A 252505-nucleotide genomic window follows, 5' to 3' on the forward strand; every position below is an offset into this window, starting at 1 on the left:
CAGGTTTTAGCTGGAAAAAAAAAAAAAAAAATTGCTTGGTTCTTTATTCAGTCCCTACAGCAGTGAATAGAAAATACTTCATTTTCATCTCATTTGATTTTAGATTAGGCCCAAACTCAAAATAATTTTTGTCTGGAAGGCAGGCAGAATGGAAAACCTATGAAGAAGTCTGGAGCACGTACAAGGCTGTAGCTTCCCTTCGGCGGGACGCCATGAAAGAGACTGAAGGAAAGCGTATCTGTTGGCATGTGGCAACCAATGACTCTTTAAGTGGTAACAGACATTTTCTTCTAAAAAAGAAAATGTAATAGCTCTTTCTTACCCAACTACACAGCTTGCTTTCAAAGATGGTTCTAGTTTGCCTAAAGTAACATTTCATGACGCAGTTGTGTGTTCGAAGGAACTGGCAAAGTGCTGAAAAAAATTGAGAGCTACATAACGTGTACATAATGTGTTCTCAGGATGCAAAATATTTGTGCTAAAGACAGAACTAAAGCAACAGAAGGGGAAAACCGTCTTCTTTATTTATTGATTCATTAAAGATAATATGAGCCTGCTCCTAGCAGAAAAGAGAAAATTGCCCGGCAGAAGCATCCTTACTCCCAAATGAGTACAAAATACTATTGCACGCCTACACCCATTTGAATCTTACGGATGTGTTAGATGCTCTGGATGGAATTGCCTGCCTTTCTGCCTGCCAGGAAACTTTGCTGCACCTAAAAGGCATGACAGAGTCATAAGTATAATTTCCTATTAGGGACTATTATTTTCCAGTTTTTTACATGTAACTGCAAACTTCCATTTTCCATCCACTGCTTGAGATCCCCAAGTAATAATTATAATCATAACAATAATGACAATGACACAAAATGTGCAGAAAAACAGGAAGACTTCTGTAGGAGCAGTAGCTGGTATGTTTGACAAAATTTGCTTTACTTTGTCCAGGCATGTAAGTGGATCCACAAGTCATTCCACAAGTGGAGTCAATGTCGCACTCATGACAGTTGCCAGTCATGGAGATCTGACATCTTTGTGTGTGCCATTACGGTAGCATGAAGAGCCAGGAGCTTTTTTATTCCAATCTTTCCCCAATAAGCATGCCAAATATACTATGATTCAGTTTGGATGTTGTCGTTGATGCAGTCCATCATTTCAGACCCCTGTTACGTGATAAATTCCACAAAAATCTTGGCATTCTTCCTAAATCAGAAGGAAGGTGAAAAATGTCTGAGATTACTGATTCAGAATTTCATTGATATAACTTCCATTTTTAATATGATACGGGTTAACATCATATAATATCTTAAAATTATTTGCCAGTTCCTAACTCAGTGGACTTCATTGACTTCACCAGAACTGTAGTTTTTGGCATCAATTGCTGATTAGCCTTCAGCTCTTAATATAATGTTCATACAAAGAAGTACATTGAAATTCAAAGACACTAAATCTTTCCCCTAAAGAATTAATTTATCATTAATTAATATTTCTTCATAAAACTACCCAGATGTCAAAATGACCAAATTCATCTCTTCAATTCATCTACCAATTTCTGCAAATAACAGAATACTCTTGGATCTCTGTGTTATTCAGTTATATGCCAAGGGGGGGAGGCGAATGTGACAAGCTGGAGAATATCTGAAGCATATCTGAAAGTAATTTGTATTCTACTTGTCAAATTGTTTTTCCCTACAATTGTCAGTGAAAGTGCCACAGAGCTGGAGATCATGTGATAAATTACAAAATTTTGGAAAACAGGACAATGAAATACATCATTGGTATATCCTAAATAATATTATGTCAGAAAATGATGTTCTGAGAGACTCTGAATTAGAAGAATCCATTACTTGTTGCAACGGACAATGATGATTAGATCCTAGTACTATCTGAAATTAAATGTTTAAGCTGAATGATCCTTCTGGATAGTAACTGATTATTGTGCTCAGGTATCTTTACACAATTGCTGCTTGAGACACCTATATGTGGTCATGCAGAACTGAGGCTTTCATGGTAGTGGTCTTTCAGCACTCCAAAAGCCCTACACAGTGTGTGTTTTTTTTTTTTTTTTTAATTTGTTAACAACTTTTCTTGTGCCGGAATGAAGAATTTCTGTCTTTCTGGGAAACAATCCAACATTCACCAGCATTAGCAGAAGTCACTACAGAGTGTTTTGGGATCTAACTTTTACTCTGAATTTCCTGGTAGGGATGGGAGAAAAGACAAGTCTTTTCCATCCCAAAGGTTTGTCAGATCCAAAGGTTTGGAGATGGCATATATATTCCTCCCATCTCACAGCCTACACTCCTCCACTCCCTCAACACCCTGGAGGAGCCTCATGGTTCTTGGGTGGTGACTCACCCAAAAAGCTAGAGGGTCAGATTTAAGCTTATTTTTTTGTGATTCACAGTAGTAACTTAAGAATTCATCTTCTTTTTCCCACATACGCTCTTTTTCTTTGGCCCTTTTTTCATAAAAAAATTCAAAAAGTCTCAGTTTTGCTGTCTCACTGTTTCAAAGACAGGACTTGAATGTATCTTTATGTTCTCTGTGCAAATGAGAGTTAAGCAAGTGCTTAATGTTAACTTTGCCTATGCCTGCTTTCTGAATTGCGTCCATAGGTCAAACCACCAGCTTTGGGCTTTGCCTGATTCTGTGGTAAATTCTAAACTGCAGAAACAGTTCTTTGCCTCTTCTTTGGTTTTCCCTTGTATTTTCAGACTAGTGAGCAAATGAAAGAAAATGAGTTATGCCTGCCCCAGTAACTCATTTAAGGTATTCCTAATCACAGAGGCATTCATTTTTTTTTTACTCCGTTGGTGCATTAGTGTAAAGAATTCTCATTTTTTAAAGCATGTATGTTTAAGGTGAGGTGCATTTTATATTCAAAGTGCATGAATAATGCCCTCTTATGGCAAAATTTAGGGATTCCCCAAAATTTAGCTGGACTACGATCATTTACATTATGAATGTATGTTGAGGAAATAAAGGGAAAAAAATACCACTTGTCCTGGTAGGAAAAAAGAAAAAGAAAAATATACTGTGCATGGCATTATAGTCATAACCAGTAAAACTAACAGTTTTTTCTTTATATTTCTTCCATTTCTGTGATATTTGAGAGGAAAATCTCATCTTGGAAGTACTTTGAACAATTAGGATAAGAAACTCATTTGAGAACACTTTGATCAGTGTCATTTGCCAATAGCTAAATTAAAGTGTGTATATATAATGGAAATAGGAAGTAATATATGCATATATTAATAGGCATTGACAACAAAGGGTTATTACTGATTTCCTGAAGTGTTCATAATGTAAGTAAACTATAAGGAATAAACAGGCAACATTGTGGTGAAACATTACTGAAAATGTTTATATCAAATTTCACAATTCCTCTGCAGTCATTAAGATAACTTCCATTACTTCATACAAATTTAAGTGTTTTAAATGTAAGCAAGAGCAAATAAAAGCCCTTACAAATTTTTAATCTGTTTATGCTTTTCTTTTGCCTTTTCTTCCCCCTAATTGACAAGGAATAAATTGATTTTTAGTTACAGAGGTGTAATTGTGGAGAAGATACTGTGTTCTGGCTGCCATCCAAAATATAGATTTTTTTTGTCTTCTTGGCTTGAAACAAACTACTGCTAATAGATTCAAATAAAGATTCAATAAACAGCTGTTCTGGAGAGAGACAGATAAAAAATGATAAATATTTAATGGAGCGTTTATGTTGTGAGAGAAAAAATTAAATGTAGACTCACTCTGAATTGTGGTTCTTTCAACATGAAGCCAAGAACCAAGTTAAAGCAACAGAAACTTTTCAGTATCAAAGAAAACTCTGAGACTTATTTCAGAATCTTAGATGATCTGATGCTCTATTTCTCATGCATCAGGTGCTTCCATGGAGTCTGTGCTAACTTTGAGTGGGCAATTAATGCAAAAAGAGGCATAAAGTATACTTCTAACCCATTTAGCCAATAAATAGGTAGCTCAGATTCTATAACTACTTCTCAGTCCTTCTTTAACTAATACAATTCAATATTAAGCTGAAAGCTCAATACTATTTTATATCAGACTATATCCTGACTGTCCTGGGGCCCCAGAAACGGGCAAAGAATTCAGCAGACTCTCCAACTCCACTGAGCATACATTGACTTCATAGGCTTGCACTATCCCAGCCAAGTGTTTGCTCATCCTTTTTATGCAATACGTCCTAATGAATACAATAGGGTGGCTTTCACAAAGTAGGGATTTGATGACTGAAATATGATACCTTATTATAATGCAAAAAGCATTTCTTGAAGAGTCCTTCAAAACATCTATTTCACTAATGGCAAAAAAAAAAAAGGAAAGCAGGGGCACCTGTCCCTGTGAATCACGAGCATTCAAAGGCCTTGTGTGAATGAGTGTGAGAAAGGAAGTAGAGGGTTCACAGGAACAATACATCACAGAATACAATAAAGTCAGACTTTCAATTTTGCCTTATTTAGGACTTTATACCAATGCAGTGGGATCTATATAATAAAACAAAGTGATAAAGTGATAGCTAAAATATCAATACAACACGATCTGTACCATGCTGATTCCAGAGACAAACCTCGATTCACAGCAAACAACAGGACAGCATCTTTAAGAAATGTAAAAAGATACTTTAGTGGAAACATGAATTTCTTAATACTGAGCTAAAATTATTGTAAAGAATCAGAATACTATGGAATCTCAATGTTTTCCACCTCTTTCATTATGGGGTACTTTGGATTTACATGAGAATTACCACTGTATGGTTACTGCTACTTCCGTTTCTTAAAGAAAAGGTAAGAGTAGAACAATGGTCATAATGGGTTAGCTGACAGATCTAACTTAAAAACCTGACTCCAGTGATAGTTAGGATGTAATACAAAAGGATGAAGCTTGATGAATAGGAGAAGGGATCATTTCTAGTGCCTGTTCTGTTCCTTCCTGTCCTCTGGTCAATATACACAGATTTCTTGCCATTTTCATGAAATCATGGGTGTTATTCAGATTGTTCCACAATGCTCCACTTGGCATGCATGGTTTAAATCTATCATCTTTTTCATTAGCTTTGCTCTTTTTCCATCTGGACGCATGAATTCTCCAACTTTATTTTCTTCACTATGAGAAAGCTTTCTTAGGGAAAGCAATAAGGCAGCAGCCAACAGGAGATGTTTGGGGAAGAACAAGGCATATACGGAGTGGTCCTTCTGCAGTATTCCCTCCAAGCTTCTCTTCACAAATAACATCTTGCAGAACCTAGACAATATGCAATGAGCAATTATCTGATAAATACTATCAGTAAAGCTTATTCTGTTCTTTTGCAGAACAAAATAAATCAGACTGCACAGACTGCAAAGTATGCAGTTGCTACTCTTCATTTAAACATGAAGGATGGTGGGAAACTGGATCGCACTAGTATAGATCTGGGACCGAACTGACAATGGGCAGTTTTATACACCTAGGCTTCTAGTAGTACATTTCAAATCTAAAATGATTTTTAAAAAATGATGGGTTTTTTATGCAAAACAGTGATTGACATAATGCTCCATAAACATCACAATAGCTGAATCCTAAGTAAAAGTTACCTTTCCAAACTCTTCCTCAAACAGAGTAAGCGTACCTCCTTGAGTGTTGCTGAGCCCTGCAGCACATAGCAGCATATCAAGCACCAGGCTGGAGACTGGTATGTCACACTGGAAACACCCAGTTATGTCACTGCCCTCTCTATCCTACACTCCTCTACTCTCCTAGCTCTATTTGTCTGTTTGGATTAAAAGCTCCTCCTAATTGCTCTTGTTTACCTTCGCTGTGTGTTTGTAAAGCTCCTTGCACAATGGGACTTCAATTCCAAGTACTTCCAATATGCAAACAACATATATGCTGTATACACTTGTGCTATCTTATATTTATAGCCCGTTTGCCCTGAAGCCATCCTTGATGTGTCAAGGACCATCCCTTCTCATTCAAGTCTTCCTAAGACATTCTCATTGATCAGTAGATTGCAAAGCAAAAATGACTTGTTTAATTTGTTAAAAACTCAGAAACAGCTTTGTGTAAGCAGACCTCCACTGGTTGGTTGGTCGTATCACTGACCTCATGTGATCACAGTGGCTAAAAGGTGGAAGATCTGACCAAAATACTGTGCTTCCCCTAGAAGCGGTTGCCTCCACTGAAGGGCTGGTAGCATACCAGAATGAGCTTCCATCTTCTGTACAGACACATAAGAACTTATTTGTAATTTCTGAACAGATTGACGATAATTGTGCAATGACAGAGCTCACTGTGAAGCGCTGGCACACCGACTTCCACGGAAGCCATTTGGAGCTGCGTATATTTGACTGGAGACAAGTGCAGTTTTATCACACAAAGATCACAATGTTTTTCTCCAGTCTCATATAGCTAATAGTGCTTAATTAACATGGTTACACTGATCCTCTTCCCAAGCATCATGTCTCCACTGTGCTGAGAAAAAGCATATTTTCCCCTGGAAATGGTCTTTCAGAGAGCCCAAAACAGGGGCAGGGGTACACATACCCAATACACACACACACACACACACACACCAGTCTGGTGAATTCAGTTTTATGACTTACTATTAGCTACACATCAGCAGTTTTATAAGGTTCTGACTTTGGTCACGAAGCTCCACTGCTCCTGAGCAGTCCTTATTTGACCCACGGCCCATTGACCATATGAGGTCCTTGGACACAGTGTGCCCTATGCCACCTCTGACCACACACCAGTATCACCAGTAGCTTTATCTTGACCACCTCCTGCAGTCTTTGGACTATTCGCTGTAAATAAGAAAATAAATTGTTATTTATTTTAGCACACCTTGAAGACAAAAGCCCAATAGCTTCCACACCACGAACAGCTGACATATTTCACACTTTCCCCAGTTCTTGTAACTGTGGAAGAAACCAAGAGCAGCTAATTGGATTACTGTATGACCTTGTATTTCTATAAAGGGATCTGACACTCAAATGAGCAGGAAGGAAAGAAAAGCTAATACCATTTTCTCTTATCACTTCTAATTTGGACACTTACTCTATATGCTATTTCTTTCCTTTTTTTTAAAGCAAGGAATGGATCACATTTGATGTTCACTTTATCATGCCTTTATGACATTTTTAGCACAGCTATTATTTGATCTTGTTTCAGTCGTGCTTGTGTTTAAAGCAGAAATTGATTACTAAACCTCTTGATCTTCTTAATGGCTAATTGCTGCCAATCCAGTGGAATTATCTGATCCAATTTCACCATTCCATTTTCATCCTTCCAGCCATGTCCCAGCAGGTTCCTGTCTTGTTCCTCTACCTTCTTCATCCAACTTTTGGTTTCTTACCTCCCGCTTTTATAGCTGTCTTCCTTCTGTTCCTGTTATTTCTATAATCTGCTCACTTCTTCAGGAGCTGAAAATCTAAGTGGGAAGGAAAAAAAAAAGAACAAAACAAAACAAGCCTGAAAACAAAATGCTGAGTAAAAGAAAAAATGCACTCCTGCCTTCCCCTTCTACTGCTTTTTTTCCTCATTCATGACTTTATTTAGTGTTTTAGGTCAAAAGTTAGGCCATCAGAATAATTTGTACGGATAACAAGCAAACACCATGCACAGAAACAATAAAATAAGCATCTGTTTGTTTGTGGCCAGGAGGATTTGCCTACTCTGCTCACATTGCAGGAGTCTCAGATTCTGAGTCTGAGACAAAGAGCCTGACTCCACTCCTGCCACATGGAGCAAGTGCAACCTGGAGTAACTGCACTTCATTATAAATCTCATATGCATAGTTCATCAGAACTAGAAACTAATTGCAAAATACCTTGTATGCTTTGTGTAATATATGAATAATTAAAAATGGTCTGCAAAGTTGAGTCCAGCGTATTTGTCCTCATCTATCTCCCTGTTAGTCTGTAAAATATACAGCCTGGAAAGCAAGTGTCTTGCATACTTTTCATTTCACTCATAGGGCTGATTCATGCCAGCAAATACTGAAGCCCCACCTCATAGTTTGGAAAAGTAATTTCCATTCCATTACTTTTGCACGGAGCTAATACATGCTATTACAAAATATCTAAAGTAAAACTTTAACCATTTCACTTAGCCCAGCTGTGAAGTTCAAACTGCTTTTTAAAGTTAATTATGTTGCTCCAACCTGCACATATGCATACATTAAATACAAATGAATCAATACGGCTCACTGCATGTTTCAATTTGCTCCGTGTTTTTAAAATTAGCATAGTCTTGCTTTGCCTAACAGATATATGAGTATGATGGTATCTTACAGATTAAAGTTTTGTGTTGTCTTTGTAGTTCCTTTGCTAGTTTATAAAACCAAAGACCTTGCAGGAGTTTCGGAAATCCCCATAATTTTCCTCACTGCTCCATTTTACCTTTTTATCTTTCATGGAGTCAATACATGTGGAAAAGAAATGCAGATAGCCAGATGGCTCCCTAGTGTCCATATATACAAAAGCACTGACAGACACAAGTGACTTTAACTAAAGCTGATGTTGATTTATGCTTGAGTATATTCTTTTGTTGTCTTTTTCTCAAGCTACATTACTAGGAACATGTGTTTGTGATCCCGCCTGGAAGATTTTGTTTCTCAAATTTTAAGAAGAAAAAGTAGATTTTTTTTTCTTTTTAATTACAGCAAAAATATTTGAGGAGGAAAATTAGAATTGCCATTTTTAGAGTTAGTATTTCATGGTAACATTCTTCTTTTTATTCAACTGGCTTTGCCATTTATTAAACTTCTCCTAAAAGAAAGGTTATTTCTTATTTTGTTTCGTGGTTTTCTGTGCGCTCTGCTCTGAATCACCCTGCAAGACCACAGTGAGAGAGAGAATATCAAATTAGCCAATTCACTTGTGTTGTTTGGTGTGGTGATCTCTAACTGCACTTATTTGTGGGGATTTTCCAAAGCAGACAAGTGACTTCTCCTTTTGTCAGGATGACGCTGTCTGACTTTGCGGCTTATGAACACTACCACATTTCAAGGATGAGCAGCATTACGTTCACAGCCACATTAACTGGTCATTGAGTGAATAAGCTTTCTGATGGCTTAGTTTAATTGCTCTTTATGACAGCAAATGTTCATGTGTTTCTGTGCAGTTTAGTTGTGTCAAGGAGGAGAGCTGGAATAGCACGAATATTTTTAAGGACTCCTATTCTGGAGAGTTTAGTTTGTCTGGTGGCATCAGCTAATTCATCCTCAGGATATGATCTGAAGTAGGTCATGCTTTTTCAAGCTTTTGAGCTGTACTCACTTCTTTTCTGGCAAAATCAATGGCAAATCTGATGTTTGATTTCAGAGGAAGGCACATCCCATACTTTTATATCCACACTATTGCAAGTGCCTTACAATATGAGAACTTCTAACTTGAAAAAAACACTAACTTTGCTAGACTAGTGCAGCTTGGGGAGAAACTGTCTCCAAAATATGCGAGACCCTAACTCATGTGGATGACCTTTTACACAAACCGGCCTATAGACACAGGCCATAAAGATATCCATGTAGAGGACAAAATTAAAGTGTACTGTATTCAGACTACTCCCTGCTCTCTGCCCAGTATATTAGTATTACTGAGTGCTCTGGTGCCAAGCAAATGGCTGGAGTGTATAATAGCGGGAAACAAAATTTGAACTGGAACGCGTGTACTGATCCCTTGCGGGTACTTGTTTACCTGTTTGCACACCTCCGCTGTGGCACACGGCTGCTAGAGCATCATGAGAGGCACTCCTCGAAGCACTGACGGGACGGGACCCTGCTGTGCAGCCCGCACTGCCTCCGCTGCATCACACCACGCTTTCGCCTGCAGAAACGGAAACCTCGATTCAGAAGTTCGCACCTAACATGTCAGGCCAGAGCACAGTGTACTCACACGACAGCTCGGGAGACTCTTTGCACAAACCTCCTCTGCTAAATAACCCAAAGCCCAGATGCTGTCATCTGGAATATCCTATCAGCTTTAATGGAGCTATGCTGCTGTTCACCAGTTTTATCCCAGCCCACACTTTCTGGATAAAACTTGCAATACAGTCCGACCGCTGTGCGAGCACCAGTCTCACCAAAAATGGAAACTTTGCTACTAGCTCAGTATCTTGGGCAAAACCGAGGTGGAGCAAAAGTAGCTCCTAGTCTCCTAAACTGCACAAGTGCTTTTGAAAGCTTGTGAAAAAAGAAAAATGGAAAAATTAAAAGTGAAAAAACCAGGAGACTGAACTGCCAGTCTAACTGCTGCTCTAACGCTCCTTAATTCTTCACTCATTTTCTTTTAAAGTTTCAAACACAAGAAATAACACCCCCCTCCCTTAAACAAACAAAAAAAAAAAAAAAAAAAAAAAAAAAAACCACCCGCAACGAAACAAACAAAAACCCAAACCACCCTCCCCTGCCCGGGGTCGGTGTGACCTGCTTCCCCCGACCGCAGCCCCGCGCCCTTCCCTCTCTTCACAGTGACACCTACCGGCCTCCCCCGAAAGCTGTCCGCTCCCCCTCACCCGGCACCGGCTCCCCCGGGCCCGACAGCCCCATAACCCCGGGGCGCGGCTGCCCCCGGGCCCCGACAGCCCCATAACCTCGGGGCGCGGCTGCCCCCGGGCCCGACAGCCCCATAACCTCGGGGCGCGGCTCCCCCGGGCCCGACAGCCCCATAACCTCGGGGCGCGGCTCCCCCGGGCCCGACAGCCCCATAACCCCGGGGCGCGGCTGCCCCCGGGCCCCGACAGCCCCATAACCTCGGGGCGCGGCTGCCCCCGAGCCCGACAGCCCCATAACCTCGGGGCGCGGCTCCCCCGGGCCCGACAGCCCCATAACCCCGGGGCGCGGCTGCCCCCGGGGGCTGAGCGCTGCCCGGTCCCGGCGCTGCTGCCGTCGGGGCGGGCTGGGGCCGGCGGCGCGGCTGCCCCGAAGGAGCAGGAACTTTCCCCGCGAGTTTCCCTGCCCGCCCGCGGAGCGGGTCCGCGTGCGCGTGTGCGTGGGGCGGGGGGTACCTGCCCGGCAGCCGCGGAAGCCTCCTGCGGAGCCGGCCGGAGGGGCTCTCCCGCTAAAACCCGCTTGTCACGCCTGAGCTGTCCTTCCCCGCCCCGCGGTGCGGGAGCCGGGCGCGCCGGCTGCTCCCCGTGCGCACCCGCGGGCCGCTCCGCCCCGCGCCGGCCGGGCCGGGCCGGGGTGTGGCCTCGGCGGTATTTATGAGCTCCGGCCCTATTTGCCGGCCGGGGATGCGGCGGAGCGCGGGGTGACCGGGGCGGCGGCGAGGGCAGGGCAGGGCAGAGCACAGCAGGGCAGAGCACAGCACAGCACAGCAGGGCAGAGCCGAGCCGAGCCGAGCCGAGCCGAGCCGAGCCGCGCCGCGGGCTGTAATCGGAAACCAGAGCTCTCACCGTCATCGCGCCGCTACTTTCCATTCACTCCTAGGTGCTGGGAGAGGAGCGCCGGGTGCCTCGCAGTCCGGCTATAAGGATTATCTCACGGAGGAACCGGGAGTACCTTTGCAACCGCCAGAAAGAGAGATTTTATTTTTTTTCTTTCCCTCTCTCCCCACAATGAGCCGGGTCTGGAATTAAAACGTTCTGGGAACAGGATTGGAGTCCATAAACTGACAGAAACCAGACAGAAATCTGTATTACTGGTTCCTCCAGTAGCTGGGTAAGCATAACTGGAAGTTCTCTGTCTTTGCTCTAATCGATGTGAAATGTGTTTGATTATTGAATTTTCCTACTGTTCACAGATAGTTAAAGCAATATTTTCCAGACCTCCATAGTCTGGGTTTTTCTTTCTTTCTTTCTTTCTTTTCTGCTGGTGAACGGTTTTCCTTACAGGGATTAGAGGACTCAGCCTGTAGCAGATGACACCTGCACAGCACTTTACAGCGAAGCTATATAATACTTTCCAAAAGCAATGTAGCACGCTGAGAGGGACCTCCGCGTCAGGAAAACTTCACCACGTTACTTTAGTAGCGGTTTGCTGGTTTGTTTACAGTTAGAATAGGGTAGAAGAGCAGAAATGGAATTAGTGCTTTCCGTCTGTCCTAGAAGACTGTTTCATGAGTACTTGCAAAATCCTAGGTCTGCGGGCTGTCAGCAGAGATCATGTGCACACGGCATGCTGAGTATAGTATCATGACTTAGTGAGATAAATTCAGAACTGGGATATAAGCCCAAACTGAGATTCAAACCTGAAATGAGTTTGTTTTCAGTTACCAGGTATGTAAATCCCTGAAATTAAACCCATTCCCATCAGGTAATTCACATGACGGATACCCTGAGATACCTTTGTGGCACAATGTGCATTTATTATTTATGGGTCTAACAGCTGGGTAGGAGCCATGCAGCTTAGAATTTGAATCTTGTATTTGCCTGTCATTTTCGTGTATCAGTGAAGACTGGAAATTCGAACAATGAAATGTAGCAATATTTCACTCCTAACTGATTACATTAGAACTGGCAGGAGACATGAGAGTGGGAGGGAAAGGGTGCTGAAAGGGTGTTATTATTATTCACGGTATCATTTAAGGAAAGAGAAAAACCCATATAGTTTTTCCTCCTGACTTTTCATCTGTCTCGCAAAGAAAGCATAGTGCTACTACTGTAGCATACTAATCCCATTGCATCTGTTAAATCACATGTTCAGTCTGATTGACTATTTGTTTTGGCCTGACAAAGCAATCTTATCAGGATTTAAAGGCACTTCTCTCTCAGAAAAGCGTTAAGTTAAAGGATATCCCATGAGCTAGCTGCGAGTTTTACATCTAAAACCTTACAGAGCAACGTTAGTTTTGGAGTTTCTGTAGCTTGTTTAAGAATTATTCTTGGCAAAAACTCAACAACTATCATTTTATTAGTTAACAAAGCCGTAAAAAATCATTTGGAACTGAGCCAGAATGGATACGTTTCTTCAGTAGGCCAGATCCATATCTGGGAAATTGGTGACACTAGTGTTTTTGTCCATTAGCAGAACGGTAGCATTCCTGGATGCTCATGCGTCTCCCGGTGCTCCGGAGCAGGTCGGGAAGGCTGGTGCACGCCGCAGGCTGAGCCCTCACCCACCCACCCTCCCTGCCTGCCCCCAGCTCGGGAGGAAACTCCAATGCGGACTGAAGCCGTTAAAAATGATTTACAGCGAGGGGATATGGAGTGACAGCGGTAGTAACGAGATACTGAGCTTTTACCTCTAAGGCGGTGGTGTGGATCCAGCCCAAATTGGCGCTGACCTGAAGCCATCCCTGCCTGACAGCGGGCTGCTGCCACGGCTTGGTGGGTACAGCCTCTCCTTTCGGGACAGGTGTGAACCTCAGGGGGACCGGACGAACAAGCATGTAGAAATTGTGTCTTCCACTGGAGGGACTGCAGTGCTAGAGCAGAGCTGAGGTAAAGAGAGTCGAGGTGATTGCGCGGGCAGCAAAACTCTTCATTAAAAAGGCAATCTTTAGTGTTTAACGCTGTCCTTCAGCCCTAGAGTTTGCCTCCTGCAAGGTGCTCCCAGTTACCACTGAATCCCGCAGAATACCACGGATATATATCACCCCATCATTAAATACCAGTCAATGTTACTTTGTCGAAAGGCTCTGAAGGCCAATATAACACATATGCATATGTATATATGTATATAGGTAGGGTAGAAGAATGGCACTAAAATGAGTGTGTGATTTATCCTGGCTTTTGCAGCTGATCCATTGACATCAAAGCTGTTATCCCAGGTTAAATGAAATTCAGACTTGTGCCAGTGTTTGAGAGCTGCAGCTCAGGAGCATTATAGATGGGTGTATTGAACTTTGAATGTGTTCTGGTTTTTATGGGTCTGATCCAAAGTGAGCTGGACCCCCAGGAAAGCACCACTGCTCCAGTAAGCTTTTCTCAGGCCCGGTGTGAGTCTTCCTGGCCTAAGAAAAGACGGAGATTTGTTCTGGGGTGTTTTGTTGTTTCTATGAAGAGCTCAACAGCTAAACCCTATAAAATTGGATGTGGTTTCAGCATATGTATGTGAGTAACAACAGTATCAAGTGTTTATACACTGCCCGGTCTGCAGTGTTGTTAGTGCTCTCTGAAGTCTGAGAGGGCAGGTAAGTACCTGAAAGCAGCTAGCCCAAAAAACAAATGTTGACTAATAGTTTCAAGCATGCTGAAATACTTTTGGTTTCAAGGATACTGAAATTGGTGACGTACATGGTCAGGACTTCACCTTTAGAAAAGGTGTTGAGGGCTACCAGAGCGCTCAACTTTCTATAACTTAGGGCTCACTTTTGAGCACCTTCAATTTGAAATGTTAAAAGGAAAAAGAAAAGAAAGAATGGGGGAGAGGAGAGGGAGACCAAACGTGATGTAAGGTAAGGAGAGAGGTCTAAAAATATCAGCTAGGTTTTTTTTATTCCTGCAACTTTATCTCCTGTCCTTGATTTGCTCTGCCTTGACATTTAGTATAATTATTTTTCCAGCAGGTGGAATTGTGCTTATTTAAATAAACTGAATCTAAGTCTGTCTTAGCCCAAAGCCTGTCTGTTGGTTCATACTAACAGGCAGAGAGCTCTTGTGCTGGCACAGAGCACGGCTGCAGAAAACCATTTTCAGATCTATAAAGAAAAAAACAGAAGTGTTGTGCCTACTTCACTTTCTCATATATTAGGCTTCAGCTGGAAGAGATTTTTAACACAGATTGTCCTGTAGTGTTGTTTGTGCCCCACACAATTGTTTAAAGACAGTAATGTGATCCCTCTTCCTTTCAGGTTTCATTTCTTGGATATTAAGTTGCAAATCTGAAGAGATGGCATGGCTTGCACTGCACGTGTTGATTGGGATATTTATTTACTCTAACCATGTAGAAGGATCTTCACAGCCTCAAGCAAGGGTGTTTTTAACATTCAATGGTAAGAAAGAAGATAAACATTCTTAAGCAAATGTTATCCTTGAACATTTTCTCCTCCCCCTTCAACTCAATAAGTAGAAATTGGCTATTTAATCTGTGTGCACAGTTATTGTTTTTGATTTTCTGCTGAGACACCTTCTAGCCTAAATTTAATTCTTACATGAAGTTCATTGCTACTATAGCTATAGGTACATAAATAATCATACCTTCTCTCTAATTTGAAGGTTATTATGATTTATTAACAATTAAAGGTTTTATTTCTCATCCTTAATTTCATTTTGGAAAGATAATAGCACATGAAGTACATGGCATGTGGTAGAAGTGCTTAGTGATTTGAGTTGCTTTCATTTGTTGTCCAACTGAGACACTTTACACTCTGAAAAACAGACTTCTTGAAGATTTACCAAGCTAGTTAGCAAGACGCCGGAGTCCTTTGGCAAAATACCGCTCTTTGCATACTTCATACAATGTGTTGGATGTACTTAGCATTTTGCAATCACTGATGCCTACATACTATAAACAAGTAATCAAAATATTTGTTTGTGGGAGAAGTACACTCACCTCTGAAGTGCTGAGCAATACTTTATTACTCCAATTACTTCAATATTCCTTTAATTGTAAGGTAGCTATTTTACAATCCTGCATTTAGCTGCAGAAAAGACTTCCTGCCAGCTATTAACATTTTTTAATAGGAGACCTCACCAAGTTAGACCTTCCACAAATACCAAATAGTAGACTGATCAACTGCAAGATATTGTATGTTTGGGGGTATACGGCATTAATCTTATGAGCCCAATACTTGGTAGGTGTAAACTGCATAGGTTCGGTTAAAGCAGTGATGAATGTTGTACTCCAACAAGGAGTTGCCAAATGATCGAGCAGGTGGTGGCCTAGGCGGGAATTTATTTCCCTTGCTTAACTAGTGCTGGTTTAATGTAGATGGTGCTGGTTCTCAACTCAACACGAAAGCAAGTTTGGCTGCGAATGTGTATTGCGCTTGCATCTGTCACAGGCAAAACAGGCTAAGTCAGATTTCCGCACTGTCCAAAAGGGCCTTGGAAATAGCCTAGGTTTCCCCTGATCTCCTGTATGAGCTCTTTTGCTTACAGCGTGATTCTGCGATACTTTATACGACAGTCCTGTGTCATGTCCTTGATTTTTAAGGTGACGTTTTGTATAGGTAAAACCGGCAGTCTCTAGCCTCAGTGGAAAGCAAGTGTCACCTGAGACTTGCCATACTGCGTGATTGTGTTAAAATGGACATTTTACTTTCCCTAATACTTTCCTTTTGTCTCCTCATAATTAAAATGTAGCTAGAGGTCGTCATCACAGACTTCTGCTGAATATGATCCCAAGTTTTGTATAGAAAAATATTCAGGCTTTTTTCCAATAAATTATATTTTAAACTCCTTGATTTGTTATGGTCTTTCAAAGTCATAGAATTAAGAAATGTAATATACCTTTTATAACGTATCAAGTAATATCTGAAATACAGGGCTGAACTTTTCATATAACACAAAAACAGTAAGTTTATTTTCAAGTCTGATCTCCAGATGGTAAGAAACAACTTTCATTATGTAAAAAGAGTTTGTAGGTTGTGTACAACAAGCCCCATTGTAGTATAAATTTCTGTTCCATAAATCTTAATTTCTTTACATGGGTACTGATATAAAGAGAAAAGGTGAAACTTTGTATTGTTCCATCGCAGCGTGTGGTAAGATAGTCTTTCAGCACAAGCTGCTTCATGGTTTATTGTTTCTAAATCATGTAGAAATATCAAGTTACTGGCTGCCTTCATGTCCTGAGAATTTGTCAGTTTTTGTGGAGAACTGTCACTCTTTCAAAGTGTATCATTTGAAAATAAAACTACAATTAGGATTTCTTATGCTTTAAATGACATCAGACAATAAAGACAAGTCATTCAGGTTTAGAATACTTACAGGATATTTTTCATGTTCTGAATTAGATTTGGCTTAGTATCTATGATTGTATAAGTTCTGGGGGTAGAATTTATATAGGAGAAGAAAATGAGTGATGCTTTTCAAAGCTAACCTGCTCCTTCAGGAGCAAGCCAATTGAGCCTATTCACATTGCAGCATTTCTCATGGGAAAATCCAGTGAGTATCTTGACCTATTCTGTTGTTCATCAGGAAAGATAAAAATGTGAATCGTTTGAATCATGGGCTGCTTTTGCTCTTTGCCATCTACTTCATTAAGAATCAAATGTAATTAAAAAGTAAGCCTGGGTTAATACCTCAAGTGTCTCATAATAGGGAATTTGCAATTAACTTCAATGGGTGAAGGACTGCAAGCCTAATTTCTATTTTTGAAATCAAAAGCAAGGCCTGCTGTCTAATTAAAATGTAGTTTCTGACTTAGCTGAGATTGTTAAATGCGCGTATGACGTGAGTGCAGAAATTATTGCTGTCTGCACCCTAATTATCTTGAAAATTCCAGCGTCATATGTAACTCCTAGGCCTGATTTCTGTTGCTTTGCACCTTGTTTAGCCATTCACTGGGAAAAAGGAAAGGTCAGTCTGGAGTCGAATTGCATGCTTTGCACAGGTATAGCTGCTTATACACGGCGCTGGGCCGACAGAGAATCAGGTGAAGTAATTCGCTATGTGCCTGGACTGATTTACCATAAACTAGTTGTCCTGTTTAATTGTAGTAGCTCAGCCCATCGGTTCTGTGCGACAACCGCACTGGCAGAGCTAGAAAGCGCTGGAGGGAGAAAGGTGGCTCTAACTATTTCCAGTTCTGAAATTGCAAAGATGTGAAGCTTGTTGTGCAATGTTGGGGAATCATCTACCGTTTTAATATGGGAGAATGTAAGACACAGGGTACCCATGATGAAGGGATGGAGAGGATCCCTACACTACTGGTATACCCTTTCTCCCTCCCCTTACCTCCTACGGCTCTTTGACCCCTGAAAAGATTTTCCCACCATAATTTAAAGAATCATAATTTATTTTCTGCTCATAGCAAAAGACTTCCCTTACTTGTTTATGAGCTACCAAGCATAATGCCTGCTGTTTCACAAGCCACATGCATTCCTCCTTGTTACTACATGTTTCTGAATGGATAATTGGGAACTAACTCTCTCAGGCTGCATATGGGCAAAACCTTTCTTCAAGCCAGTGGGAATATTATCAAAATAAGAAATGAACTTGCAGACTCCACAACAGTGTCAAACTTTCTTTCATTTCCAGCTCAATTTTACATTATTTTTTTCCACCCCTAAAATGAGTTGGGCCATGCCATTTTAACATTAGATTTTGAATCAGTCAAAGCAGTTCCCATAGTTATATTTGAAACCACACTCAAACAAAGCTTCTTTGAACTCTGAATTTATATGGAGACACAAAACCAAGTGATAATTTCACAATTATTAAGGTTTGCTGGGAACATTTCATGCATTCCTACCTAAAAAGTCTGGTCAAGCAGATATTTCCCATGCAGATTCTCCCATTGTCTCCAAAGAAAATTCCATATGAGAAGTGGATCAAGGCTAATTTGCAGACAGTTTTGTTTCTCTTTTTGTCTGAAAATTACTAGAACATGTAAAGAACTTTTAAGAAAGTATCAGTCAGCTTCATTAATGACAATTAAAAAGTATAAAGTGTCACCAGAGCAACAGCAACACTTATTCAACTGTCAACATATTTTAAAAGATTTAATGCCACCCCTGTGGTTACCCTCAAGAAGAAATAAAGGAACTGAGAACCATTCTCTTTGAGCTCTTGAGCAACAACAGTACAACTTGTTTTTAAACAATCCCTCATTGTAATGTTAATGTTACCGCAGTTAATAAAAAGTTCATTTATTATTTGGGGGACTTTGTCCTGATGACAGTCCAGTAGGCAATGGTTTATGCTCAGATAGTTTATTGGATATTTGGTGGTGTCCATGGAATGAAAGCTGCTTGCAAAATGAAGTAGAAATAAAGGAGTACTTAAAAAAAGAGAGAGAGAACTGTGGGTTTCTTTTTATTTTCATTTGTTTGCAGATCTCTTGAATGTTTTTGTAGTGGCATCATTTTCAGCAAATTGTGGGTCATATTTTCTCAAAAGCGACAGACTTGTGACTTTCTAAGCTTCAGGGATCTTATGCAATGCTAATTTATAAAGTGCTGAGCACCAACCTTGTGAAAAATTTTCCTTTTCAGATGTCTCAGACGGGGTATCTAAAAAGTTAATTTGCTTTTGAATACCACCAACTAAAAATAAATTTTTTTTCTTATCTTAAGTATGGAAGTTGATATTTTTGCATTTGATGGAACTGACAACCAAGTCTTATTTGTCTTGTTTAAAGACAAATATCTGATTACCAAATTAAAGCCTTTGTGGGTTGTTTTCGATTTAGTCTTCTCTGCATCCAGACATTTTTGTTTCCTTTTTTTTTGCTGTTGTTAAAATGCAACAGAGTTGTGTTCATATAGACATAGTGCAGTAAGTCTTACTTGTACTTGTTCAGATGGACTGAGCTAAATTTAAAAAATATTTCCTAAAAGGTATTCAAGGAAGCACTTTGTACAAAGCTGAATTTTCTTTCTAGAGTTTCAAGGGTAGAGGTCCCACATGCCAAATAATATTGAACTTGATTATTTTCGCACTAACTCTTGTTTAGTGGCAGTGTCATTGAATCGACTTCACTGTCATTATTCCTTGTTGACATGAGTCTTTGAGAGGAGAACTAGGTGCATGATTTTTGTATTTAAAGTTAGCTTGCATGTGCCATGTGCTATGACTTTGGTTGTGAAAACTTTGATGCAATAGAATTGAAGTCACAGACAAGGTTTGCTCCAGTTCATTATTTGTCTAAGAGAGTATTCCTTGCCTTTACTCTCTTCTTGTTCCCTTTATCAGTCACCTGTATCTGAAACATCTCTCTCTCTTTTTTTTTTAAGCATGGCAAAACTAAACCTTATCTTCGAACATTTTGACAGATCATCACATCTTAGCTCTCTCTACTTGTCATAGAAGAAAGCAGTTTATTTTGCCCAATTTCACTCTTCTCTTGTGACAATTCTCCCTTCTGTTCCGTGTCTGAGGCAAATGCTGCAGTACCTACGTAGACAATTAAAAAAAAATGCAAAGAGAGAGAGAGGCCTAGACATTTCTAATATCCTATCTTTTTTAGAGTTATATGAACATCAGTAACAAGGGCTTCTCTGTGAGCCATTTCCATACTGGATGAGTTCACAGTGCACTTTGATATGTGGCCCTGCACAGGCTTTTTTGTGTATCAGATATAATTAGTGACGTGACTCACTATAATTACTCCTTTAATTGAAGTGCGTTGACTGAGATCCTGCCATGAATAAATACATAGACCAAGACCTTATCCTGTCATTTGAACTGTCCTTTTCCTCAACATGTGTTGGGTTTTTTTTCTTCTTCTTCTCCTTTTTGGTTCTGGCTTTTTTGTGTTCTCAATAACACTCCTTAATAGAAAGACTAGGCGCTCTTTCTCAGGGGAGAGGCCTTTGTGGTAAGAGCACCGTTTGCTGATTCACAGTGTGCCTTCCCATCTCATCTTACATTCATCCTGCTGTGGCTGCAGCAGACTCCAGGTTAAAAGAAGCCGTGCGTTTTCTTCCGTTCATCGTATTACAGAGTTGGGATCTCAGGGATGCAGCCGAGGAGTGAAAAATACTCCCTTACCTTCACGAATCAGTGCAGTGCCAGATCTTCTTTCTTACGGTGAAGTGGACGAGTCAAGATAAGTGTGTGTTCCCAGCAGTGAAGTGAAAGATGGTGATTAATGGAGGGCTTAAATGCTCTGTCCTTCCTCCCTTCCTTTCTTACCTCCATCCCTTTTCAACTCAGACTTGGAACACTTTGCATTTGCATCATTATTTCATCCACCAGTGATATGGTTTCTCTCTGGAAGCAGAAAACCTGCTGACTGATTTGCTGGAGCTAGTCTTCTGGTACCACCGCAGAAGGGAGGTAAGGAGTGACAGCTCGGTCTCTCCCACGAAACCAGCCTTCCTCTGGAGGCAGAACCGTCATGCTGTTCAGAGAATTTAATTTTCTCCGTATCCATGTGAATATAAGGCTAGCTTTCTGTCTTTGAGGGAAAAAGTCACTTGCACCTCAAGTAGTTAATAACGGTTGTATTTACACTCAGTTTGTACAATAGCTAGTATATGGGATATTCCCAGTAAATTAGTTATAAATGCAAAAGTGAATGTTACAAAGGCTTCTCCATTACCCAGATTCATGCCCCAGATTATACCTACATTATTTTCAGAAACACAGTATAAATTATTTTAACTAATGATCTTAAAATAATGATCTATTCCAAGACAGGTCCCTTCCATTAATACAAACAGGATTCAACATTTTGAAGAGATGTCCTGCTACTACATACATCTTGCTTATGAGAAATTGTAGTCCGTGGTATTTCATCATTTTCTAAAATGAGCATTTTACTGGGAGCCCCCTGTCAAAACATACTGATAGAAAAAATTCTGTAACAGGTTTTCACCAGTGCACAGCCACAGTCCGTTCAATCAGGGAGTGAAAAGAAATGAAATATCTATTTTGAAATGTGTGAGACATTCAGGTAAGAAAGTTAGGCTCCAACCAGGCATGTGCTACGCACCTCCTGAATGCCCTTAAGTCAGTGCAAGCTGAGAGTTTAGCCTCTGAGCAGCCTTCAGGACTGAGCTCTTGATTCTCTCCAAAACAGAATTTACCAGCATATTAGGATATAACACTCTTTTGTTCGTTTGGAGTGTGATGTGATATTTTTAATGACCACAGTAATCTGGGAAAGGAAGAATGTTTTTATTTGGGGGCTTAGGGTGTATTTTTATATGAAGCATTTAATCACAGCACAAATTGCGAGTGCAAATATGATTTCATGAAATGGAACATTTAAAAATAGTTTGGAACGTGTACACAGACTTTGGCGTTGTTCTGTTTAATCTTGCTCACGACTCTGGGATAAATGATTGCCTCACAAAAATTATCTTCTAGAATGTAGATGGAGAGGCATCACAATCACCCTGGCTTGCCAAGTCGCTTGATGGAAAAAAATGTGTCTTGGCAATTAATTTCATTTGAAAAAATCTAGAGGAAGCTGGAGCCAAATTCTTTAATTAAAGGCATCACTTTCACCCACTAAAAGGGTCAAATCGGCATTCTGAAATGAAGAAAAAGGATTTTCCTTTAGAGTCACACAGTGAATATGTGTGACGTATTAAAGTTCACTTACATCTATCTTTCCTATCATCTATTTCATTTGCAATTGCATAGTTCCTGTATGCGAGGTCATTTCTCTGCAAATCCAACAACACTTAAAAAAAAAAAAGAAAGAAAGAAAGAAAAAAGTTTGTATATCCTTCCCTGAGAGTAAAGGACTTTCTCAGTCACTTATTTTTCTGAACCATCTGTTGCTTTTTGTGATTTTTTTCTTTTGCTTAATAATACCATTTCCTTTTACCATTCTTAATGAAAAATGCATTTGCTCTTAAAAGCATCATGTTATGCAAAATAAATCAATTTCTGTTCATTCAGAATCAATTTAATTGGGTGAATATTTTGCTTCCTTGAACATTCATGTAAAATCAGTCTGTACCTCTCAGTAGCCCTGCTTAAAAGAGCTGCGGAGTTAGATTTACAGGGATAAGGGAAATATGTGATGCAAGTGTCTGATCACTCATTCACTTCGGGACATAATGGCCAGGAACGACAAGATTCATTTTCATTCCTTCTCACATAACAAACCAAGAATGCCAAGTTCTTAACAGCAGAAGGAGAGGATAAATTGCAGGGCAGACAATTTAATATGCACAAAACTTAAAGAGGGAGATATAGCAGGATAGATGTATTTGTAATCCCACAATAATCATTTTTTTTAACGCAAAGTTACTTGTCTTCAAAACCTCATGTGTGTAGCATACCATAGATACATCAGTATGTATGACTGCACTTTCTATTTTTTGATAGCAAACATTTTACAAGGTATGAACCTAAAACTGATGTTGAAAACTCCTTGATAAGAACTGCTGATCTTAAAAGACAAACAAGACTGGAGTTCCCTTGTCCTCTACTGGGCTGCAGCCAGCTGTGAAAGGAAAACAGTGTTTTCCTTGGTGCTAAGTCACACGCTTCTTTGGTCATTTTGGTGCATTTCAATGGCCCAGGGTGCTTCATAACACATTTAGTTCCTACAGTTGTAGAAATTCCTCCGCTCTGGTGTTGCCAGCCTTCATCCGTATCATTTCAGTTTTATAAGATGGTCTCTGTGTTAATACACTGAGTGTTCTTAAAAGCCACAATATCAAATTAGCATACAAAAATGCGAGCACTTGCATCTTCAAAATGGCACTTCAATTTTTTTTTTATAAGTACCAACCAATTAAGATGTTATTTTCAAGGAGAGGCCTGGCATTTTTTCAAAAATTTACTTTCTGAGGCCTGAGAAGGATTTAGTTGGCATGGAGAGCTGATCCTGGGCTTAGACTTTTCGGTGGCTTCAATGTGAACACAGCTGGAATTTTTTAAGCTCATTCTGTTAAAAACCCGCTTCCTGCCACTGTTCAAAATAATGCACCATCTTTTTTTCTTTTTTTTTCTTTTTCCTGAAGCAGACAAACCTACAGCAAAGACAAAAGAGTTTAAAACCATCATGAGGTATTCTATTGTGTTTTGTGTTTAGGAAATAAAGCTGTGCATACATGGCTATAAAATATGAAAATGGGCATGCCTGTAAAGCCATTATCTCTAGTTTAATATCTTATCATCTTAATACTTTCAAGAAGTTTTTCTATGATGAAAAGCCTGTCAGCCATTCTTTACTCCAATAGAAATCTTGCTTTCATTATGGGTATTTGCCAACTTAAGACTTTTTTGATCATAATTTTCAAAAGCACAGTAGAAGAGCTGAAGAAACAAGCCCCAGTGATTTTTATCTCATTTGATATTTTTACAATGTTCTTCCCTACTCTTTCCTGAGATTAGGTCCCTAACAGTGTTTTTGAGCTCACACAGGCAGCTGAAGAATTCTATGCTTGAAGTGGCAAAACTACATAAACTTTCAAAAAATCATTTGAAACTTTGATATGTGGTCAGGTATCACTACATGTGCTGATCCTGATCAGAAGATGAAGCAAGGAGAAGACTTAAAAACTTGGCCAGCATGGTCAAGAGACAGGCTTACCATCCAGGTCCACCAAACCAGAGGCTTCAATCTGGTCCCCTGTCCTTTCCTTCAAGAAGAGGGAGCGTGTTTGCTTGGACAGCATGTGTTTCCATAACAGATGAATTACTCCTCCTGTCCCAACACACTGAGGATGGACAGTGAGTTCATGAAGCACCAGCATTTTGCCTGTGTGAGAGCAAGGATGCAAGTCTAGCTGCACTTTATATGTATGTATACGCTGGGACTAGTTAAAGCTGGTACTGTCTCCACTTTAATAAAAGCAGGCTCTAGGGGAGAGGGGCAAACATTGGAATTCAGCATCTTCCCCAGCAGCTGTGGAGTGCAGACCACCCTGATGGAGGGCCTCTGAAGAGGGTTTTATAGAGGAAAGTTGTGCCAGCTGAATCAATACTGGAGCAGGTTTCATAGCTACTGTGGTAATTTACAGACATGTGGCTGTGAGGTCTTCTGATGAAATTAAAAAATTAATAATAAAAAAAAATTCTTGAACTGGATTTATTTGCAGATATAGGGATCTGCCACAGATGATGACTTAATTTCCATTTGCTACTTCAAAAAAAGATACATTTCATTCCAGATTCTCAGGGTGCCATTGCTAAAGCATTCTCCCTTGTAAGAGTCAAAGAAAGCACTCTAGATATATCCAGGACTGTACAGTGATGAGATTCCTCTCCACTATTATACTCATGCTTCTGTTGAGTGTTTTTGTAATTTGTGTTGGGGCCAGGCATTGAATGCTGACTATGAGGCAGCCTATCCTTCTCATTCCCCTTCAGGCCACCAGAGCAGCACAGAGAGAGGTGTTTTGCTGATTTTTCTCTCTGCTGACATCAGGTTCTCTCCCCTAACTCGATGCTCATCTGTATATTTAAAGGAATTTTTGCACAGAATGATAAATACTAATCAAAAGAATTAATCAAAGATACCTGTCACAACATGCAGTAACATAATGTTGCATGAGGAGATGTGCGGTACCAGCGTTGCTGCAGGAAGATGGGTTGCTCTGCCTGTAGACCATGAAGTTACAAAAAACAGACTACAGAATTCTTGCCTATTTGAAATGAATTACCAGCTTTTTCTGTTTTCTTCCTTTCTTTTTCTCCTTTGTGTTTACTCATATTCAGTTCCTTACTTATCTTGTCCCTAAACAGGTGAAAAAGTCTGTCTAGACTTGCTTGGGACTTGTCCGAAAGGCAAACAGCTGAGCTTTTTCTTTTCACTTGGGCTCTGTGGGGTGACTGTGAAGGACCTTTGCTTTATGGTATTCTCTTTCTTTACATGGGGGAACAAAGGAACTGAGAAAGGATTATGGCTTGGTTATGGCTGTTGAAAGATTCCCTAGCCAGCTGGAGAAAGCTCCCTTTCAAATCAGGTTGGGTATGAGAGGAAACGTCTAACATCAGCTAAATTTGAGATTGTGTGTAACATCAATAAACAGCAGCACTCTGAATAAACAAGGTGGCCACTCAGTATTTACCGTTCTCACTGCTTATTTTTCCTGCTCTGTGTCTTTGATAGCCCCAACCTGTTTACTGAGTAACTGAAAACAAGTTTTGTTCAAAGTGGGTCCCGTTCTTGGCTAATAGGTGTGATTCCAATAATGTGAGGAAGAGAAATAGCAGACTATGAAACTTTTTTTGCTCTAAAAAGCCCTTTCAAGAAAGCAACTAATAGTCTCTGGAGAGTTAAGGGGGTGATGTAGCAATCCCCAAGAGGTGAAAGGTTCTTGTGGAGATTATTCACAGGCACCAGGAACATATTTACTGAGCTGTGCTTTCCATCCCCAGCTTACATTGTATGAGAACATACTGCCAAAATGTCTGCTGTAGGTAATCTCCACGTCCTTTGAAGCCGGCTTCAGGTATCTACTGATCAGGTATCCACAGATCTTGTCATGTTGAAGAAAGTGCCAGTACAGGTGTGTATTTTCTTTAGGCTCAGTTAGGGGGTAAAACACTAATTTTCAGGACTTGTGCATGGTTCTGACCTACTACATCATGTATATATTAAAGTTTTCAGCCATCTCTCAAATCTGTTTTTGTTTCGCTTTGTGGAGAGGGGCAATCACAGATATGATCAGGGATAAAAGGGATAAAAGGGATAAGAGTATCCCCAGTATAAGACGGATACTGGCAGAATGGAAGAAGCCCAGTGGAGGGTCACTGAGCTCATGAGGGTGCTGGAGCACCTGGCCTACAAGGAGGGACTGAGGACCTGGGTTTCTTCAGCCCCAAGAAGATATGGCTAAGGGGAATCTTACTGCTGTCTTCACCTGTCTGATGGGATTATAGAGAGCGCAGAGCCAGACTGAAGTGCGCTCTGAAGTGCACGGTGACAGGACAAGAGGCAAAAGTCACAGGTTTTAGCAGAAGAAATTCTGATTAGATATTAGGACTTTTTTCCACTGTGAGGGTGGTTAGACGTTGAAACAGAGTGCCCGGAGAGGCAGTCTCCATCGCTAAAGATACTCAGAGCTCAGCTAGGTGAGGTCCTGTGCAACTGTGATGATGGAGTGTGCAGAATGTAACTAAATTCACATTTCTCAGATACAGAATTTTGTCTTTTTTTTAATTCATTGGCCTCCTTCAGCACAAAGTCAAAATTAAGGTTAAATGAAATAAATGACATTTCTGACCAAATTTTACAGTATACATTTGGTATTAGAACAGGTACTACATCTCTTACAGTGACATCTGGTTCTAGTTTATTTTCAAAGTGTGTATCCATGTGTGTGTATAATGTTCCACACCACAGATGAAGCAGATCTCTACAGCACATACTGTGCTTGAGGTGGTTTATGTGTCTGCTTCTGAGCAAGTTTTAACTTATCTGACTTAGATCAGATGCATGTATATAGCAAAAAATATTTTTTTAAATGTATAAAGAATAATATTAAAACTGCAAAGTCCCGAGTAAAAAGTTCTTAGCAGATTGACCGCATATTTTTTCATATGGATGTCATACTGTATTTGCTCAAGCTGTGTTATCTTCTTCATTCTCAGTGACTTGCAACCTTAAACTTTGTCCTTTAATAAAAAAATGCACACACAGACACACATGCAGAATCCACATACAAAAGTATAGTAATCTAACACTTGCTTCTGAACTTATTCTTTTCAGATATGTGATTGATTCTGTATTATTTTGAATACACGAAAAAAGAATTAAAGCTGTATTGATTGTTAGGCTCCTCGGATTTCCCTAGAGAAACTTGTGTTACATTCTCTGTAAAGCAGTAATGGTCTCCTACTGACATTTATTTAACAGAAGTGCTATATTTTCCTTGTCTTTCATAGAATCACAGAACCATGCAGGTTGAAAGGGACCTCCAGTGGTGGGTCATCTGGCCAGCCTCCTGCTCAAAGCATGTCTGATTAGATCAGGTTGCGCAGGGCTGTATCTAGTTGAGTTTTGATGATCTCTAAGGGTGGAAATCCCACAGCCTCCCTGGGCAATCTGTTTTTGACCATCCTGATGGTTACTTTTTTTCCTTATATGGAATGTCCTTGACTTGGGAGACCTTGAATGTCCCATGTTCCATCTTGTGTCTGTTGCCTCTTGTCCTGTGCACCTCCAAGAAGAGTCTGGCACGGCCTTCTCTAGACCGTCCCACTAGGTAAGGTATAGGGAGCAATAAGGTACATAGCAACAAGATTTCCCCTTCATGTTCTCTTTTTGAAGTTGAACAAATGCAGTTCTGTCAGCCTCCGCTTGCGTGCCAGTACTCCAGAAACTCTCTTTGTCCCCTGTATTAACTTCAGACTTGGAAAGTGACTCTTCTATTCTAATGGTGAGCTGCTCATTTCAGTAACTGCTCACCGTATCATGACCCTTCTCCAGGTTCATCTCCACAGATAAAAAGAGTAGTGCTGAGCAGATTTCTGGCAGAAGATAAACATGCCCACGAGATGATCAGCAGGCCAGGAAATTATGCATTTTTCATAAATGCATAGGAGTCTGACTCTATTTATATTATAAGAGTGTGAATTCATCACTGAAACACTTTAAAATTGAGTCACATCAGAATCAGGACCATACATATATCTATGTATGTAAACTATGTATACATATATCTGTGTTTTAATAACTATTAAGTTGTTTGGTGCCCAACTGGGGGAAAATAAAAGGGAGGTTTTCATTGACTTCAGTGGGATTAGGTTCAAACTACAGAGTTTTCTTGGAGAGTGTGGACAAATGTGAGCGTTGTGCCCCACAGTAATTGCTGAGTATTTCTGGAGGCTGGATATCATGAGCTAGTCCTCTGCCAGCGTATTTTACAGAAGTTTATAGCCTTCGGAGGATACATTTTGATCCCTGCCCATGGCTTAATTCCTATAAGCAGTTTAAAAAGAAAAGCCTAAGTATCCATTACCAGTTCTCTTTTAATTTAAAATATTGAGCGTTCATTCTTGTCATTGGGGAAACCCAAAACATTATGTCACTTTGCTAATACCAAAATCAGAGTAAAAAAGATTTTATATGAATAATTAACTGGGAAAAATCTCAGTTCACTGGGTTAGGCTCCACACTTCAGACAAATTCATTCTCTGTCTGGTAAAGCATAGGTGGATTTTTGTCTATAAAGAGATATTCATTTTCATTTGATCTTCCTTAATCCTGAGGATATCAGATTCAGATCCCAGAGCCATTGAAAAATATTAGCTTGATGCTTCCATCAGCCTTCAAAAGCTCTGTGATTGAAGGCTCTCAGCAGGTGTTATCTACTGTAATAAATAACAATGCTAAAGCACACTAGAAGAGAGGAAGAACAAATCTTTGTTTTGAAGAACAAATAAAATTATTGCCTTTTCAAATGAAGTTAGGAAAGAAAAATCCTTTGATAGTTTCCTTATTGGTAGAAAATACGAGACAGATTTTTCTTGGATAAAGCAATTGTTCTTTTTCAAAAATGATGCTAGGGATTTTGGAGGTCACAGTTCATAGCAAAATATTCTGCCTCTGTTTGCCCAGCTGCCACACCTTCTCATCCTCATCTTCTTGTGCATATGAAAAAAGAGATGGAAATCAAGATAAAGGGAATAGTAGATTTATTGCTGCTCTGTTTTGTCGACCATAATTAAAGTAAATGGTGTTACAGATTGAGACTTTTTGCTTGCATGTGCAAGAGTAAGTCTTGCAGGGTGTGTGTGTGTTTGTATTCGTTGTTGTTGTTTCTTTACTGATAACTCAGGCTTGCAATGACTAAAAACTGCTGCTCCAGAATAACTGCAGCAGTTTAGATATGACGGACCCTCAGAAAGGAACAAGCCAAAATGTCAGAAAGAAAGGAAATTCTTGAGGAGAAAAAAGATACAGAAAGGCTGTTTCTTCTAGCTTTCCATTTGAGTTCAATTTTATGGATATTACACAGAAATTAAAGCAAGTGGTTTGTGTTACAAAATTTAAAAATCTCTGTTCCTGTCTCTCTCTCCATACACTTTGAACAAGTGCATTTTTATTTTGAAATGGTCCGCAGAGGTCTATGCACAGCATACAGCTTGCACAGCAGCAGTCTTCGTGTGCCATATATCTTTCCATCTGGTGAAACAAAAGCAAAACAACAACAAAGACATTTAATTTAGTGGGGGAAAAAAAATTCTGCCAAAGTCCAGTGATGTTACTGAGCTTTAGATCAGGACCATGTTTTCCAGTGGGTTCAGTATTTCCCGTAGAAATCTACCTTTAATCACTGCCCACCCTACCAGGAGCTGCGTAGTTATGAACACTTTCAGTAAATACATGATGAGAGTATTCAGTGTTTTATTTTCTCTATGAGGTAGTATAGGACTTCCTAATGAATAAAATAGAATAAAGAGAAATTGAGAAGGAGTTTTTATGTTATTAAAGTTTTTTCTTATGTCCCAACTGTAGTGTGGGGGGGAGGAGGGCGGTCATCCAGTCCAGAGCTGTCAAGGCCATGGCAGTGTGGTTACATTAGCAGCGGAGCGATTGCAAATCTCGGGACAGTCCTCGCTGTTCTCTTGGAAATGCAAAGGGTGCCCGTTGGCTGCTGTCCTCTCTTGACTGCCTGTGCCAGTAATTGCTACTCTGTATTATTTATAGAGATGGAGTCGGTTTGCAGGTTTGATTTTTCCCTTCTTTTCTTTTTAGCCGCTACCCCACTCAACCATTCTTTTCTGAGGTTTGTCTAGTGGAAGGAGGATTAAAGATTTTTATGCACTTTGCTATCTTATGACAAATGGCAGCAACTAAAATGAGGCATGTCAAGCAACTACCACAAAAAGAAATCAGTAGTTACGACTTCAGACAAGGGTTAAAGAAACAGTGCTCCTCTATAATTGTGCTTCTCGTATAGTTAGCTAATATTTTCCCATTTAATATTCCTAATCAAGGGAATATTATCCTGCAGTTCAGAAGGGAAAGTGAAATCAAAAGCAGAGCACTATCTCTTTTTTAGCAGAACAACGCTAACACTTGTGATTAGTCTATGGGAATAATATGGAGGTGGATGGGAAGCAGTAATTCATTATTGCCTCACTTGTGCTCAGTTACATGGCTCATACCTAACTGATTAAGCTTTTTCCCATTATGATCAGAAATAATGAGATTCTGCTGAAATGGACTGAGAGTAAGACCATTTCTTCCAACATGCCCCAATCTTTAAAGGGAGGAAAATTGTAAAACCCAAATGTCAGCCTTACTGTTTTGAGTGTGATTATGCAGAATCAAAATCAAAATCAAAGATTTTTTTTTTTTTAGTGAATACTTGAGATAATCTTTAATGAAAACAGTCTCAGTGCTTCTTTATGGCAAAGGGAAATCAGTCAGGGTTTCAGAGGAAACATTAGATACCTAGAAATGTTTATAAACTTCTTGCTACAACTAATACATATGTGGCCATTTGTGCTAATGCTGCCCCTTTTTTCACATGAATGTTGGAAGAAAAAAATTTATTAGTGACTCTGAGACTTGCAAATCCCTGAGTAATGAGGACCATATAAGTTCTGAAGGTGATAACTGTATCCTCTGCAAATACAAATCAGAATTTCTATGCCTCCGGTTTTACTTCCTAGTCTGTTTTTGAGTCCAGTTAATAGCTAGACCTGCTGAATCTTAGTGCAAACAGTGCAGGTTCAAGGATTTCACACTGTGTGAAGGCATGGGTCAGAAAGCTGGTGATCTGCGTTGTACATACAAGTTTCATAGAAGGAGACCTACCTGAAATCACAGATTTTTTCACATAGTGAAGAAAGGGTTTCTGCTTTCCGTACCCTTCCCCCATCCCTGCTTTGGCTATCTTTCAAATAGTGTAATTATAGAAGGATTTCATATAGCTGATCCTTCTCTTTCTATAAAATAATGTCCTTTTCTCTATATAAAATCTACTGTTGTTTCTTTCTAAGCTCTGTAAGAGGCTGCATACTATTTTGCCAGGCTGAATGTGCATTGCCCTGACAATTCTTCACCCTTAATGTCTTCTCCAATTTGATACACAGTTGCTCCCTTATATGTCAAACTCCCTGCTCAAGTAATAAATAATTAAATAAATAATAAAATAGAAGAGACATTTGGGGCTCTGAACCCATGGCTTCAAAGCTCCTGTTTCTATACATGAGTATTCAGAGTGTTTCTCATAGAAGAATAGTGTAAGTTATGGAGATTGGGCTCACAGAACAGTGAATAGTATTGTCAGTTTGTGTAGGAAAAACTAATGGGGTTATAAAGAAATACTATCTATTTTATTAGAGTAAAATTCGACAGCTGGGAAAACAAGGGCAATAGGCTGGCTTCCATTTTCCACTGATTTTAGCCCCTAATATTCAGAAGACTTCCTTTTCACGTTGCATACACAGGCACGCACAATGCTCTTTTGCTTATTGCTTTAAGCGCCGGGCAGATTAAACTTCATTAGGAGGGTAAAGCCTAAGGAAAGTTCAAACTGTAGCAGATAGTAATTTGACAAATAAAGAATTAGAGTTTGTTTTACTAAAGCCGAAAAGAAAGGCTAGAGCGAGTTCCCCGTGGTTCTTTTGTGCCTTCAGCCATTGAGTAGGAATACAGTAACTTTTCACTGTGTGGTTTACATACCTTATAAGCCTGGTAGCCACATGCCATGGCTTTTTAAATGCATTTAAGCATCCAGTGAAAGCTCACATCTCTGTCATTAAATAAACAATGTCTATATTTACCTCAGAGGAAGAAATTAGAACTGGAGCAAGAATTTGTGTTCAGACTAGTCTTAGGCAAATGCACTAGTATTTAGGCAGAAAAGTAACAGGAATTAATACACTCTCTGTCCAGATAGGTTGGATTAGTTTTCTGTAGCAACATTAAAATTCTTATCCACAGTCTTGTTAGCTCTAGGATAAAGGAGGCTCTAGGATAAATCATTGCAGTTGTGTGACAGATACTGTGGCAACCAATGAGCTGTGATTTGAGAACATAAAGTATGTTACACTCATTCCCCAGGGTTACTGCCTAATGGCTAAAATAAAGTGGGCCAATACTTGTCAAGGATCACTAACATTAATACCTGAAAGCTTCTGAGTAATTTATAGTGGATGAGCTTCAGAAGACAATATACTAGGGAACTATGTTATTTGCCTTATATTACATGTTGGAGTACACGACATACTAGATAGTGACTCCATACAAACAATGTTATAATGTCAGAGCTATGTATAACAAAGGAAGTGTCAAAGTACAACTGTTTTAGGTGCTGGTACCGCGACTGGGACCCAAAACCCTTACTAGGTCTCTATGCTTGCTACTGAGCTTGTGAAGGGGGTTAAGCCATGCAGAGTGGGAGCTGAAACAACCCTGTCAGATATACAAGTGCTGCCAAAAGTCATCCTCGCTCTTTAACCATTACCTAGAAGTAGCTGGTAGAGAAATACAGAGAATGGGAATATGTCACATATCTTGGGATTTAGTCATCTTGCTCAGGTCTGCAGAGAGGTACCTCCATCAGCCTGGGATCCACAGTGAGGGTTATAGCCTGAAGAGAAGTGTCTGTATAGATTACATTCAAAGGACTAAGCAGAGATTACTTTCTTTTCTGTATTGTGTGTAATATTTTGAATGAAATAGGGAGTGAAAAATGTTTTATTTCCATCTTATTTTGGAAGCAAAGAGGCAGAATTTCCAATTCAAGCTCACATTTCCTAGATGACTGCCATAAGTAGGAGGTGTAAGGTAATTTGAGTATGCTTTTCACTCCCCTCTGAGCTCTGCCACTGTGCATAAAAGAGTACAGAATTAATTGAACTAGATTGAGAAGCATAAAAGACAATAAATCAGATCTGATTCCTTGCTGCAGTTTCCTGTTTTGATGATTGCATCTTTATTTTATATTAACTGGTAGTTCTGTAAAATGGAGAAACTGTCCAGTAAGAGCTCCCTTTCGGACAGCGGAAGACATGGGTTCATGTTCCTCTTCCCGAGCAGGCGGTGTGGCCAGGCGTATTGCAGTTCTGCACAGCCACGAGGCGATTCTCCTAACACACTGAAGAGGTGCACTCAGCCCCCTGGCCCCCAAATCCTCTCTCCAACTGTCTTCTGCATGGATTAATTCAGAGATTAGCTGGTGGTTGCATCTCCAAGGTTGGATGTGGGGAAACATCTCATCTGGGAAGACTGCTGATGGTTTGGCCTGACTTTAGGCTGGCTAGCTGATGGCAAAGTTCAATGGTCAGTTTTGTGTATGCCACCAGGAAATGCGATGATGTGCTTGGAGGCTTTAAGTTCTTGCAGTTACGAGTAAGCAAATCTGTTACTTCTGTATGCTACTGACCCCTAAATGCTGCATACAGACATACAGAGGTGCCTGTGGTCTGTAATGGATTTCACCTCTGGTGAATATCTCTTCTCAAACTTTGGCAAAGTTAATTAAATTGTTGTTTGGTACTTTGTAATGACAATGTACTTTAAGACTTGAAGGAAACTATTGCACCAAAAGCAACTGTAAAATGATGAAGACTGTGAATGTAATTGTTTTATAAATTCTTCTTACAAAAGTAAAAGAAAAAAGAGCGAAAACAAAAATTAGGGTAAAAATGGTTCCTTTTTTCAATATAAGCCGTACTTTGTATTGAATATGTATGTCAGAACAATCCTGAAGATACTCATTTTATCGCTGTGAAATGTCAGAAACTACACGCTTATAAGCTAATTCTGAAGTGAGTAATTAATAAAAATCGCCCTAGTGTTGCAACTACGATTTGTGCTGACAATGAAAATTGAAATTTGAAATCACACATTTAGGCTGATTCCCTCTTCTCAGTTTGTCATTCAAGTAGCCTTCTCAACTAATGTGTATGGGGGCAGCTGCGCTTACTGCTAATGAAATTATGCCAGCATATGCCAGCAGGGAATTTGGCTCTGTTTTATTAACTTTCCTTGTTCTTGGTCTCATTCCCTCAAGGAACAGGATAGGTATCTATTCGACATAGATATCTATTCAAGATATTCATGAATTCTGAAAACTTTATTATTTTTGCCAGAGGTAAGAAAGATATCTAAGTATCCGTCTTTCTCCTAGTAAGTATACATGTGTGCACACTTCTCGGTCCACCACTTTTTCTGCATGTGTGCACACATACACACATGCACCAAACTTTGTGAGACCTTTGGCTTAGGAAGTAGAGTAAATCAATATTTAAATCCAATTCTAATGAAATGACATGCCATATAATGTACGATTCATGAAAATCAGAAATATTAGAATTTCTTAACTCCTCTAATCTACCTTACATTAGTTACAGTGTTTACTCTAGCACATTTTTGTAGTGCTTTCTCTAGTTCAGTAACGAATGTCCCAAGAACAGAAACTTCTTTTCTGACCTGTTATTTCAGGAACAAGAATTATTTTCTAACTATGACTCTTTGTTTTCTATTTTTTAATTCTTTGTAACAGTGAATTATACTTTTGTGCACCACCCTAATCCTCCCTCATTTGAGCATAAAGCACTTTTACACACAGAACTGTTATGTTGCTTTACAATCTCTTTTTTTCGGCCTTGCTGGCCAGACTTCAGTTTATTTGTTTGTTCATTTTCTGATCTTCCTTCGTAATTCAATCTCTTCAGTCTTTTGAATACTTTCAGTTTCAAATTCATGCCAGTTTTTCTCCATATTACTAATGCTGAAGAGCTGGGTAAGTCAGTTCATTATTCTGTGGACAATCTTGGGGTGGATAAAGGCTGTTTCATGATGGGATTCCTCCAGGTAGGGTTCAAAGCAATGCTAAATACAACTCAGTGCCTTTTTAATTTCTTTCTTGCAGGTGCATATATCTGCATTGTCCTAATGTTAATTTAATGTTTGTAAATAACTCCCTTGAAGTCACTCAGTGGCTATACACCACATGTGTATGAATTGTGTATTTATGTATTAGATGTAAAGTAGTAAAAATACAGTTAGCCCAGCCTCTGGGCACCCTAACTTACCACCAGTGACACAGTGCTATCCTGAGCAATAGTAAAGCCGTAGACCCAAGACTTTGGACCACTCTACATGCTTGTGCGTATAGTGTTTCCTGAAGCCTGCCACTTTGACATCGACTCAACAGCTGTCCGAGTACATAGGGCTGCTCTCTCAGCTTTTTAATACATGCAGGCACAGGTCTTTTGCTTGCCCTCTGAGGTCCACCTGTGCAGCAGGACAGAAGCATGGATTAGAGGGTACCTACTTCTAGAGCTTGTAAGACTGCTTCATCCTAGGGTGTGCCATTCAGCTTGACCAGAGATGGAAATCTCAGGCTTTATTTATAGAAGGAAATGATACCTGAAGGTCACTCAAGTGATGTCCTTCCCGATGCCTGAGGCAGGATTACCTGGGAAGGCGTAGTGGGGTCACCCATGCCAGTCTGGGTGCGGACGAGAGCAGGCAGCAGTGCTGCACTCGGCTGCTTTGAACACAAGGATTCGTCTCCTGCTTCTCCAGCTTGGTGTGTGAGGGCAAGAAGCAGAGAGGTCCCCATGGGGTGCTGAAACCCAGGAACACAGGCCTGGTTCTGACAGCGAGTGATGTAGGAACGAATTACGTGTTTCTCTCTCAGTGAATGATACTGTCAGTATTGTTACTACTGTTGGAAGAGTCCAGTAAAAGCAGATTTCATCAGATTTGCTCATACCAGTGCTTTGCTGCCAACTCTGAATCCTTTCTGTATATAAACTTTATGTGCATTTGTGCACATCTGTTCTGCTGAGTGCTTCCTTCAAAAACAGGTTTTTGACTTGGCCTGTAGACTTAGGATCTGAACAGCTTCATACATAACCAAAAAGTACATTTAGGCCTAAAGTTTTGTCTGAGCCTCAGGCTTGATGTAATATTGTTTCCTGACACAACCGTCCCTGGTGCCAGCACTCCTCGTTGCATAACTTAGAAATCTGCTGCTTCTTCAGCCTGTCTTATGGCATCAGGGCACGTTCTCCAGAAAGGAGACCAGAGTACAGGTTAACCAAGCTCATCACCTGCTTATCCTCTCCTCACGCTCCAAAAGAAAGTGACAGTGATGGAAAGGAGAGGAGAGCGAAGTACAGCAGCAGCATCTTTATTGCTGTTATGCAATATGCATACAAAATCATCCCATTATGCCTGTTGCTTACTATGTAGCAAAAAAGAAGTTGCACTGCTGAGGAATGTGCAGTCTTACCAAAGTTCAGCTGAACTATCAGCTCTTTGAGCTGTATTTAAAAGGGGCCGAAAGAAACAAGCACTGAGGGGAGTGAATGGGGTTTTGTTAAGGAACATAGAAACCAAGAAAGGCTCTCGTGTTGATGTTTGAGAAAAGCTTGTGTACTGCCTAATGCTTTAGATATTTTTTCTAGCAAATGCATCCTTGCAAAATATGGTCCAGGAAAATCAAACTGACAAAATCAATTAGACTTATAGTGTTCTGTTTACATTTTAGGTGCATAAGATGCCTGAAGGCAGTTTTAACTTGCATAGGTTTCAAAGGATTGTAAAATCAGGTATATGGTGTATGCAAAATAAGGAGAATTTCTGGTTTGTTCATTTGCTTTATGGTTAACTGTCTGTGTTTCATGTAGCAGGCAAGTTTAAAGTGCAGTACTCTTTAGGTATGCAATAGGGAGTGGTGTTTAATTAATAGTATTTAATTAATTTGCTGCTGCTGTTCTTTAAGTAGACTAAATGAATGTAGATTGTACTTTTTGAGCGCATTAGTTTTATCATTTCCTTGGAGGTATGAAAAAATTTGGAAGGGGCATTAGAATAAGTGTTATATAAAATCCAAAATGCTTATATCTTCATCTGGAATCATTAGATTGAAGTTACTGGAGTTGCATCAGCTGCAGATTTGGCCTTGGATTTTAAAGCAGTCTTTCACTGCCTACTGTGAAGAGCCAAAACAACTGGATGAGATCACTGTGCAATATTAAGCATATCAAGAGGCTGCGCATGATAGAGCCACTGAGTAAGCTACAGAAATGGCATCAAGACGTGTAAGACAAAACAATAGCAGAAAGCCCTCTGCACTATCACATTACAATGTGGGTTAGGCAGCGGAACTGAATATCAGGAAGGGTAAATCAGTGCTTCTTGATCTCCAGTTGCATTTTTTTGTCATTTTCTGCCCTGTCTCTTCCCATTATTACTTTCCAAGAACAAATACAGAGTTTTGTGTAATAATCCTGCAGTAATTGTAATGATAATTCTCCCCAAGCCTGATTTGGTCCTGTGCTTTTCACACTTTTGTACCAGTGTCAAAACAGGGAATTTGATTTTACCTGGGTAGCGAATATGTAGATAAATCTGAGCAGTCTCTGCCCACATATACCCTGGTATTTTAGAGGCTTTTTTTTTTCAAAACAATACTCTGTACTGGTATTGTCAGCATATATAAAACTCAGCCCATCTGCTTATTGTGCCTTTGAACAATTTCGGAAATGCTGAGGGAGAGGACCCAGACTGACAGGTTACTGTGACTTGGTAAAAAAATCTGAAAAGCTCCATTGGTGCTTTAGTTTCCCCCTAGGAGCAGAAGGGAGCGGGACGGTTGCCTGCAGGCAGTGGCCTCTCGGGCCGTGCGGGTCTGAGATAGCAGCGTCAGTGTCGAGTTGGAGGTGTGAACTCTCTTGACTTTTAGCCCAGATCGGGAGACCTGCCCCAGCTTCCCAGGAGTCCCCGCGGCCGCGGTGGCTCGGCGCTGCCGAGCGTTCCCGGGCAGAGCGGGTGACGGCGCGCGGACGGCCCATTCTCACGCTGGGTATTTTTGGAAGTCTCTGAACTTTACAGTCAAAGATGTGCCAGAAGTAGTTATGTAAAGTTCGGGAGGCACAGAGTGTTTGAGTGCTTGTTTTCTAACACGCTGGCCAAAAAATGTTAATAAAAACTACTCAGACAGCCCTTAACTGAATATAATTGCATCAGGCTTACAGCTGTAGGTTATATTGCTTCAGCTTCCTAATGTCTCTGCCCGAGAGTTACTTCTGTTCGTAGCAGACTCGCAATGTTTGTTGAAAATGATTAAAAAACGCTTTTAAGTTTCTAAGAAGCGAGAACTTTTTTATGAGCTATCTTGTTTTCCAGGGATTACAGACTTGTGATGCATCCTAGAATAATTTGGACTGAGTGAACGTTTAGCACAAATTGCAAACGTGCCAGAGTGGCAGGCTTTGCTTATCACCAGTAACTGAGAGATGACAATAAGGCTGAATAGGAGGAGTGGGGAATGGTAGTGGGAGGAAATAAGAAAGTGGATCGTGCTTCAGAACAAGTAGACCAGCAAGGAGAGGTTTGAAATGAATTAAATTGGGAAAAAAATAGTTGTTTCAGAAGAGAAGTCAGGAAAAGCTTTTAGTCTGTTACAGAGTCTAATTTGGTTAACCTCCATGGACAACTTATTAGCTTCCAAGGTGGGAAGAACTGTGTATCCATCTAAGCATGTTGAAGATAACTAAAAATTGCCCATTATTTGAAGTGTCCTCCCTTTTCTTTCTGCAGTGTTCTGTAAAGCAACTTGCTCACTTCCCAACAGGGATTCTCTTGCTTCTCAGGGGATTTAGCATGCGTAAAATAGTCTAGAAATATAATTTTCTCCATAGAATTTGCTATTACTGGAGTATTCTGAAGAGATTTATGGAGAGAGTTGTGGGGAGCCTCTGCAACCAGCAGCTGGTGCTCTCTCATTAGCGGTTCCTGAAGAGTGCTTGGTGAATTTCTCTCCCACCAGAACCATAGTGAGGCCATTTGGGGCCTGGGCTGGCTGCCAATGTGGTGACTTTTCTGGTGTTTGAAGGCTAGGAGGAAAAAGGGGTCCTTTAGGATGCATGTGTGGGACTAGGAGGAGGAAATTTGCTGCTTCCTAACTCCATTTCTCAATCACGAGCCCTGATAAGAGCAGAGTAAAATGAGGCATCTTGCCTCAGTGCCTGGTGTCTTCTCACAGCAGGCTGCCTCTCCTCCCCTGCCCACTTTGGCAGTAAAAAGTGGCCAAATGTGGCTGCTTTTTCACCGTACCTGCTACAGCTTTGCCTCCTGCCTTTGCAGAGCAGTGTTCGTGCCCTTGGGTGCTGGGCATTGCCTTCACTGCCTTCGCCTCTCCTGTGCCGGTGAAGTGCAAGCTCAGAAACCATTAAATCCCTAAAATCCTTAAAAAAATGTAACACAGTGTTTTGCCTTTCCTACTGTTGAATCTCCCAGCTGAATACTCTTGCAACAAACTCTGACAGGAGCAGGAAAACTTCTAAAGCATCTGGGAATACTTATTAGCAATCTATCTATCCATCCATCCATGCACACATCCAAAATATGCATTTTTATTTTGTAACTATTTTTGGCTCTCCAAAACATGCAGACTGTAGTTTTTCTTTTGTTCATTTATTCAGTTTTCCAGTATAAGCAGGTCTTTGTCTAGAACAGACAAGTAGAAAGCTTTTGGGCAGTCTTTGGGTAAAAAAAATCTTTAGTACCCATATTAAAATTATTACTGAGACCAAATTGGATTGCATCTGGTCCAATCTGCTGCTAGCCTAATTCCTGGAGGAAAGGGGGGTGGGGGGGGAAGTGTGGAAATAAAACAATTTCATGTAAGAATCTTCTGTGCTGAAAATCTAAATTGAGGGATGGAAAAAGAAACACTTCCATGGTGATATGCCAGCTCCTGTTCCTTTCAGGGGACATTTTAGCAATTTTAGTTTCCTTAATCATTACAAAAACAGAGCTGCTTAGTAAATTCTAAATGTTCTTCTGATCTGGGGCTCTGCAGCACTTTAACCACTACAGATTGCAGCGTAGTCCATGGATTTGTATCATATAGGAACAGGTCCTTCACATTTTCTACCAGATAACTCTATTTCTGCCTTCTCTCTGTACTGATTTTAAGGTGCCCAGATTGCCTTGGACCCTTGTAATGAGTGCTGTTTTCATGAGCTACTAAAGCTCCAATGCACTTACATCTCAGAAGACTGGAGCTTGTATCCACAGAGCCTTGGCTGAACTGAATTCGATTGAATGATCAGATCTTTGCCCTTAGACTGCAATTTTTAGATATCATTTCCTGAACATTCACCTTATTCTTTTATATGATTTATGTATTTTGTTTATCTTCCATGAACAGGACACTACCTACTGTTCAGCATGGATCGAAGTTCATGAATGTATTCAGTGAGGCAGTTGTGTCCCCTCAATTTGTCAAAAGTTGGGAAGAAAAAAAAAAAGAGAGCTTGACACATCCCTTCTAAGTGCCTCCACTGAAATTTCTTCAAAGAGTTTAAACTTTCCACTGAATTTAGTTTATTTTCATGTCCAGCCTAAAAAATTTCAATAAATCTGACTTGTTAAACATAGAAATTTAGATACACCCTTATGTATGGCATCCCATTTTAGAAATCATTTCCATTGTATTCTTCCACAAGGTACCTATTACAGCTATTTTGGGAGGAGACACCGTGGTACAATTTTACTATGAATCAGAACATCTTTCTTCATGTTCTTACATAAAGCGTTATGCAAAGCCCATTAAACAATTCACAGAAAGACTCCTACAGATTGTATGGCAGTCTGGCCGGGCTATGTACAAAAGTTATATTTTCAATTACAATCTTAGTCAATTCTATACAAATAGTTACGTCCTGTTGCTGCTTTTCAGTCCTTTGTTCTACCTTAAGATATAATAGCTTAACCTGATATCATTTTTGATTATAGCTCCAGTGCTCTCCCATTTTATGTGTTACAAGCAGTATGGAAGACCCAGTCGGAAGCTCTTTCGGCCCCCCAGAAAAGGCAGTTACTGAAACTGAATGGTTATTGTTTTAAGAACTGTAACAATTTTACATTTTTAACACTTAATTAAAAACTAAAAAAACCCCATACTTTTCAATTTTTTTTCCTTTTAACCATCAACATGTTTTACCCAGCAGGTCTAACAAACAGCCATATGCTCTCTAGTCTCAAGGGAAGTAGTTCCAGCTTGAAAATCAATATGTCACTACCAGGCTGTGGTAATGGATGCTTACAGCAGCAGGTTTATATAAGCTAATGGTACACTGTGCAACAGCAACTCATTTAGATGAAAGGGTTGCCTAGTCTGATTCAGATATTCAAGGCAGCAAAAGATGAATGTTTGTAAGAGGTAATGAAAATGGTAATTTGTTCACTGAACAGCAGGCTGTCTATAGCTGCCACACTGGAGACCTTACCAGGGAATACTTTTGGTGTACATTGGTCTGGTTTGGGTTTGGTTTGGTTTGGCTTGGCTTGGTTGTATTTTGTTTTGTTTCTACAAGAACTTTTCAGATGTGTAGAATAAAGAATGGAACTGCCCTATCAGCTGGTGTAAAACAGCATAGCTTAAAGTGGGACTTTTTTTTTTTTTCCCATGAGAACCAGCCATGCTGGACTTGGATAAGCTGGAAAAAATCTGCAGAAAATCAATGTTATAAATATGCATGTGAAATCTGGATTTTACAAAAACATCCACAAATCATCAAGACCTTGGATTTATGTATGCTTTGAAAAGAAAAGATGTAATACACCTTACATAAATGGGATTTTTGAAAGACTCCTACCTTGACATTTTTTGTGGTTTGTTGTCGAGACCAACGATGAGATATCATATGGATCAAAGTCTGTAGAAACAGACTATTTCTACACTGTGTGCTATTGGAAAGCCATTCTCTGAGTACTGCTAATGACATCCTACTTGCTTCCACAGAAGGATTATTTCAACCACTGCTGCTAATACGTTGTATCCCTAATGTTTCTCTCAGGAGTTAAAAAATTTCTAGTATAGCCTATCACTACCTCCTTCAGAGCAGTGGAAAAGTGGCCTTCAGTGCCAAGTACAAAAGAAGCTGTAGACTGTGGTTTAAAGACATGCACAGTTTTCCTTTGTTTTCATATGCTGTATGTTCAGACTCTCGCTCTTTCTTGGTGTTGCTTGGGACAACCATAGTACACATTTTTTCACCTAGTATATGTGTTCCAGTTAGCAGAGACTAGAGGGGGCTTTTGGCTAGAAAATACACATTCATCAAGTCAAGGACGATTTTTGTCTTCTATAATCGTATATAATACAACAGTGAGTCTTGAGACAGTCCTTTCCAGTGATTTTTCATTATTTGTGATGAAAGAACAGGTCTGAATATTTTGGATCCACACATTGGAGTTTGTCTGAGCTCAGCTCTAGAAATAGCTGAAGTTTTATGTGGGAGAAAGGGCAGTCATCCCTAACTTTGCCTGCTTAATTCTAATGTGGATAGCTTGTGGGGTTTTGTTTAGAAGGTGGTGAAACATAGTCAGTGTAGGTCTTAATCTCCTGTTCAGACATGGAGTTCTTAGCTTAAATAACTAGTTAAAAAGAGCTATTTAAACAACCCTTGGTAACGTATGGGAGCCAAAGCTGGCCTTGCCGAGTTTTTAAAAAATAACTAAGCCATGTTTTTGTGATATATGTGCAACTCTTTCTGTTTGTTTATTTCAAACTCTTCCAAACTCTTCCAGCAGCTTGTTTTACATATTATATTTACAACTGAAGTTTCATCGAAAGGACTTGTGGCCTCTTGTTTGCAAATTTACAGGGAGCATCAAAGAGCATTATAAATACACCGAGAATTTCCTCTAGCAAGAAACAAAACCACTACATTATTTGTGTGCTACATTTAAACATAGTCTACTTCAAAGGTCTTGGTTACCTTAGCTCTGAGCTGTGGAATCTCTCTTCCAGTTTACAAATAGGTCAAGACCTCTTATATATACGCATCAGCCTTGCAGACTAAAACTGTGTCCTTACTACTACACAGTAGTATTGCATGTTGTCTGAACACTGGAGCGTTTGTAGCACTGTGAAATACAGAGAAACACCAGTTCTTGGCATCTTGTTAAGATCCGATCCACTCCCCATTGAAGTGAAGAAAAGATTCCCATGGCCTAAATGTTGCTGTGGAGGCTCCTGTCTCAGAGGGAGTCTGCCTAAGTTTTCTGATAGCATCCCAGGTTGGATGAAAAATAAAAACCTGACAAACTATATTATCAAAGATCAGCAAGTATAACAGCTTTTGAAATGTGAAGCCTTTTACTATATTAGGTCAGCTATTCACAGGACTCCACCCTTCATATCAGCCTGGAAATAGAACTGATGAGTGAGGATGTGTTGTATTCGTTGCAAACTCTTCCGAAACCCAGCCATGTTAAGAGAACATTTCTGAAGTATCAAGTCAATAACTAAAAGGCTGGAAAATAGCCAGCTTAAATTTAAGTCAGCTACTTTGTGATCATGTATTGTGAAACTATCACAACATTTGTTCATAGGTTATGTCTGCCTTTGGAATTAATCGTGGCATGAGATATGATTCTTGCCTGTGGATTTCTACCATCATTTTTTTGCAGAAGGTAGAAAGTGTAGGAAGAGGTAGGAAGGTTGGAAGAGGTTTGTGGAAAGAGTTCAACTGAATGTTTCTGGGAGAATTGTGTCTGATCCTTGTCCCTGCCACAGTTTTCCTTGACAGTGCTAGCCCAGTCAATTAAATAGTGTTTTCAGATGATCACAAAGTGCTTTCAGCTGGGCTAAGATTACCCAGTGTGATTTGTGGAAGTGCCAAATATTTAAACTTGGGACTTGGTAATAATCTACATGCAACTCAACATAAGAAGTGCTACACAATATTAAAGTCTCACCAAAAAAATCTTTTTTGGTTTAAATTGCATACTGCAAACTTTCTTAAACTCAGTTCTCTGTCTATAAATTGACATGTTATAATAATAAATCAATTAACATTTCTAAGGTATTCAGATACTACACAGATCAGCACTGAAAATCCCCAGAGTAATTAATAATATTGTCTTCAGAAGGGGTTGAATAATTCTTATCACTGAAGAATGAAGATGAAAAATTACTACCAGGTTTTTCAAAATTCTGCGCGCTGGGTGAGTTAACTGGAGTACTATGGAAAAATGTGTTGATGTAACTAAGAGACCTGATAATTCATAATAGCATTGAGATCAGCTTAGATTTTATTTAGGCACTTTCTGTCTTCTGAGTGCTTGAATTTGCAGCTTAATTTTCTTTCAAAGCAAAACCAAATGAATGAAGAACATTCACAACAGTGTTTTAAAAAGCACTTTGAATGCTTCCTTCGTCTTTGAAATTCTGACCCATGCCATCATCCTAATGCTCATAAAAATCGTAGTTATATTTGATTCTTGAGATCACACAACCCTCTGCCACTTAAGTTAAGTAGTAGCAACAGTAAGATGCCCCACGTTAACCAAACCTAGAGGAGAAGTCACCCACAACCATAGGCTGCCCTCCCTTCTGCTCAAGCCATATTTGATACAAGTCCAGTGTATTTGACTGAGGGGGCTTCCTCCTTTCCCTGCCTGGCCTGGTTGTGTTGGAAGGGAAGAAAGAGTGTAAAACTGAGGTTATGGGAAGGGTTCATCTGAGGTGAGTTCCTACCTCTTTGGTCTCACATCTTGGCCTGACATGTAGCAATCAGTCCATTGAGGCACAGGCTGGGCATGGGCAAAGCATTATTTTTCAAAGGTGTACATTTTGGGCATACATGGGGTTTTTTTTTCAAAAAGAAAGAAAAAGGGCCACCCTTGTAAAGTTTCTGAACTCTCAGCTGAGGGACTCTCAAGCCTTTATTAAAAATGTCACTGACATTAACGTGGGCAAAATGACGTATTTTTCCTCGCCTCCTCTTTTAGAAAAGCAGAGATGTTTAGCTGAAAATTTCCAGAGTTTCAGCCCAAGGCAGACAGCCAGAGTGGAAAATTTTGGCCCAAACAATTTCAGTTAAGCAATTGAAAACAAAAGAGTTGGGTAACCTTTGTACAATCTACAAACCATAAAAGAGTGATAGGGAGGCCATTTCTGGCTACTAAACTAGTAGAAAAATCTGATTAACTACCTAATTTAGAAAAGGTCAACAAATAAATTTACTAAGAGTGCAAGTATCAGAGCTCCTTGCATTCTTTTGGTGTTGCAGTGCTTTTAAGAAAACTGAAAGATGAGCTTCTCTAATGATACAAAACTATTTTGAAATATATGTTTTTAATAATAAATCCAGTAAAACCTAACTTTGGCCTAAAAACACTGTTTATTAATTTAAGAGTCAGTGAAGAATGGAGGAACTGCTCCTATTCAAAAGTGTTACTTTAGAGCAGCTACAGATTTATTATAAGTCTGATTCTGAATTATGAAAGTACTGCAATTTTTTTTTTTTCTGCAGATCTTGATAGGAGGAAGAAATGTGAAGGAAAAGTACAGATCTATAGCTAACAGAAAGAGGAGCAAATAACCATATTGTGCTTATAAGTTAAAGAGCTTATTTTAATGGGGAGGAAGAGAGGAACACTGATCATAGCAGAAGAAGAACAAGTTAAAGAGTATTTAGAGACATTACGTATATTCAAGTGTGAGGGGATGATTAAGTTTACCCTAGACTAATTTAAGGAAAGCATAAGCAATCTCTGAACTCCAAGGCTATGTTTGTACTAGTAAATATAACATTCTAGGAACTTCCCTGGATACTGATGCCACCTGGCATGGAACAGCCCAAGTCTGCACTAATAAATTATCTTTGTCTCCAAAACAGGGTATCTGCATCCAAACCATTTGCTGGGAATCATCCCTGGCAATTTCCATACTTCACCCAAGATCAGAATTTGTTTGGGCAAGTGCTCCCTGGCCCCAGCCACAACAATGCCAGGCCCTGTTCTTACAGTTTAACAGAAGAGATGTATGTTTTTAGTAACATAGGTGGTTCTTTTATTTACTGGCTTAGTGCAGTGTTCATGAATCTTTTCAAGAGCCTTTGGAGGATGCTAATGTCCAAGTGGATCAGAGTGCAGTGGATCAGCAAAGATGAGGCTGCTCTTCAAAAAGAGATAAACAGAGCACATAGGAAAGTACAGACTTGTCAATGATACTGGAACCAAAAAAAAAAAAAACCACAGAATTGACCAAAATGCTTTAAAAGTCAGTTTGAAAGCATTGGAAGGATAATAAGGTGAACAGAATCAACCAAAATAGATATATCAGCAATGAATCCTGTCATACTGATCCAAATTCTGTCTTTGGTAGAGTATCTGTTTTTAGGGATGTGAGCTAACAAGGGCATCTCTTACAGTTTGACTTAACATTGTCCCATTTCAAATTTAGAAAAGCAAACTATGCAGCTAAAGTTTAGTTTAATTTAATATATGCTTGGTGGGTGGAAAATAATGTAGAAATAGTTGTTTTGCTGTCAGACTGGGAAGAGTTATCCAGAGTGATTGTAAAGTGCCTGTCTGGAAACTATTCCAATTAGACCTTGTCAGCAACAACTTGGATGATGGGGTAGGATTTCTCCACATGCACATGGTGCACATGACACCATGCTTCAAGGAGTTTCCAGGCTTTTGGAGGATATGGTCAGAGCTCAAAATGATTTTGTTGAATTGAAAAGTGGCCTGAAATCAATAAATTGAAATTCAGTAAGGGGAGCTGCAAAATCTGTGTGTGCAATTGGGGAGAAGAAATGAAATGTGCAAATGGAAAATGGAAGGTAATTGAGCAGCAACATCACAGGGCTGGATTAGGCATTCATCTTTGCAGACTGAATAGGTAATAAAATAAACGTGTCAGACAAATTCATAGAAAAGTTCATTTCAGGCACAGGAGGCAAATACTACACACTGATTAGTGTGATTTTGGTCACTACACTTAGCAAAGATGTAGGCAAAGTGAAGAGAGTCTGGAGGAGAGCAGCAGGACTGATAAGAGGTATAAAAGATATGACTACAAGGAAAGCTTGAAATAACTAGGTTTGTTTAGTCTGGAAAAGAGACAACTTGTAGTGTGGGAGAAGGGAACTTGATAACAACCTTCAAAACTATTATAGCCATGGAGGTTATCAGTTGTTCGCCATGTCCACTGAGGACAAGACAGGTAGTTATTGACTTAATTTGAAGTAAAAATTCATATAAAAAACTGTAATATATTTTTGAAGACTGAAACAGGTTGTGTTGGAAGAATGGGAGTAATTACACATTTAAGAGCAAAACATTTATAAGGATTTCTATATATATTTGAGCCTTCCTCATTTCAGCAGGTTGGTATAAATAACATTGAGATACTTCCCAGCTCTGCTTCTCCACTCTTCTTTGATTTGGTCCATTAAATTAGCTTCCATGTGAGCAGTATAATAAATAAAACATGCATTTATTGCCTTTGCTGAAATAGGAACTAGTGAAGTAGTTGGCAGCAATCCATAAGCTCTAACATTTTGCATGAAAACTGTTCTTTATGGAGTAGTTTTATAGGAAGACAGGATCTTGGTGTTTGATACTGTTGAATTAGATAATATTTTCCATTTATCTGAAATACATAATACAAATATATTCCATATATTTGTACATATATTATAAAGTTATTGTCTCATTATCATGGTCTTTCCATCTCAGTCTATGCTAGGGCTGTATGGAATGCTTATAAAAAAGTGAAATGTCTAGAAATGTGTATCTACACAGACTTACAAATGAAACATTTCCTCTAAAAAAATGTGCTCGCTGTCATAATTTTTGACTCTAATATGGATCTCTTCAAAATGAAAATGAGCAAACCTAAACCTAAAATCTGAGATCTCTAAAATCAGACAGTATTTTGCCATCAACGTCAGTGGAAATAAGACTGAGATTTTTAATGAGCAAAAGGTGGCACCAGAATTCGTTTTTCAATTGCTTTTGCAAAGCTGCATATTTCCTGATGCAGGTCCGGGATGTCTGCCATGTATAAGTGATGCCATCATTTGTGTTGTGGTGTGTAGTATTATGAGTTTGCCATTTCCCACAATTTTCATTCAGCTTTCATACTTTTTTTCTATAATCCTACTATGCTGATTTCTGTTTCCTGTACTGAAGATGCCCAGTTACATTTCTGGAATCCCTCTGGGGATGTCCCATGTTCTTACCCTGACTTTAACTGAGCCAGAAATTTAAACGGAGCAGTAAAGTATGCCCAAAGAAGATACAGCTTGAACTATTGCAATGGACTACATACTTACACACACACACACACACACACACACACACACACACACACACACACACATGTATGCACACATATACACCAGAAAGGAAAAATATAAGGTGAAATAAAACTTCATTGTTATGGCCAATAATTTTTTTCAGGACAGGTCTATTGGTTTGGCAGCTTTGGAGCTTGATTTTCTGCGTTAGAGCATTCCTTGTGAGCTCAAGGGTTTGCTCACCCTTAATCTCTACCTGCTGATGCTTGAGTAGCTTTGGTCATTAACATTAAATTAATGTGAATATTGAACTTTCACACATGCATTTGTAAGTGGACTGATTCACTAGTGACTTTCAATAGTAGAAGTGAGGCATACCACAGAGTTGAGTCCAAACTTGTAAGGTCTGAGCGCATTGAGTGAGGCATTGGGTGGGTGCTACTGTAGCCAGTAGCAAGCCCGAGGTGAAAGGAGAGAAGCAGAAGCTGGCGAGAGGCCCTCAGAGAGGACTCAGCACTAGATTTGAATGCATCTTTATGCAGTGACACAAGGCAGGAGAGGAAGAGAAGGCAGCATATATAAAGACCAACTGCTAAAAGTTTAAGAACCAATATACTAAAGGAAGAAAGAGGAACCTATCATGCTGGCTTAGGCTGAAGTTCATAGAATGCTGTGGAATCACGTGCTTCCCAGAATGAGAAAGATTATCAGATTTTGTACCCTACCTAGTGTATTTTCAGTATTCTGCAAATATGAGTAAGTAGGTAGGTTCATTTTACTTTACAGGGAATATGCTCTTTCATAAAATGTACAATAAATGAAGCAGATTGATCACATTTTTAGTCTGGGAAATGCAAAGAGAAATAACTTAATTTCATGTTATTCATCCCTATCAACATTAAAAGTGTTTGTTGGGAGTAGCTATTTGGCTAGAACTGCATCAGAAAACTCTGGTACTGCCAGCATGGTCTGTGTATATGAACAAACTAATCTGTGAAAAGAATTCTTTATTGTTATAACAACTCTAGTGTCATTTTGTTAGTGTCTCAAATGCCTTTGCCTGTATAAAAATGCCATTAATAATTGTAGGAAATGTTACTGTACAGCAGAGGTTTCTGGAATAGCCTAAGTTTCTAATATTTGCCATTTTTGCAATTAGACTACACATTTACACCAAACTTCTGAACATACAGCAAAAATGAATGATTTGGTTCAGAGAATTTAGGATGAAAGGGTGTAGAAGTTGGGCTAATATTTACCAACTGCCTGAATATGACTTCTTCACCTGTGCTAGTATTGCCCAATATAGTCTCCCCACCAAGGACAGTCTACATCTGCCTGGTTTCAAGGATGAGTACTGTGAGGGGCATTTCGTCAACCAAATAAACATATACTCAGAATGTATTTGTGAGGAAGGAAGTATTACTGAACCTGTAACTTTTTAGGCCAAGACTGAGCTGAATTAGTGATAACCTCAGACAGATGTGGAGAAGTGAATAAAGAACTGATGCCACAGGAGGATTTTTAATGAATGAGTCAAGATGAGCCCCCCCAACCCCCTTTAAGCAGTGATGGGGGGGGGGGGTTCTTTCTTTTTTTGGGGGGGAGGATGTGGGAGTTTCTTGCTGAGGCCAAGACTTGGTCTTTTGGTGGTTTGCTATTGTGTTTAATTTTTTTATTTGAGGTTCAACACAAATGTTTTGTTTGGACCAACCCCTACAAGCTGTTACACCTGAGGTAAGCATAGCAGAACTGGAAACTAAATGCATTTGTCATGCTAGATTTATGTGATTCATTATGCTGATAAGCAATAATAAAGGCCACAGAGAAGCAATAATAATCAGGTGGGTTTGGCTGGTAGAAGCATAAGGTAAATGCTGATGCTGGTTAAAATGTTAGTGATGTAAAAAGCCTGCTGGACCTGTAAAAGGGGGAGACATTCCCAGTGCAAGCTGTAAATGTACCAGGGTTTTTTCCCATCAATCACATTTTTGCAGAGGTCAGCCTTTCCCTCACACTTACGCCAAATCCACTTGCCTGTTAGCTCTTCTTATCAGTTATTCCCACAAGGAATGATGAATACTTAATGTGCTGAATGTATACAGTATCTACTTTCTGGTGGGATTCCAGCTGTAAAATCACTTAATTGTGTCAATGATTAAAATATTAGAGACCTAGGGGGAACATATTTGGCTGTTTGAAACTGCTATAGCTACTCTAAAAGCCCTAGTGTAGATAACATTGTAAGTCTTACTTATGGTTAGGTTCTCTAGCGATGGACATATCCCTGGAACCCAGAATAAAGCATCCCTCTGAAAATGCGCAACCCCGGGGGAAGTGCAGAACTAGATTTGCAATTCTCAGTGTGGGTACTAGGCTGGTGTTACCTGTATTGAGGAAAAAGGAGAGACCGTAATCCCGGAGCCTCTATATTGAGAGTGTTCAGCTATTAAAGCAGCATGGTTTTTGATACCTCAGTCCTGCTCCAGGAAAACACCAGGTTTATCCTTTATAATGTGTATATATATATATATATATATTTATAATATCCTTTATAATAAAGGCTTCCAGGTGATATTAGGGATGGGTGTTGCACCAGAAATGCAATAGGGTGCAGACATTGCGGTTTCAGATTGGTTAGTGTTGCTCTTCGAAGCAGTGTAAGCACCAAAAGAAAACAACATTCACACACCGTACTCTTAGAGGTGGGGTGGGAGATATTTTTCTACCTTTTGTGGCTTTCAAATGCACAGAGAAAAGTCTATCAACATAATATTTAGGAGGATAAATTACTCTTCCATATGCTGAGTATGGAAGGAGATGGTACAAAGGGCATCCAGCAAGATAGCTGATCTTCTAGGTGTGCAGGTGTTTGAAGCTGATTTAGTAGATGGCAGTTATGATCTTAGGGATTCATAATTGTTTTAATTACAGTTGGTTTGCATAAAATATGCCTGCAATGTGTGCGTGCATAACTATTCTGTGCCATAGCTATAGGAAGAAATTTTGATCAGGTATAGCTGTGACTGCAAAAGTGCTCCTGTTTGGTCATACTGATTGTTTGCTATCTAAATGACTTGTGTTTCTGTAAAATACAGAATGCTTTTCAGAACATTGAACAAAAAATTGCCACTTTACCAAAAAAAAAAAAAAAAAAAAAAAGGCATCAGGTTTGAATTATGGTTGAAAGTGTTGGTGTCTGCCAGGTACATAACCCGAACCTTTTGAGACAATAAAATCTTTGATGACACAATGTCTCAGTAGGCTGGTGGTGAGGGAGAAATGTTTGCTGCACTTGAGAGACTATGGTTTTCTTCACAGCCTGCTGGTTTGGATTAGAATCAGATCTGAGTCTCCAAATCAACATGTACAGCACCCTGCCAGAGAGTTGTTCTTGGAGCTGCTGCCTCTTTCTAGAATGCAGAGGGGGGAAAAAAAGGAATGGCTACTGGCAGCTTTTCACTCCTGCATTTAGGATATCGTAGAGACAACAACCAGTGCTGTCTGAACTTTGCAGCAAATGCTGGGTGGGCAGGGTGGTTTCCACTGTCAGTAGATTTTGCTGTTAGTACAACAACATTAACGATGAAATGAAAGCTTTCAGCAGGAGAAATACTAGCAACATGCATTTAATATTTGAATGAAACAATAGTCCTAGCTTCTGTGAAAAGCATTATGGAAAGTTTATTGTATGCGTTATGATTTCACACATACCCTCGAGTGGAGAAAAAATGTTTGGTTAATATAAAATGTATTTTCTCCCAACTATCTGAGAACTTTAGTTTCTAGAATTAAGGAGAGACAAGCCATTATACTTGCAGGGATTTACCCAGCCCACACTACAGAAGTATGCAAAGAATTTCAACGAAGTGGTTGTTTGCAAGATTTTCAGGCCTCTCCTGCTGACTCAAAACTTGGGTGGTAACAGCAATAATCATATTTGGCATTTTAATAATGTTTTCAGAGAAATAAGCATCAAAAACTTTGCGGGTCACACTATCAAATTGGTAAACTGAAATACGGAGAAGTCACTCCAGCTGGCCAGACTCAAGGAAGCCTACTTTATACCTTTAGACACAGGCATGAGCAAATGATAGTCATACACCACCCCTTCTGCTCTCTGAAGTGCATTATATTTCCTGACCAAGGTCTGGATGATTAAGGAAGCAGAATTACATTTCTGCCTGGATATGTTTTGGCAGAAGTCTGAGCAGGCAGCCGTGATGCCTCCTGCACACCAAGGTCCATCTCCCTCCTGTGTCACGGCTTTACTGTGATGTTCTGAGCAGATACTCCCGCTCTCTGTGTGTTACACAGCACTGACACTACGCCACAGAGGTACTGTGAGACACTTGCAGGTGTTATGGTACCTATGGGCATCTAAGGCGACAGGAGAACAGCATTTCTTATTTTGTATGCCTGGATTCAGAGCCTGAGTCACCTCAACAGGAATTCAGAAATGCAAAATCTGGGTCAACGCAGTCCACAGAATTCATTTTCAAGACTTAAGTCTCAATTTCTCATTTTCTCCTTGAGGTATCTCTAGTTATGCTTTACATAAACATGTGAAGAGAATACCAGCTTTGTTGATCACTAATCTTGCAAGATATTGTATACTCATGCACAAGTTATTTAAAGCTACACATAGTGTATTGGCAGAGAGAGAAAGTTTATAATTTATTCATCTAGTATTTTATATAATTCTACCAAAAATAGCATGCAGAGAAAGCATTCTAAAAAATGACTAATTGCAGAACAACTGTTATAATACTGTCCCCACATTCCTTGTTGTCTAAAACTTCTTCGGGCGGTGGGGGGGACGGGGAAGAAGACATTACTCATCCAGCTTCTTTACTAGCTGCACTCTTCTGTGAGTTCTGCATCCTCAGTTCATAACCTTAAATGGAATTACTGCATTTGCTAATTGTAAACTAACCACATGATTAAAAGAAAGTTCCTTTGCAGCATTTGGCTTTGCTTCTTATCTTTTTTTATTATTTTTTGTAATTTATTTTACGAGTTTTGGTAGAGACTGGAGGACTGTACATATCTTTTAAGTACTGTATAACAGTATGCCTGTATTATGAGATGACATTATCTTTTTTTACTAAAAATTAATAGAGGGTGGGGCTCTCAGAAGCATTTATAACGTAACAGTGCTAATCTTACTGAAAGTCAGTTGCATTGCTAAGCCTTTTAGATAGAAAATTGCACTCATACTTTGCATGTTATGGCAAAAAAATCTATATAATTTATTCCAATCAGCAAAAATGCAGTGTGAATCACAAAGAAAACAGGATCATAGCAATGGAAATCTGTAAGCATATTGAAAGGGGTGCTTTAGCATCTTGGTGCTTACAGCAAACATTTTTCTCTTGGCAGTAGCAGAATGAAAAGTGGGATTGTTAATGCCAACCTAACTGCACTCTTTGAAGTCCATGGAGGTGTTACCAATTTCCTAAATAGGCAAGGTGATGAAGAAACTGAAAAGCCCAATGATAAGAGGGGCAAGACTGATGCTCCAGACAATTAAAACCCTTTTTCATTGTTCATCTGGGCCTGTGAAGCTACCTATAGGAATAATCTCTCCTGTGTTTCTGGGATGATCTCTTCTTTCACAGAATCTACTTTCCTCCATGGGCCCAAGGAAGAGGTTCCTGCTGGCAGCTAGCTGGGCAGCAGGACCCATTTGTCTTCTTGCACCGAGGTCCATGATACACCACACACAGTGGTCCATGATACACCACTGCGTAGTGGGAGAGCTGAGAGGACCAACTGGATTTGTTTGTAAGAGCAAATGATGCTGGCAGAGAGCTCTGTCAGCCTTAAAGCAAAGGCCTTTAGATCTCTTAGCAATTTGTTAGCTTTCATTCTTCTGCATGGTGGATTGCAGTGTCTTCTGCTGTGCCATGGTACAAATACTGTTTCCTTCAGGCCTCATTGTTATATCCACAGAAAGCCCTTCACTAATTGTAACATTGGATTCTTTTGACTTGGTTAACTAACCTGGTAATGAAGCTTTTCCTGCCATCTGCATCATGTCAGCAAAGTAATCTTCAGATTAGACAGCAGCTGGGCACGGCTTTCCTGACAGATGGTATCCTGTCATCTCTTTAGCAGCTGTTTGGACATGGCTGCATGTCAACGCCACCATGATATAATCATTGTAGTCCTATGAAGCAAACCTAGTGTGACCCTTAAGGCACTTGGCATCATGCTGTTGGTGGCATATTTTGCAAGAATATTTTGCAGAAAGGGTACGGAAACAAGAAATTTGAGCACGTGTCACATATGTCCTTTTTCTGCACCCTTTTAGGGGGAGCGACAAATGTGTTCAAGCATTTTTACAGTAAGTCTTTTGCTGGTTGCAAACCTAAATTTTGGATTTAGAAAGCTATATCGAGTTACCATGAAATCATGCCAGTTTTACAGTAATGTTATATTCTGGCTTTATTCTAGTAATATTGAAGACATGGTCTTTTATATTTAGGACTTATTTGGAATTGTAGGCCTTGTCAGCTAACAAATTTAGAATCAGTAAGAGAATATTAGTGTAAATATTGGAAAGATGCTTTGAGAACATCCTTAATTCTTTTCTCTAACCTGATGTGTGCTGTTACAGTGATTCCTACCAAGTTAGAATGGGGATACAGGAGTTAAGAGAACTCAGTAAGAAAGCTAACAACAGAATAATTTTCCATGTTGGAATTTAAATGTTTAACCTGGCTGGTATAATAAGATTCTTTACATTTTTAGACTCTTGTATTGTAAATTACAAGCCTTAGCCATGTGTTTTACATCTGAGAGCTCAGTATTCTTCACTGTTTAATGTGACCTCAAAGGCGACAAGTTACTTTTTTTCTTCAATATATGCATCTTCTGTTTAATCACGTTACATGTGTTTTCTTTGCCTGTGGTTAAAGTACAAAGAGTAACACTGGCAAACATGACACAGATTCTCATATGTCTTGATGATTTGCCCTACAGAAAACTTGGCTGGCAGTCTTTCTGAGTCATGTGTATGTGTTTTTATATATACACATACACATATATATATATATTTGCATTCAAGCCACGTAGGCCACTATCTCAGAGTTCAAAGAATTTTCAGTACGAGTGCTAATTTTGTCCAGATGTAAGCTGTTTTGGTCAAACCGAGTTGTACGTAGGACCTCACCACAGGAATCTCATTTCTGATGCCTGCTTCCTTGACCTTTTCTGTGTAGTTAATTAGCAAGTATTGAGACTATCGGTCAGAATTGGCAGGTGATGATTAGATTCGCTGTTTCTATGGGGGATATTGTACTCTATTATACCACCAGGCAGCGCAGCTTTGGTCGGTAATATGCAAATCACAGAGCCAACTCACATGGTCATTCAGTCATTCAGTGTTCTTTAATGTTGGTTAAAATTTAAAGAGGTTCATTACACAAATACAGAACATAGTTGAAATGCACTCAAGCATGCAATAATAGACTACCTAGCTTCTTTTCGGAGTTTTCTTTTTGTTTACTTTCTTTTTTTGCTGACACTAAGAAATAAGGAAAATATCTCCAAGACTAATTGTGGCTTCTCCATGCTCAGTAACTGTGAAGCCTTTTAATGATATTCTGTTCCATTTTTGCCTCACAAAGGAACGGTGAATATGCTACAAATACACTGCTCTCTGTTATAGTTGTTTCCATAGAATAGTTTAAAAAAAAAAAAAAAGTCAGGTCCTTGATTTTTTTTTTCTTTTTTTTTAAGAGTGATGAGTGGACTGTCATTTACTAAAGTACTATATTGAAGGACCAAAAAAGCCTTTCCCAAAGATCTGGAGCCTTTGACTTTCTGAGGATTTTACTTTTCTGCCTGAAAAGCTGCAGATATTTGTTAATGGCTACAGAACATGCAAATGAAATAGAAATCCAAGTCCACATGCACACATTACACCATTTAAGATTCTTCTGCCCAAATTTGTGCTTCTTGATAATCTGCTGCACTGCCAGCTTACAGATAAATATTTTGAGCTGAATGCTATGCAGCCAATGTACCTGTTAAAAGTCCAGGCCATAGAAGAAAACAAATAAGGAAAACTTGGAATATATGAAGCATGAGCATGTTAAAATTGATCCACTGTCATGGAAAGCATTTCCCTTTTAACAAAGCTTTTCAAGAGCTCATTTTCCTTATTCTTAATGTACATGTTTTTCTAAGCATTTTGCCACCTAATTAGCATTCATCATGAAGAGTGATCTCTGTAATGCTTATTTTCAGCCTTGCCAAGTACTGCTGAAAGCACCAGCCAGCTTTTTCCAAATCTGTGTACCTGGATATCTTTATATGTCTGGATCTGGATAGGTAGAGGGCAACATGAGCTATGAACCAGCATTACTGACAAGTTTCCAAATATGTATTCAAAAGCTGTGCAGGTCTGTCTTTACTGTCAAAACATAGCTTTGTTATATTTTGAACTGTAAATATTGCACAGTATATTTTTCCACACTTAGTAAATTAATGTGCATTACAGACAGCTTGAGCCATCGCTCCACCTATGCTTTGCAGCTGTTCTGGTTTGCACGAGGATCCTGCCAGCTCTCGAGGCTGCAGAGTTAATTGGAGTTGGATCCGTATCCCGACACACCCAGCTGCTGCTGCGCTTGCTGCTGCTTCGGGGGGAGGGAGGGACGCTCTCCTAAATCAGTAGAGCCAGAATAAAATTTACTTATTCTGTGCTGTTGGAGGTGTTATCTTTTAGGTGAGATTTTAAACAGATGTCAGGTTACTGGAGCTTGAAGGCTCAAAACATATAGTATGAGCCCATATATAACTCTTCCAAACCTAAGCCTGTGAATTTTGTATTTGACCATCCACCTGCATCTCAATACTACATTCACTCTTCTCAGGGCCATGTAATAAGACTTAATTAAAGCTTTGTAAGAGTTTGGGATTCTTGCATCAGTGTTACTGCACACTATTTTTTTATTACCTGCTGTATTAATGAGTGCTCATTACTCTTTTTTAAAAAAAAATTATATACAAGGCCTAAATTTGTAAAGATAATATTCAAAATAATACAGAAGAAGGGCTGAGAGCACTAACATGAGCCTGTGGAGACAATGGTACAGTTTCTTGCTTTTCACCAGATTTTCTTGTGAAGCCTACTAAAAATAAATGAATAGAAATGAATATGAATAGTGTACATCCTATATTCCTCATGAGAGAAATTCAAAAAAAAAAGGGGGGGGGGGGAGGCAATAAGGTTCATGCCGAAGCAGCTGATCTGGTCACAGAAAGGTACTTCTGTCTAGTTGAGTAGGCCATTCCTACTTAAAACGAAAATCTCCAAAAATTAAGTAACCAAATTCCATCCCTGCTTCCTGGGAAGTCTGTAAATAACAGGATTAAAACTGTTCCTGGACCCCAGCTGTGACACTGTATGCTTTCCTGCAGGGAGAAGGAAATAATTGTGAGACAAAATGTTTGTTTACCAAGTGCGATAATATGTACATTTTATTATTTTAATATACTGTTTTCTATCACTTTTTTGCTCTATGAACACTTCCTTTATTAGCTTTACCGTATTAACTAATTGCTGCCTGTAAGTGTTGCTATTTGAATGCTTTCATTGTCTCATAGCTAGATTTGCTGTAAGGCAATTATTACTTTTCAGTCAGCATGGATGAATAGAATTGTTGTACTTAGGAAGCTGAATACTGAAGTATGGCCTTAACAAATTAATTAAACCTGCCATTATTTAGCCTACAGGTCTAACTGTATACAGCTTAATTCCGGTTGTAACAGATACGTTATGAGTCCATAAAGACCTATATACTTTTAACTAGTATGTGATTTCGCTATTCAGTGTGAGGCAACAAATGAAGCTTCTGTGAAACATTTGTGCTGGGAAACTTTATCAAAAACATTATTATCATGTGGCCTGGTTTTACAGCTCAGTGAGTTGTTATACTGATGGGGAGGGCCTCAATAAAATCAAGATGTAGTTTGCTCCTGATGAACACAGAGTTTAAGAGCAAGTTTCTCGCTCCATTTGTACACGGTCCTTTTGCAAACTCCCTTCTTCTGCCTGGCTTTGGAGTCCCCTTGTTTGACAAAGCCTACACGGGGGTGTCTTCCTGCCCTACTCAGACCAAGGGGAGTTTGTTGCTGACACTGCATCTCACAAATCACACTCTTTCTACCTAAGGTTCCTTGACGTGGCCACCCTTGCATCAGTCCCTTCCTCACCAGCCCTTTCCCAGTACTGCATGGTGGCTTCCCACCACCGCTGGAATGACATGGGCCAGATGCAGCTGAGAAACAAGGTTTCCGAAGCAGGGAGAGCAGGGTACCGCGACAAGCTGGGGAGCACAGTTCGGGGAGGCAGGTTCCCTGGCAGGAGTCCTCGGTCCTTGGCTTCAGACCCTCCCGTCATCTGTCCCGGCAGCGGGAAGCAGGGGCACGGCCTCGGCAAGTGCTCGCGCGTTCACATGACCCCGCGTGTGGAGCCCTGTGTGTTAAGGCAGAAAAACGTGGGAGGTCTGGAGGCTTGGACCAAGCCCTGCGTAAGACGCTGTGTTTGAAATCATGTTTTAGTTCCTGTCAGTGGCGAGACACTGCAAATGTAACTGCAAGGCTTGCAGACCTTTAGGAAATATCAAACTGCTTGTGCTCTGATCAGACAGGAGCTGCTATCGTGTTTCCCGTGGTTTTTCAGCTCCTTTTCTTCTAGGTCTGCTGAGCCATAGGAGAATAGTAGAAATCAACACTAAGATTTCAAGGAAGGCATTGCCAAATTTCTGTTTTCTTAAATCTTCAGCTCTCAATCTCCTTTAATAGAGAGAGCCTTGAATTAGATTCAGTCATACTTCTGCTCATTCCTATCAGTGTAGGCCAATATTTGGCAAAAATGACTGTACTTGTCTCTGTATTCAGATTGCTCTGACCCCGTCCCTTTCTTTGCCAAGTGCTCAGTATTTGTTTGTTCATAAAAACTGCATTCTCTGAACTTTTGACTTGCGTAGTATTCCTGGTGGCAGTGACATTTATCAGAGGAATGAAACTTTAGCACTTTACTTTGACGACACGAAAGAGGATGGCAGGTCTAACTGGAGCCCGGCGTGTACCGCTGCTTGCTTGCGAGCGCGTGGGGTAAACATTCATTCATTCTTCTTCACTCACTGATTTTTCTTTGAAGCGCATCTCTGCTGTTGAAAACATCAGTGGCTGTTTCAATAATTCGTCTACTTTTTTGGGCCAAAACCCTTTAATTTTTCATTTGGGACATTGACTCGCCAAGAAATACATTCATGGCTAAAATATATATTTTTCCAGGGAACTTTAGAACTTTTTTTTTTCTCTCCGGATGTGCATCTGGATTTTCTTTTTCTTTTCTTCCTTTTCTTCCTGTTGTTTTTGTTTTCAGGGTGGTGATGAGTTTATGCATTGTAATAGCATTGTAATGCAGTGACATAAAACTTGTGCTAATAGGAAACAGAAGTAATGAAAAGCTTAGTATGCATTCAGTGCAAAGCATATTAAGTATGGCAAGAGGTAACAAATGTCAAGACATATAAGAAAACCTAACAGTGGTCAGTAGGCTTCTGTGCAGCAGAAAGTGGGTTTATATTTCAGGTGTTGAAGTTAGTAACAAACCTTTGCCATTTCACATGCTATACTTAGAGGTTGTTTGCACCAAAAATTGTGTTGCAGGGTTGCATGCTTGTTTCCCTCTAGAACATCTGTATTTGGGTATTTTTCAGTGTACAAGTGAAAAGAGATTTTTTTTTTCCTCCACATCAAACTATCGCAGTTCCTCAAACATTATTATCAGTAGCTGTAAACTGAATGAAATATGTACTGTAAAAACACAAGGGAAGCGTGTTGGGAAGGTAGAAGAGGCAGATGGACTGAGTGATCTCCTAGCGCCCTGTTCTGTGATGTGGGAGGCCGGCAGTAAAGTGTATTAGCATGGCACTTATAAAAGCCAACTTGTTTCTGACAGGTTTCCTGAGGATATGTCAGCAACCTCTCCTCCCAGGACAGTAAAATTTGGACCTCTTTGGAATGAATGTCATGAAATGTCTTGGCCACTGCATAGCACAATTTGAACCCATAAAAAAAGCAAATTTGCATTGTGTTTCCAGCCATTGTTATTTTTAGTCAAGCCACAAACCATTAATGGCTGTTTAAAGTAGGGGTTTCCACATTTTTCTCCTCAAGCGTGTGCTGTACGTCTCCTACCCGTGCAAGTACACAGCCAGCGAAGGCTTCAGAGGTGCCAACTCGCAGCGCGGGCTCTGAGAAGGGATCCTGGCACAGCTGCCTGCAGCCTCCTCGGGGCTGCCAGGCTGAGTGTTCACAGACGATTTCTCACTTCACTTAAGCAGAGGCCGAGATGCTAGTAGAGTATTTTATATATATATGTACATATATATATATGCAGAATGTTTCCAATTCCTTTTCTTTGACTTAAATGCAAAGGTGAAACCATATTTGATGGAAATTGCCTTATACTTGTGTAGAGTGTGTTGCACAAGGAGTTGTCATTTTGCTTTGAACCTCAACTATGTTAATACCCTCAAGCAAATAAATTGTATCAGATAGATATACTGGCATGCTGGCTGTATGAGAATTACCCTTGTGCAATCCCTCTTTGTTTCCTTAATCCAGACAGACTCTAGAAAATGGCTGTCCTTAAATGCATCCAAGCAAGTTTGCGTAAAGGCAAAAGGAGGAAAATAGCATGTCAACCAATTTTCAGCTACATTGGCTATCTTATTTCTAAAATGATATTTTCCCTCCTTTCTTTTTTTTTTTTTTTTTTTTTTTTTTTGCTCTTCTCTTTATAAATCTCTTATTTCTTGATGATTTTTTCCTCTACTGGGATATTGATGCATAGTTGTGGCAGCCCAGTGTTTATTTACAACTTTTAGCTAAAATTTATCTTTCTAACTTTCAGTAGGAAACTTCTGTGTATTTTAAATCACTGGCATTCCTATTCCCATTTGTAGTAACTGACCCAATAGTTTTCATTTCTTTGTCTGTTTTCCCTCATATGTGATTGTCTGTCTTCACTTTCCTTGTAGCCTAAAATTAAAGACTGGTCCAACAGAGCATTTAGAGACATTTAATTTGTGTTCCTGGGAAGTCACAATGGGAATGCTTGTATGTTTTAAGTTAAACTTGTGCTTAAATACCCTACTAGATTAGACCATATTTTGACTGTAGCAGATGAAAATCTGCCCCTATTTTCCTCTTGTATCCTATTTGAAATTTATAAAAGTTCAGCAGGACAAGGTTGAAAGGCTGAAATGAAAAGGGAAAATATGGTCACAGTCTTACAGTGGAATCTTGTGGGTCTCATTGATTTCAAAAGGAGTCATCAGAGGTGCAAAGATCTACAGAGGCTGGATCAGCTCTGAAAATGTATAATCACTTGGGAAGGGAATAAAAGGAAGATGGAAGTTTTATTAATCAAAGTTACAGTTTTTTATTCTCATATAGCTAATGACTCCTGTAAATCATTACACATTCGACTTGTAAAACACCACAAAACAACAGAAACGTATCATATTGCAGCATTTTAAAAGTACTTGCAAGAAAAAATATAACCACTGACCTATGGGACTGGCATTTTGAAAAATGGCCACGATCTTTTATGCAAGAAGGTAAACTTTCTAGCTGCTCTGAGTTCTCCTGGGGAATTGACACCATGATGTGTGCCCTTATGCAGAGCAAATGCAAGCTTGAGAAAGCTGAGAAATATTTGTAAGTTGGAGCCTCATCTCTTCAGGTCCTTTTTTCAAGTCAGTAAGTTGAGGCCTGTTCCTTCAGAGGGAGCTTCAGAGAATCTAAGTTTTCCTTCAGTTCTCTTTAACCCTCTAATTTCTCTCCCTCCAGTGGGAATATAGAGAGCTTCTGGAACCTGGGCTCTGAAATTAGGTACTTAGATGAGATGCCTGCAAGCAAACTGTATGACTTCCTAGAGCCTATGCAGTCTTTGCAGAGACGAAATCACGTATTCTTGGGCTCTGGCTATATACAGTGAAAACAGGTGACTAGTGCAAACTATGCTCCTGTTCTCAGAGAGCAGAGAATTCTTAAACACACCTGCTGAGTCCCCTCTTAAAAGCATATGTGTTGATTCAGAGGTGGTGGTGGAGCTATTGGTTTTCGAAAAAATGCACTTGATTTTCCTCCTCCTGTAATGTTTACAGGCCTGTTTTAAGGACAACTCTGACTTTGGGTGTGTGGTTTGTGCTTCCATACCACAGATTTTTGACCTTATACTAGGGCTTGCTGTATATTTAAGGGCAATTGTTGCATATCACTTCCCTGTATCTCTTTGCCTGTTTATTTCCTCTAGAAAATAATGCTCAGATTGTTTGTAATCCTAAATGTCACAAAGGATTAGGCTTTAACCTGAGTCATTAATGTGGCTGAGCAACCAAACAGCAATGAAAATATATTTATCAGGGATTTATCATTAGAGTAAGGAGACCAAAGGCAACTTGAAGGCAGGCATTAAATAAAAATGTTGCTCTGACTATTCAAAAAGCAAATTAGGAAGTTAAAATCTTTCAGCTAAAAGCACTGTCTAAAAATTAATTAAAAAGGAATAGGCATTTGTATGCACCCTCTTTGAAATTATTAAAGTGACTGTACAACTTTTTATATTGGTATTGCCAGAAGCTGGAATTACAGAATGTTCTGTCCCTACCCTTCTGCAGAGAGAAGTTTGTGCATACACAAACCTTCTGTAGCCCTGTCTTGAGGAGTTTATAATACAAATAAGACAGACCAGAACTAGGAGAAGGAACAGGGACAGAGGAGTGAAGTGGCATGTTCGAAGTTACACAGCTGGCCAATAGCAGAGCTCGAGTTAGTCTAAAAAGTCCTTGCCACTATAATGTGTGCTTTTCCAACAAGAAAGGCCTAAGGAGTGCTGGCTAACAGCCAAGTCAGTTAGCTTTTAGCAACTACTCACTATAATTTTAAAGGCAGGACATAGACATAAGCATGATGACTTAATGAATTCATAAGCAGAGACAAAAGATCCAAGAACCTTATCTGCTTGAGATGGAATCAGAAATATGACATCCCTTATCACCAGGTAGTGTTCTGTCATATGCAAACAGGATAATTAAGCATTTTACCTTGACATGTAGTGGAAAAGATGAGAGTCTGGGAATATTAATACTCTGTTCCAGAATGGTAATGCACTTGTTTCATGTCCTCATGTCTTAACTGGCAGTTCTATTATGCCTTTGGTATTTTTTCAGTATGTAGGCAAACTGATTTAAATACTTGCTCATTTCTGACTAGAATGTTTTTTCCCAAGGCTATTGACATAGTTTCCTTTGTTTGATTAAATCTAGCCAAATACTAATGTCTCCTGAGTAACAGTATCATTACAGCAGAAAAAACAGTTCAGACAAATTACACACTATAGTCACTTGTTAGACACACATCTGCACTCTACCACTATTAATTAATGTAATTAATAAGCCTTATTTTAATTAGAATAATACTATAAATTACCTTCTCAGAAACCATATTTAAATTATCATATTTGAACAAGTGAATGCATTTTTGGTGTCAGCTGCTTAAGCAGAATTTTCGCAGACTGAATTATTTAGGTGCAAAGAAACAGCACAGAAATTGTCTTTTAGCAACTACATTTTATAATTTTGAAGAAGGAGTGTTAACCAAAGTTTGAAAGCCTACCATTGTTCACAACCGATGTGCACAATTTTGTACCAGCTAAAAGCCTAGCCCTTTGCCTTGTTAGAGAACAGGAGAAAGGAAGGCAGAACTGAAAGAAGAAAAGCTTTATTAATTATATAGTCAGCACAGTTCTCTTTGTGAACCGTATCTAGATATCAGTGACACTGAAAACATTTATTCACATGATTGATCTTTACTTACATGAAAAGTCACATTCTGATTGCTCCTATAAATATGGGTTTTCAGGATCCTTGGTTTGCATTAGCTTAGTGTGTGAGCAGCAGAGGGAAATTAGATAGCATTTAGTGTTATCATATTCCCAAGACGGTCTTTGTTTTTTCATTGGGTTGATGATAGAGGCATCCACCTAACATTTATTGGAGTGCAGAACAAAAGCGTTTCTCTGCCTAAATTCTTTGGTGAGCCTGATATAGTAGACATGGTCAGGCCTTACCAAGCTGCACTGCACAGACTGTAGTAGCCATATGCATCTTCTGCAAAATACACAGAAGGCTAACGCCTGAAATTTTCCCCCAGGAAGTTGGATACTTGTATTCTCCTCAGTTCTGCCTTGGGGATTCCACTGCCAAAATGAGTCTAGCAGGTATTACCGTGCTGCAAATCACATTTCCAAGACTGATTGTCTACTGTCTAACTTACCAGTAATACCAGAAGTCTGAATTTCTAGGTCATTTCTCATCATAGGCCTGTATTTCAGCAATTTTTGAAATTTTGCCTGCAGCCAACTGGTAAATTTAATCAAACTGGGGACTGCACATCTGACAGTTGGCTTGCTTGGAGAGCTAAGAATTGATTCCTAATGCTTTGACCTAATTTTATACCAATGGAACTCTTGATTTTAATGGTGCTAAGAGTGGAAAATTTGGATCAATGTAGTGGAAAATAAGGTTGACAGACTACTGGCCAATGACAATAAAGCCCTCAGTTGTGTGAAGGGTTCGTAATTCTCAAGCTAATGAAATTCCCATAAAAAGAATGGTTTTGATAACTTTTATAGCTCAAGTCAGAAAGATTCAGATCTCTAGATTGCAGAGTCTCGAGTGGATCATATTTAGGCTTTAGAATAGAATATCTTCCAAAATACTTGAAAATAAAATATTATTTATTCTATACCCAACATGCATTTGATGCAAGAGATGCTTCTGGAAAATTTCAGTTCTAGTTAACCACCAAAGAATTCAGCACTGAACAGTAAACAGAGGCAAAGAGGAGAAGCAAGTATGAGACAGGTCAGTGCAAAGAAGGTAAAAGTTATGAGAATTGCTTTTAATTTTTAATAATTGATAAACAGTTAAAGTCTACTGTGAAATGCTATGTAAGTGAAGCTATATAAGGGAACTAGTCAAAATATGTCTTATATTATAGTAAAAGCCCTATTAAATAAACACCAGCTAAAATATTTAAGCTGTTAAAAATATTTTGTATTCAAGCTACGAGTTCAAAAGGTTACTGTATGGCATTCCTCCTCATGAGCAAATCTAGTGAAGTTAATGTGCCTTTAGTAAACAAATTCTGATTAAAAGCTATTTACTCTGTCAAAATTGTATGGCTCTACCTTGTAGAGATTTCCTTTTTAGTATAAGAGAATTCATGGCATTATCTGTTTAATGGAGCTGAAATAGATTGTACATTAAGCAGCATTACTTTATATGACATAGAAACACTAAAGCATGTGCACCTGTAAAAGCAGGGTGATTTAAATATATTATGCAATAGGCTAAATGGTTAGAAGGAACGTGAATTAGAATAATACTTTGAACATAAAAATGCCTTTCATTTGTGTCTTTTTGCAAACGTGCATTAGCTGAACTTGATAGTAATTCTGAAAGACAGGTAAGCATTGTTATAAACATAGAGCAGATGGTTAAACTGACATAAATGGAGGGTGTGCGATTTGTTCAAGCAGAGAGCAAGTGCCCAGGACTTCTAACTTATAATTCCCTTTTCTGATCATGAAACAAATTCTCCTTGTTCTAGATATTTTTATATTATGCTTTAAATGAATAGTGATGTTATTAAATATGAGTACAGCGCATGCACAAGGGACAAAATCTACAAATTTTGACACAGGTACCCTCAAAGTTAGAGAGAATGCTATTTTTTTTTTTAGGATCAAGGGCACAGAGTTATATATTCAGAGTACTTGCATCATCCCCTTGTACTTTTAATAGTTTGCTATAGACATAAGTGAAAGTAGTATCATGTACCTAGTGTAATTCAACTTAATATCAAACAGTTTGGTTTAATGGACAGATTGTGAAGTCAAGATGTAATTAATATATAGTGCCCACAAAAGCTTGTTTTACAATTTACTCAGGTGAACATCAGTGCTCTCCATTCCTTGTGTCAAGCTCAGCTTGTCACTGTAGAAGGTTTAGCAGTGTATTGCTGTTTGCTCACTGTCTGAGATGGAAAAAGCAGGTCACCTGTGGCTGTGGTTGGCTTTTCTTACACTACCTGTCTTATACTTGTAGTATCTGACCAATTTTAGTCTGCCAGGAATCTAAATAGCCTCATTTTTGGGCTGGAATGCTGTCGAGTCCTCCCCTCCTCAAACCTGCTGTTTGTAGACTGAGCCTGTAAGAGATCCATGTAGCACTTAAGCTGAGTACGTTTCTCCTCCTGGCTATTCTTTCTTTTACCTGGAAGCAATCATTTATCTTCATATCCAAATGATCTAATAGCTCACTCCTTCAGAACCTAGCGTTATCAAAAAGTGATAGTGTTATCATCACAAGATGCTATGTAATTCACAGAGTTGAAAAGAAACATGTAGCTTTTATCTGAAACTTTCATATCTGTGGACAAGCAAGAAAGAGAATTCTTATACTCTTTCCTTCTTTTGGCCAAATACTGGATGATCATCCTGCTGAATAAATATGGCAAGTCTAGTTTAAACATGGAGTGAGTGACTGCAGAAGGTTTATTTATTTAAATGGCTTCCCGTTCAAATGAAATCTAATCAGAAAAGCATAAAAGTTATCTCTAAAATCCAAACCAGAGTTTTGGCTGAGCTTATTAAGTCTGAAGAGTCTGGGTTTAAAACAAACAAACAAAAAATCCCTCTTTTTTGCATGTGAAATATAGTTGAAATAACTTCCTCCAGCTATTTCATTTTAATTTCAAAGGGTCTTTTGTACATTACCAAATGTAGACCAAAACCAACCCAGTCAAATATATAACAAACTATTATCTCCACTTTACGTATGAGGAAAGTAAGTCGGAATTTATGTGACATGTCTTAAGTCAAAAAGCAAAACACCATCAGAATAAGATTTAGAGTTGAGTGGACTCTAATCCACCAGGCTATGCTCAGCTCACTAAACATGCCCTTTTATTGTGCATCCCAAATACCAGCTGGCGATCAGCCGAAGATTGATGGTAGCGTGCAGCTCTGGAATGTGCTCCTAAATGCACTCTTTGTGTCAGTCCTCATGGTGCGAAATAGTGAAATACGGTTATGTTCTGTGTGTTTAAACAGCAAGCGTGTTACCTGCTGAACACGTCTCCCTAAGGGGTCTGGGTGCAGCACCCTTTCTACTGCAAAGCTGTCAGAAATAGGGACAGCCATATCTAATAAAAGATACTAACAGACAGACCCACTGCCAGCTTCCAAATCCATATATACATAAAGTAAGCTTAATAATATTCAATACACATATGTTTGGAAGTATTTCATTCTTGAAATTGACACTAAGAAAAAACCTAGGTCTTAATTAATTTAGCATAGGGGATTCAGCAACAGAAACGGTGCACGCTGATATTAAAATTAACTTTCAGTTGCTTCCAACCTCTGAAGTCCACTGGGAAACATGAGAAAACATGATCCTGTGTCCATTAAATGAATTGTGATATCACAGACATTAAAAAAAAAAATCCTAATGTGCAGTCTGATGTTACTGTAACCACACAGCTATTCCTAAGATGGGAGTGGATGCATTTGAATATAATAGAAAAGTATATTTCAAAGAGAAAAAAAAAACAAAAACAGGAAAACATTTAAGGATAGGCTTGACTTTTGCTCTTCTCACAAACCAAGCTTTCTTTGGCTTCAGGAGGTATCTCAAACACCCACGAAGAGAAAGCAGTTTATTTCTTTCCATTAGAAAAGACTGGGTGGCCTTCTTTTGGATGCAAAACCAAATGGGACCAAACAGAACAGATTAGACTACAAGGCCTAGTTTAACAGTATGGAACAATGCAGAAGTACAGGAAAGGGAAGGAAGAATTTTGTGGAGAAGTATTCTCCTATTCTAATATTTCTGTTCTAGAAATAGGTATATCTAGTGAGGGTTTGTGAAATTATAATTGCGAAAGAATGGTGAATCAAGTGTGGCTGTTTCTCTTGTTAAAGTTCATTATCTCCAGTGTATTGACACCTCTGGCATGGTGTTGGACTAGCGGTTCATAGAAGGGCGATATCTTTTTTTGACCTCCATCTGCTTTGTTGTCTTTTCTTTTTATTCTTCCCAGATGTAAAACAGAGCTTGGTAACTTTCTAAACTTGATATATAGAGAAGAGTATCTGATATATAGACACCAGTGCTACACATTGACTGACATACTGACAAGAAACAAGAAAACACACAAAAGCAGGAAGACACAAAAATAGGATTTTATGTAATTCTATGTGATACCCACCATCCTGCATAGCTATTTCCTTAGTTTTGCTATAGACAGCTTGGCTTCTTTTCCAAGCATCCCTCTGTGCTCAGAACTGTCTATGTCTAGAAATATCCCCTTTTAATTTACCAGTCCATTGAAGTGAATTTATTAATGAAATTCTTTTGAATATGAAGTACTGCCCTCCAGATCTTCCTCAGCTCATGGCTGAGTAAACTTTACATTATTTTACTGAAGAAAGAATAAAATATGAGCACTTGGGATTTAGCTGGGTCTCTCTATGTCTGATGTTTGTCCGATAGCTAATCCTAATTTGATTAAAATGATGATGATAGTAATGAAACAGTTACCAAGACTGCATATACTAGGTTTCCCTTTCTTTATACAGAATAGGGGTGAAAAATGGCTGTTGAAGGAAAGACTAATGTGTTTTAAGGAGATCTGTGGATAAAGTGACATAGCCAAGGGGCTAAAAATGCAGCTGAAGTTGGTAGCATCAATAAAAGAAAAGATTACTGCAGCATGGGCAGTAATGCCAATCCTTAATATACAGAGATTGGGTGAATCTCTTGGGAGTTTGCTCACTGAAAGAGAAAGGAATATAATGAAAAGAGTTCTTCATCTTACCACAGTGAAGTGGGTTCTTACTTTATTACAGAAACCATAATGAAATATTTCAGGGCTTGAGCTGTGTTTTCTCAATGAGTTTTTATTAGGTCTGGCAGCCAAAGTAATTCTGCAGCTTAGTGACAATATGTTCAGAGAGAAAAGGAAAGACTGTGCATGTAAGTGGAGAAAGGTGGAGAATTTTCCAGGTCAAAAAAGAAGTTAGTGTGCTACTATTGTACTTTTATTATTTAATGAGTTGAATATTTTGGAACATTTGACAATCCTCCATTCCAATTCAGCGGCACAGTATGGGTCTGTCAGTGAAAATGTATTAACACCTCAAAACCACATCTGTTAGGAATAGCTGCCCCCATCAGTTTTGCAAAGGACAAATGATATCTTCACTATATACAGATGCCTTGAGTGAACCTGCACGCAACGCTCTTACACTGGAACATGGAGGTAAAAACACAATGATGCTTTCAAAGAAGGACAATTCTAGCAGCAAAAGTTCTTACCTTTTACTCAACCTTACTTCCACTTTCCCTCCCTCCTCAATATTTGGAAATATCCCAGCTGACATCAGCTGTCATATCACTTTGTGGTGAATAAATAGTTAGGTACACAAACCTAAGCCTAAAGAAGTTTACTTTTATCACAACAGTAACAACTTGAATGAGATACAGAACTAATGAGAAGTGCACTCAGACCTCATTCTCCTCCCAGAGGTTTAACCGCTCGTAGTAAAAGGGATGTGGATCAATGAAGTGGGAGAAAAACTCATGTAAGTCTCGCCTTGTTGCCAGTTCTGAGTTGGAGAATAGCCCCAGCTTCAGTTTTAATTCATTCTTTGAGGAGACAGTTACAGTAATTCCATTTTTTCATTTCTCATGTCTCTCTTTAAATTTAAATCAAAGAGTTTTGGTGTCTGCAAACAGGGCTTGAGTCCACCAAAGTCTGTCTGAAGGCTGTTTGGAACATTTCTGTATGTGAATGAGCTTCACAGAGGGAGCACAGCCGTTCCTCTTAAGATCACTTGATTGTTGCTCCACAAGAGGAAAATGAATAGATACAATGAAATATTATAATAAAAAATGGAAAGATATAATGTTCCCAGAAGAAGTGGAATAATGTGGAATGTGTCTGACTTCTCCATGGGTGTGGCTTTCCCCCTCCCCTCTTTTCTTCATCTCAAAAATATGTCATACTTGGCAACCGAAAGCTTCTCACTCCTGCATCTGGAAAACAAAAACACCTTGAGCACCCATTGAAAAGCCACTGTGTGCACACATACTAGTGAGTGAGACACCTTTGGCTTGTGCCACCTTACAAAATGTGGCAAAGGCCCTCTTGGTCTCTTTTGAAAAGAAACAAAAGGGTAAATTCTGTATGACTGTGTGCAAACTCTGATATTTACAGCTTAAAACTCTTTGAGAGCAGCTTGCATAGTGTAGAGTTAACTTCATACACTAGGCCCTGAGATGGATGGCTTCCATCTGAAGTGGCTAATTTAGCTGCAGTAGTCTTAAACCCAATTAGTCTGTCTTTACAGCTCTCCATGCTTGCCAAAGTTGCCTCTTTGATTTGGGGACCTAAGATGATAATTAAGCCCGGACAGATTAACAGGCAGCAAAAGGGCAAGGTAATTGAATAACTAGCTGTCTTCTTCCAGAAAGTTTGGTATGGAGTCAGTATTTGTGACATTTTCTTCTGAAAGAATACAAATTATGATGATATTAATGGATAAAGTTGATGACCAATAAAATTATAACTGGACACCACTTTTTTACTAAAAAATTAGAAGCCCACTTTTCTTTTTCAACTTTTTAATTGGAATACCAATACAGACTTCAGAAAGGTTATTCCAGATTTACAGCAAAATAAGTGCTGGAATAATCTGAAAATTATGCCTGGAAGTGCCTACAGCCTAGTGAGACTGCCTAACAGGAGGATGTGGGTGGTCCTGCATAATTCTCAATGAAGGCATCTCAGTACTGGAATATTTGGCAAGATTTGGAATAACTGTGCAGTTGCAGTTTGGAAAAAGTTGACAAATTTTTCCTCTTTGTTTCACAGTAGAGCTTCTACTGTGGTATGTGGTATGATTTCACCATGACAATATCTCTGCAAATCAAAAAATTTTTTTCAATCTTGTAATAGTTCCCATTCTTCATAATGTAGAGCTGCAATAAAAATCCACTTAACCTTATGGGACGTCTCGGACTGATGGATATGCCACAGAGCCACTCCATTATATGTTGCCACACAAAAGCAAGTGACTTTCTCTCATCATCTATTTGCCTTTGCTTAAAAAGCATGTTCCTCCTATGCAAAATTGGCAGCTGCCCACACCTCAGTGGATCTGCCGCTCGTTCCTCATTCTTCAAAGCAGCAAATCAAAGGTGAGAAATTTCCTGATGGTTTCTGAAGGAGTATTTAAAAAATCACAGTAAAACTGCACCCTGTCATGAGTGATTCCCCTTTCAGTACTACTTTTTAAGAGCCCCAAACTCAAAAGGCAGTTAATATTCCATTGTTTATTTTTTTTAATCTACAAGTTACCAGGATTTTAGAACTTTTATGTATCTTGTAAGTTTTAAAAAGGACTCATCTACTGACTTAGGTCAATGCTTTGCCTAAGGTCAACCATTAACTGGTATGTCTTTTCCTACCAGCTCATGGCCCCCTTCACAAAGAGCTATTGAGTGTTTTACTGCTCCTAATGTGTATGTTGAGCTGCCCAAGGTGACTGATTGTTCTCAAACACGTTAGAGCTACCTCTGGGTCCTGAGTCTCTGAAAACGTCACCTTTGTACTATTATTTCTGTTTCTAAAAGACTTCACTGTCTTAATCCAATACTGTTTAAATTCCATTTTCAACTCCTTTAGCAAATATATCAACAAATATTCAAGCTGTATAATGAAACCAGATCACATTTAGATATCATTGACATTTCCATGTTATTTACCTTCATTCCAAATACAGCAGCTGAATTGCCTTCAAGCAAATTACGCATTTGAGCTAGAGGCAGAGAGCTCCTGTTTCAGCCTGTACTGTATGAACTCTCTTCCTCCCTATCCATAAGTGATCTTGTTAATTAGTTAGCCTGTGATTTTATGAGCACTTGTAAATCTGTTTTCTCCCCTCTCACCCACTCTTTTTTTTTAAATAAAAATTTAATTAAGATCCTTTCAGAAGGAATCAGAAGCTAGCAAGTGTGCTCATCTGTGATTTCCAGTTCTTACAAATCTATTACCTCCTTGAGCAAAAAATGCAAAGACTTTTCAGACATGAGAAGAGATAAAAAGATAAAGAAAAGGTCAAAGGTCCACCTGAGCTTTGTTGGCCATGTGTGGTTAAGGCGCACAAGGGACTGACTGGTAGCACATCTGCCTTCAGCCAACCACTACATACCCATTTATAATCAGCCTCGCTTGAGAGCTGGCCGAGGGCTGATTTTCAGTTTGAATATTGCATGACCAGTGGCAAAATGCTTTAACAGCTCTCCTATCTCACCCCCATAAGTAGAAGGAATCGGTAAGTATTTCTTTAAAGAAAAGGAACGTTGAAAAGGCACTTGTGCTGAAGTTTTTGAAAGGAAATGTTCCAACATTCCTTGTTCTCCTTAGCAAACACAGAATTAAACAAATAGTCACAATATATGCTCTCATGGATGAAAAGCAATATTGTAAATAACATACTTCTCCACAGATGCCATCTGCACTGTAAAAATAATGCATTTATTTCCTCTCTGTCTTTACATTAAAAATTCAGGAATAAGGCCAAGAAAACAATAGTTAAAATAATTAGATTTTCATGAAATATGATTTCTTTTAACTAGATCATTTCCAGTCATTCCTACTAATAGGATACAAAAAAAGATTAGTTAGTCAATACAAAGCAGAAAGGAACAAAATGTTTAAGAATATAATAAAGCAGAGCTTTTCTTCTAGCTGAAACATCTTTATAATTTTTTTATAATTTTGCAACTTCTGATTTCACTCACATTTAAAAAATGCATAATCATTCAATGCTAGCAACATGATATACACTCTCTTTCTAAATGTATATGAAAATGATTTTTCCACCTGTTCAGGAGTAAACCATGAATAAAATGTTGCTATTTCATTTGGATACTATAACACATTATTCTACTTAAACGGTTATTTCTGGGGAAAAAGAAAAAAAAAATTGGTTTTATTCCAGTTCCTAGAAGGTGAGATATTTCATTGCAATTTTACATTTGGCATGGACTAGCATATCTGTTGGCACAAACTAAGGGTTTAATGAGGCTTAAGAGAGTCTCAGGGTCTCATTAAGTAGAGGCTAATGTTGTGAAGCCTACTGCTAGGTGTACACAAGGTCTGTTGCTTGTGGACCCCATACCTCATGAAGGAATAAAAGAAAACAGCATTGTTCTGCTGACTTCCAAATCTCTAAGGCTACATAAAACCCATGCCCATCTGGGCAGCAGAGGTTCCCCGTGGAGATGTAGTCCATTTTTCCAGAAAGCTCAGTTTCTCCCCTTCACCATGGTTCTGCATCTGAAACAGTACTCCTATGCTCTATGCCCTTCTTTTTTTCAGAGGCACATACACCAAAGCTCCACTTCTGCTCTGAGCTTCCCTATGGACAAACCTCCTGAGACTGTCCCCATGCCAGCAGGAAAGAGAAAGAAAACGTTATTTTTTGTACTTTACCACAGGGGAGTCTAAATTAAATGTTTGACAGAGCATCCAAGATTGACTCAAAGAAGCCCTTCCAGGCTAGAAACCCACGGGTGGTATGGTGTGGAGAGGTCTGCTCTCTTCCATGTTTCACCTGCTGTGGATAAACTCAGTGCTTTGAACTTGGACTGGGGATGCGTGCATACGTGGGCTGTAGCTTGCCAGTCGGTGAAATGCAAAGATATTTATTTCTTGTATTGAAGTTTTCAGTAATAAGATCTTACAGAGCTCTGTGAGTAGGAATAATCATATTTTGGGGAGGTCTTGCTAAAATCTGTATTAGTTTCTCTGCCATATGTATCAAGCACCCATATTAGTATAAGTTCTACACTGTGGAAGTCTCTTTAATTAAGATCTTATCTTACATACTAGGGCGTATTTTATCCCTTACTTTAGGAGAGTCAGGCTGTGTTTTCAGCGTTATGACATCAGTTAATGTAAATTAAGGGCGATGAAAGGATGGTGCTGAGTGATGAAAGAAGACATTCAGAGGACTACCTGATAAATGGATCCAGCTCATACATGTATATGCAGATTGGACAGTTCAGGTATAACAGGCCATGTTTGCTAGTGGGAGAGAGAGCTCCATATTCCTTGATTTCCAATCTGATATATTTAATTTGTTTTGTTCTGGCCAATACAGCAAGTTTTGAGTGTTACCATTAGAAAGGCTTTCTTGACATTAATAATAGAGATACTACACAAATATTTTGTTTTTTTCTCTTGTGAAAGTATAACATTTTTTCTGTAATACATGTATTGACTTTTATGTGGTGAATTAGAAGGATAATTAAAGAGTAAGTGCTTAACTGTCTAATTGTCGGTAAGCTGTATGCTGTGTACACAGAGAACTCCCGGGCACTGGAATCTCCCAAAATGTGCAGTTGAAAAATAATAACAGTTCTGTGGAGAGAGTTCTTTGAAGCTTGTGTTTTTTGTTAAAAGGGAAGACAGCTAAATAAACCTGTCCTCTAAGATCAGATTTCTAACATTAGGAATCAAATTGGTATCAATTTTATCACCTGGGGAAAGACAAAACTAAATTCACTGACCTATTAAAAAGGGTGAACAAAGGTTATTCTTGTATCGTTAAGGATGAGTTATTTACATATGGAGTACATTACAATCTTTACTTTGATTGGCAAACGAAAATATTAATATTCACAGAGTGTTAAGTGGCTTAGCTGTCTGCGACATCATTCTCCATGCAGGGCGTACTGCTTTGGGACTGTCCAGTTAAATTCCCAAAGCATGGAATAGAATTTGCTCGGAAGGTCAGTAAATGTTCAGATACTTTTTTACAAAAACTTTAGGAGATAAAAGGGAATGTGGAAGACTTTACAGTGTCACTCCACCCACTGCTGTGTCAAAGTAATAGCATCCAGAACAGTAAATCTTTAAGAAATCTAATTTTCTTAGGTGGTTGTGTGGTAAAGTTTGTTAAGAGAAAAGAAAATTTGATCAACTATAAATTCCCTCCACACTTGCTTTAGGACCCATAAGAGACTAATAAAGTGTAAGCTTCAGCACTGACGGAAATAAAAGTAACAAATCTGTTTGAGATTCATCTGTTTGAGATCTGTCTAGGGCTTTCCTTCCTTCTTATGAATGGCTGTGCGTTTCCATAGGCCTGCGGCATGCATTAAGTATTCTCCTAGTCAGCAGCTTGGCTGAGGCAGATTTCCCTTTAGGTGCCTTGCAAAGGATGATACCATTGCCAAGAGATTAAAACTCCATCCAATCGATTTCTGTAAATGAGAATCATGAAAATCCAATATCTATTACTATTTATGTCTATCCCTTTAAAACAATTTTCACAATCATGATCATCTGTTAAGATGTCCATCACAGTGGTGGTGTTCATTCTAAATCTCTGAAGTCCTCCCGAGGGGCATCACAGTGCATTCAACATGCCCACATTTACGCAACATTATCCAGGAAACTGCCATTCGCTCCCTGATCTGTCCGTGCTTTCCTGCTATATCAAATTCACAGTTATGGGAAGGTTCAGTTTCACCTTACAGCTGCCAAATCTTACGGTAAAATTCAAAAGGCCACCAGGAAAAGGGAAGAGAGCAAGAATCTCAGGCTTGTTACAAAAGGTCAATCGGAGAATTTCAGAGATATCAAAAAGACTGAATTTTAATGGCACTATACTGTTGAGTCTCCCAGATGCCTCTGAAAATCCCAGCCTCAAAGCTAACAGAGAGGATTCTTTAAATAAAGTAAAACAATTTATTCTTCAAACACATAAAAACAGCTTTTAAAAATTACATATGATGTGGGCAATTTTCATATATATTTAATGAGTACTGCTTCAAATTACCCTTCTAAGCACAAACATTAAATCTTGATTGTATGTTTATCTTTTATTGAAAGACATGAAACAGAAATATTATTTGTTGATTTTTTTATATATTGAAATAAATTCATGTGAGCAACACAGCTATTGAAAGGTGTCAGATGTCTAAGTGAATGAAAACATGATTTAACTAAAGATATTTTTCATGTTTCTAGAAGACTATTTGGCAATCATGATAAAAATTAAGTGGAGTTATATACCAAATTTATCAATGAAAATCATATTCTCTTAGGTGTTCTTTCAGTCGTTAGATCTGTAGTAGACAAAAGTCCAAAGACTGCAGCCTTTGGCTGTATGTAGTCTACAGCTGATCAAAAATTGTTCTCCAAGTAATTTTCAAAGATAAAATTATGCTTCCAGCTAAATACATGTTCTACAGAAAGCGCATGCTTTCTTCACAAAATTCCTTTTTTTTTTCTTGTTAATGAAGCAAAAATCTGGAAATGTTTTTGTTCTGAGAGGGTTTTTTTTTCCAAAAAAATATCCTTAGCCCACATAAACCTAGTCATCTGGAAGTCTTAGATAGATAAAAAATTTTGGATTAAGCATCTGTCTTTTACAGATGATAGGTTAATGAGCAAAACTTTGTTTTTAGCAAAGAACAGGCTTTAGCAACAGTGACAAGCCAGATTGTCCCAGGCACCCAGCTTTACAAAAGGGCTGTGGACTCCATCTCAAGATTTCTGAATAAAGATTATAGGAGGGTTTCGTTTTCAGATGTACTGTGTACTTGCCATGCTTTTAAAGTCATAGGACACAAAATCCAATAATAATGCTCAGGAGGTAAGAAAACTTAATTATATGTTAAATATTTGAATAAGGAAAAATTGATTATTAAAGTTTTGTTTTTCCATTCTCTACTGTTGAGAAATTTCCCTTCTGTTATTAGTAAGGAGAAAAACAATCTGAGTGGAGGCCAAAATATATTGGCCAAGCAAAGGCAGGAAGGCTGATCTTTCTCAAGGGCAGCAACTAATACTTACATTGCAAATGCTTGTGCTATTCCAGTAACAGGCCTGATCCTGCACTACTGAGATCAAAGGATGTTTTTCACTTTACTTCACTGAAGAAACTTTTATATGGAAAAAAACCTGCAGTTCTGATAGACTGGTCCAAGTGCCATAAACAAACAACTGAATAAATGGACCCATTTAGTCTTGATTTAATGCATTTTTTTTCTTTCTTTCTTTTAAATAAACCATGTACGGTGATGAAGAAATTAAAAAAAAAAAAAAAAAAAAAAGAGCCAGCAAATCACAGAGATCTATTCTTGGTGAGCCAAGCAGAAAAGCCAGGAACTTTTCTGCTATGAAATACAAGTAAATTGTGCTCAGGTAGTTTTGATTGATCTTGTGGTCTAATGCTGTCATAAACTTTAAAATATACTGAATTCATTGATTAGCTTAATGTATGATCTTCCTTCAAAGCCAAAGCTGTGAATAATTATGTCCATTAAAATAAGAATTCATTAGCTGAATGAAGAAAACAATGCCTGATTTTTATGGGATATGTCTAGTTACATAACGTATAAGAACAACGCATTCGACTTGGGAGAAGAAAATTTGTTTTTATTCAACCATTGTCTTATTACCAAGTGTCCGATAAGAGATTTTCTTCCCTTATTGGCCGCACTTGTGTTCAAAGAGTCCTTTATTTAAAATGATCTGCAATTATGAAGCCAAGAAAGACAACTGAACCTCTTTACTAACTTGTGGTCTTTACTATTACAGAGCTGCAAGAAACTAAGACCGCCGAATATTACAGAATATCCCACAATCCCCTGGATTACAGGATATTATTAATGGATGAAGATCAGGACAGGATCTATGTGGGCAGCAAAGATCATATTCTGTCTTTGAATATTAATAATATAAGCCAGGACCCTCTCAGTGTAAGTTCAGAATTTATTTTGAGAATCCAAAGTCTCTTTACTGCATGCCATTCTTTTTAAGAGAAAAAATGTGTATTTCATTAGTTTGCAGCCGGCAGAAGTCCAGGCCCACACCTTATTGAACTGTTAATACTTGTTTAATGTGTAATACAAGATGAATAAAGTATTAGCATGTCTGCTCCTCAGACAGTGCATTTGACCTGTTTTCTTGTTTCAAAGTGACGTTAAGCATGGCTTGGCCTCATAAGCAGAATTTGTATGGGTTGGTGGAGCTGAAATTTTTCCAGTTCTCTTGATGCTTTAAGATAATTCAGAAATGCACTTCAAAAAGAAGCCTGTAAGCCAGAAGAAGATATGCCTAAATGCTCTCTTTTTCAGGCCATAGGGAAAAAATAACCAGATAGAGCTGACGTTAACCTTCGACTATATTTATTTTTGTTTCCTACTCTGAAGCCTAACCTCTCTGTTTTTCAACCTTTGTTATGTCTGTATCACCCTTGCCCTTCAGCTGAATATCTGAGACATCTCTAGTTTGGGTTTTTTAGACACTATGACCCTAATCTCACTCTTGCTGCCATCCCTTTTTTTGGGTTCTTCCAGAACTTACTGAGATGCTATTTTCTAAGGATGCTCTATGTCCTAAATCCCCACTGTGTAGCAGGCAGCCTGCATATGAAAAGAATCAAATTACCATGTATTAAAAAAAACCTCCACAGGTTTCTCTCTTATTTCGAGATCCAACCCAAATCCAGCTTCTCTGTTTTTAAAATAGGTGAACCGAAGCAGTATTTGTGTGCCCAGAAGCCTGACTGTTAAGATATTACCTCTCCACAGACCTTGCCTCACCTATCTTTATCACAGCTACAACGCTACGTTCAAATGTGCAGTATAAACCTTGTTTTACTAAATTCGTCTGATCCTTTAATCTGTGGGCTTTACCGCTGTACCGCAGGAGTAGTTGGGGATGGCAGAGACATCCAGCTTGCGGCAGCTAAGTTAAATGCCTTGCTTAGGAGGCAGGGCTTTTAGTGTGTCACCAGAGAGAGATAGAGCCCACTGGAGGGTGATTAAGAACACTTAAATTAGGCTTTGCTCGGACTCACCCTCTGGACATGCCTGTCCACCTGAATTGATGATGTTTGGAGTCTGGGGAGACCAGCTCTCTGGCTTATGCACTTAAATTAAATGCCTCTTGTGTGATGGTGTGAACACGTCCTCCTTCCTCCTAATGTTACAGTAATCTCCGTATGTAATGGAGCCACCTCCTTTGATCTGAAATAGCTTACCTGACCCTTTTGCCAATTCACATCTCATCAGTGATTCTGCTAACTTTACCTGGAAACCTGTTGTGTTCCCGCTCTATCCATTTCAGCCCTCTCTTAACATATTGCTTTTAACTCTATAAAGAGTTCAGTTCTGGATTTGCATCTCTTGCACAAAGTATATTCTGCAGTATAAAGCTGTAAGGTATTTTAGTGATCCATTCAGACACAGAGAAAGAAAAATAAAAACCATCAACCAAAAGCAAAAGCCCGAAGTTTTCTGCATAGCTACTGTGATCACCCAATATTAAACTCAGAGGTAATCTCTGCAATTCCGCTTTCTTTTGATTATTTGTTTTTATAACAGATTCACTTTGCTCATCTTGTGCCGTTACCGTTATAGAGACCCTATATGCATATGCATACATACCTTTAACTCTGTGCATACATATATGTGTGCATATATATATGTATATATATATGTTCACACAGAGACCTTTTAATGTTACTGTTAAGGCTATCTTGATGCTAAATGTTATCAGACTACATCACCTATTAAACTTCTAGGGAGTGGTTTCTAATGGATGTCCTTTGTATTCCAAAATCAAAATAAATAATGGAAGAAGCTCAAAAACTTCAGTGTGAGTAGAGTTCAGATAAACATTCAGAGATTGAGATACTTTTAGAAAAGTTGTCTGCAGTGCAAAGCTTACCAAATTCAGCTGGAAATCTTAGTATTTTAAGCAGGCTTTATCATAAGATAACCAAACCTTTACTTTTATTATTAAGTTATTACAAGAACCTTTCTTGCAATATTCCAGTTTCCAGTGTGAACAATTTCTAGAAGTTCAGTAAAAGTAAGGAAGATGAACACTATCTAAGATGATGATGATTCAAATCTATCTCATATTCAAGCAATGAGAACACCAAAAGCTTTTATTCAAGTTCAGTTCTAAAGAAGACTAAATAAGTTGATTAACTTATCTCTAAAATGTGTAATAATCTTTGGGCCAAATGGCATAAATCAGACTCTCTTTACTGACTTTAAGAAAGTTATACTAATTTATATCAGCCAAGGACCTGCTCCATTATTTTATTCATTTAGAATTAGAGTTAGAAAGTTGTTTTCATTTATGGATGAAAATCATTTTTTCCCTAGAATCAAGTTATAAAAGCTGTCAAAATACTAACTTATTGATATAAATTATGCAGTGCAATGACTTCTGTTTGTTATTAAAATTAAGTTAGGTAATAATGAGTTACTTAAAATTTACTTCTTTCCTCACAGATTTTCTGGCCAGCATCAGCAAACAAGGTTGAAGAGTGCAAAATGGCTGGCAAGGACCCTACGGTAAGTTATGATACACATGCACATGCACACACACACACAAATTACATATTTGGCAATAAAGTAAGAGCACCTTGAGTGCAGCCAAAAGAAAATGAAAGAGATGTTTGTTTTGCTTTTTTAAAGCAAATACTCTGCAGGCCAAACGATAAAGTGAATTTATGGAAAATGATGCTATGTAAACAGAATGCACCTTCAGACTGTGACAAATGGAAAAAAGTATGCATTGTTCACTTCCTTACCTGACGTTTGTTTCTTGTAACGAGTAGATTTAGAAGATAATACTATTCTAGGTATGTTCTGGAGACGAGACGACGCTGAGTAATCTAAAGTTAAGCATCTGTAGGTGCGCTGGCTGTCTGGTCGTCCCTACGAGTGGGATCTTGACAGACGGAGGGTACCTGTCTCCACTCTGACAGCACACAGCGCTCATCACAGAAAAATCCCAACATTTCTCTTTATTACTTCCGTAAAGCAATGTCCAAATAAGTATCTGGCAACCAACATGTTTCCTAGAAACAGGTAAAGGTGGTCTCTGGAGTCATGTGAAATGCAAACTGCAGAGAGGTTGTGTTGAGCCATTTTGCACCACAGCCTATTATTGTCCCATCTAAATGCAGACACCTTCCAAGGCACCTGCATCAGATGATAATTTCCTAAAGCGCTCTTTGTAAACAATAGACAGAAATGAGCAATCTAGAAGAGCCAGTGGTACAATACACTAGATCGTGTGTTTGGCAGCGTTGTGTGTGAACATAGTTACCTTCCTAAAGTGATTCGGTCTTACAGCCTGTATATGCATAAGTTTTGCTCACCAAAGAAACTTAAATGGTAAAAAAAATGCAGAAAGTCACATTTTTATTCTCTTCAGTTATCTTTTGACTGTTTACCATTTCAGCAGTACCTAAGTGTTTATCCTAGTTTTATTTCTAGCTCATTAGATATAACCACTTTACAAGTGATATTTAAGTGTTAGAATTCATAATCTGTGGTAGCAAAAATGTAGTTTCTCAATACTAAATTTCTACTGAAAATTGATCAAATTTTGCTTATATTTTGCTTTGAACCAAAAACTATGGAGATCAGAAATCCTCACATTAAATGTCCTTAAGTCCTCTAGACCAGGACTAATGTTTCTACTTGTATTAGCTACACATTTCTTATTGTTAATTAAACCTACAAAAAGGCATGCAATTCACTTCTTGTGATGTTGCAATAATTCAACTGAGTCCATTTTGTAAGAAAAATATATTTTCTTTTGCAACTGCTGATGAAAGTAAGGGAAACCAGAAGGTTGACCTACTGGAGTATAATACATTTTTTTCAGTAAAACCGTGGAGAGTAGTTCACTACAATGCTCCAGAGCGAGAGAATGAGTCTTTATGGATAATTATGTTATGGCTAGTGTGGCAGCTTACCTGCTTTCTTTCTGGATAGTTATGAAAATGAAAAATAAATATTTTCCTATTGGATGCTCTACGTTTCTATACATCTTTACATTGTTCTGGTTACTGCGACAAACTCTATAGTTAATGGCCCGGTAAGCCGCACTATATGTGAAAATAAAGTATATAGCATGTGTCAGTGATGATGTGGATTACATCATTAACTGGTGATAGACTGATCAAGGGATTTTCTTTTCTTTGAAATACAGAAGTTCATTAGTCTTACTCATGTCTCAACACAGGATGACACTCTTCTAAGGCAAAAATATAAAAAAGCAGATGATACTTTAAGCAGAAAGCAATATAAAAAAAAATGTGCTCTGAGAGAAAAAAAGCTAAGACGTTACTGAGTGCTGGGCACTCCAGAGAGCTTTTAAACTTGGATATTTAGTGGTGAGACTTTCCTAGCCTTTAACCATATTGAAGTATCAAGTAGTAATGAAAATTGAAACAGAACATTAGTAATACACACTTAAAGAGTGTGTCTTTAAGACTAAAAGTCTTAAAGAAGCTTCCTTAGGCAGCTTCTTGCTTTCCTACAGAGGTCCTGTTTTTTCCCATGCAAGGTCTGTGGATGAAAATCAGATTGCTGTGTGTTTATGGGAAAGTTACGTTCACCCCTCTGTAACTCCTCTATAATGCCCTGTCCATGCCCAATTCCCAGACTGGACAAAATAGCGAGGAAAGAAAACAGAAGTCTGCAGCTGTTGAAATTCAGTGACTGCCAAACTCAGTAGCTGTTTTGCTACTTCATCTTTCTTTGTTGCACAGAAAGCAAAGGGATAAACCCTTCACTGCGGCTCTCCGGTCCTCTGCTCCTCCTCCAGATCCTTCAAAAGGCCATGTCAGAAAGCAAGTTGGCTGGAGGCCTTGAACAGAGGTCAAACGTTTAGCTTTATAAAGGGAATGGAAAAGACAGAGGAAATGAATTCATTTTAGTGTGACTAGTTACAAGAAGTTGTATTGTAAAACACATGTTTACGAAGACACTATTAAAATATTAGGACACTATTAAAATTATCAACCGTTTCGATTCCCTAGAGTTCCCAATATCTAATAACTTTTGCCAATGTGATATTGTATTGTCTATATCCCCTGCAGCATGGATGTGGAAATTTTGTGCGTGTGATACAGTCCTACAATCGCACACACCTGTATGTTTGCGGTAGCGGAGCCTTCAGCCCAGTGTGTGTATATGTCAACCGAGGGCGCAGGTCTGAGGTGGGTCCCTTCTCATTTTATCCACTCGCTGTGTTGTGGCTCTTTCTGGTGTTATGTAAAACTCAAAATTTTGATACTGCACAGATCTATGATCCAAGTAGTTTCTTTCATCCATGTAAAATAGAAAAAGAACAAAGATCCATGTTCTTCTGACAGTCCTGTTACCAGCAAGAAATAAAGCCATGCTCAATATCTATGCTCAGGTGTGATGTTCATCTGCAAATTCCATAGTCACTTAAAATGTTGGGATTTTTTGAAGCAAAATGTTGGTGTATTTTTGATGAGAACATCTTATTTTATCTGATGAATTCTTTCTGAATTCTGAAAATTGTCAAGAACTACTTGCAAAGAAAGAGCCAGTTACATAAAAAGTAAATTAGGCAGTTTGCCAGCTTCTCATACTACCAGGTATTACTTACTGATTCCTGGAGGAAGCGTGTAAGAAGATTAACTATTCAGCTATGGGACTGTTTGCTGGATTTCACCTTAATATCAGTTAGGTGCAACCCTACTATAGGTAATATTCCCAGTGAATTTTCATCTACAACAGAAGTTCTGCCCCAGTAGACTCTGCCAGGATGAAGTGAGTAAGTTTTCTTCTCACTGTGAGATCCTCAAGGGTGTAAATCTCATTTTCTCTAAATAGGTCTTCAATTTTTCTGTATTCAGTTTCACTGTGTATTTTAAATACACAAAGTACCAGATGTTTCATAAATACATTGTCCAGATTTCATGCTTTGAAAGTGAAATGTTTGTTTATGTGCAAATGTAATAGGTAATAAATTAAGCAAGCAGAAGGAGAAAGAAAAGCATTTATCTGAGACCCAGCACCTCAGTAGCTTTTGGGTCAGATTCATATCCGCAGGCACAGGGGTGTGCTGTATATTTTCCTGTGCAATGTGGAAGCAGATGTGTTAGAAAGCAAGATCAGAGAGTGCTACCTGGACTTTTGCCATGAGAGGGCAACTTTAAAAGCTGGGCTTGCTTCTAGGCAAGGCAGTGGGAAATTCATCACTGGTTTCATTGGGAGTATGATGCGAATTCTGGCCAAGACCCAGGGCTACTGCAGAGGCTGCCAGGGAGACGATAAATCACTGTTTCTCCAGGTAGGTTTGCGCAGGATGATCTCAGCTGCTTTTGGTAGATCGCTATCTGGCTCCAGCCTTCTTGACAGAGGATGTAGTCTGAATCACTGCACCTTCGCTCCTAATGAATTATCCAGAAGTAGAGGTTCATAGGCCTGGATTTAAAAGCACAAGCAAGTAGAACTGATGGAGTAAATCCATCCCTCTATCCGGCATAGTCTGTATTAGCTTATTTTGCTTGTATGTGAAACTGAGGTCTGTTTTCCTCAGTTAGCAACTCATTATCCTAATTTATTTATTGAAAATTATTTAAAACATATGAAGTTATCTAATTTGTCTCTAACACATGCAATATCCTTTTTTAAGCTTAAGCCATAGTATCATAGTCCAGAGAACTTTTGACTGTCTTGGTATTTGGCTTGTAGTGCATGAGATTTCTATTGGGAAAAAAAAAAAAAAAAAGGAAGAAAAAAAGACATGAGACCTCCAGTTGATGCAAGATGTTAAATTTCTTAAGTTAAAAATAAAGATACATGCCTTGGAAGAGCAGAACTGGCTTTCCGTAGCCTGTCTGTATAGCTACATGCCTATGATCAATTGATTAAATAAACTGCTGTTTCAGACGTCTGGAGTCTGTCAGACATTTGACTGTAGGCATTGCATTCTCAAAGCCATTACTGTACAGGCCAACAATAGCATAACAGTTCAAAATCAAGTATTTCTTTCTGAACTTACTGCATATGAATGCATGCCTAATTAATAGAACAGAGTGAAGAACTATGTAGTGCTGATGGGAATAGTGAGAACTCTTTTTTTTGCTCTGCTTTTATCGTTTCACCTGGAATTTTTCACAGTTTTCCATGCACAGAAGTCTGTTTTTGCAGGTGCAAAATTGCTATTTTAAAAAAGAACATCTGTTTTTCTCTAGAAGCTACAAAGCCTGACAGTAAGAGTCATATCCAACAATCATAAGAACTAGGCCTGTTTTGTTCTTTTGTCTCCAAGGTTCCACTTAATCTCTGGGAGGTGGCAACAGAATGTTGCCCTATTTATTAAATCAAGTTTCCCTGAAGCAAAGCTTAAAAAATAATTCTTGCTCTGCATACTTGATATTTTGGTCTTTGGTAATGATTCTTTTAGTCACCCAAACATATTCTAAGGGCAGAGCAAACAAAAGCAAATATAATCACTGTGTGAATTAATTACAGAGTAAATAAGTAGTTTAATATATATTAAAATTAAATATTGTCCTAGGGCCAGTTTAATAGTGCAGTGTTGCACATTTTGATTTGGTAAATAGTGGCAGAATATAGTAAATGTAGATTAACATCAAACTACATATTAATCTGGAAGTGAAATAAAAAAACAAGATCATAGTAGAAACTTCATATTTATGTTTTATCATTGTTTAGAGGGCTTATTACTAAAGTGGTAGATAAGATCTCTGTGATTAAATCAGCCAAAATGTAAGAGAGGGAAAAGAGATAAGGGATAATAGAATATGAAAACTTCCTGTTTAGCTGAGCATCTCAGATCAGTAGAGTCTACAATTTAGTATCTCCAGCCGGCTGCTCAGTGGCATCCCGGTTCCACTGTGGTTTGCATTAATAGTGAAATAGGATAGAAGGAGTTGCTGGCTTTAGTTTAATACCTACAACATTGATATGGATATCACAAAAGCCTTTCTTTGGAGTTTTGGTCAACTACCTTTTTCAATTGAAACAGAGATACTGTAAGGTTTGTTGGGGGGGTTTTACCCCCTCCCTTGCAATTGTGTCTTTTGGCCTTTTATTAAATAATCTAAGTTTGTAATTGGATGCTAGGAACAAGTTTTTCATGTGGTGTGCAGTGGTATGTGAGTAGAGGTGCTATAGATGTATATCTCTTCCATTATTGCCTGCAATTTTTAAAAAACTTGACTTGGAACCAATAGTCCCTTTTTGTTCAGCATACCTGCACTCTTTAGTAATATTGGGAGCTAGGAAATGAAAAAGTGTGCCAAGCTGGGGGATTAGTCTAAAGATGTTCAGGCTGTCTGTATCTCAAGTTGTAGTCCAAGTTGCTTATACTTTGCCAAATATATTTCCTATTTATAAATCCCCAAAAATATAAACAAGGCCCCATACCAAGTTTCCTAAACAGCCCAAAAATTCCGAGAGATTTCTGGCTTCAACAAGAAGTACTAGTAAATCATCAATCACGACAGAACTGGAGGTCAGAGCTTTTAATCCAAGAGATGGCACTGAATAAAAGAAGTGTGAGTTAGGGGTCTTTCTGGAGGTCTGAGACCCCAGTAAAAAGCAAAATATTTGTACTATAACAAAATGGTTGTCATAAGAGATTTATATTTAATGTTTATTATTGTCTAGTAGCTTTATTATAAATGCTTTAGATTAGTATAAGTATCACCATGTACCCAGCAAATAAATGATAGGTAACTTCAAAAACACAGAAATAATCTCCACAGATGTTGTTGTAGTACTTACTATCAGAACAATCAAAGTCTCCAAAGCATAGCTGAGCTGGAGGAAAGAAAAATCTCTCTTTCAACATCTTCAATTTATAACAGGAATCATGAAAATAACTGGGTAGTGGTGAGAAAGTTGTCTAAAAAGATGATGCAAATCTGCATGGAAAAGCTAAATTGCAGATACTGCAGCAACAGTCCTGAGCTGAGCCCTGTTAATGCTGGAAGCAACAAAGCAGAAAAAGTGCTTTATCTCTGAAAATTTCTAAAATGAGAAGTGACATGAACATCTACATTGCAGGAACAAATCTTCAAGATCGACTCCAAGTGTGAATCAGGGAAGGGACGCTGCTCTTTCAACCCTAACGTGAACACGGTGTCTGTTATGATCAGTAAGTAAAAATGCTCCGAGATGCTGAGGTCTGACTCCTTATTATCATGCACCATGTGGAATAATGGGGTGTCATAAATGCTCTGGGCACAGACTTCAGCCTGTGGAAAGGAGTCCATTGCATTAGTGCTGCTGGGCAGAAATTGTTACAAGGTTTACAAGAAGCTGAGGATGGACGCCTGAACAAAATGCAGAAATTAGCTGTTGAGACAAAGAGGGAGAGAAACAGACAACAAAAGACTGTCGCTTTTCCAGCATATACATTTTTTCCCAGGGTTGGTTTCAACTTTCTATTACCCTGTCTAACATTTGTGTTTGAACAGTTTCTGACCTTGTTCATCCTGGGCAGTACTCGTGTCTCATTTAATCATTTGTAACATCTCAGTGCAGCCAGGGAAAGAAAGCCTGAAGACTTTACTGAGTTTGAATTTTTATTTTTCTTGTCATCTCTGCTGTAGAGCCCACCAGCTATTACAAGGCTCTTCACTTCTCTGTTGGCTGTATACCCAACCAATTTAGCAATTTTCTTCCATATAAAAGGCCAGAGAGTGATTCAACTGGCACACCTAAAATATCCTTATGGATTGGTGGGGACTGCGCTCAGTGACAGTGAGAGACACCCCTTACAAATAGCTACTGCAGTGCCTATCACACAGCTAAGTGCAAATTCAGTGACGGCATAGGCTTTGTGTAACCCAAGTCATTAGTAAAAGAAACTCCTTTTTTCTTTTCTTTTTTCTTAACCAGAAGGTTAGACTGTGGACTTTCTTGAGGAGCAGCCCAGTGCTCCTCAGCAGGCATACTGAGTCAGGGGTTCCCCGAGAAACTCTCCACTGGCCTGAAAAGCAAGAAATGGAAACACTCCAATGAAATGACTGGGCTAAATCACGACACTTAGATGACTAAGCATTGCCTTAATTCATTAGGTTTGCTCAATCAATTCTTTTGTTTTCCCTATGCCTGCTCCCAGCTGGCAGGCAGTTGCCGGCAGCGTGCCGCTGGCCGGGCAGAAAGAGGGGCCTGCCCAGACGGCAAGGCTGCCGCTGAGCTGGGGCGAGCCCTCGGCCGTGCTGGTCCTCCCCGCTGCCGGACACAGCGCCCTTCCCCTTTCCAACATGCTCACAGGGCTCTGAATCCAAAGCCTCGAGTTTTGAATGTGTACCTAATCCTTGCAATATTTGTGGCTGCAAAGAGAACAGCAGTTGCACAGATTTGTCAGACTTCCTTTAGAAAAGAGAATTTATTGCATGCAGAACGCTAGATATTTGACCGGGGGTTTGCAAAGAAACAACGTGTGGTGTGTCTGCCATTCAACTTCCACTGAAATCAATGAGAATTACGTACATGTTGTGCCAGGAATTTCCTTAAAAGTCTGGGTCTCATGGAGCATAAGGAAAGTATCATATATTCTGTCATAAATAGTCTTCAAACTATAAATTAAAATATTTTTTGACTCCTCATTGCCAATATATATACTACAAAGGACAAATAATTTCCTTCACAGAGGTATGAACTGAAGGGAAATTCCAATGCGAAGAAGACAGGAAAATGCTACCAAGATACCTCTCTGAAAATTTGCTCCCTTTATATTTTTCTCTCTCCAGTGATCTATATTCAGTGTTTACAGGTATTCACTGAGTAAGCAAACATTTGTTCAAATCCAATGATGGATTAATCCACTGCTCCACACTGCTGTTCTGGTCTTATTAAGTGAATCACTATCATTAAAGAATAAAGCTTCCTCATTCCTTCTAGATTTTATGAAATCCTAGTACAAAGTATACTGTTTCTGAACAGTAAGACTTTTTTTTTTTTTTCCTGTAATAGATATATGGCAACTTTGTTCATCTTAGTAGACTTTACATTATCTTCCTTGATCTCTCAGTTATGTGACTGAAGAGACCTCCCCCCATGTTGGACCCATCTTTCATGACACAATTCATCTACAAGATTTAAATTATTCAATAAAGGTCAAATTCTTTTTCAAGAGATTCCTACAGATTTAGTTATATACTTTCTCTCTAAATTCCTTGTAACTACAAGATTCAGTAACTTCAAAGACATTAAGCTTGCATGAAGTTAGCCTCAATATCCATGCTGGAAAAGGGAAGATTTTATAATTCACAGCATGACCTAAGAATGGTGGGGACAGAAGCCGTGGTAGTGAACTGCTATGTGAAATTCTTCTGCAAAAGAAATTCCTTTCACTGTCTTCAGAAGATGGGAATTACTGCTAGACTGGCTAGCTCTTCCACAGTAAAAGAACCATTTTTAAATATAGCTGCAATTTCTCATCAATTCTGGGCATCAGTACCATCCTGCATAACACACAATATGACCTGCGAATAAAACAGGAAAGCTGATTCACTTTTCAGAGGAAAGTGATACTATAAAAACAAATTAGAACTCGGTACAATTTACCATTGTACAAAGACACTTTTGCGCCAAAGCAATAAAAAATGTGCTCTGAACAAGCTTGGCATAACTAATGTGAAAGATGTATGTCTTTTTCCCCACCAAGGCTCTGAAGTATGTACAAAAGCAGACATACCTCATCAATTCAGTAATTCCCCTAATAACAAAGAGAAGCAGTGCAAATTAGTTGTTCTGTGCAAACAAACTCTGTGGAATTTAAGATTTAACTAAAAGGAAGTAGACCTGACAGATGTCATCTGGTATGTGATTAGCAAGCAGTCTCTAGGAATGCTTAAGGCATAATTGATAGAGCTGATATGTAATAGGAGTAAGAATTTCATATTATTATTATTATTAACACTTTTGTGTGTGTGTGTGTGTGTGTGTGTGTTTACAAAGCACTGAGAATTAGTGAGAACCTTGATCTCTTTCAACCCCTTTATTTCATCAGAATAAAGCTCTGATGGTTTGAGGCAATGAGGCTGATATACAAAAATTGATTATAAGTAAGTATTGAACTAACATCATTCTATCAATGTATATTCAGGAAGTATAATTTTCACAGACATGCAGCAAATGCATGGTTTAAATCTTTATACTTTTTATCCCAAGGTAGTGGGTTCCCCTGTGTATAATCCCTCTCTTCCCTGGGAGAGACAAAGCAGAATGGCTGCAATATCCCCTCGTTAGCCTGTAGGGGTTCAGTCTGGGCTGTAACCTGTAGTAGAAAAATACAATCTCTAGGGTTTAATTCTCTCATGAGCCAATAGTCTTCCATACTGATGCGCGTGCGCACACACACACACACATCAAAGCATAAAAATAGCCTCAGGCGCTTCAGAACCTGTGACTCTTGCCAGATTGACCACACTCTCTGGGTAGTCCAGGAATTCAGACAAAAACATCAATCAAAGGACCCAGCTGTACTGGAATGTATTCAGCCACCACTCCCACTCTGAAAGTTTAAGTTTATTTTAGCTACTGTTTTCTACTCTGGGGTTTCATTGCCATTAGTCAGTGGAAATTGTTTGGTTATTCATGGAGTGGAAAATGATAGTATATGTAATTATAATTATAATTATATATATATGTATATTTATGCACACACACACAAACACAGATATACAGTCTGACAGATGGACTGAATTTTCAGTCCTGCATGGGGAGCAGAAGTTTGTAATTCTGTTAATGTAAGAGTTGCATGTCTAATTCTGTTCATGCAAAATAGACCTATACTTAGAATCAAGTCTATAAAAGGGGGCAACTGTTGCTCCATATTACTCTGAGTGAAGTTCAATAATATGATTGTCTGGCCTCTGCAATACTGAAGTCAGCTTGAGGCTGCCTGGGGCAGCCTTGAGAATACTCTTGGTAGAAATTGCAGTAGATCCATTGACTGCAATAGATGTTGTGCCAGTTACACCAGCAATAAATTCAGCCCAGTCGTTTTGTCTACCCCCATAACAAAAAATCTTTTTTAAGTACTTACTTAAAAAATTGAATGTGATGCTTTTCGATAACACTAGCCTGATTTTCCAATGGTAGTCAACAATGAAAGTCCAGTCACTAAAACTTCATATCAAAGAAAGGTTCACCACATATGTGGTTTTGCTGCCGCATTTAATTATGCAGTTCCCTAAAATCCTTGAGCAAAATTCAATGATTCTCTCTCAGTCTAGGTTCTGTCTTTGTAAATCAGAGGAGACACCATTCCCGCCACCCAAGATTTAAGTATATAGACTACTAGCAAATAAAGAGTTTAAAATAAGAATAGATCACTAAATATGAATTTCCCAAAAGCCATAATGTTGCATTTATTTTCTCTTCCCCTCCCCTCCCCCATTTCAATTCTCTGAAGATGAAGAGCTTTTTTCAGGAATGTATATTGATTTCATGGGGACGGATGCTGCCATTTTCCGCAGCTTAACCAAACGCAATGCCGTGAGAACCGATCAACACAACTCCAAGTGGCTAAGCGGTAAGATGGGTTTATTTTACCAAAGCTTTTAATGTGTTTCATAGAAGCTCTGCTTTGCTTCATTTAAAATAAAGAGCTTTTATTTCCCCTTCTGAATTTAATTTGTGAATCCATGAAGAAGAAATGTGTGTAAATATATTTGGTAGACAGTGTGCTTCGTGGGGTGTGAAGGAATAGAGGACTCACTGCCTGGGCCAGCCTCATGGGCCACCCCACCTGGGGGAAAGTGTGGGAAAACCTCCCAAAAGACAAATTGTCAGGCAGCCTGACTTCTAAGGGGGTACTTTATTCACCTCTAACGTATAAGACATTGCCTTAAATTAGAATGTGTGACTCTCAGCTTTTTACAATGAGTTACAAACTTTAGTCCATTCAGGGTAATCCACCTCTTGCGGAGGACTCCCCACCACTTGTATTCAAAATGTATTTAGGAGAGAGTCCTATTATTAGTTAAGTCAGTGAAAATTTTTGCCATTTATTTCTATGGTAAGAGATTGATTATCAAGACACAGTAGGAAAGCTAACTTGTGAGTACAAAAACTTAACACTTGGCTTCACTGAAATCAATGTGGAAATTCTCCCTGACTTCACCCATAGGAAGACTCCAGTTACACAATGTTGAATGAAAATGGTGGTGGACCCTCTGAGCAAAGGTAGATGTCAAAGGTTGGGAGCAACTAACATAATAGTTCAGTTTCAAAAAGCCTTCAAAGTATGTTGAAATAAACATACTTTCTTAAAGTATGTTTAAACATACTTTAAGTTCTTAAACATGAATTACTTATTTTGGCTATTTTTTTAGGGTGACTCCTGTAATTTCTGTATATGACTCCTGAAATACCTGTGTATACCTGTAAGTGTTGTCACAGGATTACAATTTATTTTATCAGAATAAATTAGATTCGCCATGAAGGGGAAACTATATCTGTTTTCTAATTTGTTCTTCTGTTTTTCTACTCTCTTACACACCCCTGCATACCCCAAAGTGAACTACAAAAGAATGCCATTAAAAATATCTAATTACTGGATAATCTACCTGATATACATGCTCAGAAGAGATACTTGACAAGCACAATTTACTTCCATGTTCTTTTAGAGATAGGATCATGATATTTGATATAGTAATTGAGAATGGCCCCATGAGAACGCGAAAATGCCACAGTCAGAGGAATGAATTTTCCATCAGAGATCAAAGCTTTGCACTGTATTGTTTCAAGACTTGTATTCAATTTCAACCAATCAAGCAATCTTGCATAACCATTAAAAAGATCCTTCAGAGAGGAAGAGGACCCACTTCTTCCTTCAGACAAAGAAGGTCTTCTGAGGTCTTTTTAGTAGATTTTAGCGTAGCAAATTGCCAAAAGCAAATGCAGGTAGCAACACCAGTAGTGGTTGCCTAATACAAGATTGCATTAAAGTAATACCTAGTCACTTGCAGATCATAATGTACAGTTTAAAGGAGAATACTAGTAATAGCACTACTGTGTTTTGTAATCTTAGATGTATATATGTCCTTCAAAAATTACATGCCTGCTGTTCCAGATATTTATTGTTTTGCTCTCTTTTAGTGCTCCCTTGCAGTGTTTGCATGTATGCTTCGCTGTTTATCATCTTCTGATATGAACTCAAGGAAACTTCGCTGTTCAAGCTTTGCAAATCCTGCTTTCCTTTCAGTGTTCCAAGAGCTGTTTCCTCTCTTATTTATGTATCTTTTAGTATCTTGTTTATTTTTTTCCTAATGAGTCTTACAGCTGCTTACTTTTCTCTTGTTTTCCCTCAATGAATCTTTCCTAAAGTGCCCCTGATAACCCATTGATTCTTCCCCCTTCTTCCTCAAAGTCTTTTAATTCCTGTAATAAACTAGCACTCCTGCTTCTGCATTTGAATCACTTTTCTAAAAATCTGCTGCAGGATAAACTGAGATGCAGCAGCAACTTAAGGCTACTGGCTTGAAACCATTTACCTAGTGATACATGTTGTATATGGATGCGAGGTGAGAGCTAAACTCAACCTGCGACAGCAATACATCTACATGCATTATATAGCAATTCCTTAAAGGGATCAGTAACTGTCAAAACATAAACTGCTTATACTGATACATTTTTTGGCCTTTTTCATTTCAGAGCCTATTTTTGTGGATGCTCATGTTATCCCAGATGGCACTGACCCCAATGATGCCAAAGTCTACTTCTTCTTCAAAGAGAGACTCACAGACAACAGTGGCAGCACAAAGCAAATTCATTCAATGATTGCAAGAATATGCCCGGTAAGAATTGTTTTGAGTACCAGATTGCTGGGACAAACAGCAACTGCAATTTGATAAGCTAAATGACTGTTTCATTAAAATGATTGAAAAGCCTCTAATTTATATTAGAAACAAATTTCCAGTTTCAGCTTCCACATTCATAATTAAGTAGAGATGTTATTGAACACACAGCTAGGGCCTCAGCTTGTTATTTATATCTGGCTATATCTACATTGATATGAAAATATAGAGATTCAGGAAATTTTATATTTCTCTGACTGGCTCAGAATAGGTATAACAATGTTGAATTTCCAAACTTGCTTTCCTTCGCATGGATAAGATACATTTTTTGTGTAGAAAAACTAAACTATAAATCAGCTAAGGCTTTCACTCCCACACATATAAAATATTTCAAAAAACTGGAAATATCAGAATCCAGCTTTTAAATGGGTTAATTTAACTTTCAAATATTGTTTTAATTTTTACAGTATTTGACCTTTCTGAGGTCTTGCATTGATGTATGCATGAGCCTAACTTTAAGAACACACATAGAGACATTAAACTCAGGAGTTATGGCTATGCAGGTACAGGAAATAATGTACCGTCACCACACTCCTCATTGTCTCTTTCTTTTTTGTATCTATAATCAACTATACATGAAAAATGATTGAAGCAGCTGTTAATATCTCTTGTGAAATTGAGTATTTTTTTTTAAATGAGAACAAAATTATAAAATGAACAATTACTGCTAGCCTTTTCATTCTTTCTTTTGGAAAGAGCAGGAAGATAATTGCGAGTGTTTGTGTGTTCCCACTCTTTAATCTGGATCTTCTTTAGAATTTGATGTTTTGTGATGTTGTTGTGCAGAGTGTAAGTGCACGTCTGGGATTGTATTAAGCTCCTTCTCTGGCAATATGATGAGGCACGTGATCTGTCTTATAATCTCACTGTTTTTTTTATGTTTTTGTGAAGGTGCCCAAAGGCCCTATTGGGTATTTTGCAAGAAGACATTTCATAGTATTACAGCTGTATTATTATTGTTGCTGTTATAATGAAGCCCAGATAATTTCTGACAGGCCTTGCACTGTTTAGAGTTACACTGAAGTCAATGGCAAAATCCCAAGGATGTGAATACAAATCTTAGCTAGCCATAACTGTACACCATCATATTTGTATATCAACACCTTGAGACAGGCCAAATAGATTAGTACAATGGTGCCAAAAGAGACCCCCCAAAATGCCCCTTATGGGTGCTACCAAAAGTCTGATTACCAGTTCCAGGAGCATCAATGGAACATGCACAGCATTTTGTAAAAATCACATTTGTATAGCTTCCTTATTTTCCCTTTTTTTCCTTCACTTGGGTGACATTGTGGTATACAGTTTCCAAGATGCTGCTCTTATCTAAGTCCTTCACCAGCAAAACGAGTGAGGAGCTATCATCTCTGTCTGTGTACTGTCTGGTTTAGCAATTATTCTTTCTCCTTTGCACTGGAGTGAGATGGGGAGCTCCCTGAGCTAGCTCTGGGCCAAGCTATCTAGAAAGACTTGCAGCAGCGCAGAGCGAGCTTAATGATCCACATTAGCTGTCATTACAGAATTTAGTTCAGAGCTACATAGCTTATAGGAGCAAGTAGCTTCTGGTCTCTTCATTCTGGGAAAATGACATGCACAGGGCAACTCCCAAACGGCCCGCGACTGCTGGGCACCCGCTGGGAGCTGTACTGCCCTCCCGCGTGAGCTGGCAGCGTGCTCACAGCAGAGCTAGCGCTAGGAGACAAGTCACATCAGGCATGTCTTCTTCAAAGAAACAAGGGTTTCATGGGGAGGACTGTAAGGCGGTGACTGATCTCAACTCACTGCAGACTCCATAACTCTCCATCCACAAGGTAAACTTATTCTGATAGCCTTTTGCTGGCTGCACAAAATCAAGCGCCCTCCCAAGCCTGTTAGCCTAGCTTGGAAAGTCTCCTCAGAAAACTAGTTTTTATTCCACCCAGCTCTGGAGTGTTTAGATGCGGGGGGCTTGTTTAGGCTTATCTATTTTTTTGTGTTAGATATTTTGTAGATGCTGGATAGCATTAACCTGAGCAAAATGTGGGAAGATCCAATAAATTAGTAGCTGTGTTGTTTTTCATTTTTATTAAAGTAATATTCTTTTCCAGAATGACACCGGTGGTCAGCGTAGTCTTGTAAACAAGTGGACAACATTCTTGAAAGCAAGACTTGTGTGCTCCGTAATGGATGAAGATGGAACAGAAACATACTTTGACGAATTAGGTATGGCAAGAAAGTCTCTACAAAGTTTTACCTAAATCCTGCACCCTGAGCATATTTAAGCATTAAAGTTCCCACAGTGAACTCTGGCCCTGTAGAGGCCCATGACAAATTCCCCTTGAAGTTTTGTGACAGGAAACAAAGATTTCTTCATACATGTCGCTGAGTCATTAGCATTATGTCTTTGAAATAAAGATAATTAATCTTCACTTTGTAAAGAATATATATGTAAGGAATTAATATTTGGAAGGGAACATGTAAGTGCAGTCCATTGTTATTTTTCTACTATCTAGGATTATGATAGAGGCTTTTTAATGTATATCTCTTTGAAACTGTTTATTTTACCACTGTTTAACATACAGCCTTTTTGCAATAGCTTTTCTTTTTTGGAGGCCTCTATCTGATGGCCCAAGCTAATACCACTAAATGCCATTACTAGCACTAGCAATAATACAACGAATAAATATAATTTCTTGGGATTTATTCAAACATTTACGTCTTCAGTTCCATATGTGAAACACTGCAGACATTCAATGACTAGTCTACACAGCAATCATATAAGGTTTCCTCTCAGTAAGGAATTAATTAAATGCAGATCTTGATCCATAAGTGCCAAAAACCATTATCAAAAAGTTTCAAATTCTGTGTTGTCCATAGCTGTGATATACAAAGTCATGATTCTAAATTTAGGTGTTGGAAGATTTGGTATGTGTATTGGTATATCTAAATATAAGTGTAAATATACACATACATATAAGTAGCTAATGAACCCCACACTGGGGCTGCATCTGATTCTGACCTCTCCATTGTAATTCATCTATCTCCTGTTGCATTATTCCTGATCTTTGTCGAAACAAATGGAGTTCAGAGTCTTTCTCACTTGGTATCATTACAAATATTTGGTGTACTTGTTTTGGTTCACAGATTTCTACGGAACATGATGGGCATAGAATTAGATCCTAATTTGATATAGTTCAGTACGTATAAGGTACTTTGCTGACTAGCTTTCAGAAATTCTTTGCATGCAGCAACTAATATTTCAGAGCTTCGATCTGCTGGTTTTGCAGAGCTCTGATTTGCTCCTATTCAACAAAGCTGCTTAGTTTTTTGTATGACAAAATATAGGATAATATAGAATATGAGACAATGTTCTCAGTATAAGCTCCTAGCACAATCCATTGACAAAGAGGAAGAATATAACCATAGTTATAAATGCAAAAATATATGGGAGAGATCAAGGGCATGATTCTGTTTTCACTTGCAGTGCAGAAGGGCATAACACTGCCAGTGTTGTACGGTAAAGTCTTCTGGATTTGACATGTTTAAAAGAATGCTTAAAAATTTCAGGGGATTAATAAAAGATCCACATAAATTAAAGGATGGCTTATCCTATGGTAAGAAGCTCAAATAGTTCAGTCTTTTTAAAGACTTGACTTTTGATTTAAAAGACGTTTAAGAGATGACTTGATTATAGTTCATAAGGACCTTCATAAGGAGAAGGTATCAGAGACCAAAGTACTTTTTCACTTAAGCATAACAAAAATAAACAAATCAGAGGTAAAGCTGGGTAAATTCAGTAAGTAAGTACAGTTTTGCCTGATGAGGTTAATAAATCCATACAGAGCAGGAGCAGGGTTTTACACCTCGTTGTCTTTACTGTGAAACTTCTTGTCATTCATATCCTGACGTGTTTCTTAGTCAAATATGAGCTAATGGAAGGGCATCTAGAGTGAGTGGAAGACAAAACATCTAGTTCTCCTGGTTTGGATTGTATCCATCTATTGGAACATTTTGTCTTTGACCTACTGCAACTTAAACATTTTCCTACTGTTAAGCAACCTGCTGAAATGAGATCCAGCTGAGAGAAATGGGAAAAAGGGATGATGAACATATTTGAAAATCTTTGCCTTCTGTTTTTAGAAGGCTAGATAGTGTGCAGTTAATTTCAAAATCTGTTTCTGAATGTTCAAGTGCAAGATTTCTGCATATGGTCCATTCATATGATAAGTTTGCTTTTTCCCATTCAAGTCAGATATGAAACTACCATTGACTTCAGCAGGAATAAAGTCATTGTTTAGACTGGAAAATAAAATTAGTATAACTACTCAAAAACTATTTTTTTCTGTTTTTTTTTTCTTTCTTACAGAGGATGTGTTTCTTTTAGAAACAGATAACCCCAGAACAACACTTGTGTATGGAATTTTTACAACATCAAGGTAATTGTGGAGATTTGAAAAAAATTACCTTTCAGACCTGCCCAATTTTCTATATTTATACGGAAAGAGATGGTTTGTGGTCAAGACTGTTCTTCACAATTCTGTATGTGTCCAGTGACCAGCCTTTGCACGCAGGAGTAACAGTTTCAATTCTGAACTTGCAATGAACTTCTGTGGCATTGGAGAATGCTTAACGCTGGATGAAGGAATCCAGTACCCTGAAGGACCAAACCTAGAATTCTTAAATGGATTCATACAAATCATTTCCACGCTCTCAGCTGGCAGATGATCGCACAGATGGCAGGTAGCCCCTGTCGGTTGCAGTTGGCTGCGAAAAGGCAATCTTCTGTTGCCTTTGATCATCTCCTGCATCCATTACAACTTGCAGCCTTAAGCTTCTTGTCATCAGTCAAGCAGTATTAGCTTTATATCCAGACTAAGAAATGCTCTTTGAGCTCTCAAGAGCAATGGAAATGCTAGATATGGCTTACTATGCTGAAACCCCCCACAAAGATAGACCTGATGGACCTACAGATTCTGCCATCTCTTCCTTTAATTCTTCAGATTTTTCTTGTTCTCAGCACATACTGGTAGCATACAGAATGGAAATAATTACCTCCTGTTGGATATATCACCCTGTATTATTTAACAGTTATTATTTACTTTCAAAGACAGCTTTTTTATTATTTTTTTCAATTTCATGTCATTTATTTGATCAAATTTGCTTATTTTTAGACTTACTACTATAAATTCCTTCTATGACATTTTCCATTTTAAAAAATCCTTGCATGAAAAAGATACTTTTTTCCTGACAGGCTTTTCTGTTCATGATAGTATACAGGAATCCACATTCTCAGATGTGTGAACCAGACAGGAAAGTATGATTTTATAATATTTAGTTGGGGAAAAAAAGAATCCCATAACTTGTAAACATCTGGTGCCATCTATATTTTACAATTCCTATTGCACAAAAAGAGAAAATGCTGAAGCTATGTTTAGCAGTAAAACCACACTTATGATTAGGTTATAGATGCAACATGTCTCAGTTGGAAACACTTTTACCTAATTCTCCTGGTATTCTCCTGCAGTGGAAATAAGGTCTGAGTCAAAAGACCATATAAGGTGGCAACAAAGAGAAAACTTTGCATATTCCTGGCCCTCAAGCCATTTTCTCTCTCTTTTGAAGTTTTAACACTCATATGCATTTCTGTTTTCAAACCACGTGGTTTGTGGTTTATGGTTTCTCTTTCTTTCTTTTTTTTTTTCTGACTGTAGATTGAAAGTGTTACATAATTAAATACAGCAGTCATAATGAATTTTACTCTCCAATAGTTTTTTTATCTTCTCCTCTGTAGACCTCCAGCTGAGAAAAGTATCAAGAGAAACATCTTCACAAGTAATAATGATTATTAATTTTACCTAAACCATATTGAGGTAAACCGTGTAATATTGAGGCAAATTATTTTGGTGGCATGATCTGCTGTAAAGCTAGCAAACAGAACATCCAAAATCATTAAATATATTTTTAAAATCTATTAAAATCTATTAAAGTATCCACAAATACCATAATCCATCTAAGAGTTTCCTCCTGCTAATACTTATAGAGCCAAGAGCAACACTGATTGCTAGGTAATCGCCAGTAGCACTTCCTAACTTAGATGTTGTATCTTATAACTGCAAATCTGAACATTTAATGTTTTCAGTTTTCCTCTGTAGTTAATTTTTTCTTCTTTAATTGAAAATAGAGAGTTACCTGGACTATCTTCATCCCACAGTTAATATCAGAATTTCCACTTTGTTAAGATAAAGATCCCAAACCTCTTACATAGTGAAAGAAGAAAGGAAGATTTAATTCCACTGCAGGCAGTCTTAGCATCACACTGGGAATTATTCCCTTAGTGTCTTCATTATTGGATGATGGAGGCCATTTAGGGCATGTGCTATCTGAGGAGGTATCAGAGATATTATCTGGATGAACGAAAAACAGTGAAAAAGCAGGCCCTCCGGGTAGGAGATGCCCCCATTTCTCCTCAGGAGGCATCAGCCTTCGCTCCTCTTGAAGGGATTTTTGTGAGACCAGTTCTGTGGGAAGATTTTTGGAGTATATAGGAGTAATTCTCTTATAGCCACAACCTGTCCCCATTTTGTTTAGAAAAGTTATAGTAAACTAACCAATGGTAATTGTGCTGGATGTTTTGATTAACTTTCTAGCCATGTATTTTAGAAGGCTTATGAAGGTCTTCTGGTTCATATATTGGTATGGAGTTCTGGAAACCTGTGCCTAGCTTGGCAGCACAAAGTTTACAAAACCCTAGTCTCACCAAAGTCAGCAATATTTTTGCCACTGATTTAACTCGGGCCAGGTTGTATTTCTTTTATATTCAACAGTAGGAAATTTTCTTGTTCTATCAGTGGCATAGTACCTTCCTCCCTCCTTCTTCAGGTCAGTGTTTGAAAACATGCTCAGCCTTAAAGAGTAATTCTGTATATTGGGAAGCTAAATCAGCTGATTGTTAAATACATTGAATCCATGCTATAGAAGTATTAAATTGTATTAAATATGTTATTTTAGGGGTATCTCTCGTCACTAGACCATGCATGATGGTGGAAGAATTATGTAAAAGACAGCAGATTAAAGTGCTAACTTCTTCTTACTCTTTCAGCTCCATATTCAAAGGCTCAGCTGTGTGTGTTTATCATTTATCTGACATCCAGACCGTGTTCAATGGGCCATTTGCACACAAGGAGGGCCCAAACCACCAGCTGATTCCATATCAGGGCAGAATTCCATATCCACGACCTGGCACTGTAAGTACGGAAGATGTTTATGCAGGCCTGCCAATTACTTGTCTTTGTTTAATACATTAATAAATGTTATTTTTTCCAGGAGAATGGACTGTATGTGCCTATGACATTTAGTTGCAGTCCAGAACAGTTCTGTTTGCCTCTCAACTTGCCATACAAATCATCTAGTATCTGGAAATTTTCTAAAAAGAATTAAAAACAGTGCAAAATATTGATCTCTCTTGCTCTTTCTGCCCAAGAAGTACTAATAATTATTTCATTAAATGGCAATAATATTTTTAAACTGTGCACATTTACATTTTGTGTGTAAGTTCAAACAAAAAATAACTAAAGAGATTAACATACAGAGACAGCATTGGGATTTTGTGTGCTACAGTCTAGATCCAAACTTCTAAGTCTTTATTGTGTGATTTTCCTTAGTTCCCCATAATTTAGCAGTTCCACAAGGACACTGCGGAGCCATGGCAGGAGGACATGGCTTCTGAGACTGTCATTTGACCGAGTCTAAACCCTGTCAGGTACTGAATACTAGAAAAGAGACAGGGAAATAGAGGAGTTGTCATGACAATCTGTTCATAGTAGCCTTTCTTGGTAAGACTGCTTTTTGCATCCCTTGAAAATTTGTCAGAACTTTTTTTCACTGCCTCATGGGTCGTGATAATCATCCAATAGATTCTGAAAGCCAGGAGAGCTATCCTTGTTTTCAAGGTCTGTAAAATTGTCCTAGGAAGGTTTTTTAAACAAAAGCATGATGTTGGGGTTTTTTTCCCTGCTTTATGGTGTATTCAAATGCAGTGTTGATGTAGGGTTTTTTTTTTATTATTTCTTTTTTTAATTACTTATTTGCCATGTTCTTAATTTAGATGTAGCAGAAGTACCAAGTACCAAGTCTAATATTTCCAGTTTTAGTGAAGACTCTGTGAAGTTTCTCTAGGATTTTCTCTAAATTCCTATTTCCTAAATGAAGTGGGTTAGTGTGGACTTTCATTGTTTCTCATGAACCCCTCTTACAATTTCTTATGTATTGGAATTAAATAAATGTTTACAAAAACATAAATTAGCTCTCAACTATGTAGAATTAGAACTATGTAGTTCTAATTTTGCTTTTTTTTACATGAATGCTTTGTTGCTTCTCCATTCATCAACGAAATTACATTTTGTTTAAATTTTGCCAGTTGAGAGAACCTTTAAGCACATCACTATTTCATTCATTTTCTTCTTTGTGCTGTAGATTTTGTTCTTCTTTCTCTTTCTCCCTCTCTTGTACACTAATGTTCAGATGAATGTAATAGCTCTCCCTGTTCACACAGTTCTTCATGACATTTTAGTCCATTTTTTACTGGCTGCAAGATTTTGAACTTTGTATCCCCAGATCTCTAGATTTAATCAATACTAACATTCCATCTAGTTCTAATGCTAGCATTCTTCTTGGCCACACAGCTCTAATCTCATGAGTTCACTGAGACTTTAAGTTTAAAGTTTACAATAATACAATATAAATGGTCCATTTAAACAGGAAGTTTCATGCTCTTGTGATTAGTCACATTTCAGTTTCTTGCTACTTCAGAATATTATATTTGTATGTATTTTCTCAATCACTGACGTGTTATTCTTGGTTCATGTCACAGAAGCTTATGAGGCCCCAAAGGGGCCTCAAGGAACTGGGCAGCACAATGAAAAGTGAAAAAGAAAATTCACAGTTGGATTTAACATGGTAGCAGAAATTGTCTAAACTTTTTAGATATGCTGAAGAGCTCTGAATTTGGGAAAAAGAAAAGTCTTAGCTCATAGCTCACACCAAAGCTCACACACAAAGCAAAAGAAAATTACATTAGACAGTCTAGTATCAGATAAAAAAGAACTGGGACCAGATAGCAGGCTATAAACATATCATTAGTTATGGGTCACAATTAAATCTCAGAACAGAAGTTATGCACATTGTTGAGGAATGGATCTGATTTTTTGTCCAGCTGAAACTCTTTGGGGTTTAGCTTTGTTTTTTTTTTCACTGCCAAAAAGTTCCTCTGTTTTCCACATGGAGCAAACTCTTTTTTTCACAAATGTCGAAGCATATATAAAAATCAGGATATGTATGTTTATGTGCTTATAAGATGTGTTCAAAGGCTTAACTTCGAATATCCAAGCTTGAAGACTGTGGGACAGGAGCTTCTTTCTTCTGGAACATATGTTCTAGGACACTGGACTAGATGGGGATGCATTTTTTTATAACATGGAAAATCCTACTTTATAGTTGCCTAAAGAGATATTCATACTAAACTGTTGGACGGAAGTGAATGTTCATTGGGTTGCCGTACATTGGATAAATACTGAAAAGACTTCAGTATAGCTTCGGTAGAATTGAATAAAGCAATATGTTCATTTGGCCATAATCAACCCTGCAGTGTTTGGCTGCCCTTCGCTAAATACCAAAGGTTTCTTATTTCTCCACAAGCTAAACTGACTTATGGAAAAAAAATTACATAATTGGCAGGTTCCTACTAAGTTCAGTGATGTTTGAGGATAGTTTCCATTTTTCAGAGTTTACAGAAATAGTTTTTGTACCTACAGCATGTTGGAGAATATACTGTAAATTAAAGGCTTCTGTTTCCCTCTGTAATCTAACTGCACAGTGATGAACTGTGTACAAAATTCTTGTGTAGCTGAGGCCTTGAGTGAGGTGCGAAGGAAGCACTTTCAATCCCTCCAGGAAAGGGATAGCTTAGGGTGTACTTCAGTAACACCTTTTGGTTTGTATTGGTTTATATTTGTGCTATTACACCGGACATAAGAAACGAATGAATGGGTTGAAGAAAGTTTCTGAGGACTTGCTCAAAACAACCATGTAATGTTTATATCTGAGTTTTTATGGGCATACTGGGGTGAACCATAGCATGGGCATTTGGTTGTGCAGGAAATCACAGGCAAATGTCTTAAGATCTCCAAGTCAATAATGGTGGGAGGATAGATGGTAACAGAGAAAGTCTTCTTTCAACTGAGCTGTTGGAAGAAGAAAGGTTGATCTGGACTGCAAGCGAAACAGGACCACTCCGGAGCTGGAAGTGGAGTCAAGCAGACCACTATGGAAAAGCATAATCTCACTGATAGCCCCCAAAATTATGAATACAGTTCACTTCGAAGCATTGGTTGCTATCTGAACAGATAGCTCCACACATTTCCTGGAAGACTGCGGATGAAAGTTCCAGAGAGGGAAGGCGCAGGGCAAACAAGATAATAAGAATTCAGTTTTGTGAGCACTCACAGAGGGGCATTTGGTGTCATTTCTAATGAGAATTAAATCAAAACTCTCAGGAAAAAATGAGAGTCCAGAAGGATCAACTGTCAAGGACCTCAGCTGGGAAAAGAGACCCATGTTTAAGTGGAGTCCTGGTTCTTCCTGATGAAGGTAACTTATGCCAGAGCACTTTCTTTTAAGCAATTCCTACTAGAGCAGTCCCACTTTGTATAAATAATTAAATACAAATTGAGACAGAAGCTGCTGCTAAAGCCTGGGGTGAAGCTGAAGTCTCTTCTCCACTTGGTTCCCTGTATTGCCGAATGAATAGTTAATTAGGTGCACAAAACGGAACAGCTTTTAGCAGTGAGGGTAAAACTGACACTCCTGCCGAGCGGTTAGAGGGCTCCCCCGGGGTGGGAAGACCCAGTTTCTAACATTTGTTCAAATCAGGTAGGTTGGACACATGACTCATATATCCCCAGTGAATTTCCTAGTCTCTCAGGGTATGATTCATCTTATGTAATTTTAGTCATCTAAAAGCAGGGCATCTAGTCTGAATTACTGACTATAGAGGAAACCTAGATGGCTAACTAAGAATAAATGCCTGACTTTAAGACAGCAGAAGTCAGGTGAGGTGAATCTCTCCCTAGGCTACTAGCTATTTCTGTGTCTGTGGTTTTGACCAGAAATTCCTTCATAGACTTAAGAATGGTCCTCATTGAAATAAACACATTTCCATGAAATATTTCAGATTGAACAAATCAGCATTTTCCAACCATAAAAATATTTTTTGAAACATTTCTGTATAGCTCTAATATTCTGAGGAAAGGTTCATGGCTCATAAATCTACTAAGAGGGAAAATGGGAGTTCAGGAGCATCAATGAGAAGTGGGGTAACAGTGGCTGAAGAAGCAATGTAAATTACCATCAGTGAGTCCAGCACAGTGGAGCAGTTACGGACGTTGCTCCTGATTTCTTTTCACTCTGTTTACTTTTAGTTTCACTCTCACTTACCACCTGAGCTTTCTAAGATCAATTTAAATAAAATTTAACTGAAGTCTTTTGAACTTTAAAAGTTGAACTTTTAAAGTTATGAACTTTAAAGTTCATAAATTGAACTTTATGAAGTCCAGAAGGCCTCAGGCCTGATAATGGAGATGGTTCTTTATTACATTTAAAGAAACATGTGGAGTACTCACGGACCTCTGTTATTGCTCGCTGTGTACACAGGGAAATGGTAGACAAGATCCTGTGAATGGTCAGCTTTCTTACATACCAGGGAGTCATCATGGTCCCCCCACCCCCCTTCCAGCCTATAATTTTGCTTTTTCAGTTGAAGATGAGTGACAGGCTGTTTCACGGTCTCATAATCAAAATAATGGGGAAAATAAGGAAGCTAAGGCATGGTAGCTCCTTGAAGTCTTTTCTGACGGACAAAATTACAATTAGACTATAGATTTTACCTTTTGGCCTTGTACTAATACTATACTAACCATCTGCAAAAGTTTGGTATCTTCCTACACCAATCACTTGGGTTTTTTTACAACAAGCAGCATATGGAAATATAAAGAATGTGGAAATAGGTCCGGAAGTATGGATCTTTGCCATCAACCTGGATTTTAATAGTGCAAAAATATGTTTGCATTTGCTGTATCTGAATTGATGGGAGTTCAAAGCATAGCTATTCAAGTACTTCATTTCCATTATTGGAGTATAATTATTTTCAGACAGCATCTGAAGTGCTCTTTTGGGAACTTTGTCAACTATCAGTCAATATTTGTAAATAGCTTGGAGATGAAAAGTCTCTGATAGATGGTAAGTATTATTAAGCATTACTGTGCATGTTTCTTACAGTGTCCAGGAGGAGCCTTCACACCCAATATGCGGACAACCAAAGAGTTTCCAGATGATGTTGTGACTTTCATCAGGAATCACCCTTTGATGTTTAATCCCATTTATCCAATCCACAAGAGGCCATTAATCATTCGGATAGGAACAGACTACAAGTATACAAAGATTGCTGTGGACCGTGTGAATGCTGCTGATGGAAGATATCATGTCTTGTTTCTTGGAACAGGTAAGACAAACTTAGCAACAGTAATTTTCCTGTACAGCATTATAAACTGCAATCAGTTCCAATCTGTACAACTCATTGCCTTCAGAAGTGTTTGCGTAAGCATATTTTCTGTTTACAAAAAGGTCTACAGATATCCACAAATTATGTTCTCTATTTACTTTCTGTGCATTTTATGTTTCCTACAGATCTTAATTATGCACAACAGATATAATATATTGACATGGTTTTTATTGGAGACAGAAATCAACACTAGTGTGTATTGTATTTGATATAAATTATAATACTCATCTTGAATATGGTTTGTCTGCAATGTGATTCCACCAGCATTATTGGAGTATGATGCTCTCTAACTTTAGTAAGAAGACCAGAATCTGGCTTTGTATTCTTTTGTATACTCTCATCATTATTTAATATATGCTGTGTAAGCTACTTCTGAAGAGAAAGACAATCTGATCAGCATTTTACAAAGGCGGAAACAACTTCACAAAAAAGTAAAAATGTGTAAGTATTTAGCAGAGTAAAAAGAAACAAATAGTTGGAGTTCCAGCAGTAGTGGACACGGAGAATTTGATCCAAGTTTTCTAAAATAATTTCTTTCTAATATAACCTACATTTTGCTTTTAGTTACATCAAATTTGATTCTGGTGTTATGCTTCTGAAGCCTGAAAGGAACAGGTCAAGTGATTCTCATACTGATCAAATTTGATTTTTCAAAATATTCTGATATGAATCACATTCTCCTGACTGAAGCAGACATGTAGAGTAGTACTCTGGCTAGACCCTAAGATTCATTCACATCTGAAACACGCACTGGCTTAACAGAGCATGATAGGTCAATAGGCACAAAGGTTTCATCGCTAATCTTTTGCTACAAATGATTTCAAGTAGCACAAAAGAAGACAATTCCAGGAGAATAAATATAACTCTGAACATCAGAAAATAATTACCAAGATGGCTCTCATTACTTTTATGGTTCACATATTACGGAGATCCTGGTTGTTTTCTTCTCATAGAATAACCATTTCTGCCAGCACACTCACCTTGTAGTCTCGCGGGGTTGAGATTAACCATCGTGATATAATAGATGTAGAAAGCTGATGCTAAAAACCTTTCAAGAATATCAGGCTTCTGTAAGGCTGGGAGTAAAGGAAATTCTCTTCACTCTTCTTAAAAAAATACCTCTCCAACCACCAAGGTCAGCAGGGTGCCCTTGTGTTGAAGAAGGCCAACTGCACACTGGGCTGTATTAGCAAAAGCGTATCCAGCCAGCGGGTTGCCAGAAGAGATTCTTCCCCTGCATTTAGCACTTGTGTGGCTGTGTCAGGAGTATTGTGTCCCATTTGGGTCATCCCAGTACAAGGAAAACATTGACATAATGGAACCAGATTTGTTGAGGGCCACCAAGCTAGTCTTGGTCACCAAGAAGCTGAGGCAGTTGGGTTTGTTCAGAGAAGGCTAACCTTATTGCTGTTTACAACTGTCTAAGGGGAGGCACAGAAAAGATAGAGCCAGACTCTTCTCGAAGGTGCACAGGGACAGATGACAGGCAATGGACACGAGTTGAAACATGGGACATTCCAGTTATATATAAAGAAAAAATGTTTTCACTATCAGATGGTCAAATGCTGGAACAGGGGCCTAGAGAAGCTGTGAATTCGCCATCCTTGGAGATCCAAAGGACTCAAAACCCAGCTGGACAAAGTCCTGAGCAAATTACTCTAATTGGACCTGCTTTCAGTGGGAGTTTGCACTAGATAACTTCCTGAAGCTCACAGGAAAACAAAAACACTCTGTTCATGTTCCTGTGTCCAGCCTTTACCAGATTTCCATTTACTGTATGGTGAGTCATGGTTAATGCACAATAAAGCACGGTTATGATAGAAGAAGCTTTAAGTAATGAATTACAGTAGGAATTTGGTCATTTTTTGGTCTGGGAATATTTGTTGCCAGCTGCTAAATTAATTTTAAGATGTCTTTGAAGATCTTTTTGATCCTATTTTTACTTGAAAAGCCATTGAAAACTACCCAGTTAAGCTAGTTAGGAAAAGGAATTCTTGTTGGCTTTGCCCTCTCCCCCTACAACATGTAACCACGTTTGCTTTTTATTTTAAGGAATGCAGCTACAGTTCTTGATTTTTGGATCCATTAGGGTCATATTCTTTCTTTCCTACAGAAGTGAAGAAAACAATCTTCGTAGGCTACTGTAGAAATATTAGAATTATTAATAGATATTGACCCTACCATTCTTACACAGCTCTATAAGAACTCTGCCTTAATAAGAAAGAAGGTTTGGTTTTCTGTGTTTTGCCATATAAATAGTTTGGCATGCTATAACAAATCTTTCAGATGAAAGTTTAGGTATTTTTTTATATACTAGTGCCATTGTTTTAAAATGTTGTGTAGACATCTGATGTTAATGGGAGGAAAATTCTACTAAAGACTAGTGGAAAAGAGAAGACATACAAGTTTCCAGCCATTATAGGATTTTTAATGTAGTAGTGACAGTTAATACAGGAAAGTGGTAAGTATGAAATGCTCATGAAAAAGTACAGTAATGATATTCAGCATTTCAGTGATTCTTTCCACCTAAAATTTGCAGAATATATTCAAAAATTAAGTCCAACAAGTGATGGTGCTGTGTGCAGGAGCGTGTGTTTTAAATACCGTATACTCCAGATAAATATCTATTGAAACCAAGCGTGTTGGATAAAAATCAAGTTAACTCTTTAATATTGATTGATAATTAATTGATAAATTGCCTTTTGTAAAACCCTACTTCAAGAGATAAATACAGGTCATTTAATTTTATAGTTTGATTAGCCTCCGGCTGTGGTTAAGTGACCAGCGTGGTCTCACATATATACCAATGGTTCATTAAAAGCATTAACATACCTCAGCTTGTGCCTATGTTTTGCTAATCCTCTTCTGTATATCAGCGCAGGGTCTATTATGGGACAAATAGGTAAACTGCAGCCCCTGACATTTTACAATATTTGTTGCTTTTAGCTTCTGGGTTACGCTGGAAGAAAGGATTGTCGCTTGCTTTCTTGTTAGTTGAGACGGGGTAGTCACTTTTTTTTTCCAAGCAGGGACATTCCCTGAGACATTAACAGCTTCCAAGTTCTTCAGAATAAATCAAAGCAATGAAAGTTACTGCGTTTCTCAGCCCTTGTAAATAAAAGTGATCGAGTTTCAGCCACTGAGAGAAGAAACTTGTTTTCTTTATTCTGTGCTTTCTGTGAGACTCGAGAGGATTCGACAGAGATATTAACTGTCAGAGGGATGCAGAAGGGATTTGCTTTGGTGTCATTTCATCCTGGAAAATGCAGAAACCACACTGTACAGGAGAATTTCATGTGATAATCTCCTTGGGAGCCCGGCGCCCACAGCCGCAGAGCACGGGACTTGACACCTGGTGACAATTGCGCTCAGCTCTGCTGATGAGTTACCGCCGCTGAACTGAGATGTTGCCAGCCGTGTCTGTCACTGTCAGTGACCTGTCTCATGCTTGAAATCGGAGTGTTTTATGTCTTGCCAGATGAAGAGCACACAAAATGCTTAGCTTTTCCTTTCGTCCTCCTCTATAGACTCGGTATTAAATCAGTTCCTGAACGCAAGGGAAGAATACCAGTCGCATAAAGCTCTAAGAACCCCGGTGGTTTCCACCGTGTAGCCATGGCATAGGCGGCTATAGGCAGCTGTGCCATTTTTTCACATCAATGTGGACTAAATGTAGTGTTTCCTTTGCGCCCCCAGACAAAAGTGTTGAACCCGCAGGGGCTGGTCCATGCCAAGAGCTGATACATTTGATTTTTTTTTCCCCTCTCTCAGCTACAAAACTAAGGAAATAAATCCCTTAGACAGACATTGTTCTTGCAGCATTCCACACAGCCTTTCAGACGATAACGATCTATTTTCTCTGTGCTTTTCAACCTGAAGACTTCCAAAGCACTTGACAAAACTTGCCAGTTTTGTTAAGTCTATCCAAAGTCCACCCAAAAAGGAATCTCCTCACCCCCCCTCTGAAATAGAGCTGATTTAAAGGAGAAAAGCAGTGATTCTTTAACGGTAGGTAGCTATAGCAAGTGCTACAAGAGAAGACTGTTACATACTCTCCCCTCTCAAATAGAAACCAGAGAGATAATTTACTTGGGCACAATGTAATGACTCATTTCCATATCTGAGATGGATAATGCTGGTGATACCTTTCCCCTATGCAATGAGTAAGAACATATTCAGGTCAGGAATTTGGGTTTAGAGTTCTGCTTCATTCATCCCATTTCTGTGGTAGGCCAGGATTCAGTCATAAAGCACTTTTTATTCACCCTGGAATTTTACTGTAATCACTCAGCTCAGTTATATCTAAAGAAACCAAGCTTCCAACTTTTTTTCAGTTTATCCTTTAGTAGATTGTTTTTCATTTGGGTTTTAAGAACAGCAGTAAAGCAGCATGAGGACATTCTCCTGAGATTAATATTTATTTTTCAAGCATGCCACCTACTGCTTGTAGTAGGAAAGCCTTTGGTCAAAGTACACCCAGACTGCACAACCATAAGACTGTGATTATTTTTTAATTGCTCTTGGTGTTATGAAAATATTTAAATATCTGGGTCAAACTTGGGTACATTCAACAGCCACTGGCACGAATATTTTTTTCACTTCCTAGACATCAAGATAGGAGATGGAGATACAGTTTTTTGCAAAGAGATCTAAGCTACTGTTGTGAAAAGGCACTTCAGATTTCTGTGTGGTTTAGTCAGATGATTAATGTGGGCCACATGTATCTGATGTTGCATGAGGTTGATCGATGTTTCTTATTATCTTTTCTTCTCTGGTGCAATCCTCAGTTTCAAAGTCTGGATGCAGTAAGTGCTTTCAGAGCATAAGGTTCTAATATTGTGTCACATATGTGACTAAATCCCGAGAATATTCCTTTCATGCTGTTACATGATGTCTGTCCTTTTGGAAAACTAACCCGTGCTGACATCGGTAGTCTCCAGTAGTGGAATAGACAAAATTATGTAATAAGCTACCGATTCTAACAGAGATGGGTAATCTGGTCGGAAGAGCAGGCTTGCCTCCCACAAATTTGCTCTCTACAGCTATGTGCCTGCAAGCTTGGGAAAATGGTGTTACACAACAGTGACACAACGGGCAGCAGACGGAGTTTCCTCCTTCCTTTTGCACATACTCGGCGAGTCATTCAAAAATTTTTGGTGATAACTCATCCAAAGCTTTTTCATGGCCATTTAAGAAGACATCTAAAGAGGGCTTTTCTACATCTATTGGGTTACTCCTGTTCAGTTTGTGTTCAAACTCTCAGTGTGTCCCAGAAGTTTGACTGTGCTGGGGCTATGTGAAAATTTTGCCCTCAAGCATTAGCTTATTTATATGCTTCTACCTGCCTTTTTGCTCTTTGACATAGCTTGAAATGACTTTACACACCCCGTTTCACAGCAACTCTATGAGCTGGAAAAAAATATGCCCATTTTTACAGACAAATAAACTAAAGCACAGGGAAGATCAGTGGCTGTGCTGGGAGTCCTGACTGAGCAGCCACACAAGGTCAGCAGAGACCCAAAGAGCTGGCTCGCAGCCCTGGCTGCTAACCTGCCAGAATTGCAGGTGCTTTGATGTGTCTGAAAACTTTATAAGTAGAGCAATTTTAAGCATTCTTTAAACTCTTTTCTTTCTTTTTTCTTCATTATTTTATTTGTTTGCGTCAGGCTCCAGTCAGATTAGAGACCAAAATATGCTTGGCTCAGCTGCCATCAGTCATCAGGTATAAGGAGTTTCTAAGGGTTTTCTAAGGGAACTCCAGAAATCTGCCTGACACATCGGTAAGGGGGATCACCACGGGAGGCCTTTCTGCAAAGCTCCCAGCAGAGCAGCAGTTGGTGTCCATTGCAGGCATGATTTTTAAGATGTGGAAGAGCCAGTTTTTTGATTTGTTGTTGATTTTGCGCATGTGACATGGCTCAGGGATGGAGAGGCCCTCACTCTCTCTGAACTTGGCAATACTGACAATTACAGTCTTCACTTTGGACTGGGCAAAGAAAAGTTAGTAGGGATTCACAGAATGAGATTTAAACTCAGACTGCTGTATTCCAGCTCAGCAGCTGTGTATTTTGCCTTGTTCATTAAGCTTTGCCTTTTCCATTATCTATGGCCAACCGGACCAAGAATTGGTGTAAGCAGGCATAGTTCAGCTGGTGCTGAGGAAGCTAAGCTGACTAATACCAGCCCAGGATCATGTGCTGTGTTTTGAGGGGGTTTTCGTTCTTTTTCTTTTTTAATTGTCTCTCCTTCTTCCCTCCCCAAACACTGCCTTTTTTTTTCATTTACTTTCCACTCTGTGTACCCTCTACTCCACTTTTTAGCCTACTGGACATTTGCCCTTTCTGCCCTTGCCGTCCCCCGTTCCCGGTGCTCGTGGGGGGATGTCATCTCAATAACATTCCAGCTCATGGAGAGCTCAGAGACCGCAGGTTCAAGCAGGTCTGAAACACAAAAACAGTCATTATTAGTCACCCTTGTCACCTTGCTGTCAGCTTGAGGGAGATTCCTTTTCATTTGTCATTCCCCTGTCAAACTCGCAGACTGCTGGGCTGAAGCTGGGCTGCAGACAGGTCCAGGTGAAAAGTCAGGGAGCTGGTGAGCATAAATCCGCCACTTTGCTTGGTCCGTTCTAGTGTTGCACTGCTGGTGAGCAGACACAATAGCTTTTTCATGACTATGTGAAATCACAGCAATGTAAAACTGTTTTCCACTGAATTTCTTGAAGTCATAAGTAAACGGAGAAGGAAATTGTCTTTTACTTTTATGACTTGAACTGGATTAGCTTATAATTTTACACTTTGACCTAAACGTGAAAAAATTTGACTGGTACTTGTTCAGTGATCCATTATGTCTGGCTCACAACACAAAAGATTATCTCTTGTGAAATATGCTAGGAAACATCTCGAGCACTGCGATTTTGCATATATCTCCTGTGCGCATTACTGCATGCTTTCCAACCTTCCTTTTGACCCAGGAATTAAGTTTGCTGCCTTGCCATTAAAGGAAATAAGCAAATAAGATTCTCAGCAAAACTGAGGTGTACCATAAGCCTTCTGGCATGAACACATAAAAGTGACTTGCTTTGACAGCTACTGTGCTTACAACGGAGTCCTCAGTACTACTGAGAAAGGAGTAGGATGCATTTTCTAGGCACAAATATTTGTACTTCATTATCAATGAAAGGACTGAATAATGGTAGAAAAATTATTTTCAAAAGAGGCGGAGAGTTATAGCCTGCAAGGCAGGTATTATTGGAAGTATACACATATATAAATATACATTTTTATATATATATATATATATATATATATATAAAAATATATGTAACTGTTGGAATTCCTTGCTTCAAGTGGTTTTATTTAATGAATAGCTTTCTATTGCCTACTTTCTCTAACATGAATATTTACTTAAAATGTTATACTAAGTTTTCTAATTCCTTTGAAACAATTGAATGTTCCTTTTTGCAAGAATCTGTCCCTAATGGTAAAGTACTGAGTTGAAGGGAATGGTAAAACATTGAGTCAAAGGGAATAGAGTCTGAGGTAAACAGTCATTAACTCTGTGTATTTTGCCAGGGTGTGACAAAAAGGACGATAGGAACCTGGTTTTCAAATGGAAAAGGTTATTAGGACACAAGGGCTTGGCCTCGGGCACAATCAGTATTTTCTCTGCCATTGCCCAGGTTATAATCTTACCTTAGGTTCTGATTTTAGTTGAGCGCTGAAGATGATATAGGAATCTCAAATGTGTGGCATGCACTAATGGACTATTGAAAGAAACCAGTTTTTCTGAGGTTTTTTTAGCCTAACTCTCCGTTGCAGGTAAGGTCGCTGTCAACCATGCTTTGTACCCTGCAAGTTAGGGTCACAGGGACTTGACACTCGCAGGCAGCTGAAAAAATCACAGCAGGCTGCAACTCCTTCCCTGCACTGCCGGTGGGACATTTCTGATGATATAGTTTAATGGTAAAGAGACAGAGGACTTTGAGAAAGGGAGGCAAAGAAGGAGAAGTAAATAGGACTTAGGCTGTGTACATTTGTGAGTAGGTGATTCCTTTTAGCAGAGGCAAAACGACACACGCGCACACATGCACGTGCTTCTCCTTAGCTCCAAATACGGCAGGATCTGCAGCAGTTTAAAGCTTCGATGGGTCCTGGCAGTGAGTAAATCTCCTTCAAGTTCTCATAGCTTTGCTAATACTGGCACCCAGTCTAGACCACAGCTGTGTTATCACAAGATTTAGTTTCAGTCAAGTTTCTTCGGAAGGAACTAGTTTATCGTGCCATCGTATAATGAGAATAAATGTTCTCCATAGAACAAATTCTCCTGAAAAATTCATGCCTAATGTGCTCGGAGCATGTACAATTGATAGCTATACATTTTTAAATCTTGACAGCTTTCAATTTCTCTTTCCCTTTCCTTTTTTTTTTTTTTTTTGGTAATAAGAAACTACTGCAATGGGCTCCGTGTGTGTGGTCAGATCATTACATATGAATATTCTGGCTGTAATCTTTTTTTTTTTTTTTTTAAGAGAATGTATGATTATTTGCTACCTTCCACCAGGGAAATAAGATGTAAATTATTTACTAAAACCAACCTGCCCTGCAGCTCCAGCTATGGAATTTATTCACTGACCTTAAAAGCAAAAGCAAAACCACACTTTTTCAGTTTACTTTGTCAACATCATGAATTGCCAAATGGGAAGCTGAAATTTCCTTTCCTCAGTCATGAATTCATAAAAAGACACATAGATACCTTCATGTATTGCGCTGTAATAATGTTTTACTAACCGTACAAGTCTATGTTGCTCATAAAACCTATGAAGGCAAAACAGAATCTATACCATTTGGTCTCATTCCTCAGAATCAATACTGAGCAAATAGATTTATTCTGCTCAGACTAATTTCCAGTCCTTTCAGACAAGAAGAATTCTTTGTGTTTTGCTTTTTTCCAAATAAAAAGACTCAAAAATTAACAAATAAAATTACTTTCTCTGTTCAGTATTTTATCACCTCATACCTGTCCCTGTGATTTTTCACAGTCTGCCTTTTCTGTCACATCAGTAATATTTCAATGTGTCTCAGCCTTTAAATGTGTTCACAAATTGACCCCTCTATCTCTCATGTTCTTTCCACATAACAAGATTGGCAAACTAATCACAAATATCCCTTTAGAGACCACTCAGCACATCTTCCTTGCAAAAACACTGCCATTTCCCCATCTGTCTTACTTCTACTTCAATACCCCTTTCAAATTGAGTTGATTTGGGGGGTCAAAACACAAAGCAACCATAAAAAAGTAGCTATAGAATCTTCACCATGTCTCTTCTGTTTTCCACATGGACCAAAACAATAACTCCTACTGCTATGTGAAGGACTTATTGTTCAAGTTTTCTGAGGAAAAGGCTTTCTTCTTACCTTTTTAGGGTTACATTGAGTTATTATTTGGAATATTTAATTTTCATGTCACCAGTTGTCATAATTTATTAATGAATATGGATGTATATTAAATTCTGCAGTAGCTCATTTCTGCCTGTTTATCTGGTCATGTTTTTACTTTAAGATGTTTAGGGTAGATACTGCCTCTCTCTGTGTCTCTGTACAGCACCAAATACCATTTTTGATTGGTCTTTTGAGGTAGAATGATAACCAGAATGGCAATAAATCTTGACTTCTTCAAGGTCGTATATGAGAATAATACTGTGTATAGTCATGTTCAAGTTATCCACAGTCTATGACTTGTAAAGGGATCATCTCATGGTTCTTTCTGATCTCCACCCCCAGAAATTAATGAACATCTTTTTATACCATTCTGCATATTATAGGGTTTGCTTTGTTTTTTTCTTAGTTGCTAATGACCTGCTCTTCTTTCCCCCCCAACTCTCTGTCACATAGTCTCACTTTTTCTCATCTTTTCCAGACCAAGGAACTGTTCAAAAAGTTGTTGTCCTACCCACTAACTTCTCTGCAAGTGGAGAACTCATTTTAGAAGAGCTGGAGGTTTTTCAGGTTTGGCTTGCTCTTCCTTTTATTCTTCCGATGTGTATGTTCACACAAACGTTTTGTTCTGAAAGACTTTGGCAAGGGCAACTATGACTTCATAAAAGATCAAGTGAATGCACACACTGTCAGCTTGATACCCTCCCAAAGAGGAATAAAAAATGTCTACTGTTATGAAGACCATAGCTAGGCTAAGGTCTCCTTTTCCAGTATTTTTTTTTGTTGTTATCCTGGCTTGAAGGATTTTGATAATCCCATTTTTAAGAGGTCATGTTATAGTGGCTGCCAGAAGGAGGCTTTCATCATTGGCATCACATAGTGAGGCTGTCGCTATTTACAGATGGAATCTAAGATTTTTCGACTACTTTTGATTATCTGATAATCTTTCTGATTCTGGGCTGCAAAACTGAAGTGAACTAGTGTTGTTTTTGCTTAACTCCAGTACTTCAAAGCCACATGTCTCTGGAGTAAAAAAAGCTACAAGCTTAACACAACATAAGCTGAAAAGAAACATAAACAACTACAGGGAAAAATAACAAAATAGCCTCTGTCAATCATTCTAGCATGTAGCAGCTTAATAACCTGAAGGAAATGTTCACCTTCATGTTGAAAAGCCCTTTCAAATTTCTGAATGAGCTATTCTTTAACAGGCAATATCAGGGCAAATGGTAGCATGTACCTACAAGCTTAGTTACGGATTTTGTCATGGGCTTTTTTTTGTCAAGCTCTTTTTCATTCAGGGGACACAAAAAAGGAAAGTTTATGCCTTGTTACCTAGACAGGCAGCAAAAACGATCTCTCTGTGAAAGGGAACACTCTCTGTGTTAGCCCTCATAAAGGCATAAGCACTCCTCCTAGATCTGTGTTGAAGACTTCTCTTTAAAAAAAAGATAGGTGAGTAATATTACATAAAGAGTACCATTCACCCAAGTATTACTAATTCCATTTACAGAAAGATAAAGTAACACAGCAAGCAGAGGGGTTGGGTGGGAGGAATCCTGACCCTAAACCTAGTTCCTGCACATCTACACAGAGACTTTTTTATCCTAAATCCTCAAAATCATGATGTTGTCACCTCTGCCATGGCAAGCTATACAGCTTGGTAGGGTATACAGGTAGGGTGGCAGTTGCTGATGACTCTCTCCAAGAGCGGGGGAATGAGATCCCCAGCTTTGTGCTAGCAAATACCAAGCACAAGCAAAGCACGGATTCATTTCTAGAGTAGAAGCAGGGAAAGGAAAATGTGGCCTCAGATCCAATATTGCATTTGAACTGTACTTGGGTCTCCTAACCATTCAGTCGTGAAACACTACAGCAGCTCTAAACCCCTCCAAACCTTTACCAATCCATGTGAGCTGCATGCAGATTCTTTAGTCCTGGCCTCTTTGCTGTGCTGGCAGTCCACTGCAATTAATCTTGGCCCATCATGATGGCTTTCCTTTGTGACTGAGCAAATACTAATCTTCAAAAAACGAGGAACATTTTTATTACCATCTTTTATCAGTTGTGTCATGAGAATAAATGGTTTCAATTTCTTAAGGCAGCGAATGTGATTACTCCTTTTCAAGTTCTTTAGCATTTGGTTTGGGCACAGACAGTAACAGGCTCCAGCGATGACATACAGTAGTATCCAGGACCGCCTGTCTGAAACAAACATTCGGTAACATACAAACACCATTTTTAATATGCAAGTCACTGACAAACTGAAAGTATGTGTTGGATGGCAACCAAACTGTATGCACTGTAGATAATGTGTAGAAGATATATGCCATATTCTTATCCTGATCGTGTGGTAAATATGCATGAGCTATTGTATAATTTTTCCATATCATCAACTTCAAAGAACAAACATTGTTTCTTATTATAAAGTGAGAGTGATGGCTTGAAAATACATATTTCTCCTGTATTGGTGATGTAATATAGATGTAGTTTGACTTGATGTGTACAGAAACTTGTTGATGCACATGATGAATAATGATACAGTTTAATTCAGCCAATACATTCAAGGAGATATTTGTTGTATTTATGACATTTTTTTAGCTTCGAAAATAGCAAAAAATGGGTAGGAGTGAATGATACCTTTCCAAGATATGCAAAGTTACAGTTTACTTAGATATGACTTAGGTTTTATCAAACTTCAGATTTTAATGTTGGGACAGTATTAACAAGAGAGCCTTTATCAGTGTGGTTTGGAATTTTGTCTTTCAGAGTAATTCTCCAATAACAACAATGAAGATTTCATCTAAAAAGGTAAAGAAAAGTGAAATGCTTACTTAGTGCTTATTAGTTGAGAACAAAATTGACTTAAAGACATTAAAAGACTAATTGTGATGCATCATACTAAATACACACAGAAAATTTTCAGCTGATGAATACATAGAAATTTCACTGAAGTTTACATAGATATGTGTCTGCCCCAGAGCCACTAGGCTTAAACATTTTTTATTCATTATTTGCTATTTGCAATTCACTGAAATTATCAATCTTTCTTTTTTTTTTTCCTTTTGGGCAAGTTAAAAAAAAAAAGCACTATGTGATGAAACTTGTCCTCCCATGTCTATATTACTCATAAATTGAAATTTTCCTTTGGAAGTCTGGTCTATGCAAAAAAGACCATGTTGGGCCTACGGTGAAATTGTGCTTGTCTGACTAGTCAGTAATAATGGTGGCAATGTGATTGATCGTAATAGCTGAGAGGGTTCTTACAGAAATGTTGAACAGCCAAGCCAAAACCTAACTAAAAATCTGTATTCCGTAATTTTACAAACAAGATGCTGCTCAATATTTTACAAAATTATTAACAAGTGAAGACTACTCACTAATATAAACGCAATGTAATTTGTTAGTTTTATGGCAAAACAATGGGGGAGTTTCTAGGTTTTTGTTCAAGATTAATTTGTATTTTCAAAAATATTGTTTAATTGTTTCTGAATAAAAGAATCACTCTGGCCCCGACTCTGATGATGGCCTATTCACTGGAACTTCCTTTGCAAAAGCTCTCATTTACCATAGCAATTCTGTTGGCTTACTCTTCAAGGTATATAAGGCTAACAGAATCTGGCCCTAAGCTCCAACATAATCTCTAGGTTTTATGCCTTGGAAATCTACACACTGGAGACGCCAACCAGGAGCGCTGCACAGTATTTATTAAAGTGACTATATGCAGAGAAAATACTTAGTTCAAAGGCTTGATCCAATAATCCTCCCTGAATAAGAACCACGTTCTCAAATCTGAGCACTATTAACTCAGCCTGTCTGCCCCAGAACAGAACAATGACACTCAATGTCCAAAAAAACATTAACATTCCTCAGTGTTTCTAAGTGTTTTCTAGCAGGAAGGTGGAAATATTATAGGCCTATTCACCTGGGAGGTTTCTGTTTATTTTAGCTTTATATATATTAGCAGTTCCCCTCTTGGTATTGAGTTTGTTCCAAAATTAATTGAAAGGTTTTTAGGTGTGTGAGCTGCGTCTTGGGTGAAGCCCCTCCACTGAGTTCCACATCTGAAATAAATCTTTCCATTTCCTTATACAGCAACAGTTGTACGTGAGCTCAGATGAGGGGGTCACCCAGGTGTCCTTGCATCGCTGCCATATCTATGGGACCGCCTGTGCTGACTGCTGCTTAGCCCGGGACCCTTACTGCGCCTGGGACGGCAATTCCTGCTCCAGGTTCTATCCCACAGGGAAAAGGTGAGTCAGTGTTAAGCAGCCCAGGGAAGTCTGCAAGGAAAGTAGGGGGATTTTGTTCTGTTATGTACCCTGGGGCCATGTAATGTGATATAGAGGTGGGATGTCATTCATTTCTGGAGCATGTACAAACAATACCTGTCTGGCTATTGTGCTTGGTGTTGTACATCACCTAGAAGTACATGCTAAAGCAGTATATGCTAAAGAGCTTGCCTTTTCATGTTTAAAGTAAGACTGTAAAAAAATAGGGGGGGGGACTATTCCCTAATCATAAATATTAATCCTTCTCTTTCATGCACGTGAAATCAGTGAAATGTAATTGTTCCCTTTGTTTAAATTCAGTTGTGCACTATGTATATAATTAGGATACCTCCTAAATACAGCAAAATATCTGGCTGGCTGGCTGGCTGAGGAATAATTTATTTTTTTGTTCTTCATTTACTCCTGACTGAGAAGAACTATTTCCAGAGAAGTTTTAGGCAAATTTGATTTCAATGCAATGCCTGCTAGATTTGGGGGTTGCAATGTGAGATTCATTAAAGCAGACAGGGAAAGCAATTTCTCTTTAGTTTACAATAGCTAATAGTCCATCTCGTAATTCTTATGCAAAACAGGAGCCTCTTTTCTCCTCCCAAGGGAAATATTTAATAGCAGGGGGCTGTAGTGAGATCTTGTATTACTAAGATTTCACTGCATATACAAACAAAGCTGTATAATGTATGATGAAGTATTACCCCAGAAGAGCTAAACCTTTTGGATACATGCCCAGGCTTTACCCATGATGTGCCACCGTACACAATCCTTGCACCCAAGCTGCAAATGCACAAGGCTGAGTACCATTAATGTGCTTTACTCCTTTACCAAAGTGGAGGGAGCTGGTAGACAATAAGAGGCAAAGCTTGGCTCTGCTCCGATGAGCCAGCCAGATTATGGCAATGCCATCCTTGGGATTAAAGATGATTACTTTTGCTGTTGTGAAGTTTTTTTGAATCATCCCTTATTTCAGACTAGAAAGCAAACTACAATCTTACCATATAGCAGCAAAAGATGTAACGAAGTACCTGGCCTGTGTATCACATTCACTTAGCTCGCCTGTTCAGCCTCCAGTCTATGAACCAATTGTTTTCTTCCATGAAACAAAGCTCAGAAGGAAAGAAAAGAAAACTCCTTGAGTCTCAGGCCACCCAACTCCCACACTAGCATAGCTGCTGAAAGACATAACTGAGCAGTCAGGTATGCCCAATCTGTGCAGGTTCCGGTGCATTCCTTACCATCTCTATTATAACCCCATAGTTTTTTTCCACCGGAGCTTCTTGCTCTGTGGCTAACATTTTTTTTTGCAATTTGCTTTTTATGTCAAACCAAAATAAACACTTACAAGTATGGAAAAATATCTGTTTTTTAGATGGTAAGGAAATGAGTTGTCCCTTTATCTAACAAAGAAGGTTATGAAGGAGAAAACATTGGTAATTAGAGCCAAATCCCGTAGTCTAGACATTAGTATCTTTCTGCTAGATGTATTTGCTCATTTGCTTCTCCTGCCACTTGTCTTCCATGAATTACTGTAGTTCCTCATCCTAGGCTGCTTTGCCTCAAAACACCTGACCATATCTTTATTTTCTAAACATCATCATCTCAACCAAATATTTCTGTTCTTTTTTTAGATAAATATCACACTGTAAGTTTACACTCATAGAATTAGTTTAATGCAACAGGCATGTCATTTCTGTTAGCGTGGAGCAACTCATGGTAGCATAGGGATCCTGAAGTTCACCGAGAAATTCTTCACTGTCCCCTTTGACTCACATATACAGTTCATGACGGTTAAGATCCCAAGTCATAATGTGGAATTTTTGATGGTAAGCATTAAAAATATACTTTGAATGTCAGAAATTACTCCTTTGAAAGATCGCCTTTCAAATGGGTCCTTTTAAAACAATGCAGTGAAGCATCAGGTGACACGAGATTATAAGGGCTGTCTCTCAGTGTTTGTGCAGTGCCTGATATAATGGGGCCACAGAGACATCACCCTTCACTCGGCAGTACTGGACCTCTAGGGACATTTTATGGTTTCTGATCTCGTAAGTCATTAGTGCGTAGCTGAAAATATGGCTATTACATATCCCAAAAGCATCTCTTTGCAGTACAGCTTATTAGAAATATACTTTTTCATTGAATTTGATAAATATTGAACTAACTTATGAATATTAAGCAAACAAAATAACAAATCTTGAGAATAAAAATTTAACTTTTAAATTTTCATATATTGAATTCTGTGAGCTATGACCTCCTAGAGAAGTGCTATTTCGAGTGAGCCAGATTTTATTCCCTGCTGCGCTAAATAATTGGAATAGTTGCTTACGTCCTTTTTTGTTTGAAAGATGTTGTCAGCATGATATAGATGAGGTTCAGTTATGGAAGAGAGGTTTCCCTAATCATCTCCCCTTTGCCATTTTCATAAAAGCATCCCAAATGTGATCCATAGTCTCTGATGGGGATTATGAGCCATGCTATTGCCAATGAGTTTACCAACATGAGTATTTTGGAATGCAGTGGCTAGAAGGAAGTGATAGTTTCAAAATGAGAGTGAAGTATTCTCTTTTGAAGAATGGCCATTGGAACAGGTTAAAACAGTGTTGTAGCAAATCCCCCACCAACAGAAAGGAAGAAAGGAGAGAGGGAGAGTTGGGATGGGACAGAACAGAACAGGACAGGAAGGGAAGGGAAGATTATTATCTAGTTCAGTCAAGAATCAGTCCAGAGAAGTTCAATCACTCATGTATTTAGACATCTAATTTCTCACCTATAACTTCTTTAGGAACATAAAACTATCCTATTGTGTGTTTCTGAATCAACTCAGCTGTGGCAATGTTTTGCAGCTTGGCACTTGATTGCATTTAATTTTCACTGAGATCCGCAAGCTAGGAATCCTTACATACATGCATTAAGCAGGAGGATTTTCTGGAAGACACATTTGGAAGAACTGCAGACCCTCCCCGTTACCAAGAAATGCAGCAGTTAGACCATTGTCTAGAATGTGGGACATGTAGATTCAGTTTACATCTCCATCTGAGGGGTTTGGGACCTTTATTCCCTAGACTATAGAAAGGCTCAATGTGCATCAGTCCTTTCAATTGATTTTCTTTTTAATTTTTCAAGGAATTATTAAGTGTCTGGAGGCAAGAGAGAGAAAGCGAGGGTTTGAATGACTCTATAATTGTATTTGGTATGGAGTATTCTTTGCCATAGGGACTGAAATGCTGGTATTCCTCATCCCAGTAAGCTCCCTGGCTACTTTGCTATAGGATCATGATTTTGCATCTGTCATCCAAATAATAGAACAGAGTCTCATTGGGAAGTATTCTGAGACTTTACAAGTTTGGGTAGCTTCTGGAACAAAAAAGTTCACATACCCTAAAATAGATGACAAAATTGAACCTCAGCTCTCCACCATTTTGGGTGAATATCTCAGCCTCTCTGCTACTAAATTAAAATATAGTACTGCTAATCACTTTTTAGAGAAAGGGCTGGTAAAAAAAAAAAAAAAAAAAAAAAAAAAGGAGTGTGCAGGTATGCAACCAAAAATAAGGTGCCTAAATCAAGAAGGGAACATTCCCTGTGGCATCATCTTCTGTCAGTTTGATGGAAGAGAGCATTAGGACTTATGAGTCCTTTGCTTCGGCGCTTGCTGTTATGAAGGCCTCCAGCTCAGGGTTCTGGCTCTGAGCATTACTGGTGTTGCATCAGTGAACCTCTGTCTGTTTTCTGTATCAGCTCTACCCTTTCCATCTCTACACTTCTATTGCAAAATTTCTTTACTTACCAAAAGTACAACAGTTTTACAAATTTCTGCAAACTGGTTATTCTCTGAAACAGTATCTTCACTGTATGCCTGCATTTAGTGTACTGCCTACAGTTAAGCACACTCACCGTAGATTATGAAAACTTCCACTAATATTGGATCTGGGTAAAAAAAAAGTGTTTGTTTGCAGTGTAGCTATCTTGGAATAACATTTTGTGTTTATACAATATTCCAGGAGGAGTCGTAGGCAAGACGTGAGACATGGAAACCCTCTGACTCAGTGCCGAGGTTTCAACCTGAAAGGTACTGTAATTTAGAAATCCTCATGCTATATAAAGAGCACACGGCTTTCCTTCGTATGACTCATCATCACTCACATTATCTATGTGGTTTACTGGTAAAGCATAATTATTTTCCAAGTCTGACTTTTGTTCTGTTTTGTTTTGATTTTAACATCTTTCCTTGCATTTACATGAAACCTGCGTAAGTATGATAAAATGCTGGACCATGGTACAGCATATAAAAAATGAGAAGCTGACAATGTTGACTAGAAACAGGTACAGCGAAATCAAGGTTTTTTATACTTCTAAATCCCTTCAGTCTTTATTAATGCCCCTTAATGCATTTAAGTCTTGGGCCTCAGGATTATTCTGAACATTTGAGGAGAGTTTATATTTTGGAAGACATCCTTCAGCAAAAGGCTGGTAAAAGATACAGCATCCTAGCCCTGCCTTTTGAGTTATTATTCTTCCCTTTCTACCCTCACGCAGAAAAATAAATTCCTCCAAATCTTTTAATGAAGTCCCTTATTTCCAATTGTACAACCATTTAGTCAGCCTGCTCACAGTGAGGGTGGACAGTGGGGCCAATGCCCTGCCCCTCTTGGCCACTTCTTTCCCCATCTACTCCAGGCTGACTGACAGCAGTCAAATATGGCCAAAGTCCTAGTTGGAGTAGACACATACTGCAAGGCAATATAGACCCTTTTAACCGAGCATGTCTGAGCAAGGCTGTGACAACCTATCCCATCAGACCAAGGGCACACATTAGAGAATCAAGCTCATCCCACCTCCATTTTTCAGCCTGCATTTCAAAGTGCCTTCCAATTTGTGCCATCTGGAGACTAAGTAATAGACCTCATGGTCAATTTTTGATTGATTTTTTTTTTAATTAAATGAAAGAGAAATGCTTTAAGAGTTATCTATGAAAAGATCATTTAATGATAATCCCATCCGGATGGTTTCCTGGGTCCTGGAGGAATCTCCTGGGACAAAATAAACCACAGGAGTCAGCAGGCCAACGCTCCATCAGCCAGAATGTGGCTAATCCTGCTCCAGCTGCCAATCTGAAGAGGCAGCCAGTCTTTCCCCATGACTCAGATCACTTAGCTAAAGTTGAAGCCGATTACAAAAGATGAGCCTGCGATTAGGGTATGCACCTGAGCTCTGAGACACCCACATTAAAGCTGAGGCTCTGAATCATACAGTAGCTTGACCTGAGTTTCCTACTTTGCAGGCATGTGCTCTGACTGCAGCCCATTGTCTGTGCTAAGGGTGGGTGTCTCCTGTTTCAGCCTGGAAAATGTGAGAATGTCAACTGTCTGCTTTTGGGCTGAGGGGACACCAGTGTGTCAACCTGGCCAGTTTCTGTGAGACAGAGTTCTTGTTTTTTCTTGAGGGGGATTTATTTATAGGTTGATGTTTTAGCAATTTTTAAGGATGTTTTGGTGAGGTCAGGACAGCAGTGGGATATAGTGTAGGTAGGTGGCAGGGTTTTTTTTGTTTTTTGGGGTTTTTTTTCACCCAGTGGAATAAAAGATAACAAGAAACAGCAACATTCAAAATATAATTCAAGCTATTTATAGCAAAATTATTATGCCGGGAGAAAAAAATGAAATCTATCCAAAAGACAAAAAGGCTGAAAGTCAGGTATAGCAAGAAATCATCCAAGTTCATAAGGAACCATAATTTTGAAACTAAGGCTTTAAGCATGATAGATTGCATGCCTTAGATCTCTTAACTCATATAAACTGAGCATTTTTAGTGTATTTCTATTTTTAAATAGATCATCAAGAACTAAGAGGTTTGTATGACTGCTTTTCAAATGTTCTGTGAAGTCCTTAATACTGTTAAGCTTTTGTTACTTCTTAGGGCTATTAGGAAAATGCATTTGCACTTTCTCACTCTCTTTCTTAGCACGTATAGAGTAGTAATAGTATGGACTAGGCAAGAAGGATAGATATGTATTGATTAATTAAATAGATAAAAATGCATTTCCATAATATACCTAGTCCCAGTGTATATAAAAATAAAAATGTATTATGGTCTGAGTATGTTTCACACAACTGCATTTGCCAGTCCACCAATAAGCTTTTTTGCTAATTTATGGTCTTTGAATGCAAGATCTCTCCACGCTATTCTTCTGAAAATTACAGTTGATCTTGGTACAGCTTCATAAATGTGCTAAGGACTTTACAGGACAAAAGCTAAACAAAGTCTCCTCTTAGCAGCATAGATTCCAATTTCACATATCAGTTGATGAAATAAGGTAAAAAGAATGGGAGATAAAGTACAGTATGAGGAAAACCAGTCTTATGACTGTATAAAAACAGTCTGATTTTAGACATCTTATATTTCTAGGTGATTCCATTTCTCATATTATTTTGTATCCATTGCTCTTGAATTAAGAAATAGAATTTGTATTTCATATATGATATAAACTCTTAAATATGGAAGTGTATTGTTTTCAAGACAAATATTATTTGGGCAAAGCAGTGAACATCTAATAGTTCCTATTGGTAACTGCCAGTTGTTCATCTGTTGAGACTATAAAGGGGCACAATAAATCTAAGTGATGACGTACACCCGGGCACTTGCCTTTCTGTTGCTGGAGTGCAATAAATCTGTCCTGGTCTCTATGGCTAGCCTGTCTACCTATTCACTGCACTTCAGATTTAGAGCAAAGACCTTTTCTTGCTTTGTTAGTAACAGAAATGGATGAGTAGGAGTAGAGTCTGCCCTCTTTTGCCTCCTTGTGATACTGCAAGACAACCGGGATAGGCAGAGCCTTCCCTGGGCCATGCTGTATTCTGAGTCACACCAGCTGTATTGCCCCAGCTCGTAAACTGTGAAGTATGAATAAATACCTCATTCCGCTTTGAACAGTTCCAGATAGGTTACCCTGTCTTATGAGAACAAGAACGTTTCAGAGAAGAATACTCCGAACTCTGTTATTCTATCAGCAGAGCTTTCAGGGCAGGACACAAGTCAGGAAAGTGTCTAGAAATACATTTTTCTACCAAGGTACAGGTGTCCTTTCTCAGAACAGACCATGCCTGACTGAAAGCACTGGTACTTGGAACTAGCTATGCTTCTTCACATTTCATTCCTTTTCCTTGAAAATTCTGTGTCTTAAATTACTAATTGTTGGCCAGCATCAGGATCATACATATTTCAGCTGACCTGAAAATTATATATTTGCTAATAGTGCAAATATGTAGTTACTTGCTTTTTGTATCAAACTATCATTTACAGTAACCTGACCTGACCTCTTTTTCTTTCCAGCATACAGAAATGCCGCAGAAATAGTCCAGTATGGAGTAAAAAACAACACCACCTTTCTCGAATGTACACCCAAGTCTCCACAGGCTTCTATTAAATGGTTACTACAGAAAGACAACGACAGAAGGAAAGAGGTGAGTACTCAGAAGGGTAAGAAGGGACATTAAATGGTCATCTAATCCCTTCCTCTGACCAAGGCGAGATAGCTTTTGTCTTTCATCAGACAGTCTGGTTACAGTGAAGCAGGTTGGAGAATCTGCACAGACACAGGACAGTGACCAGCGCTTTTCTCACATAAATAAGGGCAGAGTCTTTAGAATAGCATCTGATTCCTCAGTCCCGCTGACTTCTGTCACAGCAGAATACCTATTAGAAAATTCTAGCCTGCCCCTAAAGTCACGAAACTAATTAATGAATCTTTCCTTCACATCTTACTAAGGCCAGAACAAAAGTTTGCGGCACTTAGGACATCTTATTGAACCGAGGAAGTAGGCATACAAGCAATAAGCTGTATAAAGTTCAGGAAGAAGTCTGCATCCAGTAGCCCCTCAGTGCAACTGAAGAGATAAAAGGCAAAAGGGGGAGAAATGTGAAAGGTTTTCTTAGTAAGAAAGTAGTTCAAGCTGAGAACACGTATTGATAAAAGCATTTCCCCACTTCGGTGCAATCACATTTTCCATTACTGCACTCTCTAAGGCTCTCAAGTTTCAGCGCTGTAATATACAATATGATTGTTTATGGGGAATGTGCCTTCCTTAAGTAATATGAAAGGGGAAAAAATCCATTTCAAATCCAAGACAGTTACTGTATGAATAAAAAGGAACTTCCTTTGTAAAGAAAAATTAAGTAATATAGTGTCTGTTGATAGATTATAAATACAGAAAAGCAGTACTCTCATATCAGGCTATTTTCCAATATCAGAGAGGACTTACAAGCCTTCCACTGAATCTTTCTTTGCTGTTTCTCTCCTGTGCTCTGGTAAGATTCAAGCCTCGTCCTGGCAATGTAGGTGCAATTCTTTAACTCCTTGCTTCAGCTGAATGCTTCTCTTATAATTATTGAACATAAGAAAAATAAAATTAGAATCAATGAAGTTTTAAGTAGCAACAGACAAAATAAAACAACCAAAGGGTTCATTATGTTTCAAGCTAAGCTGAATCTCTCTGCATTCTCAAAATCTTACCCCAAAATCTGACTCAAGATTTTCACAAGAACAGAATTGCTTTTAAATGAATTCTGAAGAGAATTGCATATAACCAAAATCCAGTGGCAAAAAAGAAAAATCCTCCATAGAAATACCAGCACTGATATTCTCACATAATGGATTAAAGTAGCACTTCTTACTTCACAGCTGATATGCAAAGGGACATGTGCACCATCATTTCTAATCAGAGGATAACTTAATAAGATATGGTATCTTGCTTCCTTTGGATGATTTGACCATCTCCTGGGACTGTCTGTAGTCTGAAGCAAGAAAAGAGATAGGATTCTAATGAACCAATCCCAAGTAATACTATTTCTATGAACACTTTTATAGCACACTGTAGACTCAACAATATAGATAGAGTTCTTTGGAAATTAGCCCCATGAACCAGTTCACACTCAAAACATTCACAGAATGGTAGGAGTTGGAAGGGACCTCTGGAGATCATCTACTCCAAAACACCTCCTCAAGCAGGGTCAGCTGGAGCTGGTTATCCAGGACCATGTCAAAACCTGACTGGGTTTTGAATATCTCCAAGGATGGAGACTTCACAACCTCTCTAGATAACCTGCTTCAGTGTTCAGCCACCTTCACAGTGAAGAAGTGTCATCTTATGTTCAGACAGAATTCCCTGTGTTTCAGTTTGTGCCCGTAGCCTCTTGTCCTGTCACTGGTCACCTCTGAGAAGAGTATGGCTCCATTTTCTTTACACCCTCCCACTGAATATTTATAAACACTGATAAGATCCTCCTTGAGCCTTCCCTTCTCCAGGCTGAACAGTCCCAGCTCTCTCAGCCTCTCCTCATATAAGAGATGCTCCAGTCCCTTCATCTTCATGGCCCTTCACTGGACTTCCTCCAGTAGACCCATGTCTCTCTTGTATTGGGGAGCCCAGCACTGGACCCAGCACTCCAGATGTGGCATCAATAAGGCTGAATAGAGGAGGAGGATCACCTCTTTCGACCTGCTGGCAATGTTCTTCCTAATGCAGCCTAGGTTACCATTGATGTTCTTGACAAGGCACTTTCAAGGGCACATTGCTAGCTAGTCAACTTCTTGTCCACCAGGACCCCCAGGTCCTTCTCTGCAAAGCTGCTCTCCAACTGGATGGACTCTAGCCTGTACTGGTGCATGGGGTTGTTCCTCCCCAGGCGCAGGACTTTACATTTGCTTTTGTTGAACTTCATGAAGTTCCTGTCAGTCCATTTCTCTAGCTCACTGAGGTCCCTCTGAATGGCAGCACAGCCATCCAGTGCATCAATGACTCCTCCCAGTTTTGTATCATCTGCAGCCTTGCTGAGGGTGCACTTGATCTCATCATGTAGGTCATTAATGAAGACATTATCCATATTGGCCACCTTATCTTGGGGGACACTACTACTGACTGGCTGGACTTTGTGCTGCTGCTTTGAGCACAGCAGTTCAGCCAGTTTTCAGTCCACTTCACTGCTCTTTTATCTAGCCTGTACTTCTTTAGCTTGTGTATGAGCTTGTTTGTTTAGACAGATCAACCCTCAGCCTTATTCTGCACCTTTCTTCCACCAAGTCACAGCCACAGCTTCTGATGTTGGAAGGGAAGTACTCTGGGTTGTAACCCTAGCAAATAAAAGTTAATTTTCTCAACTCCATTATTTGAACATGATGAAAACTCTTCTTTCATCTAGTCTCCAGGTTTGCATCTGTGTCTTCATACCAATCAAATCTACTGTAACCTAATGAACAAAAATACTGAAAAAATTTTCCTTCCAGACACTTAAATTGAGGTAAGCTACCTCCTAACATTAGCAATAACAGTGATCACTGGGAGACACAAGCTAAAGTAAAATAGGATACCTTTAAAAAGGAATAGAAACCCTTTAAGAAGGAGGCATTTGAAAAGAGACTTAGCAGGAGATCCAATACTGCATTGTTCCATAACATTCTCTAAAAATTTTCTTACGCCTTTTTGCCCTTTAGGTGAAGCTTAATGAAAGGATCATAGCTACTGAGCAAGGACTGCTGATTCGCTCTGTCCAAGACACTGATCGAGGACTTTACCACTGCATTGCAACAGAGAACAGCTTCAAGCAAACCTTAGCCAAGATCAATTTCAAAGTGTTGGATTCAGAGATGGTGGCCTTCATGACTGACAAGTGGTCCCCTTGGACCTGGGCCAGTTCGGTACGAGCACTGCAGTTCCACCCAAAGGACTTTGTGGGAGCTTTCAGCCATTCAGAAATGCAGATGATTAATCAGTACTGCAAAGACAGTAGACAGCAAGGTCAGCAAAGGGAAGAATCACAGAAGATGAGAGGGGACTACAGCAAATTAAAGGCCCTTATTAATAGTAGGAAAAGTAGAAATAGGAGGAATCAGTTACCTGGATCTTAATTTTATTTTGCAGCAATAGATATCTTTGTCCTCACTGTAGGGGGCTTATATTTGTCTGTTGAGAACAAATTTGAGCAAACTTGATAAAAATTTAAATGAAAATCCAACAAGCCTCAGAAAAGATTCTCCTCACAATAATATGCAGTGTAACTTAACTAAATAAAAATATTGGAGTATTTTATTTCCTAGATGCTTACTGACACTAGGTTGAGCCCTGTCCTAGAAGCAAAACTGAGTATTTATCTTAAACCAGATTCACATTTGACATCTCAATATTTAATAGAAATGTTTAAAAAATCAATACATTATCTTGTGACTCTGGAACTGTACCAAACAGGCTCGTGGTGAAAGAATCTGGGTTAAGATGCATGCTCAGAGTAGGATGGTACTAAGATTTCCTTGCACTGCATATGAGAACATGAGTTTCTACTTGTTTACGGTTCAATACTGGGTTTACAACTTTCACTCATTGTTCAAATCATGTGAATGCATGCAGATAGGAAGCGAGTAAAGTATAGTAGAAATGTTTCATTCAGAGGTCAAATGAAGGAACAAGTAGGAGAACAGAAATGAATAATTTTTTTTATACTTTATCAGAGGAAACACTGATTATTGTGCATAGTATGAGTTGTAATAAATTAATAAGTTCTGGAATGTAACTTAAAATATGTCTGCTCATATTGATTTCTATTAATATAGGATGTCCTATAACACTACATAGCTGTATAAGTGGCACAAAGCTAACATGAGAATGTTCATTGTAGGTACAATTTTGAAAAGCACCTAAGTGACTTAGGTATTTTAGCTATTTTTCAAAGAGTTATACTCCAAGTTTTTCAAATGCAAAGTGTGGGTGTACTGTACAGTTTACTCAAAAACTAAACTCACAGATTATCTTTAAAGTGTTCCATGATTAAATTGGAGCTGGTCTGCAATGCAGAAACAAGTCATGAGCATGTTCTGATGTTGAATCTGAAAAATTTTGAAAAAACATTATTTTTTTTCAACTGTTTTAACATGGTTGCTTTAAACATTCAAGATATGTTTGTTAAAAATTTTAAATTAAAGCATTTCCATTTTTCAGTCTTTTTACCCTTTTTCTTTCTAGTGTTCTTTTTCTAATTTACCCCGTTCTGTCAGCTTTCTGCTGAGAAGAGCAGGAAAGGAAAAAAAAACAAGAAAGGGGAAAATAAAACTGAAAAAATGGTTTTGGTCAAAACCTCAAAAAAATGTATTTTTAAAGGCATATTTAAACAAAAATGTTTTTGTGTATGAAGCAGCTGTCAGCTGTAATGAAGTATGTTTAGTTGAAAACTGAGTAAGTGTGCATCTATCAAACCATCCTAGGAAAAGCTATCACCTTTTTTGATCAGCACTAATGCCAAAAAGTAGCAACAAATCTTGGTCACTTCACTATGTGAGAGGGTTCTGGAATCCAATGGGTCTGTTCACAGGAGCTGCATAACAGGGGTTAAATATGTATGACCTTAGAAAGATGATGTTTTATTCCCTGATATTTTATGTTGCTATACAACAATATAAGCTAACTAATTATGTTCAGCTGAAGAAAACGTAAATTTCTAAGCACATGAGGGAAAATAACTTCTGAACCCAGAGAAGATTTAAAAAAATTGTTTTTAAAAAGTTATTAGTTCCAGTAACAGATGATACTGTATTTAGAAGTATAGTTTTAAACATTTTTATGAACGTTTGTTGAAACTCTTTGGGCATTATTTTGATTCTGCTTCTATTAGACTACACTGGGAGTAACTCTACAGGAATTAGAGAATATCTCTGGATTTATGCCAGTGTAAATTAAGATCTAGTGCAATGGAGTTAACTCTGGTATTTAACTGACACCAGAGTTGGATATGTCACTTTATCACCATCTGACGCAGAATAGCTGGGAAAAGGGCCCTGATCAAACCACTTAAACATTGTCTCTAAGTCCCTTTGAGTCTGGTGGGAGCTCTTGGACCTGACTGCATGTGCTTACTACTTGCTTCAAAGCGGATAGCAATGCTTACATGTTACCACGTAGTTAAGTGCTCTTCTTAATCAAAGCTGAAATGCATATTTATGCAATACGCAGCCACTGGTATCTGTGGTCCTTCCTTATGGAAACCGTAGGGAAACTTTGACTTCAGTGAGCTTGGATCTGACTCCAAAAGCTGGCAAAGCAGATTCTGGGGAGGGAAAGAGAGATGAGCTTTTTCCTAGCTGACTTTCAGTGCAGCAAATTACTTTTTCTTTTTTTGAGGATGAGTGACTTCTGAAGTGCTTAAGTTACAAACCAAAAATTTGAGTGCCACAAAATGAAACTACCTCCTAGAATGACATTAGTGCATATGCTCTGTATGCTACCATGCTCTTCCTCATTTCCCCAGCAGATTCACTGCAGAGTTAGTGGATATTAATGTCTATTGTGAGGATCATAATTCTTTCCAGATGAAATACAGTGATTAATAATATTTAAGGGTACAATTTACTCTTTAAGTGGTTAGGTACAGTGATATTTTAATAGGCCCCCATTAGGCCTCGGAAATTATAGTTACACTGTTTTCTAATAGAACATTGGCAATAGGGGATTCCGTTAAAACAATCAGCATAGCTCAGAGTTTCATATGATTCTAAAATAATATTTTTAAAGCTGCTTCATATACCATTATTATGGTATGACTGTTTAAGGGATTACACTTAAACTAACATTTTTTCTGCTGCATGAAAACTTCAGCATATATATATATATATTAAAAAAAAAGCTTCTGTCGATGTGTAACCGGTCCAAGCTTCCATGCTTTTGCAGACTTCCCCTGTGTATAGAGTAGTCGGGAACCAGGTTCTCAGCTGGTATAAACTCACGTAACTTCCTTGCTGTCCATTTAGGTACTATGGTTTATACCAGCTAAGGGTTTGGCCCTAAATGTACAGAATAGACAGACAGCGATTTTATTTGCTTAATAGCCCCTCTATTGTGGGTAACACCAAAACTTAGGACTGTAATATTGTTTGTGCTATTTAATACTTCCTATTTTGAGTATTACTAAATAATGTATATAATTCTATTCCTTAAAAAATACAAAAGCAAAATGACTTCTAGACACAATTTCACCAAATGTAAAGATACGTTCTCTGCTATTTTTTTGGCTATTTTTGTTTTGTGTAGTTTGTAAAGTTTGCTGAAACCTTGACTTAATGATGTGTTCTTTGCAATTGTTGTTATTGTAGATATGTGTGTTTTATTAAGAAAATGCTGGTTTTTTAAGTGTAGGTATGTGTATAAGTTCTTAGCATGATGAAACTGTAATTACAGTGAATATGCATTATATAGTGTGTAAGAAGAACAAAATGTAGTATAACATAGTGCTATTTAATTGACTATCTAAAATACTATTTGCCTGACAAAATAAAGTGTGTTGCAACAACTTAAAACTTTGTTCTGTTTTTCCCTTTATAGATATGTGCTGAAAATAAGGAACTTTATTTCTTTATCTGAAGAGTAATCCCATATGCTTTCATAAGTGATCCAAGAAAATGCCCCAGCTGAGGTATTATACCTGATCAGTTTTTTGCAAATATTCCAGACCCAGCGCTCAGTCACAGAGATTTCTGGAATAGATGAGAATGCAGAGACAAACTCTTTCAGAAATGATCCTGTTTGAAGACCCTGCATATGAACAGGTCCACATTTTTCCATTGTAAAGCAAATTCAATGGCAAGTGTTTTTTCTACTGAGCCAATGAGAAACGCCTGACTTTACAAAAGACGAGTGAAGTGCAAATGCTTTCTGGTTTTATTTCACTGGGGAAAAAAAAGGCATTCTGTGGAAAGCTGCAAAGAAAACCTTTTGTTTGGGTGAGATTTTTCTTTCAGTTCAGCCACGAGGCATTCACCAAGCGGCTCTGCAGGCGAGGCAGAACGAGGGGGCTGCGTCCTCGGGAGCTGCAGCGCGCTATCCCCTTTCCTCGCTTGTCCTCCGAGGGAAGTCACCTGCCTGACACCTCCAGTGCCCTCTTTTTTCCTGCGTGTATTGTCTTAGCAGTGTCATTATTGCTCTTCTTACATTCTGTTTTTCCAGATGGGTTTTAAAAAGAAAGGGCAGGCCCTGCTCAGTTCTTTGGGACAATAGTTAGAAATTAAATGTCACAAATATTGACCTTCACAACAAGGTTCTGGATCGTTAAACCTGGGTCTTTATTTCCCAAATAGATAGGCTCCTGCAAGGCTTTATGAGGTGTGAGGAGGATAAAATTACCTCACTCCAGGATTTCCATACTGGATAGTTTTAGTCAGCTGTGTTGATACTAGGTAGTTACCTGCTCAGTGCTCAGGCGAGTTTGGGAGAGAACTTGAGGTCCTCAGCAGTCCCACTGCACTCACAAAGTGTCTGGATTGGGCTACAAAAGTCAGGGACTAAAAAACACTTAACACTTTGAGATGAAAACCTTTTCTCAGATCTGATCCTCTGTGTTTAAATCCTGTTCAGTCTTTTGGTGATCTTCTCCCCCTTCTCTTTTTCTCCCACATTCTGCAGGTCCAAGGCAGGTTCATCTGTTTATTGCTTTGCCTCCTTAGCTCCAAGCAGTGGCAAAACATGACATGCAACTTCCGCAGAACATCAGATGTCAGATCATCAAAGATCTGAGTTTTCTCCTTTGTCTTTCAAATGCACATTGGGAATTTTTTTCAACTGGGAGCTACTGCCTTTTCTAATGTTTTTCTTCTGGTGGCGAGCCCTGTTGAGTTACAGCAGAATGCTAATCCCACATATTTACAGAGTCAGTTGCAATGCATCTGCCACGTGCAGCCTCCCGACAGCAGTGCCAAGGGCACCACTACTGCATGGAGCCACAGAAGCCCAGAGGGAACCAGCTGAGGAAGCTGCCTGCACAGGAAGGCCCCGCTAACAGCAGAGTGGTTTGCAACGCTGCAGCCTAATTGTTGCCTATGGAATTAAGTCACCGGCCGTAATTGTGAGGCAGGCCATAAAAGCTGGTTGATGCACCATGACTTCTGTCTAAAGCAATGGACTAGGTCTCAGGAGACCTATTTCTTTATTCTTTGTGCAGCAGCTGGCTTGCTAAGCCCTTCTGTACCCCAAAGTGATCTGGGGAGATGTGACTCCATGTGACCTGAGCCCAAACGAAATTATGCACAGACACTTACCAGCGGGTTCCGTACAGACATGTACATACATAAAATAACATACATACAGAAGAGCTTTCCTTTTCATACAGTATTTGCTAACCCATTTAGCTTCCTTTAACATTAATGTAAGTCTTGTCTCTGTTTTAACATGAACAGAATACGGCATCAAGGTCCAAAGACATCCGTATCTCTGTGGGTAGAACAGCATCTCTGAGGGCATTTTAAAAGACAAATGGGTTGTTCCACAAAAACACTTTCTTCTAATGAATCCCTTTTCTAACTTACTTTCTTCTGCACTATCTCAACGCGATTTTTTTTTAGAGTTAGTAAACTCTAGCACAGCATAAAAAATAAAAAATATGCTATCATTTAACATGTCTAATCTAAACTAAAGACTGAGATTTAAAGATGCCTTGGCATTCTGAACACTCCAAGATATAAATTCAACACAGCTGGCTCAGCAGTCAACAAATAATTACTTTACAGTGATAGACTGTCCTGTATCCCAGGATTCATTATTGGATTCCATATACAGCTTCACAAAGCAAACAGTATTGTATTGTGTATCAGCTTCATTACTTTTGGTTTGAATACCAGCCTTATAAATGAACCAGAATGTTTGCCGAGCTCTGCATTCAAGACAGTTTAGAGCAAGGGATTTCAAAATATCTGGCATTTTACAAAGCTCCAAAATTTCCAGAAGGTTTTTAGGAAAAGCAAAGAAAAACATGGCCAGTTCTGTTGTCCATGGAAAATGAGAGAGTCAATAAGAAACACTGTTTTCTAGCTGAGCAACTTGTAGCATGGGGGAAGAGAAAGCAAAAATAAACTTATTTAACCTTAGGTTTGCAACTCTTTTGGATAGATGTTGTTCCTTGGCTCTTTGCAGTGGTTCTTTTCCCAGTATCTGCTGGAAATGTCTCCATGTCTCCATTTCAAAGGTCCCTAAAACACATAGTGTTTATACTTGCTTTCAAGTTCATGTCTTAGGATACAATGTCCAGGGCATCATTCCTCCTTTTGCCTAATAAGATCTTGGTACAAATAGTATTACATATGCTATAGTATACGTTATCTATAGTATCTCCCTAGGATAGTTTCAGCAAATGATATTATATTTGGAAAAAAAAAATCACGGTGGTTTTTAAGCCTTTACTCAGAATGACAAGCAGATAGGAATAGAACTCCACAGACAGACAAAGCAATGCAACATGCCACAGTTTGTATAAAAACACTATGAATATTGAATTGCTATTGGATAATGGAAAGTTCTTTGAGCCTTGAAGCTCTGTTTCTCCCATAAGTAAAAGCTTACCAAAATTAATGTCTTTCACTGCCCATAGCGAAGGTTGGATTGGGCCCTTAGAGAGCTTTTATGCCTCTCATTTTTTGCTGAAAATTCAACCATCTCCTCTTTTAAAAGCTCTTCTCTTTCTAGGGTTCTTCTCTTCCTTTTCTGTATGCTCTCTTCTTTATTTCTTTCCTCAGCCAAACTCAGACTAGTAGTCCCAGAAGGGCTAGCTTAATTTGGTTGTTTTAAGTACAAACCCCATTCACTACAGTACTCTCTGATATATTACCTATTATAATCTTTAACAGATGCTGCACATTATTGACTTTATCAAGCTTGCCCACTTAATAGTGTTAGTTAACAAACAAATGTAAAGAAGTACTTTGAAGACATTCGAAGGCTTTTGAGCTCATGAATAAATATCAGAACCAGACTACTTACTTGAATGTGTATGTTCACACTCAAAAGACATTTGGGTAATATTTTGTTCTAGTTTTCTCAGGACAGCATTCGTATTGCAGAATATTCCATGTTTCATTCCTAATGACACACATGTCCAAGCTCAAAGATTTTGTTTTGGGAAACTTGAGATAACATAAAGGACTGAGAGGAAAAATATAAATAGATGGTATTAACAGACAAACTATTTGACAGATTGCCAGTCACAAATATATTCATTTAATTTTCCTTTATGAAAAATTATTTTGTAACTCAGAAAGGTCAATAATCAAAAGAATTAGTCTGAGCTATCCAAAGCAGTGGAGCACAAAAAATGTTCCTAAGAATGTGTTGGTTTTTTTTTTTCCTGAGAGATCAAAGGCATTTGCCATGGAAAACAAAGATCACCTTCGTTATTATAGCAACAAATCCAGAATCTTCCTTCACGTATACAGAATAAAAGGACCGCGCAAGTTTTCTTTCCTTTCTAAGATTTCTAAGGGTTAGAAAGATTTATGATATTTACCTATGTATGGATCTGTCACGTGCGGCGCCCTGCACCAAGTAATGTCTGGAACAGTATGCCAGGAAATGGTTAAAGCAAAGAATAACATGCCTGGTGGATTATTTAATGCTGCAGAAGTAGGGGATAATGCGTGCTGCCATTTGGTGACCACCTGGCACTCTGGAGCATGCTAGTTGTCTCCTGTCATCATTGCCGTTGTGCTGCAGCACACACGGGCCAAGGAGCCCTAAATGGAGTTAGAGACGGTTCATTTTCTGGTGTTCCTGGAGACCGGTTAGAGTTTAACAAAGAAAGAAAGAATTGCTTTGCCAGTTTATTCATTCCTGTCAAGAAGGCAAGCTGTTATTTTGAAAGGAGCTAATGACACGATGGCGAAAACCATATAAGCTGAACAGAAACTTCCCCTGCATCCTCCAGCCAACTGTAAAGTCAGCCAGCAGAAATCTTGGAAATTTTACAAGTCCTCCTGCATTGAGAGCACTCAGGTTTGAATGCCAAGAATAAATCTCACTCTGAGGGAAACCTCTGAAATAATTGCTGTTGACCGAGCTTTTACTGATTGGTGAGGGCAGGGCGGATTGTGGCAGATAGTGTCATGCCATAGCAGATGCTGCATCCCTCCTGCCCCATTTGTACCAGATTTTGCCGTACTTGTCACTACATGAAGAAAGGAAGATGGTGCAGACTCCTTCCAAGCGCCGTCGTTATAGTCTGGGAACCTTGGGCCTGTCCTGTGATTCACTCCAGCTACTTTGTGCTATCCCAGAAAGCTGAGACAGCCATAAACACCATTTAACTGGTTGATTAAGTCAGCTTGCAGCTGCTTTTCATCACCAGAATTTTGCAAAGCAACCATGGTGAACCCTTTGGATCTAGGCCATAATTTTAAGCCCCTTTGCTGGGACAAGGCACTAAGCTGCACAAAAACAGCCTTGGGCTTGGAGGGTTGTTGTGATAACCAGGACAGCTCTGATTTACAGGTAATGCTTGACTGAGACCTCTTTCAGTTTAAGATGGGAGAAGCATTTCTGTAATGTTTTCTGAACGCTGCACACATATACTTCATTAAAGAAGGTAGTACTTAAGATATATCACACCTTGCACTTGAAATTTAGCAACAGTAAAAACGCATTGTTCATGGAAGATCCAGAGTCAAGACAGTTCACGTTGAAATACCCTGGGTCCTGTGCAGATGTCATAAACTCCCACATCATCTAACAATTCCCATCCCCAGTTGCGAGAAAAGATTCAGCAAGTATTTCCTTGAAGACAAATCAGACTGCAGCTTGGCCCAATATATTCACATTTGCAGTTTCTTAAGCCAGGTTCCTAGTGAAAACTCCTACTGACTTCAGTCACACAGCTTGGAGGAGTGGGAGCTGAATAAGACCTGTGGGACTTGGCTTTCTGAGAAGTATGTTCACTCCTTTTTTCTGTGTCTGGGGTCTTCTGCTTTCGAAATCTTTCTCAGCACCTGACCATGAGTGCTCTATGTCCTCTCTTTATAAATTCATTCCAAGTCACTAGCAAAACCATTTATTTTCCATGTTACTTATTTTAGGTTACTATGGCCATACAGTCAGGATTTCACAAACACAAAATAACTAGAAATTATTCTGAAGACATATATATTTAATTTAACCAGAGGGAAAATTAGCTTAGTAGTATCAAGACAAAAATCTGAAACGAAACCAGAATTAATTTATTAACCTCCCTTCAGATTCCATCATTATGCAGTAAAAGAGAAATTAAAATACACCCCACTTTTGACTCTGTTTGACAAGTCTCAGTCATAACTGTGGCAAGTTTATTGTTCTCAGTCATCTCCATACCCCAAAACACTGAGATTCCCAAACAACTGGTTTATTACCTCCATGACAAATATTAAGGACGATGCCTAAACAGTTTCTTCACTGGAGGGTCAATCTTATAAAAAGAATCACGTTCATACAGGAATGAACACAGCCCTGAGCCAAATGAAGACGTGCATGAGTCTGCAGTCCTGGCTGTCCTGCAGCTACACTCGTTAGTCCACCAATTACAATGACACTATTATTTGCCAGTTTGATGAAAAGTGACAGTATCGGCCTGTTTGCTGACTTGAAATTGCCTTCAGAGTTAGCTAGGTGGTGCTAGAATACACTTCTGTGTTAAATTAGCGGGCACATGGCTCATATTCTCCTTACTGTTGATCAGAGAGTACTTAAACCTTGTTTTTACAGTCTGCCTCCACGCTTAGAAACTGTGAAATGAGTCAGTTTACAGTTCAGTCCAGGACCTCTTCAGCAACTATTGATTAATTGGATACTGACAAGATTTTAAGGATAGAAATTGAAAAAAATGCACATTTTAAAGATCTCCTTTAATAGGATACAGCTGCTTCGGAATATCCCATTGCCTAGTATTTCTGCAGATTATTTTGTCTTCCTCAATATAGGAGTTTGTATTAGTTCTGCAATTTAATTTTCCTTGCTGCAACAAATCTTGACCTTTGGTCTCTCTAGCTCACTTTGCCGTGCAGTTCTGCGCTCTTCTTTGTTTGTTTGTAACTCACTCGGATGCACTTACTCAAAGGAAGTTGTGATATGGTTCATATGAAAGAGCTGCAGGGACAGTTCAGTGCAGCCTGAATTTATACTTTCATTTGGCTGGTCAGAAAATTGGTTGCAATTCAGAACAAATGTGTCATCCCAGATCTCACACTTCGTTCCACAGACAACTACGCACACACGGCTACAGCTGAAATGAAAACACAAGTCTCAGGGGATATTTAACCTCCAATAGCTTGAAATTCACTTATTACCACCTTTTCCAAATTGCGTACTAGCCTTTTTACAAAGATAAAAAGAGGTTTTGACCTGCTGGAAAATGAGTTTCAGCAAGTAAGTGTAGTGTGTAGACCAATGCAGTCATTGTACTCTGCTTTTGTAAGCAAACAGTTGCTGGTACTTGGCAACTAGTCTTGGGAAGAATTACCTTTTCCAACACCTTCTCGCTCTCTGCGTAAAGCCCATTCAAGTAGCATGCCTACCTCCACACAGGGACTTCTAACAATAAAAGAGAGCTGACTGCAGCTCAGTCATTGACATAAACGTGGTTGTATGTTTGCAAAAGAGCAGAACGATCCTTCTTCTGTCCAGTCTGAAAACTGAAGAAAGGAAGATATGTTGTTTTGCCGCCCATCAGCCAGAGAATGCACAAGAAAAGCAGAGAACTGATACAGAGTAAATACTTCTCTGTTCAGGTAAATATTGATGCAGCTGTTTATAGCACAGTCTACTGAGAAAAACAATACCTCTATCAGGGCAAAGGGCTTTAAAATAAACATTAACACACTTTCGGGATGAGTAAGTTTAAAATGGTTGCAGAAGGAACTGTCACATGAACGTAGCAGTCGTTGATTTATTCACATGGGATCTGCTTCTGTCAGCCTTCCTGCGGAAGAGAGACATTGAGCAAACCTCAGCCCACAGCTTTGGGCTGCTTCGCGGAGAGGAAACTAGAGAGAGACTATGGGCTGGATTTGCGGTGTAGACTGCACAGCCGGGAGAGCCGGGTGCTGGTTTCGCCACTGGTGCGTGGGAGTCCTGTGCGCTGCAGTATTGAAGCTTCAGAGATTTCTTTTCCTCTCTGTGCTCGCTTCCCTGTGCAAAGCCACGCAACCTCAGCAAGGGTCGGGACTTAAACAGCCCTTCCCTGAGATACAGCATGGGACCAGCCTTGGGCTAATAGAGAGAAATGGACTAAGATCTTTTCAGGTCGAGGAGGGGTTGGGAGTTAGCACAATGACCTATGGCTGAAAAGGGACATTGAGATTGTTCCTTCTCTGCCTGTGTTTAACTGGGGTTGTATACATGGGCTCACGCCTGGCAATTGGAATAATATCCGTTGTGGAAATCCTCAACGCTCAACAAGCTTAAGTGATTGGTATGCTCAGATATAGGCAGATGAAACTTAGCTGACAGCGGCCAGGAAGCATCAGGTAAGTCAGACGGGAGTTCAGACATGGGCATCTAGCACCAGATGCAGCATGCTCAATTCAGTTCTCCTAAAGCTACATCCCTTGAAAGGCTGAGCAGCTTAAGATATCAGCCCCAAACAAACTTTTCTCTGGTGCTGGGCAGCCCTAAACACACCTAAGATCATGAGGGATGGCATTTGTCTGAGCTACTCATTTTGACTCCTCAGTCAAAGGGTTAGAAATAAGCTCTTGTCGTTTGTGGTGTGTCTCATCAACAGATAGGCCTTAAGCTTGTTAGAAGAATCATGACTCACAAGTGCCTCTTTCTGCCTGCTAACTATAAAAGACAGTGTAATGTCCAAAATCTTTAGGTGAAGGATAACATACCCTCTGAAGGCCAGGGGTCCTTTGCTCTTCACACTGTTCAAATACTTAAGCACCGGCCCCCATCTACATCAGCAAGGTAAAATGCAGGAAAGAGTCACACTGCAGGACAGTTGCAAAGCTGTAACCAAGACACCTGTCTCTTTGGTGGGTATGCCAAGATTATTTACCTCTCTAGGCTGCTTGAGGAACAGTACCCACCATCATCTTTCACCATTTCCATCTACCAGACCTCTAGAAGAAAAGAAAAGGAAAAAAAAAGTACAACCTTAGCAATGTCTGACATAGTAATGCAAACCACCCAGCACACCTATTTAATCACAGTATCCCACCCAATCCTATTTGATTTTAAATTATATAATTTAATTATAGGAAACAACCTTTGGCCTTATGCCTCTGCTTTTAAAGGGATTGCTTCAGCTCCAGTCATTACATTTACGCCTGAACCGCCCACTTCAATATGGAAATTGTTGCAGCCCAAGGGGATTTCATTAAGTAATTAGGGAGGAGGGCATATAATGTCATTTGCTGTAACAGGATCTGCAGATCTAATCAATAAGTGACTGTGTGTGCAGCACTTCAATACCCTTAGTATTGCTGAGAACAAAACAATGCAAGATGGACCTCCTTTATCCGCAACACAATCTTGTGGTCTCAGGCATGTTTTCATTACTTGAAAGAATAGCACGAGCCATGCTCTCATATCAAACTGCATAAAGCAGGCAGATTTATCATCTGCTTGGAAAAGCATGGCAACCATGGGATGTTGCTGTTCCAAGCCGAGGGCTTGACAAGCACTGTAAGAATAAAACCTGCTTTACATCAGAGCTTTCATAATCAGGCCCTGTTTTGCATTTATGGTCCAAGTTTGCTACTCTTAAAGGTCAGTTTTGTTCCGAGTCTGAAAGAAATTCATGGTATTAAGTGCTAATGCAGCTGTAAATACAGCTTTCTAGCTTTTTTTTTTTTCCCCTCTTGTCCTATTGGCTAAAACCCTAAACAGCTGGTGTTTGCTAGATTGCATTCTTGGGGTGAAGAGTTTGTCCTACATGCACAGAATGTGTTCATTCCTCAGGAATCAAATGACCACACCAGAGCTAAACAATATGTGAAGCATACAATTTATTTTGGACTAATATTTCTCCAGATGCTGAAAGCTGGTACATTTATTAACCCTGCTAAAAATCACTGATTTTCAGTAGGAAAAAAATGTGTATAAGAAGGAGCAAAAACTCTTATTGGAGGGCATTATCTGAAGCTTCAGTAAATGCCAGGTTCATACCTAACAGTACCCAACATTCGATCTCCAAACAAATAAATGCAACAAAACATAAGAGCTCTTTTTTGCGGGAAATCTGTTATTAAGGTAAAAAAAAGCCTGAACACACACTGACTGAGGTAATGGAAAGACTTTCATTGAATTAATGAGAGCTGGGGTGGGCTACAGGTATGGAGGCAGATTAGTTAATCATTTGCAATAGCTCACACAGGGTTTGCAATCCAAACCTGTACTATTTAAATGGCATCCATTATACTCTAGCTTTGGGTTGTACTTTTCGGTTGCTCTTTTAGGTTTGATGGATATAGGCAGGCCTCATATCAATCATGCTGGGGTCACACTTTGAAGGCTCTTTACAACCAGAGCTACTTGAGCTTAGGCCCAAGATCCAGGGGTAGCTGCCTAATTCTTCTTTAATACCCACTGAAATTAACAGGAGTCATACATGTAAACAGTACTTCAGTGCTCAGATCTCTTTGAAGATTTGGGTCTTAAATGCGTGGTGAATGAAGGTTTATGTACTGGAAGACGAGTGCTGCCTGAGGAAAAGGCAGGTCTGAGGCCTGTCTGTGACCACCAAGAACTGATTGCACTGAGGCTGTGGCCTGGAAAATGAGTAAAGAGTTTTTTATCCTCAGATATTACAGTTATTAATATGCATCAATCCTGCCAAGACATTCCTGACTCTTTTCAAATCCTTCTCCTAATCCTGCAAAGCTCACAAATCAACGGCACCTGCAAGCACTCGTGCCTTTCGCAGAAGGTGGGCCTGGCCCCGCCAGAGCCAGGCTGTCAGCGCGTTGAGGCTGCCCAGCGTCCGGCTTTTAAGCTCTCTGCGCTAACACGTTGTCCTGTGGCCTACGCTGAGCATACTGCTGGCACATACTGAGTAGATCACTAATACCCTGCATGGAAAAGTGGTGAGAATGGGATATGCAGGTTTCATGCTGAAGCACAGGAATTCTTCAAAGCAAATGTACTCAGAAACATTATCAATCTCATCTACGTAGGCAGACTCATATGGGAAAGAGAGATAAACCTGGAATATTTCTACTATGTGTTTGTACTGCCTGTTCGCTTCACTTTCCCTGGGCTGAGCTAGAACTGGAATGTTAGTCAAGAGCGTAGGGCTGTGCCCAGCTGAAACGCCATGAGATCTTTATCTCCTGCTCCCTCACTACCAGATGCTCTACTTTCCCACCACTAGCAGCTGGGGATTTCAGGTGCTAGGAGTGCATGGTGCTGGAAAATAGTTGTTATCAAGATAGTGGGTGGTTATCAAGGCGGAAGAAATGGGCCGAGGAGGGTGTGATGTGGTTTGGGATGGCAGGGGTGTGTTTGCAGTGAAGTAATGGAGGGGACCAGCCTCATCAGGTGGAGTAATTTTACTCTTTGTTCTTGTTAGGTGTGCAGCAACTGCCTCCTTCACAGTAGGCATTTATATGTGTTTGTTAGTTGTTAATGCCTATCTGGATAAACTGTCAATGGCTACTGTTGAGGGGTGGAGGAAGCAGACTCTAGAAGATGGAATTAGCAAGGAACAGTATTTTATATATCAGCAGCTGCATGTGATCCCTGGTGAGGTAGCAGCTGGACATGAGTTCATGTGATGGCAGCTGCATATCAATCCCTCTCTGGCAAAACTAGTAATGGAGACATGTTCCAGATCTGTCATTTTAACACACCTCTGCTAACTCCTCAGGCCTGCAAATGCTCTCCCTGCCCATCAACCACTTGGTTTGGATGCTTACTCTTCAGCAGGAAAGCCCGGCTTTAAAATACAATGCAAAAGCCTTCACCAGCTCTCCACAGAGTCATCTCTGTGCCAAGTTTACTTCCTATGGAAAAAGCTTTTTAAAACTTGCTGTTCTTCAGCAAAAAGTAGGTGCACCAAAAACAATTTCAGACACTAGTGAAAGGTACAGATTTCTTATTTAAAATATATGAAAAGACCAATTTGATAATTACGTATAAAAAGTCATAAGAGAAATTTTATACAAAATGACTGTAAAATTTAGGACGAAATCCTAATCCAAAAATTGTTATCAGAAAGTTCCATAACACATACAGCTGGTAGTGTATACCCATGGCCAACATCATTCTCCTACCAGATGTAGGCCTGGTTAACAGAAACTATATCTTCAGGACATCCACGCATGTACATTGTAATAAAAACAGAGAGGGAAGCTTGAACAAGCCTAACATTCAGCACCTTGTCTGTTTAGCAACACAGATAACTTTTAAAGTAACACCTTGGCCCTTCTTTCTCCAAGAACTGAACTTAGAGTCCACTTCGGAGTCTCTGTCCTTATAATTCAAGCTGTGTGATGATAGCTACATTGAGCTTGAAAAATAAACCAATCATTAATCATTTCAAAGGGTCTCCTGAGTGTTGTGAGAAGTGCTCTCACATAGGTATTTGCACGTCATCTCACTGAAATGAGGGATCATAGCCCGTGCCTAGTTAGGCACAAGCCTCCAACATTTCTCTTTGTGCTTGAGCTTTAGGTCAATAATGATATGCAAATACATGCATATATACATATCACTCCTCCCACACATCCACAAATAATCAGCCCTGGAAATAAAGCTGGTCGAACTCAACAAAACCTTATTTTTCCTTCTTTGATTTGATATTAAGGTGATTGAATTTCAAGGAGGACTCAAAAGTTGCCAACCCTCACTTATATCAATATTGAAATGTTATTTGAAATGATTATTAAAACATTTTCCTTGTCAGCGAAACCTATTCTTGATAAATCATTTTAATAGTCTTTCCAAATAGTTTTATATTTTTTTGTATTTTTAGCTTTAAAAATATGATCAGGTAAGCAAAAACATATAACATGGTTTTTAAGAAATTTGGTGCTCTAAGTAAAAGAGAGGATGTTGTTCTATATCCAAAACTCTGGGAAGTATGCATATGTTATGGTTAGAGACAATAAATTGACCAGCAAACACTCAGATGGATAACAAATACTGTATTTCCATAATAAGCAGCCACAGGTGAATGGTAGCATAATCATAACATCAGCCAGACCTGGCTTATCAGTAGCCTGACTTTTAAAACCAGCATGTCTGCAGGGTCTTATGCTCAGACCTGAGTGTGCTCTGCCTGAAATCTGAGCCTACAGGCTTTCAACCAGCTCTGAGCTGAGCTGAGTTGCTGGGTTCTCAGCAGGGCTTGCACAGCTGGGATCAACAATGGCTCAAATCCTGCTAAACTGGAAAACCATACTGAAAGCCCTGTAGACAGATTTTTGAAAGTAAGCTAAAATTAAGTCAAGTTTGCACTTTACATGAATTTTTTAGTTCCTGTCATTCAGGGCTTCTGACATTGGTGCACCATTAATTGATTGCTGTTATAACTGGTGCAGATATGTTACCTAAATATTCATCCCTTTGTCTGTCTGTCTAGCCATTTTCATTGTAGTATATATATACTTTCTGGATACAGAAAATAGAAACATAACCTCCTTTCTCTAAAACCAAAACATATCCTGCAATGAAGGCAGAATCTCAGTTAAGGGCTAGATTTGCAATGGAAAATTTGGGAGGGATGCTGTCACCATATTTAAGCAAATATTTTAATTACAAAATTGGATAAATGCATCTAGAGCCACTTCGAGGCTTCTCAACAGTGCAAGTAAAATTGAGTTTAAATGTTCCAGCAGGTCGTGGTCAGATGTCCTCACAGCCAGGGGAAGCAGAGAGATGCAGGGATTTTGAATAACCTGGGTGGAGAATGGGGTATAAAACAGGGGAACACTTGGAAGGTGGGACATGTCGCTCTGAGTATGGTAAGAGGTGGCAGTTGGTGTTGCTGAACGTGAGGGTGCCACATACTCTATGTCCTTCGTGGGTGGTGGCCAGCCTGGCTCTCCAAGCTTCTAGTACAGGCAGAGGAGGCAGCAGAGCCACCTGGGGCACCGGCCACACAGTGAAATCTCTTATATGTTAGTCTCAGGCCTGAGAGCATGTGATTTCTCTCAGTTCACATATCTTATGATTTCTTCAGAAGCTGAAATGGATTTTATTTTTTAAACAAATGTTCTCTGTAATGTCTGTTTTTTGTACAACCCATACATGAATGTATATGAGCAAATTAAGTAATTATTGCAACACTACCAAGCTGTATGAGGCAATGATGCAATGCAATGCTTATTTTATGCTCCAGATTTAATGAAAAAAGGGGCCTCAGTTAAAGTCTTGCTATGTCCAAATGTATCCACCCTAACTCAAGTGTAGAATGAGCCTGCCTGAATAGGCACTTTGGAGAGCTATGCACTGTCAGCCTTAGATATAGCATTGCCATCTAGTGCTTATTGCATAAACTGCATGGTAAGGCCTGGAATTTAAGACACGCAACACTAAACATCTATAAAATAGAGGGTCTTCAAAAATGTTCAGTTCTAGGGTTATTTATGAGAACAGTGTAATGGTAGCAGGAAATTCTTAATAAAAATATCCAGTCTCATCCCTCCTTTTCTAAAACAGCAAGTATGTGTTGTGAGGAAACAGCAGGAGCAATTTGAAGCTCTCACCCATCCCATTTTCCTTTCCTGGGTGAAGAAGGACCCCAGGAAAAGCCCAGTGCAGTGCTCTGTGAATACAGAAAGAACAAGCTGCAGGTAAGCGATGAAGAGAATTTCTTCTTTCAGATCAGCATTTGCTTGTAAATGGAATGCAGCTCTGTAATTTCTCATTCGAAATTATTCACTGTTTCCTCTTGGGCTTATTCTTTGGCTTGCACGTTGCTCTGACAATCTGAGAGGTAACTTACTGAATTGTAAACCATCGACCTGTACCATTTGCTGCAGGTGTGTTATGTTCCTGAGTTCTGTTGCATAGGTGCATGGGTTGGAAAAAATACAGTATAGTCAAAACTGTGAATTGTACCTTTTTACATGTAAACAGGCCAAAGTTTCAAGCTGCATCAGAGCATTTTGTCTTGAATGGTATTTTGGAACATCCAATAAGCAGCCGTGAAAAATGCTTAGAAGAGCTTGCAAGAGGAGTTACATAAATTCGCTCCTGAACTATATAGCTGTGTATTCTTTTAATTTAATTTCATTCTCCCTTCTGCCTACAAAGAGCTTTAGAGAATGGTCTATTAAAGCACATGAAGCAAGAACAACAAAAGACTTAAATTTTAGGCATCTAGTCCCATATTAATGACTGTAACTTGGCTGCTCAGCAAGGGAGAATTGGGTCCCTGAGTTGGGAATGTGCAAACCCATCTGTCTCAGTGGGGCTCTTCCAAAGTTAGCCAAAAAGTCTTCTTAAGTATGTTTAAAATCCACCCTCTTCCAGGACTTCAGTGTCTCCCTTGTTATCTTTCTTCCTGTCTTGTTCTCAGCCTGGGACCTGCATTAAAGAGCCCAGTCCTGAAAAACACAGCTATGGAAGGTGTTTATAACGTTGTCTAGCAAGACTTCCCTAATGCCATGCAGCATGCTCTTGAATGTTTGAGACATCCGGGAAGGACTAGCTGTATGATATGCGCTGTCTGGGAGACACAGGCCTTTCTAAATTAGCTGCTACAAGCCTATTGGGATGTCCTATCACATTACAAACGGCACTAGATGTCATCTGGCAAATGGATCGAGCTCCTGAGGTTAAAACAGAGGTGCTCAGGGATAGCAAGGTCCCTTCATTGCCTGATATTTTGGTGGTAGGAGCAATTTTGAGTATCTGGGGTTAAATTTAACTTAAAAAATTGTGTCCTTAGATGTGTTATATTTATACAGTTAGGGAACTGAGGCTGTTCATACCCTGCTTTCCCTGGTTAGCTTGCATGTGCGTACAGCACCCACACGTGGTGGGACATCAGCAGTGAGCAGCTAGGGGCTGGGAGGCAGCAAAATCTCTGGTGAGATGGTGTTGCTGGTGCCCTAACCTATGTGATACCATTTGTAGTCTGGTGACCCTTCTCCTATAGCTCTACGGACTGTCTTTCACTTTGTTATGACCCAGCTGCATGCTCCTACCTGCAAGTGGGGCAGTGCTCCCTATTCTGGTGTTTCAGAGTGCGTCTGTCCCCATTGCCTTGCACTGGGGGACTCAGAAATTGCTGTTATGTCTCTTCTGTTGGGTTTTGTAGGAAGTCATGGTCATTGCCACCTGAGTTGTCCTTCCTTCCTCTCTCCACTTTTCATTCCTCACATCATACTTTTTATTTTAAAGCCATTTATTAGGGAAGAAATAGAGTATAGTAGATAGCAGACACTTTCCAGTAACACACACACACAAGGCTCAGCAGCCAATTAGGGCTGCAAAATCAGCTCCTGAGCAGACGTGCCAATTGGCACTGTTGGCATGATGAGTGAGAGTAACCGATGGCAAGATTGAGCAGGTCCTTATGAAACTATGCAGTTACATTGAAATAGGTATTTGCAGGGAATGCTGCACTGGAGAGGATGCCCAGAAGAGGATGATATTGAGATGATGAGACAGGTCTGGGGGAGAGGGAAAAAACAAAAGGGGAAGCTCTCCCAAGTGGTCAGCCAGGATGAAAGGTCAGGAGAATCATCTGGAACATCTTCTCTTTTGTTTTTTCCTCTTTCTCTTTCCCTCTGCCTCCCCTAGTTTTTTTGTTGTGGTTTGGTTTTTTTTCTTGTTGCTTTTGTTTCCTTTTGCCCAAATGTAGCATTTATTGTTACAGTTGATGCATACTATGTCAGTTATGGACTCAGTTATTTACAAATATGTCTTTGTGTATGTGACCTGTCTCATTGTCCCGATCCAATATCGGGAGGGTTTCGTTACGATCCCAAGGACGAGATTAAGACGCTAAAACCGGTCAAATATCGTACAACCTTTTACCTTTATTTTCCATGAAGTGGGGAGAAAAGGTGGGGGGGGGGGGGAAGGCGAAGGGGAGGCGAAGGGAAAAAGGGAACAAGGGTAAGGGGAAAAGATAGAGAAAAGTTGGAAAAGGAGAGAGGAAGCTAGCTACCACCACTCCGAGGCCGATGATGTTCCGCTGACTCCGCTCGAATCACAGCTCAAGCTGGGTGCCTCCGACGAGGGACGAGGAGCGAGGGACGAGAGAGAGGGCGAGGGGGGGGGCAAACAAAGAAATCCCTCGGCAATTATAGCTTTTTCAAATTAAGTTTTCCCACCCCTCACATGGTAGTTCAGACCAATAGTAGTAATATTTGGGTCTGGGGTCTCCTGCTCCTTATTGGGTCTCATCACTGTCCCTAGGTAGGCCGTTTACTGTTGCCGTTTCTGCTGACAGGTGTGTCTCCATTCTTGGGTCCCGCCATCATCTCTCAAGGTCCTGACAAAGAAGGTGGTAACTCCAGCAATTAGCACTGTTTCAGCAGTGCACAGGAATGCAAATTGCTGGTAACGCCCTTATCATTCCCGCCTGCACCAGCTCTGGGGCCCTTTCTCACTGAACTAGGGAGTGCGGCCTAAGGCTTCAGCAAATTTAGCCACTCATGCCAAGCAGGTTTTATAGAAGTTGTGCTAAAAATGGACAATAATTTACAGTCCAGATCCCAAAGTCTCTGCCCGATTGTGGTCTCGTTCAGTGCAGGCTCGGTGTGTCCCGGGTGGTCGCAGGGAGACCATCTCAGGGGTCGCAGCAGCCCAGTCCTGTTTCCGCCAGGGACAGATGGCTTGTTCGGGGTTGTGGCCTGCCTGCACCCCATGCACCAAGAAATGTTTAAGGCAAAAAATTCATTCATCAGTCCGCCACACCACCCCGTGACTGAAACATTGATGGGTATGTCTCCTTCCTGAAGTCTTCATAGCCTTTGTTCACAGTGGTGATATGAGATAGAGATCAGAAGGAAGTATAGAAAGTGTAGAACAAGTCGTGGGAAGAGTAAAAGGAACGATATAGGTTCGGGTAAAAGGTGCTTAACAGTGATTAAACAGAGGTGGTGCCCAATGCAAGTTCATGCTTTAACAATTTTAGCAACATTTAACTTCACAGAATAGACATCAAAATTGAGTTAACGAAGGTAAGTGATTGTTACAACAGGTATAACAGCTGGCAGATACGGTATGGATGTCAATATGCAATTTCCTCCTTCAGGAGAAACTGGGAATGGGTTTAAATGATGGGTACTGTGGTTGGCTGTGGCCGATGGATGGCACGGATTTTCTTTATGTCGTCGGGTGAGGTGGTAGGAACAAATTGCATATTTGACACAACATGTCGGATTAATTGAACAAAGCAAGGAATTACACAAGGTAAAAAACATTAAAGCAGCAGCTGCACCTAACAAATACAATATTAACTGTTTCACCCATGGTAACCAGAACCACAAATTGCCACTCCAGCCGTTCCAGGTTTGGACGGGGACGTGGGCTATTTTTCTAATATCTTTGGTTAACTGGAGAACTACCTTGCCTACATCATCTATTTCTAAACAACAGTTGGAAATATTTAATTTCCCACACACCCCTCCCTCTTCGGCTAACAGATAGTCTAAAACCATGCGGTGCTGAAGGATTGCCGTGCACATCTGTTGGGACTGGAGAGTTAAAAGATCTATTGCATCAGCGGTTTTGTTGGTAATAATTTCTAGAGCCACTTTTAGGTTGTAAATTGGTTCTCTCACCCCCGATATTAGTTCATTAGGATTCCAGGTTGCAGGCCCATAATGTTGAATTATTTGTTCAGGAGGCCACTCATTATTTCCCCATTTTTGCATCCCACCCAAATCTACCTTAATGGATCGCGTCTTACGGGCAACCCTTCTGTCCCTGAGGTTATCATATACCTTTATGCCTAACCAAGGTCTGCCTGTTTCTGGTAAAAGGAAAAACAACGGTCTGATAATCCCTATGTAACAAATTCCCGACCACCCCGCAGGTAAAAATTTATATGCTGTGTGTCCACAGATCCAATAATGCCCCTTCTTAGCTCCGATGCCCTGAGCAAATGGCCCGTTTATCCCTGGTGGGAATTGAAAGTAAGTTGTGTCTCTGTCGCCCAGAGGGCTGACAAATGTAACCGCCCCATCACCTATTCGGCCGGTACAATACCAAGCCCCAGAAGTGTCTTTCCATTCGCAGGTTTGCTTGTAAGGGGGATAATTGGGTCGTTGGTGAGTTACAGTTTCATTTTTGTTTGACCAGTATCCCCCAAGTCCCCAATTGTGCCCCGTTTCATCGAGCCACATCCATAGCTGGAGATTCCTGTCTTTATCGAGTAGTTTACAAGTGAGTGTCCATTGACTTTCCCCCACTTCAATCCCTCCCTCCTGGGTACAATTTAAACAATATTGTCCCATGGCTGGGAACTGAATTGGCCAGGTCCCACCGTCGTTCCACGTGTCATCCGCGATTTCGCTGTAATTGCTTACGGTCTGGTCTGGGTGAGGTGGTGGTGTGGTGTGGTGGGTGGGTGTCTGGTGTGGACATCCATGGCCAGCTTGATAACCCTATCGGTCCTCTGCAAACCCAGCAGTGGCTTAAATTGAAAGTTTGGCTTACTGCTTTTGCCAGCAACACGAACTCGTTGTTCTCGAAGGGATTAAATGGGTTGGGGGAAGGTAGAGGGAGTGGTCGTTCATCGCCCTCATGGATGCATCCTTGAATCTGGATGGTCCAGAGCAATAGGTGCATCTTGGTCAGACCACCACCTTTGAAAACATAAATAAGAACAAACTCGCTCCTCGGGTCAGGAGGAGGGAATAATCCATTTTGTGTGAATCTTGTAGGTTTTCCCACTAGCATCTTTTGCTCTCCGAATATATTTATTATTCTATTAACCTCCCAGGCATTTTGCTCCCAAAAAGGAAGCCATTTCAGGCAGCCTTTGAACACCATATGTGAGTCCGTGTAGATGTGTACAGGGGAAGTAGCCTGGCTTTTGCATTGGGATACTCTCCACACTGCAGCCAGCTCTCCCACCTGCGCACTGCCCTCTCCCTCTGTAATGATCTGCTCCTTAGTCCCCACTTGGAGTGCCACAGCCCAGTATCTCCAGGTTTTCCCTTCCCACTTTGAGGAAGCATCTGTGAACCATGCATTTAGGATCTGATTGGAAAATGTGGGAGCTACTTGAATTACAGAGGGAAGTTGGGGGGTTTCTTTATTCAAGTCTGCCTCATCTTGTATATTTAATACTTTAGTGGCTCCCTCTGTTACGGAGAAGATTTTACAATAATGCTTTATTTGTGCATACCGTTTTCATACAGAGGCTCTCTGAGCCACCCTGTCAGGGGGCTGGGTCCCTGCCAGGACTGCTTTGGTCACCTTAAACAGACCTCGGAGAACTATGGTTTGCTTTCGAATAGCTCGTTCAGCCTCCCTTACAGCAAGGCTGACTACAAACAGCCCCTTCTCCCACAGGTGGATAAAGAGCCCAGTCTGGGCAAATCCCCATTCGACCTGGATAGGGTTGGTGGGGTGGACTGGCCCCAAAGCTTGGTAGGCGTTTGCCTCAAAAACCAGCAGCTGCAACGCCTCATCGTGGACCGAGGTCTGCTCCCAGTGAGCCCTTTTCTGTAGTAAGTCATATAATGGCCTGGCAATAATTGAAAAATCAGGAATGTGCTTCCTCCAAAACACAAGCAGCCCTAGTGCATGTTGCAAGTCCTTTTTGGACTCGGGCATTTTAACTGAGTCCAATGAGGACAGGGTATCCGGGGGAATGCAGGTCATCCCCCCCCCCCCCTCCACCAGATTCCCAGAAATTTTACTTCGCTGGAGGGAGCTTGGATCTTTTTGGGCGGAACTGCTCTAGGTGCTCTAGGTGAGCAATAATGTCACACTGCGTTTTCTCAATGTCCTCTACCCGGCTCCCTCCCACGAGCATGTCATCTATGTATTGATAAATTTTGACTCCCGCCTGTATGGGGACAGTTTCGAGCTCTTGTGCTAGCGCATGATGGGCTAGCGTAGGGGAGTGCTTGTACCCCTGAGGCAGAACGAGTGAACTCATCATCTTTTGTGGAACTGGGAATTTCTGATTTCTTTCAGCTGAAGGCCAGATAGATGAGTTTAACCCCTTGTCAAAGATTTAAATGTTCACAAAACCATTTAACAGGTCTCAGCTTAGACCCGATGGTCCAGAGAGAGTAGCATAAACTATCTATCTGCTGCATGCGCTACATCAGAGAGGCTGAAATACAAATCAGATGGATGAATCTAAGGTGTTACCACCACAGGTGATTAAAACTCATCTGTTTGACTTGTTCTGAGTCTCAGGCAAGGGTGAGAATTTAAAAGATTCAATCTTCCCCTATTAGTGAATGAACAGCTATTACTGAAAAACAGCTGTTACCTGCTATCTGGGAGGATTTGACCTAGTGTGATCTGCCCTCAGCTACCTCAGCCAGAGCCACAGGCCACTCATGCCTGTTCATGAAGCTAAGAAGCACAAATTACAAGGCTGGCACGCTTAGCAGATGACTTTGAGCTATCTTGAAAGTTTTCCATGTGAGTGTGAGGCATTACCGTGCTAAACTGTCTGTGCAGACTTGCCTTTCGTTATCTCCCTGTGGAACTTGGCCAGACACCCGGGACCTCCAGCCTCCTCACTCAGGCACTCCAGACAGAGCATGCCCCTGGGGGGTCTCAGCAGCATTAAACAAAATGTTAAGCATTGTGACAGTCAGTGCTAAGAGGTGCTCAGCCCCAGAAAGAGATTCGGAGGAAGGCAGAGTAAAATCAGGCTCTTGTCTGGAGTCATAAGAGGTAGTGTGCCAAGCCATAGAACCTGTAAACCTCCAAAAGTGGTACACCTGTCTCCTTTTTTAAGGAGAAAATGTGCTTAACATTTGTGTTGCAGTTCCTGCACCCAGCTGGAAAGTGAGATAAAGAGTTTCTAGTGTTTGGGTTTTGGACTACTTCCATTTTTAATCCAGTAAGGATCCAGCATAAAAGTAGTTTTCTATCTCCCAGGCAATGCTCAAAATATGGCCAGGATCCCCTTAATCTTCCTGGATTAACATGCACATTCTACAAATTCAGCTTCAATTGAAGGAATAACCTGAAAGACAGGACACTCTTAATCTGAGCAAGTATAATCTAAATAAATTCTACTAAAAATAGGAGCTTTTAGAACCCATATATTCCACTTCCCAACTGACACCTGTACTCATTAATTTATTTTTACTGCTATTCTCTACCACTGAAGCAAGAAAGATTGTGCACATTGTGTACAAAGATATGGCTCCTTCAGGGTCCTACTGAACACCAAATGATATTATCCAGGAGATAGGTGCCTACATCAGTTCAGCAAAGCTACTGGGTGATGCTCTTGGGTGCTCAGGGAAGTTTCTGTCCACTGCCTGGTAGATTTGATGATGGCTGGATTAGATTTCCTGAATTAACTTCCTTAATTCAGTGACAAATCAGTGCATTTAAGTATATGTTTTGCCCAAAGCTCTTTCTTAGTGTATTTCCCAGTAATAATAAGAAAAATAGAAAAAAAATTAGAGGCTTCTGATTCCCCCTTTATGCTTGCTTTCTATCAGTGTGAGTCCATGAATGTCAAAACTGCAGAACGAAATGAACCTGCTGCCACATTATAGTCAGAGAGAGAGTGTGCATGTGCATTAATTGTAATGATAATTCTAATTTTGCAAAGCAGAGCCCATGTTTGAGCAGTGCATGGACAAATAGCTATGTCTGCAGAGTGAACACACGGAGGAGGATATGCTTCCACATTTGTTGTAAGAGCACAGAAAAATGCTGGATTTATATGAAAGAATTCAGAGTACAAGCAGCTCGTGCAGGTTTATACCTTCAGCTGCTGGTCAAAATGCAATCACGTTTTCGCTGGTACCGTGAAATAGAGTATCAGTGGAGAAATTTACCTTTGGAAATATTCAACAGGAAAAATATGTGGACTTACCATTTGGAAAAGTTACTGAAGAAAAATAAATGCAAAAAATGTGACTTTCTCAGTCCTACCCACAAATAATCCAGTAAGGCTGAAATTGCGAATGTGTTTCAGGTGCATCCAAAACCTGAGTCACATATAAAAGCATCCACATGTCTATGTAAGTCCTGATTTGCCCACACATCCTCAGTGTTACCTAAGTGCTTGTTAGGCAAGAAACAGAATCCTGAAAGCTCAAGGTGCGCCTCTATTGCATCAGCTGTGTGCCTGGTAAATACCATTTCACAATATTCAGAGGAAATCCTGTCCTCAGGAAAACACTCCAAAATATTTATGGGGTCACAGTTTCTTCCTTAGCAGAAATCTGACAATCATCTAGCATCCAGCAGACACTTAGGATGTGATTTTTTGTCACACTGATTTTAAGGTGACATAGTTATGTTGGATTGTGTCAACTGGCAGAAGAAGAAATGACAAGTTTTATCCAGCATTATTTTGGACTAGCTGTGCTCAAAACGAAGCATGAGAACTTGTGAAAAAAATGTATGCCCTTTGGGTGGCGCCTACTGCAAATCATTTGGTTTCTTTTCTTAAGAAGCAGAGCTGAGGACAGTTGCAGCCTGGTGCTGGCTAGGTGACTTGTTTTGGGCTGGGGGAGGACACGACCACAGAGTATCAAGGGCATCTGGTATGTAAAGAGAAGAGGGCAGAGAGTAGAAAGTGCATGACATCTATCCATAAATGCAGTTTGCATTTGGTAAATGTGAGTCATCTGCTTGCTGTTTCTGCTTACTGAAACAAAGTCCTAATCAAGTTTTATTAGTTATCAAATTTATTTGTTTTTAAATACTAACAGTGTGTACATCTATGAATAAAACAAGTCCCTGCCTTGTCTTCTCTTAAGAGGACAGACAAAACATTGCTTTTCTTTTTCAGGGTGTAGTAGCATGTTCACTTTATCTGGATAGACACTGGTAGGCTTGGTGAGAAGAACAGGTTTCAAGAAAGGCTTTGAAACAGTAATTACAGTTAGAGAACAAGAGCTTCATCAAGCCTGGGCTGGCACACCTGCTCTGGGGTGTAGGAGTACGTAGGCTGTCAGAACTTGGGTCAGATCGGACTTCATCCAGGAGTTTTCACCCGTAAGGGACTGGAGCGGGTGGAGAACGTGAGGCACGAGCGTAGCCAGGGCTCCCCTCCCATTGCAACCTGCCAGGCCAGTGCTGCTAGCAGAAGGATGTTGTAATGTGTTGCTGGATGTGCTCACACCACAGTGCCAACCCCTCCCGTTCAAGGAAGCTGAAAGGTGTCTCTCAGACCTTAGTATCCTGGGATGGCTCCCAAATTGCTTAAGTTTGGGCATGCTAGTGCTCAGCTTTGCCCCCAAAGGCACAGTCTGTTCCTCACTGTAATCCGGAATATAAATGCTGCATGTCACCAGTGTTTATGATGTATCAGGGGAGAACACAAAAGGTGAAACGCACTTCTAAGCAACTGTGGTAGGCAGGGAGCACATCAATATAATAAAGTTATCCATAAGCTCATTTATTCCTCAATTTATAAAATCAATCTCTAGGAAAAGAAAATACACCCAAAACAGCAAGGAAAGAAATACAGGTTCAGTATCCAACACAGAAGACTTTATTTACACTTGGACATGAGAGTCTCAGAAAGAAGTTTTTGAGCTTTGTTTTCTTTTTATTAAATTCATTAAAATTTCTAAGTATTTATCCCACACGTGGTTTAACAAATGTAAATAACTAACATTAGCTTTAATAACATGAATTAAGAATAACTATAACCAATTTTCTGGACAAAAAAAGTACTAATTGTAATTCAAGTGCAGTCTAGGTGCTGAATGCAGTTTAATAGCCCAAACCTGCATTGAGATCAATGAGATTATATATATGAACAAACCTATCTGTGTGCACGCAAAATTGGGCCCTGAGACATTTAAAATCATGGCCTGACTTTCTGGATCACTACTGCTGGATCACTAAATAGCACTAAGCAACACTAATAGATCAAACACTGTTTTGGTGGCAATGGACTTCAACCAAAAAATGAAGTTGAAATGCTAGCATATCAAAATCAACAGGAGCTTTGCTGTTGTTCCTTTGGAGAAAAGACCCCCCCCCCCCCCGCCACACTCTAGCACAAAAGGCTAGTTTTATTATAAAAACTTGGTGTCAGATCTTGAACCATAGTAGAGCTGTGCTTGGGTCAGCTCAAGAGGAGGCGACTTAATGACTGCAAGCAAAACCTTCGTAGTTGTCCTTATACTTTCTTGCCCAGGCCTCCAGGGATGCCTTAAATTGTGTCAAACTGTCCCCGGGCTACTGGAGGAACAGAGTATTACATATGTCACCAGCAATGATGTAGAGAAGAGAGCAAGGACTTGTTTTTCACACCATGAGCAATCAAATACATTAGCTCACTACATGAGAGCATAGCTTCCCTTTAGTGTAGTGGTTCCTTCACATCTCCTGCCCTCTTGCTTTGCCTTTCCAGCTCATGGCTGGAAAAAGAATGTAACCATGTATCAGACCTTGCCTTCAAGAAAAGTCTCTTGGGATTTCTGTGATCCATCCTCTCCAATGCACCATGCTAGGTAGCTACACAACTCTGTTCACAAGGAACATGGGATTAGAAAACCCAACATTTTAGTCTCTTGGGTTTCTTTCTCTTTATTTCCAAAGAAGGAAAACACCATGCTTTAGCCAGTTACCTAGCTAAAGATATTGTCCTTTGCTAGCAAGACAAACCTTTCTGTTTTGAAGTCCCTTGTGGCAATATTTCCAGATGCCGGGCTATGAGAAGCTAGCCTGTGTTTGATTTTCCTTTTCCTTTGCAGCTCTTACTTTACAGGACAAAAAGTTTCAAGAATAAGTCTTACACAGTGCTCTTGTTCTGAATTCAGTGAGTCCATGTGAAAAAGGAACACCCAGGATTCTCAAAAACTGACTCTGATTCCTAAGATATGACAAACAACTTAAATGAAAAAGTAAACCATTTACACAAATGGCAGTGCTTGCTACCTGCCTGCAGGCTGATGCCCCTCATTAAACAGATGGTTGCACATATTTCCTTGCAGCAGATAGCTAATCAGTTAAGAACTGGGGCTACCTGTTTTCCCTTATTTCTTCTATAGCAAGGAAGTGGAGCGGTCTGATTTTTGATCAAAATCATTATCTCAGTCTTTCCTGTGTCTAGAATTCTGGAATATTTTCTCTTGACCTTAAGGGTGACATATCAGATCATTCCCTACAGGAGGCCTTGGGCGAAGTGGGGTTAGGGCAGAGCAGAGGTTGGTGGTGAGGGAAGAGCCAGAAAGAGAATCATGCAGGAAGCAATGAAACAGGTTGGGAGTTAGAAAGTAGCTCAGATTACTGAGCTATGGAGCCAAATGTTGGTGAGCCCCTGTTGACCTGTGAGGGACTGCATGTGTGCATGGGCCAACTCTGCATAAATATATAAAACAAATATTTTAGTAAGTCTTTTATTAACATCATGTCCAACAGTTAGTAACTTTACATAATAAACTTCATATTCAACACAATTCACATCCCTGAAGAGAGAACACAGAGCAGTTCTATTGCAGCAGCTTCCATTCCTTGAAGAAACAGAAGGAAAACATTGCAACTAGAATATCTAGAGCATGGCATGAGCTCAACAATGTTGTCATTCCCCAGCCTATGCTCAGAGGCAGAACATCAGCAAATGGCTTTCATTAGTCTTGCAAATCCCAGAAGAAAAAAGTAGCAAGTTGCATAAATGGCAGAAGGTGGACTGCATCTCAGTTTCAGTCTGCTTGAATGTCACTTAAAATTTGAAACAAGGTTCATATAATAAAAGTTATTTGAAAGTATCATTTCCATGGTGGCCTCTTCAGTGGCATCAGAAATGTGGGCCTTTGGAAACATCAGCTTGTCTGGGTTAGTGAGTTGGTCTTCTCAGAATGGAAAAGCATGTTGAATTCTGTAACATGTAGACTGAGTGTGCCTTGGATCATATCTTTTGTCTCTGAATTTTAACATGCCGCTTGGCTGAAATTTCAGTTAAAGATTGCCTACCTCTGAAGTCTTTTTTTACCTGTAATGGAACAAAATCAGAATTTAGCAAGTTATGAGGTAAGTATTCTTCCTAATGAGGTAAGCAGTATTCTTAAAAGTGGCTCTTTACTGCGCTATAATCTTTTCAATGTAGTACTCATGCTTCTGCACTTCTTTTAAATCACTCCCAAAGACTTTTGTGTTTCAATGGGCATCAGTGTGCTAAGCCACTGCTTGGCTATTCTACCCGTTGTAGAACTATATTTAGTCTTAATGGGCTAGGTAAGTCCAGGAGCTGGTAAGTCTAATGTGATAGTAATGCAAGACTGAAAGAAAGAATATCTGAGAGACCTTACCCAGCCCACTTATTAAAACTTACTTTTACAGAGGGCTTTCTGAACCCCAGCCAGGGATATGTCCTGGAAGAGCATAAAAGTCTGAAGCTGCATGGCCTCTATCCCGCAGGAGCATTACAGGGCACTCCTGAACAGTTTAGCTGTCTTGGATAAAATGTCTGTTTTCATCAAGTCACAAAGATCACACTGTCTTTTTGGAAATTCCCAACAGCCTATCCTAGGTATGTTAAGAGCATCCTGAAAGATTAACGTTGAGATCCAAATTTGAAAACATTAGCTAGGATATCTAGATCATTTGCAACATAAGAACTGAAATGATAACTGCTGAACTTTACTAGCACTTGAAAAACAAGAATAGCTAAATATATAATGTTTAACTTCTTGCAAACCTGAGGAAAAGTTAGTGAAAAAAATCACCATTACCACTTACTTACTTATTTTAATTTCTTTGATCTGCATATGAAATAGGAAACCATGAATGCGAGGAACAGCACAGAACCTGCGATGATTAACACCATCTGCAGCAGACTCAGCATCTGGACCCGATTGGTGACTCTATTTCTGAACATTTCTGCTTTTACATCCCCAATAACAGCAGTCTGAAACAGTGCAATAAAACCATCAGCGAAAGGTGAGTACGCAAGTCCTCACTCGTGGACGCATTCTTGGCATGTACATACTATAACTTGAGTTTAATTGCCCAATTTCAGGGCATCAAGACTCAAAGGGTTAGGTTAATCTTTTTTTTTTTTTTTTCCTTTTTTTAACAGATTTCCAGGATTCTCTATATTAGCAATGAAATTTAGTAGACATAAAATATACTAACCTCATTTAGCCAAAGAAGAGGAAAAATATAAGGCTTCTGAACTTTTGATAAAGCTCTGAATTAAAAAAAAAAAGAAAACAAGTATGACATTACAGTATGGCAAACTTTTAGTTTGGTGCATAGTCCCAGTCTCCATTTAACCACATCTCATCTCCAGTTACCACGTCTAACTTCCAGGAAGCACATTTTTAGTATAGTTTGGGGTTGGAAATAAAAAGCCTACAGTTAATAGTAGCCATTTTACATATCAGCCAACCATCTCTTTCTGTCTACTCCTCTGTGTGTGAGTAGTCAGAGACCAAAAGCTGGACATGGCCAGGTGTTGATGGGATGATCTGATGGTCTGTTTGATGTTCACTCATCCGATGTACAGGAGCCCAACATGAACTAAGTCTGTGGATGTAAGTCAACTGAGAAAAGGGAAACAGCTAGCGGCCCCTTAACCCTTCCAATAAAAGGTGCCCAAAGACAGAGCACACATAAATTATGTCTCTCATTTGATTTATTACGAAAATAGATTTTTCTTCTAGTTTGTCCTCATCACCTCCTCTGGGTTTTGTAAGAATGTTGTCTTTAAGTATATGCTTCTACTGTAAGCTTCTGTGGGGCTATCAAATGTGCATTAAAACAGCTGTGCAGTGCCTAGCACAAGAAGGCTTGATCTTTCATTGAAATTTATATTCTCTGGAAAGTCACACTTGAAATTTTTGCAAAAAAGATGAAAAGGCTTTGGAAAAGTATTTTCATTCATTCTTCTCACAGTCACTTCTACCAACACCCTTTTAGACCAATCAGCTGCCTTGAACAAAGTAGTTAGAAACAAAATCCTGGAACAGTACTTACTCAATTTTTGGTGCAGGCTTCACCAGGAGGTTTACTTGCAGCCTTTTGGCAAATTGTAATGTAAAACCAGTGATCTAAGGACAGAAAGAGAACAAAATGCATTACTTTAAATTTGGTGAATTGGAGGCATAAGCCTAAAATATAGACCGTGTCAAAAAGCATTGTAGTATTCTCTTATTCTTATGTTTCTGAGAGTTACATTCTCATGAAATCTGTATGTTTCCAAGGGTGTTTCATTCTTCCTAAAGGTTCTGTTCTTGTGGATTTACTGTAGTAGCTTTCGTAATCAGCAAATTAATACTGAAGGTATTAATGCTGAAAAATGGTAAACCAATCCTGGAATGTTTCGTATAAATATATCGGTTTCAGCCCCATTTTTTTTTTTTTTAACCAGAAACTATCTTAATGTTCTATTTTAATAAGTTTAATTTGCATGGTACAAAAAAGAAGAAAATTTCATATCAAGACAAACATTAACATTTTAAAATGTGTTTTACAAGCATATTATAACAAAAATGGGGTCGTCATCTTCATCTACGTCTTTCCCCCTCTGCTCTCCAAAAAAAAACAAGACAGAGTGTGTTGCTTGAATATTTCTACTCAAGTTTAGGAAATTTGGGTTGATATCTCTATTCTAAATGAGGTGAAACAAAGACTTGAATCCAGATCTCCCCACTGAGAGTAGGTAGCGTAACTATCAGATTACATGACTAAAAATATTTTGGTGAAAAATTCTGAATTTTACCTTTTCATGCCAATTCAGAGCAAAATAAAATTTTGAAACCTTAGCATTCATAATACAATTCAGACAACTCTGATTAACACACTAAAAATCAAAAATGTGAATCACTGGAACAGAAGTAAAAGTAAAATTGGAGGCCATCAAAATCAGAGCTGTCTAAATTCATTTTGGGAGTTCTATCTGCCAGTCAGAGTTACAAAGAATATATTTGGTCTGTTCTAGAATCAGATAACTGGTTGTACTTCAGAGTTCCAGCTATCTTCTTGGAAATAAACTGATCTATATTTATTTCCTTTAGTTCAGTTGCAATAATAATTATACCAAAATTGCTACTTATGGAAAACAAAAGAAAACATAATGTATAGAAGGAAGAGAGAGGCTTTCATAGAAGAGAATTTTCTTAAAGCACCTGAAAATCACAGATTAATGTCATAGCATACATTAAAGCTTTTCAGAATCCATTTAATCCAGTGTTACCAATGAGTAAAAATCCAAATTTATTTTCCAAACTTTGAAGGTCAGAATAAGACAGAGTTCTGCTCTAAATTTCCCCTGCTAAGAGCTAAATACCTTTGTGGGCAAGTCTTGAAAAAGAAAGCATGAAAATACTGGATCCTTTGTTCATCCGTCTGTTAAAAGATTTGCTCTACTAAGTTTAAGCATCACTAGATTACTGAGTTGCAGGTATTAAATATTTGGACTTACAGGCTCTATGTCTAAAAACGTCTCATGCTCCTCCTCATTTGGGCTCAGACCTTCAACATCATGCAATACAGAATCACTTGCATGAAGAAAATGTGGAAGAGAAATAAACACCGGTCTTCCTGTTTGAAAAAGCAGATAATCTTATTTGAATCATTAAGCCTTGTTTCATTGTTCATCTTCTGAAGCCTTTTTCCACGCAAACATATTTAGCTATAAAGACACACAAAAATTTCTCATAAAACTGTCAATAGACTAAAACAGAAGAAGGTTTGAGAGCTTCTGTAATTCTACTGGCATGAAGAAAATTTGCATGGTGAAATACATTGTAGTTGCAAGTACTGTTTGCCTATCTACGCTGTGGGGCTGGAAGTGCTTCCATCTGCACACTCAGGTGAGAACGAGACCTTCATTATTTCCCCCAGCCTTCATGATCTTGTTTTAATAGGATGAAAGGCAGAAGGGAACACATGCTGCCCATTCCACACCAAACTCAGACTGTGTATGTGTTCAGTTTATTATACCTGCGCTAAATTAAGCCAATAGCATCTCTCAGCCATGTGTATATGGCTAATACACTGTGAGAATTATCATGAATACATGGATTGTGACTATCTCTGGCTTTTATGCAGTAGCTATGGAACCCCTCTCCTTTCCTTTCTATTTGTGTATTCCTACAATTTCAGCATACCATCTTTAGTATCACGATTTTCCTTTTCACAGCACTATGTAAAATGCAAATTCTATAGTCCTCATTTTGGGAAATCAGGCTAGAGAAAAGTGAAAGATCTCACAGACAATCTATGGAAGAATTCACAGATAAATACAAGTGTCTCAGCCTTAGAGTAAGTAACACCTCAGCGACAGCACAGGTGGTTTCTCCCTAGACAGATGCCTGTTCGGCAGTACCGTGTCACTACTGTACCTGCTTTGCAGGCACTGATGTCTAGGACTCCGGCTAATGTGCAGTTCTGCGAAATGGTGTAGTCTGTACAGAAGCAGTAATTATCTTGAACTTCAGCAGGCGACGCAAACGCTTCACGGGGGACCGCGAAACGGTAGAGCGGGATCCCCTTCACAATCTGCTTGCTCTGGAAAACTCCATAGATCGATCTGAATAAACAAGAGGAGAAATGTGTCTCAGTCATTTGGATTACGAATCTGAATCCATGGTATTACTCCTTAAGGATCCTCTGACCATCTCGCAAAGTGAAAAAAGTACTCCAGAGAGCCAATGACCAGGCTCCCTTCACACTGTTCACAGTTTGTAGAGGTGCTCCTCTGTAATGGAGAGTTATTCTATGTTTACACAAAAAGATATACAAGCACAAGTAAGCACATCAATACACAAAAAGGAAGACACAAATATTTATACTAATAAGTAATATACAATAAACTAATAAACTAATTAACAGCTCTTTTCTCTACAGACTTCTTCAACCACTGTTATGAAATGTTTGCCGTTTTTAGGACTACATTACAGGTACTTATCAAAATAAATCACCTCTGTTGCAGGGTTTTTTTACTGATCTGATGATATCAACCCAAGCTTTATGGTGGAGAGAGCATACTGGATATAACGCCATAGCCCATTCCATTGCATACAAATCAGAATACCACTTAAGCTTCTTTTTGCCAAATTACTATCATCTAGTATATAGATATGGTTGTTACACACTAATGTAACCTGTGCAGCAATGCTTGTATTGTAGCCAAGAAAAACAAGGGTTCTAGGTCTTGCAGTATAGTCAGAACAACTTTCCATGAACCAGTTAAGAGCAAAACTTTGAGAGACTGTTACTGCTCCTCTTCATTCTTCAGTAATTGTGAGAAGTAAATGGCCAGAGGTATCTCACAAAAAGTGTCAAACTGATCCAAAGACATAGAATGTCCTTTTCTGTAGTTAGTGAAAGGCCTTCCAGTTTGGAGGTCCAAATACTTCACAAATAAAAAACTTAACTGAAAATCCATCAGTATGGGATGAATTAAGCAGGTTTGTTTGTTTGTAAATACATAAAAATAAAATACACTAAAATATCCTGTGAGAAAGCAATTTCGAGTATGTAGCAGTTGACAGTGAGTTCTGTTTTGTGTAGATGATGTTCTACTGAAATCCCCAAGATGGGCTTAACTGCTTCATGCTATATCTATTCCTGGGGTAAATTGCATTCTCAGACCAAATAAGGCAGGTTTTAAGCCGGGTCCTGGTCTTGGAAGCAGTTCAGGCCATTGAACCCAGTGGACCTTGATGACTTTCATAGGTCTGTACCAGCTCACACCATTGTCTCACTCTGTGAAATCAAGCAGAGGTATTCCTGAATTGCACATCTGTAACTAGCTGAAATAGCGTCCCCTGTAAATAGCTTGTTACTTGACATAAAAGTGGAAGAATCAGGCTGTAAATCATGAGCACAGCTCATTAATTTACTTGCATTTTGGTGAGCATTTCTGCTGAAATGCCTCAGTGACCTGAGCCCAGGCAGAGCCATTGCAGCAACCTTCTAAAATTAAAGAGCGTTTTGGTGGCACATGCAGGGATGTATGCACAGCAGTAAGGGAACAGCATACCTGCAAATATCAGAGGAGAAGAACTGCAGTACCTGATCCTTCTTAACAAAAGGGGGAAATGATGCCCCATCTGTGAAAAAAATAAAACAAGAGCTTGATAGCAATTTTCTTTACAGGATATGATTTAATTTATAGTTCAATGTTCAGCTGTTGCTTTCCCATAAAGCTGTGAAAGAGATAAACAAAATGGAGTCATTTAGAGAGAAAATATTTACATAAGTTATTGCATAGTGACAGGTACTCCATAGATAAGACTGCCTTTCTTTTTGAAGACAAGCCAAATTGCGGCAACTAATTTTTTCATTGCTGTGAAGCTACATGATTGTGCCAATTGAAAACAGAGGATACAAAACACAATCCTGCTTACTAGGAATCCTGTTTCCTGTTACCGTTGCTTCAGGGTTTATGCAGTCTAGAGGTTTAAAATCTTTCTAAAGATGCGTGATTCAGCTGGAGTTATGACACTCAGCACCTATAAGGAACACATCTTTAGACTTCAAAACTGCATATTTAATAAACAGCACTAAACTTTTTTCACCGAAGACTGCTCAACTGGAGCTCTTCTTCGTTAAACGTCGATCTTTTCTATAGTTAATGGAGAGAATGCAACTCTTCTAGAGCAAGTTCATCTCATCCCATGGTAGATATGCAAAATAGGTCAGAGGAATAACAGTTTGGTGAGGGCTTTTCTCCACTCAGTACAAAAAAAAAAGTAGCTTGTTCAGATGTGTATTTCTTCATTGCACGCATCTAGAGTTAGGTAAGAGGAGTCTCAGCAGCTCTCCCAAACAAGGCGTTGCAACAAACCTCTAACCATTACATTTGTTACTTCTTGCTACAATTTTTGTTTAGTTTCTAAGTCAGCAGCCATAACCAAAGAATTGAAAACATCTGTGATGTCTTTGAATCGAGTTGGCAAGAGCAAGAAAGTTAAATTGCACGCTGCTGCCTGCCCACTGCTGAGGGAAGCATTTTGTCCTAAGGAAGATCCAAGATTGTCCTAGAGACACACTCTATTTCTAAATTGTGGCACACTTGGAGAGTTTGAAAAAGTTGACTCATTTCAAGCCCTGCACAAGAATACTGTTTAATCTTATTATCTAGTTATTTGCCTTAGTACAGTACTGAAAAACATTCTCCCCTTTGGTGTGAAAGTTTAGAAGATACGAAGGAATTCCCGCACATATTTACAAGACATTGTAAAAGTCTCTAAACACAGGTTGTCTCATCAGCAGTCACACTGAGTGCTCAAGCAAGCCGTGTAACAACGCTCTGCATTTTTACTGTACTGGAGCACGTAGACTAGTTACCTGAGTGTGTTTATTCTATCAGCTGTGGAAGAAGAAAAAGCTCACAGCAGGCAAAGAGATTCAGGGTCCGTAAGAAAGAAGAGAAGTCCCAGAACCTAAGAAAACACTGCCCGGTGCAAAAATATTTACATAGTATAAAAAGGAACTAAACTTTCCTGAGTCTTCTAGAAACTCAAATTCTTGTGAAGTATTATCCGAAACACTTCGAAATCACTTGTCATGTGCTCTGGGTTATAAGGAGGATGATCTATGCTAACTAAAACAGGACAGCAAGAATAAACCTGCTTGTTTTCAGGTTCTCGCATGGATGGCCTGCTGGGAAGAGGTTTTCACGTAAGCTAAATTGCCCAAAGTTTCTTGGGTCCTCTATTGTTTGTTGCGAGCATAAAGTCCCATGAGGTTCACTTCTCAGTCCTCTGCTGTCTCTCTTCTACCTCTTTTACAAAATCTCCTTTCTCCTCTCTGGACATTGTACCTCTACCTCAGTCTTAGCTTTTCCTTAGAAAATAGTAAATCACAGAGATATATTAAATGATCATCCAATGTCCAATGTCCTTTGCTACTTATTTTTGACCAAATGAATTAGTGGCTTCTTCTGAATTTCATTCAGCTAAATGCCTCATAGAGGGATATGCTACACACATCTTTATATATAGTTCTGCCCCTTTCCCTGTGACTCAGAGCTTACAGTCTTTACTGTCTCTGCCTGTGAGACTATCATTAGTGCAAAAACCTTATCACTAGATGCATGACGTCTGCCAGCCAGACTCAAGGGGTTCTGATGTCCTCAAAGTGACACTTTCACTCATCAAGAAGAAATAAATACATCACCTTGAATAAATATACCCTCGAACAGATCAACTGTTTTCATATTCATCTTAAAAGCAAATTTAAAAATGTTCTCCTCTAGTTGACTGATTCCAGACTAATCTATACCTCTTTTCCTTCCCTTTTTATCTGCTACTGGCCTCCAAACCAGATTGTCTGGGAGTTTTTTCCCTTGCCACTTCAATTTCTGCAGCTCATTAACTCTCCCTATCTTTTCACACCTCAGGAAAAGCTTTGTCTTGGGTCCATTATGATGCTTTTAATTTTATTCTTCAACAGTGAAAGTGAATTTACAGCATTGCAAGGCAGAGATAATTTTCAACTGCTATACCAAAGAAAAGGAATCTTAATTATATTATAACATGCAGATAACTAAAGGAAAGAGAGAACTGAATTCTTTTCTGGTGTGTCTTCCTGTCTACTGTAGCTGAAAAGCATATGTTTATATATATAAAAATATATAAAATTATATATATTATATATAGAGAGAATATATATAATAATGTATAATGATGTATAATAATCCATATCTATAAGGTAATACACACCTATGCAGGTAGGTAAGCAATAAGCATGCAGACATATTTATATAGACATTTAATGGGCAGAATGCAGAACTCCATGTATATAGAAAAGCCCAGGGGAATTAACTTGATAAGTGGCCCCTGCAATATCAAGAAATGTGTTAAAATTTTAAAAAGCTTTAATAGGCTCACCTGTGCCATTAATCAAGTCACAGCGACCTTCCCAATATGAAAGATTCCTTTATGATTAAAAAGAAAAAAAAGTCATGCTACATGTAGTATATTATACCAGGTAATTTTTTTGTACTGCTAAACCTCACTGCTCCAATATAAGCTTGATTCATCAGCAAAGTCACAGGATAGTGATGTTAATTCATATGTTCACATAAACTATATGATGTCTTAGAATAGGATAAAAGGGATCTAGCTACTTAAGTATGCAAAACTGAAGCAACTATTTATATCAAAGAATCAATAATTGTCTTAAATCCAAGCTCACAACAGAATCATGAATAGCTAAAAAGGAGGGGTGGTTTTGCCAATTCTGGGGCTTGACGCAGCATTCCCTGGAATCACTGAAGATTTTCCACTTAACTATACTGTTAGTGAAACAAACCTTAAAAGCCATATTTTGAAAATATGTGCATTTTTTCATACATCCAATGCTATTATACCTTTTGTTCTTATAAGTGTCAATTACTGCTGTTTTGCTTATGTCTTCTTTCCCAGTAAAAACTCTGTAAAGTCCATCATATGTCATGTTATACTGTAACAGACACAAGAAGAGAGAACAACAGTTGGACATAGTCATACAGGGCATTTTTGACAGTTGTGGGGGGGTTTTTTTGTTTGTTTGGGGTTTTTTTTGCTAACAGCAGTTGTCTTAATCTTTATTCACAGAACAATAACTGAAGGCTTTCCCTCCTCACTGGTTTCACTTACCGGATAGAAGACTCCAAGGACTGGGTCCAAGGGGAAGGGGACTTTGTTCAAGAAAGGATCTTTGTATCCCCACAGTATTTCTTTCACTGTTCTATTCTGCAGCATGGATGACTTAGAAGCTTTAATCCAAGTGTTTAATAGTAGTTGTATGAAAGTGTTTGTGTACAGGGCTGGTGCAGCCTACAACAGCAGCAAAAATCAGTGATTAGCATAAAATTCTGCTTGTGCTTTGAATCAAAAATACAGAGACTGACTCCAAGGAATCTCTGGCAAAGCTGGTAATTAAAGCTGAATTTTAGAGTTGCAGTTCATTGTAGGTTAAATTTCCACTTAAAATTGACACTCATTAATGAAACAATTAGTACATTTATATAAAAACAGACAATTTGTCATTATTATTTACATGAGGTCACTAGATTATTCCTAATCTCTTTGTACCTCAAGTCCCTATCATATAAAAAAGATTGTACCACTTCTGGTTTTCTACCTTTTCTCTATCACCTCCATATATCACATACTTCAGACTCACTCACACTATATATGTGTATTACAAATATATGGGCCTTGTTATTTATTGGCTGTGGTTCATATTTTCTATGGTGATAAAATCACACCAGTAGCAACACTACTGCATTCTGCATAGAACTGCTTAAGTGCAGACTCTCCATTATTTCTTTTCTCAGAAATTATACATTTTTTGTGACAAACATCCTTTTTTTCTGGAGAGTTTTGATTACAAATAAAAGATACACTTTTCCTATTTCAACAAATGAGAAGGTGGTATTTTACCAGCATTAATTATAATGAACATTTGCAGAGATGTTAACACAAAACCAAGTCCTTAAAGACACTGAATAGTTTGTGGAAAGCAAATACAAATTATCTACTTTGGCCTGTCTGGTGAAGCAGGAAGTGGTAATGATTTTGATGAGTAAATCTGTGTAAAAACAAGTGATACTCTTAAAGCAAGTGCCCTGCCCAGGCTCTTTAGTAGACTTTCAGTTTGTGTTTAGCACTATGGGGAGGGGAATTGGAGAGCCAGAGCCAGCCAGAAGGTGAAATTAAGCAAGACGGAGATGATTTCTCTGTTGATCCCTCTCTCTCTCTTTTTTTTTTTCCTCTGTTTACCCATGAATCTTTCATTCTTGCCTGAACTTGAACCCAGCGTAAGCAGAAATCATGGATAAGGCAATACTATGAGAGAGAGGAGAAGTAGCTTCAGTCCCCTCAGGGCTGAGAAAGTGTGAAAGATCGCTCTTAGTTCTTCTGTGAGTGTTTTGACCACAAGGTTATGATACAAAAGGTGAGATCTACTTCTGCTTTGAAGTCAGTGCTGTCCAGTGAGCAAGGCAGGGCCTCTCTGGGAATTCAGGCTTATCTGAAGGACACAGAAATATCTTGAGTGAAAAAAGGTACAGCCTCGTTTAGATGGGGTCTCCTGAGCTTTTCTTTAAAGGACTAAGATCTCAATAGGACAAGATGGCTCAGGGACAGCCACTGCAAGGTGTTAATTGGCACCACTGCTAGAAGCTGTGGCAGTGAGGCCATGCACAGTATGGGATTCAACATGGGCTCCACCGCAAAGCAGGAATGAAGATATTAAGAGTATGGCAAACCTGCCTCGTACTATTCATGCTGCATCTCAGACAGGCAGGAAACCCATCCACAAACTCTTGATTCATTCCCATGCTAAAATGGACTAGAAGAATGCCTTGGGATATGTCCCATCCAAGCTGGTGACTTTGGTTCTGTTAACACTAAACAGTCAATTTTCATTTGCAATTAAGATGGTTGGCATTACCCTATGAGCATATGAAAAACTTGAAGTAATTGCAAGGTATCCTCAAAATGATTTTTTTTTTTCTGAACACAGTGATACAATTGTCTTCAGCGCAGATGACACTCATGTCTTCGAATACTAGCTAACTGGTATTAACTTTTCCTACAGTATACCCCCATCCAAATTTGGATCTTATGGTTTCATTTCTTTACTTACAACAACAGCAAGGTTGAGGCATGTAACGGTATCATTTTCTGTCCCAACAGACATGTCAGGTTCAAAACGAGCAATATTAGGCAACATGTAGGATATTGTGCCATCAGAATTGTCTGTGATATTTTCTTTGGGTAAATATCGCACCCTTGAAATGAAAAATAAAGCACAGAATATACTTAACATTTGATTTTAAAGTCAACACATAACCATACATGCTGGAAATTTTTTGAAATGTCGATGAACATTTTTGAAGAAGAACGTTGAGCATTTTATGACCATTTATGACACTGAAAAAAATTTAAGCTTCTCACTGTGAACATTTGTGAAAATTCTTTTTTATGTAAAATATTTTCATTTTGCAGATATTTCCTTACTGCCTAACAAAAATTTCTTCATGATACTAAAATGTCAACAAATATTTCTTTTTACATTTCATCTCAGTACAGAACTTTGTACTTTTTAATGTTTTGTTCTGAATTAACCATGCTTCAATCACATTGTTTTCTAAGCTTTCTTGTGGTTGCATGTTAATAGAATGGGATGACGGGGAATGATCGAAAAACACTTTTAAGATCTGTTTTCTAGGCCTGAATTGCAATGAAAGAGATTACAGGTTAAATCCATACTGGGAGTCACTTTGTTAACATTTCATACATGTGTATGGGTCACAGTCTGTCAGATTCTCAAAAGTCCTTCTCAAATGTGCCTTTAAGTGCCTCTACTTCTGTCAGGAGATCACTATGATACAAATCTCTGACCGCTGACAATTCTAGCTTTGGCCCTGCTCTTTATCCCCGTGTCCCCTTGCTGCCCTCCGGCAGGGGCAGAGGCCAGCAGGCGCTGTGTCACGTTGTGTGATGTAGCCTCTACTGTGGCCCAGGAAGGACATCCCAGCTCCTGGTTGTGGGGGTGAGCTGCTATCACACTGGGACTCTGGGTGAGGACAAGATCTGAGCACTTCTCATCTCTCTCACTCCGTGGCTCCCAAGCACCAAAAAACTGGGATGTGGGCCCAAAGAGGTCTTCAATGTACTCCATCACATCTTCCAGTATGGGCACTGGAGGGATCAAAAGGTTCATTGAGCATTTTCCCACAGTACAGATGTAAGCAATGCAATTGTGCCTATCCCAGAAGAAACTGGGATCATGGCTTCTCAAGAGCGGTTTTTTGTGCATATCGTTTTAATTAATTGCTTAATGTATAGAGCAACTAACTGAAAGATTAGAGGTTTGCTTTCTAATTAATGTTCCCTCTGAATGGAAACAGAAGACTTAAAACAACATCTCCCATATCCCAACAGAATCCCAGGGAGAACATATTTTCAAGAAAAGTTGTTCTACTTTGTAATAAATAGCTAAATATTCAAGGGGAGATTGAGAGAGTCCCAGTCATGCAGGTAGACTTGATATCCCTGATCAGGGATGTGAAATACCTTTCATTTTCCGGGTGAGTGTCACTGCAGTAGTGAGAAGAGTAGGAGCATCATTTCTCATGTAGTCTCATCTCAGCACGAGGCAGAGATTAATACCTGAGAAAGTAGGCACCACCCTCTATGGAAAGTAAAGCATTTCTGTTTGGTGGGAATTCGCTTTCCTCAGCATTTCTTAATTGGTACTTTGTCATCCCAGCCTGCTTAGTTTCCCAACTTCTGTGGAACCAATTATTACGTTTTCCCATGTACTGTACAACCAAGGTATTCCAATGAGAAGTGAATAATCTTTGGGTTTCAGAGTATCTCAGCTTCAGATGCTGCAGTCCAAAATTGTCTTGTAAATACGTCTCCAAAGCTATTAATAAAGAAATATCCTATAAATCACTTCGGGAAAGTGATTACTGTGCCAGTGACAGACAGCTATTGGACTTGGTGATGCAGGAAGTATAAACTAGTCCTATGGTGAAATCACCTTTAGAGTTAAACAAATGATCAAAAGCTTTCCTGAATGGTGATGGGCTGTTGCATTAGGGCCTCAGCCCATTCAGAAGATCGAATACTTTTCACAGAAAAACTTGGAAAAGGAAGCCCTATAGATGAAAAAGGTCATAAACGATCAATGAAACAAAACACGATATTCAAATTAATGAGTGATTTTAGGGCATCTGACAGAATTTTTTTATGTAAAATGTTGGCAAAAACTGATCAGCAACAAATACACATGCCTGTGTGTTTTTATGCTAAATACCTTTTTACTAAACATTCATTTTTCACAGGAGCAAATAGCTACACATCCAATTGTTTATTTTTATACACATTTTCCTATTGTGAGACCAAGTACGGAAATTGTTTGTGATTGCTGTGAGTAACTGCAAATATCTTAGGCATTTCTGTCAAGTCTGGCTACAATAATACTCTGAACTTTCACGAGCAAATTCTAATTCATCAGAACCTTCTCTGGCCTTAACAAGACTTCTGATATGACATCTCATATATCCAGGGTGCTTTGCTTACCTGTATGTGTAAGGTCCTCTTTGTTCAAGCTTTGGACGTGCTCCATAGTCTAATACTTCTGATGGATTTTGCACATGAAAGATCCAAAATTGCCTGTAAACTGAACTTCCTGGCACAACCCAATTTTCAAAAGCAATGGTACCATTTTCAATGACAGCTTCCTACAAGGACAAAATTTACAAAGATTAAAAAAACTAGTTAGCCACAGAAAAATGAGTGACAGGCTGCATTTACTTTCCAGACGATTGTAGAAGGTTTCAAAAAAAAAAAAACAGAAAAAAAAGCTATTTTATCATCAGATGAGGCATAAAGCATACACTTTTGGCCAACAATTGAATGCAGCCTGACATTCCTGAAGAGCGAGAGCAAAAATGAGTCCCTAGAATAAGCGACCACAAATATGACATAATTGCAATTGCAACCTGTAGCAAAGCTTTCCTGTTGACATGACTGGACATTGCCATAGTTCCCAAATACTTGCCAAATCCACTGAATATTTGTAAAAGGAAAACTTTTAAATGATTGAATATTTTTTCCAACAGTTTTTCAAATCTCATTTTCATACATTTGCTAACGCCCCAGGAGACAAAAGGAGTGCTACCTCTGAGCATTACTCTTGCAGTAAGCCATTTTGCATGTGGAGAAGACAAAGAGTGTTCTCGTAGGACTATTTTTTTGTCAGAAAATTCTTGTCACCAAAAGTGAGACTATGAAATCTCACTTTCCATTAAGAATGTTTCCCAGCTCCAGGAAACGACACCAAAATGTGGACATAAGGACAAAACAGGACATCAAGAGCCACTCTAGAGTAACCAACTACTTTATGCTTATGGTACATGGACAAAATATGGTAGGTGCATCTACAGTTCTTTGGACTGTGGAATCCTTTGGACAGTGAAAGGAGGAGTTTGAAGATACGCTTTCTATATTGCAGGGGGGATGCCTGCTCTGCCTGGTCTGCACCAGGCCTCTTTCTCTGTGACTTTCACAGAGGCCTGGGATAATGTAGATTTTCCCCTTGTTGGTAAAAATTTAGAAAAGTTTTTGCAATAAGAAGAAAAGTCCAAGTTGCCTAAATCCAAAGTATAAAATTCTTTTTAATAGTATGGTGTAGTATTAATTAGTTAATTTCCACAGCTCACAGAGTAGCAGAAAACAAAATGCTGGAATCCCTCCACCGAGTTCTGAAGAAGGAAAAGACATTTTAAATTACCATTTATCTGTTATTCTTTCCACCATAATTTTATGCCACTAGATTTGTTTAGCAAGGGCCATCAAAAAAAAGAATACCACTAATTAAGGACCGCTACAGTTAGAAGTGAATGCTGTGTCTTGGACAACCCCTCACATAGACAGGGGTTTGTCAGAGTAAAGCCTGTTTGCATGGTGGATTTGTAAATGTCCTGGTGGTGTAAAACACGAAGCTTGCTGTCACAATATCTGCTGTAATTCTTGTGCATTTGTGTGAGAGGGAAAGGAAACTTGGCAGCAGCAAATGTTGTTATCAGCTTGCACTGAGACCCTACTATAGCTAAAATTCATTTTGGCCTTGTTTTGCAAACCTCGGGAGGCCAAGGACTCTGACACAGCTGCAATCCAGACAGCAGGGCATTTTTGGAGGTGGGGGAGGCCATCTCCTTGGTCATGTATTTCCATAATTTCTTCATAGGTGAAAACATAAATGCTTTCATGATTCACGTTTGTTTTCAGTTTTCAGAGAGAATTGCTCAAAGAATCTGAGAAATGCATGTTGATATAAAAGAAATGAGCAACTTAGTCTGATTAGAATCTGGCTGTAGTCTGTGCTCATGAGGATTCAGGGATGGAGCCACATGTGAGTTATTGCTTCTGCTTAACCAGAATGGAGAGGATTCATGGCAGCCGTATGGCGAAGAGGACACAGCACTAAGCTCTCTAGAAATCAACAGCATATAGGCACAGGAGTGAACAGAGAAATAAGTTTTAAAGAAGCAGTGTTACTTGCTTCTTAAAAATACTGAAGTTTTCCCCTCTGTCCACGACTCCCCACACACTTATGACACCTATGCTAAGCATTATAATAGCACATAATTATATGCTAACTCCCATGCTGATGCACAGAGTTTGCTCAGAGTGACCCAGCTGCAGGCCCCCCTTCCCATCCTTCAGAAACAAGGAAATAACACGCTATCTGCCTCTGGGTACTTTGAAAAATGTTTCTTCTGCAGTTATATCTCACGACCTTGAGCTGACTTGGAAGAATCTAAGGGATATGCTTCCTCATAGCTTTCTCCATGCAGGTGATTTTATTTTGTCAGAAGGGTAAGTCTTTGTCTCTCATCCCATCTTTGCTATTGCAGGGAAAGCTGAGGAAGAGTGTACAGTGATTTATACCAGCTTTTTACTACAATGCGGACAGCTTTCCATATAAATGGAGACTGTAGGCTAAGTCAAGATTCTTTTCATGTATTTTCTTCACTGCACTTCACTGTGCAGTACTATGTACTTTCCTTACTCAATCTAGAACAAATTTATTGTCCTCAGTCCCTGAACAGGTGGGGCAGCTGTCCTGTACTTTTCATGCGAGAATAGCAACCGTGTCTGAATCATGCCCTGGGAAATCCCAGCAGGGAAGAATGACTCTGAGCATTGTGAGAAGCCGTCCCAGGGATCTGCCCACATGGGGCTGCCAGGTCAGAGGGAGCGAAGATATGAATTTGCAGCCCGCCATTTACTCTGCACCGATGGCCCCACAGCCACTCTCAGGGGGAGCTTGCACAGGACAGCGGATCCGACCTAGCCCCTTGGCCAAAAGGGGGAAGCCAGCTTGCACAGCCTCCCGTCACCCGACCCGTGCGCCTCCCCCTGCCTTTGTGCCAGCTGTGATTCCTCAGGGAGCTGGTTCTGGTTGCAAAACAAGAACATTACTTCCTTTTTTTTGCTGGATTGGCTTTCTGCCAATGAGTTGCTCAGCTCACTGGCGTCAGTAGGGGAAGGGTCAGATGAACACCAGAGCTGACACAAGCAAAGTAAGAGGAGAAAAAAGCGAGGGGAGGAAGGGAGTAAGCCCATCGTTTTCAGTGGTTTTCAGCCATTATTCTTATCAATTTACTCCTCCCACAAAGAAGATGTGTATGAGTCTCTGTCATACACTTAGAGAGTACAAATGGTGCGTTAAAGTAGAAGAAGATCTAGAGTTCTGTCCTTATTCATGTTCTCGTTTAATAATACTAATTTCCTCATATGAGCAAGCCCTTGGCTTTTGTCTGGATGATCACTGGTGAGGCCAGCCCTAAATAGTGTCTCTCTCTACAACTGGTCATGCCGATATTCCCCTAGTAAAACTGCCAGGCTTTGCTTCCACTGATTTTATGAAGGGAAGGGTAATCACTACTGATGTGCAGCTGATAACCCGAAACCACTCCCTAGTCAACTTACTTCAGCTTCTGTGATTTCTAATACCCTACGCAATGGTTAACTGCTGGTGGCGAAAGTAACTATACGACATGTCATTGCAACACAGCCAAGTTCATCTCATGACCTGACTGTGCAAGAGTCTGAGTGAAACCAATGGGAACTTTATCCGCTTTTGTTTCTGAAACAATCTTTTCCCATTTTTGATGGGTCAACTGGCAATATGTAAATTCAAGAAACGCTGAGGCAGTCAGCAATAGAAGCTTGCTGTATTTCAGTGCTTTACAGTAAATTCAGTCATCATGATTTCTGAGGAAGAAATACAGAATATAATAGAAAGTTTCTGTTTTGACAAAGGATCTGGCCAGATTGATTAGAGATGACATTTTCTGCGAATTCAGAGATGTTGTGTCTCGAATACTTCAGGTGGCAAGAAGACTGCTACTAGTTTATATGTTATATGTGCTGTGCTGCAGACAGCAGTCTGAGAAAACAAACATTACAACTGTATAAAACTGAATTAGTTGAGTTCCAGGGAAGCAAGTAATCTTGTTCTTCCATTTTACAGCCTAAAGTAGGAATAGCCATTTATTACTTTTGAAGGGTGATGATGATTCTCCTGTGTACTAACCTTCCTATTCAGGCATTGTTGGAGCAAAACTTTTAGTCCTTTTTCTGTCTTTGAACATAAAAAATTACGGAAACCAATGAAGTTTATTATCAATAATGCTGGAATATGTGTGATTAGATCCTTTATTTTCTGCTAAGAGACAGCAATTGCTTTAGCTTCGCTGGTTTAGATAAAGAAGCTGCATCTGACTTTCACAGACACAACAGTAAATTAGAATTATTTCTATTGCAGCAAGTAGCTGAGGAGAAAGAATCTGAATAACAAATATGTAGTGAGACAGATGACTAAACATAATAATAGATAAAATTGATAGCTTTATGGCTAAAATTAGCAAAGACTAACTCTGAGGATTCTACAGAAAGATTTCAGTGTTGAGGTATTGTGGCAAAATATATACCAGGCTGTATTATCAATTTATCAGGAATTTAATATATTGAGTAACATTCTGTGGCTTCTATTGACCTTCTGAGTCCACGTTCTAAGATAGACAGCAAAAGCTCTCATAGAAGTGGTGATAATTTTTCTGGCAAATGAATCAGCTAACAACAAGTTTGCATGATTAAACCTTGCTGGAAAAAGAAACAGATGAGCTGAAAAAATAAGATCTACCATAACTGAAACAATGGGAATTTTCCTGAGGTAATAATACTGTCTTTAGAGAAGGAAAGGCAAAAAGTAGTAATAGAGCCATGCAAAACATCTCCTTTCAACAATTTCAGATGGAAACTTTCTGATTTTCTCTTTTGAATTGACTTTTCCTCTTGATTTTTTTTATTGCTGCATGATAATAGACATGATAGTATGTAAAACAAATGTATAGAGTCAGTTAAAAATGTACATGAAAGCGTGAAATTTTCAAGCTTCATTCTAACTGCAACACTGACAATTTTCTAAACCACTAAGTCTTTCACAGAAAGACAACTCTGCCCTCTGGATAGCTGCACGGTTTGCGGAAGCTAGGATTTTTCTTCTGTAGTACTGAAGTGGAAGGCACCTTTTAAGGGGGAAATCTCCCTGCCCTGAATAGTACCCGCACTGAAATAGCTCAGCACTAATCTTGTCCAGTGGATCCCAGCCAAGATACTGCTACTAGCGGTGTCATTTTGAGCATGCTCTATAAGTGACAGATTCTTTAAACAGTCTCTAAAAAGATTTAAAAATATATAATGCTTAAATTCTTTAAAACCCCCTGCTGGAGGCAGGAGTGGAAACAGCTTAACCAGATAAAGTCTGAGATGTAGGTGTAGCAATCTCGGATTAGAAAACATAGCAATGACTTACTCCTGTGTTGAGGTATAGATGTATGTTAGTAAACTGGAACATATGAACAGGTGACAGTTTAGTATTACATGTTACATGGACTTTGTTTTAAAGAAGGGTGGGAAACATTACCTGTCTGCTAGGAGGTAACAGATTCTTGGGTCAAATTTCTAGGAACACCTGAGTTTGCATATGCTTTGCAGATACTTTCTCTTTGCTGCAAGACCAAGCAGCCTTGCAGGAAGGTATGTTGTGCGCTGTTTATCCAGGCTAATTTCTCAGTGACTGCAAGAAAGATTAAATGGGGCCTCTAGGGTTTGGCCCACCAAAGGGATGTGTACTTGAGCACCAGCAGTGCTCAGTCTCCTGCTGCTAGTAGAAGATTGCAAAAATTATTGATGGTATTGTTTTTTGAAACTAAAGCTGTTCCAATTTATTGGGAAATACCAGCAAATTCAATGGAACGTACTTGAGAATAAACTAATGATTATGTGATTTGAATAAATCTTTGTAAGAAATTAACCTATGATAATTTGACTTATAATAGGATGAAGTGTCCTAAATCTACGCAGCTAGAAGAAAAGTTTTCAACATTTGTTTCTCTGATCCAGCAATAACATTTTATAACAAAATTCATTGCCTCTAGAAGTGTAAACCCGGTCTTACTGCACTGTTGTTAACTTCTGCAAACAGGAATTTACTTTGGGATAGTTTAGGTAGAGGAACAGCTGGGGCTCTCTTTTCAGGTTTTAGAAGGTGCAGAGTTTAAACAGATGATTTTGCTTGCAAAGGCGATGTCTTAAACAGTTTTTCACTAAAAAGCATATTTTTTCATCCCAATGATGGGTGAAACACAGACTTCCTGAATTTTATCATGAGGAAATGTGTATGTGGTGTGTGAAGAATGATAAATAGTTCATGAGGACCCAAGTTCAGGCTTTACCCCATATCAGTCAAAATGAAAATGCAAATGTATATGGGCCATATCTGAAGGAACATCTTAATCATTAGGTTTTCTCCCTTTCTGAGAGTCTCTATTCTTGGCAAATTCTGAGTAAGATTTTCATTGAAACTGGTCTGCTTCTACCAAACTTTTCTTTTAAAAAAATGACATTTCCAAAAGGGGAAAAGTTTCGGAAAAAAAGTATTTTCTCTACTCATCAGACATTTTCTCTGCAATCAGCTACATATTTATCTTAAAGATAACCCTCGTGAATGACAAATACTTGTTTTTCTTTCTAGCCCTTCGATCAACACAGGTATATCAGAATTAGTTGGATTTAAGTCCTTCTTGTGCATCAGCTGAACGGATCAAATATTTCAGCTGGTTGTTCCTTCGCATATCTTTTCTGAAAAAGAATTATCTGAGTCTCATGGTCTCACTGAATAATCACTACGATACACAGAAAAGAAATAACCCAATCTGACTTGTAGTTAAGAAAAAAATATATCCTTTTACTTAAATAAATAAAATCTCTACAAATTTACTCTTGCATGATTCATGTGAATACCCCTATAAATTCTCTTTTTTTATATACATCAAAAAAGCTGCCTCGAAATTCGTATAAGCATCTGAAACATGATCACAATGAAGAAAATTGTGGAGAGGTAGAGGACAAAATTAGTCTGCCTAAAACTTTACTACTTAGAACTCATGCAGCTATATTTCAATATGTAGACATTTGCAAAGTATGCTGTGTAAGAGGCTCATTATCGTAAGTAAACAGACGAACATGTAACATTACCAATACATATTATTTACTGTGAAAATTCTGAAAGCATAAAAGAACACTCTGGATTTATTCAAAATACATACTTAATGTAAGGAGATCCACGTCTTTTACATTAAGTGCTTTTTAAAAAAAAAACTCCAATTTCCTTAACGTGTCAATAAATTACAATTATTTGCAAAAACAGACACTATGTCTTTTTGCAAAATGTTTGAAGATAGGTGAGACTTATTATCTAGTGAGACATTTCTGTGCTTAATTTAATTATTTTTGTTTTTTATCTGAATATGAATATTTCATGAAAAATAGGAAGGATGCTAAGAACAGGAACATTCCTATGGATTGACTTTTTCGCTGCATTTGCTGCTTTGTCAAAATCAAAATATTATGTAGAAATTGTTTGTTTCAATTCTTTTCAAAGTGATACTAAAATCTAGGCAGGGCTTCAGCAGACAGTTTAGTGTTTCCTGACAGTTCATGTATCCAGCTATTCATCCGGCTTTAAAAGCTGACGAGTTAAGGGTGGTCTGCCAAAAAAACCTCCAAGTTTTTCAAGGTCTTCAGCTCCACAATAGCTCATTAGGAGGACTAACCCTCAGCCAAAGGCCTCAAGATTTCTAAATTTTTAACTGTAGGGGAGCCCACCATGCAGGCTGCGACTGTGACCACAAGGAGACCCAACATCTCCATGGTGGATGCCCCAGGGCTTCCACTGTCTTTCACTCCAGATTACCCCATGGTTTAGGCCCTCAGTTATACACTCCTTTTCACTGAGGATTTGAAAAAAAATAACTATTTATTTTTAATTAAAGACAAAATGACATTTCAAAGAGATGAAATACTCTAAAATCAAAAGAAACTCTTTCTGCAAGTTCTACAATGCTCTGCTTCAATTATTCTTCACAGCCTTTGAATCAAGCAGATGCATACGATCAAATCCTGTGGTGCACTTTGGCGTTGAATTATATAGTCACTGAACATGAGCTGAATGCATGTAACTGTAGGATTAGATTCTGCATCAGAAGTTAGAGAGGGTATTTGCAGGAAGTAAATTTAAGTGCATGAAGTAAGTCCCAAAATAAGAAAAAATGCAGAGAAATGAGCAGATCATCATGATAAAAAAGAAACTAATAAGAATCACAATAATAATTAAAATCAAAAATGATCGCTTTCAAATTACATTAATGAAAACTCAGCTTTAAAACAATATTTTGGCTTCTCCTCATGTGAAGCATGAAAGAGAGCAGGCAACTATGCATAATAACATAATTAATATAATTTTTAAAAATGTTTTGCTGTGGCCTGATTCACAGGGAATAAAAGCTGCCAGGACTAATTTGGGATTGTGTGCATTCCAAAGATCAGGGACTTAAAGAAAAAAAAAGAGAGAGAAACAGAAACTTAGCAAAATATTCAGAAATGATGACTATTCAGTAACCGCAAATCATTAGAATGAAAATAGCAATAACTTGTACCTTTTTTATTGCTTTGCCTATCATGTTATCTCCAACTGGTATCAGAATTCCTCCAAAGATAGCCAGCACTGCACCAATGATGGCCCCAGTGAGGAGACCACAATTTCTGTTACAGCCCATTCCTCTCCTTTGTCAGGATGCAGATAGTGTAAAAATATCCGTGCTGTAAGCCTTGAAGTTTTTTCCTCACTTCTGGATCCCAGTACACCAACCAGTCTTCCTGAGAGAAGCTGCTAATATAAGGAGAGAGTGAACAAAAATCACATTCCAAAGCTCAAAGTACCAAGTGCGTAACGTGAAGCAGATAAGAAGATAACATGTCAAAAACAGTCCCATTTATTAGAAAGGCAGTGCAAAAAAAAAAAAAAAAAAGAGAGAGAGAGAGAGAGAGAGAGAGAGAGAGAGAGAGAGAAGCTGTATGGACATTTGGTAAGGTAGTCACTTACTATATATACATGTGTGTTCTTTGTTTTTGGCTCCATTGCATTAGGGCAAACTGACCCAATTCATTCAACACTCTTCCTGAGGCAAACACCTTCTTAAAAATCTTTCTGTGCCAAAGAAGGAGGTTATAGCCCTCAACTTTTATCATAGTCTACAATGCCAGTGGCTCCCACTTCAGGCAAAATCAGCAGTTTACAGTAATAGTCTGGACTGCCCTGGTTGCTTCTGCGTCATACCACCAAGGGACTTCTCCTAGAAACTCCTCCATCAGCACCTTGGTGGGAACAGCAGTCTCTATTGAGAGGCAACTACGAGAAACCTGTACTTCTGCTTTGCTGGATCTAGAAGATATTTGTCAGCCTACAGTGTACTACTGAAGGAATAAAACATTTCAGCAACTTCATGGCAAAGGCATGACTGGATTTTACTTGTAGGAACTGAATTGTTGCTCTCTGCCACCCATCCCACCACTTAGTTTCATCAATCCCAAATGCTTCAGAGAAAGTCAGACTTCTTAAAGTGGGTTTAGATTCTGACCTTCTGAAGGAATGACACTTTATATTTTGGGACAGAAAAAAAATAAATTGGCAGTCATTCACTGGAATACAGCAATTGCTGGTAATATGGGCTAACATATCTTAAGATCTGGCTTCTATTAAAAGATGTTATCAAGAGAATCAGAATGATACCACTGCTGACAGATATGGTGAGACATATGGTCCAAGTGATATTTTGTCCTATTTGTTACCGGTTTGAGACAACTGAGGCAAAGAGCTGGCTAATTTTTAATTTACACTTGCTCAGAAATTCATCATGCCTACCGAAATTTCCAGTTTCTTATTTGCCTTAGACCTCCAGCTAACAGAAATCAGCTGCTTTCTATTTTAGGTGTCAATGGTCCGTAGTCCTTTTTATTGTTAACAATTTCTGTTCATTAACATATTGTGATCATCTCTGAACCACTTTCAAAGCAGGCATTAGTTGCAGAGTTAATTAAGCTTTCAAGGCCAAACACAGAGCGCCAAAGAAAACAGGAAGCTGCAGCAGAACAGGTCAATCTGAATTGCTAGTTTGTTGGTGAGATTTAAAGACCAAAAAAAGTTCTTGGATTTAAAACTGGACAGCAAAACAAGTGTAGGAAAAGCCATGTGTTTTATTTTTGTAAATGCCATTTGCAGTTATGAGGTTCTTTTTTTAAAAAAAAAAAAAGACACACATGGACACATATAAAGTGCCATAGTCAGCAGGCTAACTGCTCTTGTGCAAGTTCAAATTCACAAAAATTATATCACGTCCATACTTGAGCTCAGACTGCTTCTTTTACCTGCACTGGAAAACCATCTTTTGCCTAGTCTTGGACTAACAGCAGTTTGGGTGCCTTGATATTAATGACTATTTCTGTACGTTCAAGTCTGGTTGGTATTTTCATCGTTTCTCCTTGGAAACTTGCAAGTACAAGTAGAATGACTAAAATACTACTTCTCCTTGCACTCGTAGAAAAATACATTCCCCATAAAGTCATCCAGTCCATCTACCTGCCAAAAGGTGATTTTGTGTGGTTCCTAAATCAAAACTGCACTTCAATCCTATTACCTGCACATACAAGAAACCAAGAAAGAAACCAGATTTAGCTAAAGTTTTACCCATACTTTCCTGACTTTATTATAACCAAAGTCATGCCCAGCTGTTTCAGTGCCCGTCTCTGTTGGGAGGACTAGCCTACAGCATTTCCCAAGGTTTTTTTATGAACATACCCTGGGTAACCTTTTCTTACCTGACCAAGAACTATTTTTGATGAGGAAAATCTGTGAAGAGGTTACTGCATCCTGGTTTCCAGCCTTGGCAAAACAGTGTGATTGGCCAGGGCTGGACTGAGAAGCGGCTCTTTGGACAGAGAAGAGCCTCTTTGCAGCTGTAAACTTGGCTTCTCCACTTGAGCAATAGCACCTCATTTGAACTTCTGGCTTATTAGTCGCTCTCCCCTTGACCAGATCTGTTACCAGGTACCTTCACACTGAACCGCAATAGTAACTGATCAAAGAGGTAACATTAGGAAAAAAAACAAGGTGCATTTTCCAAACTTCTCATGCAACTTATTGCTCTTTTCAAAGAGAAAACTGAAAAGTGACTTGACTGAATGATAAAAATTCTAAGTTATGAAAGGCTCTTTAATGTATTGGATGAATATGTAACATGGCTAATGGCAAAATTTCAAAGCAAACTCAGGCTGGAAATTCAAATTAGATCTGAAGAGTTTTTAAGTGGCAGTCACTGGGACAAACTCTCCTATCTTTGCAGATGTGTTCAGATCAGCATGTTTACTTTGACAAATGCATAGTGAGTGTAACAGTGCTGTGCAACTCTCTCTCTAAGCGACCAGAGGATTTTAAAATCTGGCTGCTGTTACATACTGGAGCAAATCTAAGGAGGGGTAGGAATTCTCAATGAAAGGAAATTCTGGGTAGTACAAATTTGGGGTTGATTTTTTTCCCAGTGTGACCTTTTTCAAACTGAAACATAAACAGAAAAATCTATTTATTCTTGAAGATTTTTTTAAAGCATGGAAATACACATTTCAAAATTGAAAACGGAAATTATTTTTTCCATGATTGTTTAAACAGGGCTTTTAAGTATTGTCAGACTATATTTCTTGGCTTAGGTACTGAAGCTTTCAAATTCAACATAGATACACATTCCAATATTTCCATTTAAGTTTCTACAAGCTGTTCCAATGGATTTTTGTGTTAGGCAGATTAGATGTCACTCATGATCACTAGCAATAAACAGCTAGAAACAAATTTGTTGCTAATAACTCGTGCCTATTCCAACCTTTTATTAATTGTAAAATATTCACCCCTCTCCCACCGAACACAATGCAATAACAGTCTAGACAGTCTAGGTCTGTTTATGCAATTCAAATTATCCGTTACACAACAGCAATGAAAAGCACTGTCTCACAAGATAACATTCGATTGTACATAGCAGTCAATAAGCTACACTTATGTATTACAACTGAATCTCAAATGTGAAGATTAAAATATTAATTACTAGTAAGGATGTAGCTGCATCTGGGAATTCATATTCAAGCAATAATTATTTATACTAGGAAGAATAGAATGTACTATAACAAAATAAAATATAATATATGAGACTGTGACATCATTTAAATTTAGACTTGTCCACAGTATTAATAACAATATTCATCCCATTCTAGATTGTTGAGTATATACTTAAAAAAAAATTTTTAAGTGCTTGTTAGAATTTTAACAGTCTGTTCAAATCTCTGAAAAGACATAAATGCAATTTATAAACAACAGAATAGGAGGAAAGATGCAAAATATTATTAAACTTTTCTTCCCTAATTAACTTACATTTTTGTACATGTCAATTTAAATCAAGCCCTTACAAAAAATAATAGTATCTGCATTTCCTTGATGATTTCTCCAGCTCTAATAATCATTTTTAAACACCTTTTGTCAGTTTAGTTCTGACAGAGAATCTCGTTTGCTGTCCCAAAGGAGAGAAAACTAAATGGGGAAGAAGCAGTGTGTATAGTTAAAACTAAAATGGATTTTGAAAATTCCCATTAGAATTTAAGCTACAAAATATAGTGTTTGTTAAAACATACTGTCAGTTTCTCCAAGGTTAGAAGGTGGGATTAAAAATCATGAAATTATTAAGAGAGACATTTTCAGTGAAGAGGGTCTTCTTTTTTCTAATATTTGATGTACTTCAGAATTATAGATTCAAGCTTTTTATCTGCAACGGTAAAGGCTATCACTTTAAAAAGATGCCTTTCTTACAAATTCACATGCTTCCAGGAACTGTAGTTTCAAGAACATTAAATATCAAACGACAGAGTGCAACTGGGAAGGCCAGCAACAGTGCACGCAGAATGCCATTACTAACAGAGTAGAGAAGCATTTCACTAATACATATACAATATAACTGTTTTGAAAACAGAGCTTTGCAAAATCCTGTCATTTTATTTTATATTACAAATAAATACTTTCAAGATTTTTCCACCAATGGAATTTAAAAGTATTTTGGAGGAAAATCCTCTCATTTTAAATGTTGTATCATATGACTCACCTTGAATAAGGGCAACTGACTTTTCAGCTCACTGTACAAGTACTTAACACATGACTTGCATCAAGTTACAAGAAGACAAGCAGCTAATCTCCCCACCAAGCACATATCCTCTCCACTCTGAGGGAGGCACTTATATATTGCAAGAGACGTCAGTTCTCCGTTTATCTTTTTGGCGGAAGAAAAAGTTAAGTTGTATTAGTGCTTGGGGCGGGGAGGGTTCTATTTTTACAGTCTGACTAAAAGCCACTACCTACATCTCGTGGTAATATACTTCGCAGCTGCAGTCTTTGTCCAGTTTTGGTCCAAGTGAGTCAAAGGTCGAGGAGACAAAAGGGTAACTCGCTAATTTGGTTCCTTTGGTTCCATTTCCTCTCCAATATCCATTTGCTTTAAAACTGTTCAGACTGGCAAGTTCTGACTAGCCAGTTCCTAACAGCTCCTTTAAAACAGAGAACATTTAAAAATATTCTTTGACACATAGCATGCCCTGCTATATAAATAATGCCTTACCACTGCAGACATTGTCTGTCAAAACACACTTTAATCATTGTGATAGTGGCTTTTCAAGTAATAAAAATCAGGAAATGTCAGAATATTTTTTTAAAGATATTTTTTCCACAAATTGGATTACATTTCCTCATGAAGTGCTCTTCCTTGTTTTCTGCAAGTTCAGTGAACTTAGTTCCGTGTGCTTCTTTCTCTTAATGTAGCTAAAGGTCAGTTAGTTTTACACTAACGCTTATGTTGACCTCAACACAGTGTCTACTAATAACTGACAATGATTAGTTAGGTGAATTTTTGCAGAAATATTTTTAAGATACATCTTCACCTCTGTGTGAATCATATTAATGGATTGTTTGAACAGGTACTTCTGGCAGCACCAAAAGAAAATGATTTGTAAGTGGTTTGTGTATAAGCAGAAAAATATTCCCAGAAGTTTCTTCAGTCCAGACTTTCAAGGTATAATATTGGATGTAGATTGTGATCCGCATGTTCATTACTTGCAGTGTGTTTTGACTGATCGTTTAATGTTCTGTTTTTGACATTGTCCTATTTGAAAGTTAAGATGTTATGGAAGGAGCTACGTTCTTTTAATGTACTTCTGCTAAGTAAATCCATGATGGACAAAGATTAATGAAGCTGATGTTTTGTCTTCTAATAGCAAAAGCAAGAATGAAAGTGAACCAGTCCTTTGGAAGCAGCCTGTAGGACAGTCCTTGTACAAGCCTTGCTGCCAGGGAGAGTTGTGGACCTGCCTAGCTTCTGTTTCATATACTTGAAAAATGCAATAAATACACACAGATGTCTCTGATTAAAGAGTAAAGTTTAACTGCGGAAGGAAGAAGTCCTCCATACTATGGCTTCCATGCACTAGTTTTATGAATATTGTCATTAATTATTTCTATCAGATATCTCCTTGTATGATGCTCTCATGATGAACATCTTGTTAGGAATCCTCTAGCTTTCTTCTCAAGTCACACGGCCTTCTTCACTACTGACTTGCCTCTTTTAAAAGGAAGTAATTCCACTTATTCACATTCTGGCTGTGCAAATCTTCTCTAGCATGCTCATATTCTCCATCTGCAGTGTGTGGCATTTAATATGCAGTGTTCATAAGGGAAGGGAAGATCTACTATCATTTTTTGATGAAACCCTAAAATGTAAATGGCAAGACATTACAGTAGACTCAGTGAAGCTTGGATTGCTACATATACACGAAGAACTGGGTTAGCTGATTTTGTAACATACTATTCTATTATCGTGTATAGGCAAAATCGCTGTTGGCAGACAAGGCTTGGTGGTGAAATGAGGACTGCCAGGTGCAACCACAGAAACCAGCTAAAAGCATTTGAATCTAAGGGAGAAGCTGTGCACATTTGGGTATCAGTCATTTCTCTATTTCATTAAAAAAGCAGAAGTGCTTAATTGTTTTTGAGCTTCATACTTTTGTGTTCGCTGAGTAAAATCAGAGTTCAGAGGTTGTACGGGAGACACAGAGAGACACAGAGTGATAGAGTGATGGCAAAAAAACCCTAAACAGTTATGTTTTTCTGCAGAGTCCACAGTGGTGTGACAACAAAAAACTACAGCCACAAAGAGAAACTGCCAAGAAAGATAAATAGTGTAAATGACGCTCATGTGGTTGCTGAAGACACAGAAAATCACAGAAGTAAAGCAAGAGAAATGTGGTGTTAAGCCCACATGAATTCCACATGCATTTCCTGAAATAAACAAATTACTGACGAGATGAATGTGAGTCCTGGTTTTTTCAGGCATCTTACAGTCGGGCCTTTTGGCAATCACTGTCCTAGAGGTGCTTTCTCAACACAGAGGGAGTTAATGCTGACTAGTATTGTTTTTATGTATGCCACGAAATTCCTAAAAACTCAATGCCCCTCCACCCCAATTTTTTAAGTTAAGATCCCTTCCCTCAGAGGAGATGAGATGTGGTTATGGTTTGTATAATTTGAATTTTAAGGGATGTCCACATAAATTTTCTCTCCTGCAAATTCTTTGACATACAGTAAGACATGAATTAGTATCACCATGTCATAGCACAGTCATGGCAGTTACAGGGTCTCTCTTCACCTGCCTATTATGAAACTCATAAAAACTAATCTTAGCATTAATCGTTTTGTCAGATGTGGCTGAGCTGAGCCAGCAGGTTAGAACACTCCAAAAAACTTCTGTTTATACATTTTCACCCTCTATGAATTTTTCAGGGGACATTAAAAATAACAACAAAAAAAAAACATTTTAGTCATTAGAGAAATGGTAAAGAGCTGGGGCAGATGATGTAATGGTTAATATTCTCAGCATTCAAAAAGTGACTTTCTATAATCTTTCAAGTACTCTTCCAATTTTTAAATAAAAGTGTGAGGAATTATGTTTACATCCTTTCTATGGTGAGTAAAGGCACAGATTTATTATCTAACCTGCCTCTCCTATCAGCACCATATAATGTGGCTTCTTCACTCCATCCCCCAAATCATCTTGCTACCACAGTCCTCTTTGGCTTCTCCACAGTGATTAAGTTGCACAGGAAGGGTTATATTCTGCTCAGTAGTGAAAGATTTAAAGCATTCACAAGGAAGAAAAGTAAGAACAAGTGGCTTTTTGTCCTCAAACAAGCTCAATGCTTTTGTGTTGTCATGTGCACTTAGTTCTACAGAGGAAGAGAATAAGGAGGGTGAATCACCTACAGCAGAAAACGTGCAATATGCCACCAGCTGGATGACAGTTCTTCCCCTCTGCATTTATCTGAGATACTGTGAGGTGTTCCTTTATAGGGAGTGAATTTTTGTATTCATGAAAGATAGCTTGATTTCCTGTGGAGATGGAAACCTTCTGTGTACCACCCCATCACAAAATACATGAGAAGTAGCACATGAGTTTTCCACCCACACCAGCCTCAACAATTTATTTCACTTCTGTTATGTAGGAGTCCTCTCTAGCGTAAACATTGCCTACCTTTAGGTACTGCCTACAAAGCATTTGATTATATAATACCAAAATGATAAAAATAATAATACAGAATTAATAACACATTTCTAAGTGATGTGTTCACCCTCTTTGCCTCAACTACTCTCACTGTGATTGGTATTTTATAGCACCTCATTTACCGAAAGCCACAGGAGAAAACAGAGTTATCTAACAGGCATAGTCCCTTCACTTTAAAAGAAAGAAATACAAAGATATTTCAGTTGTTTCAGTTTTGGTTGCAATATCTCATCTCTAAGAAGCTAACTGAAAAGAAAGAAGTAGTTTCAGAGCAATGACACTTTTCTTGGTTAAAGTTATCTGCAAATATTTGTTGCAGATAACTTTATCCAAGTAAAAAGTAGGCATCTGACCTAAGGAAGCTAAATTGGTTTCCTCTCATCTCAGTGGAGAGCGAGAATTTCCAGGGGCTCATCTCATCTACCTTAAATGCTTACCTTAGGAAAGGATTTATCATACCCTTTGGAGGTATTGACATCTCTCCCTTAACTAAAAAGGACCTAAATGACTTGCTTAAGTTAGACATCTATATTTTAACTGGTTACTGCTAGAACAATTCCACTTAAAGTCCCCGTAGAAGTCAGCTCCTCCCCTCATCAGCATATCAGTATCACAACTGCTGTACAAAGTTCCACTAAATGCAAACAAATTATGAAGCAACCGGCAAATGAAAAGAGAAAAAATCAAAGTATGTGCAACCGGCAAATGTAAAGAGAAAAAATCAAAGTATGTGCCACCTGACTTTAATGAAGAGCTTGGGCAAAGATCGCAGAGGTGTTGTATCATTTCTTGCCCCTTCACATCACAGATTACTGCTGCAGATGTGTTGGACTTCATGGCTTTCCAGTGGCATACTTCAAACACTAACATCAAACAGTCTTCAGCTACCTAAAGAAAAATCCTCACAAACATGCATGTAATACCTGATCCCCCATCACAATAGCTTGGAAGACTCAATCCAAATGGGTGTGAGATACTTTGCTTTCATCAGATTACCCACCATGTAAGGGCTGCAGCTCCTTCACTACCCTCTAAGGACTCCTAACTAGTTCTCCCAGTTCTGTTAAGTGTGAGGAGCTAAGGTGCTGTCCCTTGTGATCCTCAGTGTGTGTTCCTGCTGATACGGAAAACATCCTAAAATACCATTGGCTCAAGCTAACTTGGCAGCAGTACAGTGGAAACAGTGTGACATACTTGGCTCCTGCCGGTGATGAGCTTGTCCGTAAACTCTAGCTAGGTCCTTTATAGGCAAAATGGGTGATGGAAGATCTAGCACCTGCTTCTGTTTGTTTCTTTCCCTAGAAAAATTGATTTTGAGCTCTTCTTCACTGTCAATGGCATGCATACACTGCTGCTTTTCTCAGTCTCCAAAACTGCTTTTAAAAATTATTTTCAAGTGATTTTAGCAGGTGAATCAGGTGAAGAAAGCACAAAACAGGAAGGAAGGAACAGAGCAGACTTGGACTCTTCAGCTACAGTAGTTATAGGTCAAGTGAGAGTCTTTCTGAACATAGAGACAAAGGAACCTCATAGGATTGAGCCCAGTACAGAAACTGTGATATAATAACTCAGTCTTCTGAGTGAGTCTGAAGGAGCACAGAGCTATAAAAATCTGTTACCTAAAGGACTGGGTCAGAATATTAATGCTAGAGACTTTTCTCACTGAAACCTAAGGAGGGCATAGAGAGGAGGCTGCACTGGTAGAAGAGAAAAATTTTGAAAGCAGATGTCTTATGAAAGTCAAGAGAAATTTAATAAATCTTGTCCCCAGTTGGATATATTCCACTTCTTGCAAAACTCTGCTCCTTGACTCAGAAGTCACAGAATAATGGAGTAATTAGAAACTTCTTCACTGGTGCAACAGCTGGCAGAATAATAGTCACCTTACTGAATCATCCCAAACAGACGGTGGCAGTGGCTTTGATAAATGACTGGGTAGTCCTTATGTTAGCTTCTGCCTGCCAGCTATACCATGATTTTGTCTGTGTAGTGAGTAATAACATACTTACAGTGATTTTTCAAATGAATAAAGAAGTAGGCTTTAGAATTGGTCAACTTTTTGGTGACTTCTCAGGAGGTGGAGACCTGTCTGACAGTTGACACCCTTTTCTTCTCTCACATGGAGCTAATACAATGTCCAGCTGCGTGCTGAGAAACTGCATTTAGTAGACATGTTCCAGATCTGGAGAGACATTCTTGGTCTGAACAACATGCAGACCTTGCCCAGGACTTCAGCTCAGACTCAAACACCAGGCATTAAAGCCTAACCATAAGCCTACCGCCAGAAAAACCTGTCTTTCATCCGGTCAGCACAAAAGGAAAGTTCTACCTAACCAATCCCATGTTCTGGGACAAGTCCCCTGCCCGACTTTGAGGATGACAATCAGTCATTTGGATAGGATCAGGATATCCATGACTCTGCCAGGGAGACATACATTTTCTACTAAATAAGAGGACAACATAGAAATTCATCTGGAGAATTAGTACAGGCCAAAGCAATTCCTGATTAAGCATTCTGCCTTGAGGGGGAATCTCGAGAATACACCACCACAACACAGAGCCAATGGAGACAGTCAGAAAACCAGATTTTCCCCTCCAGCTGGCAGCGGAGATATGGTGTGGGTTTTGCCTACCTACCTGAGACAGAAAGCAATACTCAGACTGTGTCAAACAAATGTGCTCAGACTAACATGGAGTTTTTCACCTTTCGTAACCTTTCCCTATGGATCTGCCGAGCTAGGCTTAATTTAACCTACAGTATTATACAAAAACTTAATCCATTTTATTATAGGAAGGCTGCTTTTTCTCTGCTTTATTCTAAGTACTAACAGGCTACTCTTGTAAGCATGTTGAAAAAGAAATTTTATATTTTATATTTTTCTTTCTTGAAAAGTTACTTAATTTTTACACCCAAAATATGAAACCCAGATCACAAAAAGAAAAACCTAAATACATAAAATCACCCTTGCTACAAATGATATCTTGGCAGCAGCTTAAGTCCTATAAATGAAGAAAATATGTGGAGAATTATTGTATGTTAAGAAACATTAACAACTACAAAGAATAGACCAGTAGAAAAAGTCCTACTGGTGATTTCTATGCACTAGCAGTGAATCAAACTAACATAGATCCTGAACTTCTCAGATTATGTAATTTTCTCATTCTAAGACGTGGCTTTCTTTTTTCAGATGAAACCATATTACAGAAATATGCATATAACTATCAGTTACACACCAAGTTGTTCTGAAATATAATAATTTAACTGAAAAAACTCTACATTGCTGACCATTTTCCTGGCTGTTCCCATAATAAAAATGCTTCTGAAATATCACTTGAGGGCAGAAAAGCACCTCCCGAACTAAGCAACTGCATCCTGCAGCTTTATACAAACAGGATATTTTTACCAAGTTAAAAAAAATCACTGTGTTAATATCATAGTATTTATATCAGTTGTTAAAGAGAATCAGATAAGTAAAATAATACAAGTTAATAGATTTGACATGACTATACTGTGTTTACTTTGTTGAACTCAGGACCACTATCGCAAAAGGAATTTTACATATTTTACATCAGCATCTTTATTGGACATGAATTCTAATTTCAAATCTACACAAAAATGCTTTTACTGTACTTTAATAATTACTTCAACATTTTCAAAATTTCATTTATAAGTATAACACACATCTATAGTATACACGTTGCATAATCATCTATACACTTGATATTTCTCTTATACATACTTATTTTCCTATTTCTATAACCCTTTATATTATAGACTTTTATATATATATTTATTCACAAATGATTATACGTACTTATGTTACAGAGAGTTTAAAATGTGAATATATTAATCTTTTATTGTAATGTACAGTGACACGTTAGCTGTATATTAACATGCAAGTGAAATAATTTGATTAGCAGTATATTTACTCTTCCTAAATTTTAGTAAATGAGCTCTCCTTAGACTTACAAACAGAGAAGAAATAAAGGCTGAATGGCATCTGCCTTTGCTTTCAATGATTCTAACAGTAAGGACATATTCCTAGCAATATAATGCAATAGTATCCTCACATGGAGCTAATAAAATGTCCAGCTGTGTGCTGAGAAACTGCATTTAGTGCAGGAGCAGGGTCACATACCTGTATGGAGGAAGAACTGCTCTCACTACACTTGCCACCAAAAACTGGAGAGTTGCAGAAGAGCCTGCTAAGTTAGCTCCTTTCACAGAGAAATCAAGTTGCTGTAGCAACCCTATAGCAACCCAGGCTGACCAGTCCTCTCCGAGTCCATTGATCTTTCATCAGCCACAAAGGGAAAAAAACAAGTTTCAGAGACCTTTTAAACTCCTTGGTAGCTAAGCTGTCTTAAGTGATATGGAATTTTAAGAACCCTGAGCCAAAGATAATAGTCTTTCACACTTAGATTGTGCAAGAAAGACCAGCTCTGAGAAATCCTTTCAACGCCAGGCTCTGCCTCTGGTCTCTTTACCCACTGCTACAGCCCAGCACTCTGAGGCAATGTATCAGGTCCCTGCTGCCAATCCAGGGGAACAAGACTGAATGACTTTGCTATTTGCAAGAGCTCTTTGCAAACATCATCTAATCCTAGCTTATTCTCACAACGCCCTGGAAGCTAGGTAAGAAGTTTCATACTAAGCCTTTGGATTTGGGCTTATTATACTTATTTATATAAAGCACAGAGACAGATCAGAATGAAGGATCACAGCTGTATTTACAGCTGTTCAAATTCATAGGACTCTTTCTAATGATTTCCACAGGCTTTGGTTCAGAACTTTGTTGGCTAAGAAACAATTTAAGTCAAACAATAGTGCTCTTTCTTCTTTCTGTCTGTCTTTTTGGGTGCTTGCTAGATCCCTTTATAATAGCAGTGATGAACTGTTAAGCAACTTATTAATTTTGTATTTAAACAGCAGGTTAGGGCAAGTCCTCCCAGACATTTACAGCAAATGTCAATGGCGAGTGGCCTGCCTACCAAGGCCTTTCATCATTAAGATAAAAGCTGTCCCAGAGGGGGTTAACAGGACCCCAAGGTGAGTCAGTGTGGTAGGAGCTATAAAGCTACTTCCCACAGGTACTGGCTCAGGAGACATCCAATGTCATAAGCTTCTTTGCCTTGCTTTGTTTGAAGTCTCCCCATCTCTAAAGCTAGTCTGAAAATGAAAGGACAAGGGAAAGGAAAGGAACAAAAATATTCCAGAAATTTTCATTCATCTGGATATTTTCTGATCTATCCATTTGTATAAATGCTGTTGTTCTACCTTTGGAGTCCTGTTGATTGCTTCCTGCGTGGCTTTTGCAGCTGCAGCCTTCAGCTTGTTGCCAGACTTCCCTTCTGCCTTCCTTTCTACATGTGCTTCCTTTTACTCTTGTTTCCTTACTAAACATGTTTTCAGACTCTCCTCCTTCCTCCAGCACTCTATATATCATTTCCATCTTCCACCCTATCATCTCTGCAGTCACTCCTCCATTTAGCCTCCTCTGATCTGTCTCCTCCCCCATCAACTTATCCTCTAGTTTTTTTCTCCTGTCCCAGAATTTATGGCTGTACATCAATTCTCTCCTCATTCCCTGCCATTATCATTTATATTTCCCAAAATGTCCCATGTCACTTTTTTCTTTTCTCCCCTACTTCCCTTTCTCTCCTTCTGTCTGAAGTCTTGGTATACAACGTTAATCAAAAAGCTGATTGAAACTGAAAACCAGATTTATCAGTCCTCTTTGGTACACTTACCTGAACAGGTTAATTATAAATAATGATTTAAGTCGGGAACTTTAATCCAGTAATGTGTCCTTGTTTGTACTCCTTTCTAAAGTCTCAAAACAGGAAAGCTCATGGTGTCCCTGCCCATTATCTTTTCCCTGCCCAGCTGTCATTCAACACTTTTTTTGAAGTCCTCCTAATCCTAATAAAATGATTGGTGAAGAGCTTAAACCATATACAAAAGAAGCAGCTAAGCATGAAAAGTAAGCCATATCCTCAACTTACCTGCAACAGACCTGAGAGAGAATCTACAGCGAGTTGGGGAACAGCTCAGACTTCTCTGGACAGAGACAGACCGGGTCAGTGGAGGAGTGCAAAAGCTGGACTACTAAAAACGGTACTGTTCTTTCCATCCCACAACAACTAGAAAGGAAATGGGATGGATCCTTCACCCCTTTCTTATGCTTTGGGAAGTCAGAGTACTCTTTAGTGTTTAGCATTTAAAAACAGTCTTTAAAATTACATAGGATAAAGATTACAGAATTGTAAACGTGCCATCACAACACGAAGCACCCCAGGCATGTTTGTGGTGGCATACACACCCCCTGCCTAATTACACTCAGGCTTCTCTGTTTCAGGCAAAAAGTAACAATAGTCACTTATCGGATTCCCAAAATAGTATTGGAGATGATTCAGGAGGACACTCCCAAGCCTTTCTGGGTAATAACAACCTCAGGGTTACAGAAGTATTTCCTTCAGCTTCTGCAACCAGTTCTTCCATGCTATGCTGCACTCTGTTAGTGTGTTAGTGGCTTTCTAGCTAGTTTTTCTTCAGTCTTTCTGTCGTAATTCCTTTTCTCAGCTGCCAAATTCTGAGATAGACTTCATCTCCTTTCCTTAAAACCTTGCTATCATACCGTGAGTCCACCTTCTCCTGGAGAATAAATCCTCACTATATCAGAACAGTTCCTTTAAAAGTCTTGGAAATGTAGACTGAAATTCTCAACTCAGCTTTTCACCTTAATGCAAGAGGGAAATTCCTTTCCACTGCACTTTAAGTTCTGTGAGAACTGTTTTAACAATATTTATAAGTTCTAGATCTTACAAAAGATTGCTTTTTTGAAGTCCATGTGCCCATGGAAGCCTGCCAGTATCATGATCAAACTGCTTGGATATCTATCAGTTTATATCTGTCAGTTTACCTACTGCCCTCTGTCTCTGGTTTTAATGTGTCTGTAGTTCTAATGCACACATACCTGATGAGTGTCTCCATACATATCCATGTAATCGGTAAGAATTCTTTATAATAGACAGAAACAACTGCTGTGGAGATGATTTCTTATGTACTTGCAATAACTTTCCTGGAAGACAGCACTTATCCATTAGGCTTAGTAAAAGACAACTTCTTTGTTATCTGGAGGCAGCAGATCCTAGTATTTTCATTCTTCATGAGCATGTAATGAAAAGAATGTCTGTCTTGACATGACAGGCTTATATTGCCTCATGAATTGCTGAGGCTTGAGAAAGTCTTGTCTTTTCTTTGATAGTAGACATGAGAACATATTTTCCAGCAGATAATTTACATTCCCATGACTAAGTAAAACACAAAGACTCTCCTCCTTAGGGAGAATAATATTCCATTTTTGACCCAACAAATATTTAAACATTTATACATGCAAGCATGTATACATGAACATGCATGCAGGTGCCCTGTTTCAAAGGCAAAGCATGTCTCCTGAACCTTTGTGTGTAGCTGCTTATCCTTGCTTATCACCATATTCCAGCATGCAAACATCCTGAGGAAATACCACCATTTCCTTGTAAACTATGGTGTATATATCACACTGAAGCACATGTGACTAGGAGCGTTTGTGATAGTGCAGACCTTTGAAACTGTGCCATGATCGCCCCACAACCTTAGCCAAGCCATACTTTTCTTACCAGTCAGATTCCTCACCTGAACAATGGGGCAGTAATAGAGACTTGTTTCTTTGGCATGTTGCCAAACTTCATGTGTCACTTAAAATAAACTTTCTGAGGTGCTACAGCCTTCTTTAATGTGGCTACCGTAGTTCTATGTAACTTTGCTTTTCTTATGCTGAAATTCTTCCATGGATAGATTTCCATTTTAAGAGCAATGCTTCAGCAAAGTACTATTTTGATACCTCATGTGTAGTTCATAATACGCACTAGGCATGTGCTAACATTCTGCAGACCGGACAGTTCCAACTTCCAATGTATAGTCCCAATGGAAATGTAATATGTATATATATCACCTAATTCCACTTCCAGATTTTTCCTGATCACTTGGAAAGGTACCTTGATTGTATCCTACAACCTTAAGGATCAAAATCCAGTGTAAACATGTCCCTAGCTACTACACCAAGAAAGAGGAAAAGATAAGGTAGTATAGACATACTGAAATGGCAAACTCTAATCAGGACAAGGGTATGAATACATTTTGCCAACATCACACCAAGGTCCTAGTATGTGATGTCTTCCGCCTTACTGTAGGAAATCTTCACACTGTTGTTGTTCCCTGTCAGGAAGGTGATGTGCAGCCCTCACGCATCCTAGCAGAACTGAGCTAGTGTATTTTTTCCCCTGTGTGAACTTCAGTAAAATTTTACAGGACTAAAAATTAACATATCTCAGTTTAAAAAAATGATGCAGCAGACCTCAGCAAAATTTTCGGAAAAATCTTCAGTGCCATGGAAATAAATGACCTGCCATTCTGGATAGGATTCATCTTTTCACCTTTTGTTGTCAATATTGTAGACATCTGAATGGTTATCTAGAACTTCTTCATAGTCTACAGAGAAGAATAGGCCTTTCTAGGGCATAAGTCCTCTCATCCTTAGTAGATAATAAATTAAGAGTAGTTCCCATGAGTAACCTGACATGTCTACCTATTCCTTTGCACAAGTTTATCTCAAAATATTTTTCAACATGAAATGATTTTTCTCCTTTTTTCCTGAGCAAAGAAGAATGGGTATTCTACATAACACCTCCCAAAAATGCATATGAAGATGCAGTCCAAAGATTTTGAAGGATTTTCAGGATTTCAGAAATAACTTGTATTCAACTTCATGAGGCATTTGAAGGGAGCAGCAACAAATAAAACAAGTAAGCTTCATCTGACCTGATCCTACCCTAATTTTTTAATTGGAACTTATTTGGTTCTCAGACTTACTTGCAATGGGGAGAATTTCATCCTGAAAAAGGGTTTGCAGTTAGCAAAACTTGGCAGAATGATGTAACTTGAATTTAACTAGCCTACAGGCATTGCTCTCGGGATTTGCTCAGTATGAATTTCATCACATTTGAAAAAGCTCATATAACTCGTTATTAAATAATGGCAACACAAAATTTCCCTATTCTGATTCATTAAGAATTTTAATCTCATTTTTCCTTATACTCTTTATCTCACCATATTTTCATTAATAAGTAATTAAAACTCATTAAACACTGCTATGTTTACTATGTTCTGACTAAGCTTAGTTGACTGCTGATGGAATCCCAGCCAGGGTTTTTTTTTTTTTTTTCAAGCGATTTTAGATGCACTTAGGGGAGACACCATGGCAATTAAATAATTACTGCTTTTAATTAATTAGATATTAAGATACTGATTAGCTTGATATTAAGCTTTTTTATTAAAATAGGTGTTTCATCCTGCTCTCACTTTTAATCGTCTTTTGGTTTGAGCTGATATTACAGACTTCTTTGTCATGTAAACATCTGGTTATATGATATAAAATAAACAATACAGGTATTCAGAATAGTATGTTTCTATAGAGCAAATGCTAATTAACGAAAGGTTTCACAAGAACATGTTGATCTAGAGAAATTACACAGTGCTAAGTGATATTTATGAAGAAGTATTATATTGACAAATATTTAATATCTATGTGTTGCTGTATGGCATCTCTAATAACACCAAAAGATGTAACATATGCCAGTACATTGCATTGATGTTTGGCAACCATTTATACAGCAGCACTAAGCTTATCTTTGTTGCACATTGCATGTGTAATTGACACTTCAGGCAAAACTAAAAGATATTAATTTTTTTTTTTTAGTTTTCATGAAAAATCAGGAGCAAAATAGCTCCTGAACAGGTCAGTGGCTCATACCCTGACATGAGAGATGGACGTTCATAGGATCTGTTAAAATTCAGAGGCCTCGGAAGTGCTCTACCAGCTTTTTATTAAGACAGGGCCTGACAATCTCAAATTTCATGGATATAAATATAAGCAGAAATTCATAATTTATTCATAGTGTTACTATTCACATTCATACATTCATAGTATCACTATTTTCTCTCTGTGTTCAAGAATTCAGAGTACTCTGAATTTAGAAATTGCAAAGTGGTGTAGTTCTTGTTTAACTACAACACATCCCTGATGTATTTACTCAGATAATTGAGCGTTCGCAGTGAATCACCGCAGAACCTACAGGGAAGATGGAAGAGTTGGCAGCAGCTACTGAGGCTAGGCAGTAAGACTGGAAACTCCCATGTCTCAAAAAGGTAATGTCAGAGTAGGAATTTTTCCCAGGCCAGTTGCCTAGACTTGCTGCCTACGAGCCCAAAACTAGTGACAGTGATTGTCCTCTTCTCCAGTCGAATCTGGGAGTACCTGGAGTCACCCAGAAAGGGGAGCCAGACTAAGTGACAGCTCACAAGAATTCAAAAGAATTTACATCTGTGAAGTGAAGTGACACAAGTATAAGGAAGCAGAAAATAAGGCCCAAGAAGTTCTGTGGGTTTATTCAATTTTTCAGTGATGAAGCCCATTTATTTCCATGCATTTCCATAAAATCTCAGCATGAATGAAACCAGCATGTCTGCTTTATTTCTGTAAGCCAGACACTGCAATATGAGAATCCCCAAAAAGTTATTTTCAGAATTCACAAATGATTCTGGATCCCTTCCATCAAGATATCTGATTTAGGAAGATTGCTAGCTGTCCTTTGAAAAACAGATCCCTGTTAGCTGGAATTACAATGTTCCCCAAAACTGAGACATTAACATTGCTCAAAACTTCTCAAATACAGAATTGCTAGCTACTTACAGAACTGGAAGTGTCTAGTTTGTTTACATAATGGAGGTCCGTATAGTGAAAAAATAAAGTTAATGGTTTAGATTATTTCAATTTTGGCAAATATAAGTTGCTTGGAACCATCATAAATATAAATATCAGCTCTAGTTTGCTCAGGCAGACAGTTCTCTAAAATGTCTTAGAAATACTTTCTGTCAGTTTTTCATCCATATAGCCTATAACCTTACCCACCAGAGTCACCTTGAGTTTCTCCAGCAGGACTCCCACAGCACTTAGCTCCTCTCCTACTGGAACGACTCTTAACATTTGTTTTTCATCTGAGTAGACATCAAATATCTTTCATCCCTTTGGCCTCTCAATTGTATTTCCCAAACACAAGAGTTGTATCTGTCACCCCCCTCTGATGGAAAAGTAAAGTTGAGAATGCTTTATGTCCTTTGAACGAGTGTTGACTTTCCAATATGCCCCAGCATGTCCTTTTTAAAAACATCTCTTTCTGGGAGTTCTCAATTTACAAAATATAACTTCATATGCAAATGCATATGAAGGTGCAGCAAGCAAAGCCATAGGCTTTACAGATGTTCTGACAAGCAGCCGCTCTTTACTTTAGCAAGCACAAGTAATATACTGTGCTAGACAAAAGAAGCCACGATTTCATAATTCAGGTAACAGATTGCTACCCCAAAGAACTGGAACTCTTCTTTTTTTTCTGCCCAAAATGACAATATAATGTTGGAAATTCAAGAAAACCAAATTTTTCATAGCACATTGTATTGTAATTTTCTGAATTCATGGGCTCACATCCACCTCCCCCACTTTGGGGTCTGAGGCTAAACTCAATATAAGACATTCTCTAAACAAAGGAAGCCATATGGAATACATTCCTTTAAAAAACAGGCCACGGGTATGTCATAAGATGATACCATTATAGTCTCAATATGTGAGTTTACCGTTTATAGCTTTTACCGTTTAAGCTTTTATATACAAGCTGTAAGCTTCGTAGATCTGGTGGTTGTATTTCTAAAATATAGACTCCTTTAAGAAGATAATATAAAAGGTACCTGCACTATTCTCATTTCCTTCAGGCAGCATTCCTCTGTGAATTGACCAGCATTAAGAATTTGACTCTATTTAAAGCTTGAATAAACATTCTTTTGTTTCATAGTTTGCAAGCTTAAACAACTTAAGGAACTTTTCCTTTAGGGAATATGCAGACATTATAATTAATAAGAGACATTGACAACTTCTGGTCAAAATCCTCAGATACTTGCATTGGTATCAAGGTCAAAATGCAGAGGCTCCAGTATGAAGAATGGAAATGCCTATTTCTTGTGCTCAAAGACTTTCTGCCCTACTGGGCAGCTGTAATGGATACTGATCTTTGTTAAATGGGGAAGATACTGAACAAAATGTCACAAGAAAGCTTCTTGCACTTTGTGAAGACTTGGAACTACACGTGCACTTTGGGTCTCTAATGGATTTGGCAGTAATTGTGGGAAGACTAGCAGCTGATGCGATTCCGGAAAGCAGCAAGTCAAGAGCAAGAAACATTTGTGATTGAGACAGATCTTGACATTGCACAAGTCATACTTAAACAAGTGCCAAGAATGACTATTCAGAGGCCAGTAGCCCAAAGATACTGGGCTTCTGTTTTCGTTTTTAGTCATTTTGTTCCAAGCATGTATAAACAATACCTAATTGTAGGAAAGCTGGGAGGCAAATTTCAACTCCAAAGAGTATGTAAAAGGGTAAAGGAAACTCTGATGTTAATTAGCGAGAACAAAGCTTAAGAAGAAGTACTATCTGAACAGCCTCAAGGGACTAGACAGCAAATAGATCAACAATTTTCAAACATGACTATGATGCAGAAAGAAATTAGGAGAAAAGTAAAAACCCAAAAGAGATACTAAAAATACCACAGAAAATAACGAGCTGAGCAACAAAAAAAGAAGATATTAATGTCAATGGATGAAACAGTAAACCAACAAAAATACTTCAGGTAACTTTGACTTTAATGAAATCAGTATCACCCAATAGAATCCTCATTTTATTGTGGATCCTGTAATGTTTAATTATAAGGTATAATGGTTGCCATGGTTAAACTCCATTCATACAGAGTCAAGTGCTGGCATGAGTATCTCAGCTTTCATTTCCGAAAAAGAAAGTAAGTTTCTAGCTATTAAATCTATAGAAAAAGAAAAAATACAAACGTTTACTTTAATTCTTGCAGTGAAACCAGCCTCCTTATTCTAGAAAGCTCAACTCATTATTCTTGAGGATTTTTTTTGTGTTGGATATTCCCAGTTTTTACAAAATGTAGTCAAAGTATCATAATTCAGGGGAACCCAAATAACCATTTTTTTAAATATTGGAATCTATTATTGTTACCTAATTCTTAAGAGAAAATTGTCATGTTAAAATAGAGGTCCTCTTACTTTTCTATAACTTTAGAGTGATGATAATTTCAGAACTCTATGCAGCAATGAATCCAACTTTCCATTTTGAACATAAATGAAAAAGAAAGGACAAGAAATAGTGGTTCATAGATAAGGCAAATATGTTTACTTAAAATACACTATTTTGGACTTCAAAAGAGTGCTTAGAAAGATAGCTTCTCTCCTGTAATTTCATTAGAGATCTGTTACACTTCAGTGTCTCAACTTTTTTTTTGTACTTGCAAGGCTTCTCGAATCCACTTAAAAATGTCCTTGAAAAATAACTCCTTTTCCTACAGATTTCAAATCACACAAATGCAGGAAATTATTATTATAAATATTCTATAAATAACCTTGTTTTGATGGCTTAGTGTTTCTGATTCTCCTAACCTTGCACTGATTTTGTGGTGACAATTCTGCCTGAAAAGATAAGAAAAAGCTTCTTGAGCTTGCAGCTATTTCAACATCATTTAAGGAACTGATGATTCCCTGAAAATGTGCTGAATCAAAGTGAGTGAAATCCAGTTAAAAATATCACTTAAGAGGAAAATGTTCTGTTGGTGATTTCTCAGCATCACGTGGATTCTCTTTACGGAGAAGTGAGTAAATGAACAAAACAAGGAAGACAGCCCTTAAACATGAAGCAGGCAGGCCTGACATTGTCTCAGCATTTGAGACGAGATCGAGTGCAAGGAAGGATTTCTCAATTGTTTTTTTATGCCTCTCTTATTTATAGTATCCTGTCATTCATCTGGCAATTAGAAATTCCGCCCCTTGTAATCGCCAACTAAACCAGCAATTACCTCAAACAGTGCAAGTGATTTAACTTAGTCCTATTTAAAAAGAATAATTCAACAACTGCTGAAGGCTTGATGGAAGAGAATCTTAAATCACAGTATCTGAAATCAAATGTCTTCAGTGTATGCTGGGCTGAATATGAAAAAGCCCTTCTCATCGTAATAAAACTGCTTTCAACAAGTATTTACTTATATTGAATAAAGCAAGTGCATTCATATATGTATTACCACAAAACAGTTCATACTAATTTTGTTGATAATTCAATCATCTGTAGCTGTGTTGAAAAAATTAGTTTGCATCTATGCCTGATAAACAGATACGCGCATGTTTGCATTGTAAATCCTGGTGTTGTGGCAATGGGCAAGGAACGAACAGAATTTCAAAGTTACATTTGTGTTGTCGTGTTGTGAGAGCTTTCAGGAGTATCTGAGTTTTCATGAAGAGCAGCAGATACCTATGTCACTGTGATCACTACTGTTCTCAAATTTTTCAATCGTGCTTTTTAAATTAAAACAAAGCTTACCTGAACTGTTCAACAGCATGAAATGCTACTACACCCCAAGCTTTCCACACTGTGAATATGTTGTGTTTTCATCTACTTTTAGCAAGTAGCTAAAACTACAGTTCTCACTGCTCTGACTGCAGATCCTGCCTTTCCTTGCCTCCCACCGTAACACATCCGCTTTAAATGTTTGCTTTCCTGATAGGAGCCATGAAGAAACCACTGAAGTAAAAGTGAGACTGAGCGGAGAGGAACAAATACTACTCTAATAGATGCTTTCTCTCTCATAGTCAGCAGAAGTACTTAATGCTAGTAAAGACGGTGCTCTAATACAGTCTGAGATTTGTTTATTTGTAGCTGGGGTCACCTCTGAATAGATCTGAGCAGAGGAAATGGGAGGTGGAAGTGAGAATCGATATTTTGCTGTTCTCTGTATTACTTTTAAATAAAGTTGACAATTCAGTTATGTGACCTATCATTGAAATTTCTGCTCTGTATTCAGATAACTAACTGCATGGTGTGATTGGTAGAGAAACTGGGCACTTTTTGACTCCAGTGAGAACTGTCAGTAATTACTGAAATTCAAACTTTTTTGTGTGTTTAAATGGTGATTTCTAGGCTAAACAAGATAAAAGAAAATCCTAGTAAAGCCATAAGCCTTGTTTGAGTATAGGTCAAAACCGAGGCAATAATTCAGTCTCATTTTGAGTATGTCCCTGTGTATCCTGTGCATTGGTAGCATCTTCCTTTTTGCTTAGGGCAGAGCCTGCAGTCTATAATAGTAACTCCAACACCTAGTGCAGTGAGGATCTGAATGGGGTTTCTTCAATTCAGTAGGAATGTCAAATTATTATATTCAGATAAATCCTCACCTTAGTCATGTAAAAGATTGATTGTAAGGCAAAATTCTAAAATCCTTTCTAGCAACTGGACTTTATCTGAGAAAGGATATAATAAAAAGTGTTCAAAGTCTCTCAGAATTGAAATATAGTCCACAAAAACATGTTCACAAATGATTAACAGAGAAAATCCCTATTTGAGCCAGGATAAGCAGGAAGGAGATTTTATACCATCTCCCAGTGTGTTGTTGTTACCCTACAATATTGCGTGCCTTTGTAAATAATTTTTAGTTCATTATTCTTTATATGGAGTAGCAGATGTTAAAAATGTAGTGCAGAAAAGTCCCGAAACATTTATCTTATATTCTTTGGGTCTTAAAACTCAAAAGGGTAGAGGATTAATCCTTTGTTTAGAAGTTAGACCAAATTATAGAGGTAGAGGATGAAGACAATATTGTTCTATTTTTTTCAATGAGATAGACAATTATAGCAATTTTAACAATAAGTGAAAGGATGCAAAAGAAACGAACCATCGTTTTAGAACTGAAATTAGGATCACTAAAATGAACTTTTGTGGTCAGTGACATACCTGTTAGGGCCCAGTGGAGACAGATAACTTGTTGGTGAGTACCAGCACCAGTGGCAATACAGCGCATGCTTCAAACCATGATAAGCGTTGTCCATAATAAGCAGTCCAGAGACTCTTTACTGCTATTAATTTACATGGGTTCAGAAAGTAATATGAAAAATTCTTGGGAAAAAAAAATCTATTTAATGATATTCAGTACAAAAAGGTCTTGTTCAGTAAATCTGTAAGCTGCAGACTGCTAGAGACTGGGGGAGTACTCAACTGAAACTTGCTCTGCTCTTACGCAATTCTTTATGCAAATTTTATTTGCCAGTGTTCAGGATACTGGGCTAGATGGACTTTTTGCTTGATCTTATATTGTTCTTACATTATTGTGCAAATTAGATATTTTGTATAATGCCCAAGACCCCAACTTGACATCTGATTGATTAAATCATTGTCACTGATATTAAATGGAGTATAATGAGCCTACTTCTCTGCTTCTCAGTTACAACGCTCTCCCAGTTATGATGAGTAAAATGTCACAGTTCAGAAGAACAGAGCAGCAGTTTTAGAGGTAAACACGAGAAAGGTGATTTAAGATGAATTATGTGAAATGTTTTTGGCTCTTTCACTTGTTCCACTGCAGTTGCTTCTTCCATATGTATAACAACTTTTCTTTCCAAACCGTGGTATTCATGCTTATTCACAGCCATTGGTATTCTCTTTATCTGTCATCCCCCCAGATTTCTGGTTTCTTTCTACACAGAAATCGGTCTTTCTCCAAATTAATTCTTATTCTTTTTCTGCATAACAGCACATTTTCCTATCTCTTTTCTTATTCTCTTTTGTATATAATAATAATCTTTTCCTCTTTGCCTCCTTACCGGCATGATGTTTTGTTACTTGTTTTCACTGACCTCAGTGAATCACTCTGAGTTTACATAGTCATGCTTCCCTCAGTTTTAATTCTGGAAAAGGATTTCAGGATTTCTGGCCAAGATAACTGAGTGCTATATCTGTCCCTGATGGGAGGGATGCTATAAATGTAACACAAATATTAATAATGAAATGAAGTGATGGGATCATTACGAGCTCTTTCAGACCCTGGATTTGTAAAATATCCTCTGGTCTTTTCCCTCTAGAATATCTTTTCCCACTCTCCATCATCTTGTCTCTGACCTCCCTGGTGCCAATTATTGGATTCATACCCTGAGCCCAGAAACATTAAACAAGCATCTAAAGGGATCAAAGACTGAAAGAAGCACTAAAAGGAGAAGAGAGTGCCAGTGTGAGGTACATAGGGAGGTACAGAATTGGCTCAGTTTGAGGATGGAAACAGGAATTATGCTTTCCTATACGATGGGAAACTTGATTAAATCCCAGGTTTTCCACAGATCTCCTGAGTGACTTTTTGCAAGTTGCTCAACTCCAGATCCTCAAAGGCACTTAAGTGTAGCAAAGCTTCAAATTCATGCTTAACATCTCATGAAGTTCTCAGCGTGATCTGTGTCCCCCATATAAAGCACAGACAAGGGGACAGCTGCACGAGTTATCCAAGCAAGAAAAATAGAAGAAAGGGAGAGCCAGTTATGTATCTTACATGGTATATCTTACAAGAAACTTGCCTAATTCAGCATAGGATCTCAAACCATGGACTCTCAGATACAGAGGTGGACTCCTTCACAGGCAGCTGTTCTTCCCAAGTGACATTGTAGTCAAGGTCACCAAATCTGAAGTAGATGTCTTAATCAGTTCACACATCTATATAGACAATTGTGTCTTTTGTCATAGTCATGCTCAGAGGAGACCAAGAGGATCAGCTATTTATGGTGTTCACCCGCTTTATTCATCAAGCTCAAGAACCCCTTATCTGAGCAGCTCCGAGTATGTATGTGCGCTGTTAGAAGAAACTTGGACAAACAAAAACAGAGACAAGTGTTCTATATAGATATGTAAAGGAAGTCTGGATAATGAGCTTGAGCACTAACTGGCTACATTTAGTATTTCTTAGTTTACTCCTTGGCAGTTTTGAATCTGTCCAACTAGCTCTAAGACAGATCTGCTATAGACAGAGCTAGCACTAGCCACCATGAATGTAAGACAACCAGTGCCACTTGGCTTCAGTGGCCCTCAGTTGGTTCTGATCCCTTTTTATTTGGCAATATCAGCATAGTCCTGGAGGACTTAGCACTGCAAGTAGGTGAATGAAGTTTTTAAGGATGCTCGTGATGTCTAAGGAGTGACTAAAGTGATGGATAGGTACCCCAAGCATCCTTGGTTTAGCTAAGCTAATTTCTCTCTCTACTCTTTGGAGAGAGTGAGGAGTCCTGAGAAGCAATTCAGGTCTGTGTGACTTGAGTCCTCTTCTGTTTTTCATGGACTACGGGAGGGAGCTGATGTGACTAACGTCCTAACTCCATTGCATCAGCCAAATGCCTGGATCTGAGACCCTAATCCTCTTGGGAGTAATTTCCATCCTCGCACTAGTACAAAGATAAATATAGACCTGGCTGTAAGAAATAGAATTATTAGAGTAACTGGGACTAGAGCAGAGGATGTGCTGCGTATACATCTAAGGATGAAATATTGTAACATTTGGCAATGAGGCCAGGAGCTTTTTATGTCTTCACATAACAAGAGAAGCCACTGGGATATTTTTGCTTGTATGGGGACCTCATCACATTATTCCCTTTTATAGTTTTCCATTTTGTTTATACCAGTGCTGGAACCCACTTGCTCTCCACGTAAAGTTCCTCACTAGAGTTGGAACACAGATCCTTTTTTTTTTTTTTTTTTAAATGTGCATGAACTAAACTGTTCTTACAAAATAGACTAATAATAGTTAAAAAAAGTCTTCTCAGTAGTTAAGGACAGATGTTTATTATTAGTCATTAACAAAATGACCATAAATATTCCTAGTAAGAATATTGCATTGCACAAAATCTTGTTTCATTAACATGTTTCTCCCTAATCCAAAATTGCAGGGTATAGACCAAATACCCCGCACTATACAGGTTACGTGTTCTGGAACTTTACCATGTTCAAAGCATCCTCTTGGCAAATCATACAGAATCTGCAAACCTGATTCAGCTCTTTCTGAGGATGGTGGCAAAAATCCCACTGTTTTTTCATTGGGTGGTTATTCTTCTGCATATTTCATAAGACACACCAGTGCCTACAGCTACAGGTAGCAATAGCAACCTGCCACTTATTTCATTCACCCATAAAGCTTTAACATAGTGCTCAAATTTGAAAGCCTTTGAAGAATGCAATAATCACCTGTAATACTTTTACCAAGGAGATGGCATCCCTTAACTGTCCTATACACAATAAGCATTTCCTAAGGGACCGCCAGGACCTGTCCCACTGCCTGTGAGGGAGCAGGGCACCAGAGGCAGCTGGGACAGCCCCAGCCCCAGCATCGGGCACCACCACAGGGATAGGGATGGGCCGAGGCCAGGCCGGGTGGTCACCCCTGGGTCAGGGCCCAGGTCAGGCTTGGTGAAGGTAACCAGGGTCAGACACAGTCGCACAATGGCCAGGAAGGTCTGTGGTCTTTTAGACATACTGGCTTAGCTGTAAAAAGAATATAAGCTTAAAATCCAGCAGAAACTGGTTTAAAAAATCAAGGCATATATAGTACTTGGCTTTTAGCAGGATGGGAAACTGCAGAAGGTACAGAATTGTGGCTAGTAGACGTATTTAACGCTTACAGGCATAGAGAAGAATGAACTTCCTCTGGCACTTGTGCATAGTAACGATTTAAACAAGCTCGGTGAACAGTGGCAAAGGCTATAAAGTGAATTACGCTGTTTTCATACCAGCATCATCTAGACACAGGTGGACTGAATACTGTTCAGGGAAGATCTTATCTACTTATAAAGTCACATCTATAAGGATATATACCCACCTACTTTCCTGGTGGCGTACGCTGAAATGTCAGAAGGTACACTCCTTTAAAAGTGCTCAGAAGCACAGTTACTTTGCCTGAGAAAAACATGTGCCTGTCTGTTACTCGTAGACTAGAGATCCTACATTTCCTGGATTTGTGGGAATGTCTACGGAATAGATTCAACCTGTTATAAGTATTTTTCCCCATAAATGTGTGTAGTGGTGTCTACGGAGTGATCTGAGTACCCACGCAGGATGTAGAAATTGTAGTTTCAATTATTTCTGCAAGAAGAGTTTAAATTCACATTATCAAGAAAGCCTTACCCATTAGTTTGAAACCTAAGTCACAAGTGTGATTGTGCTTATCTGACTGTTTTTTCCTGATGCAGTTATAGTGCTCTTTTACTGTGCTTCTTATCTCTCTTTTGCTTTAAAGACATTTTTATTATGCCTTTAAGACTGTCATTTGTTAATTGATAGTTTTTCTCCTATACTATACCATAAGACTACATCCAGCAGTTTCCTGAGTTTGGAAAACTCTGTTTTGCAGTCTTCTATCTATACGTTGTTGTTCCAACCTCTTCCTGAAAGCAGGGATCTAAAATGTCTTGCCTATGTTTTTTTAGCTCCCGATGCAATAAAATAGCAATAAAACAGTCACTGAGTGAGTAAACTGTACCGTGGTTGCATCGGTTTCTATGCAGATAGCTTTTTATCTATATGGTCTCAGGCATACAGAGGCAGGCAGATATTCTTTTCGTCAGAAGCAAATTGTACTGCCCACTTAATAACTAACTCAGCTATTTCAAACAAAATTTCTCCCCAACTTACTCCAAGAACTTGCTAGGCTTACCTGAATTCAGAGCTTGATGGATGAAGAATTACCGTGAAAAGAAGTACCTTTGTTGTGCACGGCACAATTTTACAGTTTTTTTGGAGGGGAGTTGTTTGTTTTGGGGTGTTTTTTGTACGCAAAGAGCAACCCTTCCACCTTAAAAGATATGAATGCATCTCTCCAACTCTCTATAAAGGCATCTGGTTTTCTAAGAACTTTTGATCAAATTATGAAGTCAGCACAAGTAAAGTCTGGGAGAGCTTTTTCTATTGATCTGAATACCAGAAAGATTAGACTTGGTGCATCCTGTGGAACTCCAAATTCAGACTCAGTTTAAGCTGACTTCTTGACCTTGGACAAGGTTTTTCAGCCTTCTGTAAGATCTTTAGATCAAGACAGAACATGCCTGATTAACCACTATTGCTGTTATCATCATATATTCACCTAAAGGCCCAGTGGAGAAACTGTAAATGCTTTTAAGAACAGCCAGTTTGTCTGAAGGGAATAAACTAAGAGTGTTACTTCTATAGTCTAAGGGATGGTAGGTGTAAACAGGCTACAGCATGGAGGATCACTCTGAGAAGCAAGTGGTTATAAACATTACAGCTATGTGTTACAAGCATGCACATAGTGGTCACAAACTTGCTCATTAAATGGCGAGATGGTTTACGTCAGATGGTGAGCTTAACCATAGTTCCTGAGTGATGAGAGTGTCTTCAGCTGACGTATAGCTTGCTGACTGCTACAATTCAGATCTGAAAAATGAGCATCTCCTGGGCAGCAAAGGCTTCTGCATAGATAGCAGGACATCAAAGTGTCTCTTTTTAAATGGAAGGTCTCCTGGCAATCTAGTCTAGCACAAACATACAAGAAGAGTTTAACCTTCATTTCTTCACTAGCTGTTTCTTAAGGATTAGTCATCTATCACCAAGTACTAATTCTTAATCCCCTGATCTAACAGATCCCTTGATCTGCCCCTTCCGTTAGGCCATTATAATCAAAATCTTCCTTTTTTTCCAGGGATAGCTTCCAGTTGGATGTGTTCGCTGAACTGTGAACCACACAGCAGTGCAAACACAACAGAGGGAGCGCTCTGCTATTAGGAAGGTGAGAGTTTAGGAGCTGCTTAATTAGTCTAAATATGTGTCTAATATTCATGCCAAATATCTAAATATGGCCTCAGGCAGCTGGACAGCTGCTCTCCCCTTCCCCACCACCATTAAGCCCACCATCAAATTCAAGTTTTCAAGGTAACATACTTGTAGGGCTTCTTCAGTTTCAAGTAATCAATAAGGAGTTTCTAGCCAGTTCCTGGAAGATTACCCATATTAAGACAATTCATTTTAAATATGACTTCATTACTCATTGTTGATTAAACTAGCGGTTTTCTAAACTCATATAAAGGGCAGTATTTTGTTGCAGCACTAAGGAGCAGATCTAGAAAGAGATTTGGATCTGGGGAATCACCATCTGGTTCCTATTTCCACCCAGGGGACAAAAATGTCATGCCTATACCTGTTGTAGGACATTGTCAGAAGTATCGTTTTCACTAGGTCAAACTCTGATTTTTGGCTCATGCTACCAGGGTTCATTTGCCAGTGAGAAGAGCTGAGTCAGAGTGTGCTGGAATTCAGGATTGCACTGACTCAGCAATAATTTCTGGCAGATAAAATATAGTTGCATGAGCCAGACTCAAAGTTTGATTCAGTAGAAATGACAAGCCCCAAAACTGTGTTATATGCACAACAAGAGGCCCTATAATTAAAAAAAAAAAGTGTAAATTAAAGAAACTTTCAAGAGTGCTCAAGAAGCAAAGGCTAACGTAGAGAATAGGATTGAGCTGTAATTGCATATATGAAACCCTCATTTAAGTTTGGTTATTAGTTATTATTACTGGTAATATTTCCTATTTCCTTAACTACAGTGGCATGATATCATATAAGAAATATTTTATCTTTATTCATAGCTTTGAACATACAGGAACATGCACACAGGAACACAGCAGAGATCTGAGCAGCCAGTACTGTGTAATCACACTTAACTGCATTGCTTGGTCATGAAGTGTCTGGCTTTGCTTGCTGGCAACAGACAGAGGAATTCTTAATCAGATCACACGGCATCTAGCACATCTTGGACTTTTTTTTTTTTTTTTTTTTTTGTTACAAGCATCAGGTATGTGGAACCGTGACGGATTTAAACAGAGGTTCTCACTGTTGTTTTCTGACGATCTCAAAACAGCATGTGAACTTCCAACACCCTCTTGCCGTCTCTTGTATTTGTATATAATATAGTATGTTCTCAGATCATGTTGCAAAATGTATAAGATGGTGGCAAGCTGAAATCAGATACAAGTCAGAGACCAGTCTTCTATCTGAAGTGAATTCCTACTCCTTTTCTTCATTTGTACGATCTTTAGATAGACAAAGTAAATATACATTTACCTGAACTTGAACAGGATTTGTATCCACAACAGAAGAGAATCACAGAAATGTTATATGGAAGTGGCATCTCTGGAGGCCCCAGGTCCAATCCGCTGCTTGAAGCAAGAGGTCCACCAATGCTGCATTACATCAGCCACAGCTTAGACTAGCAGTATCTTGAAAACCTCAAAGATAGAAGCCAGTTCTAGTGCTGCACTACACACACACACACACACACACTGTAAAGAAGTTTTTCCTAATGTTCAATAATGTTCAGCTTGTGGCTTTTGTCTCCTATTATACAATCTGCCACTATCAAGAAGAATTTGGCTTTGTTTTTACAATTCCCTCTGATGTAGTTGTAGGCTACTATTACACTATCCCTCACCCTCCTCTTTGCTAGACTAAATCGGCCCAAAAACCTCAACATTGCGTGATAGTTCTTATACTCTAGGTCCCCTAATCATCTTAGCAGTTGGAGAGACCCTCTCCAGTTTCTTGGCATTCTTCTTGAGTGAAATGGCCCAACACTGCACAGAATATTTCGCATGCATCCACACCAGAACCACTTACAAAGCAATGATTTCCTCACTTGCTACACATGCTTTCCTTTTGCTACTCAATATGTAGTTTTCCTTATCTATAATGAGAGCACACTCTTGGCTTGTATTCAGCTTGGTGTCCACCATAAACCTTTCAGCAAGTTTGTGGCTTAGCTGATCAGTTTGCAGCTTGTACTAATGCACGGTGTAATTCTGCCCCAGGCACAGAACGTTGTACTTCTTATTGAACTTCATAAAGTTTCTGTTGGCCCAGTCTTTAAGACTCTCAAAATCCTTTTTAGATCGAAGCTCCACTGTTCAGTATGTCAGTCACCTTCTGTGGCGGACAGATGAGTGAACTTTTGCCTTAAACATTTCTTGGTACATAAGGTGCAAGCAAACCATAACCCTGAACAAGCCATCTGCCCCCAGCAGAAACAGGACTGAGTTGCTGCGACCCCCAAAATGGTCTCCCTGCGACCATTCAGGACACACCGAGCCTGTGCTGAACCAGACCACGATCGGGAGAGACTTTGGGACCTGGACTGTAAATTGTTGCTGCTTAGCACAACTTCTATAAAACTTGCTTAGCATGAGTAGTTAAATTTGCTGAAGCCTTAGGCCGCACTTAGATAAAATAATGAACTTTTACCTAGTTCAGTAAGAAAAGGGGCCTGAGAGCTGGTTCAAACTGGGATGATAAGGGAGTTGCAAGCAGTTTGCATTCCTGTGTTTCGCGCTCCGGGAGGGAGGATGTCAAGGCTTTGAAATAAGGCCTGCTTGGGCGCTAGGACCCTGGGAAACAAAGCCTCCTCTCACTGCTGAAACAGTGTTAATTCGCGGGGTCTGGATTATATCGCCTTTGTCTGGACCTTGGGAGATAACACCTACTGACATTGCTGGGGCAGTGCTAATTGCTGGAACAAGATCTCTTTGTCAGGGCCTGGAGAGACAAGGGCGGGACCCAAAGAATGAAAACACATCTGTCAGCAGAAACTGCAAGAGTAAAGATAAACAGCCTGCCTAGGGACAGTGATAAGACCCAACAGGGAGCAGGAGACCCCAGACCTGAATATTACTATTGGTCCGAATTACCGCGTGAGGGGTGGAGAGCTTAGACTGGAAAGTTATAATTGCCCAGGGATTTCTTTGTTCGGGGTCCCTCTTCAGAGGCACGCAACTCGAGCTGTGACTACTGCACGCGTGTCATTACAATTTATTTATTTCATTTGCCTTGATTTGGCTCTGAACTTTTCAGCGGGAACCTAGGGTCGGACCCCGCTCGAGCTGTAATTACTGCACGCGCATCGCTAAAATTTACACCCAGGGTGAAGAGGACCAACGGGACGTTGCTGGATCCACGGGTGGTGATCTCTCTCTCTCTCTCCCTCTCTCTCTCTCTCTCTCTCCCTCTCCCTCCCCCCACCCCCTCTCTCCCCCTCTCTTTCCCCCTCTCTCTCTTTCTCCCCCCCCTTCGCCTTTCCCCACCTTTTCTCCCCACTTCGTGAAAAATAAAAGGTTGTACGATATTTGACCCGTTTTAGCGTCTTAATCTCGTCCTTGGGATCGTAACGAAACCCTCCCGATATTGGATCAGGACATCTAATTGGCGTCACGGACAGGATCCCTTGAGACGAGGGTGTCGTACAACCTCACGGTGTGCTGAGCGAGTGTGTGCGAACGAGACGTACGGGCAAGTACGACGCGAGTGCGGAGTTCCGATCCGCGGTTCCGCTCTCCCGCGAGGGAAGCGGCCGGAGACGAACGAAGCGTGAGGAAGGAGTGAATGCCGAGATCTTTAGTATACTAGTTTGTGGTTTGGCTCCTGAGGGTGGATAGGGGAAACTTGGATTTTAAGGTGTGACCCCCTCAGGACGAAATCCCCTGTGTAGGACATTTTTTGTACTAGTTTATGGTTTGGCCTCCCGGGAGCGTATAGGGGAAACTTGGACTCCTTTAAGGTTTGGCCCTCCCGGGACGAAATCCCCTTTGTAGGATATGGCCGCCCAGAAGGCTGGCGATTTTTGTGAGGAAATCGAGAAATTGTATGACCTTTTGGAAGCACACCGTTCTCGTCCCTTGCCCCCGGGACGAGACTGGGCACGGGACCATTGGTTCCAGCTGCAAAGTGTAGTGGACCGAATAGCGGTCTTGCAAAAAGAAGCTAAAGTAAAGAGAGGAAAAGGGAAAGCTATTGTTTGCGCCGTGCTAGGAGCGTGCCTAGCAGCGGCGGTGGAGGACAGGCAGCGGGCACCTTGTCAGGCGGAGGCCGTGGCTGCCGCGCTGCGAGCGGCGCTAACGCCGCTGCAAGAACAACTGCGGGAAACCAAGCGGGCACTGGAGGAGGAGAAGCACCAAGGTCTGATACTGAAAGAGGAGCTAAGAAACCAGCTCCTGAGGGAGGCAGACGCCCTCGCCGAAACTGAGGTGCTGCTCGAGGGAAGAGGGGCACGCCAAATTTACCCCCAAAGGGACCTAAAAAGTCTAAAGGAGGCCGTAGACGGCCCCCCCCCATATGTGCCCACTAGTTAAAACGGAATATATATACGAGGACGACAGTGACAACCGCCCCCAGGTTGTTACTAAAGAAACCCCTTTCACAGCTACCGAACTGGCCAAGCTGCGAAAAGATTTTGCCAGAACGGCTGGGGAATCCGAAACCGAATACGTGTGGAGGGTATCCCTGTCGGGGGGGGGATGGGATCCTGCTATCGGAAAAGGAGGCAGAGGGATATTGGGGCCCGGGCGTGTTCCTGACGACGGGCGATCGCCGAGCCCCGTGGTCCCTGACTCAGAGGGCTGCATATTGGGCGGGGGGGCTGAACCCTTTGGAAAGGGGGGATCCCCTAGCTATAACAGGGTCCGTCGATCAATTGCTGGAAAGCGTACAAAAGGCAGCTTGTCTGCAAATGATGTACGATCGGGAACTCGAGCCGAACCTGAGCTCTCCGATGTTATTGCCGGTAGATCCCGAGCGGATGACTCCCCTAATACGGGGACTTCCCGATTCCCTGAAACCTATTGGGATCCAATTGCAGGGGAGAATCCAAAATGTGCCCCGCGAGGAGAGAATCGCGGCTGCCCTGGAGGGGATGGTAACCCCCGAGCATCGGCGGCTGGGGAAAAAGGTGTGGACCTGGGGGGAGATAGCCCAGATCAATTACGGGAGGAAATACGGGCCAGTCGGCCGGACTTACCAAAAAGTGGGAACTAGGGCCGTGCGGGCGGCAGAGCCAGCAAACAAGCCGCTGGCATTTTCTGGGAGGAGCCCAGACTTAGCCAGAAGAGAAAGATCCCTGACCCGGCAGGGACTATGGCAATTGGGGCTGCAAAAAGGCGTGCCCCGAGACTTGATGGACGGGCTCCCGACCAAAAAACTAGAGCTCCTGGTACGGAGGTGGTCCGGACAGGGACCCCCACCCGGACCGAACCCACCCCCCGCGCCGGCGTTAAACGTGGGGGAGGAGTTCGAGGGGGACGAAGGGGCGGCGGGAAACTAGATCCTCTGTGCCCTCAGGGTGAGGGGGGAGGCGGAGGGCGGATGTTTATACGACAACTCACCTGCAATAACAGCGGAGATTTTGGAGATTTGTTAATCACCGTAGGGGTGGGGCCGAAGAGAAGGCCCGTAACCTTTTTAATTGATACGGGGGCGCAAATTACAGCGCTAACACGGAGTGAGGCGGATCGGTGTGGCATCTCAGTCCCGCCAAACACCTAATAGTTTTAAATGCTCTGGGGAAGACCCAGACTGTGCCCATGACCCCGGTAACATTGTGGTTACCAGGGGAAGAGAGTCCTGTGGACACCATGGCGGCTGTGGGGCCTTTTCAAATGAACCTCTGGGGCATAGACGTCCTGAAGGGGAAACTGGCGGGATGCCCAGGGGAATTCGTGGTCTTTCGGTGTTCCTCAGGTCAGAAGACTGACCGGAGATTTCGGTGTGGCAGTGCGCTTGCTGCAAGCGGCGCCTCCCCTCCCCCCCTCCCGGCTGACTAACGTAAAACCCTATCCGTTACCTTTGGGAGCGAGAGAGGGTATTGCCCCAGTATTGGAGGACCTGAAAAAACAGGGAGTTGTGATCCCGGCACAGTCCCCCTTCAATTCCCTCATATGGCCTGTTCGAAAACCAAACGGTGAGTGGAGACTAACCGTAGACTATCGGCGATTAAGTAACAATACAGGCCCATTGACGGCAGCTGTGCCAAACATTGCTGAATTAATAGCGACTATCCAGGAGCAGTCCCACCCTGTGATGGCAACAACTGATGTGAAAGACATGTTTTTTATGGTCCCTTTGCAGCCTGAGGACCAAGAGCGTTTTGCCTTCACGTGGGAGGGACAGCAATACACGGTCACTCGACTGCCTCAGGGGTACAAGCACTCCCCTACGCTAGCCCATCATGCGCTAGCACAAGAGCTCGAAACTGTCCCCATACAGGCGGGAGTCAAAATTTATCAATACATAGATGACATGCTCGTGGGAGGGAGCCGGTAGAGGACGTTGAGAAAACGCAGTGTGACATTATTGCTCACCTAGAGCACCTAGAGCAGTTCCACCCGAAAAGATCCAAGCTCCCTCCAGCAAAGTAAAATTTCTGGGAATCTGGTGGAGGGGGGGGAGGGATGACCTGCATTCCCCCGGATACCCTGTCCTCATTGGACTCAGTTAAAATGCCCGAGTCCAAAAAGGACTTGCAACATGCACTAGGGCTGCTTGTGTTTTGGAGGAAGCACATTCCTGATTTTTCAATTATTGCCAGGCCATTATATGATTTACTATGGAAAAGGGCTCACTGGGAGTGGACCTCGGTCCATGATGAGGCGTTGCAGCTGCTGGTTTTTGAGGCAAACACCTACCAAGCTTTGGGGCCAATCCACCCCACTGACCCTATCCAGATCAAATGGGGGTTTGCCTGGACCAGGCTTTCTATCCATCTGTGGCAGAAGGGGCCAGAGGGGCCTACACGGCCCATCGGGTTTTATTCACGCAGCTTCAAAGACGCTGAAAAACAGTACACCACGTGGGAGAAGGGGCTGTTTGTAGTCAGCCTTGCTCTAAGGGAGGCTGAATGAACTATTCGAAAGCAACCCCTAGTTCTCCGAGGTCCGTTTAAGGTGACCAAAGCAGTCCTGGCAGGGACCCAGCCCCCTGACAGGGTGGCTCAGAGAGCCTCCGTACGAAAATGGTACGCACAAATAGAACACTACTGTGAAATTTTTTCTGTGATGGAAGGAGCCACTGAAGTATTAAATATACAAGATGAAGCAGACTTGAATAAAGAAAACCCCCAACTCCTCCCTGTAATTCAAGTAGCTCCCCCATTTTCCAATCAGATCCTAAATGCATGGTTCACAGACGCTTCCTCAAAGCGGGAAGGGAAAACCTGGAGATACTGGGCTGTGGCACTCCAAGTGGGGACTAAGGAGCAGATCATTACAGAGGGAGAGGGCAGTGCGCAGGTGGGAGAGCTGGTTGCAGTGTGGAGCGTATTCCAACGCGAGAGCCAGGCTACTTCCCCTGTACACATCTACACGGACTCATATGCGGTGTTCAAAGGCTGCACGGAATGGCTTCCTTTTTGGGAGCAAAACGGCTGGGAGGTTAATAGAATACCAATCTGGCAAAATGAGAGGTGGCAAGATATCCTTGCAATTGCAAGATGGGGGGAATTTGCTGTGGCATGGGTGGCTTCCCGCCAACAAAACAATACCCTGACGGCCGGTGGAATGCTGAGGTAGACGGTTTAGCTCGGCTAGCTCCATTACAAAGTGCCCAGGTACAAGAAAACTGGGAGTACTTACTGGAGTGGCTGCATGTAAAAAGGAGGCACTCAGGGATCAACGATCTCTTCTGCGAGGCACAAGTTTGGGGATGGCCGGTCACTAAAGAGGAGTGCAAAACCTGCATATCCTCTTGCGAGCAATGCTGTGTCCATTTGGACAGGCACCCCCTAGAAAATGAGCCCCTGCACCTCAGGGAAGGAAAAGGCTTGTGGGAGGCCTGGCAGGTCGACTACATCGGGCCTTTCCAAAAATCAGCAGGGAAATGTTATGTGCTGGTGGGAGTCGAAATAGTATCCAGACTTGCACAAGCCCGGGCCTGCACCGAGGCGACCGGGGAGAACACGGTGAGGGCCCTCAAGGAATGGTTCAGAACCTTTCCCAAACCACAGGCTATTCAGTCTGATAACGGCTCGCATTTCACTGTGAAAATAGTCCAGGAGTGGGCAGCTCGGGAAGGAATTTCATGGGTGTTCCACACCCCATACTACCCGCAAGCGAACAGGACTGTGGAGTGAACCAATGGGTTGCTCAAGCGCTTTTTAAAACTGCACAAACCAGGATGGGCTGAGTGGGTGGGGGAGGCAGGGACCAGTGTCAATAGCCGCTGGGGGACAAATGGATGCCCCAAAATTGCGGCATTTTGTCCACAAGCCCCAACAATCGTACCCGCCTCCCAGAGCTCCGATCCCCCTGATATCCCATCCCATTCCCCTGGCCAACCTGTTTTGGTCGAACTTCCCACCGTGGGAGCCGTACCGCTCATATTAGACACCCCGATAAATAAATACACTTGGAGAGCAAAAGATGCTAGTGGGAAAACCCACTAGATTCACACAAAATGAATTATTCCCTCCTTCTGACCCGAGGAGCGAGTTTGTTCTTATTTATGTTTTCAAGGGCGGCGATCTGACCAAGATGCACCTATTGCTCTGGACCATCCTGATTCAAGGATGCATCCACGAAGGCGATGAACGACCACTCCCCCTGCCTTCCCCCAACCCATTTAATCCCTTCAAGAGCAACGAATTCATGTTGCTGGCGAAAGCAGTAAGCCAAACTTTCAATTTAAGCCACTGCTGGGTTTGCGGAGGACCGATAGGGTTATCAAGTTGGCCGTGGACATCCACATCCCTCACCCAGACCTGACTGTAAGCAATTATAGCGAAACCGTGAACAACACGTGGGATGACAGTGGGACCTAGCCAATTCAATTTCCAGCCATGGGGCAATATTGTTTAAATAGTACCCAGGAGGGAGGGATCGAAGTGGGGGAAAGTAAATGTTGATGGACACTCACTCGTAAGCCGCTCGATAAAAACAGGAATCTCTACCTATGGATGTGGCTCGATGAAATGGGGCGCAATCGGGGACTTGAGGGATACTGGTCAAATAAAAATGAAACTGTAATTCACCGACAACCCAATTATCCCCCTTACAAGCGAACCTGCGAATGGAAAGACACTTCTGGGGCTTGGTATTGTACCAGCCAAATAGGTGATGGGGCGGTTACATTTGTCAGCCCTCTGGGCAACAGAGACACAACTTACTTTCAATTCCCGACAGGGATGGATGGGCCATTTGCTCAGGGTGTCAGAGCTAAGAAGGGGCATTATTGGATCTGCGGACACACAGCACATAAATTTTTACCTGCGGGGTGGTCGGGAATTTGTTATATAGGGATTGTCAGACCTTTGTTTTTCCTTTTACCAGAAATGGGCGGACCTCAGTTAGGCATAAAGGTATATGATAACCTCGGAGACAGAAGTGTTGCCTGTAAGACGTGATCCATTAAGGTAGATTTGGGTGGGATGCAAAAATGGGGGAATAATGAGTGGCCTCCTGAACGAATACTTCAACATTACGGGCCTGCAACCTGGAACCTTAATGAACCAATATCGGGGGTGAGATAACCAATTTATAACCTAAATCAAATAATCAGACTACAAGCGGCTCTGGAAATTATTACCAACAAAACCGCTGATGCAATAGATCTTTTAACTTGGCAGTCCCAACAGATGCGCATGGCAATCCTTCAGCACCGCATGGTTTTAGACTATCTGTTAGCTGAAGAGGGAGGGGTGTGTGGGAAATTGAATATTTCCAACTGTTGTTTAGAGATGATGTAGGCGAAGTAGTTCTCCAGTTAACCAAAGATATCAGAAAAATAGCCCATGTCCCCGTCCAAACCTGGAATGGCTGGAGTGGCGATTTGTGGTTCTGGTTACCGGGGACACCATGGGTGAAACAGTTAATATTCTGTTTGTTATGTGTGGTTGCCGCTTTAATGTTCTTATCTTGTATAATTCCTTGCTTTGTTCAATTAATCCGACATGTTGTGTCAAATATGAAATTCGTTCCTACCACCTCACCCGACGGCATAAAGAAAATCCGTGCCATCCATCGGCCACAGCCAAACACAGTACCCATCATTTAAACCCATTCCCAGTTTATCCTGAAGGAGGAAATTGCATATTTACATCCACAACGCGTTTGCCAGCTGTTTTATACCCGTTGTAACAATCACTTACCTCGTTAACTCAGTTTTGATGTTTGTTCTGCGAAGTTAAATGTTGTTAAAGTTGTTAAAGAATAAGCTTGCATTGAGCAAGACCTTTGTTTAATCACTGTTAAGCACCCCTTTTTTTTCTCTCTTCCTTTTACTCTTCCCACGAATTGTTAAAAATTGGTTGTAACTACCGTGAGCGCTTCTACCTTTTCTATACTTCCTTCTGATCTCTCTCTATCTCACATCACCATCGTGGACGAAGGCTATGAAGACTTCAGGAAGGAGACGTAACAATCAATGTTTAAGTCACGGGGTGGTGTGGCGGACAGATGTGTGAACTTTTGCCTTAAACATTTCTTGGTACATAAGGTGCAAGCAAACCATAACCCCGAACAAGCCATCTGTTCCCGGCGGAAACAGGACTGAGCTGCTGTGACCCCCAAAATGGTCTCCCTGCGACCATTCAGGACACACCGAGCCTGCGCTGAACCAGACCACAATCGGGAGAGACTTTGGGACCTGGACTGTAAATTATTGCCGCTTAGCACAACTTCTATAAGACTCGCTTAGCATGAGTAGCTGAATTTGTTGAAGCCTTAGGCCGCACTCCCTGGTTCAGTGAGAAAGGGCCCCAGAGCTGGTGCAGGCTGGAAAGACAAGGGAGTTACCAGCAGTTTGCATTCCCATGCTTCACACTCCAGGAGGAAGGATGTCAAGGCTTTGAAGTGAGGCCTGCTTGGGCACCGGGACCCTGGGGAGCAGGGCCTCCTCTCGCTGCTGAAACAGTGCTGATTGGGGGGGGGGTCTGGACTATTTCGGGGTCCAGATTATATTCCCTTTGTCTGGACCTTGGGAGATAACACCTACTATCACTGCTGGGGCAGTGCTAATTTGTCAGGGCCTTGAGAGAGAAGGGCAGGACCCAAGGAATGAAGACACATCTGTCAGCAGAAACCGCAACAGTAAACAACCTACCTAGGGACCCAGTAAGGAGCAGGAGACCCCAGACCTAAATATTACTATTGGTCCAAACTACTGCGTGAAGGGTGGAGAGCTTAGATTGGAAAGTATAATTGCCCAGGGATTTCTTTGTTCAGGGTCCCTCTTCGGAGGCACTCAACTCGAGCTGTAACTACTGCACAAGTGTCATTACAATTTATTTATTTCATTTGCCTTGATTTGGCTCTGAACTTTTCAGCGGGAATCTAGGGTCGGACCCTGCTCGAGCTGTAATTACTGCACGTGCATCGCTAAAATTTACACCCAGGGTGAAGAGGATCAACGGGACGTTGCTGGATCCACAGGTGGTGATCCCTCTCTCTCTCTCTCTCTCTCTCTCTCTCTCTCTCCCCCCCTTCACCTTTCCCCACCTTTTCTCCCCACTTCGTGAAAAATAAAAGTTAAAAGGTTGTATGATATTTGACCGGTTTTAGCATCTTAATCTCGTCCTTGGGATCATAACAAAACCCTCCCAATATTGGATTGGGACACCTTCTCCAAATTTAGTATCATCTATACATTTTGTGAAGGTGCCCTCTGTCTTGATATTTGAGCTGTTGATGAAAGTATTCAACAGTATCAGTCCCAATATTGACCCTTGGGGTACTTTACTTGTTACCAGCTGCCAACTGGATGACAAACCATTGATTACTATCCTTTGATCCTAGCAGTCCAGTCAGGTTTCAGCCCATGTTATACAATGCTGTGGAAGATGATATCAAAAGTCTTATTAAAGTTAAGGTATCTGATATCCACTGCCCTTCCCTTGTCCCAGAGTTAATCATTTCATCATAGAAGGCAATCAGGTTGGTCAGGAATGATCTGTCCTTTGCAAATTCATGTTGACTGTTTGTGAAGGATTTTTTCATCCTTCAAATGCTTGAAAATGGATTCCAGAAACACACTACCTCTAGACTGAGGTGAGACTGGCCTAGGTTCTCCCTTTTGCCATGCTTAAAGATGAGTAAAATTCTCATTCTCTTTGACCTTCCTCCAGTCAGGGACCTCCTTCAATCACTATAATTTTTTGTAGGTGACAGACAGTGACCTTACAATCATCCTTGGGTGAATCCTATCCAGCCCATGCATATGAACATATTTAAAAATGCCCAAATTCTGTCTTTCTGTGTTACAGGCTGGCTTGTTTTTGAGCTCTTGGTAAATTTTCTTTAAAAGTTAGCCAGATCTCTGGAGTGCCTTTCCTCCTCACAGTAGCTTCCTAGAAGACTCCGCTTAGGGGTTCCCAAAATAAGCTGAAGTCAATTTTATTGAAGTCCAGACTCCTAACTCTTCTGCTTTTCTTCCCGGCCTTTCTCTGGATCTTGAACTCAACTATCTCATGGTCACTACAATGCAAACTGCCATCTGTGACCACATTTACCACCAGTTCCTTGTGAGCAGCAGATCACATAGACCTATTTGGCTTCTCTGGCATTTATATTAGGAAATCGTCACCAACACAATCTAAAGATTTCCTGGATTGCTTGCACAATACTATTGTGCCTTCCCAGCAAATGCCTGGATGGTTGAAATCTCCCATGAGGGCGAGAGTTTGTGATCAGGACTTTTGTACTAAGATTGGTGCCATTTGCCCACATTTCAGTTCAGGCTTTTAGGCACTTTAGGCCAATTTAATCCTGTCAGGATTGTGTTAGAAAGGAAAGAGGTGACAGGCTGACAGCCTGAATATCCTAAAACAATATCATTTTTGTAAATGTAATGCTGGTCTACAAAATACTAGTCATCCAGTTTAGTGTGGAGTTCAGAACCTAAGCACCCTGCACTTGTATGTATAGAGTCCTCTCTACTAGGTGTTGCTTTCAAACTTTCACTTTTCCTGCAGTGGATATCCTTCCTACTGCTGTTGGAGAGGAAGACATTCACCTGGAAATAGCCACCTGCACTGACAAATAATCTTAGGTCTCCCCATCTCCTTCCACACACTGCTAGCACAGCCCACACTCTGGATAGTTCAGCACAGTGCAACCCATACCCTGGATCCTAAAGCTGGATGTTGCCCCAACAGATGTTGTTGCCTGGTAAGCAGCCAGCATACCCAGTCTGACAACTATGCTATTGCCCACGCTATGGCAATGCATACAGGCAAGTTATGGCCACCAGCCAGAGCTCTGTGGAATCAGATTTCTTATTTCTAATGCTTTCCCCTGCTCTTAGGGATTCAAGAAGACTGCCACTTTTTTGCAACATATTCTCTGCTTTGTAGGTAGTGAAGCATGGCTACACATTTATTTCAGTTCAACTGAATGGTGTAGAGCTGCTAGCTAGATTTGCCTCCACTTTTTTTCATAATTTCATCATGTTTCGCTCCTCCCTGTGTTTTATGTGCACATCTTAGATAAAGTATCTTTAGTTGCACACTAGCTCTATCTTAGAACCAAACTTCTGCAAAAAAAAAAAAAAAAAAAAAAAACCTGCACCAGCCTACTTCCAAACTGCATTGTAGCCAAATGAATTCAATTCCACACACTACAAAACTTCTGCTCTGATCCAGCAACTCACATTTGAAAATACATGTTTTAGTGAAGCCCAAATTACTCTGCCTCCTTCAAGAGTAAATTCATTAAATTCTTGGCTAGAGATATACCAGCGGTCAGAAGGATGGTAAGTGCAGCTCAGGCTTCCCAGGTCCCTGAGCTTCAACCAGAACTTCTTGGCCCAGAGCCCAGACAGGTGGTACCAGAACTGACAACAGGCCATCTCCAAACTCCCTCCCTTTGCCCTAAGATCAGTGTCCCCCTGCAGCTTTCATACAGGTGACTTGGGAAGTGGCCTCCCACTGTTAAACACCAGGCATCTTCCAGCCAGTGTTCATTTTCATTGTGGTTACATGCTTGTTATTTGAAGAAATGAATGGTGTATGAAGAAAAAAATAGGTATTTTTAAATTCTGCAGTGGCACAGAGAACATGCTAGCTGTCCCTGCGTTTTATCTCATTTAGGTCAGAGAAAATAATCTAGCAAAGAGAATTTCAGATAAATCCTTTTTAATATTTAACTAACCTTATCAGGAATAGTGGAACTGGCAGAAATAAGGTGGATTTGGAATGCTGCTTGTTATTTTTACATAACCTTTATTACCTAATCATATGAAATGGCATGTCAGTCTTGATCGAGAAAACTGAGACCATTTATGTGGAAAAAAGATATCCACTCTCTGTCTTTGAATATTTTATGACAGTCTTTTATATACATGTGTATCAGTCATACCAGGTGTGTGAAATATGCTTTATGTTCATCAAGAACAAAAAAGAAACAGAACTGACATATTATTGTCTGTCAACAACTTCCAGTATGAAGTTTTGAGATTTATTTCACCGACAGGGCATTGAGTGAGGTGTGTGCGCAACACTTTTGGTCAAAATCTTTTATTTAGAATAGAAGTACAAACTTTTAATAATGTAAGAGATTTGGGGAACTAGAATTTTCCAAATTCTTGAAAATACTCCAGACCTTTTCATTACCAAAGTTGAATGACTAAAAATACATTAAAAAATAAAAATGTATACGTAGTAAATTTCTGAAAAATCTACCATGGGAGAAATGGACACCAGCTATCCATTGACAGACAGTCAATGGAGAAGTGTCCATCGCAAGGAAAAGCTGGCTTGACAGCAGGGCAGGCAGTGAGCCGAGCAGCCTGAATGCTGCTGCCCAGCATGCCAAGCCCTCCACCTACTTGTTAGCTAGCTGGAGAACATTTCACTATATAGCATCAGCATTTTCCCAGTGTTCTGTTACAGCAGAAAATTATCAGCTGCTGTGAACAACAGATCCTCTAAATTTTTAATCCAGAGCACTGTTTGCTCTACAAAGTGACATGTATAGATTAGGATACTCAAAGGCTTCTCTTTCAATATCTTGTTGATAGTAGTGGGATACAGCCAGAAAGTTTTGCATTAAGAAGAACAGAGTTGATTCTGTGCTGCTGCATGGAGTGAAATACTTCTAAGTAAGAGTTTCTTGAAGTGATTAATTTAATAACAAATGTCCTAGGCTAAAAAGCTCAGTTCTTTCATCCCACAAGCATGGCAGTCTTCTGTGACTCTCTGCGATTAGCAAAGGCTGCCCATAGACCCTTGGCCATGAATTTTCTGTGGGCTGTAGTGGGCCATAGGCAGTAAGTGTGGTTTGCATGACAAACTATGGAGAAAGTAACATGGAAAGTAACTGAGTCAGAGGTTTTGAGATGAGTGATCTAGTAATTATAAGAATAGCCTTTATTCTGAAATTAGAATTATTTTCAAGGAACTCTTGACTGAAATTCTTCTCACAAAATGGAGCTGTTCCTATGATCTTCAAATAAAATATGATAGGTGATTGCTATAGTCATTAAAGCAGTTTTCTTTCTGTGCAGTGCTCAGTGGGAACAGGCTTTCTTTACTAAGTCTCCAGCTGTGCCTCAGGGAGCAGTGCAGAACTGCCAGCCAACCGGCTGCATTTTGTGTAGTACTGCTGGGAACAACATGCCAATATTTGTATAAACAACTTGTCCCTGTTATTTTACTGGGAAAAAAAATCATGTCTCCTCCCCACCTTTTTTTTTTCCCCAGATGTCTCTAAATTTGAGCCTTCCTTCATCTTGAAGAATAATCACATTTTCAAGTAAGCAGGAAGTGGAAACTAATCACTGAGCAATCAGGGGAAGGACCTGTGCTCTAGTAACATGCCTGGGCTCTGCTGAGCCTTAGCTGTGGGAAATGCTGGGGTACCAGAATAACTGCTTCCTCTGAAATGCTAACTGTGAGATCATGTGATAGCCACAGTTTACTACAAAGAATGATCTGCTCACCCTGTAGTAGAAAAGAAATTACTATCAGAACTTACACCCTCTTATTCAGCACACCTATACTGATCCCCCCCCCCCCTCAAATTAGCTCCTTTAGTTGCAAAGCACTAGGGAGAAAATTGGCACAACTGAGTACTCTACAGCTGTGTTCATTGCACATACATAGGCATGCTAAGGCTAACCAAGGCTTCCAAACTCCAAGTTGACAATTCTGTTAAAATATTAAGTTCAGGAACAGTGAGCTTAACTATCAAAAAGAAAATCAGATCAGATACTATTGCAAGCATGGTTCTGTCTGTCAATAATTATATTAAGATCAAAGTTCCAAAATTATTTTGAGGACAAGCATGATCTTACATTTGTCATTTAGGAGCATTGCTAAAAACCCATTGTTTTGGAAAAAAATTCTAATAATCTCTTCCACAAAGTGTCAGAGTTCTTCACAAACTTCAAAAGACTTCATTGGATTTCATGGTACAAATCTATGTTAAAAAAAAAACAAAGACAGTCCACACTAAATATTAGCCTGTATTGGTTTTTAGACAGTTTCTGCACAACTAGATCATTAGTACTTACTAAAAATCATAAAGCTATACCAACTGAGCATAGCTCATAAACATGTTTTGTAATTCTTATGCTGTTTATAATAATGAAATGCAGCACCTCTTCAAGTTAAAAGCACCAGAGCAACTCTGCTTTTTCCAGACAAAAGCCATTCAATCTCTTTCAAAAGAAGCTCAAGATCTCACCTCAGAATTACATTGCCAATACAAGATGCAGCCACTGCTCAGGTGAAACAGTACAATGATGTATTCAGACAAATAATATTTGAAATAATTGCTTCCCCAAAGACAAGCACCTCAAGAAAAATCTACGCACTACGCCAACTGAAATATCCTAAAGGAAAGGAACAACCAGAGATGTTGTCCAATCTGTTAAAATTCCCCAAACATGATCCTTCTTATAAAGCTATCTCCAGCAGCTGTGCATAAGGGGCAAGAAAATCGTGAGAGTAAGCATGCACTGATTGACAGACTCACAACCAAGGCAACAGAAAAGAATCTATGAAAAGTGGAAGACCTTGAGCCTTTTTGCAGCCAGCAGGAACCAAGCACTGTATGTAAAGTATGTTCAAGTTCTGAGGGAAGGTATTGTTAAAAATACTGTTTGTTAAGCATTCCTGGAAAAGCTATGGATGATAGCCATGTCCAGCTATGCTCCACAGAAAATAGCCATTGCTACATTACCCAGTCCTACCGAAATCCATTTAAGTTTTAAAAGAGTGGGGAAAAAGTAAATTCTGATTGTGAAAAAGGCTCAGTGGTATGCTACTTCACTGTAGGACATAGATGGCCAGGTGTCTGTTCCTCCTGGTAAAAAGAAAGAGGACCATCTTCCAAAACCACATGCAGGAGTGCCCACATAACTGAAGAAAACTGGGCCACTCTGCTGGAATGAAATAGGGGTCTGCTGACCACTCCTGGGTCTCCTCCAGTCATATATGTGTCCCTATGCTGATGAGCAAACTGCAACAAATTTCACACTTTAATTCTGTGAAATCGTACACCCCTTTCACATAATATATGCAAATCTCAAGCTCAGCACTTGAAGCTGAAGGCTACACAAAAAAGAACATTTACACAGACAAGAAAGAAAAAGAGATGTGTTTGTGTTTCGGGAGACAATCACTGAAAAGAGGTGTAGCAGGAACAAGTTCTAGACAGGGACAGTACTAAATGTACCAAATGAACCAGCACAATGGTTTGCAGTTTTTATAGAAATACTTGATGAGTCTCCCAAAAGGAAACTCTCATCAGATTGGACTAATACCAACAATCGTGTTATCAACTTACAGCATGGTAAATTAACTCACACCAAGCTTTGCATTGCCATAAAAATAGATTGTACTTGAGATAACGAAATGATAGCTTGAGTAGCCCAGCAGCCATTTCTGTCAATCTTACGTTCTGAAAAACTAGAATGCCTTGTTTTCTTTTTCTCTAAGAGAAAGACTTAGCAGTAGTGATTAAGGTTCACAGTAATATTAACTTGCTCTTATAGACGATGGATTTAGTCAAAGGCCAGGCAGACAGTTACTTAGGCAAGCAGATATAGGAAAAAAACAGCTGTCCTTCTCCTGCCCCAACCCTTGTTTATAATGCTAGAGCCTTGCCAAGTTGGTTTGCCTTTCTGTGGCGAGTGGGCTGGTGCATACTGCTGGGGAGAGGAAGAAGAGGAGCTCCTCCCAGGCACCAGGCACCATCCTTATTCCCCTGTCTCCTAGGTCGTCAGAGCAGCAAACCCAACTCCTCACATTTTCTTACCAGCTTCCTCTTCCCTCCTTGTAGTGGGAGTTGCTCAGCCCTGGCAACCTCCCTCCCCCACACCCCCCAAGCCCACTTCTTGAAACAGCAAAATTCAGTGTTTCCTCCAAGGCTCGAGCTGTCTCTGACGACTCGGTTGCATGTGTTCAAGGTGGGAAATTGCTGTGTCAGGTAAGTCTAGGTTTTAGCTGTGCACTGAGGAGGTATCACGAGACAGTCCTAAGAAAAAATATTTATGCCTCCAGAATAAACAAAGATAAACCCTGTAATTCAAGTTTAATGCCAGAGCTCTTCCTATGATATGGTATTGTACCTAACTTGTAAAATGGAAGATGCAGAACAGGCTGAAGTGGGGGAGAGTGTACTGTACCTTTCTCTCAAATTTTCCCTAGAGGTTTACATTTTCCTTACCTGTTTTAAAGATAGCTCCAGCTTTTTCATTTAATGTTATGTTTCCATTGAGGACATAACTCTGCTGTTACTTAGAACACTACTTTTAAAACTCACCCTAACAGAAAACCATTTTTTCTGTGCATTTAATATAGATGTGTTTATGTGTGTTTAACTCTGTTTCATTACCATTCCAAACAAGTGAAACCACAAGGTTTGGGGATTTCAAAACTTCCTTCTCAAACTGCAAACTGAAATTGCTTTCCCATCTCTTTCTTTCTTAATATGTAGTATATATTTTGAGTTTGAAAGTATTTCTATTTTGGATCAATTATGTTTTCAGTTTTTCCTTTAACCTTTTAGTTTCAGTCAGCTATGTTATGAAATCCAGTTAAAAATTCTGATTTCAGCTTTAAAAAAATCTTTTTTGGTTTTGTTTCTAATCTCATGGCTGTCCTAAGAACAGAAGAACAGGTTTTTTAATGCATTTTAGCAGGATAATAAGTTACAGCACTAGTAGTCAGCTATTTTTTTATTTTTCTTGTAACATTCTTTATCTGGCAACCTAAGAGAATGTCCAACTTCCAAACATGCAATCACCAAAAGAGATTTCACATCCTTTCTCAGTCAATGTAATCAGTGCACAGAGGAAACCAGAAAGTTGCCTTCACTTGTACCAAAATAAATCTTTTATTATTGTTCTTTTTTTATTTCACTGCAGTTTAGGAATTTCGTTAAGAAATCCCAGCACTGTCTATCTGGAAATGAGTGGAAGCTCCAGGTCAGCATATTAGATGGAAGAAAAGCATCCTTGCTTCTAACCACCAGCAGCTGAAACTGCCATCAGTGTTCAAGGAGTCAGGAAGAGTTGTACTGGATTGATAGTGATCCACCAACTCCAAAATGACCAAGGAAGGACAAACACTAGAGTCCTCATCAAAAATCTCAGAGACAAAAGGGAAAAAAAGATTCTGTAGCCTCCCTAGAGAGTGCTTTTATCAGTTTGGTGTTGGGGGGGAGGGTGGTGAGGGCTGTGGCTTGAAGTATGGGCATATACTCCTCCTGTTATTCAGACATAAACTCTGGAAGGTCCTCCTAGGACCCCAAGCGTCTTCCCAAGAATTTAGTAACACATAACCTTTGCCCTCGTCATTGCTCCTGACTGGAGGGCCCCGTGCTGAGTTTGTCTGAACGAGCTGGAGCTGCGGAGGAGGATGTGAGCAGCCCGTAACGCAGATGATGGCAGCATCCGATTTCTGCTGCTGCGTTGGAGCTCCCTAGTGGAACATACACTGCAGAGCAGCCACCTCTTAGCTGAAGGCTCATGTTTTTACCTCAGCTCCTCAGTTTTCTGAACATAATTATGTTCTGAGACAGCCATGCAGAGGACTGCCCCCAGTGTTAAATCACTTTATGTCAGGAGCATAGTATCATGTCATGTTTTCTAAGAGACAGAAGCTGGAGAAAAGATATAGGAAAACAGGCAATACATGAAACAAAGGTGATTCTGAGTACCTGTGAAGGCCAGGGAAGTACAAAAAAAGTTGGCGTGCCCCACAGGACTCTCTTTTTCAGTGTCTATTATGTCTTGAAATTAACTCCAGTGAAGCACTCAACAGCACAATCTGGTAGAGAAGTAAGGGGGAAAGACAGCTGGGTTTCTGCTGGGAATGGAGCTAGGGCTTCTAGATGGCCAATGCATCATTTAATTTTAGCGCTTTTTTTAAAGTTCTTGATCTGTTCAGACATTTGTGTTAATGTAAACAGCAAACCCATAGGATCAGACTGAGCTTGAAAAAGATTCAGAATTCTCTGTCTATCTCATTGTCTTTGCTAGTTCCATCAATGTATTAGAATCACTTTACCTTCAGTATTAGAATCACTTTTATGGTCACCACTAATGGTCCAGAGAGGAGAGAGACGGGTCTGGAATAATTTTGCTTTCTGGAAGCAAAACATGTAATTATGTATATAAGTAACTTTCTAATCAACTAGTTTCCATCAATTTAAGGAACCAGCTTCTACTCTCTGTGTGCTGTTAGGGAGCCATATGCCACTAAAGATGATTATGCACCTGCTGCCGCTATAGCACTTAAAGGCACCAAGTGAGGATCAGGTTTCTTGGTGTTCAGAGCTGAGCATGCAACACAAAACAGTCCATGAATTACAATGCCAGTAGTGCACTGTGATTATCTTTTCTGACTGTCTGCATAGCACAGGACATAGGATTTCCCTGATTTCTCTTTTGAACAGCTCCATCCTCACAGAACTCGCCCTCTAGGGTATCAGCAATTGCAACCAATTCATCAAACAATTGGAGATGGGAAGGAGGGAAGATGAAGAGCTATAAAAAGAGTAAATTGTCATACAATACATGGAGATTTCAGCCCACAGTCTGCTTTTTATATCACCACCTAAGCAATGTTCTCTGACTTTTGTCCAAAGACTCAACAAAAGAAGGAAACAGCCAGAAAGTAGCTAAACAATTTCATTGCCTTAATAGCTGTTCTGAAGTCTTAGAGACATCCTTAAAAAGCAAAATATCCCAGGAATTTCTGAAGTTCCATTCACAGGTGATGAGGTAATAAGACTCACCTAAATTCATTTATTCCTATTGTGAAAAACACACAGGATAAGATTCAGGCCACCTACTTTGGCGCCTGTGATAAACCTGAGGAGTAATTAAGAAGCTTAGGATGAATAAAGAAAATCCTATTGCTAGCTCTCCAGCATGTGTAACCCTGAACATGGCTAAGTCCAGATGATATGCACATTTTTATGTCATGAAGTCCTTCTAATTTTCTTGGTCAGAACAGCGACTGAAGTTCCCATCTAAGTCATCACAATGCAGACCTAAAAAAGTGAGCTTACACATTCAGTAAAGAAGCAGCCCTTCTTCTACTTTCCTACAGTTGATAAGTGCTGGATAAAAAGGAAAAAAAAAATCAGTGCCTATCTACTACTGAGCACCTCAGCTTACAGATCCTCCTTTTTTGTGTTCTCTGTCTTCTTCTCATCTTGTGCTTGTGATTCATAGCATCTTGTGCTATGGTTCACACCCATGCCTCTGCTCTGCACTTCCTTGGCTAGCTTGGCCTCTCTCTGGAGGTGATGACCTCCTGCCATCGACTGGAGGAGTACCCTGGGTGCCTGACTTTGGTACTCTGATGCACCTCACAGTGCCAGGCAAGCACTCCGAGGAACTGGGGAGATCAAATAGGTGGTCAGAGTTTGCATTTTGAATCTGGAGCAGATCATCTGCTGCATGCTAGGGTAACTAGACACTCCTCAGTTATTCTGGATGAGTTTTATACCCAACTTCCTGGTTCTGTCACATATTTTTCTTCGCTCTGAGCCCCTTGGAGCCTGGGAGTCCCGTTGAAAGCGATGCATTACCACATGATTGGAGGTTGCAGAAAAAATCCTCAGCCTAAAAAAAGCCTTTGAAATCCATGTCATTTTCTTTAAAGTAAACAGCTATGTTTTCATCTGGCATGCATCATTAAGGCATGCAGTACAACATTTCACTGTAATGTTCAGGCAGGAAAGGGAAACTATTGTGAGGATCTTTGCAAGTAGCCAAAAAGACTATTTGAGGAACAAGAGGTCACCAAGCAAGTGAAATATGTGCAATGGCATATATGAATGAGGAGAGAAAACATTCAAACAGAAAATATTAAGATTTGCCTTTAGTTACCTAATTCTTGTAAAGACACCACAGGCTATAGAAGTATACGACTAAGTGGGACTTCAGAAAGTGTTCCATTTTATCTCTCTGCATTAAGTGTGGCTGGATTTAGCATGCCACAGCCATTCTCAGTAGAAATTTATCCACTTTGTTCCTATAAAACAAACAGGGTTCCTTAACCTTCCTATATAGCTTGTTCGAGTGCTTAACTACCATTACAGCTAGAAAGTTTTTCATAAGATCTAATAGAAATCTTGTTATAAATTACAACTATCTTTTTTTTCCCCTGATCTGATTGTCTGATATCTGTTCTCATTACAGTATATGTTTGGTACTTCCAAGCTATCATGCCCACTTTCGCATTTCATTTCCATTTTGGTTTTTTTTCACAATTTTTCTCCTTGATGGCAAAATTCAATAAATTACCTTAGCTGTGACGCCAGCTCTCGTAATACAGGGGAACTGTATACCTGTGCTGTTGGTTTCCTCAGGACCCTGAGGAAGCCTCTGCTAAGGTGGAGAAGAAGTGCTCAGCTGCTCTCGGATAATGTCCCCCCTACCCAGTGCAGAGAAGCCAGGCCAAGGCATGAGTAAGTGGGGTCAATAGTCAGACCCTCCTTGCCTGCATTAAACATATAAACGTAAAGCAAACAAACAAAAATAAAACTAAACCCTGTCATGCCACTGTTAGCACCTCCGCATCTGTGATATGGCTTTTTGTAAAGGTATCACATTTTCTGCTCACATTCTAGTTGTACTGTCCCACAGCCCCTGGTCAATTTGCCACTAGTTCCAATTTTTAATTTGGGCACTTTGCCTCCAAAAGGCAGTACCCTGCACCTGCCTTTCGACATTGTTAATGCATCATTTCTCCAATTTGCCTAGATCAGACTCATGGCAGGCACATGGAGGACCTAGGATTATGTCCTTCCTGTTTGACAAGAAATAATTAGAATGACTCTGCCATTTCTGTTTTAAAAGTTGTTGTACACCCGCATTGTGCTGCTCTTATCAGGACTGTATTTTCTCAGTGTGCTTCTAAGGATGTCCCTGCATGTTTCAGTTATTTAGCGTCCAGCCAAAACATATTAATTTTATTCTGATAATATAGAACTTAAGCTCTGACCCTTATTTCCATAAGCTCGTTTTTTCCCAATGTTTAATAGAACTTCTTTGTTTTGTAACATTAGTTTTAAACACCATAACCCCCTTGTATATTCTATATTGATTTATAATGCAAAAACACATCAAAACGATTATAAGTATAGGGATTTTCATGGCTGTGGTTCCAGAATCTGTATATTACATTAGGTAATTATATCAGAATAATTTGGTAATGTCAAGTACACTTCGTGTAAAAGTTAAAATCTAATTAATCTATTACTAACTTTTTGAATGTTCATGAGAAAGTTGTATTGTGAACCTCTGTTGCCCATTTTTACCTGGTACTTTCTTAGTGACTGTTATGTAGCCTTTTATTTATTTGTTTTACTAGAATGCCCTTATGAGAATATGCTTAACAAGGAGAAACAGAGCTATTGCTGGACTTTTGCCTCCATTAGGAGCTTCTACACCAGACTCTAAGAGGCTTCTCTAAGGAGACGGTGGCACCAAGCACCGTCTCATACGAAAGCTCATCTTCTATTTCAGTAGGGTAATGTTATATTCGGGAACACCTCTCTTTGGCTATGCTGACTTGGATATGACCAGCTACAATTCCTTTTAGGCATGTCTGTTATGACAAATCTGCAACTCTAAGATAGGCATCATATTTAGAACACATCTGTACATTCATTTGCCTCTTTCTCTTAGCATATATGGAGAACTGAGACCTTCGTTTTCCTTCCTCCAGAGCATTGTCTCTGCTTTTTTTCATGTAAATTCCACATACACCCACATAGATTCAAAACAATTCAGAACTTGGCCTGTAGTAAAACAGATGTTTCCCTATAGCAGACTGTATGCCTGTAAAGTCACACTGCAGCCAATTTTGTTTGCCTAAAAAGTTCATATATATATTTCTTTTTTTTCTGAATGAGAAAATAGATTTTGGGGGGATTTAGTTTTGGGTTTTTTTCCCCGTTTTGAAAACTACGAGTGCTGAACAAATGTTTTAACATTAATATTCAGCCCAGAGGCCAATGAAGCGGGTAGAAATTATTCTAGAGAAGGATTTCATTCTTAGTTACTAATTATATATAAACCCTGACACAGAAATGTCCTTCTTTCCAAAGTGAGACCTAGATTGATGATTAGACTATACTATTAATTTACTGAAATTCAATTAAATGTGTTACCTTGCATATAGATTAGAAAATGATAGATAAACAAAAGAGCTCTTATAAGCATGAAGGTGCTTGTGGCTATCATCACAGGGACGCTTCCTTTGTCTCATTGCTATTGGTCACTATTTCCTCATTTTGTGGCCATAGATCAGCCATTGGGCCTATTTTAGTGAAATATATACTTCTATCAATAAAGTTATTTCATCTTGTTGTTCCCATTCTAGTGCACTGGAAATTATTGCTAGGTCTGGCCATTTTCCGATTTTTGACAGTTTTCAAAATTTTTTTGGAGCCACTCATGAGATTCAAGAATACTTTTTGCCCAGCAGGCCTTGAGTTTATCAGGATGTCTCCAGAGTGATTGCCACTGGCCTCTGCAGCCAGTCTGCAATAACAGGTCAACAGTATTCATGCACCAAAGTCTGGAAAGACTCCTAACATCCAGATCTTTACACAGTGTTTTCCTGAAATGGGAAATTGAACTTTGACTCTAGGAGTCCCTCTGGACATTGATGACATCATTGTCATTTGTCCAAAGACTCTGAGAAAAACAGTTCATCCTTAGCTTCTGTTCTAATGAAATCTTTTACTGGATACTTGCATGGGAGAAGGACACTATTCAAATTCTCTCCAGAGAATTTAGTAATTACTAAATTTGCAGCATGAAAAAAAGTCAAAGGGTTCTGATGCAAAATGTGTGCTTCTGATGAGAACCATGCTCAGCACAACCTTTGCAAGAATATGAGTGAGAGATGGAGAGAAAAAAAATTTATCACTCTTTCTGAAGACTTTTAACAGCAAAAGATGAGGCCTCTGTGCTGCAAGTGTGAGAAGAAACTGAACTCCAAAAGTGCCTATTCTTTTTCATTGCCTATAAAGAGGACAAAGGTGACTAGTTCACATGTAGGCTTCCACACTGCAGGTATCTGAAGATAGGTGCAACTAATGTCAACAAATGTTTTGATATTGTAACAGTGCTTGAAGGTATTTTACCCACCTATTGGCACAGCAACAGAATGTAGTTTTATGATCCAGCATTCATGATAAATTCATGATCGTCATTATAAATGAAGATATTTTAAATAAATTGTTGATAAAGAACATACAACATTAAAGTTATCAATAAATTATTATTAAATGCCTCTATATAATCATGTGCACTTTTAGAACACTTTGATATAATCTACAAACATTTTTCTGTTTTCATAGGTAGAAAATTGTGCAAACAGGATGCTTAAAAAGGCCTCTTGGGATATCAAATGGTGATAAAGTAAGAGGATCTTTTAGTTCTTCCTCGCATAGTGTTAGATATTTAGAAATGTCCCTGGGGAATGTCATGAGCGTTTTCCAAAGTACACATATGTCATAGAAATGTTCTCTTCTGTCTTTGCATATGTCTCTTGGGAAGCTTTTAAAAATTATATCTCTTCCTCCCATCCTACGGTTTTCACACAACTAGATAGTCACTAACATCTCTACCTTTGGTCACTGGGCCATCTGTGATACACAAAAAGAAAGGAAAAGGCCAGTATTGCCCAAACTACAGGTCCATGTTCACAATGATAGACTATCTCTTTTCCCTTTTTGTTTGGTGTTCTTTTCCAGAAAACTCCTTTCAGTCTTGGATCTAGGAAGTGGCAAGACATTTCCAGGATTTGTCCTTACTAGGTAAGGCCAAATGGAAGGATGCTAAGCAGGTGGCTGATCAGCAGCTTGAGCAAAAAAAGCAAGCTGTGGGTACTGTAGCTATGAAAGGCCAGAGACAGACTAATAATTTCAAAAGAATGGCAGGGGGCAAAAGGGACCGGAAAGGTCATCATTGCTTGTTCACATCTGAAGGCAGCATTTACTTTTCAAGATGTTAACCTCAAGCATTCCCCACAAATCAGAGGAGGATATTATGAAATAAACCTCAAGTCCATGTTAATAAACTCCCAAAGTCTCCAGACCAAGGAGGTTGTAAGTTATCTACCTTTTGTTGTCTCAGTTTTAATTGCTAAAGGTCCAGGATCCAAGAATTGTCCAGGGAAAATCAGAAACACATCACATTCTTCACTGGTAATGTTCCAACAGTTTATTAGCATATATGATCCAATTCCAGAATAATTGCCAGGCACTCTTGAATTTAATAGTATGGCAGCTACCTATAAATCCAACAGCTAACTGACTATAGGGGGCAAATATTGAGTAAGAAGATTTATTTCTCGCTGTCACATGCCACAAGATATTCCGGGAGAGCTGGGTCATCTGGAAAGGCAAGTGGCACTGCTAAGGTATATCAGATATGTAAGGAATGGTTTAAGTATGATGTGGAAATCTGAACAGAATATGGGGTTGAATATTTATGAGGGGTTTGATCACAGCTGTTGGAATCCAGCCATGCAGTATCTGCAGTTTAGAGGGACTTAAAAACTGAGCAGGAGCAAATGAAATCTAAGACCTCAGCAAAGCCCAGCACTGAAGCACGAGGTGTGACTACTCAGCTAGCAGGACCGTGACAGGTATGTGAGCCCCCTCCTCAGAGCTGCAGTCACAAAGGACGACACATGGCTTCAGGCCAGCGCTTCAACCCAGAGATGACTTTCCGTCAGGGTGACTCTGGAGCAGCAGAGGACATGCAGATAAATAAACAGCCTGACAAAGCTGTGTGAAATATCAGTAACACAGCTTACCAGCTGCACAACACTTACTTCAAAATAAGGGACTGGAGTGACAATGACTACTGGAGGAAATGTCACCCCACATTCCACGAAACTACTCCCACAACAGATTCAATAATCAGGAAAACACAAAAATGAATTGCCAAAATAAACAAAAAATTTGGGACATGGGACATGATAGCTTGAAATAACTCAAGTTATCCCACATGATATCTTAAAGAGCTACAGCCTTACCTTGACAAAGTCTCTAATGAGAAAAATGCTCAAATAAGCAAATGGGGAAACAGAGTCATTGTCCAAAAAAAACATGCAGATTCACTGTTCAGTTACAGATGGACACAGACAAACTCAGCTTTGAAACATGATAAATGCTGGAAAGAGGAAAAACAGAGATAGAGACATTTGTACAAAGCATCTGTAGATGCCAAGAAAACAAGCCCTAAGGATGTTAGGAATTTTGCTTAAAGTTACAACTTTGAGAATAAAACTGGAAGGATAATATTTAATTCTGGAGGTGAACGTGTGGCTTTGAGTAACAAAAACATCATTCTTTAAGGCATAAACTATGTCCTGCCTGAAAGTATGAAGGTGTTCCCCATCTCAACATGTTACTCCATAATTACTAAATGAGATTTGCACTTCAGACTTTTAGGCATTTGAAGTTGGACGCCTTCAAAGACAGAGACCCACTCTCAGTGCTAGTGTGCTATGGAACACTTAGACACTACTGACATTCATAAAATGCCAGTCCTGCAGGCTCTTTCATTTCCTTTGTATCTAGGTCCTGACCTCATTTCTTGTGACCTGAGGATTCAAGGGCTTACTTTTTCCCCATCTACTTTTATTGTATGTGGGTGGAGTTCTTAACATATCTGCTCAGAATCTCCTTTCCCAAATACCTAGGGAGTCTGAGAGCTGTGCTCATTCCATTCAAGAGAGTAGTAAAAACATTTTGTTTTTGTTTTTCCTTCCCTCTCTAAGAACAAAACGTTTTGGGGGTGGAGGGTCAGCTCAGGAAGAAATGCTTAGCTTTTAAGCTCCTCTTGAAAGGGAGTGGGAGCTGAGAAGGGTGAGATAATTTCCATTTTCCCTTGAATTCTTTGCAGGACAATACATATTTTTCTAGGGGAAGTGTCAGGTAGAGTTGCATTAATTATAACAGTGCTTTATAAGCAAAACAGAAGAACACAAATTATAATTCTTGCACTATAACTCTTACATTATAATTCTTGTAATCCCAAAAGATTGCAAAGTCTTAATACTTCCTCCACGTGCTGTGTGTGTCAGGATTGGACACATCATTCTGCTACGATTAGTTCAGGACACCATCAAAACTGAAATTACTTTAGGCATCTTGGTTGAAGACATTTGAAAGCCAAGCAGAACTGACCGCAGAAAAAGATGAGAAGGTACTGGGCTCAATCAGAAGCCAAACTGGTTACAAGCCACAAAGATAATGAGAGACAGCTTTGCTACTCTGGAACAGCAATATTTCTTACAGAAGATACACTGAGCAGGACACAGAGTTTTCCTGGGATAATTTCAATATTATGGACCGATTTCCCTAGGAAATCTCTCTCTCTTTTGCCGTACCACATTTTTTGCCATTTCTAAAAACCTACCAAGTGAGGATCTTCTCTAGATGTGATTATGACCTGGGATCTAGATGAATGAACAGATATCATGCAACAGATATTACTCAGCTTCCATAAATATATAATGTAAGAATCCACATAGAATAAAACACATCTCACTGCAGTGCAACATCTCAGCAGCAGAACAACCTCTTTCTACAGTCTTTTCCATTGGGATTATAAAAATATGGCAACAGCTTCTATGGAAAATAAATTTCTATAATTTCCATATGAATTTTCCATAAAAATTTTCCTCTCCAGGCTCTGAAGATACCTTCATGTTTTATTCATTATTCAGAAGCCAGAAGTTATCCAGACACTACACAGCTATGTTACAGTACAGAGCTGCTCTTACTCCGTGAGCTGCCCACGCCTGCCAAAGGGACTGCAGTTGCATAAAGGCAAGTCTGCTAGTTTAGCTGGAACATGCCTGAAAGGGGAGGAATGCCAGGATGCTGGAAGAAAATGTGTTTTAGTCTTTTCTATATTTTTTCCCCTCATGTTTTTTTTGACATCAGAAGGAAAGGTTAAAATGTTTGTCATTAAGGAGTTTAAGAACTCAAATTATAATTGCATGTACTTTTACTCTTTCCTCTCTTCTGACTGTGCAAGGCACTGTGGGAGTTGGCAGGCCTTACTATATGGCTCTGCTGGGAATTGGAAATGTTCAGTGAGATGTTGACAAAATATTATCCCATTGTTTTAAGACCTTTTTTTTAATGTATTGTGTTGACTGTTCACCCTGTACTAGAAAATAAATCCTTTCAGCAGAAATATCAGGCATCCCCCATTTTTTGCTAAGATTCCCTAAATTATTTCCAAAAATCTGAGATGCAACTCTTGCATCAGCCAGTTGAAGAGCGTGTCAGACACTCAGTGAGAAATACATATGAATCAGTTCAAAGACCTAATTGAATTCAATCATTACAACATATCGCATTTTGTCTGTTCTTTTTAACTTTCTTAGGTGAACTGACAATAAGCCAGGAGAAAATTTAAACTCACCATAACAGAGAGATCATTTGTAAGTCTTAGTACAAAGGTTAGACCCTGAGTTTTGCTGCCTTTGTGTGAGAAATCAGGGCACATCAGTGCTCAGTGCAGCTGATAGCTCTTTCAGATACATCATAGACATCCCACAGGCACAGTCTGCAATCAGAGTATTGGTCCAGGAGAAACTGAAGGCTTTAGGGGTTTCTTTCAAAGCTTTGCATTGGACATTCCTTTTTTACTGGTGAGCCAGACCTATATATCAAGCAATAAACTTCTGGAACGACCAGTTCTTTATCTGGAGCTAGTAGCTTAGCCCTACATCTACTACTACAAAACTGACAGGTTCACAGCAAATGCAGCCTATGTTCTGTCAAAATATTTGTAAACATGCCAAAATTATGTGAGTCTTTGTGGACTGATACTTAGCCAGCTAGCCCCCACCCAGCTCTCAATAACCTGTACACACAATGTCATTTATTCCATTGCATCAGCATGTGTTGTAAATATAGAACTGAGGATAATGAGTGTACTGAACCTAGTGTATATGGTTTATGCATTTCACAGTGATTCTGAGATTTTGGAAAAAATGGAAAAGAATTATTAGATGTATCAATATTTTGAAAAAAAACTGTTTGACAGGACTGAAAATGTAACACTTTTTCATTATTTCAAAAATAGTTTCTCTTGATATTTTGAATGTTGTTTTTTTCCTCTCTTCTACTTCCCTTTCTTTCACCTCTGAATGCAATAAAATGAATGACTTCATTTCTTTCCTATTTATTCCTTTTTTCTTCTTAATGTAACAAAAGTATTCAACTTTGAAAATATTACAGTATCATTAGTGTAATATTATTATAGAGCAAAGGGACAGAATTTCCTTTTTTCTTCTGCCATTTGGTGATGTTTTCTAGATGGAAGAGGACAGATTAGAAAAATAATGGAAAGGAAAACCTAGACTTCATTCACTTACTTACATCCAGTGCAGAAAAAAAAAGAAAAAAAGAATGAGCAGAAAGGAGCAGAACACATAAAAAGCAAAGAATCCAAATGTTGTGTATTTTAATATTTTGAGAAAAAAGAAAAATTTTAATCCAAGAATTTAAAGTATTGATATATTCTTTGCATTTCAATGTTTTTCATAGAAACAATACTGTTTTCCCCATGAAAACCTTTGACTTTTTTTCACTTAGAAGGTTTCAATGACATGCAATTTGAGAATAATACTGATTATAAAGGAAGCCACAGAGCTGAAGACCCAGCAATCATATTTTTTTCCATATGACTAAAATTAACAAGGATATTGAATCTGCAAAATGCTCTTGCTCTGTGAAAGTGTTGAGGCGGTAAGAAAAAAAGGAAGCACAAAAAATAAAAGTATTGAGAAACATATGTATTAAAGTATTTCAGTTCACACTAAGCACATCCACTTTTGCTTATCAATTATCAGGTTATTAGTCATCTTTACTCTGCTATTCCATAGCATGGAAAACACAAACCTCCAAAATAGTGTCTAGAACACCACAGTCAGTTATATACTTTGATATACACAGCTCTACGGGAAAAGCTATGTTTCGCTTATTCTAATCACTGAAAAATCAGGAGAGTTACGTAGATTGGATTTTTTTTCTTATTGAAGCAAGAGGATAAACAGCAGGATTAATCAATAAATGGAAACTCAAGTAAATGCAGATGATTACAGACACTTGGTCTACAAGAAGCCTACCTTTTATATGCCAGAATACTTAAGCTGCTGCAGAATCACGGGGTGCATACAGAAAAGGCTTCACAGTGAGTACATAATAGGAATAATATTAAGGCATTTCTAGATTCCTTAATAGAATCTAGAAAGTGCTCGATACTTAAGTTGTCCTGACTTAAATACTGGTCCATATCTACAAGAACATGCTTTCAATTGTTCTTGAACAGATTCAAGTAACTTGTTAACTTTTCCCATTAGAAAACAGTGCTGTTATCCAAACACTGAACTGCAAGCGTGCTTGCATACTGCTGTGGGTTATCTTGCATAACATGAGCGTGGGACAGTGCTTGTTAGCGGCTGGATGCTATAGTGCAGGGCTGCCATTCACAGCATCCTCAGTAGGCTTGAGGAATGGGGCAACATGGACCTCATGAAATTCAAGAGCAAATGCAAATACCTCGAGCTAGAATGAAATAACCCCATGCAACAGTATGGTACGGTGGCTGATCGGGAAGTGGCCTTGCAGAAAAGGACCAGGGGCGGGGGGGTCATGGTGAGCAGCAAGCTGAATATGAAGAGCAGTGTGCGCTTAGTCAAGGCTAGTACCATACTGGGCTGCATTAAGAATACAGTTATCAGGTCAAGAGAATCCCTCTACTGAGTTCATGATGACACATCCAGAGAAATGTTTCTGTTTTTTGGCCCACCAATAAAAAAGAGACATTATCAAAGTGGAGAGCCATGAAGATAGCTCAGAGGCTGGAGCACCTGCGGAGCACCAGAGAAAGGACAAGAGGCAACAGTCATGTGATCCAACAAAGGAAATTCCAGCTGGATATATGGAAAAAATTCTTCCCAATGAGAGTGTTTAAGCAGTGGAACAGGTTGCCTAGAGAGGCTATGGAATTTTCATCTTTGGATATTTCATAATTTAACAGGGCAAAGCCCTGAGAAACTTCATCTAACTTTGAAGTTAGCTCTGCTTTGAGTTGAGGATTGGACTAGAGATCTCCAGAGGTCCCTTCCAACCTAATTTTTTCTGTTATCTTATTATAGCAACCACAGCTAGTTTTACTTTAATTATAAATTATGAAACTGGTCTGGAGTTCTCAAGGCCCCAAGTGACCTGTCACTCTGGAGTGCCTCTTTCTTATGGAAACCCTATTTTTTAATTTCAAATCATGTCATTAGGAGACTACTTATTCATGTGACTGGGACAAGGTGGATTAGGAAAAAAATCCAGTCTCTTTGATGGTGACTAATAAGCCGATACATCTCTCAGGTATACCCTGACTTGCACTACAGAGTGTTCTGCTTCAACTCCTTCAGCATAGGTATCTGAACAGACCTTCATTCCATAACATTTCAATCTTCTTTGTCAATGAATTCAAAGGATCCCACTTTACAATGGACGCATCCACAAATGGAACTACCACTCATCCAGAGTAGAACAAGAGATCGAACTTGATCTGCAACCATGAATTTGAATATATTCTCCTGCTGAAAGGACAGACAATCAGAGAGGATTTTCTGATTAAGTCGCTTTATCTTACACACATAAGATAATTTAATAGAGGGTACTAGCATGGTAAGATCTAAACACTCATCTCTCCATCAGATTTTATAGTCAGCACTGCATTGCTGACATTGATAGACAAATTCCTACAGGTAGAGTGCTCAAAAGAGTGTGGTTGAATTCCCCAGTAAGAAACTGAGGAAGTCTGAGCTCTGAGCCCCCTTGAGTCAACAAGATCAAGCACTTCACATATATGCACTGGTAGAACTGACGGCAGCAATGCTAAATGGAAAAATCCAAAAACCTGCTTCCAAAGACTCTGAAAGATCTGGTTCTGTCATTGAGACAGTGATGAATAACAGGAATAATTCAGTCTCCTATTGTCATTTCCATAAACATTTCTGGTAATATGAATCTGGCTGCTATGACCAGCTAGATGAATGTGTCATTTTCTTGGTCTGTGTCAGATATCTCAGTGTCATAGTACAGCTATTATTGAGATTGACACATCATTCCACCTGGCTTGAGATGTATGGAGATGATTCTCAAGAGGAGCTAGATACTTATCTGGACATTTTGTTGCTGGCATCACATCACACTCAAGCTTCAACAATTTCAGTTTTATGACTGAATCAAAATATCTTGGAAGAGGATGAGAGTCACAAGAGAAGTTAGCTTTAGGAGCTCTCCATGATAAATCTACCACTCAAAGATTTTCCACCTGTTATCAGTTATTGCTATGCCAGATTACCAGTTCTGCAGTCAACACTACTGTCTCCTTCCAGGCATCTGTAACATTCCTGTTCTTGTGAGTCTGAGAGATCAAAAGCTCACAGAAGGATTGATGTCTTGGAATGTATGGTATATTACTTACCACAGTCAAATAATATAAGTATGTCTGCATTGTGCAATGTAGATGACAATCCAAACTGTAAACTTCATATAGTGAAATGCAGCCATATGTGGAGAAAGTACCTTAAATCCACAAACATTGTAGCCACATGACTGTGGTCAAGTGCTAGAGATAATAAACCTTGACTCTCAACAGAATTCAAGAGTTCTGGTTTTGTGCCATGTTAATACAGCTTGCTGTTAATACAGATCTAAGCTAATATCAGTGCCAATGGGGAGCATATAGGGAGTCTCTGTACCTGTTTCTTGATGGCTCTACAATTTCTGTCATTCAGCAAGATGATCTTTGCACATGAGTAGTTATGAAAGTCTATATAGACTTGTCACTGTTCTGGGTATAAGGTGAATGCTTTTTTCACTAAAATGTTGCCAATGGCCAACAGACAATTTTGGAGCCGTCTTTTTTTTATTTTTTTCCCCTTGTGCCTCAGAAGCAATTCAGCGTCCAACTGAAAGAGTTAAAGAGCTTCCTTTGATTGTAACAGGTATTGTACTGAAGGTTTTTGAGGCTTCCTTCATTTAGGAGTATACTGAAGGAAATATATTGGAAGTTCCTATATTTAGAGAATTCTATTCTTAACTAAAGCTTCCTCCTCCTTCATCAGTGTTATTCCTCCAAATGTTACCAGGGAAAAGGGAAAATATTCATTATCAGGGAAATGTGGAAAAAACAAACAGATTGTAATGTAAGTAAGCAAGAGAGAAAAAATTAGTAGGAGCGTATTTCCTAAGCTATCCCTCTTTTTTCAGTGGGGTACAGTATAGTGTTTTCAGAAGAAACAGAAAATAAGAATCAAAATTCACTGAAAGATTCTACAAACAGAACCAAAAATATTTGCCAAAGCAAAATCCAAGACCAGTACATCATTAACCTGTCCAAAATCAAAATCTGGAATTGGAATCAAGAATTCCACATCATGACTTCTGAACTGATCTTTTGAAAAAGCCTTCAGAAATTCTCTTACTTACAATTTCTCTTACTAGCTACAAAATGCCTTTGGTGTACACTCTATATATCAGCACCACCTAGAGTGCATCACCAGAAACAACTCCAGTAACATGAAGCTAATTTTCTTTTCAAAGTGTGATTGTGTTTCAAAGGGACATTTCCAGACATACTCCCTCTCAATGACAGTATTTTTATTCAAACACCTAAAGGAGATGGTAAAAAAGATGTCACAAAGCATGTTAGCTTTCATTGAGCCCTGTAAGTCAATGTCTATTGTTTCCGGCTTGACCATCAGTAGTCAGAACATTCCTTGATCAGAATATAGTTAATGATGTGATGATGATGTCCAAAGCAGAACAGAATCCAATTCATCCTCCCAAACCTGCTTTGGCTTTCCATGAAAATGAAACAAATTGCTATATTTTCCAATAAAGTATTTAGTTAGGATTTAGATGGTAGGAGTAAGCAAATCAAAAGATATTGCAGATTTATTAATTAGTTGCTTATTATTAGTTGCTTATTTCTATCCACATTTTAATTACAGCCTGCTCATACCAGACATCTAATTTTATGAAGCCAACTCCTGCGTGTAGTTATAATAGCAACAGAAGCAGCTGGAAATCAATGCTATAGAAAACACACTCGATCTTCCATTGCTTTCCACCTAGGGAAAGCAAATGAAAAATGATACAAAGTTTTCATCTTGATTTATTTACACTCATTTTCTTCCAGTATAACTGAATAGGAGATACTTTACCATTGCTTTAGTCTGACACTGCAAAAATTAAAATAAAAAAAAATAAAGAAACACAGAATCACAAAATAGCTGGGGTTGGAAGGGAGCTCTAGAGATCATCTAGTCCAGCCCCTTGCTCGAGCAGTTTCAGCTACAGCAGGTTGCCCAAGACTGTGTCAAATTTGGTTTTGAATACCTACAAGGAAAGAGACTCCAAAGCTTCTCTGGGCAACCTGTTCCAACACTCAAACACCCTCACAGTGAAGAAGTGCTTTCTTATGTTGAAGCAGAATTTCCTGTGTTTCAGTTGTGCCCTTTGCCTCTCATCCTGTCGCTGAATACCACTGAGCAGAGTCTGGTGCCCTCCTCTTTACACCCTCCCTTCAGATATTCACAAACATTGACAAGATCCCCCTGAGCTTTCTCTTCTCCAGGCTAAGCAGTCCCAGCTCTCTCAGCCTCTCCTCATATGAGAGATGCTCCAGTCCCTTAATCATCTTTGGGGCCCTCTGCTGGACTTGCTCCAATAAGTCCATGTGTTTCTTGTACGGAGGGGCCCAGAGCTGGACACAGTACTCCAAATGTGGCCTCACTAAGTCTGAGTAGAGGGGAAGGATCACCTCTCTCCACCTGCTGGCAATGCTCTTCCTAATGCAGCACAGGATACCATGGGCCTTCTTTGCCATGAGGGTGCATTGCTAGCTCATGGTCAACTTGTTGTCCATCAGGCCCTGCAGATGCTTCTCTGCAAAGCTGCTCTCCAGCTGGTTGTTCCCCAGCGTCTGATGCCTGGAGTTATTCCTCCCCAGGTGCAGGACTTTTGCACTTCCCTCTGTTGAGCTTTATAAGGCTCCTTTCTGCCCATTCCTCCAGCCTGTTGAGTTCCCTTTGAATGGCAGTGCAATCATCTGGTGTATGAGCCACACCTCCTAGTTTTGTATCATCAGCTAACCTGCTGAGGGTGTGTTTGGTCACATCATCCAGGTCATTAATGAAGATGTTAAACAGTACTGACATCAGTATTGACCCCTGTGGGACACCACTGGTCTCCAGCCGGACTTCATGCCACTGATCACAACCTTCCGGGCCCAGCAGCTCAGCCAGTTTTCAGTCCAGTTTCCTGACCACTTATCTAGCCTGCACTTCATCAGCTTGTCTATGAGGATGTTATGGGGGGGACTGTGTCCAAAACCTTACTAGAGCCAAGATAAAAAACATTCACTGCTCTCCTCTTATCCCCCAAGCCAGTGATCTCATCACAGAAGGCTATCAGGTTGGTTAAGCATGGCTTCCCCTTTGTAAACCCATGCTGGCTACTCCCAGTCACCTTCTTGTCCTTCACATGCCTAGAAATGGTATCCAGGATTAGTTGCTCCATCACATTCCCAGGGATCAAGGTGAGGCTGAATGGCCTGTAGTTTCCCAGATCCTCCTTCTTTGCCTCTTAAAGATGGGACATTTGCTTTCTTCCAGTCCTCAGAAAGCTCTCCCGATCACCATGACATTTCAAAGCTAATGAAGAGTGGCCTCGCAGTGACATCAGCCAGCTCCCTCAACACTTGTGGGTGCATCCCATAATGGCCTATGGACTTGTGCATGCCTGGAGTAACTCGGTGGTGAATCAGGCCCTGTATCTGGAGACAGTGTTCTTCTCTGTGGTTTGTGACTGTATCAGTTAATCTGTATATTCTGTTAGTGTCCAGAAATGCTCACACAGAACTACTTTTCAAACCTACTGAACTGCACAGGTGCATTGTACATATATGCGTTTTTGATAAACAGACACCTGGCACTGATATCACACTCCTGATGCTGCTTATTTTCATCCTTTACACAAATGGAACAAGTTATTGGTATGGCTGCATAAAGATCTTATTACCTGCTGTTTTAAAGAATAAGCAAAATAGGAATATAGGCTTAACAAAACAGAAAATTTTCTTGCTATGTAAATATGTATGTAAAAATTCAGCTGTTAATAAATGCCGGTTATTCATCCCTGGCAAAGCAAAGCAAGGAGGCTGAAAACATGATTTCTTGCTCCATTGATCGAAAAGCATACACTGAAGAAGTACAGTCACTGATCTTTATTGCAGCATGTCATCCTTTTTATGAGGTATGAGAAGATACGACTGAATGGGACTAGCACAGGCTACGACCTCAGAAGACCGCACTCCTAATCAAAAGGAGCATAGCTCACAGTAATGCAGCTGATCTTTATTCCACTCTCTCCCGTTTTCCACTTATGCAGTGCTAGTTGCCTTCCTATTACAGCTGGGGTCCAGCTACCTCTACTGTAAGAACATTTCCTTTCTTATAGGCGGAATGAGGTAATCACTTTGCCTCTGGCCCTCTTCCTCATTTCTCTTCTGGCCTAGAAATACATTTAAGGTCACTCAAACTGAGCTGTATGCTTATGTTTCCGTTAACCATTATTCCCAGGCTAAGCCTTATAAAGCTTACATATTGTAAAGTCTGCACACTGTTAACTGTTACTAGTCAATATTAATTAATTACAATATTGCACACCATTAAGATTTATTTTATTGAAATACCTAACCTAAAGAGAAGGGACCAAAAAGAAAGTGTTTTGGACCTTTCAGTCCTGATAATAAATCTTTTCTTACCCACTATAATCAGGTGTCAATTATAACAGAGCATAATTTCTCAATACACTGCTGACAATGCATGCCAAGTAATATGTCCACCATAAAATGCACTTATATATTACTATTGCATTACGAATACACTAAGAGAAGATAATTATATCAGTGGGGAGACTCTGACCTGTATCCTTTCTACACAAAAAGGAGTACGGTGCTCTCAGCCAAAGCCTATTGCTGCTAATAAAATTATAGAAAAATGGAAAAATGTTATGGCCAAGAAATAGCCATACAAAGGTATCCCATAGATGGTACAATTGCAATGAAGT

General features: G+C 39.4%; 2 protein-coding genes and 1 long non-coding RNA gene across 20 annotated transcripts; 1 reads left to right on the forward strand and 2 right to left on the reverse strand.

Annotated features, from left to right (window-relative positions):
• Positions 1-501: 501 nt before the first annotated feature.
• LOC112980300 (uncharacterized) lies at positions 502-11193 on the reverse strand. 11 transcript variants are annotated; one of them, XR_010387314.1, is made up of 7 exons: positions 11002-11193; positions 9693-9821; positions 7352-7426; positions 6600-6800; positions 6100-6214; positions 4567-4618; positions 502-1200 (listed from the first exon to the last, which is right to left on the reverse strand). It is a non-coding gene; the product is annotated as an uncharacterized LOC112980300 (long non-coding RNA). The 11 variants fall into 11 exon arrangements; XR_010387315.1 differs by lacking the exon at positions 6100-6214 and having other exon boundaries at positions 4589-4618; XR_010387311.1 differs by lacking the exon at positions 6100-6214.
• Positions 11194-11329: 136 nt separating this feature from the next.
• On the forward strand, positions 11330-135007 carry SEMA3C (semaphorin 3C). Its single transcript, XM_026095034.2, has 18 exons — positions 11330-11656; positions 14730-14870; positions 78265-78425; positions 80976-81038; positions 83582-83701; positions 87555-87645; positions 91918-92037; positions 94161-94303; positions 96448-96562; positions 98706-98775; positions 101439-101583; positions 106670-106892; positions 116871-116959; positions 119159-119200; positions 120485-120642; positions 124677-124744; positions 128005-128135; positions 131162-135007. Exons 2-18 carry the CDS (start codon positions 14768-14770, stop codon positions 131573-131575), a joined length of 2256 nt encoding a protein of 751 aa, XP_025950819.1. The 5' UTR covers positions 11330-11656; positions 14730-14767; the 3' UTR covers positions 131576-135007.
• A 24027-nt stretch (positions 135008-159034) lies between these two features.
• CD36 (CD36 molecule (CD36 blood group)) lies at positions 159035-198187 on the reverse strand. Of its 8 annotated transcripts, none has more exons than XM_026095044.2 (14): positions 198085-198187; positions 184042-184274; positions 175553-175713; positions 173106-173250; positions 171110-171289; positions 170842-170933; positions 170360-170406; positions 167506-167575; positions 165863-166050; positions 164941-165059; positions 163494-163567; positions 162651-162705; positions 162259-162423; positions 159035-161508 (listed from the first exon to the last, which is right to left on the reverse strand). In XM_026095044.2, the coding sequence occupies exons 2-13, from the start codon at positions 184159-184161 to the stop codon at positions 162259-162261; spliced, it is 1416 nt and encodes a 471-aa protein (XP_025950829.1). In that variant the 5' UTR covers positions 184162-184274; positions 198085-198187; the 3' UTR covers positions 159035-161508. The 8 variants fall into 8 exon arrangements, with proteins under 8 accessions (XP_025950829.1, XP_025950826.1, XP_025950832.1 ...); XM_026095041.2 differs by lacking the exon at positions 198085-198187 and adding an exon at positions 197357-197490; XM_026095047.2 differs by lacking the exon at positions 198085-198187 and adding an exon at positions 197357-197472 and having other exon boundaries at positions 184042-184271.
• Positions 198188-252505: the final 54318 nt, after the last annotated feature.

The sequence above is a fragment of the Dromaius novaehollandiae genome, chromosome 1 (assembly GCF_036370855.1).
Source record: "Dromaius novaehollandiae isolate bDroNov1 chromosome 1, bDroNov1.hap1, whole genome shotgun sequence".
Classification (NCBI taxonomy): Eukaryota; Metazoa; Chordata; class Aves; order Casuariiformes; family Dromaiidae; genus Dromaius; species Dromaius novaehollandiae.

Bases quoted from the DNA above. Each gene is read 5' to 3' on its own strand.
- SEMA3C (XM_026095034.2), top strand. From the start codon at position 14,768: ATGGCATGGCTTGCACTGCACGTGTTGATTGGGATATTTATTTACTCT. The intron at 92,038-94,160 runs GTAAGATGGGTT...TTTTCATTTCAG, and splicing joins CAACTCCAAGTGGCTAAGCG to AGCCTATTTTTGTGGATGCT. The intron at 94,304-96,447 runs GTAAGAATTGTT...ATTCTTTTCCAG, and splicing joins TGATTGCAAGAATATGCCCG to AATGACACCGGTGGTCAGCG.
- CD36 (XM_026095044.2), bottom strand. From the start codon at position 184,161: ATGGGCTGTAACAGAAATTGTGGTCTCCTCACTGGGGCCATCATTGGT. The intron at 163,568-164,940 runs GTAAGTCCAAAT...TTCTGTCCTTAG, and splicing joins CGTTTTTAGACATAGAGCCT to ATCACTGGTTTTACATTACA. The intron at 162,706-163,493 runs GTAAGTACTGTT...TTTTTAATTCAG, and splicing joins AAGCCTGCACCAAAAATTGA to AGCTTTATCAAAAGTTCAGA.